Here is a 220,560-nt window from a genome sequence, read left to right as displayed (position 1 = left end):
GATACTAGGCTAAGGAGACACTATAAACGTAGAGTGTGGGCCTCTTAGGACGTGGTCCCCATCTTCATTGTCTTCTTTTATTCTTCAGTCCTCTGGGAAGCCTTTCCTAACATTTCCTTTCCTGTAGGTCAAGGATTCTTGTTCAGTGCTTCCCAGCACCTGGTCCTCCCCCATCTTAGACTACTACACTTCACTGACGCAGCTTCATTTATTATTTTTGCTTAGCAAGTTGTAAGCACCCTGATTGAGTCTGTTGGCTCATCTTTGTTTTCTATTCCTTAGCACATAGTGTATGCTCAATAAATAAGTGTTTAGTGACAGAATTGCTTCATTTGGAATCCTGCAAAGTGCTGCAAAATAATTTTAAGGAGATTTTTGAATAAAAAAAGTTATGCCAGCAGACATAGAAATGGTGAACTATAAAGGACTAAAACGGATGCTGAAGAGGCGCTTTAAAGTGTACTAAAATAGCTGATAAATATTGGAAGCCTGCACTAATTTATTCATTCAATACTTACTTATCGAGCATATATTATGTATCAGCCACTGTACTAGGAACTGGAGATACAATCCTAAGGACAGTGTTCCAGTAAATTTGAAAAACAAAGTAAACAAGGTAATTTTTGAAAGTGATAGATGCCATAAAGAAGTGAACAGGCTGGAGTGATGGTAGAGTGATGTGAAGAGAAAAGTTAGCAATGATGTGAGAGAATGGAAGGCACTTCATAAATCTCACAATTCAGAATCAATGGAAACTTGGAGTCAGATATTTGTATGAGTTGAGATTGTAAGGATCATGGTAGGAATGAGTGTTGAGTATATTCTGATTTGTGCCATTAGGTAAACCCTGTTGCCCATACAATTGGAACTTGGAATGGGAAAGGGGAATATGCTAGTTATTTTAGGGTCTGTTCCAATCTTCCTCCACCTGTCATACACCCCTAGGAGGCTGACATTTATGCAACATAGGCCCCTTTGTCCTCTGGCTTCCATTTGGTTCAGTCAATAGTGAGATATGGTAGACAATGGGGGAGAAATTCTCCTGGACTTCTCGCCGAGATGTCCCCACAGGCTGGCTGTTTCCTTCAAGTGTTTTTATCAGTGTGGCCTTTTCTACACACATCTCTCCCGGATGGCAATAAACCTTTCCAGGCCTTCTCCCTGCAGGCTTAGTGGTGTTGACAGCTCAGTTGTTGCCATACCTGAGTTACTGGACTATGCCTTGAGGTTTTTCAACTACCTACACCTGTATAAAGAATATCTAAATCAAGCATTCTTAAGAGCCAACCAATTTCAGATAACTTGCAGTTTGTTCTAATTGGAGTATGCCATCTGCTTCCTGTTGGTTCCCTGACTGACACTGGTAAATATTTCAAGTTTAGATCAATTGACTTCCTAACAGTGACATATCCATGTGAAATCACCTAATAGTCAACTGGAAAATATGATTCTGGCACTGGTAAGTGGGATCAAGCTAGAACCATTAAATTTCAAGGTGTCCAATATCTTCCTTACATCTCTCTCATCCTAGATGAGAAAGCAAGTTTACCCTTGTGATTTCTGCGGGGGGGGGAAGTGATGTAGGAAAGGACAGCCAGATCACCAGGTGGCACAGATCACAGACCTCCCTGCAGAATAATTTGACCACTGATGAAATTCCTTCCAGAGTTGTCTCTTTCCTAATAAGCTTTTGTACCCCTAGCTGCTTCTGCATATTTACCCACAGCCTCTTTCCCTTCACAGAATCCTTTCCATAAAACCCACAGGTGTTCCTGGGACCCGAGAGTCAGCAGATCAGTACCAGCTGAAATTCCGCAAGGTGAGTCAGAAAGGTCTGTCTGGAAAGAGCTTTAGGGCAGTAGGAAAACAGGGACTTTGTGATTACTCCAAAGCTGAGGCTTGCGTCTGTTCCTACTTTTGAATTCCCTGTGAGAGTCCTGAGAAACAGATCTTGAGGTTATCAAAACATGCATCCCTTTTCATTGCCATGTACAGTGAAATGAATACAAATGACTTGAGTGAATAGAATATTTCTTTTTTATTTTTTAGAATAAAAATGTTCTAAATTTTTCAGGTTGTGAGCTCAACAAATGCAACAATCAAATCTGAGTGACTAATGGTCAAACGATGGCACCACTGCTTTAAAGGCAGTGCCAGGTTGGCATGTACCCTGTGTGAACCAACACTGCAATTTTTACGTATCCCTGTTTGCTTGCTTTGTTCTTTCACAACTTGTTTCCCCTCAGAACTCTGAGATGAATACCATCTGGGCTGCAATGATTTACTGCACTTGAGTTTCTCAAGTTGTTCCCAAAGTGCCTTTTTGAGGCTTCAATGTCTATTCAGACCACACTGATTGCACTCCAAAATTTAGGGTAGTAGAATTGGTGTTTCCAAAACCTCAGACAAGTCAATTGCAATAAATGTATCTTTAATAAGAGTTTCCATAACACGGTTGTTTATAATCTTGGTTCTACTAAGAAGGAAACGTGCCTTTAAAACACAGTGGTTTAAAATTTTATTTTGGCAATATTGTCAGATTTAAATATAGATAACAGAGTCATAAAACTTCATAAAACTATAGAGCTTCTCCATCTAGTGCATATAATTACGTTAATGTTTCTATGAATTATATAACTATCTTGGGTATAATGGACTACCTAATATTTGCATATAATTTTAAAATTACACCAGTGGCAATAGAGACATAATTAGGTAAAATATTTTCTAAATATTTTATGTCTAGATAAAAACAATTATAAAACAGACATCTTTCAGGTAAAATTTTCATTTGTAAACCCAGTTTGCTTTGGATATATGTATATAGTACATATTAAGCACAGTTTTTGATTCAAAGCTTAGTGCTTTTTAATGTAAAACTTACATGTTTTATTTTCTATGGTTATACATGCTTAAAAGAAGTTAAGGAGAACATATTCTCCTGGTTACCCAAAAGCTGTCTATTACTTTCCATAAAATAATATTGGAAGACAGAATAATTCTATATATTTATTTAGGGTGGCAATGAAACAAAATTACGTTAAAATATTTTTGAGATTTCACTTGATTTTTCTAATGTAAGTTACATTGCTGGTTTTGCAGAAGTTTATTTTTATAAGGTCAATATAATTAAATGCTTAATTTCATGTGTTACATTCTTTTAATACTTGGAAACAAATGCAACTTTTACTCTTCTGTCTGAAAATTCTAATTTAGTGAATATTGAAGATAATATGCCTCTTAAGAGTAGCAGAAGGTATTAAAAAGGAAATGTAAACATAAGAAAAGGAGTAGTCATAAATTCAAAGGTGGAACACATATCTACAAACATCACAGACTCATTACAATATAATTATTTTAATCAATGGGATTACAGAAAATAGTAAAAGCAACTAAACTATGTAAGATTATTCTACATGTTTTACATACATTATGTAGTTTAATCCTGACACAAACTCTCTGCCAATTGTCGATTTACAGAATTAAAATAAAAAACAAAAACCCTGGTAATTAAAGAAGTTAAGCAGTTTCCCAAGCTTCAGAGCAGAAAAGTGGTAACTGAGCACAGATATATCAGATTTCTGAATCTTCCATCTTAATATTCTAAGCTTTATCACCAGTCATCGCCAGCTGTAATTATGTGATTTCTTATACTTTAAAAAAGGACCAGGAAATACCTATTTTCAATAGTCTTCTCTAAAGTATTAACTTGCATGTCTGAATCACATGTATGAGTTGGAATACTTTTACCTGTAATTAAAAATCTTAATAAAAAATACACAATTCCTATAACATAAATTCCAGACCAAAGCATCTGTAGGGTTGGTGAACTTAATGGCTCAATGATATCTTCAAGGACTTGAATTTTTCTTTTCTGCCATGCTTACAGTTGCTGAGTGGATGGTACAGTTCAGGATTTATTTGAAGATATAGAAACATAGGAATTCAAATTAATTGACTTAGTCTAGTCAGAAGTTGACCCTGAATTACCTAAGAGAAGGGTGGCCTTCCAAACAAAATCTATTAGCAAGGATGAACAGGAGAGGGCTTTTGGGTAGGCAGCCAATAGTTTATGCTACCAAAGTCTAGATTAACTTCATCAATTAGATACAAAGTAAAATGGCTTCAAACAAATAAATCAGATTAGTTGGGTTTAAGTTCTACTTTTCATTTTGTTATTTGGAACTAAATAGTCCACACCTAAGACAGTGTTTCTCTATGTTGACATCTATGGAAGAGTTCAAGTTCTACCAATTCAGAATTTTCTATTTACTAATGAATAAAATTTGTCTATTAGGAAAAAAAAAGTTGATTGTTTTGTATTAGCAAAATAAATATCACTTTTTAATGAAAACTTTTCCAGAAAGTTGGGGATCATTCATTCATTGAGAAGGAAAGAGATTAAAGGCTATGCAGCTGACAGTTGAGTTGCAGAATACAGTGAGTAGTGGAGGAATCACCACTGCCTGGGTTTCTCCTTGATGTGGTTTGGCTGTGTCCCCACTCAATCGCATCTTGAATATAGCTCCCATAATCCCCATGTGACATGGGAGGCACCTAGTGGGAGGTAATTAAATCATGGGAGGTGGGATTTTCCCATGATAATGAATAAGTCTCACAAGATTTGATGGTTTTATAAAGAGAAGTTCCCCTGCACACACTCTTGTACCTGCTGCCATGTAAGACATGCCTTTGCTCCTCCTTCACCTTCAACCATGATTGTGATGCCTCCCCAGCCATGTGGAACTGAGTCTGTTAAATCTCTCTTTCTTTATAAATTACCAGTCTCAGGTATCCTCATAGCAGCAAGAAAATGGACTAATACACTCCTCTTTTCTGAAAATTCCATTCCACATAAAAGTACTCTTTAGACTACTTACGTGTTGGTTAGACACCTTTGCCTTAGTAGCTCAGAAAGGGTAAAGGAATAAATGCTTCCTAGGTAGTAAAAAAGATATGTCAAATCAGTATACCATAAAGAACAGGAGGGGAGTGTTTAGAAGCCAAAGGTGAGATACAATATATAAAAGGAAACAATGGGAAATAAACTTCTAAAAAGTGGAAACTTAAAATAGTTGTTTGTTAGGCACAGTCATCACAGATACCGTATTCTCTTGGATGAATCAAAATTAGTCTCTGCAAATAAAAAGTGATAGGAATAAAATATTAGAATTTAAAGATATGTAGTAGGAAAGGAAAACAGAATGTGTTACTGCCCCTAACATCTCAATAATAGAGAAAGAACATGGAGATAAATTTTGAGGAGTTTGACAGAATGAAATGATAGATTGGAAGATAAATATTTATCTAACATTTTCATGATTGCATTGAAACTTGATGGAACTGGGGATGGGGTATAGGGTAGTGGTGAATAGAACTGGGAGTCCTTATGGGCAGCAATATTGAAATACAGGTGTATTGTTTATTGTATAATGAAGTATTTTTCATATGAAGTAATCTGTTCTATTGTACTTGTTCTTATTTTAACCATGCAACTAGGTAATAAACAAAATGTTGTTCTATATAATTATTCATTTACCTTATCATCTTAGAAATATTGCAAATTTCTTTCATCATAGTATTAATCTTTTTCTATTTTTCTTCTTCCTTTTCTCTCATCTTGTTTTCCTTTTTTCATAACAGTTAGGGAACAAGCTCAAGAAAGTTAGCAACAGGCAATAAATAGAATGCTCTGAAAATAGCTTACAAATTTAGCTCAACTTTTTAAATTTTTTATTTTTATTTTTTGATATGGAGTCTTGCTCTGTCCCCCAGTCTGGAGTACAATGGCTTGATCTTGTCTCACTGCAGCCTCTGCCTCCTGGGTTCTAGCACTTCTCCTGCATCAGACTCCTGAGTAGTTGGGATTATAGGCACCCACCACCCCATAGGGCTAATTTTTGTATTTTCAGTAGAGATGAGGCTTCCCCATGTTGGTCAGACTGGTCTTGACCTTCTGACCTCAGGTGCTGGGATTACAGGCATGGGTCACTGTGCCTGGCTTAGCTCAACTCTATTAGTCATTTAATACCCAATTATCTTTCACAAATACATTTTGACGGAAATAAACCTAGTGATGCTTATTGATGTAACAGATACAGGAAATGGGGAAAACCTAGGATACACAAGATTTTATTTTATCTTTATTTTTATTTATTTATTTATTTATTTTTGAGATAGTCTCACTCTGTCACTCAGGCTGGTGTGCAGTGGCGCAATCTCGGCTCACTGCAAGCTCCACCTCCTGGGTTCAAGTCATTCTCCCACCTCAGCCTCTCGAGTAGCTGGGACTACAGGTGCCCGCCACCAGGTCCAGCAATTTTTTTTTTTTTTTTGTATTTTTAGTAGAGACGGAGTTTCACCGCATTAGCCAGGATGGTCTCTATCTCCTGACCTCCTGATCTGCCCGCCTCAACCTCCCAAAGTGCTGGGATTACAGGCGTGAGCCACCGTGCCTGGCTTTTAGAGTGTGATTAGCTGAAAAGGAAAATATGTGTTTGATCTTTTTGTTTTTGTTTGTATCCAGCTGTATTTTAAAGTAGATGTAATTGTTCAAATATTTTTAATTGGCAGTTTTTATATGAAAGTAGAGACCCATAATAAAGTCTGCCTCAAATTAGTGTATGAATGTTATTTAAAATCATGACAATAGAAGAAACCACTTAACAAAAAAATGTGATAAAAGATGGAAAATGACCAAAAAATAACTTGGATAATTACAACATTTAGTGGTCTGGAAGAGGAAGATGAGAAAGTGAGAAAGCAAGGCTACTATAAATGGGTGATTATGAGAAATGAAAGCTAGCAGAAACAAGCCAAAAGTGTAGATTTCCAAGATGGAGGGCATGTTCAACAATGTCGGATATTGGCAAGAGACTGAATAAAATGAGGTCTAGAATTTAATTTTGGCTTTGGTAGAAGCAAAGTCATTGAGATCTTAAACAGATCTTAAAGATGTGGTGGAGACAGAGGCCCAGTTGCAGTAGATTGAAGAGAGACTGGGGAATGAGGAAATGAAGGCAATGAATACTTACAACACTTGTGAGAAGTTTTGCACTCAAGAGGAGCATTACAATGGGTGTTTATGTGGAGTTTCTGTAAAGTATGAGGTCATCAACAGAATTGAGAGGAAGATGTTAGAGGTATGAGAAGAGATAGAATGTGAAATGGTTATCTTGGGAAATAAATTTACTAGGGATATAGGAGAAGCAAGATTGCTAAGCCTGCCTGCATTCAAATCCTCACTGACTCATTTGTTTTATGATTTGGGTCAACTTACCTAACTTCTCTGAACCTCAGTCTTCTCAACTAAAAGGGATATGTCCTGCTAATTTCCCTAACAAATAAATTAATTGCACTCACCTTTCAGGGTTTGAAAGGAATAACTTTGTTAATATGTATGAAGCCTTTAGTAAGAGGTATATGAATTTTCTACTAGGTAATGATTACAATTTCTCAAATCACCTGACATTTTTGAGACTTTTGGTCAAAACCACAAAATATGTCAGTATAGTTGAGTGATTTTTCTCCATTAGATACAGAGCGCTAGATTTTACCATAGCTGGAGTTTTTTGAAGTAAGTTCGACAGAGAGAAGAAGCTGCAGCAGCAGAAGTTATCTACAAACGCATGGTTTAATACTGAGCCCTTCTGGTGGATGATGGGAATACAGTAAACGGTTCATGGACAGTTAAAGATAGTTGAGGCAGCAAGGCATGGTGGTCTCACTGGAAATCAAGAGTTGTTGAAAGAAAAATGCTGGATTTGGTACAGGTAGTTATTAGGCATGAGCGCGGCAGGAGAGGGCTCTACTGCCACCCACTAAAAATCTCTGTCTCTCTAAAATGATAATTTGGCAGCACCACGGAGAGGCCATTTCCTGATGGTCCACACCTGTTAACATCAGAATGTTAATTAAACGCAGGCCCTAAGGAGAAGCACACTCCCTGGGCATGCGCGTCAAGAGATAAAACTGGTGCAGTATATTCTTTCAGGGGTACGCTCCACAGGAAGAAGGCCTCAGATGGGCCTGCATATAACTTCCTAAACACAAGGCGCCTGCTCAGTCCCAAAAGACAAGGAAAGTACCGGGCATGCAGAAAGCCCACCCTATGGAAAGAATCATGGGAAAGAGGTGAGTCTGTAAGTCCCAAGATCAAGGTTAAAGGTCCTTTTTTGCTGTCTTCTTTTGCTCTCTTTTCTTTCTTCCAACTTCAGGTGCCTGATTGGGTCTCTTTCAAGAGAATTTTCCTTTCTTTCCTGTTCTAAAGCCTTTCTAGATTTCCATTCATGCTCTGAAACTTGCCTTGGTTTCTTTTTCTGCTGTATGCCTCTCAATTGAATTGTTTCTTCTGAGGAGGCAACTGAAGTTGTGGAATTGGTATGGATTCACCGCCAGTAACTCATGGTAACTCAAATCTCTTCCACTGCTAACAGTCTGAGAAAGCTGGTAAAAATGGGGGATGGAATAAAATCAATTTCAGAAGTTATAGTCACTAGAAGTGTTAGAATGGTCATCTGAGTTGGAGGGGGCATCAAGAGAAAATATAAATGAAATGGACAAGAACTAAGAGGTCAGGGTATGTATGGAAATATTAAAGCCACCAAGGATAAGAGTAGTGATATAAGCCAGGCACAGAAAGACAAATTCTGCACAATCCTACATGTGGAGTGTGGGGAAAAAAAAAAAAAAAAAAAAAAGTCAAACTTAGAAATAGTAAAATGGTGGTTACCAGATACAGGAAGTTGAAGGGAATAAAGAGATGTCAATCCTCAGATTAAAAAATTGACAATGCTTCAGACCATGACACATCAATTAAATCAGAACTTCTAGGAAGAAGCATGGGTGTCAATGACTCTAAAAGTTTCTCAGGTGATTATAATGGGCAGACGGAGTTGAAAGCCACTAAATCAATGGTACTCAAAGCTTGGCCTCCAGATCAGCAGGGTCAGTATCATGTGGAAGCTGTTAAAAATGCAGATTCTCACCCCACCAGAACAATTAAATTAGAAACTCTGGAAGTGGAACCCAGAAAGCTGTCTTTAACAAGCCCCCTAGGTGATTTTGATGAGGACTAACGTTTAAGAACCATACCACTGGGCCAACTGCAATATGGCTGGTGCCTGGACACTCTACCCCGTAGTCCCATTAATTTTTGGCAGTTTCCTCCCACAGCTCATGTATGTCATGACCTTGAGGTGGGTTTTATATTCGTCTTGATTCCCTTTTCTGCTTCCAGAATGCGTCTCCTTATTTCTGCTTCAGAATACCCCAAATCATTGAGGAGAATGTCATTAAACTTGGTTAGCTATTTTTTTTCCTTATTATCTACTTCACTTACTGTATTAGTCTGTTCTCATTCTGCTAATAGACATACCTAAGACTGGGTAATTTATAAAGGAAAGAGGTTTAATTGACTTGCAGTTCCACAGTTCAGTCATGGTGGAAGGGGAATGAGGAGCAAAGTCACATCTTACATGGTGTCAGGCAAGAGAGAGTGTGTAGGGGAACTCCCCTTTATAAAACCATCAGATCTCGTGAGACTTATTCACTGTCACGAGAACAGCATGAGAAAGACCCACTCCCATGATTCAGTTACTTCTCACTGGGTCGCTCCTACAGCATGTGAGAATTATGGGGGCTATAATTCAAGATGAGATTTAGATGGGGACACAGCAAAACCATATCACTTACTGTGCTTCCTATAATCCCCTCTCATTCATGAGTCCAGTGTTTGACTCAGTCCACCCTCTAATTCTTGCTTTTCTTCTGTAAAAATTGTATACATTTATGATGTATAATGTCTTGATATGCATACATGGTATGGAAAGGCTAAATCAAGCTATTTTACATATACCTTACCTCACATGCTTTGTGTGTGTGTGTGTGTGTGTGTGTGTGTGTAGCAAGAACACTTAGACTACTCCCAACTATTTTCAGTATTCAACATATTGTTAACTGTAGTCTCCATATTTAAAATAAATCTCTTGAACTTATTTCCCTTGTATAACTGAAATTTAATGAGAGCAAGGAGAAAGTAGCATGAAGAGGTTGAAGATGTAAGGAAGTTTGCCAATAACCAGGAGTGAATTCCTGAAACCAGTGGAAGGATCTGAAAGGGCAAAGAGGAATGGAAGACAGGATCCTACTGAGAAACAAAGAGTGAAGAAATAAGCACACAGCAGTGGTTGGTCTGGAAAGCTGGGCCTTCCCATAGCATTTGAGGCTCTCTTGGATTTGTCCTGGAAATCACCATGATTAAAGGATCTTGGAATAATTGATGTAACGTAAGCTGGAATGTTGTGGCCGTCTGAAGAATTCAGAGTGGCCGGTCTTGCCCCTCGCTGGAGAGATCATTAGACATGAATTCTTGTTTCCTCATGGGGAGGAGAAAGGAAATTGTCAAGGGAGAAGGAGAAACAAGCAATGTCCCAAGCCCCTGCAAACTGTGACCTTGTAGATGTTGCACAATTATATGGTTTGAAGTACTATTCTTAGTAAGTACTAAAAGAAAATCTGCAAGTGATACTCATATTCAAACATAAATACAAAATCCTTTTTCAAAGACAATAGAAATGGATGAACAATTGTCTGATTCCCTGATGCCCTGTGGTTGGCTATAATGGATTTGTTCAGTTGAAAATAGGCAACTGAAGGACAGCTAGGTATAAATAGGCACAGTTTACTAAGCATTTCTAAAGCCTGCTACTACAGGAAGAAAACCATTTTCTTTGGGTCTGATGATTGGTACTTGTTTCTACATGAAAAAAAAAGTTTTAGTTAAAATAGGAACTTAGGTCATGTTTTCATCATTTATTTAGAGTAATATAATAGCTCCCTAACTTTTGTGCCCATTTGCACGCATGTCCCTCCAATCTGACAACTTTTTTTTTGTTTGTTTTTTGTTTTTTTGTTTTTTTGAGATGGAGTTTCGTTCTTGTTGCCTAGGCTGGAGTGCAATGGCAGGACCTCGGCTCACTGCAACCTCCACCTCCTGGGTTCGAGCAATTCCCCTGCCTCAGCCTCCGGAGTAGCTGAGATTATAGGTGCACACCACCACTTCTGGTTATTTATTTATTTATTTTCTGTATTTTTAGTAGAGATGGGGTTTCACCATGTTGGCCAGACTGGTCTCAAACCCCTGATTTCAGGCTATCCGCCCGCCTTGGCCTTCCAAATTTCTGGGATTACAGGCATGAGCCACTGCACCTGGCCGACAATTTGATTCTCACCTGTCCACGTATTATTTAAAATGTTTCAGTGGCTAGTCAGTGCTTTCAGGTTGCTGAGTAAATTACTTACCATAGCTCTAAAGCTACAATTAGCATAACTTAGTGATTGAAAGCACAGTCCTCAGAGCAAGACTTCATGGGGTTGAAGTTAATTATTTCATAATGATTAGCTGGGTGATTTGGGGCAAGTTAAACTGTGCCTTTGTTGCGTATGTATAGTGAAGAAATATAGTATAGTACCTCTTTCATGAAGTTGTGAAGATTAAATTGGTACATACAAAATGCATAGAACAGTGTTGGTGTGGAGCAAGAGCTCTATAAATTTTCACTATTATTAATGTTCTTCAGGCAGTTTCTATGTGATTATCCCTATCTGTCTCCCCCAGACTCCTCTCCCATGAGGCTACCACTCACTCACTGGGTTCCAGCCATAAAGCACTTGTTTTCATTCATTAGAACAAATAGGATTCTTTTACCAGTGAACCCTCATATTAGCTTTACCATCCATTTGGAATCCTTATTTCTCTCTTCCACAAGTTAATTCCTATGTATCACTCAGAATTTAGATGGTCACTTCCTTGGAGAAATTGTCACTGGCCTCTGTGACGAGTTTAGTAGCCCTTCTTCTAGCACCATGTACCTCTTATTTAAAACAATTATTACATATGTGATCATATATTTGTGTGGTCACTTGATTAAGCTCTTTCCCCCTCAACATCCTCAAGCTACATGAGGCCAGAGACCTATTCAGCTTTGCTCACCGGTATATCAGCAATACCTGGTGCAGTTCCTGTTGGAGAAATCCATGGGTTTTGAACAAACAAGAAACAATATTTAGAAATTACTATAAATTTGCAACTGCTAAATTGGGTGAACATGGGTTAAGTTCATAAGTATATAACAGTAAGCTTTGCTAAGAATTAACTTTGCTTTTCAGTCACATCCAAAATGGATTCGATTCTATGTTTGGGTATTTGAATCATTCAGCAGGAAAGAATAAGAAACAGAACTATTAAAACTAATTTACATATTTGTGTATAAACATTCATAAAATTGCTAACTGTAACCCGATTTTGGTTATAGATTATCATAATCATTAGGGACTAAGCATTAAAGTATAGGAATACCACCATTCATCTGAGTTATTTGATGTAATGCCTATTTGGACAGGCAGCACTTGGAGAAGTTGGCTTTTGCTACTGGTTTCAACTTTAGTTTTCCATCTTCCTTGAGTGACTTGGAGGTGAAAGTATACAAAGAATAAAAAAATTTTAAGTAAATATTTTAGGAAAAGAAGCATAATTTTACAAATGGATCTTTCTCTCTGTAAGGTCATCATTTTATAATGTCAAATTCTCATCTTCTGCTTTGCAATATGTTACTTGGGGATTTTTTTGTTGTTTGTTTTTTTTTTTTTTTTTTAATGTTGTTGACTCTATACTTACTACAGGGGCACCTCTAATAATTCAATAACTTGCCGAACACAGGAACATCTGAGACAGTGTAATCAAAGAAACATACAAAATAAGGATCAAAACATTATACTATTACTTTATAATATATTACATGATGTACCCAAAGATAGTAAATATTTTTCGGTATATTTATTCATAATCTGATCTCAGAAGACTGTTGCTCCTGATAAGAAACATATCTTAAAATTACCAAGAAAGGTAACCCGAATGTTTATGCATATTAACTAAATCCCTGTAGAATAATTAACTGTTTTAACTTTGAATTCTCAATTCAAAGTTTTACTCTTTTTTTTTTTTTTTTTTTTACTCATCTCTTTTACTCTTCTCCCTCCCCAAGAGGTTGTCTTTGTGAAAGGAGAGAATGCTGAGGTGTGCATGCTACCTTCTGGATCTTTCCTGCTCTCTGCTGTGGGGTGACTGTCTTTTCTGCTCTCTTGTCATACTGCAGCAAAGCCAGCTGAGGAGGGGCTGGTTCATCCTGATAATTGGGGTACCAGGGTTTCTCTTCATGGCTCCCAGTTTTTTGGCTTCTGTATACAATGTCTCCTTGTTCTATGACTCTTCTGGCTCTCTGGAGAGGATCACGATTCTCCTGCATTCCTCTGGAGAGTAAAATAGCTACTTTCTCTGCACACTGATATATATGGTTGAGGCTAATTTCAAACCTCTCTCTCAGCTATGGCTTCTTTCCTGCTGCAGTCTCAGTGCCATGTTGATTTGGCAATATATTCAATATCAATGCACAGCTTTGCTAAGAGGCAAGAAATAAGGCCCTCTTACACTAGAATTTCTCCAAAACTTAGATAGGTTTGAGTATTGTTCTTCATTTCTACACTGACCCCAAGCCCATGGTGGGATCAACAATGGGTGGGTAGGGATAGCGATGGGGGAGGGGGAAGTAATCTTGGAAGGGTTTGGGACAGGCCTACCCTCAGTTTCTCCAATATTGAAAGTTCCTATCTACTGCAGTCTTTTCCTGCAACATATCCTCCATGGTTTTTGCACTATAATTTTAGTATAGTTTTACAACTCAAGTCTGCTAGAGTAGGATCATGATATGTACAAGGAAGTTTTAAAAATATAGAAACACTGCTAACTTGCTCTCAACACAGTGTGGCTCTCAATGCTGCTGTTTTTTAATGTTGTTGAAAAGACTAGCTTTTAAGCTGAAACTGAACAACAACTTCTTCGTTCTAAGACAGTATGCAGCCTATCCTGGGGTAATGAATACTGTTGCTTCACTGGTTTTAGAGTTGTAGAGCATCATAATTTAAGGAAAAATTTTAAATACCAATGGTTTAAGATTATCCATTATTTCCTATAACCTACACACAATGGCTCAATTAAAAGCTAGTTCAAATGAAAGAAATGAAATGAGAAGAAGTGAGAAGACAGGAAAAAAGAACGGGGTGCTACAAGGTATTAAAAATTGTACCTCTTTTCCTCTCCTGTATTAACTCTATTGCAGGTAGAAGACAAGAGTGTTATGGTAGAGAGAACCTCAAATATAAAACCACTTCTAAGACAACACTTTTATAGACCTTATAAGCTAGCTGCCTCATTATCATCTTTCAAGTCATTGTTATTATCATTGCCACAGATCAATCAGAGAAGACCCCAAATCAAACATTTCCCCACATTTGATTCTATTGGCTGGTCAAATATAATCCTTTTTGTTAAGATCCATAAGAAGCTAAGATTTCTGAACTACAAGTAGTGGATTCCCTAGTAAATGATTTCTTTGTATATCACAGACACTGAATCCAGTATCTAGATATGTTCTTTTTTATTACATAGCTGCTAGAAACCTTAGAGTTCCATTTGCATCTAATTTTTAGAAAGTATTCTTGATTGTACAGATTTTTATTTTTATTTTTCAATATCTGTTTGTATTTGCCTTCATTGTCACCATTACTTATAATAATACTGCTACTAGTGGTAAGTGTATAGAGTAGGATAGGTTGGGTTATTCTACAGTAACAAGCAACAATGGAGTATCAGTGGATTGCGATAACAAAGGTTTATTTCTTGCTAACACTCCAAGCCCATTACAGGTCAGCTCAGACTGCTCTATTGCCTTCACTGGGAGGCCAAGGCTGACAAAACAACTTTTCTCTGGGATAGTACTAGAAGGAAATTAAAGATTATGACCAAGCACATGTTTCATTTTAAAAATTCTGTCTAGGAGTAACACGTCTTCCCTGATTGCACTTTGACCAAAGCAAGTCATATGGCTGTCTAAATCAGCTAGGCAAGGAACTGTACTCTTCCCCCAGAGAAGCCAAGGGACACCAGGGCATAACAATACAGTCAAACAAAATAGATTGCATTTACTTAAGTAATTATTCAATGTATCATTCATGCAATATTTATATATTAATACTCATCAGACTTCTGTTTGGTATGTACTAGGTTTTTTTTTTTTTTCATTTTATACGTGAACAATAATGAGTTTAGAGAAACCAAGACATTTACTCAAAGTTATACAGTTGGTAAGAAACAGAATTGAGATTGGAACTGGATTTTTCTGTTCTAAACCCAGTCTTTACTCCTGCATATGGTACCTCTCCTGGGATAAAGAAGGGGAATGCATTTTTAAATATAAGAACCCAATAAGAAGCTGAATGATCCACTTTACCATTGCAGTGTTAAGAAAATCCAGTTTGATGGCAGTGAGTTTTCCCCTAACCCTGCTTGAGGAATCAGTTGCCAATGGGTCAAAGTAGCTGCTAATAAGCTAATAACCACTCAGTGGCAGCTAATTAATCTGCAACCTGGGAGCACCTATCAGTTGGTGTTCAGAAGACCAATAAAATAAGGGGTCAACTGGGATGGCTCAAAGAGGTCAAATCCAGATTTTTGAAACAGAAAAATTATGTACATTAAATTATATATATAAGAAAGTACCAAAGGGAGAATTAAGATTAAATATATTGCCTTTGTCTTTTTTAAGATGCCATCCTTTTACACATGAATACAGAACTGTAGTCATTAGATTAAGTCACTGGCATCCTAATTAGCCAATCAAAGACTTAACTCATTTTAGAATTATTGAATAGGCAGCTGTATAGTTTGATAAGTGCCTCTCCTTTTCCCATACACTGTGGTCCTTGGTTTCCCACTGTTATTCTTCAGAGTGATTTCTTATGGCACCACAGAGTGGATAATTAAACAAATTTTGGGACACTGCTATGTGTCAGTTCTTGTGCTGGACCCAGATGTGACAAAAGTCTGGCCTTTATAGAGCTGAAAGCCAAATGGAGGTGACTTAAACACGTAATTACATAAATAACTTTGCAAATCACTATTAATCTATGGCAGCAATGAAGCATTTTGGCAGCACATTCTATTTAAACTCTCTTTACTTGGTATCCTGAATTGGAAAGAAAATCAATATGCAAATCATCACCTTGACTCTAATGTTATGATTATACCATATAGTAAAAGGTAGGTATTTGTTAGTCTTGAATGTAACAATTCATGCCACAACAATTATACAGCAAAGATTTGGAAACACATTTATCAGAATTGAAAACTTATAAATTGAAGCTTGTCATTTTTGAAGGCTTAAATTTTTAAAAATTTTCTCATAAAATTTCAATAATTCATAAAGCATTTGTCAACATTCAGAAATTATTTTAAATATATTTATAAGTAAACAATAGGAAAATGCCTTTTGTTGATTGAAATTTCTTCCACATTTTCTTGTAAGAACTATAATTATGTTACTAATAGACATCTTTTAATGTCTATCTTGAAAATAGTGTATCTATTTAAGTTATTGAATAAAAAAATCTTAAAATTTTCTGATTTCCAGAATATATGACCACGTATTAAGCTCATCCTTGAATGTCTTGATACATGCTATGCAGCTTAGAGTAAAAGTTACAGGCCCTCAAACAGGTGGATAACATAATTTTCATTTTCCTAATGTATATCAGAATCTAAATTGCATCTTTCCTTCATTTGAAACCCAACCATTCAGTTATGGTAAACTGACTTGATGGGAAGTTTATCTTAAGACTTATGTAATTTTTGCCCCCTTGTGTATCATGGTATTTGGGGAATATATTTTCTGGGTATAACATATGGTGGAACAATCTTTCAGGTTACCTGTTGTGACCCTGAGTTTGCATCATGGGAGTAAAATATGCTTCCAATTAAAATTGTCCTATGGGGATGCTATTTTTTATGAATTCAGGGTAAAGAATAGCAAAGGAGTCTAGGCTGTATTTGACAGCTGGGCTGAAGCACCTTGAATCAATAAAATTCTTATTCCATCCTAAGTACTTGCCATTGTTTCACATTGTCATGATTCTATATAACTAGATTTGGAAACCTCTAATACAGGTGGTTGTCCAGATTAATGCCCAATATTCTTGAAAAGGCTACATACTGACAAATAACATCAAATAAATAATTGCACACAGAAGTTTATGGGTTCTGTTTTAGGTGCTTTGAGAGAAACTTAAAAACATAATTTATTTTTCTAAATGATGCTCCTAAAAATAAGACATACAATTTTAACTTAAGTCTATATAGACAAGAGCTTATGGAAGTTCTATTCTTAAATATATGAATTTACTTTCTTACAACAATGATCCAGCCATGCACAAGCTATTTCCTTTGTTGAACTCTGAATAATGCTAAGCCTGCTAAACATTCTACAGAGTCAAGTAAAATTTGATTGAGAGTGATTTATCTTTATTTTTCTTTATTCTTTTCTAAGCACAGTCTTTCAGATTCCTCCATATTCAGTATATCATTCAGTGCAAAGCAGGACATATTAATATGTTACACAAAGTCGTATTAATTATTTAATACAGGCATACCTCAGAGATATTAGGGATTTGGTTCCAGATCACTACAATAATACAAATAACACAATAAAGTCGCATGGATTTTTGGTTTTCCAGTGCTATAAAAGTTACGTTTCTATACCATAATCTATTAAGTGTGCAATAGCATTATATCCAAATAAACAATGTATATAACTTAATTACAATATTTTATTGCTAAAAGTTGCTAATGCTCATCTGACCATTCATGCAGTTATAATCTTATTGTTGGTGCACAGTCTTAGCTTGATGTTGATGACTGCTAACTGATTAAGGTGGTGATTACTGAAAGTTGAAGTGGCTGTGGCAAATTCTTAAAATAAGACAACAAAGTGTGCCACATTGATCTTCCTTTCATAAAAAGAATTCTTTCATAAAAGATTTTTCTATAGCATACTATGCTGTTTGATAGCATTTTACCCACAATAGAACTTCTTTCAAAATTGGAGTTAATTGGCCAGGTGTGGTGGCTCATGCCTGTAATCCCAGCACTTTGGGAGGCTGAGGCGAGTGGATCACCTGAGTTCAGGAGTTCGAGACCAGCCTGGCCAACATGGTGAAACCCCATCTCTACTAAAAATATAAAAAATGCTGGATGTGGTGGTGGGCACCAGTAATGCCAGCTACTTGGAGGCTGAGGCAGAAGAATCACTTGAACCTGGGAGATGGAGGTTGCAGTGAGTTGAGATCCCACCATTGCACTCCAGCCTGGGCAACAAGAGCAAAACTCCATGTCCAAAAAAAAAAAAAAAAAAATCCTCTCAAACCTTGCCCCTGATTTATAAACTAATATTCTAAATACTTTGTTATTTCAACAATATTCAGATATCTTCATCAGATTCAATCTCAACAAACCATTTTCTTTGATCATCCATAAGAAGCAACTTCTCATCAGATCGTTTGATCATGAGATGAGAGTAATTTGGTCACATCTTCTGTCTCCAATTCTAATTCTAGTTATCTTGCTATTTCCACCACATCTGTAGTTGCTTTCTCCACTGAAGTCTTGAACTCCTCAGCCATCCATGAGAGCTGGAATCAACCTCTTCCAAACTCCCGGTTAATATTGTTACTTTTGTTTCATTTCATGAGTCACAAATGTTCTTAATCACATCTAGAAGAGAGAATCCTTTTCAGGAGCTTTTCAATTTTTGTTGCCCAGACCCATCAGGGAAATAACTAGCTATAGAAGCTATAGTCTAACAAAATATATTTCTTAATTAATAAGACTTGAACGTCAAAATTACTTCTTGAGCCATGGGCTGAAGAATGGGTATTTTGTTAGCAGGCGTGAAAACAACATTAATTTCCTTATACATCTCCATCAGAGCCCTTGGGTGATTAGGTACATTGTCAATGGGCAGTAACATTTTGAATTTTTCTCCTGACCAGTATGTCTGAACAGTGTGTTTAAAATATTTGTAAACCATGCTATAAACAGCTGTTCTGTCATTTAGGCTTTGTTATTGCATTTACAGAGCACAGACAGAGTAGATTTAGCATAATTCTTAAAGGCCCTAGGATTTTTTGAATGGTCAATGAGCACTGGCTTCAGCTTAAGTCACCAGCTGCATTAGCCCCTAACAGGTCAGTCTGTCCTTTGCAGCTTTGAAGCTAGGCATTTACTGTTCCAATCTATGAAAGTCCTAGATATATCTTCTTTTGGTGGAAGGCTGTTTTGTCTACACTGAAAATCTGTTTAGTGTAGCTGCCTTGATCAATGATCTTAGGTAGACCTTCTGAACAACTTGCTGCAGCTTCTCCATCAGCACTTGCTGCTTAGCCTTGCACTTCTATGTTACGAAGATGGCTTCTTTCCCTAAACCTCATTAACCAACCTCTGCTAGCTTCAAGCTTTTCTTCTGCAACTTCCTCAGCTTTCTCAGCCTTCATTGTATTAAGGAAAATCTGGGCCTTGCTCTGGATTAGGCTTTGACTAAGGGGATGTTGTAGCTGGTTTGATCATCTGTTCAGGCCACTCAAACTTTATATCAGCAGTAAGGCTGTTTCACTTTCTTATTATCTGCATGTTCACTGGAGTAGCACTTTTACATTTCGTTTAAGAACTTTTTCTTGGCATTCACAACTTTTCTAACTGGCACAAGGGGCCTAGCTTTCAGCCTATCTGGGCTTTGAACATGCCTTCCTTACTAAGCATAATCATTTCTATCTTTTGATTTAAAGGGAAATATGTGACTCTTCCTTTCATTTGAACATATATAGGCCATTACAGTGTTGTTAATCAGCTTAATTTTAATATTGTTTTGTCTCCGGGAATAGAAAGGCCCAAGGAGAAAGAGAAAACACACAACTAAGTTTGCCATCTTATGCAGGCATGGTTCATAGCTCCCCAAAACAATTACAATTGTAACATGAAAGATGACTGATCGCAGATCACCATAATAGATATGATAATAGTGAAAAAGTTTGAGATATTGTGAGAGTTACTAAAATGTAACAGAGAAACAGTGTGCACACACTGTTAGAAAAAATGGTGCTGATAGACTTGCTCAACCTCTATGCAGAGTTGCTACAAACCTTTAATTTGTTTAAAAATAAAAGAAAAAAAAATCTGCAAGCATAATAAAGGAAAACATAATTAAATGAGGTATGCCTATATATGGTCTTTACTATGCATTTCTAGTGTGTTATTATATCCTATTTTTTTCCTGGATCATATTTTACAGCTTTACCTACCGATTCACATCTCAGTATACATATCCAAATATATAGTAATTTTTCTTTTGCTATACTTGCCATACCCCTCGCCTCCAGTAGAATATCAATTGTATGACCAATAACGGGGAAGGAGTTGGAAATTCATCCCCTTCCTTCCACTACAAGAATCTCAAGGTAATTCAAAAATTAAAAAAGATGGTCATGAAGATGGTCATCATTCCAAATGCTCCTTAGCAGCCAGACAATTGGAGGAAGGAAACCAATGTCTTTCCTTTATATTTATTCAGCCCTAAAGAATGTAAGTGGTGTTTGAGAAACATTTATTGAACTAATGATATCATACCATATATAGTAAAATTCCTGTTAATTTGTCTTTTGTAATTTATGACTTATTTTATTAAACAAATACATAAGTGGGTGAGTGATTGTTGTGTCTCAAACACCACAAGATCATAGAAATTTGAAGCTCTAAACATAATGTCCAAGCAGCTGGCTAAATGAATTCTTCGCATATTATAATTTATGAGCTTCTTAATTGGACATCCAGATTCCTCCATTTTCCCCTGTGCTTCAACCACATTAGCCTACTTTCAGTTTCCAGAAATGCATCATGCTTTCTCCTTCCAGAGAGTTCTTCCACATGTGTTCCCTTCACAAGAAATGTTTTCTCCCCTTCCTCTTCTACTATATAACACCTTGCTCTTTCAGATCTCATCTCATGAATCATGTCCTTTGCATGGACATGTTTGGTTATATACTAGAGAATATGATGAACTTAGAGAAAGATGAACTTCTCCTTCATAGCACTTATTACAAGTGCAATTGTGCTATTTATGTCAATATCTATCTTCTTCAAGATTACTTATCTTGGTTTGACTCACTATTTGTCCTCAAACTCTAGCATCTATGGACAATCATGTACCATTTATAGATTTATTTTAACATCAGTTCTCAGATCTTTGTCACAACACCCAAGTTGGAGAAAAATGCACTTAGAGAAAGATGAACTTAGAGAAAGAACTTCTCATTCATAGCACTTATTACAAGTGCAATTGTCATTGTATCATAATTTTTGTGATTCCCCCATTAGACCATTCCATAAAGAATCATTGATAAGTTTATTCACTGTTACATCCCTAGCACATAGCACGTCCTTGCTCCTACGTGGTAAGGTTGACTTAAATAGTTGCTTTACCAGGATTCAGTCTCACCCATGTTAATACATAGAATTATGATTTTGTTTGGTGTGGCAATACACCCAAATACAATTCTTGAAATCCCAGACTCTTTAACAACTAAGTGATTAGTTGTGATGTGACACAGTTAATGGCCAATGAAACTCAGGATTCCTGGGAAACCAATAATTTTAGAGATAGACAGAAAGATTGCTATTGTTCCTTCTTCTGGCCTTGAACATAAATGTAAAGTTTGAGTGGCAGCTATCTTGGAACCATTAGGAAATTAGTATGAAGATGAAAGCTAACCTCTTCCCAAGCTAACAAGGATGCTGAAGTTGAAAGATGGTGTTTATTATAGAGTGTTGTAAACACTCACATTGACAGGATGGACTTCCCCACAAAACTGGCTCAGATGTTGAGACTGATAATGCCACACACATTCCAAGAGGGTATGAAGAGGTAAATTATTCATGCATTAAACTTTCTGGAAAGAACAGGGTAGAAAGCAAAGCAGATCTAAAAATAGCTTGAGTGAAGGAAGGGGCAAGTGTCCCTGGGCTTAATGGCTGGGGAATAAAGCCAAGGTGAGGATTCCTGCATAGTTTGAACTTTTCCTGCTAGTGGTCATGTGGTGGTTTGAGCTTCTCACCAGCACCAATGGAGGGAGTACCTGGGCTTTCTTATCTTCTTGATCACATGTAGCACAGAAAGAGAAGGAGACCTGAAAGTTGTCAGTGGTTACCTACGCTTGTTACACAGGGCATTAAGACAATAACTGAAGTCATGTACTCTATTATTACTTGCAGGTAAACACAATCCTAACTGTACAGTAAGTGCTCAATAAATATTTTTTAAATGATGATGAAATGAATGGGAAGTTATAAGGTAGTCAATGGCTTAGACTTTCAGGGTCTCAGTTTGGTGTGTGTGTGTGTGTGCGTGCACACACACACATGCCCTTTAACTTTGGTGTTGTGGCAAAGATATGAGAACTGATATAAATCTATGAATAGTACATGCTTGTCTACAGACGCTAGAATTTGGTGACAAATAGTCAAAACCAAGATAAATAATTTTGACAAATAGTCAAAACCAAAACAAATAATTTTGAGGAAGATAGAGATTGATGTAAAAATAGACAAGTACATAGAAGTATATAATTTACTAGAACTATAATTAAACTTAACTAAATTTTTTTAGAAACTCCTTTGTATTTTTCCACTTGAGTACCATTGATCTCCAATAATATAGGCTGGTTTAGATCTTGGGCTCCATTTAGTCTTATCTGGAAGACACTGTCAAGTACATCAGATATACTTTAGAGTTACCCAGTTGCATCTGTTCATTTGACCTGTGCATCTAAATCTATCAACTTACAGAGTGCACATAAAACTTGCAGTTACCTTGAAGTTACCTTCTCAGCATTAGAGTATAATATCCATCAAGACAGGCATTGTGTCTGCCTTGTTTACCATTGAAATATGAGAACTTAGCAAAATATTTATTTTATACATATGCATGAGAAACATTTCTTAAATTAATAAAATTCTGAATCTTATAGGCAAATAACTCTGATTTGTATTTGTGCTATTTAAATTATTTTTCAGAACTTATAAATTCGTTCACAATTTATTATCTTGTATGTGAGAGTAGTCTAGCAAGAGTTGTTCAAACATCAGCTATATCTTGGCTACTTATGCTTTGCTAGGACTCCCCATCTTCAGGTATTTAAAATAGTAATTAAAATGGAAAATTTCAAGAGCTCCCTTAAGAGGAAGTACACTCCGAAATTAGGAAAATGAAGGCACAGCTTTTCAAAACAGTATAATTTAGGGTATTCAGAACAGGGCTTATATTTTACCATACACATCTGAAGAGCAACTAAAATTGTTAATAAAGCTTATAATAACATTTCCAATTTCTCAAGATAGCAAAGTCATGTCAATTACTTATGAGATGCTCTAATGTGTTAGACATCATGAGGAATACTGGGGATATACAGGTACATATTATATGGTCTCTGCATTTTAGAAGCTCATAGTCAAGTGAGCAAGGCTAACACATAGCAAATAATCACACAAAAGAGTGATCAAATTTGAACAAATTGCCAAGGGAACGTGCTGGGTGAGTACAAGATACCTCAGGGAGAAGACTAGTGAAGCCCAAGAAATGAACATGAAAGAAAGGAACTCAAAACTACTGATTTGTTTTGAGGGGGTTTGAACAGAGGTGATGAAAGGGAGGGTGGAAGTAGATACCAGGAAATTATGCTAGATGGTATATAGAATCTACGTTAGGATTGGCCTTGTGTACCACAAGGAGCTTATAAACTGGGGGAAAGTAAGTTATATTTGATTTAAACAAGATAAGTCTGACCACAATGATACTTCCTACAAAAATGTTTATTCTTTAAATAGTTGTGATATAAAGTGGAAACTTCACTTATCTGGGAATCATATTTTTAATAGTTCATCTTTATTTAGATAAAGAGCATGGTATTATATATGGTTTATAAGAAATCTAAAAGTAAAATATGATTTTTAAACTAATATAGAAGTGAATGATACCTTTTCAAAATCATTGCCTTGCAACTCTAGACAACTATTCAAACATTCTGCCAGTAAAGCAAATGTGTTTATTTACTACTCACTGAAATTGCCTTAGAAACATTTGACACATTCTTTTGAATTAACTGGAAAGTAAAAATTTGTTTTTTGTCAGCCTGGATTTGATTTTTAGAAATAACTGAATGTCATTTGGACAAAAATCTGGTGAATAAAGTAGACAAATAAATTGATAAATATCATCTTAACTAAATTAACAAGACAAATATGGTTAATACTGTCCTAACAATATTAGCACAATATAAAAACAAAATGACTCTATAGTAGTGACATTTAGTTTCTTTTATGGAAGAGACCCAATGTAATTCCAATTCTAAAAGATAATGTTATTAACATGAATGCATAGCTTCCCAAAATGACAACTTTGAAGGACAACCATGACTGCAAACATTAAATACCCAATAAAAATGGTGCACTGTTGTAGAAATCCAGAAGTTTCAGGGAACAGCCTCTAGTCAGTTAATGGTAAAAGAAAATTTCCAGCCGGGTGAGGTGGCTCATGCATGTAATCACAGCACTTTGGGAATCTGATGCGGGAGGATCACTTGAGGTCAGGAGTTCGAGACTAGCCTGGTCAACATGGCAAAACCCCGTCTCTACTAAAAATACAAAAATTATTCAAGTGTGGTGGTACATGCCTGTAATCCCAGCTACTCTGGTGGCCGAGGCATGAGAATCGCTTAAACCCAGGAGGCGGAGGTTGCAGTGAGCCACTTCACTCCAGCCTAGGTGACAGAGTGAGACTGTGTATCACAAAAAAAAAAAAAAAGAAAATGTCCAGGAGGTAGGAGAATACTAACAGGCTTTTAATGTCTGGATGGACGTATCTTCTATACATATGTACAAACCCCTTACAGAAACATATCTATCCCCACTTACGCTCTATTTGTCATCACATGTTTCTCACTTCTTCCTCATGCCCATAATTCTAGCATGAACTACTTTGGTCCTCAAATTCTTTGAAGATGTTTACAGTTGAGAAAAACAATGACATACTCTTTGATTAAAGGAAGGTCCATAGATATGTTTTCCTTTATACTAATGTGATAGGTACTGAGCATACAGGCTGTTATAAGAAGGAGACAGATATTGGCACTCTACAGCTTCCCTTCACCTCTGGAGTATACACACATTTACAGTATAAATTTTGTGAGCTGACTACCAGATAATTAAATTTTATCTAAACGAAGCTCCTGCAAAAAGCAGGCAGTGATTCCTTGTAATTCTGTGGACCTCTCCGAATGCTGCTGGAATGTCTGCCCAACAATCCAATATATTGGCATTAGTGTACAGATAGAGGTCACTGTGAAAACCTTCTGACTGAAGGCACCTTTTCAGGATTCAGGATAATGGTCTGGCTGGCTACCTATGATATTTTGCTCTGCTTCACTAATGACAGGGGTCTTAAATAACCAGCTGGAGAAGGAAAGTTTAGATGGAATGATCATCAGAAGTTTTGATTTAGTTCCTCTTAATTCCTAGAGGGGCATAATCCCTTTCATAAGCCATATAAGTTTGATACTATGGCTCAAGTCAAAGGAAAGGTGACCCTCATGGAAGCAAAGTACTCAACTAAGCACATGGTTCTGCTTTACAACGGAACCAGGAAGAACAAGAAGAAAGCGGAAGCTTTCTAGGTAGTAGTCCACCAAATAAATAAAACTCATACGAAAACAGATGTCAAAATCTATCTGCTCACCTGTCCAACTGCCAAAAGACTGAAACAAATTCCTAACGTTCATGAAATTTTTGACTTTAGATGATGCAGGATATAGAGTTCAACCTACTATATTTCTTAGATAAGTGTACTCAGCAAAAGTCTCAAAACAAGTTCCTGTAGCAGACTACTGCCATATGAAATGCAGAAAAGAATTAGCTCAGCATGCATACGTCAGTGGTACAGCATGATAAGGAAAGCATGGGACTCTGGTGCCAATTTAAGACTATGTGGTCCTGGAGTTTGATGACGAGCTGCCTTTTTGAGAATTATTGCAGGCCCTTTAAGACAACATACACTGTACATGGAACAGGATATAGAAAGAGAGCCTCTCTAATTGTTAACTCACAATGGAGGGGAAGTTCCACTCCAGGGCAGTGCTATAGGAAATGATACTAAAAGTTATGATTGTTAACATTTATTGATTACTTTCTAAGTACTAGGCACTTTGCCAAACACTTATAAGCATTACTTCATGAAATCCCTCCAATAGCTGTATAAATAAAGGCTATTATCTGAGTTTTACAGGTGAAGGAAGTGAGGTTTGAAATTAGGTTTAAAGACCTTAGGTAAATTGAATAAGTTTGCATAGCCATTGGGTAATACAGCCAAGACTCAGAACTGGATTGTGTGCTTCCAGAGCCTAAGATCAGATGGTGTCAAAGAAGAATCAGTAGAACCCTGGTGGAATTTTTCTCAGACTCAAGCCTCCTGGAGAAAATCCTAATAATGAGGCTATTCATATGACTCTTTCAACTTATGAAGCTGGGAAACAGAGTCAAGGGAAGGAATGTGGCAGAGGAAATTGGCATCTGTTTCGTATACTTCACTCCTCTCGTAAGCACTGTTTGCATTGGAAATGTAGGCTGGAAATGTATGCCTGTTTGGATTATATGAGTGCTAGTTCAAAATGATGCTTTGTTGTGTGGATATAGGGCATACAATAAGCTAAATAGTATCCATTTTTTCCTCTACCAATTACAAGTGTGGTAAATCACTGCCTTAGAAGGTCAGTGATTCTCAAACGTTAGGGCTCCTCAGAATCCCCTGGAGGATCTGTAAAAACAAAGATTATTAGGCCTCAACCCAGAGCTTCTGATTTAGTACATCTGTGCTGGAGTTTGAAAATTTGCATCTCTAGTGAATCCTAATTTGAATTCTAATGTGTTGATTATGTAGTTTGGATATGTATTCCCTCTAAATCTCATGTTGAACTGTAACCCTCAGTGTTGGAGATGAACCCTGGTGGAAGGTGACTGGATCACGAGGGTGGATTTCTAAAGAATGGTTTAGTATCCTCTTGGTGCTGTCCTGGTGATAGTTGTTATAAAGTGTGGTACCTCCTCCCTACTCTCTTTCTTGCTCCTGTTTTTGCCATGTAAAGTGCTGGCTCCCACTTCACCTTCCACCATGAGTTAAAACCTTCTGAGGCCTTCCCAGAAGCAGATGGTGGCGCTATGCTTCCTGTACAGCCTGCAGAACCATGAGATTCAACCTCTTTTCTTATAAATTACCTACTCTTAGGTATAGCAAGGCAAGGATGGGCTAATATAGCTGGTGTCCTCTTACTGTCCTTTATCTCTATAGTATACACAGATTCACAATCTGGATTTTATAGCTGACTCTGAGATGATGCCGTTTTCTCTGGATGAAGCTCCTGAGAAAAGCAAGTCATGCTGCTGCTGCTGCTGCTCCTCCTGGGATCACACTTTCAAAACCATTGTTCTAAATTAGAGATTTTCAACTAAACTTGCACATGAGAATTGTTGTATACATTTTTTTTTTAAATGCTGATGCTTGAAGTGTACTACTCCAGACCAATGAAATCAAAATATCCAAGGGTGAAGTTCAGGCATCAATATTGCTAAACTCCTCTCCCATCATCCACTAATTAATCTAATGTACAACATGAATTGAGATCACAGAGAATAAGTTTGTTTATGTATCAGCGACAGAAAATTAAGAGTATGTCTCTGCTAAGACTTGACTCTGAAATACCTATAAATTACTAAAGGAATTTAAGGAATACTGAAGTAATGAGGTCTTGATATCAAGTCATTACAAAATTTTTATCTCTTAATAATATAGATGACAGCTGATACAACAGGCTTGCTTTTCTTCGATGACATGTTACAGTGGACTTTTAAATAGGCAATGCAGTTCTTGTTTCTTTGATAGAGAAGAGACAGGTTACAGAAGTTTGATGAATAATCTAAATTGTTCTGGCCATATCTGGAATGGTGTATTATGTATGCATGTGTGTGTGTGCCTGTGTGCATGTGTGTAAAACACATAGAAAGCAATGGCATGCACTTCTTAATGCCCATAGCAAAGCTGATTAGTTGCTTATTATAGCTGTTGCCTCTTTACCTCAGGAAGGTTTCTGTTATTGATATTGTCAATTTGTTGTTATCAATTCCAGCAGTTTCACTTTTACTTTATTCTGCTTAAAAATATATATATTTCCCTTACAGTTTTGGTTTACCCAACATTTCTAAACATCCTCTTTGGTATATATATATGCATTCATTACTTAATTCAATCATTCAACATATAAACTGGAGGCCGGGCGCGGTGGCTCAAGCCTGTAATCCTAGCACTTTGGGAGGCCGAGACGGGCGGATCACGAGGTCAGGAGATCGAGACCATCCTGGCTAACACAATGAAACCCCGTCTCCACTAAAAATACAAAAAAATTAGCCGGGCGTGGTGGCGGCGCCTGTAGTCCCAGCTACTCGGGAGGCTGAGGCAGGAGAATGGCGGGAACCCGGGAGGCGGAGCTTGCAGTGAGCCGAGATCGCGCCACTGCACTCCAGCCTGGGCGACAGAGCGAGACTCCGCCTCAAAAAAAAAAAAAAAAAAAATATTAAGGGCTCAGGAAATATATGTGTAGAGTTCATGCAGAATAGTTTCCTTCCTTGAATTCCCAAATGTTTGAATTAAACCCATTTCTATTCTTGACTCCGACTAACATTTATTGGTATTTAGTGCCAGACCCTAGCACTATGTTCTAGGCAATGTGGAACTAACAGTGAAGAAGATAGCAAAACCCTCACTCTCATGGAGTATATATTCTGTTGAAGAAATAAAGAATAAACAAATAATAGGTAAAAATTAATAATTAAATGAGTTGATGTGAGAGAGTGTAACAGGACTTACTTTAAACTGAGTTGTCCAGGAAGATTCATTAAGGGGGTAAAATTTATGCTGAGACCTCAATGACAAGAGGGAGCCAGTCATGCCCAGGGAAAAAGCCAGGAAAACAGCTTTACAGGCAGAGAAAAAAACTAAGGTAAAGGAAGGACCTGAGATGGATCTGAGTGTGTCTTGTTCCAAAAACAGAAGACAATGGGGTGGACTACAGAGCACAAAGTGAAAAATGGTACAAGAATTTTGAATATATATGAAGCCTGAGATGCCTGTTGGACACCCAAGAGGAGGTATCAAATAGGCAAGTGCTTCTCAAAGTTAATTTGCATATGAGTCATATGAGGATCTTGTTTAAAATGGAAACTGTGATGCAGTGGATATGGAGTGAAGTCCCAGATTCTGTTTCTCAAAAGGTCCCAGGGGATGATCCTGCTGGTCTTGGACCACCTGTTGAGTTGTAAGGATGGAGGCAACTGTACATTTGTGTCTGCAGTCAAACATAAAGAAGAGAAGGAAGAGGCCACAAAATAAATAAGGTGGAGAAAAGAAAACCAGAAAAGAAACTTTCTTTAAATTGTCAAAGAGATTTAGGTGGTTTGTGTGGAGAAAGGATACCAAATACCTACAGCAAGCTTTCTCATACTAAATGTGATTCAGTAGCATCAAAGTATTCATGGAAGTGACTCAGTACACTGACATAGAAGATATGTAACTGTGCTCTAGACTGTACTTGGAGTTTCTGACTACTTGCTCTGCTTTTCAAAGTCCATGGTTTCCATTTCAAAACAGCAATGCTTTCCCCTTAGTTGTTACTATAAGCAGTTTGTAACAAGAGACGCTTTTCCAAATATCTCAAATTAAGAACTGCATAGCTTTGTAAGAGATAGGAAGTCAGTCTCCTCAGAATATGGGGTACATATCCAGCTGTACATGCTAATTGGAGGTGTCCCATTACTGCCAGTGTGCAGGGTCATGTGCTTCATGAAGAGAGATGCACAGGGAGATGTAACTGAAAAAGATTCATAACCAGCTTTGATTTTTGTCTGCTCCCTGCATTTCCCCCAACCCCCAAACATTAACCCCAAAACAGAAAATTGCTCTTAGTATTCCTGCTCCAGAACCATGCAACATAGTTATAATCAGTACTTCTCTTACTTTCTTGAACTTATTTTTATTTCAATGGTTTTAATGAATATTTCCTAGAAAGTTCACAACACTCATTTTTATGTTTCAATTCATATTCAAACTTACTCAAAGATAATATCACCTGGTATTATTAGAGAAGTCTATATAAATACTAGAACTGACATTTCAGATCCATGTGTAATAATACTACCCCCATAAAATTTGCATAGGTTACAGAAATGTTTATCTTGAATAGTCCTCCTGCTCCTCATCTCTGTCTTTGATATATTACATCTTTCAATTTCTGGCAATCAATTCTAGGACAATAAACAACATTTCAGTCACTTCAACTTTTAAAATAACCACTAAAAATACACCAAAAAATCATGTGATGTAATCAAAGCACCATGAATAAAAGGAAAATAGGTATTTCATTAACCAAAAATTATCTTAATATTCTTAGGATCACAACGATATTTCCTTGGGCAAATTGAAAGTGATCTGAAAATTATAAGGGTAGATGATGATATATGTATCAACCTATTCTTATCATTGCAATTTAGACATCAGGACCAAAATAATAGCCTACAATTTCTCAATAGCTGAGTAACTCCATGCTGGTTTTTACTATAACTGATGATAGGTAAAGTATGGTAAACTGGATGCATGTAACAAACATGGGAGATTGTAATATGTTTCCAGGATATGGCATCTTGCCATTGGCCACAGCCTCTTGGAACCAGATAAAGTCACTGAAATAGTTAACAGATGTTAGCCATACTCGAAATATAAAAGTTCTATTGCTAAAATTATGTAGGGTCAGATGGAGATTTGGCTTTTGGTCCATAACTTAACTGACTTGGCAAATGAATAGTTGAGATCCAGAGGCATAATGCATAATATTGAGGCCACACACTCTGCATACTATGCAGGAGCTCATAAACTACTGACGGTATGTACACTGTGTTAAGCCTGCCTGATTAAGTATTAACACAGTATTTGATACTTGGGGAAATATGAACTCAATTTTCCCATCTAAATTAAAAAGTTATTTCTACAAGAGCAAAAGAGACTTTTTTCCAAGTTCAAAATAGGACAAGTTTTATTATTTATCCTCAGCTTGCAATTTACCTGATGACTGATACTGCTTTTTGTTGACTTAATCTATCCAGTTATAATCTTTTTGAAAAGGATCTCTTTTTTCCCACTCTTGTCTATTACTTCACATATCAGAGCAAGTTGACACTAATGATTTTCAGATGAGTACTGTAGCTGAAATTGATCTTCTCAACCGTAGATCATAAATCCATTCAAGTCAAGCATTGAAGGAGGCTTGTGCTACTTTAGAGTTTGTGGTTTTATTCACAGCTTTGCAAATAAAGTCACCAGCTTCCATCACTTTGTATAGATTCACACCCTGGTGAGGGAGAGAAGGAATATCAGGAAGGCAGAGGGATTAGAGAGAAAAAAGATAAAACATAGCCTTTTAAATTTTATTAGTAGTTACTTAACCATTTAAAATTACTAAACAAAGTGGTGGTGGTCATTATCAATTTGGGGGCAACATTTGTTTTCATGAATAATGTTAACATTTTAGATTTTTCTGCTTTATTTCAGCATATCTTGAATCTGACCCTTGTATAATAATATAGGTAGACACACTTGAAAAAGTCGTAATTCAGGCTGGTATCTAGAGTCTAGGAAGGGCAATAATGGAACTACAAAAACAGTCTACAAAGCATCAGTGAAGGACAATCAAAATGATAATGTTTTGGAGCAGTTTATAGATAAGAACTGACTTAGAAAAAAGACTATCCTCTTTATGAAGAAACAAACTTGAAAAAGCCATAAGGATTACGGAAAAGGTGAATGCATATATATACATATATATTTTTTAAACCAAGTTCAGAAACACTAGTATGATATTGAAGGAGGTAGTTGCAAGTGAAATAAAATGAAGTAGTATTTAGTACACATCTGGAACTTATTCGCCCGAGAGGTTGTACTGTCTGAAAGTACAAATAGGATCAACAAAGGCTTAGGTAAATCCATGGATGACAGATATGCAGTTGGGTATAAAGGCCAAATTCAGGGCATGCCTTTGGCTTTGGTGTAATGAAAGCGTCACTATCAATGTCTCCACCCAGTACTTTTGTTGTTACAGGAGGAGGCAAAGCATTAGGTGGATTAAGCACAAACTTGTCCTTACATGGCATTTCATAAGCTTCTATGTTCTCCCTCAATATGGACTAGAAACAATGTGGGATTAAAGTTGAAAATACTCAGTTTTCCTTGCTATTATAAAGTACTTTTTAATATCTATGAAAACCTGTGACTTTCATAAAATAGACAAGTATAAAAACTCATAGGGGCTCTTCATAACAATATCATTTTAGAAATTGGAGACATTTCAATAGAGCCAATTGCTTATCTCTTTAAGAATTAAAAATATTTTAGAAAATGATACTTGTAAATTTCATTTTTTTTTTTATTACAAAGTTGTTTTCAGGATACTAACATTTGCTTTGGTTTGAGAAATTTGGTTTTCTTGTGGTATAGGCTTTACGTGGGTATCTATTTAACATCCTTAATCCAATGATACTTAAATTCTGTAAACAATTAACTTTGGATGCCTTTCACTTATAAATTATATCCAGCAAGTGTTGATAGAAAGATTTTAGCCATTAATGTCTTTCTTCTCTTTTCAGTAATTCCATTTGTAACATACAGTAGAATTTGCTGATATCACACCAAAGAATTTTGTTTTGACTTTTCTCTACCATTTTATTTAATCAGTAGATATCATTATGAAAACAACACTGCATGTATTCTTAAATCATTTATCAGGTGCTTAATATGTCTCATGTACTATGATAGATTCTGGAGTTTCAAGAACCTCACATAGAATGTGGTTTCTGCCTTTAAGGTCAAGCAAGCAATGTAGACTCACAACAGAAAATTCTGTACCATAGTTAAAGCCACAAATAGAGATATGCCCAGGTTATTATGGAGGCAGAGGTGTGAGGCCACCAACCAACCAAGGAAAAAAAAAAAGCAGAAAGGAATGTGTCAGGGAAAAGTGCCAAGAAGGGTGAAGCCTGATTCGAGGTTTATACAAAATGTATAGAAGAGGATGGAGGATGTATGGGTCACTGTATGTAGGCAGACAGAAGAGCAGTTCAAGATATCTTAAATATCCATGGTGCATATGGATAAAGGTAAAATATACCATTAACCCTGGAAAAGGTAATAATAGGCCAGATTATGTGATAGAGCACAGGCTTGCTTTCAGGAAATTAGAATCCACTGATCAGTGCTCAAGCAGAAGTAGAGCCTATTCATACTTATATGTTAGGTGTAATCCTTTGATGGTAGCATGGAGGATGGATTTAAAGGCAAGTCTAGAGCCAGCAACCAGTATAGAGGATGAACACCCAGGAAAGAGATGTGCAGACCTGCATCAATGTAGTCATAGCAGAGGTAGTAAGGAAGGGACAAACAACCAAAATATTTTAAAGTCAAATTAGCAGCTGTGGTAACTGATTGGACATGGAATCCATAGTGAGATTAAATTCTATAGAGAATCTTGGTTTGTTAGCTTGGGTGACTAGTTGAATTGTGGAAGCTACTCAATGTGGCAATTCTTGGATGGTAAAACTTTTAGGAATAGACTTGACTTATTTGCATTTGGACTCTGGAGTTATGGAACATAACTAGCATATATGAAGCATCAGCTATCAGCTATGGAGTTCAATTCAGTCATCTAAATTTCTAAGAAAGGAGCTATTTATGCTCATTTTATGTCATTAGCTTCTGATATAAATGATTAAGATATGATATAAATGAAATAACATTTATTTCTAACCAGAGAAAATAGGCAATAGCTTTTGGTGTTTATGGGTAACAGCTGTTGGTGTTTAGTGCCAAGTGAAATCAGTCTTTCAATAAATATTTATGGAGCATCTTTATGCCACAGGCACCAAGTATAAAGTATGAATAAGCTGTCATAATTGCTCTGTGGTTGCATTGGAAGCTAGACACATAAACAAGATAATTATATAACCTTGTGGTAAGTTCAGAGGGAATGCAGAGGAAAACATGAAAATACTAAGGAATGGGATCTAACAGTTTGACTTGGGGGATAGACAGGGAGATGCTAGACGGCTTATTTTTAGGATGGTGGTGTCTTACTTTCCAGGCCAAATGGAATACAAGGCATAAGGCCATTTCATGTGGTAGTGAAAACCTGAGCAAGGGGTAGAAGTGAGGAATAAAATGGTATAGAAGTGTAGACCAGAAGCAAGTTCAATGCAGCAGGAGCATCAATGTAAGTAGAGTGAGGAAAAAGGAGGAATAGGAGCAGCAGAGAGTAAAAAAAATTTGTTTTACAATACAGGTGATTATTTTACATCGCAGAAAGAAATTCTAAATGACTAATCATCTGTGATTTTTATTTTTTTCCTAAATAAATCTGTTCTATAGACTAACAGGTTGTGTTAACAATCACAGGGCAAAACAAGGTGCTGAATTTGTTGGATGTGGTTACATAGCACGTGACTTTTCAGGTACGACTTGCAAAGAGACTATTCTTGCTATCCAGTGTCTCACATGCTAAGTATTACGAAGCTCCCCTCTTTCACTGATCATTTAAAAAGTGCCCTGGGAGTTCTTCCAGAAGCTGTAGTTGTCACTGTGAGACAATCAAGATCTCAGTTTTCTCCAAGAAAAACATTCATGCAAAAAACAAAACTGCAAAACTCAACAATCGTAACAGCAAAGACACAGGCTCCAACTCACAAAGTGTATAAAATCAAATCAGATAATACATGAAAAAGTACTTTAGAGGTCATGAAGCACTATAAAAATGTGACTTGGTAGCATTATTGGTGATTGAGCTATAGCAATGAGTTACTTTATAAAGACCCCAAAAGAATTTTTATTGCATTTTCCCACTGTGCATTTTAGCAAATAGCAAAAGTGTAGTAAAACTTTGACCTCAAAATTGCTTCCCACATCTGAGAAGCGTTGCAATTTGGAGCTGCAAGGAATGCATGAATATTAAAATATGTTAAAGTAACTTACTGTATTGAGCCCCAGGCCATTAAGCATATATATCAAGTCCTCAGTGGCTACATTCCCAGAAGCACCTTTTGCATAAGGGCAGCCGCCTAATCCGGATACTGCAGAGTCCACCACATTGATTCCCATCTGGAAAACAAAGCAAACCACCTAAAGCTTGTGTGTTTATGGCATGTAAATTGTTGCATTTCGATTTAACCTGTGGTAAAGAGCAAATAAGCAAAATCTGAACTGGTTATTCAAACATATTCACTTACCCACTGTCCTCTAGAACAGTCCCCGGGGTGCTTATTTCTTTTATAGCTAATTTTGTCTTTGAGGCTAACAGAAACTCTGCTAAGGCTCTCTGAAACTAGAATAATCTTTGATCAAAAGTAAAATGGTGTTGTTCGTTGGTAGCAGCTCAACTGTATGTGGTGAAGCTTAGAGTAAGGTTAATTTACTCCAGACTTTCACATATTATCCAGTTCTCTAGCTTTATTCTAAAAGCATTTTATAAGCAACATGAAATATTTTCAACATTCTAATTCAACATCAAAATGCCTTAGATGACTGGTAGGTGTAGGGCGGGGGAGGGAGAAGTCACTGGGTTTGAAGTAGGATTTTGTGGGCTCACTTTACCCGTTCAACTCATCCAGTATTTATTGAGACATTCATTGTTTTGCACACAAAACTCCACTGCTTTGGGAGAAGGAAGAAGTATTTAAGAGACAAAACACTTGCCACCAGCAGTAACACCAGCTTACATTTTTTGGTTCCTCACTAAGTGCTGGATGCTGTTATTAACAAATTATGTGTATTAATTCACAGTTCTCCCCAAAACCCATGAAGTAGATACTCTTGTATCATCCGTCCCCAGTTCACAGAAAGAAAACTCAGGTACAGAGGGAATAAACAATTTACCCAAGGTCACCATCTGATAGGTGAAGTCTTCTGTCTCCAGGGAATCTACACTCTGCCTTGATTTATGTAGCCTCTGGAAACATGAGAGTTGGCACATGATTATGTGCTTGGGGATATCAGAGGTGGAAGAGTTCTCTGTGTGCTGGAGAAGTTATGGAAGACATGAGCACAACAGGGTCTAAGAAGGGCCCCGGAGTTCAAATCTCAATATGAGAAGAACAGAGGCAGACATGTCATTCCTTTGTGAAAGGTAACAATTCAGTAATCAGAAGTTACAGTAAAGCCTAATCTGATTCTTCACTCTTGGGCATTAAAGAAAAAGTAACACGACCACATCTAAAATGAGTAGCACCTGGAAGCAGAGCTCTTGGTCAACCAACTAGATCATGGTTCTCAATCACAGGTTGCTGCTTTACATCCCCCGAGTTCAGAAGGTCTGGGCTGTGACTTGAGAATTTGAAATTTTGACAAGATTCTGATGGCTGCTGCTCATGTGGGAATCTTTCTCCCTTCCTTCCTGCCTTCCTTCCCTTCTTTACTTTTTTTTGATAAACTTTTAATTTTAAAATAGTTTTTGATTTTCACAAAATTTGTGAAGATAAAACAGAATTCCTGTATATTGCACACTCAGTTTTCTGTATGGTTAACATCTGTTACAGAAAACATTATTCAGTGATACTTATTAAAGCACAGCAAGGATGACTTTATTTAGGAACACTGCAATAGGTACAGGGACCACATGCAATGCAGGAGAGAGAGACTGTGCTCAAATCAAATACAGCATGGGCTAGTGAGAATTTATAGTGCGGGGGTGGGGTGGGGGTCAGTGGATTAAAAATTACTAGGAGAAAACATCAGGAGTGAAAGCAATTCTGGCTAAACTGACCTACCAGGATTTTTGCTGAAGACAGGTCAGAGTAATCAGACATGACCTTCGGGTTGGTGGAGGAAGAGAGACCTAATCAGATTGAGTGTTTGGATATTGAGTATAGGGGTTCTTGCTAAGCTGATGTAGTAGGAATTGCTAAAACTGGATTTTCCAAGGAAGTGCAGAGGTGGGCTTAGAAGTTTTAGAAACCTGACTAAAGTTTGGCTTGTCAGACCGTATATTATTATGGCATATTTGTCATAACTAAAGAACATATATTGACATGTTTTTATTAAAATCCATGCAATATTCAGATTTCTTTAGACTATGACATTTATAAAGACATTTTTAAGCATCTGTTCCGGGAGCTCACCAGTATACCACATTAGTAGTAAGGTATCCTTAGCCTCCTATGGGCTGTGACAGTTTCTCCAAACTATTTTGAGTAGTATAAGTCAAGTTTTGTTTTGTTTTGTTTTGTTTGAGATGGAGTCTTGCTCTGTTAGCCAGGCTGGAGTGCAGTGGTGCTATCTTGGCCCACTGCAACCTCTGCCTCATGGGTTCAAGCAATTCTCTTGCCTAAGCCTCTGGAGTAGCTGGGATTATAGGTGTGTGCCACCACACCCTGCTAAATTTTTGCATTTTTAATAGAGACAGGGTTTCACTATGTGGGCCAGGCTGGCCTCAAACTCCCGACCTTATGTGATCTGCCCTCCTCAGCCTCCCAAAGTGCTAGTCATGTATTTTTTACAATGTCCTTCAGTATGGGTTAAGTTTTTCTCCTGTTAAGACTGGAGTTATAGAGTTTTGAACCACAGAGGTAAAGTGCCATCCTCAAAGCATTATATCAAGGATACACAATATCAATATGAATTATGATGGCTGATATTAACTTTTATTGTCTGGCTGAGGTGGTGTCTGCCAGGTATCTGCACTATAGTCTCCCCCCAGTCTTTCCATATTGTATGTTTTGGGAAAATGTCATTATGCATAGCTCATGCTTAACGAGTGGGGAGTATCTACACAAAAATTTGAATTCTTCTGTATGGAAAATTTGTCCATTCTCATATTTACTTATTCTAACATGTATTTATATTAGGGAGGACTCATAGCTAATTATAGGTAATTATTTTGCACTTTGGGTTATAACGTAATACCAGTTTATGTCTTTTGTTGCTCAAACTGTTCAACATTTGGCCATTGGGAGCTCTCTGTTGGCTCCTGTGTTCTTTAAGCATGCCAAAGGGACCGTGGGTTTTCAACCACTTTCCTAGAGTTTCCTTTGCAAGACTGAAAAGGATACTTACAAAGCCTCACAAAGGAAGAACTACAGTCCTTAAAAAGTCCTAGAATTCTTTGGGACCTAAGGAAAGTTTACAAAGGATAGACTGTCTTCTCTACCTCCATTTCTTCTTCTTACACTCTCCAACATGGGAAGTTCTCCATTGCTTTCTTTCCATTACCACGGTGTTTCTCACATAATGATCTGACAAGCTGTCATATTCAGCAGTAAAATACTCGTACCTTTAGGACAATTTTCATTTACTATGAATCAAAGCAATAAGAATGGGGAATTATACTTTAGAAGTGAAATTTGTGGCATTGTCCACAAATAATATTTGCTTGGAAAAGGCAAATATTAAGATGTTGTCCCATCTCTGGGAATCTGCCATGATATAAACAGGCAGGGGCATTTCTTTACTTATAGGTTAAAATTGATCTATTCAGTGCACCTGAATGTATCAGCTTAGGAGCCAGAATTTTCCATTATTCTCAATCCTGTCAACCCACTGTAATCACCTGGAGCCCTTTTTAAACGACTAATGTCCAAACTTCTCCATAAATTAATTAAATCAGAATCTCTGTCCTAGAATCTCCTCTTAGCCAGTGATTTTCAAACCCCTAGAGTTTCTTATCTATCTCACCCTTTATCAGTCCGGGGTATGGATCTGCTTTAACTTTAGAGAAGCTTTGTACCCTGGGGCAGCAAACAGTTAACCAGGACTGGTCAGCATTTCAAGAAAAGCAGGTTTTGAAAAAAAACCCAAAAAAGTATAAAGTAGCAAAAGTCAGAGGAATCAGCATGATAGGTGAGAAACGGCTTCAGCCCGAAATGTGGATAATTCACTTTTGGGATCTGGAATCCACATATCATGTTCCTTTTCTCACTACTGAGGATCAAGACCCCGCAACTACAGGAGTCCCAGAAGGGAAACTTGTTACCTTGTCAAAAGAACAGTTTTTAGTCTTAATTGGCCTTTTGGGAAAGAGTGAGGAAACAACAGTCATTCTTCTATTTTGTAACTAAAGGCCAATGTAACCTATTGCTTGGGCAAAAGTGAAAGATTTATTTACAATAGAGAAACCAGTATTACCACAGAGGAACAATAAATGACCAATGCCACACTAGAGCAAATATAAATAACCAGTGAAGCCAAAAAAAAAAAAGTTCAACCTCACATTAAATCAAAGATTGTGAGTGAAAACTGTAACACCGCATTTTACACTTTCAGACTGACAACAATTAAAGAATGCTGGCTTTGAAACAATATAGCATAGAGCTCAAATATATAGAACACTCTACAACTTCAACAACATGGACTAATTTCACAAACACAAGGTTGCTTGAAAAAAGTCAGGCTCAAAAGAAGACATACAGTATGATTTCATTTAGATAAATTCCTAAAATAGGCCACACTAATCAAATCAGTGAGAAGTTAATAATTATCCTTTGAAGTGTGAATAAAAATGGACACAAGGAGAGCTTCCAGGGTGCTGGTAATAAATTTCTTGAACTGAGTCCATTACATTGACAGTATCAGTTTGTGAAAATTCATTGAGCTTATAATTTGTACACATTTCCATGTATACATTATAGTTCAGTAAATATCAGTGTCAAAGGGAGTGTTGCTGGAACTGAAGGTAAACAAACTAGTAGGAATATACAGTTAATTGGAATTCTTTGGGTGAGCAATTATTTAGTAATAAATCTTCACTTGTCAATATTCTTTGTCCCAGCAGTTCCTTATCAAAGAGTCCTTTCTAGAAATATTTAACAAATCCTAAGAAAATAACAAAAATAAATGCATGTGGGTGATGTATATTGTATATTTGTTTTCTATAGGATATACAACACACACATATCTATATAAAGACTCATCACAGTATGTTTTTTTAAGAATGAAAATTTGAGAACCATCCAAATGTCTCACAATGAAGAATAACTTTATGGTGTAACTATAAAACAAAATGATGCTATTAAACTGTACAATTAAGGGAAAAAGAGGTTAGAAGATGTTATAACAGTACATACAGTCATGATAGAATTTTCTAAAAACAAAAAGGATTTGGGAGATATATAAAGTGCTAACGGTAGCGATCATGGGTGCTGTGATTATAGATAATTTATTTGACTTTAATTCTATCTCTGTTTTCCAATGCCTCCAAAATGAATGTTAATTACCTACCTAAGCAGAAAAAGTAAAAAAAATAAAAGTTTTTTGGAAATTTTAGCCTGTAGTAAAATGACAGTAAATAAGTGAAAATGAATGTAAATAAATCCAAGACTCTGAATGTATTCGTATGTTGCAATAATGGATCTTTCTAGGATCTAAGACTACAAGACTAATCTGCAAACATACTCTGGTGCAAGCAGACAGAATCTGAGTAAAAGAAGAAGACTTGTAAAATGGTCTTTCTGACTTTTCTAGTATCAGATTAGCTCTAGACACAGATTCTCTTTCAGTAAGCTCTAGTCACAAATTAATGGACTCAATTCTAAAAGCAGTATGTGGATTTAAAGTTTAAGCAATTTTAAAGAGTTTATTCAAGGATATATGATCTGTAAAGGAGAATATTAAGGCATCAGTTCCCTTTAAAGTCTCTCTTTTTTAAAAATCACAGCACTTTAAAAATATATTAATGCAATTTCCCATAAATTCTCTATTTTATTAAGTATGTAATTTTCTTCTCAGAAATAAAACTTTTCTCAATGATACTGTTATCCTTATACTAAATTATATGCTCGTATTTCTAAACAAGATGCCTTGGAAATTTCTAGTCATAGTCTTCTAAGAAAATTTGATTTCACTGTGTATGTTTTCTTCATATCTACTTCCTTATTTCATCAGAAATAATTTTAATATGTAAACAAGCTCTGGAAAAACTAGGAAGAAAAACATTTCTTTTTATTATTCTTTGTTACAAAGAGTGGGCAGACATTTTTACTCAACCATTAAAATCATATCATTGTGTGTTTGAAAATAATAGGCCACTTAGCTAATTTTCCTATATGAGAGACTTTCGGTATTAAAGGATTACTCTTTGAAAGATGTTCCACTTCTCTACTTTTCAAGCACGATCACTACTTTCAGACTCAGGTTTGTGGTGTGTGTGTGTGTGTGTGTGTGTGTGTGTGTGTGTAAGAACACAGCACAAACTTATGTTTGCACCATATATCACAAAAGCAAAAACAGTTATTCTTTGTTTTGTCTATTTTTGATTTTTGTTTTTGAAGAAAAGTCCATTTTTAGATGAGTAACCACAAGGTGGCAATATAGCACCAAAATCCACCAAGTTAAAGTCAAACATTTACAACCCCACTGTGTTGCAGTCCCTCAAAATTGTAAATAAGTAAATAGTTTTATATTTATCAAGCAAACAGGTTTTCTGCATTTAAAATAAGGACACTCTTAACTAATGGTGTAGAACACATGAAAATGTGGTTCAATATATTCAGCATATTTGTAGTTTTCCTTTGACTTAAAGTGTTTATTAAGCACACTCTTTGTGCCAGGGTCTTGGGATAAATAAAAGTCCTGTAGCTCACGGAATTTAGCATTATAAATTAAAGTGACTATATATTTCGGCTGTTACCGAGAAGTAGCTTATGATTATCTAATGAGAAGCAACTGTTTCTAGTGCTCAGGGAACCAATGCTTTCTAAATTATATACATATTTATTTATATTCATATATAACATGTATATATATAACATATTTAAATATTTATATATAACATGTAACATACATAATATATACATATATTTTATATAACATATATATAAATAAATTTATATAATTATAACTCTAAGGACTGAGATGTCCTTGGCTTCTCCTTTTCTCAAAGTTCACAATTAAAGCTATTAACCCCGTGGCCCAGGATACCATAAACCTTGTGAATTCAGTTATATGTACTCTGTCTACTTGAGCTCTCTGCATATGTGCTTGGACCTAAGGCCAGAGGGAAATGAATAAAATGCTAGTGGCAACTTTTTCTGGAGGAGAGCAAATCGCCTGTAGATATATCATAAACATATCATGTCTGTACTCTAATCTTAGGTGAGCTCTGGGGAGTATCGATTCTGTGTGACGTTCTAATACTCAGATGTTGCTGATGTGCTAACTAAAAGTACCATCACTACTTTTTCTTGTTGCTATAAGATCTTATAACCCAAATAAAATGAATAAATATAACAATAAAGGGAGTAAAAAAATCATTTGCAAAATTTCTAATCTATATATTCATGTTTTCAAAATATTTTATGAAACCTAAAATTTTAGTTATTGAGGTTACCAAAGTCCCAAAAAACAATTAGAGCTGGATTTTTTTTTGAAGTCATCTACATTTTTTATCCCCTAAGATCAGTATTTTCTTTAATAATCTATAGTAATGGTAAATATAATTTAAAATAATACATTTTCTGAAAGTGAAAATTATTCATTTTAACATGACTATTCATGTAGAATAAAATATCAAAATATGCTTATTTTCCAATATTTTTATTCTCAACTTGTTTCTCATAGCTAATATTCACTTACCAAAGGATTGAAATTACCCATACATGAAGTATTACTCGTACTCCAGTGGCCAGGCCAAATAATACTAATCTATCAGAGCACCCTTTCCAATAAGCCCAGATCTTGCCTTGAGGTGCTTCTCAACCAAGACACTAAATAGATACTATATGAGCTATTGTACAACCTGAGAGAGAACCCTACTTGCCATTGATGTGTATTGGGAACATAATATATGTAATATGTAAGCCATAGATAATGAACAGTTAGCATACACGAATAATGTCAATGTTTTAGTAAACAGGAGTATATATAAAAATTGGTAAGTAAATAATGAGATTATATATAGATGTAAAGAGAGAGAGTTATGTTGAGGAATGACTAAGCTAATGTGATTATTAATCAAAATAATTAGACTTCTCATCTTTAAAACTGGCTTTCCTAAATGCTTCCCTCCTCCTTGCCTTCAAAAGGAGATAGATTATATTTCTACCTTCATTGGATACTTTCAAATTGAGACAGAAATGGGAGTGTCTACACTGAAGGGAGTAAGAAAAAAAAGCAAGAAAATTTTCAACTTCTTTAAGACTAAAAATAATAAATACTATTAGCGAACATTTGCTGAATTGCTTACTTTTTCACAGGGATTGTACCATGTGCTTCACATATGATAAAGCTCCACAAAGTCAACCTGAAGTGGTCAGTAATGCATTCCCATTTTACTGATGAGTAAACTGAGGTTCATGAAGGGTAAGTGCTATGTCCTGCTTCATATGGTTAGTATGAGGCAGGGTAAGAATGCAAATCCAGGTTTAACAACTATGTGCTACTGCACGATATTAATAGTTAACAAAATACTGACTATATGCCACACATATTACTAAACACTTTAGATGCATTGATTCATTGAATCCATATAACAACTCCAGGGGGCAGGGTGTGAATTAGGAAAAGAACATTGACAAATCAAAAAGCTTCCTTTTCTTATGAGACTTTCTGAAAAGTTTCCACACAAGTTAGCAACATTAGCAAACAACTTCAGAAAGTAAATATTTGTTGTCCTAGCGATTGTATTTCTAGGAAGCTAGCCCAAGAAGACAGCCAGAAATACTCAGATAGATTTATGTTCGAGGATGAATTTTTTTGTAATATTACTCAATATTAACAGTGAAAATAAGTTCATAGGTTAAATGTCCAAAAATAGAGACAGAGTTAATAAATTACATAAGATTGACTATTATGAAATAGTAAAATATTTCTGTATAATACAATATTATATATACAAAAAATATAAAATATAAATATATAAACAGTACAACCTTATATATACACAAATATATGAAAAAAATGAATAGGAGAAAATGGAATATAAAAGAACATGATACTAACTATAGTTCCATTTATTTGTGTTTCTAGATTTTTTTTCCAATCCTTTACAATAAATATATACCACACACATATTTAGGACAAATGAACTTTATTAATAAAGGTCTATCTACATTTTTTCATAGTCATTTCCTTCTTCTGCCACTATCATACCCCCAAAAGTATGCTGGTCTATCTCAGGCTCACATGACTTCAATTCCATTCAAATTCTATAGATGATTCATCTCAGAATCATCTGCTTTTGCCTGTTGTTGATTGGATAATGTTCCTATCACTTTGCTTCTGTAGCCATCCATGTTCTCTAACATCTTGCCATAAAATAATTAGACCAGTGCTCCTCAAACTGTAATGAATATATGGTTTCATTTAATAGGTCTGAGGTGGTACTTGGGATTCTGCGTCACTTACAATCCTGAATTATGCCAATACTACTTGTCCCCAGAACACACTTGAGTGGCGAGAGACAACAGATCTTCCTGGAAACATCTCAGATGTTAATATATCCAGCTTCAGTCACAGTGGCTCCCTCCTGCCTCGTGCAGTATTTCTTAGAATGGTATCATCCGACTATTGGAATCACCTGATGTCCTAGTTAAAAATGCAAAAAGGTAGAACCTAAAAAGGTGCTACCCCCAAAACTGAATTTTTCTTGTAAAGTATATTTGTTGTTTCAAACTCCAAGATGGTTTTTATGGATAAAAAAATTTTGAAAATTTCTAACCTTGTGGCTGAACTGTTTATCTGTGGCAGATAGAGCTAGTTCATTACCAAAAATCTGTTTCTTCTTCCAAGACCCTCAGCTAGCTGACATTACCAAGCTGCCCTGTACTTAGGTATGGATATGTGACTACAGTCTAGCCGATGGCATGCAAGCAAAGTGATACAGGCCATTTCTAAAACAAGTCTTCTTAGAGACTACAAGGATTCTTCTTCTTTAATAGCCAAACGCAGATGACATTGAGGCCTTAGGGCATGGTGAGCCACAAGGTGGAACTCAGGAAGCTGCCTGAGTTCCTGAATGACCACTTGGAGGAGACAACACACCCATTTACCAGGAACATGTGTAATGGGCTATTAAATCAGTGAGAAACAGACATCTATGTGTTGGAGTCATTATTCATTTTGAGGTGTGTTTTTATATCAGCATGGCCAATTGGAACAGATATGCCAATTGATAAAAGGTTAGATTAAAATCTGCCACTTTGCTAGCTGCTTTCTATTTGTTCCACATTTTTAATTTTTTTCCTCTTATCTGCCTTCTGTTAATTGAATGTTTTATGATTTTAGTTGATCTCTTCTGTTGACTTAATATTTAGATTTCACTAAATTGTTTAGTAGTTGTCCTCTCATTTGCAATACACATCTTTCATTAACCATAATCTATCTTCAAATAACCAGTCACACATAGGGAAGGAGCTTCTAACAGTATATTCTCAATTCCTTCCATGTAGCCTTTGTGCTCTTGTTTCCCTATCTGTTACTTTTACATGGATAAAGTCATAATATATTGCTACCATTTTTTTACTTTAGGTAGTCAGTTATCTCTTAGAGCAATCAAAAATAAGGAAAAAATGATCTAATCTTGACTTATTCCATTTCTGAGTTCCCTGAAGGAACCTGGCTAGAATAAAAATGGCAGAGATTCAAATCCTGGTTTTTGGTGAGCACTCACTTTTTGAATGTGGGAGAAAGAAGATGAGTTAATGAAAGAGACAAGGAGTTCAGGAGGAAGTTCATTGTCACAAGCCAGGGTAGAAAAAGTTTCTCTAAATACATACCACAGTGATGAGTGCAACAGATGGTTAAGGAAAATGACAGCTGAGAAAATCCACTGGATTCATGCCATTGACAAATTTTGAAGTTGATCATTTCAGCAGAGTGAGAGGAGCGGGTAGAGCTGGCAGTAGATTTCACAACAAATGAAGAGCATACAGCCTACTGCTTAAGAAGTCAGTTTCAGAAGACAGACTTCCATTTGAACCTGTTGTGCCATTTTAACTGTGTGATTTTGAGAATATTGTTCAACCTCTCTGTCCCTCAACTGTAAAACGAGTATAATAGTATCAATTAGCAGGCTTGTTGAGGATTCTATGAGATCTTTCATGGAATGTGCTTATCATATAGGTTGGCACATAGCAAAATGCTGGATTTTAAAAGTATATGACAAGGATGTAGAGGCAGACAGAGGACATGTGATAAAAGGAAGAAGAGAGTTGAGGAAGAATTTGAGGGGGGTATGTGAATAGAGAGACATCGAAGTTATGTGAGACATGTAAGTAGAAAACCATAAAAGACAGAACTAATTAAATGGAAGTAAGGAATGATGCCACAAACAGAGGAGAAAATTAACAAAGAAAAAATCTTATAGTTTAGGATGAGTTTTGGGACCAGGGCAGAAACAAGGAGGTGAGCCAGGAAATTAATAGAATAAAAAACTGTCCTTTGAGTTAGGGTGTAAGGAGAGACAATATATATTCCTTAACAGAGATATGTTAAAGGAATAAGGGCCCTGAAGCTTTTGTAGAAAATAACCAATCTCAAAAACAGTAATTGAGTTCATTGGCTGAGAGTTCTACAAAGAGTTCATCTCATTTCTAGCTAACACTTCTTTTAGACTCAGCTCTGCCCTGCTCTCACAATAGTTTTCAGCGTGTGCACGAAGAGACGGGGATGGAACTAATGGTTATGGGGAAGAGGAGTAGGAAGAGAAGGAGTGAGATCATAAACAATATTGTACTGACAATATCTATTCAGGTTGGAGGTTCCCATGTATTTTTCATACTAATCTGCAAATCACAGACTTTTCAACTAGATAATTTAGCCAAAATCCCTTATATGTTTAATGACTGATTGATTTAAAATGAATTAAGCCCCATAGTTCTTAACAAAGTGCTTTTGGACGTTATCAAAAGTCACATAGGGCCAGGCATGGTGGCTCACACATGTAATCCCAGCACTTTGGGAGACCAAGGCGGGTGGATCACCTGAGGTCAAGAGTTCAAGAACAGCCTGGTCAACATGGCAAAACCCTGTCTCTACTAAAAATACAAAAATCAGCCGGGCATGGTGGTGTATGCCTGTAATCCCAGCTACTCGGGAGGCTGAGGAAGGAGAATTGCTTGAACTCAGGAGGCAGAGGTTGCAGTGAGCCAAGATCGTGCCATTGCACTCCTGCCTGGGCAACAGAGTGAGATGCCATCTCCAAATAAATAAATAAATAAATAAAAAGTCATGTAGGTGGTCAGTTATAAGCAGTTATAGTGATAGATATAGAACTTAGGCCTTTCTGTTCCTGGAATTTCACCAGGAGGTAGGAGGTAAATCACTTCCAGTCCCAAGGTAGATGTTAGTGGGAGACCTGCCTAATGTTGTGAAAATACAACTAAATGTTAATAAGTTTTTTAAAAGTATATTAAAAGACAAAAGAATTGAAAACAGTGGTTCTGACAAAGAATGAGCAATGTTATAAATATTAATAAGCTAGGGATGGCTTGTGAGAATGTACAGACCAGATTTTTAAAAATAGTCAAAGCAACAGGCAGTGTATATTAGCTTCATGATGTCTGGAATTTCACTTTATCTCATTCCATTATACCTTCAGCATATGGCATAATACCCAGAACATAATAAGTTATTATTCAAATATTCTTGAAGGCATAATTGAACAAATAATGAGTATGGCACAATACTGTATGCAATATCAAAATTAGGGTGCATATAGGTGCATATGTGGTAAAAATTGAAGACTACAGCACTACATGTTTGAGGACACAAAAATAAAGGAACATTTGAGTGGATCACTACCTATCTTGTTTTCTCCTTAAACCTTCTTCTCTTGGGAAGTGCCTCTCATAAAGAAGGGTTTCTGGAACTGCTCAGTGACTTTTATTAATCTTGGCTGCAGCTGATTGGACCTAAATTTGGTCAATCACAGTCTTCTCACCCAGACTTGGAACAGACAAAGACAGAATCCATCTTTATAAGAGGTGAGATGTACAGCAAATGAACTGTGGACCAGTAACTTTTTCCATGAATAATGAAGAGCAGAGAAATTCAATCTCTAGTAAAATGAGAAGTGAAGAATAGGTGAATCAAAGAAACATGGCCTGAATTTCAGACAGATTTTCAGTCCTTCCTAAGGTCCACCTTCATTCCCTCACCAGCTTTGTTTTTGGAAGTGGGGACTATTATTATGCTTATGTTATAATTGAGGAAACTGAGACACAGAATTTTAATATCATACATAATGTTATATGTTTGGTAAAAGGTAAAGGTGAGATTCAGAATCAGGTAAAAAAGACTTCTAAATCTCTGTTCGCAACTTGTGTGCATAATTTCTCCAAGAAGTTTCCATGAGACACCTCTATGTCTTCATAATAAATTTTCCTTTTCTGTTTAAGTTAGCCTGAGTTGGCTACTGTTGCTGGGAAACAAATACTGGTAACTAGCATCATTAAGTTAATGACCTGGCAGAGAAGATATTCATTAATACAAATAACGTTAATATAAAGTAGAATGTGGTAGCTATTATGAGAATTATAAACAAAACTGTTCAGAAACACCAGTGAGATAGTTTATCTATTTTGTAGTGGAGCAAGGAAGGGGAGTGGAGGAGAGGAGGGATAGTGAAAATGTTGTGAAATAGTTTGCCTCTGAATTGGGCTTTGAAGGATATTGACAAGGGTGGGAGATGGTGTGGGAAGAGGTATTCTACAGAGAAGAAGCAATGTGGAAAATCATACATACAATGAACGTGCCAAGTATGTACTAACAAGATTTTAATGAGATGTTTATTGTAGGGACTTTGGGGATATGGATGGAACATAGTTCCTGATCATGGGAGGCCCTGTGCCTTGCTATAGGATATGAGCTTTATTCCCTAAGAAATGAAGGTCTGTCTAAGGTTTATGAATAATCATGCTATCATCAGCACTTTGTTTTTTTCTAATTTTCCTAGCAAGGGAGCAATAATTGAGATGGATAGAGGCTGAGAAATATGTAAGTAGAAACATTTGTTAGAAAATTAGTGCAATACATCAAATCGTTAGTGATGACTATTTAAAATGAAGCAGAAGAAAAAAAGATTGTTGTTAATAATTTGAGATACATTTATAAGGTAAAATACTGTCTAAATGAATGAGGAATGATTGAAGAAAGAAATACCATTAAGAAAGCACTGAGATTTCTAGCTTAACAACAACTTAGTAGAGGGTGATCCATTAACTGGAGTGGGTTATAGAATCATTTTTAGTGAAAGGTGAAAGTTGCTTTTTTGAAAATCATTATAGACATAGAAAACTGACTATTCACCGCATGATGTTTCCTGAAGCATTCCTAATTATTCAAAACTAATTTAAATTCATGTTTATCTTTCATTAAATAACTTTTTTTCCACTTCCCCATTTGCAGTTGGAGTGATTTCATGTCTTCGGTAATGTTTACATGTATAGTTAAACATTCTTGTAACTCAAATAATTGGACTCCATTGGTCAGTAAAATAACTTACAAAGATGACACAGTGATTCCTGGGTCTCTAGAAAGAGCACGAGGCTTCCCATTTGCTGAGTACCAGGGGTGGGGGCAGGAATAATGAGTGATAGGAATTTCATATGGGTTTTGTGGAGCCCCATAACAAAGGAGACTGACTTGCTTTCAAAGGTGTATACTAGAGGGCATAGAAGACTCAGAAGCTCAGCATCCAGCTGACTGAGGTAACAGGGCAGCAAAGGCTGAGTGAGATACCTAGCCTGTGGCTCTCAGGTAACTTCAAAGAATACAGAACCCTCAAACCTGGCATAGAAAGCATACAACAATTTCCCATTTTCCCTAGAAGAGCTGAAAGATCACTGGTAGGTATGAGGGAACTAAAATCACAACCAGGATGTGGTACAGAGTATGGGCTAGAGTTGGGTGGATCATGGTTTGGGTACCATCACAAGGACAGAGCTGAATGGGCCAGATAGTCACATCTCAGGGAAAACAAGGGAGGACTAAGGATGTCTGCAGACCAGGTAACTCCCCATTAATGCCAGGATGATACTTAAGCCCTCTTCAAACTTAGCTCACTCATAGGAGGAAGGGGAAAGAGAATAGGGGGAACTTGAAACCTGTTTTAAAGGAGAAGTGGCTAAGCAGATTTACACATGTATTCCATCATTTATTGGGAGACATCTATTTTGTGGGTATTTAAACTTCAGAATTCATTAAACTGGACACTGCTGCGTTTTTACATAGATATAAAATATTATTATGTATGATATAAAGTACAAAATATATTACAGGCCAGGGACAGTGGCTCATGCCTGTGTTCCCAGCTACTAGGGAGACTGAGGAGAGAAGATCACTTGAACCTAGGAGTTTGAGGCTGCAGTGAGCTATGATCACACCGCTGCACTCCAGCCTGGGCTTCAGAGTGAGACCTCCATCTCTAAAAAATAAAAAATAAAAACGTATAGAATATTTTATGATATTACTTCCTTATACGAGTATTACCATTCACATTCTTATTGTTAATTTCAAATAGCTCAAATTCAACTTGATTTCTAAATGACTTACCAAGGACCTTGCTAGCTTGAGACCCACCATTGATCAAAATATCTAACAAGATATTTGTGTTAACGATGGTGTTAATTTTTTAAGCATTGGGTACAACTTAGAGGAAGAGGGAAGACTGTGAATACATAAAATAATTTTTTTTCTGCCACTAGAAATAGTCCAGCTGAAGGCACCCGAAATGGTTCAGTTGAAGCCAGTTATTCAAAGAAGGTAGGAAAATAAACATAAAGTATAATTACAGTTAAATATGTAGAAGAGGAGCAGATTTGGAGAAAACCCGCATATCTAGAAAACATAATCTAATCCATGGTTGAGGCAACTGTGGATATTTGCCTTGGAAAAGGCTCAGAGATAGATGAGAGTTGTAGTTGCATAGTTCAAGATCATTATGTGGTCAAGAAAGCCAACATATTCTGTATGATTCCAGAGCCAAATAGACAAATGTAGATTTTGGTTGATTATGGGGGATAACTCTCTAGCCATTTAATGCTGCCCAAACACAAATGGGTTAGCTTTCAGAATAATGATCTCCTTGCCACTGAAGTATTAAAAGACAATCTAAAGATTGCAGAAGGAATCCCTTCTTCTGTTAGTGAAGCCATCAGCTTTGATGGCTCTAGGATTTTCTCCAGTCCTACAGGTTTCTATGAATACATATTGAAGTTGGTTTGCTCAATTTTATCTAATTGTGTCATCAAATTATAAACATACCCAAATAAAATTAGAATATTAAGGGCTTTTGCTATTATAGTTTTGGGGCAACAGCATTATTGTGATAGGTTCATTTCCTTGGCATCTGAAGATATGACATACAAATGCTAAGCAAAAACATAGTGACTTAATGGGAAGGTCACATGCATATAAGCTTCCAAATGGCATACAACCATGATGGCTAGTGCTAACAGTCAAGAAAAAAAAAGTCATATAAGACATAACTTAAAACATTTGCTGAAGATTCTCATTGAGGAGTGCCAAACCCACACATATTTGGTGTTGTAGCAAAGCAGCCAAATCCCACTAGGCTTACAAAAGCTCCTGTATAACCTGAAACATATTTTACGTTTCTGTTTTAACTTCAACGATTCAAAATACCTGAAATTCAATGTCATCCTTACTTAAAAATGAAAATAGATAAGAGGGAACAACCTTTAGATATGAGTCAAATTCAAGTGCTATTTCACTCACAGGCTAGATAAAAAACACATGGGGTATGCAGGAAAATACACAAAATATTAATCATGGACAGATTAATATCCAAGGAACAAGAAGAGTCCTTTCTTGTCCATCACTTCTTTGCTCTTCATCACAGAAGACTGATTCCTTCAGGATGCATTTCCCCATTTCTCATATCAGCTGGATTCCTGCAGAGTTCAGCCAACAGTAAGCTCTGGTGTTAGGAAGAAGTCACAATATTTCCCACTAACAGCTTTAGATGGTATCTCAAGTAGAGCCCATATTTTCTTTGTGGCCTCCAATGCCTTCTGTTGACCATGGACAGGCCCGTAATGGTTCCAGCTCTCTCACAGTGACTCTGGATGCTGGGCTCCAGTAACACTGCTTCTTTCTTTGTCCATCCAACCTATAGGACTCATTGCAATGGTGGTTTGCTGCTATTGCTAATCTCCAGGAGTGCCTCCTTAACAGTGAGGCAAACAGGGTGCAAATTGTAGGAAGCCACTCAGGAATTCAGTTGGTCAGCAAGTTGAAGATCATCAGCACATGAGAAAGAGTGCCTCCTAAAGGTTGTGTTCTAGTTACCTGGTTTGCCTTACCCTATTCTGGGTCCTGCTAACCTCTGGGATGCTTTTTTTGTCAGGTGTTCAATTTTATACTTTTCCTCTCACCTGTGTTTCCTGCATTCAATTATTTTTGTGTCTTCTGCTTTCTGACTGATCCCTGAAAAATCTAATCAGCCTTTCCAAGGAGTTGAATCTTGAATTATTTTCTACCAAACTCTTATCAAAGGCAGATTGAGCAAAGTGATACTAAACAAAGGCACTTTATGAGATTCACTGTCCATCCTCTTCTAAGTATTTTAGTTCTATCCTTATGCCAATTTCAGCAGAAAGTTCTGGATCTTGTTAGCCAGACTCCTGCAGAGATAGCTTCCTTGAATCCCATTTTCAGGTTATTCGAAGTCGTGACAATAAATAAATAAATACATACATGCATACATAAAAGTCTTGTGAAAGATGACTTTCCATCCCCCCACATTTCTTCTAAAAACCCCTACTGGAGACACTGTCCATTTATTGTACTACATTATATATTAGCCCAGATAAGTAGGTTGAGTTATTAAAGCCAAGAAAAGGGCTGGAGAGAAATTCATTGGTTCCCTTAAGTGAATTATAGATGAAGTTTGGTTGGTTAATCTTGGGAAACACTGAACCAGAGACTCCAACATGATCCTTCTTCCTGTCTCTTTCTTCCCTTCTTTCTTCCTTCCTTCTCTCTGTCTCTCATCATTTTTTTTCTTCTCTGTGTGTTAGCTTTATTCTTTCAAGTCAGCTATACCAAAAGTCACAGAGTTTTATATAAGAGAAAGGAACTCTTTTTCATAAGCTCTAACTAGAAAACTTTTGGGAGACTGATTTTTATTAACCCACCTTGAATCACACATCCATCTGTGGACCAGAAATTGAAGCCAGTGCACTAGAATATGAAAATTTCCCTCACTGGGGCCATGAGTGTACTTTGTAAGCTAGACATTATGGGAGGAAGGGAGAAGGATGCTGCAATTTCTAGGCCCTCACTAGAACCACATGTTTGGAGTGATGAAGACATGTTTTCCTAGAAGTGGGGTGTATTTTGAACATACTAAACAATAAATATTCACTAGATACCTTTTCTAGAAACTATTCAATATATTCTATTGAAAGTGTAACACCAGAAAAGGATTTATTAGTGTTAAACTCCCATGTTTTTCCTTAATCCTTAAGTCTTTGTTTTTAGGAAATTTAAAATGACATGAAATGCTTGCTAGTGGCAAGTATTCATCATATCATTGAACAGATACTTATTGAGTTCCTATATTGTTCTAGGTGCCACGTATACAGTAGTAGAAAATAAAGCATACAAAATCTATGCTTTCATGGAGCCAGTTTTTAGTGGGGAAGAAAAACACTTATGAAGGCTAAACAAGATAATAATGACACAGGAAAGCAAGTGACAGGGTAAGATGCATGTGTGACTCAAGGTGGGTTAATAAAAATCACTCTCCCAAAAGTTTTATTCTGATAAAGGAGTATTTGAGCTGAGACCTGAACGAAGTGGGAGGTTATCTATGAACTGGTCTGAAATAATAGTATGTTAGGCAAAAATGAAGATGGTCAGAACAAATGCTTTGACAAGGAGGAGTACTGGTGTGTTTAGAGAGAATTAAGGAGACCACTGTGCTTGGAGTAGAGGGAGTCATGAAGACGGTGTTACAAAGTAATATCAGACACATAGCAGGGCCGTGTCTTATGAATAAGCATTTACTAATCAAGTCAGTATCATTAGTGAATCACTTTGGAATCCCCACTAGCATTTTTTAATGATAAGAATACAATAGAAAATATTATATATTTGTGCATTGCACTTTCTTCCATATCACAAAAGGCTTTGTTGTTTGATAGACTATAGTGTTTTGGATGAGTCAACCACATGTACTAGGGAGTATGCTATGGGCCAAAGCTGATACGAAGCCATTAACAAATTAATTTTGGTAATTTGGGTCACATGTATACTTTCTTGTCCTATAAAGTATATTTAAACAAAAATATCCTGTATTTTATAACAGAAGATTTTAGCTTCTTACTAGAGAATGCAATATGAATTTTGTAAATATCTATTAGTTGAATGAGTTCAAATTTCACAGAGCAGCCTCCTCTCCTGTCAAAATTAGTACAGAATGATAGCTTTTAGAACAGCATTTGTATTTAGGTCAGCTAAAGAGTAAATCACGCAGTCAACCTGTATTAATTATTCACTCACAAAAGGCTTACCACATTATCATATTTAAGATGTAGCCCTTGACTCAAAACAACTTAGAATCTAGTAGAAAAGATACAACGTATACATGAATAATTAAAAGGGAGATTATGAGAGGTGTTGATTCAGGCCAACTAGGAAAATATTAAGAGTTTAATGGGGAAGAAAATTATTTTAGACTGTTTAAATTGAGACAGGTTTTATAGAGGAAATGATATTTGAACTTGGCCTTGAAAAGTAGGGAGATTCTGCAAGCAGAGACTGAGGCATGGGGAGCAGACCTTAAAAAATATAAACAACATCAGTGACTGAACTTGTTAGTAGCAGTTTCCTGTTTACTGATGTTTGATGTTAACTCTGACATAATGCTGGATCCCTCCTGCTATGTAGCACAATTTGGTACAAGTCTCCCAAAATCCTATTTAATAATTATTAAAACATATTTATTAAGTGGTTTCTATGTACAATCCACTGAGAGGGATACAAATAAAAGTAAGATGCAGTAAATTGAGATGTATAAATCAGATGCTCACTAGAATGAGTTTTATATAACCTTATGATGCCTATACATACACACACTTTTCAAATTTCACTCAAATGTTATATTGTTGAATATGCAGATACCCAGATAAATATATAGGTAGATAAATATATATATACACACACATATATATATCTGGCTATATAACTCTGTATATGTGTGTGTGTATATGTTTGTATTTTTGTTACATTGTAGAGCAACTGTTTAACTTTGAATTCTCACTTTAGAGAAACTTCATTTCAGCTAATGTCTATAGAACATCTGTAAGTACTATGGCATTTCTTAATAAAAGTACGTCTGTTATTGCTCAGTATTTGAGGCTGGTAACTAATCTTTTATCAATTACTCACATGATCCCATGTGTCCAGGAGGAATATATATCAAGGGTTTTGAACCATCTAACAAATGCATGCGTGCCTCTGTAATATATAGCTGTGTTTTAGAAATTTTAGAGAGGTAGGACTCTTCCAGGCAGTCTCTCACTAAGGATTACAAATGTAGAAAACTATACACAAAATGAAGTACAATAAAGTATAGCTATATTCGCAAAGGCTAATTTATTTTAATACATATAAAACCAAAAATGTCATTTATTTTCAAGTTGATGTTTAGCTCTAAACTAAATAATTTACGTATACGACCAATTTATTTCACATTACTGGAGACAAATGCCTGGCAATTGAAACTCATAGAAAGCACTAAAGTTCAATTTTAATCATATTTTAATCTGTTTTTATCAACCACATCTTTATAAACATTATAACAAAAAGTACATGCTTATTATGTAATAAATCTTCATGTTTTTCAAGACCAAAAAAGCTCTTCTTGTAAATCACAATTCTAAATATTTTGTAAGTCATAGATTCCTCTGAGAACCTGAAGAAAACATGATATCCTATTACTAGGAAAAAAAATACATACATAGACACATGCTTAAAATTGTATATGTTTATCTGATCCATGGCAAAACACTTTTCTAAAATAAATGTATTGAATTCACTTAATTGTAATCCATATCTAAAGGTAAGGGGGACAGTATTATTCTCTTGTTACTTGAGCTCTATAGTCCAGATATACAACATTTTTTGTGTCAGTATTTTTTTACCCAGCAATTTTTGAAATTTAGTATGACAGTAACTTTTAATGTCAACATTGCTTATTTATTGTTATAACACTAGCAACAATGAAATATTTATTTGACCATGTAAAGTAGGAAATATCTAGGAGACATATAAAATATAAGACACAATATCTTTTCATGAAAAGCAACTTAATGTGTTTTATTAAGACTCTTGCCCTTAGGGTGCTGCTACAGGATTTGGAACAAAAATAATTTAACTCTCTGCCCTGAATGTAGGAAAAAAAATCTAACTTGTATTAAATAGCATCTATTTTGGAGTGCTTCGTTGACAAGCAATGTGAACATTCTAAAGAATAATGATCTACTATTTATTTTTTTTAGTAATCTAGACCGTCATCTAAGGAAGTAAAGATTATTTTTTATTGTTAATGCTTTTTTTTGAAGAGTCAAAAGAAAAAATATGTGGAACCCAATGCTTAGCTTTCTGAAATCTACAACTGGGAGAAACACATATACAGCACTTTTAAAGTTTAAAGAAATGAAACAAGAAAGGCAAATCACATTGTAATTCTCCAAGTAAAATAATACTATGTCCACCAAATACTATTGTTACCATGAAAGTCTGGCTAGAGTTTCAATGCCTGGATGGGGGAGACCGCGATCAAATATATGAAGATGCTGCTAAATTTGAAATACAGTAAGGTTTAGGCAGAATACTTGGAATATGGTAAGAACAAGAATATAACTGACTTATTTTTTCATGTTGCTTTGACTAGTAAATGTACCTGTTAAAAACTGGTTTGTTTTGGTATTTCATTTAAAATTAAAATCATCCTGTAAACAAGAGAAGGTAACCATGATTTTATCAGAACTTAAAGCACCATGAAATTAGATCAAGATATATGCAAAGTAATAGTTTGTATTTTAAATGTAGGTACACTTGATTTGACTATTTAGACTGAAATAAACTAAAAAGTACTGAAGATAGTCAATAAAAACGTGATTACTCTGGATGTTCCAAAATATATACCTGTGAAGAACTACTCAATAGCACCTTGCTAATGAAAACAATAATATCTCTAATTTTAGAAGAAGACAAGTAGCAGGGAAAAAAGAATATAATTCAGGTTGGTTGTTAACTAATATGGCAGTAGGCTTGTATGATTCATTGTGGTCCATATGAATGACATTCCTACCAAATACAGCAAATCAACACCAAACAATCTTTCCAGACCATCATATATGCCATATATTCATGTGATTATGGGGCCTTTGGGTAATTCTAATGCCAAATTCTGTCAAAAATTAGAATAAATAAGGAAGACTGTATGACAATACCTCATAAATGTGGAAATGTGGTAAGAAAGACTGCTTTGCTTCTCTATGCTTACCTTTCTAAAACATGAATTACTCATCGTCTCAAATGCTACCATCTGCTTTCTTGGGACCTTCCCTTTCTTAAAACTCTCATCTTTATCTGTTGCAACTACATATGAAATAACTTCCTCCCTTCCTGTGCTCACCATGTATGCTGGTTTTCTGTCCTTGGGTTTGCTCCCTTTCTCAATTATACCACATCTTAGCTGTCTCCCCTGCCCCCATGACCTCTCAAATTCTCCTCTCTTCCTCACATATCTGCCTTCACACCCTATTTTGGGAATAACAATTGCATGATTTTAATTTGTCCAGAAATTTAAATTTAAATTTTCTAGAGACTTAATTTTTCTAGAGACTAAAGTTTCAAAATATAATCCATATATATTGTGCCAATAGAATCTTATACATTATTTAAATGTATCCTTAGAGCATTTAATGAAAATGCCAGCCATCTTTACCTGCACTTAGGTAAGCTGCCATAGAAAGGTCTAATAATTATTTTGAACATCACTTAATATTAAACTACTTATACAAACTTCTTATGTTGTAGGTATAACTCACATATATCAGTTTTCTAGGTATTGTATTGCTGCTATTCATTTCTGCTATAGACTTCTCAGGAGTAGTTAACTGCAGACCATGTAGACACAGCCCTGACTCCATCACAATTAAAAACACCATTTATGTAAAGGAAAGTTGTGCATGAAAGGTACAAGGAATCTCCCCAGAACTGGAACAATATGTAGGGTTAAAACTCACAAAGGAGTTATGCTGGGCTTTTGGTGTTGAGTCCAATCTTTTCTTTTTTCTTTTCTTTCTTTTTTTTTTCCTGAGATGGAGTCTTGCTCTGTTGCCCAGGCTGGAATGTAGCAGCGCAATCTCAGCTCACTGCAACCTCCACCTTCCAGGTTCAAACGATTCTCCTGCCTCAGCCTTCCAAGTAGCTGGGACTACAGGCACGTGCCACCATGCCTGGCTAATTTTTTTCTATTTTTAGTAGAGACGGGGTTTCACTATGTAGGCCAGGCTGGTCTCGACCTCCTGACCTCAGGCAAACCACCCATCTCAGCCTCCCAAAGTGCTGGGATTACAGGCGTGAGCCACTGTGCCCAGCCGCAAACAGTCTTTAACTGAGAAGAGAGATAAATGATATATGAAAAAGTGGCCCTTACAATGTGAAAATTGCATAGTTATTTTAAAATAAATTAAAAAGATGTTATATTTCATGATTTAAGTTATTTACTCTTATACCTCAGGTTCCTTACTTTAGAACTCTCTACTAAGGAGAAAATTCCAGAAAAGTTATTCTAAAATATACAAATTTTCTAACAGCCCCCTGAAGTAAAATAAATTCTAATACCACTGCTTCAAAATACAATAATAGAAATATAACATTTTTGGCTTAAAACATTGGGGCAACTGCAGACCTTCACGTATTTAAAACAAAATGTCTACTTTCTTCTTTTCCTAAATCTAGTAACTCCTAGGCATCTTTCCAGATGGAATAATCACGGAAAGAAAGTGAGCTTTGTTTTTTGTTCTGTTTCTGATTGAGCTGTCCGTTTTTCTGCTCCACATATTCCTGCTTTCCTGAGAGGACAGTTGGGATATACTTTCAGAATAAAATATTTTCAAGCTCTTTTGAATGTTTTAAGTCTCAACTCCAGGCAATATTTTGTATGTACAGAATTGTAAAAAAGGAGGAAATAAATGAGAATATAAAACAGGTGGAAATCCAGAAACCACCTAATGCTTTAGACTAAAATATCTTATTTTGATAATAGCTTGTTTCATTCCTCACTTGTTCATACTCTTTGAATTTTAAATATTAAATTGGTAAAGGAGCTCCTTAGAATTGCCTAGAATAACATTGTAAAAGATATGCATGTTGAAGGTTAATAGCTGTGAATAATATTAACATTAAATTCCAAGAAAATTTAATTCTCTTAATTTACTAATGTACATTATCAACTGAAAGCATAATTAAAACTGTCTATGTCATTAGATTTTTATAAAGATAATTTACTGTCTTAAAAAATCTCACAAGATTATTTTAGGTAAAAATATTAGACTCCTAGTTGCAAATAGAAATCAAATTGAAAAGGAAAAGGTGAAAGATGTAAAAATTCTATCCTGCAACCATAACACTAACTAATGTGACTTTTAGTGGTTTAATTATTTTTTTTAGTTTGAAAGGCCATTTCTACTGCTAGGCTTCTGTGTACATGCATGGATAACCACCTACAGGATATTTTTAATAAATATAACCTACTACCAAGTTCTCCAACACACAAGCAAATTGCATGACAATAATTAACCTCATAGTTCTGAATTTAATTCAGATTAACAATCTACTCAAGATTAATAATTAAACAACGTCTCCTTGTAGATATCTACAGAGGCTCCCAAAATTTCCTACAGGTAAACTCAAATTCCTACCAGTTTAAGAGTTTTGACTCTCAGAGTCCAGGCCTTCCCCTACCCTTTCCTTCTTTCCAGCCTTTTGGAATTGCGTGTTGCTCCTCATCTCATCCCAGGCGCTGTGAGCCTACCTTGGTTTCAGGATAGAATCAGTCCTGGAGGCTGCTTTATCATAATTAAGTCTTTCAACCTGATAAGGCAAGTTCTCTTCTCTTGTTCTAAAATGTGTCTTGTTTACTGTGTGCTCTTTACTCCTTTTTTGAAGGTTAAATTTGGTCATGAACTTTCATGAACAAGACTGCTAGGGATTTCATTTGGAAGTTTATAAATCAAAATCAGGGCAATTGCCGTCTTTAAGATACCAAATTCGTTCATCTGTGAACATTATATATCTAGTCATTTATTCTGATTTATTTGTATTGCGTTCAATAACATTTTGGAATTGTGATATACAGGTTTTACACCAAAGGTTTTAGTATGTATTTGGTTTAAACATACACCTGGTTTCTTCTATTACTTTATTGCTTTTGCTCCTAACTTGAATATTATATTCTTGTCTTATGTTTGATTGGTTATTATTTCTCTGTAGAAACACTGTTATTTTGAATATTTTTAACTGAAAATTTGTCAAATGTTCTTATTACGATAAATATACACATTAATACATATGTCCATTATATTATATATAGAGCCATTACTTCACACACCCAAAAAAGTTATCTTTATTGCAAATGATATGATTACCTATATGAAAATCAAAGAGAATATATGTTATTATAGTTAATAAATCATTTGCAGATATAAATAATTTTTGTATTCCTAATTATTTTGTGTCATTTATTTTTCTTATTTTAGTACATTGGCTTAAATCTCCTCTGTAATGCTGAAACAGTGATGGGTACCTTGCTTGACTTCTTTAATTGATACTATTTCTAAGAGTTAATCATTAAATATGATATTCATGGTAAGTTTTTGACGGATACCCTTTATGAACTTCAGTTGGTTCCCATTTACTCTTAGATTATAAAATTTTGTTATAAGACAGTGTTTAGTTTAATCAATTTTTTTCTGTGTTCCTTAAGAAATGTTTTTCTCCTCTAATCTGGTAATGGTCTGATTATGTCAATTCCCAGAGACTGAACTAATCTTTCATTTATTTCTGGTATAAACCTTACTTGGCAATGTATTCATTCTTAGGAGATTCCATTTTGTAACAGTTTACAATCAGTGACACTGAAACTATCTCTTGTTTTCCTTTAGAATTTTTTTTCTTTTTTATATTTCCATGTATATTCATCTGTGCTTTAAGGATTGTCTGAATCCAGAACCACTGCCCTTAATCTTTATTGTATAAGGATATTACTAATAGAAGTTAACAATTTTCCAAAGACATATCAAGGTAAAAATAAAAGTTTGCTGAAAGTATGGCAGACTGTAAGATTCTAGACAACATAGTCCATTTGTAGAGATCTTGATTTCTGAGGCCTGATAGTACTGAGATCCAGAACCCTGCAAGCCTCTATGGGAAGTGGGGCACGAATTTAAGCAAGATTATGCCTGATGGACTTAATTATTTTGACTAATCAAGAGGCAATATCACTAGCTATGCAGGGGAAAACATGGTTTTGTAGGAAGCTTGAAGAGAGATGAACCTGAGAGCAGTAGTAACTGAAGGGAATGAGAGAGGCAGCATCAAGAACAAGAGCTTCGTCAAGTTCCACAGGAAACTGATGACCAAGTTCCATTTCTTTGAGCTAATTTGAGAATCTGCTTTGAAAATCTGCAATGACCCTTATGCTTTGCCTCTTCTATTTCTCCTGCCCCTGGCATAACTTAGGCCCAAATGTCTGCTCTGGAGGACAGTTATGCATTTAACAAATGTCTCTACATGACAACATTTGATCACTGGTCACCTAGTCACTCATGCAAAAAGTATGCAACTCAGCTGTTTCTTTCCTCTCTCTGGTCTTCCATGTTAAGTCAATCTTGAGTTCCTACTACCTCTTAAATGAATTTCCAGTATGCCCTTTACTCCTCTCTACTGTGCACACCTTACACTCAAGACCTTCAATATCTCTTTCTTGATTCACTGAAAGAGTCCATGATCTGATCTGTTTTGTCCTATGTTCCTTAAATCTACTTTCTATGGATTTACTAGAAAGAATTCTAAAACACAAATCTGAAGTGCAAATAGCATTTCCCTGCTTAAAACTCTTGTGGTCCTCCATCACCTGCTGGATAAAGTTCAAGAGTTTTACCCTTATTAGCGAGGCCTTTGAAGTTTTGGCATCAGAATGTGTTTTTCAGCCTCATCGTATATCATTGTCTTACATGACATAATTTTAGCATTGTTTAAGTTACCATTGTCTTGAACTTGATACTTCAACAACATAATTATTTCTTGTAAATTCCCCTACACTGTTTCTAACCTCCGTGGCCTTACCATAATGTCTTTTTAGCCTGGAATCCTTGTCTATAAATTCGGTAATTCTTCCTCACCTCAAGGCATTGCTTCTTCCAATAAGCCACATTTCTGAAGTGAAATTATGGCATCAACTAATAAAGGTCTCACTTTAAGAAGCTCCTGGACACATGTAAACACATTTATTCTATATATTCCCACACGTGTAGATCAACTACATTGCCTCCATGTAATACAAAAGATATTATTTCTATGTGAATATTTTCATGTTTTTTGGCAAATGTTTCAACCAAATTCATTTTAGGCTTCTTATGTACAAGCATGTGGAAATGAGTTGCCATGCCACCTGAGTGGATATTATTATATTGCTGCTCCACCTTATATCCAATCCCAACTAGAACTAAATTATATACAGATAAGAGCCAGAGTTCAGTTAAGGAAAATTGGCACACCTAGAAACAGAGAGCTTCTGAATTTTAAATCACTTTGCAAAGACCCCCAGAGTGTACCCTCATTAAGTGCAAGTATGCTGTTCATTTTCTATCCCTAGCTATGATGGCATCAAGTAATCATCTACAATTCCAAAGGGAAATTAAGTGAGTTAAAACAAATTACTCATCAGGATATAGAAAATGGAGTGTTTCTATTGAAACTATATCTTGATAGTATTGAATTATTCCCTGAAGATAGGTGTTGAACAAAAAGCATATACTATATGCTAGGCCCGGTAGTAGAGCCTACAATCAACTGTGATGCATAGTCCTTCTCCTTACTAATGGGTGGTGCATTGATATGTAAATAAGCAGTGGAGATACTATGTGAACAGCACACTATCCGGTGAGGTGCCATGTGGTACAGGAGCACAGCTTAGAAGCACCTCTTCAGGAAGTCTTTCTAAATTATGACTTAAATAGGCATTGTCCAGAGGTAAAGAAAGTGAAGTGCACCATACAGAATGCTTGTGTGAAGGCCCCCAGTCCAGGGCATTTGGGAATGAAAAGGAGCATGACAAGAGACAAGGCTGCAGTAGCAGATTGAGGGCAACCTAACAAGGATTGGGATCTCTTTTGCAGACTTGATATTAAGGTCGCAATGGAGCCACTAAAGGCTGTATGCAGAACTTGAGTTCTGTCTAACGATGTACATTATAAAGTAACAATAAATTTAGGTTTAATGCTTTTTGAATTTTTAAAAAATGAATGACCTGATAGCATCTCCCAAATACAAACACATCCCACCATAAAGTTATAGAACAAGCAGTCAAATCTAGCATCTAGCAGAGAACAATGCCTTATGAGAAGGTGCTCAACAGATGTTGGATGAATTCCTGTGAGGAATACAAAAATGCTGTCATAATGAGATGTGTCAACTTCCAATTAAAATACCTATCTTTTAGACTCAGGATTGAGAGAAACCAGCCTTCTAGTGGGAAGGTAGAATGATGGAATGACTGTTCTGATTTTGATATGGAGATTAGATTGACTGTTAGCTGGGGAATGGAGCCAATAGAGAAGGGCAAGAAAAGCTAACATTCCTAGTGCCTAATATGTGCCCACATTCATTTAATCATCACAACAGCTCACAAGTATAAACTTCAAATTCAATTTTTTTTTTTTTTTTTTTTTTTTGAGGGAGTGCAGTGGTGCGATCTTGGCTCACTGCAAGCCCCGCCTCCTGGGTTCACGCCATTTTCCTGCCTCAGTAGCTGAGTAGCTGGGACTACAGGCACCCGCCACCACGCCCGGCAATTTTTTTGCATTTTTGGTAGAGACGAGGTTTCATCGTGTTAGCCAGGATGGTCTCGATCTCCTGACCTCGTGATCCGCCCTCCTCGGCCTTTCAAAGTGCTGGGATTACAGGCGTGAGTCACCGCGCCCGGTCCAAATTCAAAATTTAAAGATGAGGGAATATGGAGCATAGAAAAATTAAGTAATTTAAGAAGACAAAATCAAAATTTAACCATAGACATTTAGATTTTAGAGGTAGCGCTTGTAACTATGCTACATTCTCCTTTTTAACACCTAACATACACCAGATAGAATCAGGAAGAAAAAAAAAAAATCATGAGTTGATTTACCAGAAGCAATAGCAGAACTTTATTTCCTTTAATTCGTTTAGCTATGCACTTATTTATCTATGTGCATATTTGACTAGAGACTACAAAACACGTTTGGAGATAGGGGAAAGAAAATTGGTTGAATAGCACGTATTTAGCAGGGAACTATGTAGGCCTCTATTTAATTGTGCAGCATTTCCTTTCTTCCCTAATTAGTTTTCTGAGTTTAAACCCAGAACTTTTGAGGTAGTATTTTGAAATTAGAACAAATATTAATGCTGAAAAGAGGAATTAAGTGGAATCAATAACAACTGGAAAAAAAAGAAAAGAAGGATTGTTTAAACAACAAAAAGAAAATCATACAAGATAGAGACAACTTCCATAATTTGTTAATCTTGAAACCTGACATTTAAGAAAAGCCCATAATATGGTAAGTACAATTTTTTTGCTTCCCATCTACATATTCACACATCCTAATATATTTATGCAGTAATCCTAAAGGTCACTTATTGATAGCACATATATATGTATCTATACTTATATATATACACATATGTATACTTATGTATATATAAGTATGTGTACATATATACTTGTATATATCAAGATAACTAACTTCATATACATACACACACACATACATAAGTATACATATGTGTGTATATATATGTATGTGTGTATATATATGAAGTTAGTTATCTTGATTTCCTTGATTATATGTGACACAATGGAAAGGAGGGAGAAAAGAAGAGAAGGAGAGAAGAAATGCTTGAGCAAGCATGGAAGTTAGCAAAGTCGAGAGGAAAGGAAGAGAGGATGAGGAAAGAGAATAAATGACTTGCTGCTGCTCACTGATTTTCACTGGCCAAATGGAACCAATGTAAAGGTGGACAAATTATAAAACTCAAGTGTAAATAAAGAATCCAGGGGGCTTCTTATGCATGGGGTCGATGCAGGTGCATATTCATCTTTTGGCACATTTGGGAAATGAAAATTCTATTCCATATTCAAATGCCATTAAGTTATTTACAACTAGATCTGGAGGTTTCATATTTATCATCATGAAGTACAAAGCCAAGTGTCCCTTTTTCAGGAGCACCAAAGATTAACCGATTAGAATGTTTTCCACATGTCCATTTTTACTGTCAAGAGAATTTTAAAGAAGTTTTCCAGCTTCCGCAGCTGAGCCAGATGTCAGTGTGTCCCACAGTGTAATGAAATTGGCGGAGTAGCCTTCTCATGACCCTGGGGTTGTTTTATCAGGGATCACTTTAATGTCTAAGAGTCATTCCTTGCTGAAGACTCTAAAGTTTTGGGTCCAATCTGCCACAATTACAGAAATATGCTGACTTGGTTGAACCACTGAAACCAAGAAATATTTCTTACAACTTTTCTCACATCGCACTATAATTGTTGTTTGTGTTGGCACTAGAATAGTACAGGGTTTCATTTCCACTGTAAGTTTCCGGTCTCTGGTTTCAGAAACATCAGCAGAGAATATTTTACCAGCCACATTTTTTGTTGTGTAAACAGGTCCTGGTGATTTACTCTGTTGGTGTCTTCACTGTGTTCTCAAATGACCATGGTCTGAAAGATATCAGATGGACACTTTCTAAAATAACTTTAGGAGTTAGCACAATGTTTTTTAAATAATGTAATTCATAGCTTTGGTTCAGGAAATCTTGGCAAAAAGTCCTAAAATAGTTATATTGACATATTTCAGTTTTTCTTTAACTTTTAAATTTCTGCTACCGTTAATATAACAATTATATTTAAGGTAGACACAGTTTAAAAACACAATACGATACAATGAACATAATTTAGTTACCACGCAGTTTAAGAAGTAAGAGTATGTATTCTGTTTTCACACTGCTAGAAAATACCCGAGACAGGGTAATTCATAAAGGAAAGAGGTGTAATTAACTCACAGTACTGTGTGGCTGGAGAGGTCTCAGGAAACTCACAATCATGGTGGAAGGTGAAGGGGAAGAAAGGGAAGTCTTCTGTGGTGGCAGGAGAGAGAGCGTAAAGGGGGAACTGCCAAACACTTTTAAAACCATCAGTTCTCATGAGAACTCACTCACTAGCGTGAGAACAGTATCAGGAAAATTGCCTCCATGATCAAATCACCTCCTACCAGGTCCCTCCCTCAACACATGCAGATTACAATTAGAGATGAAATTTGGGTGGAGACACAGAGCCAAACCATATCAAAGCATTACAATATTTTAGAATCTCCATGTAAACCTTCCTTCATTGAATGACCCCTCTGTCCCAGAAAATTCTGCATACCATTCTCCTGTTTTACTCTGTATGTTACAATATGATTGGTAAATTTGTCTGTTTTTGGACTTTGCATCACTAGAATATTACTTTATTCTTCAATAACTTGCTTTACCCACCCATTATTGGGTTTTTCAGTTCAACCTGTGTGACTGAACATAGCTGTCAATATTCCTTGTCTTGACTCCATGATTTTTAGTTGTGTGAATATGGCACAGTTTGATCCAATTCCTTTGAGGTGAAAAATAGTTTCAGTTTTTATCATTATAAACAATTCTGCTACAAACTATTTTTCTATGTCTTCCTCTGCATACAAGAGATTTACCAGGAATATACCAAGGAATAAATTGCTGGGTCATAGAGTACACACATGCTCAAATCACCAATAGTATGTGAGAGTTTCTGTAAGTCTACATCTTTACCAACACTAGATACTGTCTGGCTTTTCTATTTTTGCCAATATACCAGGTATAACATGAAATCACATTTAAATTTCCATTTTTCAGACTAATGTTGAACATATTTTAGGTGACATTTGTGTTCAATTTTCTGAGTAATCCTGATGCAATTCTTTAACAATTTTTCTATTTTTTCTTTTTTTTTAAAATAAGCTATTACGTTTATAACATACATATAGAGAAGAGTACAAATCATAAGTATACAGATCAATAAATCTTCACAAAGTAAAAACACCACCAAGTCAGAAAATAGAACATTAGCAGCACGAGAAGTCCCTCTCACACCTTCTCCCTTATTATCCTACTCCCATGTAAACATCTATAACCATGGATTAGTTTTGCATGTTCATGAACGTTATAAAAATGTAATCAAACAATATGCTTTATCATGTCTGACTTTTCTCATTCAACATGTTGTTTTGAAATTCAACCATGTTGTATGTAGCAGTTTTTCATTCTCATAAATAATAAATACATATATCACAATCTATGTACAAATTTTTTTACTACTGTGTATTTGTGTTGCTTCCAATTTGGAGTTACTATAAAGAGTACTAGCATGAACATTCTTGAACTTATCTTTTGGTGAATATATGCATGCATACATTTCTATTGGTTATATACCTAGGAATGGAATTGCTGGGTTCTAAAGTATGCATGTTTTACAGAGTGGTGGCACCAATTTAAACTCCCAACAGCAATGTGTGAGAGCGGCATTTGTTCTGCATTTTTGCCAGTAGTTTGTATCCTCAGACTTTATAATTACAACCAGTCTGGTGGCTGTGTAGTGGTATCTCACTGTAGTTTTAATTTACATTTCTCTGATGACTAGTGAAGTGTAATGACTTTTCATAACTTACTTGCTATTAATACACCTTTTCTATGCAATGTCTCCAAGTTTTTTTTTTGGTTGTGAAGTCCACTTTTTTCTAAAATTAATATTGCTACCCCAGCTTTCATTTGATTGGTGTATGTCATGTATACTTTTTCTATCCCTTTACTTTTAACATACCTGAGTATATTAAACATTTATAATGGATTTTTTTGTAGATAACAAATAGTTGGGTCTTGCTTTTGAAATCCACTCTGGTAACCTCTGTCTTCAAATTTAGACCATTCACATTTGAAATGATTGTAGTTGGATTATAGGTGGATTAATATCCACCATATTTATAGATGTACTATATTCATTACATTCTTTTTTCTCCACCTTTTTCAACCTTCTCTGGTTTTAATTGATAATTTTATATGATTATTTTGTACTTTATCTCCTAGCATATCATTTATACTTCTTAAAATTTTTAGTGATTTATCTACAGTTTCCAATAACCTTGTTAACTAAAGTCCATCTTCACATAATACTATGCCATTTCATGTGTACCACCAGTACCTTGTAATAAAGTATCCAAAATTAATTCCTCCCATCTTTTATAACATTATTATCCTTCATTTCACTTACCCATATGCTACAATTACCCTGTATCTTGTTGTTATTATTACTTTGAACAGTTAATAGGTAAATTAAGAATAAATAAAATAAGATTATATTTTATTTGCATATATTGCGTCTCTGATTCATATTTTTCTTTGTGTAGATCTAATTTTCTGATATATACATACATAAGTATCCTTCTCTGTGAAGACTGTCTTTTTAAGTTTCTAGTAGGGCAGATATATTGATGATGAAATCCCTCAGTTCTTGTTTTTCTGAGAAAGTCTTTGTTTCTACTTCACTTTTGAAGAGTAATTTTATTGAATATAGAATCCTAGGTTGGTGGGTTTTTACTTTCAGTACTTTGATTACTTCATTCTACTTTCTAGTTGCTTTTGTGGTTTCTGAAGGACAGTTGAAATGCAATCTAACCTCATTTCTCTATAGGTATGGTGTTTATTTTTCTCTGGCTTCTTTCAAAATTCTCTCTTTATCTTTGTTTTGGTGCAGTTTGAATGATATGCCTAGGTGTTGATTTTTAGTATTTATCCTGTTTGACATTCTCTGAGCTTCTTGGATCTATGGGTTCATGGCTGTCATTAATTTTGGAAAGCCATCAACCATTATTGCTTCAAATATTTATGCTACTGTGTTCTCTGTTTCTTCTCCTTCTGTTATTTTAATTACATATACATAATGGATCTCTACAGGGCCTTTTAAAATCGTGTAATAGTTCTTGGATAATCTGTTCTGAATATTTTCATTAATTTTTCCTCTTTGCATTTCAGTTTTATGAAGTGTGTACTGACATATTTTTCAGCTCACTGATTCTCTCCTTAGCCACATCTAGTCTACCAATGAGTCTATCAACAGCATTCTTCATTTGTATTAGAGATTTTTTTTCTAGTATTTCTTTTTTATTCTTTTTTAGAGCCTCCATCTACATGTTTACATTCCCATCTCTTTTTTGCATGTTGTCTACTTCTGCCAATAAATCCTTTCACATATTAGTCATAGTTAATTTGAATTCCCTGTCTCATCATTCCAATATCTGTGTCATATCTGAGTCTGATTCTGAGGGTTGCTTTGTCTCTTTAGGCTGTATTTTTTCTTGGCTTTTCGTCTGCCTCTGATTTTGTTGTTGTTGTTGAAAACCTACACATTGTATCCGGTAATAGTAACTTAGGTAAACAGGCTATAAGCGTGAGATTGTATGTTTATCTGGCTAGAAGTTTGGTTGTGTTTAATGTTTGCTGCAGCTGTAACTGCCAGAGGCTTCAAATTTCTCTAGTTTCCCTGTCTTTGCCTTTTCTATATAAGGCAGGCTTTCCTAAGTATTCCTCTTCAGATGGGGTCAGCTTCGTGTAGTTCTTTCTGCTGTAATCCACTGTTATTAGACTGGAGCCCTTTTGGTGTGGTGGTAAGGTGTGAAAGAAGAGAAACATTCCTTAATCTTCTGATTAAATTTCAGACTTGTAGTGGGCCCGTGTGTTTTAAATGTTGACCTTCCCAAGTGTTTCTCCAGTGGTATCAACTTTTGTTTATCCCTTTGATACTACAGGAAGTCTAGTGTGGGCTGGAGAATGATGAATACCATTTCCCCAGCTTGGATAAGGTTCTAGTAATTTCTTTTGAGAATAGGCCTTTGTAATGAAGAATATTCTGATAATATGTCAAGTGATTATTCTTTTCCCTCCTTGCCAGAGTCACAGAAAGGTCTTTCTCAAATTCTCACTTTTAGAACCTGATAGAAGGTAAGACTCACAAAATTAGTGACCCCCTTAACACTCTGGCTTCAAGGGTTTCTCACTTTTATGCTTATCCACATTCAGACTCCAGCAATTTGTCAAAATTACCAGTTAGGGAGTTCTCAAATGTGCAGCTCTGGATTTGTCTCTGTCTCTAGATTTCAGGGCAGAAGTTTGCTCTTCAACCTCAGTTTTCTGATGGATCCAAGAAAAGTTATTTCAGTTCCATTTGTCAAGCTTGTCCATGCTATAAAAATAAGCGTGATCTCCAAACTCTTGACATTTAGAGCTAACATAGAAATTCAATGTATCTTTTTATAAGCAGAAAATCCTTATTGTAATATAGCCTGTTTATCAATTATTTTCCACTGTTAGCCTTTCTCATGTGCCATGTAATAAGTCTCTGTTTATGCAAAATATTACTCTCATGTTATTTACTTCTTTATTTAGACTTATAATCTTTGTGTATAAAGATTAAGATTTTGTTTCTATATGAATATCCAATTGAACTAGTACAATTTATTGAAAAGATCATGCACTTATCACTGAATTATAGTGATGCTTTTATCACAAATCGGGTGACTGTATATGTTTGATGTTTGAATTTCTTTCCCAGCTCTCTTTTCTGTCTTTGTGGTCTATATGTCCATTCTTGTACTGGTATCACACTGTCTTAATTATTTTTGCTTTATATTAAGATTTGTTATCTGATAACTTGTTCATATTTGAAATTCCCCTTTTGGATTGCCTTGGCTATTTTAGGCCATTTGCATTCTCACGTCAATTTTAGAATCCACTTGTCAATTCCATGCACACACACAGACCTACTGAGCTTGCATTGAATCTATGGATCAATTTGGTGAAAATTGATATTTGTTCAATATTGAGTCTTCCAAGCCTGAAACTTATCTCTCCATTTACTTATATTTATAAAACTTCTCTTCATAGTGTTATGTTACTTTCTATATAATAATATAACAAGTCTGTTAAATCTATGCCTTACTATATTTTAATAATATTGCAATTGGAAATGTGTCATTTCATTTCATAATGTATATTTGTTACTAGTATATATAACAGTACTGGTAATTTTTATATATTGTGCTTATATTCTACAATCTTCCTGAATTTATGTATTGATTTTAATAGTATACCTATAACTTATGTTGGAAGTTTGAATACACAATTATGACATTTGAAATAATGATAATTATATTTCATCCTTTCCAACTTGCACATTTTGTTCATTTCCTTTCCTTATTGCATTGGCTAGAAACTCCTACTTTGCTAAGTATGTCAAATACTTTTCTACATCATTTGAGATAATCACAAGATTTTTCTCTTTATTAATATGGTAATTCTACTGATTGGTTTTATATGTTGAACTAGAATTTCTGGGATAAATCCAACTTGGTTGAAATAGATTAGTCTTTTAATATGTCAGTAGATTCCCTTTGAAATATTTTATTAGGATACAGTGAAATAGATTTGGCTATGAGTTTCCTTTCTTGTAATAATCTTGTAGGATTTGTGATCAAGGTTATACTGGACTCAGGAAATGAATTAGGAGGGGGTAGAACAGTAGAACTCAGAATGACTGCATCTAACATCACACTGGGGCCTCTACAACAACAGCTGCTCTTAAAGCAAGTTATGAATTTGCTGTCCTTATGTGTAAGCTTTGTTTTTAAAAATTATGGGCAAAAAACCCCACAAAAATTGAATAGTAAAAAGTACTGGATGCTTAAATGTTTTTTAATGGGGGAATAGATAAGTAAATATATGAGTTACAGTTTATATATATTATATGACCATTGAGATTATCATATCTTTACTATTTTAGTGTTTTAAAGTAGTGATTTCTAATAAATTTTCTAATGTTAAACCAAACTTGAATACTTGGAACAAAACAAACTTTTTTGTGATGTTATATTTTTATACATTAGTAAATTTGGTTTACTATTTTGTTTAGAAATTGTCATCAACGTTCATGAGTGGCAATAGCCATAATTTTCCTTTCACATACTGTTCTTATATGATTTTGGAACCAGGAATATATTACTTGTAAAAATCAAACAGAGTGGATTCTGTATTTTAACATTCTCTGAAAATGTTTGTATAATACAGAAATTACTTGCTTATTTTACATTCAATGTAACTCACCTATAGAGCATCTAGGCTTGATGTTTTTATTGTGGAAAAATATGTGAGCTACTGATTCAGTGAGGTTATGTTTCTTTTTTTTATTTCTCATAGTTTATATAATTTTACAAATTTTACATCTAAGTTTCAAATATGTTGGCATAACCTTTTCACAATAATCTGTTACATTTTGATCTCTGCTACATCTGCAATATTTTGCCCTTTTTCATTCCCTCTACCTTCTCACCTCTCCATATGACATCAAAATTAAGATACTGTGAAGTGGCTCATGAAAAATTCAAAGTTCTACCAAAAATTAATAAAGACTTTCGAACAGAGTTTGGTAAGAAATGTAGCTTACTTTCTACAGACATTTTAAACTGGAAAAGAGAAGTGAAAGGACAAATAAAATAGTATATATGAATAATCCTACAATTTTGACATGGTAGAAATTTTACAAATTTACTGAGCAGTGACTTCTTTGGGATCATAGATTACAAAGGAGGAAATATATGTTTTAAAATAATTAAAAATGTATTACCAAAATATTGCATATAATCCAAAAACTAATTCTTAAAGATGAAAATATTTAGCAGAAACCTGAAAACAAATATGGATATGGATGAGTAGTCATGTAGGTACCTAAACATTTTTCATATATATATTTATGTTCTCTATAATACAGCAAAACACTCAAATCTTTAGTGAGGACTTCAGGTCAGTCTCCTTGTCTTATGTGGAGTCAAAGTTTGTACTTGCAGTGGACACCCTGTTGAGCTAATTACCAAACTAATTTTTATTTAGGCTGTTCTCACATAGGACTGTACTGATTGGATGAGAATTTCACATAATTTTTTTTCATGGTAAATAGATACATTAAAGATATTAAGGAAGAAATCTTTCTCTAGAAATGTACTCTTTACTATTATGTTTCTAGCTAAATTCAAAAATGGAAGGCTGGGTGCGGTGGCTCATGCCTGTAATCCCAGTACTTTGGGAGGCTGAGGTGGGTGGATTACTTGAGGTCAGGGGTTTGAGACAGCCTGAACAACATGGTAAAACCCATCTCTACTAAACATACAAAAAATTAGCCAGGCATGGTGGCATGTGCCTGTAGTCCCAGCTACTCAGGAGGCTGAGGAGAATGGCTTGAACCTGGGAGGTGGAGGTTGCAGTGAGCTGAGATCGTGCCACTGCACTCTAGCCTGGGCGGCAGAGTGAGACTCCCTCTCAAAAAAAAAAAAAAAAAAAAAAAAAAAAAAAAAAAGGAATACTATGGCTCTCAGCATCGTTGTGCCTCTGAATTGTTCCCTCTCTCTCTCTTTTTTTTTGCCTACCATCTGCCAGTGAATTGAACTATGCACAGCTTTAAGTAGTTTTAATCTTAAACAAAGTCTAAGCAGAAAGAAATCTCTCATCACCTAGTTGACACTTGCATTTTACAGCTGAAAAGACTGAGTTTATGGAGATAGGGACCATCCTCACCAGGCTGTGGCTTCATACAAGGACTATTTACTATGCAACAGGGAAGTCCTGTGGCAGCCTTTCCACACCTGTCATGGGAACTTTAACTGTCGGGCAGTCTAAATCTAGTATCTGCTGAGAGCAGTTTTGCCAGTCCTGTTTTCTTAACCGCAACACTTTAGACACATATAAACTACACATTTTTCCTTATTTTATGCTTGTATTTTGGTGCTGCCTATTTTGTTTGCCTTATACTATGCGGTAGGATATATCCAAAACTATGGTATGTGGTTTATTTAAAATATGGAATCCTAATAAAATCTGGACAGTTTAATAAATTTGCTGAATCACTTTCACAGACAAATCAATTACTAATCACGTGCCCCTTTATCCTACCTTTTTCATTTATGTAATCACAAGTGATCTTCATTTAATCTTATTCTTTCTCTTTATATTTTCCTTTATATCCATTTTTCATCTTTTATATTAGCACAGTAGGTCAGAACAATGTAGACACTCAGAGACATTTAATGATTTCCTTTTTAGAATGAAAAAAGAAAACTTGACTTCAGTATGTGAAAGCCTGAAGGTTTAAAGGATAAGCAGAAAGTTAATTGCAAATGTGTGTGCATGCTGATTGCTTTTATTCACTTTAGCTTACCACAGTTCAACAGGATTTGTTATGAAGTCCAATACCCACTAATCGAATCCAGAATTTCTCTGCTTACTAAAGAAGGCAGTCTTTCTAATTGGATCTTGGGTTACTAGGAAACTCAGAATTCTTTCTATGAATGTACCATTTCCCAACCCCATTACCAACATTTTTTTTCTTCAAAAATTTAAAACAGGTTCAAATGCTTGCAGAGGTTAAAGAAGTGAGAGAGTTTCCCCAATGCTTTCTTTTAGTAGTTTCACAGTTTGAGGTCTTAGATTTGTCTTTCTTGAGTAATACTCAAGAAAGTTATTTGCTACAGAGCAAAAGTGGACAAATTACATCAACTTAAAATAATGTAATTTTAAGGGATTTCATCTGCTTAAAAAGCTTCTGCATAGCAAAGAAAACAACAAAGAGACAACCCACAGAATGGGAGAAAATATTTGAAAACTATCCATTTGACAGGGATTAATAACCCAAATATATAGGAGCTCAAATAACTCTATAGGAAAAATCTAATAATCCAATAAAAATGGAAAAAAGATCTGAAAAGGTCTTCTCAAAAGAAGACATATAAACGGCAAACAAGCATATGAAAAGGTTTTCAACATTACTGATCATCAGACAAATGGAAATTAAACCTATAATGAGATATTATCTCATACCAGTTAAAATAGCTTTAACTCAAGGTAATAACAAATGCTGCTGAGGACGTGGAGAAAAGAGAACTCTCATACACTGTTGGTTAGAATGTGTATTAGTACAACCACTACAGAGAGTGGTTTGGAGGTTCCTCAAAGTAAAAATAGAGCTACCATATGATCCAGCAATCCCACTGCCATGTTTATATTCAAAATAAAGGAAATTAGTATATCTAACAGATATCTGTACTTCCATGTTTACTGCAACACTACTCACAATAGCCAAGATTTGGAAGCAACCTGTGTCCATCAATAGACAAATGGATAAAGATAATGTGGTATATAGACACAAGGAGTACTATTCAGCCATAACAAGAATGAGATCCTGTTATTTGCAACAACATGGGTGGAACTGGAGGTCATTATGTTAAGTGAAATAAGCCAGGCACAGAAAGACAAACTTCACTTAGTTTCACTTACTTGTGGGAGCTAAAAATTAAAACAATTGAGCTCATAGAGATAGTAGAACAATGATTACCAAAGGCTAGCAAGGGTAATGTTAAAAGGAGTGGGAGCATTTTTTCATGTGTCTGTTGGCTGTATGAATGTCTTCTTTTGAGAAATGTCTGTTCATATCCTTTGCCCACTTTTTGATGGGGTTGTTTGTTTTTTTCTTGTAAATTTGTTTGAGTTCTTTGTAGGTTCTGGATATTAGCCCTTTGTCAGATGAGTAGATTGCAAAAATTTTCTCCCATTCTGTAGGTTGCCTGTTCACTCTGATGGTAGTTTCTTTTGCTGTGCAGAAGCTCTTTAGTTTAATTAGATCCCATTTGTCAATTTTGGCTTTTGCTGCTGTTGCTTTTGGTGTTTTAGACATGAAGTCTTTGCCCATGCCTATGTCCTGAATGGTACTACCTAGGTTTTCCTCTAGGATTTTTATGGTATTAGGTCTAACATTTAAGTCTTTAATCCATCTTGAATTAATTTTCATATAAGGAGTAAGGAAAGGATCCAGTTTCAGCTTTCTACTTATGGCTAGCCAATTTTCCCAGCACTATTTATTAAATAGGGAATCCTTTCCCCATTTCTTGTTTTTGTCAGGTTTGTCAAAGATCAGATGGCTGTAGATGTGTGGTATTATTTCTGAGGACTCTGTTCTGTTCCATTGGTATATATCTCTGTTTTGGTACCAGTACCATGCTGTTTTGGTTACTGTAGCCTTGTAGTTTGAAGTCAGGTAGCGTGATGCCTGCAGCTTTGTTCTTTTGACTTAGGATTGCCTTGGAGATGCGGACTCTTTTTTGGTTCCATATGAACTTTAAAGCAGTTTTTTCCAATTCTGTGAAGAAACTCATTGGTAGCTTGATGGGGATGGCATTTAATCTATAAATTACCTTGAGCAGTATGGCCATTTTCACTGGCCATCAGAGAAATGCAAATCAAAACCACAATGAGATACCATCTCACACCAGTTAGAATGGCGATCATTAAAAAGTCAGGAAACAACAGGTGCTGGAGAGGATGTGGAGAAATAGGAACGCTTTTACACTGTTGGTGGGATTGTAAACTAGTTCAACCATTATGGAAAACAGTATGGCGATTCCTCAAGGATCTAGAACTAGATGTACCATATGACCCAGCCATCCCATTACTGGGTATATACCCAAAGGATTATAAATTATGCTGCTATAAAGACACATGCACACGTATGTTTATTGCAGCACTATTCACAATAGCAAAGACTTGGAATCAACCCAAATGTCCGTCAGTGACAGATTGGATTAAGAAAATGTGGCACATATACACCATGGAATACTATGCAGCCATCAAAAAGGATGAGTTTGTGTCCTTTGTAGGGACATGGATGCAGCTGGAAACCATCATTCTTAGCAAACTATCACAAGAACAGAAAACCAAACACCGCATGTTCTCACTCATAGGTGGGAACTGAACAATGAGATCACTTGGACTCAGGAAGGGGAACATCACACACCGGGGCCTATCATGGGGAGGGGGGAGAGGGGAGGGATTGCATTGGGAGCTATACCTGATGTAAATGACGAGTTGATGGGTGCAGCACACCAACATGGCACAAGTATACATATGTAACAAACCTGCACGTTATGCACATGTACCCTACAACTTAAAGTATAATAATAATAAATAAATTAAATATATATATATATATATAAAAAAAAGGAGTGGGAATGGTTAATGGGTATACAAATATAGAGAGAATGAATAAGATGTAGTATTTGATAGCACAACAAATGACTATAGTCAACAATAATTCATTGCAGGCTGGGCACAGTGGCTCACGCCTAGAATCTCAACATTTTGGAGGGCTAAGGTGGGTGGATTGCTTGAGTCCAGAAATTCAAGATCAGCCTGGATAACTTGTGAAACCCTGTCTCTACAAAAATATAAAAATTATCTAGGTATGGTGGTCATGCCTGTAATCTCAGCTCCTTGGAAGGCTGAGGTGGGAGGATGGCTTGAGCCAGGAAGGTTGAGGCTACAGTGAGCTATCCAGCCTGGGTAACAAAGTGAGACCCTGTCTTGAAAAATTTATTGTACATTTAAAAATAACTAAAAGAGTAGAACTGGAATGTTTGCAACACAAAGAAACGATAAATGCTTGAGGTGATAGATACCCCATTTATCCTTATATAATTATGTATTGTATGCCTGAATCAAAATATCTCATGTATCCCATAAATATATATAACTACTATGTACCCCCCCAAAATGAAAAATAAGTAAGTGAGATACAAGAGACAATTGAGATCTACACTCTTAGAGTAGGCTCAGTCTGTGTAAGCTAGTGAAGGCATGCCCTATTTCAAGGGGCTACTTGCAACTTAGTTCCAATCTGTTTTTTTTTTTTTTTTTTTTTTTTTTTTTTGCCATGCAATAACATAAACTCGCTTTGTAGACAATTTAAAATTAAAATTCACAATAAAACAATTTCAATATGAATTTTGACAATTTTGGAAAATAATCTTATCTATATCTATATATCTATCTACCTACCTACTTACCTACCTACCTACCTATCTTTGTGCACCAAGACCAAAGGGTAAAGCAGTATTAATATTTGCCATAAGATATTTATTTACTAGTGTTCTTTTTCAATTGAACATTTCAAGTTAAATGCTCAAGAGAGGCTCCTCCTTCATCCGCCCCTCTCTTACTATTTCTTCTATTTTTTACCCAGTGAACATACGAATTTCCTCAAAAAAATAGTGCTTTTATTTCCACTTCTTCATGAAGTAGTCATATCTTCCCACCTATATGAACTCACTCACCTGGAATTTGAGACAGAAATACACTTCTAATACTCTGATTCTACAATAAGACACCATGATTTTAAGTAAGCAAACAAACACTATTACCAGTTTGGCAAACATTAATATTTGTAAATCACAATTATTTTGAATTAACATGGTTTTAGGTATATCCTTAATCCTTAGGGAGTTCTGTGTCTTTTTAAAAAAGAATACAAATGGGGCAATAATGAATCAGGGTAAAATTTAAGAAGTTGCCTTCATCTCTTTATTGAAGTTACATCTTAGCAAATAAAAATAGTCTTCCTTCTTTTTAATATTTCATATTTTTAGTGGATTCAGCTGTGGGTATTCTTTTAAAATTACACTGTTGGCCCCCTTACAGTTGAAGTGGGTATTAACACTTATAACTCTAAGGTCTGTTATCTATAAAGCCTTGTATATTTTCAAAGGAAAGTGTTCCAAAATGTCTATTTAGAAAAATAAATAACATTTTCTTTCCTTTCAGAATAGAAACAGTATTCTTTTAATTTGGACCTTCAACTGAAAGCCATGGGTTTTGGTTACTGAAGCAAATGTTTCCTTTAAGAATGTTTACTGAACTGAAAACATTTTACTGAGAAATGTGAGCTTTATTTAGTTATCTGTAGTTACTGTGAGATCAAAGTAAAAGGAATCTAATTCTCAAAGCATCCTCTTCAAACCTCAACTTTTTTTACCTCAGGAAATTGATGTCATGAAAATATTTTCCATATCCCACAAGTAAAGATTCCCCCTAAGAAATTTCTCAAGGTATTCATATGCTAAATATAAATAAATTTAAACTTTTATATACAAATATAAGAATGTTACAAAAAATTTGAATGAAGGGAAGAGTGACTGATAGAACTCAAGGAAGATACAGTTCAAATCAGGAAGATAAACGAAACACATATTACAATGATCCCAATCAGAAGAAATCTATGGAATCATGGGCCTCCTATAGGAAAATAACCAAATATTTCGTTTTTATACAAATAATAACCTGAATAAATTGAAAAAATACACCAGTTTCTTAGATGGAATGACTGAATATTATCATTAAATCAATTCTTTGTAAATTATGTATTTAATATAATGGATATTTGGGGGATGTGGTTTTGAACAAATTTAGTTTAAATTCAATTAGATGAAATATATATATAAATGATCAAGACGGATTTTATTTTATTTTTTCAGATGGAGTCTCACTCGGTCATCAGGCTGGAGTGCAGTGGCATGATCACTGCAACCTCTGCCTCCTAGGTTCAAGTGATTCTCCTGCCTCAGCCTCTCGAGTAGCTGGGACTATAGGTGCCCACCACCATGCCTGGCTAATTTTTGTATTTTTAGTAGAGACGGGGTTTCACCATGTTGGCCAGGATGGTCCTGATCTCTTGACCTCATGATCCGCCCACCTTGGCCTCCCAAAGTGCTGGGATTACAGGCATGAGCCACCATGCCCAACCAAGAAGGATTTTATTAAAGGACGAAGGCATCATGTTATGTCAGATTTAAAAGGTAATACAGAGACACATTCATTAAAAGTGTGGCATTTGCACGAAATAAATAGACTAAAGAGATGGAAAGAGACAAGATGAATTGGGTTGAAATCCTGGTTCTACTGTCTTTCAAGTAGGAAACATTGGACAACTTCCCTAACCTTGCTAAGCTACAGTTTTGTCATTTTTTTAAATAAAAAAATTACAAAAATTATTTCATGGGATTGTCATGAGGACAAAATAGAATAACTCAGGTAAGACATTTTAAAAATTATTAATATCAGCTATTATTATCGCAGAATAGAAATTCCAGAGAGAGACCCAATTTAAACACAGTATGTGTCATGGATGAACATTCTGTATTAGTGGGGAAACAATGGGTTAGGTAATAAATGGATAAAAAATGTGTTTATATAGAAAATAGATTCTTATCTTGCACCTTGAATAAAAATAAAGTCCAGTTGGGTTAAATATTTTATTGTAAGAAATGAAGCCAAAGAAAAGATAGTAGTCATGTATGTCTTCTTGGAGTATGAAAGGTCTTTCTAAGCGTAACTTCAAAAGCAGAAGCCATAAAGGGATGATAATGTGGACAATCCTTGGTCCTCATCATACGTGACCCATTTATAGCATCTAACAACTCTTTCTTCTTGAAACCCTTTTTTTTAGACTCCAGGGCTCAAGACTGTCAGTTTTCTCTTACTTCATAAATCAGTATTTCTCAGTCTCCTCAAACTACTCTGATCTCTTAAGGATGTAATGTCTCGGTGCCCCATTTATCACCTTGTACAGTTTACTGGATTTAAATATGATCTAAATGCTGCTTATTATATCCTCAGTGAAGACTTTATATCCCCTCCCAATTCTTTTATATGCAACTGTCTACTCAAAAGCTCCATTTAGATGTGTAGCAGATTCCGCAAATATAACATGCCCCAAACTGAAATTCTAATCTTCGCCCGCAAATATTGTCCACTCATAGCCTTTTCCATTTTGGTTGATGGCAATTTCATCCTTCCAGTTGCTCAGGTGAACACTTGAATGTATTTGCGATCATTTTCTTTCCCTTTTAGAAACTCTACATCTAATTCATCATGAAATCCATTCAAATTTAAAAATATACTTAGAATATGCTCACCACCTCTATAGTTACCACATTTAAGCAAACCATCATTATTCGTTTCCTGGACTATTGGAATTGCATTCTTTCTAACTTGTCTCCTAATTCTTATTTTACTCCCTCCTTACAGTCTAGTCTCAACAGAGCAGTCACAATGATCCCTTTTGAAATGCAAGCTAGGACTGCTCAAAACCCTGAATTTTTTTTTTTTTCCATTTCACTCAAAGAAAAAGCCAAAGGATTTACAACAGCCTACAAGGATCCTCTCTTACTCTCTTCCTTACTCACTTATCTCCAGCCATACTGGCCACATGGTGTTTGTTGAACACACGTTAGAATCTTGACTAACTATTCCCTCAGACTGAAATGTTCTGTTCCCAGTTGTGAAGTGGAGTAATACCCTCATCTTCTCCAGTTCTTTGCTTACATCTCTTCTTAAAATTGCCTTCTCGACCATTTAGTTAATACTGAAACCTGTCCCCTTTCACCACCCCTCCAAATTTCCCATCCTCTGTGTCTTACTGCACTTTCTCTTTATTTTTGGCATAGCTTTTATCACCAATTAATATGCTCTAAACTGTACTTCTATATTAGGTGTATGTGTGTATTGGGTGGGGGGTGTTTTTTAATTATTCATACTCCCCTGCCAGAATGTGAGCTACTTGAAGACATGACAATGCTTTTCATCATGGCTATGTGCCTAGAACAGTATCTGATAGTAGTATGCATTCAAGATGTGTTTCTTAATAAATTAATAAATATAAATGTAAAACACATATGCATTAAAACACAAAAGCAAGTTTTGAAAAATAATCCTACCATATATACATACATATGTTAGACAGATACCTTAATATTTAAGAAATAATATATAAATAGCTCTTAAAATTTGTGAGAAAAAACATTTCAATACAGAGTAGACAAAGAAAAACAATTAATTTAAAAATACAAATAATCATTAAACATATGAAAGAACTGTTCGGCCCCACAAAACAAATGCAAATAGAAATTAAAGTGGCATATCAGATGCAAATCGAGTTGGCATACATTTTACATTATAATATCATCTCTAAGTGAGGTTTGCTGAATTTGGCAACATTATGTAAACCTAGTGAGTGTATAGGCTGGAAATAGCCTTTCTAAAAACCCTTGACTTACATAATATATAAAAAAACCTCTAATGATCCTATATATTCCCTGAAAATACATTCTAAGTAAGATGACTAAAATATTAGAAATAAGAATGTTCATTAAAATTATATTAAAATAACTGCTCCCAATCAAAAGTAGGATCAGTTAAATTAACATACACATTTAACATACACCCATGTAAGGGTAGGCTATGTTGGTTTTAAAAATCATGTCTGGAAAGGTTTCAGTAACAAGAATGCTAATCATAGTATATTAAGCAAAATAAACATGCACCTCATGATTCCTATAACCTGTATGCACACACATGCACAATATGTATGTGTGTGTATAGACATATAGTCTATGAATATATATGTAATACTTATATATTAATACTAATTTTACTAATTTAGCGCGTTTCTTCTGTGGTAGAATTACAAGTAACTATTTTTTGTGATTTTCCATATTTTCTAAATATTTAAAAAGTATTTTCCAATAATTATTGGAAAACAAGCCAATAAACTCCACTACAACTGCTTTGGTCAACAATAAAGTAGTAGATGTAAAATGTAGGTTTCATAGTACACACTATTTTATTTGGCAGGCAGGCCTTCCAGAAGTCTGCTTGCCCAAGAGGCTGAGATACGTCTAAAAATTATTCCCACAATATTTTGGAGGGCAGCTCTGCAGCATGTTTGTGGCCCTGTGGAAGGTGAACTCATAAAATATGGATTATTATCATTAGCAAACAGGTCTTTGCATCTGTTTTCATAAAACTGGCAACGCCTTGGAAAGGTCAATATTTTAATGACATCCACCTATTTTCCAAACTTGCATCCTTAGAGTCATCACTCACTGTCCTTCTCCCAAACCTTTATCTTTTATCACCCTCATCTTCCATGCACTCACAAACAATTCTTACTCTCACTGCTTCTGCATGGGAATAACCTCTCTCATATGATTCCTCCACCTTTTCTCCCCCCATGTCAGTTTGGGCTGCTATAACAAAGTACCATAAGCGGGGTGGTTTGTAAATAACAGAGATTTATTTTCCACAGTTCTAGAAGCTGGGAAGTCCAAGATGAAAGTGCTGGCAGACTCGGTATCTGGTGAGGGCTCGGTATCTGTCTTCACATGGCAGAAGTGGCAAATAAATTCCCTTGGGCCTCTTTTATGAGGGAACTAATTCTATTCATGAGGGGAGTCCTAATCATCTCCCAGAGGCCTCACCTCTTAATACCATCACACTGGTTGATTTAGGTTTCAGCATAAACATTTTGGAAACACAAAGATTCAGACCATAGCACCCCTCACCATTTTTCACCAGGAGCAACACTATTGCAATAGTGTTCTCTTTAGTCTCTGGGTGTCTGGTCTTCAGACCTTTTCTTATAATTTGTGTGCCTTTTATTTATTTTTATTGCTTAATTGCCCTGGTCAATCTAGAAAAAGTTTGTCAGTTTTGTTGATTTTTTTGTTTGTTTGTTTTTATATATACTTTAAGTTCTGGAGTACATGTGCAGAATGTGCAGTTTTGTTACATGGGTATACACGTGCCATGGTGGTTTGCTGCACCTATCAACCCATCACCTACGTTAGGTATTTCTCCTAATGTTATCCCTCCCCTAACCCCCTACCCCTTGACAGGCCCCGGTGTGTGATGTTCTCCTCCCTGTGTCCATGTGTTCTCATTGTTCACCTCCGACTTATGAAGAGTACATGCGGTGTTTGGTTTTCTGATCTTGTGATACTTTGCTGAGAATGATGGTTTCCAGCTTTATCCATGTCCCTGCAAAAGACACGAACTCATGCTTTTTTTTATGGCTGCAGAGTATTCCATGGTGTATATGTGCCACATTTTCTTAATCCAGTCTATCATTGATCTTTACAGTACCCAGAATCATAACAGTCCATCTTCTAAATAAAATTTAGATTAAGTTCTCTAACACAAAGCATTAATCAAATGATCCCTGATTAAAAACTTCCAGTAGCTGTCTACTGTCTTCAGTATAAAAATTTAAAAAAATAATACAAAAGACAAAAACAAGAAATACTTCGTCCCAGGTTTGCTTCCACGCATCTCCCCTGGGTTATTATGACACTTTAAGTTTGTCTCTGCTCCTACTGGAAACTCTCCAAGGTCAGTAACCTGAGCTTACTCTTGTATGTATTCTTCCTAATACTAGACCACTTTACTCTTTGAATTAGATATATGCATATATACACACACACAAACAAACATACACTCGTATATAAGGTAAACAAACTGTTAAGCAGAATAGAAAATTTTTCAATACAGTGGATGAAAATGTATAACATAATTTTGGGCTAGGAGGACAGAGGGTACTATGATTTTTACATTTCTTGGGAAATCTGTTAAAAGTTCCATTAGAAAAAGACACAATTTTTATAAAACAGTATTACTTAACCTGAAAAGTCTTTAGTAGAAGTATGTAGCCATGCATGATTCTTATAGTTAATCATATTTACACATTTTTTAAAGGTAAGTCAGTACAACAAATTTAGAATGTGGATAAATGCAACTTGACTTCTTGACTATGCAATTTGACATGATTTTCACATTTTATTTGATAGATTAAAAAATTATTGAGGAAAAGGATGGTGCTTCATCATGCTTTTTTTAAGTTAACCAGTTTGCCTCACAGCAGAGAGCCTGTCACACAGAAGATAACCAATAAACAGTTTTTTGGTTAAATTAGTATTTTTAAATAATTCATAAAATAATTTTAAATGGTCATAATTGATGGAAATAACTTATATTGTATATTATGCTATCTATTGAAGAGAGATTTATAAGTAAATGGAAAAAAAACTTTGTCGCTTCTAGAAGAGGGTTCCAACTGTTTGACTTAAAATTATTAAATTCTCCACATCCTACATTCCATTGGCTTTCATTATTTAACCTAACGTTCACTGATACTATTAAATAAGTCTGGTATTCTAAACTGAGAAGTAATTTTATAAGAATGAGCCACTGTGAAATAACAATATATATTACTTCTATTTAGTCTAAACCCAGAGTTAGAAACATTTTGGCAATATATGAGAAAGTTGTTCAACTAATAAAGCTAAGAGATTCCTGAATTTGAGCTGTTGGAGTTATAAGTGCTTCTAATTGTGTGTGTTGGGGGTGGTGTGTCTAAGGGCTGGGCATATAACCATTAACTGGTTATATTACATTAAGCTAAAAAAACAGTCATGTGATAATAGTTTATGTTCAACACAACACTGGCCAATTCAAACCAATGTTCCAAAGGAAAAGTCTGTGTTACATTATATTCAGGGGCATGAATGTATGTGCATAAAATTTCCTTGTAAATATGAATTTTCAAGTGAGAAAAATTTGAAAATAAAGAAACGTGAAAAGAAATTTAAGAAGCTTAATGTGTTTTATGCAAACATCATGGCATAACAACAAAACTTCCAAATTAAGGCCATATGTGTTAAGAAATATGTGACAAGTATTTGGTTAAAAACAACATATTGAAAACAAAATTAATAAGATGAGACATTTACAGAATGGGTAAGAGGTGATCAAAAAGATAGTGAGTTTTGAAATTTCCATCTCTTATGCCAAGGGAAGAATCATATCATTTTCTGGACTCAATCCTTACTATACTATAAAAGCCAAATTTAAGCCCCCAAAAGAAGAAAGATTAGACTGAGAAGAAACTAATAATAGTATTAATAGATAAGGCTTTCTTTTCTTGAAGGTGATAACACAAGAAAATCATTTTAAAATTAAGAATGTCTATTTTTTAAAAGGTAAAAATTAACCAGAATGAGCTGTACTGATTTTAAACTTGCATTATTATGTCTGAAGAAAATAACAGCTGAAACCTAGGATTAATGTCATACTAGGTGCAATTAGTGATAAAAACAAAGAAACATCCATATCTTTAATTTTTGGAATTACTATAATCACACTAATTAATGAAAATTGCCAACAAAAGCAAGTATTTTGATTAACTATATTTGTTTTGAATCTAAGAAATTTTCATGAAAAGGGTATGAGCATATACTTTGATTTATCTTCTAGTGTAACAGAATTCTTTTGCATATGAGGAAATGCAATTATCCCAATATTGTATTCTGTAGATAGTGGAAAAGTCAGTGAAAAAATAGAAGTACCCGTTAGGAGGACACTGGAGAATTTTAAGAATATGAAGCAGAAAACCACAACACTTGGCCTCATGGAAAGTGAAAAGCTACCAGGCATATTCTCCATCCTGTAATCTCTCAGTTTCATGAGCCTCGACTTTACTTCTCTGTGTATATCTGAACTCCAGGACTCTGCCTATGACCTTTTCAGCCTCTGGATCCCAAAAAAGATGTTCTAACTGTCAGACATGTGTTAAAGAGTTTCTTTGGTCCAATGAGCTGTGACTTGTGGGAATGGAGATCACAATGTATGTTATTCCCTATGCTTACCCTTTTATCCTTTACCCTTTACCCTTACCCAATTAATTTACCAATGTAAATTAATTGTGCTGATGTTAAGTGTGGAAACAATGATTTACAAACAACAACAACAAACAAAAAATTGTTAAACTGTGATTAAAAAGAAAATCAACAAACAAAAAACCCTTCTACTGATGAACCCAGTGTTCATTCTTTTTTACTTATCTGACTCAGGAAACACTTGACAATCAATTTTTCTACTACTTGTCCATTTGGTCAGCATGGATGAAGTGCTGTGCGAGTGGCAGGGTGGGTTTAGATATGTTTACTTTCTTGGTGAGCTTCAAGTTTATGATCTAAGTATAGTCTGTTGCACGAAGATTAACCACTTTCATTTTTAGCTTATTAGAGTAGAATCAGAACTTTTATATGTGTTATTTTTAAATGTTGATTAACTGAATGTCAGTTTAAAATTTCCTGTAGCTCAGAAACAGCTTTTTCCAACTATCCATTATACCTGTGGATATCTAGAAATAGATAAAGATGATATTATCCCTAAAGACAAAAACTAATTGATCACCTATTGCCAAAATCAGAGAGATGCTTATATTAATAAAAAGATGTTGGAGATGAACTAAAACTAATAAAAGTATTAGAAGGTTTGCCCATTTTTTACCACTGATATAAACAATCCAACCACTTGTAAAAATACATATAAAGGCACTTTGTTCATCTTTGTTCATTCAGACTTCTGTGGCTTAGGAACCTTGGTTATACACACTTGAAAATCCAACAGTCCAACCATGTGTACTGTTATCAAGGCATCATTCTAGAAATTCTGTATCTCATCTCAGTTTTGCACAACTCAGGGAAGTAGACATCATATATCCATTCTTACAAATATAGAACTGAGAAACAAAGAGGTTTATCTGGCTAGTAATGGGAATTTTTAAAATTTCTTCTTGAGAAACTAAAAAACATTCTCTGAAGAAAGACTTGCTATTTGGTGGCTTTTAAACATGGTTTGTTAAGAGTCAATCTAAAAACTGAAAGCTTTTCATGTAAAAATTAGGTAAACAATTTGGTTTTTCTAAAAGAGAATAGTAAGCATATGAAAAACATTATGAGAAAAGGCATATTAAAATTTATTAAGTTTAAGAGAAAAAAGGGCACATAGTACTTCTTCAGAAGAAATCCAAATATTGCCTGTTCTTTGTCTTTGTGCTACCAATCAATGTGTAGCTGTTATTTCAGTATCGGATCTCATTTGTTTCCTCATTTCAGTGGAGAAAAATAGAGGCTGAGAAATTAATTAGATTAAACAGTTTGTTAACTGGCCTTTAACTTTACTTAGGTACTTGGCAGAAGGGTGAAGCTAAATTTTTACATTAAAAATTAAGAAAGTATATTGGGCCACATCCATTTCTTCCGTGACTAAAATTGCTGTACGTTTTGGCACCTCATTTTCTTGCTTTTTTGGTTTTGAGGGATTATAAATATCCCACACTGGAATCGACATGCTCAGAATAATTCCTCTATATTAAATAATATGATAATTATTCTTGAATTCCATACAACCATCTCTGGTCCCATAAATCATATATTTAAGTAATTTTAAAAAAACAATAAAACCCAGGAACCCAAGAAAGATCCCTCAGATCCCTCGACTACACTATTAGTGTGTGCTTTCCAGACTGAGGGGGACGTTCCATTTATAACTTTCATTTGTTTCCTGTCATTGTGGCCAAGTTTCCACTTATTACATGTCTGCTTGTCTTAATATTAACTTCCAGTCTGAAGCGCTGTAAACTGCTTCTCCACCCCTAAATTAAAGCAAATGATATCTAGTCCATATCCACCAACAATCTTACTAGAAGCCACTTCAAAGATTCCATTTTTAAAAAATGAAGTATGGCCTCTGCTTCCTAAAGCCAAGGTTAGCCCCGTTCATAATGAAGTTAGATTTTCCCTGATTCTCCTTCTATTCAAACACTGACAGTTTCCTTCAATATATTTTCTTCTTCTCCTCTAAAGTTAAACCTGCTCATTGTGTTTTTATTGTTGTTGGAAGAGGGGTGAGAAGAGAGCACTGGCGAATACCTCACTCGGCGTCACTCAGGACCAGTCCACATGTGTGTTTGCAGTGACATTCCAGTACCACATGTGGCTGTCTTTCATAAACATAAACGTTTCAAAACATTTGAACACTGTCTCAGTTACATACAGTTTCAAGAAAGCGGTTGTGTATATATCTTTCTTATGATGTCAATGCGGTATCGAACTCTATGCCCGCTGATGGCGGAATAGACAGAAAGCTCTACATCTCTGCTTTTTGACCATTTTCTCAATCACTCATTTATAGTAGCTTCTCTGGCCTTATATCAATGTTGCTTATTATGCAAGCCACTTTTACTCTCTTATCCATGTGTTTACACTGTGGCTATAAATTAAGCTCTGGGGCAATGTAACACAGAGTATACTAATGCTTTCCAAGGCCCCTTCTCCCCTTCTGCCCCAGCGTCCCATGGACACAATAGAGCTTCTGCCCGTGCTAGGAAAACAGAAAACACAGATCCTCAGATCCTGACACTTAGACATTCTTTTATCACAGGAGCCACAGAGGGGTACAGTATCAATCTCTCCCCCGCACACACACATGCACGTGTGCACAAGACACACAGATCTCAAATAGTTTAGTGTAAGCTGAAGATCTGTTCCTTAAAAATATATATTCATATATAAATATATAATACATATATGCATATAATATATACATATATAATATATATTAATCTATATTTTATAAGAATATTCTTCTGGCACCTGCAGTGCTACTAACCCATAGGCATTTGAAAATAACTCATCTGCTTAGGTCTTTCCAGTTCTGCAGGTATGTGAACTTGAACCCTAAACTCACATGAAGGTCTACAAAACATTGTGTAGTATAAAGAGATACGTCCTATTTCTCCTCTACTCATAGCCGAGGCCATGAGACTTGAACATGCTTGCTCTCTCCCTTTATGCGGTGGATCTTTTGCTGATTCACCCTTTGACTAGGGGTGTGGTCTTTTGGGGAGTTCTGCCCTTACATATGTTCTCATTCATGTTCCTCATCTGCTTGGGCCCAAGATTGTTTCTTGTCCTCTGTATGGCTGTTATAAGATGGAAAAATGGACCAGAATTTCAGTCCAAATCTCTCAGAAAATAGAGACAATGCAGTTCAACTAATATGGCAAATTTCATAAACCTTAATTTATCTGAATACATTAGTCTTCTTTTAGTTACTAGGACATAATCCTCTCCTTCCCCAAGGACTTTTGCTCAAATGATATTTCATCAGCTTAAAACATTCTTTTCACACACGTACACACACACACAACACATACACACCATTTTAGGATTCGTTCCTTCTCATTCTTTAGATATGATTTCAACAATTGCTTCTTCAGATAGGCCTTCCTTAACCATTCAAACTGCATTGGGGTAGCAGCAATGTTTTCTTACTTGGACATTTTCAAGAGGCAGATATAGTTCAGAAGCAGAAGTTTGAGGTCCCATATCTTGTTCTATAGCCCTTTATCCTGAAGAGCTCAACTGTCATTCATTCTATAATAAGTATGCTACACAAATAAGTGATTACTCAAAGTATTAAAACATAGAAGATATATTCATACAGAGAAATGAGAGGGGGAGAGAGAGAGCCCTTCAGAAACACTTAATAACTTCCAGTTGCAGCTGAACACAGGATCCTGAAGTGCTGTCTAGTTTTCTATTGTTTCAGAAACTAGAATACGTAGGGAAGGAAAATTGTAAAAATTCCTATGCCCCAAAGACCATGAAATAATATTTTCTCTTTTCTCTGATTCAATAGAACGTTCCTTTCTTGCTTCCAGACGATAAATAAGGATTTGTACACATATGTTACAAAGTCAAAATAAGCCCTTGTGGAACTTGATATCCCCATTGTTTTTTAACTTCTGCCAACCAACTGTATACTTTAGGATTGTGATATTAAGCTTTACATATTGGTATTCAGCCTCCAACCAGAAAACTTTTATATAGTCTTATCTTTAGTTGTCAAAATCTTGGGTTCTGAGAATATCAAACAAATCATTTTTAGCGGCATTTAAGAACCTGACATTAATTTTAAAATAATACTATTTTAATGCCACTTCTATCTATTCTTTCAAACGAATACATTTAAAATAACACAGAATGTAATAAGCAATTCGTAGTCTTCCCACTTTCCAGATCTTTTCACTTTATCATATAATGAAATATACTTGATTAAAAGACATAAGTTCTGTCTAAAGTAAGCTTGCCAACATCAGGAAAACATTTTAAGCAAAATATACTATATTTCAGCACCATATCTTCCCATCAGAGAGCATGAAATCACCAAAGCATTAGTTTCATGATTATGATAGTCTACTATTTTTATGTTTTGCACTGCTTAAACTGCCATCGTATTTCAGTCTATTAAATGTTACGGTTGACAGAATATGGGAAGAGAAGCAGACATAACTCTGCTAAGATTAATACTTTTCAAAAGAACAGATTACAGATTTTATCAAATCAAATTAATAAGAGATCTTCATTGCCCTAAAAAAATGTGAGATTTACAAATATTTCCCAAGTACCTGTCATGTGAAGACACTGGTTAAAATTATATTCATAATATTTTATAAAAATTGTAACAATACAACTCTCGGTATGTTTATATTACAGATAAAGATGAACACCCTATGCACACACATAACACACAAAGAATACAAAATACCTGAAGGGCCGTAAGGATATTTGCTAAGGCTTGTCCGTAGGTGTCATGACAGTGAACAGCAAGAGCACCCAGTGGGATTTCTTTCATCACACTTTCCAACATTCTTTTCATACTTCCTGGAGTTCCCACTCCAATTGTGTCTCCTAGAGAGATCTCATAACAACCCATGCTGTACAATCTCTTAGACACCTGTTGATAAAGGTGAAGTGCTAGTAAAATAATGGAAATGAAGAGACTCAAACCCTCCTGTGCCACAAATAACATCATCTAAAGGTAAAAAATTACAACTAAGACCAGTAATGTCCATGAAAAATATATAATGTATTTTCTGGTCCTCTTTTTTTGCTTATTCTAAACATTATATAAGACTTTGATATTGCTGAAATTGTCTTTTTCTTGTATTCAAGTTTGCCTTAGAGTCATATCTACCTTATCTTTTTATCCAGCTATTTGTTCCACTATGAAATTACAAGCTACAATGGCAATTATGACAGGCGTATGTTTCTCAACACTATAATCAAACCAAAGCATTACAGATTTACTTTGGAAGTAGTATTTCTCAAGCTATTAATTTAGGGGTCAAAAGATATCTATATAGCTGACCCTTAAACTCCACAAGTTTGAACTCTGGATCCACTTGTAAATGATTTTTTTTTTTAAATAACCATATTAAATTTTTTTCGGAGATTTTCAACGATTTGAAAAAACTTGCAGACAAATCCCATAGTATAGAAATGTCAAAAAAAGAAAAAGGTATGTCATGAATATATAAAATATATATTAATACTAATAGATTTTTCTCATTTACTATAAAATAATACAAATGTATTTTTAAAAGTTGAAATTTATCAAAACTCATACACACAGACTGTAGATACTGTCATTCTCATTTAAGAGAAATGTACATGTAATTCAATACTAAATCGTAACAGCATAAAATTAATTGTGGTACATACTGTATTACTGTAATAATTTTGTAGCCACCTACTAGTGCTATTCCAGTGAGCTCAAAATCCTGGTGATGCTAATCATCTCTGTATGAACAGTTCATCTCTCCAGTAAATTGCATATCATAGTACAATGTGATCTCTTGCAGTTCTTATGTGTTTTTCATTATGTTTAGTGCAATATCATAAACCTTAACACCATGAAACTCACAAGAAGTGCAACTAGTGATGCTGGAAGTGCTCCCAAGAAGCAGAAAAAAGTCATGACATAAGAGAAAGCTGAATTGCTGAGTATGCACCATAGATTGAGGTCTCCAGCTACATTTGCCCACCGTTTCAAGATAGTGAAAATCAAAATATGTGTTAATTGGTGGGTTACATTATATACATTATATTATATACATTAATATAATATATACATTACTATAAGGCTCCCACTCAACAGTAATCTATTAGTAGTTAAATTTTGGGGAGCAAAAGTTATATCTAGATTTTTGACTGTGCGTGTGGAGTGTGGGGTCCCTAACCTCCAAATTGTTCAAGGATCAACTATATTAAGTTCAGCTCTTTAAGTAGCTTTGCAACTGATAGAGTCATTTAATATTTCTGGCCTAATTTTTCTGGCTCATAAATATATATACTTTGAGGCAAATTGCAAGATCTCTTCAAGCTGAATAATGTTACTTTCAAAGAGCAAGATGAATGCATAAAGGCAGCATGGTATTTTGACAAAGACATGGGTTTGGGAATCAGAGAAACCTGAATTTAAATCTCAGCTCCCACTCATCCTACTCATATGACACTGGGCATAAGGTTAGCGTACTTAAGCCTCAATCCCTAATCTGTAGAATAAGACAACAAAACACCTTCTTTTAGCATATTTTCTAAGCCTTGGTTACTTGTTCTTAAAAAAAAAAAAGATAGAAACAATTTTAATAATGACGTGTTTGGTTGTAAAAGTGAAATGAGAATGTATAAAAGTCATTTGATACACAATCTGGCACATGATACTGATTCATTCATTCATTTCATATGTATTTCTTCAATGCCTATTTTATGGCAAGCACTGTGCTAGTCCCAGGATATAATGGGGAAATTAATACTGACATGGCTCATATTAATACAGATCCTTAAGTCAAGTGAGGATAGATCTTAGTCAACCCTACTGAGGAATAAATAAATACTCACAAAAATAAGAATTTTCAAACAAAGAAACGATTCTAACCTATGTGACAACTTGAAATAAAGTAAGCTTTATTATAAAGTGCTTACTAACTTGAAGAGGGTGAGAAGGAAGGATCTGAGAACAATGTACTAGGAAGAATATCAAATGCAAATGTTAATGGCTTCCAGGCAGCTGACATATAAAATGCAAAGAACATTCCAGGTAGGGAAAAAGATAAATGCAAAGGACAGTGTAATGAGAAAGCAAAAACTGAGGAGGAAGACAATGAGGGGAAGGACCAAACTGTGAACAGAGTAATCATAGTTTGAAGTAGTAATTTCAGAGAGAAGAGAGTGAGTTAAGCACAAAATGTATTAGAATCACACAAAAGGCCCCTTTAAGGTTGCTGGCCCTGAATTATTCCTGTTACATGACTCTGCAGTAGCACCTTAGGCATTCGGGTACAGAAACGGAGATCCTCACCCAAGGTGTGTGTGGTTCACTCCTATGTGGTGCATAGCAAAAGGAAGAAAGCAAGTCTGCTGGTAAGCAAAGGTGGATCAAGGTTTTGTGGGGCCAGCCTGAAGTCATACCCTTTGGAGGTATTCTTTAAAAAAAATATATATATATATACATACACACACACACACACACACACACACACAAAATTGTGAATGCAAATTAATGTCAGAGCCTTGGAAGGGTCCCATGCAAGTGAAAATCTACAAAATATGAATGGTGTTATTTTATAGGATACGTGCCTCTGTGTGCAAGGATCTTGTGTAAATAATGATAAAAGGATAGCTTTCATTTGAAAAATCTGTAGTAGATTCCAAAAGTTCAAATGAAAGCACAAAAGAGGAATGGCTTTAGTTAGCTAAACTGAAAGTTTATCCTGCATAAATTTGGATTTTCTTATAAGGCCATCTTCACTGCTTTGGTGCCAAATTTTTGACAAATTACTAAACTTGTCAAAATTAACCTTAAAAACAAGTCTACATTAATGTACTTTATATACAAATAAATGTCTGAGACAATCTAATATAATCTCAAAGACAGTGCATTTTGTACTCATTGGTATAAATAAATAATAAAGGACAGGAAGAAAATAAACTTCAGTAATCAGGGCCTTAATGACTATAATCTATTGTTTTAAAATTTTTCTGGAATAATAGCAACTTAATCACAGCAGTAAGACCTACAGGATCACAAAAGGATAAAAACACAAAAGTGGTGTATACTCTGATATAACAGGCCAAAGTATGCAAGAGAAAAATAGGGATGCTACCTAAGCAACCAAGGCAAAGTTTAAGGGTTTCTCCACAAACTGCCCTGACATTCTGATGGAGATTGCAAAGGCCACTCACTAGGTTATAACCACAAAAAAACAAAATAGATACTTTCGTCCCTTCCACCTTTGAGCACCCAAATTGTAGGACTCAACTGTCCCTTAATGTTGAAAAGTTATAGCCAATGTACAGGACTTCAGTGTTAAAATGAAACTATTAGTTAAGTGATGAAATATGTCTTCAGGGCTCATCTCTTAATCTATGACTTCATGCTATGCAGATTCAGTAAACAGTAAGAAACTCCACTTTTAAAAATAATATATATCATGTTACCATAAACCAAAAAAGCTGGAGATGTAGCTTACTTCTGTCACTTTTTGCGGTGTAATAATTCCTTCATATGGACAGCCCAGAGCACAAGACACATACCTAGATTAAAAATAGAGCCTTATAAATATGCATATGGTAAATAAGCCATTTCCATTTTATAAAAAGAATTAGTCAAAACTGCATCAGGAAAATTTATTTTGTACTATTGCTTTATTATTATTTTATCCTTAGACCAAACCAAATAAAGTTTGAAGCATTTTCAATCAACTCACATTTTTATCTTTCTATAATAATTACAATTTGATACATGTATTCGATGACAGATGGGAATAATTAGTAAGTGATTATCTGGTAAAGTTATTCATACCATGGCAACATATTAACATTCAAAGCAGAAAATACTAGTGAAATATATGGTTTTATTTAAATAATTACATACACCCAACTGTTAAATATCCAGGTCTTTGGAAACATACAGGGAGACCACGTAGAAGACTAACTGAATTTTTCTTCTTACCCCCATCTGGATATTTTGGCCTCATTTAGATACAGTTATTAATCATCCAAAGGTCCTGGAACTGGGCATAGCCTCAGAGTTCATTTTTTCTCCCTCTTTCATGGGTTTACCTAAATCATTCCAAACAGAAGAGTGTCTAATGTGTTTAGAAGGCTCAGAATAAAGATATTCCATAAGCTTCTTTGGTAACTCATTCTAATATAAAAAGTCAAGCTTTTCCTGCAAAGACAAAGATCCATTTCAATCTTAAATAATTAAGCTTTAGGAAAAGCCTGCTTTAGCTATTTCCAGCTCAACATCAATATCATTTTATTAAACTTACTTCAGAGATGTTTACAATTCTTGTATTGAAATAATGCATAATGAGTATGATATTTAGGAATGAATGAAGCAAGCTACATAAAAGATAGAAGGATGGTGGGAAATGAGGCTGGAGATCGAATACAGGGGCTACAATATGAAAGGGTTTAGAAAGCAAAGCCTTTGAATGCCATTCCAAGTTGTCTGGACTTTGAGATCACTCAAAATTGTTTTGAGGCACTGAAAATTATTAGGTAAGGTAGTGGCAAGATCAGATTTCTTTCCCAGAAATATAACTCTGTGGGGGCAGTGGAAGCAGATGCCGGAGAAAAGGTAGAGGCAAAAACACAAGATAATATCCTATTTCCTTAATTCTAATATGCTATTGATTGGAAGATGCACTATGAAATTCCTAACAGTCTTTGGAGTAGAAAAATAAAATACATATTCAATGATTCAGTACATAGCCATTGATTCTAAGATGTAACCAAATTAGGTTACAGAAATTATGGAAGTGTTAAAATGTCAATTAAAATATGTTTTAGTATTAAGTAGTTTTATAAGCCATTCAAGCAGTTATGAGGGATAGGAAAGGATAAAAGGGGATAAATTCAAGTAAAATTTGAAAGTTATGCTGAACAGGAAGCTCATCCCTCTGCTATTTCAATCACTATAATCTAAGTTTATGCTTTAGATAATCTGTAAATTTAATCAAGATGTGTGAAAATAAAATGTTCTTAAATGAACATAACACTGGAGAAGGTGGCTAAGGATGGAAAAGGAGAAAAAGTTTTAATACAAATGTAATGATTACAATAACATGCTAATATATAAATACATTGATTTTTGAATCCAAAGCATCTAGATGTGAGTAAATGGAAAATCCTAGCTATTTATTTACATGTTCTCCTTCTAAATGTGAAAAACAAAATAAAACAAATGCAAAACAAAACAAACCTCTCCTGCATTTCCAAATTATTATTTGGCCACAGCTACCACTTTATTGACAGAACCTTAACTTTCTATGTGGGCATTTTTATTTATTCACACTTTCCCTCCAGGACATTTCCATGCCTCTGTCTCTGCGATCTTCACACTCTGTTGCATTTCATGTTCATATGCTCTTCCCTATCTTGTGAGGGAACGCTGCTTGGATCTAGTCACACATGGGACTACTTTCTCCAAAGCTAAAGTAATGGTTCTCAATTATGTTCCCTTAACTGTATACTTTAACATTCTAAAGCAGAGGTTGGTACACTAAGGCCCAGAGACCAAATTCAGCCTATCACTCTTTTACAAATAACATTGTATTAGAATACAGCCACGCCCATCTGTTTACATACTTATCTATGGCTGCTTTTACACTACAGCAGAGTTGAGCAGTTGCAACAGAAATCATCTGACCTACAACACCTAAAATGTTATTATCTGGAACTTTACAGAAAAAGTTTGCCAACCCTTTCTAAAGAAGTCAAGCTACTTTTCCTGAGTGAGAAAAGGCCTCTACTGTCATGAATATGAACTGAATTCTCTTCTTTAACAAGTGGCCAAGGCCAGCTTCTGGACTTCTGCTCTTCTCTAACAATCTATTACAGTGGTTCTCAACCTTGCCTGCACAGAATCACCTTGGTGCTTTAAAAAAGACCAACACTGATGCTTAGGATATGTTCCAAAACATTTAAACCAGAAACCTAGGGAATGAAATCCAACCACCAATATATTCTTTTATATAATTTTTAAAGTTCTATTATACTGCCAACATCAAAAATCACTCAACTATTAGCAATACTGCATCACCTGGATTACCATACTGATTCCTTTGTGTAAAAAGGTATATTACATGGATCTGACAGCATCTAACTAATCTCAGGAATTTCCTCACTAATATGCCATAATATTTTTGTTCAGCTTTGATTGCCTGGTGGTTAAGTTTTACCCAGACCCATTCCAAAGAATTTCTACTTTTCTGAAGCTGCAAACTCCTATTGCTCCATTTATTTTTTTCATCTTATCCCTTACTTCTGGTTCAATGTTTTTGACTTAACTGAATACTTTAGTAGTTCTTTCAGCAAGAGTCTGAATGGTAGATGTTGCAGACTGTTTCGTCAGCAAATGGTTTTATTTCATCTTCATTCTTGAACAATAGTTTGACTAGGTATAAAATTCTATGTTGACAGTTATCTTGGCACATTGAATATATTATTTTATTGTCTCCGGTCTCAGTTATTGCTGATAGGAATTTTACTGTCAAGCTAATTCTTTTATGGTAATCTATTTTTTTCTCTACTGTTTTTGGGATTATCTGTTTCTATCTTATCTGCATTTTACTATTAGCTATCTCAGGATTTGCTATACTTCTTCAATATTAACATTAGTGCTTTTCCTAATTTCTAGAAAATTCTCAAGGTACTACCTTTTCAAACGTATTTCTCATATCTATTTTCTCTGTTTACTCCATATGGAAATTCTATTAGGCATTGTCTACTAACCTCACTTTTACAATTTCTATTAATTTATTTTTCTGGGCTTCATTCTTACAATTTTCTCAAATCCTAATTGCAGGCTAAGCTGCACTTAATCTGCTGTTCCCTTTGGTTACATGTAATCTGCTGTTCAATTAATCCATTCGCTTTTGTCTTTTAATGAATATATTTCCACTTATAGATAATGTTTCGTTTTGTCAAATGCTAATTTTGTTTTCTGTAAAGATCTGTTCTTATGGTCTTCCTTTGCCTCTATGAACATTTCACTTGGTTAATTTATAATCATTTTCAGGTTGTTCTGTTACCTTCTGTTCTGCTATAGTTTTTTTTTTTTTTTCTGTTGTCTCCTGTGTTTGTTTTCCTTGTCTTAAGTTAGCTTGTTTTCTCATGTGCTTTATAGTTTTTATTGTGAATGCCTTTTCATGGTAATTTTAGTTTCTGTAGGAATTCTATGAGCATCTTGAATTATTTAAATGATCCTATCAAAAGAATCTGCTTTCTGCCCTTACGCTTGGAATTTATCAATTCTTGAACAAATTTCTACCTTAATTTCTCAATTTGGGTTTCCACAATACTCATGTGTCACAAATCCACAACCCATAAAAATAGCTGGCATGAATCTCAATGACTGTGCATTGGCAAGGAGGTGCTGCCAGACTCCAAGATATAGTTCCAAATTCATACCTTAGCAGAACATCGAATTTTTCTCATGTAGATATTAAAATCCCATTACCACACTACTAGGTACTCTTTCTGGGATAGATACCCCCATATGCTTCTGTGGTATCAGCCTACATGATTACCACATTTTCATTGATGAAACCTGAGACTTTTTTTTTCTGAGCTAGGTGATATGTTTTAAAAGTTATAAATTTTCTGTGTGTGTAATGAGAATGGAAAAGGGGGTCTATGGATTAGCTAAGTCCTCCATAGTCCCTCTCGCTCACCATTATGCCCATAACCCCAGGATCAACCCCAGAGTTCCTCATGTATATTACAAGCTTGATGCATTCACATAGCATATTTAGTTAAACATGTCTGAAGTGGTCATCGTCCTTATTTCTCTCACATAAACCTGTTTCCCCTGCATTTGCCATTAAAAAAAATTACATAGTTATTCTCAGGGTCAGTCCTGCTAAGTCACTTGATGGTCACCTTTGTGAACTTATTCCATAACCAAAGGTTAGCTGATTCCTCCCCTCTAGCCTCTGCGGCATTTAGCCTCTGCCAGCAGCAGCTTGAGTGTACAGAACCATTCCCAAGAACCCTCTCCTAAGTGCTCTCCTTGTTTCTAGTCCCATGTCTCTCCATTTTGCTTCAATTTCTAATGTCAAAATTATATTCTTAGAGCATGGGTCCGATTACATATTTTTCTTTGAAAATCTTTAATGGCTTGCTATTTTTTACTGAATAAACTGGTGTTCAAATTTAGCAATCTGTGAAACTCCAATCTAACCTTCTACCTTTCTCTTACTATACATCCACAAAAACTTTATTTCAATAAAAAGTAAACTTCTTTCTATTACCCAAACCTTTCCTGAGATTTCTCTTCACTGTGTCTTTGCTCTTTGTAGGTTCCCTGCCCGGACTGAAAAAGCCATTATTTTGATTATGTTTCCATATATTCATATATTTTTAATGACTTCATTGTACTGGTAACTTCTTTATGAAATTTCTCTAAATCACCCCAGAGATTAGAATTACTTTAAAATTAAATAGTATGTATATTTATCTCTCTTAATGTACTTATTGGTTTCGGCAGTACAATAATTATTTTTGAACATATTATATTTTCCCAGTCTGCTAAAAACTCTTTGAAGTTATGCTGAATTTTCATTTTCATAGCCCACATGGTATCACAAGACAGTACATTGTTTAAAACAAATATAGCTGCCCCTCAGTGTTTGTGGGGGATTCTCCCTATATACTTTAAATCATCTCTAGATTACTTGTAATACCAATACAATGTAAATACTATGTAAGTAGTTGCTATACTGTATTTTTATTTTTATTTTAAATTAAAAAAAATATTTTGGATTCATAGTTATCCCTACATGTAGAACCCGTGGATATTGAGTGCCTACTATATTTAATTGCTATTTCTTGTATGAATTAATACACAAATATGTTAGTTAAAATGTCATTTTCACCTTCTGAATATTTGTCTAAGACATTCCTAATTTTTAAAGTAAAAAAATAGGTAAGGGTTATTTATGTTCTAAATCCTGTAGCCAGAAATAATAGCACATATCTGAGAGATCAGAACTTGAAATTCATTTTTTAAACATTATTCAGATGGCATAGTAATCATCAATCATATTGAAATTAATCTTGCTAAAATTAACAAAAAGCACAGCATTACAATAAATCCTGTGGAAATGAATATGAATTGTTTTATTTGTATTTGTGCTTGTTGAGGTCATTTTTTAACAGTCTGTAAAAACATGATATAAAACAAGACTTGAAGTGTTTCAGTCTTTAATAACCTTACCTAGAAGAACTAAATCACGAAAAAGAATCTACAGTTAGGCCTTATCCCAGCCTACCTTCTCACAATTATCCCATGTTCCTCCAATCATCCTGGCAAAAATTGAAACAATAAGTATAAATAAACGCCATGTATAAATGTCACAAACATTTGGAGTGGAGTCAACTATTGCTTATCCTCAGAAAAGAACAATGCCAGGAGTGATGAAATTACATGTAATCTCAAATAAAGGGAATTAAGATATATAAACATAGGAGCTACTTTGCTACATTCATGTGGAATACACCATTCTATAAGCAACACAAAACAACATGCCATTATTATTAAGTGAATGAACAATACATTTTGAGAGCCTGTAATACATTTATCACTGTGGATAATATAAAAATTAAAGACTGTTTCATGGCATCAAGGAGTAATTCTGCTAAGATTCAATTTTTGCTTTAGAATACTTGGCCGATTTTATTTCTCCTAAGCCTACTGTTAGAATACCATGTATTAAAAATATCTTCTGTATAAACTGTGATCTCTCTATAAATACATGCAAAGTTTAAACAAAATTTTCATGTAATACCTTACTTTACATATAGTTTTGTTCCTAAAACTGTATATGCCTGTGAGGTTAATTAATTTATCTGCTTAGTTCCTGATGAAACTAAGAAGTAAATTTGTATTCAAATTAGAATTCAAATTAGAATTTTAGGGTTTTCTTGGAAAGAAAATGGCATAACCTCCTTCAGCAGTTCATCCTTGGAAAAGTTGCTGTATAAAATATTTAAACATATGTGGGGCTAGACATTTGCTTACAATTTTGTAATCTCCACAATAAATCCATTTTACCAATGGAAAACCTGAACCTCAAGTAAATTAAATAGGTTGCAGAATACAAATAGAGTAAACTGCTGAACTAGGCTTTAAAACCAAACTGTCTGTCCAACTTGAAGGCTGGGTCTTTCTACTACATCAAATGAGCTGTTTGCAATGAGAAAGCTTCCTGTGTCAAGCTCAGATTCCTACACTACAAGCTCAGACCTGGGAAGCCAGACAGAGAGACTGGTTCAGACTAACTTTTAAATTATCTTTACCTTGATCTTATTTTCTGCCATACCTTTTAAAACTTTCTATACCTTTTTGCTCTATTTGTCTTTCCACTCTAATTGATAAACTACCACATTTGATCCTTTGTGTTTTTGCCTCTTAAAACGATGAATCCTTGGAGTAATTTTTAATTAAATGGCCTCAGTCCCACCCAGAGCCACGTGGAAAGGTGTTAAGAGTCCCATACTGGTAGAGTAGCCTTCCCTTATCTAAGCTTTTAATTTCTGCAGTCTCAGTTACGTGCAGTCAACCATGGTCTGAAAATAGGAAATGGAAAATTCCAGAATAACCACTTCATAAGTTTAAAATTGTGGGGCACTCTGAATAACATGATGTGATCTCATATCATGTTGTTTGAGATGTGACTCTTCCCTTTGACCAGCATATCCATGCTGTAGATGCTCCCAGACCATTAGTCACTTAATGGTTCTCTCAGTTATGAAATCAACTGTATCTCAGTACTTGTGTTTAAGTAACCCTTATTTTACTTAATGATGGGACCAAAGCCTAAAAGTAGTGAAGTTGGCAACTTGGATATACCAAAAAGAATCTGCAAAGTGCATCCTTTAAGTAAAATGGGGAAAGTTTTCAACTTAAAAAAATATTGTATGCTGAGGTTGCTAACATCGATGGTAAGAATATTAAACTCCTATCAATAGAATTGTGAAGTAGGAAAAAATAATTTCATTCTGGTTTTGCTGTCGTACCTCAAACTACAAAAATCACAGCCACGGTATGTGATAAGCTCTTAGTTAAGATGGGAAAGACATTAAATTTGTGTGTGGAAAACATGAACAGAAAACATGTTCTGACTGAGGACCATGTGTTGTACCAGAAAGCATTGAACCTGTAAGACTTCAGCAAGGGATCTCCTGAAACTGGTGACCCCAAGCCATTACTGCAGGCAAAGGGTATTTACACAGATTCAGGAATAGGTTTGGACTCAAACATACAAAAATTACTGGAGAGGCTACATCTGCAGATTAAACTTTATTATACATATGTATGTAAAGGATAAAAACAGTATATATAGGGTTTGGTATAATACTATCCACATTTTCAAGCCTCCACTGGGGGTCTTGGAATACATCTCCTGCAGACAAGGGGGACTACTGTACTAAATGGGACCTGCATGGCAGACTCCCTGCTCCCCAAGCCCTCAAGCTAAACCCAACTCAAAATCTGAGTATGTTCCCAATGATCTGGGCCAGACACTTCGGGTAATATTTCAGGTTCCATTTTATGATGACTTATATTGTTTGTTCTTCAGAAGAGATTTGTAAAATAGTCTCTCTTTTAAATAGCCTGATTATGTACAAAATGTTATTTTATTCACCAAATTAAACCAATGTCCAGAGACTTTTCTCAGCGTTCTGTATTTCCCGGCTTTTGACTCTGTCTCTAACTAGCCAAGCTCTCAAATTGTTAATGATCCACTTAAATCTCTGAGACCTGAAACCTACATCACTGTGCAGTTTGTTCTCTTATGTTAAATATGAAAGACATTTCGTTTCATAGCTCCCACGTATTTTATTTTATAAACTTCAATAGCATGTCTGCTTTTAAAAACAATAAAAAAGCATCAATGTTAAATTCAGTTACTAGAAATGAAACTAATTTTGCCTCTTTGATCTAGTGCTAAAACTTTAATTGCCACTTTTTTTTTTTGATCTATCCACTCAAAATATTTAGCTTCTAGGTTGTCTGTACAGTTGATTGATGAGTGTAGAAGTGAGAATTTCAGAGGACTGACCACATAAAATGATGGGTGGAAAAGGCATTCCAAAGATCAGTAAGTTTGAGAAACTCAGTCCAACACAGCCATCTTCCAGCCCTAGTTTAAAGAAGTTCTATATTTGGAGGGCCTGGTTAACAAGGATAACCATGTTTAATCCAGGTGTCTGCAAATTTTTGAACCATGAATTCTCCCCTTACCTTTACCTCCACTACTGTTTTAATTTTAATGTAACCCTACTCAACTTGTTGAGTAATGCTTTGGGAGACTCTGATTAGATATTTCCAAGGTAGAGCTCTGAGCTTGACCCATTTCAATCCCTACCTACATTTTTAAAATAAGTTTTTGATTCAATTTTGAATTAATTGAGGAAGGCCTAAGATTAAGTATGTTTTCTACTGAATTATATTGAAAAAATTGAATACGATTAAATACAAATTTATCGAATGCTTAGTATTTCCGAACTTTATTCAGAGTACTTCTTCCAGGTATGCTTTGTGTTCTCATTTCATATGAATAGTGTTTCTAAATAAAAGTAAATTTGGAAATGCTTTTAAGGAATTCATAGCAAAGTTAATCTCATGATAAAACCTTCTAAATGTTCATTTTTCTATTTCATATGTTGCATAACTCTCTTTTCATATTTATTAAATTCACTTTGTTACATGCTTGTTTCACATTGACATCATATATAATGAAAGAAAAAGCATGTAAACAATAATTTTAAATTATTGTAAGTGACTGTATGGACTATGAACATATACCATTCAACCACTATCTGTGCTGAATTAATTTCACACCTTAGGGACACCATTAACTTTCTTGAAATTATTTGCATAAATTACAATTCTACTTCTTGCCCAGGTATGGCAAGGTATACTCTAGTAAGAGAATATTTAATGACAAAAAAGCATTAATGCTAATTTCATGAGAAATGATTAAACACATTCTTACCTCAAAATGTCTAAATGAAAGCTATTTAGACACAACTGCACAAACCCAGCTTACAAATATTAACTGCTGCTGGGTATGTGCTATTCTGGCACACAGCAGTGCCAAAATAATATATAAAGCTTAAAAGTATAAACCCTTAAACAAACCATATGTATGAAAGAAAATAGCTTTAACATATGTCTTATTTTTAGAGTTTTATGTACCATATTTTGGTGGTACATAATGATTGAATCATTCTTCCAGACCTAGGCCTCAATTGAACAATAGAATTTGGAAAGGAACTTCTGCGGGCAGCTTCTTGCTGCCCACTTACAAGAATATGATGCTATAAATGCAAGTGTACCATGGAGGCAGATCATCCAATGGAAGGGATTTGATGCTCTGTCATAAGAAATGCTGGCTACTAGTCACAGTGTACTTAAAAATGGAGCCCTAAGTAAGGAGACTCATTATCTTACTCAGTAACACTGCTATCTTCGGGTCAGGATCTGAGTCCATACTGAGATTCTACATTAGACAAGGAGAACAGGAAACACAGACTCAATGCAATGTGACCTAGATGATTTGGCCAACTCAGCAAGTAGGTTGCAAGTTTTTGAATAAATGTGTTTAGTTATAAATTATCTCTCAAAGGGAAAAAATAGTGTTTTAAAGGAGAATACTGTGCCCTGACTTCATGGCACTTGGGAAGATTGCCATTTTAAAGGACGAGAATCATATAGAGCTGAACCAGTTAAAAAAAAAATAATAGGAAGGAATAAGAAATAAAAAAATAAGAAGTTCCTTACATTGAGGATCTTTCATCAAAGAAATTCTTCATGATTATATGTAATGCAATCCCTTTTGGAAGCATTTAAGACCAAATTAAATTTTCACTGGTTTTGGATAAGAAGAAAGTCAATAGTAAGAAAAATAGTAGCTGAAGAGATGGATAAAATGAAAACCCTAGATTAATTACAGTTCTAGGAAAATCTGACTCCTTACCTCCTCCTAAATACCAAGCTCATTTTATTAATAAATTATGACTAAAATATGACATTATCACACCTGACAATTGTCTTTGTTTTTCTGTATCTAAAAGTAATCAATGCTTGTCTATATTAGTTGAAAAAAAATTCAGCCCGTTACAATTCACTTTAAAATTTTATAATCGTTAAAACGATGAATTAATAATTTTGTGTGGCTCCTACGAAAATTGTTAAATATACTCTTCTTTGAACTTTCAGTATAAACTTTCAGAAGGTTAATCACAAATCAGATGATTCCAGGCCACTTTATATGAGAAGTATAAGATGTGATTATGTAAAGAAACTTTCATGGTTTATGCTTTAATATACAAACCTGCTGACCTTGTAATTTTATACTTTCTATTTATAATCATTTTAACTATGAAATTAATAATGGCAACTTACTGAGAATTTTCTTTTCAAATTAACACTCTCACAAAGAGTGAGCATGTGATTAATGTCATTTCAATAAACAGAAGCTGATAATCACTTTAGACAAAAAGTAATAAATTCCGAACATCTTATATATTAACGCACTACTTCCTATCTTGAAGAATTTCAATTTTAAAAGGATCCTAGCAAGCCAATAGATATGTATTTCAATAAATACCATTGATAAAAGGAAAATAATCACATTTGTCATAGGCTTTTATTTTTCTTTGCCTTCTTAACCTTTTAAAATTTAGACAGTTATTAGAAAAATTATCTAGATTTAAAATAAAGTCACATGGACTGCACCTTAAATAATAAAATCCATACTGCAGATATTTCATTTTGCATTCACATATAATGTATACGTGCCAGTAGTTAGCTGACTCTGCATTTTATGTCACTGATTTGGCGTAGTATCTTTTCACAATGTGCCCCAGATGTTATGTACAGTTCTCAGCATGTGTTAAAAATGTGTACATATGCATGTGTTGTGTGTGTGTGTTTCAGTGCGTGTGTGGCGGAATTTAACAATAGCCTTCATAACTGTAATAAAAGCTACTATTTGGACTATATGAAAGTTTAGTATTTTACAAAAATACTAAATAGTTTTTTGAGCTTTTATAAAAATACTGAAATAGTTTTAGTGAGCTTTTATAAAATGTGTACTGCTTTATGGCCTTTAAAGCTGACAACTGACGACGTAAATTTTCTGGATGATTATCAAGTATATGTTGATGCAGCTGTTGCCACGCAAGACATGCTGAAGCATCTACTGCAGTTTCAAATAGTTGAGCATGGCTCCTTTCCTTAAATAGGTACTAATGGCTTATGACTTACAATGGTGAATACCTAAAATCGAGATTGCCAGTAAAAATAAAATCTTATTTCAACTTTGTATAAATTGTGGGGAGGAAGAAGATATTTTCAACTACACAAATAGCTACTGAACTCAAATATGGAAAGGCATATTTCTGAAAATGATAGTGTTCAGAAAATTCAGGAATTGTACTCCAAAGGAACAAAATCCCCATTGGAAAACATACATGTATCTATAGTATAATTCTACACTAAAGTCCCCACTGTACCCTACTCATTTGGTTTGACCATGGGTCACTTCTTGTTCATCAAACCTGGAAAGCTTTTTAAGCCACAGCACGATTAGAAGTTGTCATTTTTCTGATGAGGCAATATTATTTGTCAAACAATGAGTATTAAGAGGGTTTGAGATTTTTATTAGCCCAATTATATTAACTATTCCATTTTACAAGAGAAAGCTAAGATGACAAAAAGTTACTTCCTACAACTTATATTTGCATCCATCTTTCAACACTACAAAAACTGTTCCTATTTTTGAAGAGCAAGCCACATAAGCACTTTACTTCTTATAGTCACATGCTTTTTAACTGTCCAGTGAGAATTGCTTTATTTTAAAGTTTGTACTCCACACTTTAAACACACAGTGAACTAGAATAGGGTCTTCATCTTTCTCTTTATTTTAAAAAAATTGAGACAACTTATTTATATTTGAATTGAGAAACCGATAGCATATCTCTCCTTTTTGATTGTGGTTATGTAACTTTTGCCTGAAAAATAGATATCCTTTATTTTATGTCTTTGGAAATACATTATCTTGGATTTTATATTTTTCTCATATAGTCCTTACATGATATGTATTTATCTTAATTACAAAAGTAATTTCAAATTTTAGAAAGTCATGTAGACTTACTATGGAGGACAGGAAAAATAAATTATAAATAGAAAACAAACCAACAAAATATTTTACTAGCTATAGTCTAACTTTAATTGCTTCCCCAAAACACCTTGGTTGAAATTCCAATCATTTCAATAATACTCTCAGCCAAAATTGACTCACTTGTCGTTCTCATTAACTGATGAATCTTGCCTGCTACTATGAACTTTGCTCACCTCAACTAAGGGAAGTACAGCCTGCACCCAAATCCATCCCCAGCTTTCAACCTTCTATTACCAATCTCTATACATGTTAACTTGTTAAGATGTGTGTTCATCATATCTCCATATGTATGAAATTAATAGAAAAAAATAGCTAATGTCTTAGAAACATTCTTCCTTAAGTAACAAACACACACAAAAATGCATTACAGGTTTCACAGCACATAGGCCTGGTTATAATACTTGAGGCAACTATTGGTCCTGGAAGTAGTCAAGCACCAAGGCAGATTTTTCCCTCTCTCCTTCCTCCCTCTATATCTCTCATCACGCTAGGAGCCTCCTTTTTCCATTTCCTCTTTCTACTACTCTGTCCTGTCACTGATTTCCATGAGGCTCCATCCTAGGAACCCCAAAATAGCGAACTCAGTGACAAAAATCACATAATTTTTCAATACAAGTAACTATGTTTGATATTCCATTTCTGAACTCCTGAGAGAGAAAATTAGGTTTGTGGAAGTTAGATTTGGGTCAGTTTTTCTTTTCCATGTCCTGTAATCAACAGCTCTTAGAATGAACAGCCGATAAGTTTCTACAAGAAAAAGGCAAGGCGAGGAGAAAAGGATTGATATCTCTGATACCCCTAAATTTACAGAAATCATATATAGTAGAAAATAGTAGAGAACTGAAAGTTTATATTTATCTTCTATAAGCAATTTATCAAGTATTTTTAAACGGTGTTCTGCAAGATGCTATTGGAGGTGCTTTGGGATCACCCAGAGGAAGTAGAGAAGTCAGCCACTGAGGGGGAGAAAGAATGGGTAAAATGATTCCCTAGAGCAGCTCAATTTTATGTCTGCTGTATTCTATTGAAGTTCTACATAAAATACTCTTTGAAGAAAAAGTCATGTTTTTTAAAAAAATTTGAAAACCACATTATATAATTCTTTTCCAAAAGATGTTGTGAGTTTATACCAACTTACCAGCACATGTAGGCTGAGATGAGAGGGCTGCATTTGGGTGACAGAGTGTTAATAAAATAGTTAATAATGCCAGATTTGCATGCTAGTTCCTCTGATTTCAATTGCATTACACATTCCACAAGCTAGATACTCACTAATAATCATCAATGATGTTAATGAGATGTAACTATATAGTGATTGCCCTGATTAAAGTAGAAATACGATATTCTATGTATATTTTTATAAATGATATAAGAATCTCTAGATAATTTATGAGTAAGCTTTAACAATAAACATTAACAAAACAGAATTTGTGGGATTTCATAAGTACCCTCGTGCTGGAATATTCATGTGTCTTGCAGACTTAACAACCTCCTCAAACTTTCCCATACTTTCTTCAATGGAACAGTTAATATTCTTCTTGCTAAAGGATTCAGATGCAGCTCCAAAAACTGATATCTCAGTAGCTCCAGCAGCAACCTGAAAAACATAATTTAAAGCCAAAGCTAATAATTTCAAAAATGTGAATGGTAGTGGTAGAAGAAAGATTAACTACTTTATGAAGGCATACATGTATTCTTTAATATTTGCCTTAGAATTTAAAATTGGATTCTTCTCATCTTGACACATATACTCTTTCAAAATGTAAAAACGTTTTATAGTAACAGAATAATCCACAAACTGCAATATTCCTAAGTCTATAAGCCACAAAAACACAATGAGGATGTTCTATTTAATTATGCCTTTTATAAATTATGTATTATCTTCAGAAATACTGTAACCCCAATTATGGAAAATACTAGCACCCCAATAAAACCCTTATCCTCCATGAAAAAATATTTTCAAACCAATTATTAAAATGGAAGATATTAAATACTTTGTTTTTCTTCTCTTCTTACAATCCAACAGAAAAATATTTTTCCAACTCATCATTTAGATTTTGCCCCCAGTTTTTCTTTGATCTCCTAATCTAGCTTTTATTTTTTTGTATCCTGATTTCTACAGCCATACTCTTTTGTACCTAATGCTTTGATCCTTTTGCCAGTCTTTAAATCCAAAATATTAATCTAATCAATTTCCTTTTTGTACTTTTTGTCCATTTTATTCCTTCCTCCAGGCTCTCCAGTGACTTATTTTTCAAATGTCAAGCCTCTTAGTCGTTTAGCTAGATGTTTAAGATCTTCCGTTAATGTATTTCTAGCACTTTGCCTACGTTCTCCCCTCTTGCTAATCCCCTGTTAATACATGGTGGGAGGCTGGGCACGGTGACTGATGCCTGTAATCCCAGCACTTTGGGAGGCCAAGGCAGGCAGATCACAAGGTCAAGAGATCAAAACCATCCTGGCCAACATGGTGAAACCCCGTCTCTACTAAATATACAAAAATTAGCTGGGTATGGTGGCATACATCTGTAGTCCCAACTACTTGGGAGGCTGAGGCAGGAGAATCGCTTGAACCTGGGAGGTGGAGGATGCAGTGAGCCGAGATCACGCCACTGCACTCCAACCTGGTGACAGAGCCAAACTCCATCTCTAAAATAAAATAAAATAAAATAAAATAAAATAAAATAAAATAAAATAAAATACAATAAAATAAAATAAAATAAAATAAAATAAATACATGGGGAGAGAAAAACCTAAAAGCTATCTTTTCATCTTTCCTCAAACATTTAAAAAATATTGGCTTCTATGCCTGTATCCAAAATAAATTTCCAATTTCTAAAATAAAAACCCTGTTAGTGAACATCTACTATTTGTCTGTTTTGTTTTTAGTACTATGGATGTGCTTTTTGTCATCTACAAACAGCTGTGTAAACTAAGTGTTGTTATGCACATTTTATAGATGAAACAGCTGTAGCACAAAAAGGTAAATACTTGGCATGATATCACACAGGGAGTAAAAGTTCTGGAGTCACATTTTGAGCACAGAATTGCTTGACTTCCAAGTCAAGATTAGTTCCACTCCAGTGCTTGCCCCTCTGAGTTAACATGAGAGTGTCCTTTCAGTACCTTCTTCAAAGTAAGATACGTTCTTACTTTGTTAGGATTAGTAGATGACACCAATATTTACAATTTTGTAAATGACTTTTTAAACAATGCAATAAAAATTTTATCAAATCAAACCCAAGGGAAAAATACATGGTTCTAACAAAATACAGTATATGATTAATACCCCACAACCTCAACTTTACATAATACAGTTTCACATAATGAATATTTTTCATTAATATTCATTAATATCAGAAATAGCTGCTGTAAAACCTATGCAATAAGCCCATATAAGGATAACACCTTAAAAATGAAGAGGATCATCTCATATATATAATTATTAAAGCTTTATTTAAATTATATAAATTTTTAAATCACAGAGGATCAAAAGAAACCAGAAGACAAACAGGGAAAGTAACTACAGCCAGATAACATGACAATTAGTTTTCACCCAGAGAGAGAAAATAAGACACAAAAAGCTGATCAACAAAGGTTGACAAAAATAATTACCAAATTCAACAGTAATAATAACTATACAAATTACATTGAAAAATGCTTAAATAGTGTTCTATATTACTTAAGAAGAAGCACAAAATACACTTCTAAAAAATTTCACAAAAATGCAGAATTTTACTTTTGTGTTTTGACTTTTGAACAGTGAAGCTGGAAGAGCCAGCTATATAGACCACTTTAGTCCCCAGCAATGCTATGAGGACATGGAGCTCTATGTCTTCATGTTAGTACATTAGCATAGTATTTATATTACAGGTGAGTTACACATGATACAACTTTAACTTTATAAATATCTTTAAAACAATAAGAGGCAGATCAATTTTAGAAATATAAGTAGCTCACTTACAGCACGGTGTAAACCCTGAAGATTAGGAGTAAGGACGGGATAGCGAACTCCTGGATATTGATGAATGCCTTTCATTACTTCAGTGTGATCAGCCATCTTAAATACATAATAGTTACATGTAAATGTGTGACTTTGAGTATGTTACCAAGAATCATTTTAGTTTCAGGTAGGTTATATTTACATAGGCAGAGTCTTTAAATTAATATCTGAAATAAAAAAAATTATGCCAGTGAATGTAAAGAAAATTAGTTCTCAGTCTCATAGATGTATAATAAGTAGAGATGAGTTTAACTGTTTTACAGAATGGGATCTGGCAAAATGAGTTATTATAGATAGGAATTCAGAACTTTACTATTTTCACTTGACCAATCTTTATTCCCTTCCTTTCATTTCATGGTCCAAGGCTGAAATATTTCTGAGATTGGGGAGAGTTGGAAAGACAATATGCTATTCATTTACCATCCATATGAAAATTTTATGTCCAAATAATTTTCAGTGTATGAAATTTTACAATGGTTAGTAAAATGTAAATTACACATATTCTTTAGAACAGTTTAACAAGGCTGAGATCCCAGAAAGTTATTTGGTGAGCATTGGTGTTTTAGTTAGTAATAGTTATAAAGCTTTATGTAGCACTATCATAGTATTACCACATGTTCTCATATGTGAACAAATTAATACAGTAGATAGAGTTTTCACCTGAAAAATTTAACCTACCCTGTCAACACTTTGTTTTCTGTATCTCTAAAAAGCTCAACTTTGAATTAAAATATCAAATTTACCAGTTTGCCACAAAGTCTAAGAATTAGCTTCTTAAAACAACAACTATTAATCAGATCCCATAATCATCACACAGAGAAATTACCATTGACATAACCATGAACCTGGCATATTTAAAAATAATAAATTATGGCATGAACAATAAATATGAAGAATAACATATAAGCAGTGGAAAGTATACAAAATGAACATGGAAAAAGCTGTGAAAACATACCAAACCAAAACTGGAATCCTCAATATAGAAATGCAGAAAAAGCCTTTTGGGTTTTCTTTATATAACTTGGCTTGCTATTATCAGAATGCATTATTTTTAAATTAAAAAATTAAAAGCAAATAAATCCAAACAAAAAATGCTTTTAAAATATAGCTAAACACATTTGACAAATATTATAATTTTAAATATAACAATACATGTTATGATATTTACCCTTATTGATACATTCATCTGGTCAACTCTCAAATGCCAGCAGAGTTAAATTTAATGCTTTCAATTAGTATAATTCAGATTACTTAAATGAGTTTTAAAATACGTATAAATTTGAAATTAAATAAGATACAAAAAAGTACCTTCCTTTGACTGGCATCATGCCTTATTACATTTAAGCTTTCATGTTTCATTCATAAACACATTTATTTGTGTTTACCAGGTGATCCTTTCTCGCTTATTTCTATAATATTGTATCCACTATCCCCTGCCTCACCCATTCCCATCTTTTCCAAACACTATCTACCACATTCACTTATAATGCATAAAAGTGATATCTCTCATTTCATTCTAAATCTCTCTGACTTTAATCTAGCTGTTTATTGAGCCCCTACTATGTCCAAAGCTCTGTGCTAGGTCCTGTGGAAAATAAAAACACAGACCTTACTTTCCTGTGGGAAAATGAGGTTATTGTGCTGAAGTAGTTAGTAGTATAGTTGGGGAGACAAAACAGATACACATGGAAGGTTAACAATTCAAAGAAATATACTGGTTGTAAATGAGATCACAGATTTTAGAGTTCAGAATGAATAAAGGTTGGTATGGTCTATTATAGTCTGGGAGAGTTTGAAAGAGCACATGCGATACAAACTACAGTCCTTGACTGTGGCATTGTTCCAACAAAAAATGGTCACGTCAATATTTCTGGTCCTATATGTTCTTCTGGGATCTCACTACTTTTCACAAAGAGGTAGACGTTATTTACTCTTTTCCTTGAAGCTGGGTAGGCTGTGATTCCTCCAACTCTTAAAGTGTAGTGGAAATCATACTATATGACTTCTGAAGCCAGGTTATAAAAAAGGATACAGCTTCCATATGGCTTTCTCTTTTGGGGAAAGCCACTGTAGGGAAATCAGCCAACATCCTGTAAGAAAGCCCAAATTAGCCTACGCAAAGAGGCCACATAAGGAGACTCTCATGCAGAACCCATGTGAAGAGGAACTGAGGCCCCCAGCCAATAGTCAGTGTAACCCCTAAATTTGTGATTGAAGTAGCCTCCAGACGACTTTTGCCTCCAGCATTTGAGTCATCCAGCTGAGGCCCTAGACACTGAAGACCAGAGACAACCTGTCCCCCATGTCCTCTTAAAATCCTGGCCCACAGAATTAGTAAGCATAACAAATGTTTACTTACACCACTAAGTTCTCAGGTAATTCATTTTACAGCTGTAAAAGCTGGAAAACTGAAAAATCAATAGGGTTGAAAAAGAAAGATGGACAGTTGCATAAGTGGTAACATATTATTTGGCTAGAGAAGATTATTAGTGAACAATTGGGGATGAGCTTACAAATGAAGAGGAAACCACACACTTTGATGTGTCTTTGAGGTAGGTTCACATTTAGTACAAACATTCTGATTTATCTTGAAGGCAATAGAAAGTCACGGAGAATGGGTGTTGAGAAAGGAGAAGACTGGACTAAAGGGTACATAACAAAATGAAGGCAGAAATAAAGATGTTCTTTGAAACCAATGAGAACAAAGACACAACATACCAGAATCTCTGGGACACATTTAAAGCAATGTATAGGGGGAAATTTATAGCACTAAATGCCCACAAGAGAAAGCAGGAAAGATTTAAAATTGACACCCTAACATCACAATTAAAAGAACTAGAGAAGCAAGAGCAAACACATTCAAAACTAGCAGAAGGCAAGAAATAACTAAGATCAGAGCAGAACTGAAGGAGATAGAGACACAAAAAAGCCATCAAAAAATCAAAGAATCCAGGAGCTGGTTTTTTGAAAAGATCAAAAAAAATTGATAGACTGCTGGTAAGACTAATAAAGAAGAAAAGAGATAAGAAACAAATGAAAAAAAAGAAGCAGTAAAAAATAATAAAGGGGATATCACCACCTATCCCACCGAAATATAAACTACCATCAGAGAATACTATAAACACCTCTACACAAATAAACTAGAAAATCTAGAAGAAATGGATAAATTTCTGGACACATACACCCTCCCAAGATTAAACCAGGAAGAAGTTGAATCCCTGAATAGACCAATAACAGGCTCTGAAACTGAGGCAATAATTAATAGCCTACCAACCAAAAAAAGTCCAGGACTACATGGATTCACAGCAGAATTCTATTAGAGGTACAAGGAGGAGCTGGTACCATTCCTTCTGAAACTATTCCAATCAATAGAAAAAGAGGGAATCCTCCCTAACTCATTTTATGAGGCCAACATCATCCTGATACCAAAGCCTGGCAGAGACACAACAAAAAAAGAGAATGTTAGACCAATATCCCTGATGAACATCAATGCAAAAATCCTCAATAAAATACTGGCAAACTGAATCCAGCAGCACATCAAAAAGCTTATCCACCATGATCAAGTGGGCTTCATCCCTGGGAGGCAAGGCTGGTTCAACACATGCAAATCAATAAGTGTAATCCAGCATATAAACAGAACCAAAGACGAAAACCACATGATTATCTCAATAGATGTAGAAAAGGCCTTTGACTAAATTCAACAGCCCTTCATGCTAAAAACTCAGTAAATTAGGTATTGATGGAACGGATCTCAAAATAATAAGAGCTATTTATGACAAACCCACAGCCAATATCACACCGAATGGGCAAAAACTGTAAACATTCCCTTTGAAAACTGGCACAAGACAGGGATGCCCTCTCTCACCACTCCTATTCAACATAGTGTTGGAAGTTCTGGCCAGGGAAACCAGGCAGGAGAAAGAAATAAAGGGTATTCGATTAGGAAAAAAGAAAGTCAAATTGTCCCTGTTTGCAGATGAGATGATTGTATATTTAGAAAACTCCATCATATCAGTGCAAACTCTCCTTAAGCTGATAGGCAACTTCAGTAAAGTCTCAGGATATAAAATCAATGTGCAAAAATCACAAGCATTCTTGTACACCAATAACAGACAAACAGAGAGCCAAATCATGAGTGAACTCCCATTCACAATTGCTTCAAAGGGAATAAAATACCTAGGAATCCAACTTACAAGGGATGTAAAGGACCTCTTAAAGGAGAACTACAAACCACTGCTCAACAAAATAAAAGAGGACACAAACAAATGGAAGAACATTCCATACTCATGGATAGGAAGAATCAATATCATGAAAATGGCCATACTGCCCAAGGTGATTTATAGATTCAATGCCATCCCCATCAAGCCACCAATGACTTTCTTCACAGAATTGGAAAAAATTACTTTAAAGTTCATATGGAACCAAAAAAGAGCCTGCATTGCCAAGACAGTCCTAAGCCAAAAGAACAAAAGCTGGAGGCATCACACTACCTGACTTCAAATTATACTACAAGGCTACAGTAACCAAAACAGCATGGTACTGGTACCAAAACAGAGATACAAACCAAAGGAACAGAACAGAGCCCTCAGAAAGAATACAACACATTTACAACCATCTGATCTTTTACAAACCTGACAAAAACAAGAAATGGGGAAAGGATTCCCTATTTAATAAATGGTGCTAGGAAAACTGACTAGCCATATGTAGAAAGCTGAAGCTGGATCCCTTCCTTACACCTTATACAAAAATTAATTCAAGATGGATTAAAGACTTAAATGTCAGACCTAAAACCATGAAAACCCTAGAAGAAAACCTAGGTAATACCATTCAGGACATAGGCATGGACAAGGACTTCATGTCTAAAACACCAAAAGCAATGGCAACAAAAGCCAAAATTGACAAATGAGATCTAATTAAACTAAAGAGCTTCTGCACAGCAAAAGAAACTACCATCGGAGTGAACAGACAACCTACAGAATGAGAGAAAATATTTGCAATCTACTCATCTGACAAAGGGCTAATATCCAGAATCTACAAAGACCTCAAACAAATTTACAAGGAAAAAAAAATGACTCCATCAAAAAGTGGGTGAAATATAGGAACAGACACTTCTCAAAAGAAGACATTTATGCAGCCAACAGACACATGAAGAAATGCTCATCATCACTGGCCATCAGAGAAATGCAAATCAAAACCACAATGAGATACCATCTCACACCAGTTAGAATGGCGATCATTAAAAAGTCAGGAAACAACAGAAAAAAGCTGGAGAGGATGTGGAGAAAGAGGAACACTTTTACACTGTTGCTGGGACTGTAAACTAGTTCAGCCATTGTGGAAGACAGTGTGGCGATTCCTCAAGGATCTAGAACTACAAATACCATTTGACCCAGCTATCCCTTTACTGGGTATATATCCAAAGTATTATAAATCATGCTGCTATAAAGACACATGCACACGCATGTTTATTGCGGCACTATTCACAATAGCAAAGACTTGGAACCAACCCAAATGTCCATCAATGATAGACTGGATTAAGAAAATGTGGCACATATACACTATGGAATAACTCTGCCACCATAAAAAAGGATGAGTTCATGTCCTTTGTAGGGACATGGATGAAGTTGGAAACCATCATTCTCAGCAAACTATCTCAAGGACAAAAACCAAACACCGCATGTTCTCTCTCATAGGTGGGAACTGAACAATGAGAACACTTGGACACAGGAAGGAGAACATCACACACTGGGGCCTGTCGTGGGGAGGGGGAGTGGGGAGGGATAGCATTAGGAGATATACTTAATGTAAATGACGAGTTAATGGGTGCAGCACACCAACATGGCACATGTATACATATGTAATAAACCTGCACGTTGTGCACATGTACCATAGAACTTAAAGTATAAAAAAAAATTGTAGTATTATAGAACAATTAATTTGGGGGAGGTGCACAGGATAGTCTAGATAGAAGAGAGGCCAACTCTCAGGTAATTGTGAGAATCCAGCTTGTGACAAGTTCTGTGGTAGAAAAAAATGGTACTGGGAATAGAACTAAAGAAAAATGAAGAGGACACACTGGCTAATAACACAGAGGAGCACTTTACTCAAAATTGTAATTCTCACCATTTTATAGCCTTCCTTTGTCAATAGTTTGTACATATTTAAACAGAGTTCTTGATTGCATATCCATGAATTTAGCTTTTGTGCTTGATGCTGTTTAGAGTGTGAGCTCTCTGTTTCTGTTTTTCTAACATGCATACACAAACATGCATGCACACACACATTACAAAAAGAAAATAAGCAAACTTAATCCTAATAATAAGCAGAAAGAAAAGCAAAGTTTTAGGAAATTGTAATAAAATGTAAAACAACTAAAGAATAATGTTAATCAAATTATCAATGCTTAAGCCTAAGTAAACATAGTATGTATAAATATTTATTAGAGACATATGTATTTTCGTGATAACAAAAGTTAATAAAGAGCATGTTCCTAACCAAATACAGATTTGGACAGAGATTGGAAGTATATCATAAAGTATGATAATGGGCAAATAAACAAATTTTAATCTACAATAAATATAGGTAATATTGGTCTATATTTAATTCATCCAGCACATAATTTAACAAAAATCTTGAGACAGTGTGAGGAAGCTTATATAATGAAGCAAACAATATTTTTTTAATAGATGTTTCAATCAATAGATCAAGAAAACCAAATACTGCATGTTCTAACTCATAAGTGGGAGCTAAACAATGAGAACACATGGACACAGGGAAGGGAACATCACACACTGGGGCCTGTCGGAGGGTGGAGGTTGGGGGGAGGGATAGCATTAAGAGAAATACCTAATGTGGATGACTGGTTGATGGGTGCAGCAAACCACCATGGCACATGTATACCTATGTAACAAACCTGCACATTCTGCACATGTACCCCAGAACTTAAAGTACAATAAATAAAGAAATAAAGAAAAAATGGAAAATGAACAGAGATGATAATGAAATTCCCAGATCATGAAAACTAAATTTTGATAATCACTGAAGGTATCTTAATAAAATTATGATAAATATAGAAAGTAGAATCCAAAAAGCTCTACTTTTACATTTAAAATATTTCTCACAATATATTGGGGCCATTCAAGAAAATAACAGTATTCTGTCTTAATTTAGTCAGTAAAGGCAAGTAAGTAAAGAGTTTTAGGAAATCCTGATAGAATATCATTTTATTACAATGAATAAAAAAGGGCAGGTTCCAATTAAAGGTACAAAGTCCTTGCTTTAATTTTTTTTTCTCTTGGGGAGTTTATGTTATATTTCAATCTTAATGTTGTTTTAATGTCTAAAGTTTAACTATAAACAATGAAACTAACAATTCATTTACATTACTGTTTTGACATTTCAAAAAAACCCTTCTACATCTGGTTTTATTTAACAAACGTTTTTCAGATTTTGCAGTGATTTTTCAAATTTAAGGTGATAAAAATCCTCATGATTTGGTTAGTAACAAGTTTTGCCATCATCAGCACACAGTCTGGAAATGGCAATATCTATATATCTCTACCCCCCCCCAAAAAAATAGGCCTACCATGGTTAAGAATTGTTTTAAGCATGCACATTTTGATATAGATCCAAATCATCACAATGTTTGTGTAACACTTTGCAAGAGTTTTCAAGATATGCAAAGTATCATGAGAATTATAGCCTAACAAGCTTAGAGATTTTATTTGCTACTAACTCTATCATGATGTAATTAAACTAGGATAGTTCATGCTATACACATTTAGACATCCTACCATGTTGTAATTACCTGAATACTATAATGTGTTCTAAATATTTAGGCTTTCAATATGTTCTCCAGACAATGGCAATGGCTGAAATACAGTTTAAGTGTTGTTAGTGTCCTCAGCTCACTCAAATTCCCTGAGATTAGTGGAATTTCAAGATAATGCATATGAGAATGCAGTGATAAACAACGAAACAGTTTCTCAAAAACTTCTGAAAGAGAATCATGTTGGAAATGTCAACTGTTTTTTGTAAATAGGCTACAGCAGACCTAGCTTTATTCAGCTTTGCTTTATTGTATTTCACAGGTACTGTGTTTTTTACAAACTGAAGGCTTGTGGGAGCTCTGAGATGATCAAGTTCTATTGGCATCATTTTTCCAACAGAATGTGCTCACTTGGTATCTCTGTGTCACATTTTGGTAAGTCTCACAATATTTAAAACTGGTTGATCATTATTATATCTGTTATGGTGATCTGTGATCACTGATCTTTGATGTTACTATTGTCATTATTTTGTGGCACCATGAACCACACCCATATAAGATGACAAATTTAATAAGTAAAGGCTGTGTGTGTTCAACTGATCTATCAACTGGGCATTCCCCACCTCTCTCCCTCTCCTCAGGACTCCCCATTCCCTGAGACACAACAATATTGAAATTAAGCCTATTAACCTTAAAATGGCCTGTAATGTTCAAGTGAAAGGAAGACTCACATATCTCTCACTTTAAATCAAAAGCTAAAATGATTAAGTGGAGTGAGAAAGGAATGTTGAAAGCCCAGATAGGTGAAAAACCAGGCCTCTTATGCCAAACAGTGAGAAAAGTTTTAAATGCAAAGAAAAAGTCAGAAGAGAATTAAAAGTGCTATTCCGGTTTACACACAGATAATACGTGAAACAGCCTTATTGCTGAAATGGAGAAAGTTTGAGTGCAGAAGATCAAACCAGTCACAACATTCCCCTAAGCCAAAGCCTAATCCAGGGAGAGGCCTGACGCTCTTCGATATTATAAAGGCTGAGACTGGTGAGGAAGCTGCAGAAAAAAAAGTTTGAAGCTAGCACAGAAGTTTAAAGAAAGAGGCAATCTCTGTAATATAAAAGGGCAAAGTGAAGCAGCAATTGCTGTTGAAGTAGCTGCAGCAAGTTATTCAGAAGGTCTAGATAAGATTATTAATTAAGGTAGCAACACCAAACAACAGATTTTCGATGCAGACAAAACATGGCATCTTCTTCTATTAGAAGATGTTCTATTAGAAGATGTTGTTCTGTCATAGCTGGACAGAAGTCAACGGCTAGCTTCAAAGCTTATCAGGATAGGCTAACTCTCTTGTCAAGGATTAATGCAGGTGATGTCTTTAAGCTGAAGCCAATGCTCACTGACCATTCCAAAACTTCTAAGAATCTTAAGAATGATGCTGAATCTACTCTGCCTATGCTCTAGAAATAGAAAGACAAAATCTAGAGGACAGCACATTTGTGTATAGTATGATTTACTGAACATTTTAAGTCCACTGTTGAGAACTACTGGTCAGGAAAAAGGATTCTTTCAAAATATTACTGCTCATTGGCAATGCACCTAGTCACCCAAGAGCTCTGATAGAGAGGTACAAGATTTATGTTGCTTTCATGTCCTACACAACATCCATTTTGCTGCCCATGGATCAAGGAGATTTACTTTCATGACTTCTTATTTAAGAAATACATTTTGTAAGACTAGAGCTACCATAGACAGTGATTCCTCTAATGGATGTGGGCAAAGTAGATAGAAAACCTTCTGTTAAAATTCACCATTGTACATGCCATTAAGAACATTTATGATTCATGAGAGGAGGTTAAAACAGAAACATTAACAGGAGTTTGGAAGTTTATTCCAATCTTCATGGATGACTTTGAGGGGGTCAAGACTTCAGTAGAGGATATAATTGCAGATGTGGTGGAAATAGCAAGAGAACTAGAATTAGAAGTACAACCTAAAAATGTAACTGAACAGCTGCAATCTCATGATCAAACCTGAACAAATGAGGAGCTGCTTCTAAGGGATAAGCAAAGAAAATGGTTTCTTGAGATAAAATCTCCTCGTGGTGAAGATGCTGTGAACATAAAGGGTTTAAATATTACATAAACTTAGTTGTGAAAGAAACAGCAGGATTTAAGAGGACTGACTAATTTTGAAAGAAGTTCTATACAGAGTAAAATACTATCAAACAGCATCACGTGCTAGAGATAAATTTTTCATGAAAGAAAGAATCGATTGATACAGCAAACTTGTATTATTTTAAGAAACTGCCACTACCACCCCGATCAGTCAGCAGTCACCAACAGAAAAGCAAGATTCTCCACCAGCAAAAAGATTATGACTTGCTGAAGGCTCAGATGATTGTTAGCAACTTTTTAATAATAAAGTATTTTTAATTAAGGTGTGTACATTATTTATTTAGATGTAATGCTACTGTACACCTAATAGACTACCATATTTTACAAGCATAACTTTTATATTCATTGAGAAGCTTAAAAATTTGTATGACTAGCTATGTTGCAATATTTGTTTTTTTGTAGTGGTCTGGAACTGAACCCACAATCTCTCTAAGGTATGCCTCTAACTTACAATTGGGGGTATACAAAAGTTCACCAATTTTTAAAATATGAGACCTCATAATTGATTTTTAAAATTCATCTCAATATTTGAATACTGCTCCATTTTAATATTTATACAGTTACTACATATCTAACATCATGGCATAGAAAAATGAAGCAGATGCAGTCCTTACATGGATAGAATATATAGGCTAGTGAGAGAAGATATATGTGTTTATATGTGCATGCATGTGTACATATGATATATAAATATATACCAAAATACAAAATAATCAACTATCATGTGATCTGAAATTCTATGCAGCACAGATAAGAAGCATATTTCTTAACAAACCAAGGTATGATTATGACAAATATTTAAGCCGCACCTTATCTAGGCCAAATGTAAATAACTCAGGGGCCTGTTTTATAAGAGTAAAATTATTCATAGCATTTGAAACTATTGAAAACTACTTATAGAGCAAAATTATTTATATATACTCATATATTTGTATGGTAAATTATTACTTTTTAGTGTATTGCAAAAGAAAAACATTTAATAACCCTAAACTTAAAGCATACTATTTATTAAAATAGTCCAAAAATTTATACGGTGAAATGTTTTATAGGAATTAATTTTTAACATTTTTCCAAATATACAATTCTTTCATTTTCAAGTCCCACAAAATTAAAGATAAAAATACCTATCACCCTTTACTTCTCTTCAAAATGACAGAGAAAATAGAACTTTCACTGAGTAAATTTTACTCAGTTCCAACTGATAACATGCAATATGGGATGTTCAATAAAGTGAAATAAATATTTACTTTAGATGAAATACATAAGGAACTGAGAGTTCCTATTCAATTTTTGACAAGAATTGACTCCTATTCATTTATATTTTAATCAGCGATTAACTCCCCACTGCGCCAGCCCTGAACAAATGCAATTACAAAGCTACTCCATGTACAGGTCTCTAAATTCCAGAGCTGCATTTGTAATACACTTTTTATATGTAATTCTCTCATACCCATTTATGATACATGTTGCTTCTATGTTTACTATTTTAATGTAATGAGAGATTAGTCCACTACAAGTTTGCAAACTACAGAAGAGGATAATGTTTTGGGTGGTTCTGTATTACCATAGAAATTATTCAATGTGCTTTTGTAGCTCTGCTGAAAGTGAGAAAATTTAACTGTGTGATGGGGTGGGAAATATTAAAAGTTTAAGTTAGCCCTGTTGTTAAGTGACGGAAGAGTTCAGAGGAGGATCTGAAATTCATGTGAGAAAAAAATGCAAAGATACTCTATCTTTACAGTAATGATATCTACAAAATTATATAACTTGACCATCTCTCTTACAACTAGATCTTGTAACCTAAATATAGGACTCTACATTTTGTACCCTTTTCCCTGGCCTGGTCAAGTTGATATGACTGAGTCAAGCATCATCAGTGAGTGAGCCTCAGCCATTGTCTCTGTCTCCACTCCACCTATCTGCTAAAGGGCTCAAATTGTTTCCCTACCTTGCTCTCTAACAAGACAGATTTTATACTTTGTAATAGTATACTAGGTAAGAAGCTAGTTGAGAAGTCCTAGGAAAACAAGGAAGGTATAGCCAGAAAATCTAAATAATCTAAATAGTCATGGTGTTGGGGAAGGACAGCCTGGGATTTGAAAGGGAGGCTTTACTGGCAAGATGCTTTGACTGCTCTATAGCAGTGAAATGGTGTGAGATGAGAAGAAAAAAGGGGAATTATACAGAGTATTGCTGGGATATATAGAGCCGTTCTCCTGCAATGGTCTTCAAGTAACACATGGCAATTGGAATACCATTTAATTCCTTAGGTTCCTATATTATATTTTTTATGTATAAATCCAGGTCAGACTCTGTCAGTTGGAAGAGCTCACAATTGCTGCACTCTTTCAGAATGATGGTGTAAATATTCTCATACACTGAAAATATATAAAATCCAGTATATCATATAAGATATAGTACACAATTTTACCTCATATTAAAACTCACTGTAGAGTTGAGCAAGAGTGCATATTCACCATGTTAATGTCCTACACTAACTGGCACCAGAAGTATGTAAATACTTAAGAGAAACAAAATTCGAAATGTATACAGTTAGAGGCTAGTTTGTGCAAAATTCTTCCAAACATTACATACATACTGTTGTAAGGAACTAAATCTGTTTTCATCAATGTGAAATCAAATGGAAATTTTCACCTATCAAAAATATATTCTATATAACAATTATACTGTGCATATGTTTCTATTTTTAATTGCATAAAATTTACAAAAATAGAATATATGAAAAATCCTCCATGTGAAGTGTACAAAACTGGAGTAATTCTTCTAAAATAAAGACTATATCTGCGTATAGTTACATATAACAAAGTATTCGATACATCTTAAGACAACATTACCAATAATGAAATATTAAACTGAAAGACATTTTTCTAATCTATAAATAAAAGTTTTATTGACAGTGCTAGAGAAAAGACTCAATTATCTGTCTATATTCTCCATAGAAAACATCACAGTGTCGACCTTAGAAAGAGGTGAACCAAGAACGTATAGTCAAAAAATAAGAGAAAAAGAGTATTATGAAATAACCTCAGATGCTCACTTAAATTTTTAAAATAAATTTTATTTTTCTTAGTTTTGAGATATTTGTAATATGTGTTAACTTTAAAAATTTTCTTATTTCATAAGTTCTTTTTTCTCATTTAAAATTAATATTTATTTTCCTATATAATGTTGTATTTGGCATTTATAGTCTTTGTTTTTTTTAAAGAGGGTCTTCCAAATTGATGTAGTCAGCATCTACAGTTCCCTACGAGTGGCTGGCCATGTCTCCTAGTGATTTCCAGATCTCACCCAGAGACAGGTGGCCCTGAACCATCCAGACATATCAATGAGCAAGAGCACAAGCAGTTGCCTCATTTGGAGTAATGGGGCATAGACAGTAGTAAATTACTCTCAAAACTGAATGACCCCAGAGACTAGCTCAAACTTTGCATTTTGCCAGAAACACGATCCTTGAAGACAAAAGAACCTGAGACATATCTAATGATTGTACCTTGGACAATTTCATATTTCCTGGTTCCGGTGTTTGTGATGAAGGACCTAGACAGATGCAACAAGGCTAAACTTTACAGCACTTTCAGAGGCAGTAAAATAACCAAAAAGAGGAAAAGAGGAATAAACTATAATAGGATGGGTTTTTGAGTAGTGCAATTCATGTTAATTACACTACTATTAATAGTAATAGTAATAGTAATTATTATCTGTTATAGAAGTACAAAAAATGATCAGAGTAAGAATTGAGGAACAGTATTTAAAGGCTCCTCCTAACCCCAGCAACTTCCATGACCTCATCATCATTCAAAGACAGCTCTGCCACTGTTAGCATAAGTCTTTCCCTTACTTCAGTCCACAGACTTGGTCTCTGCTGGTCCATGCGACACCCACTGGTATATGGAATCAGAAAACTAAAGGATTCTAGAGGGCCTTAGAGGCATAATGAAAAAAAGGATCATTTAGAGATCCTCTAAATGTTTAGGCTCTAAAACAGAGCTGGGGTATAAAGTATTTGAAAAGGGGGATTTTTAAAGTCCTATGGTAGGATATGAAATTCGTTCCCTCCAAATATTCCAAATGAAGCATGAGTGAAGATTGCAATGACTTAATTATTTTGACATTTTGAGCATGCCCTCATATATGAAAGGATAGCATGGGGCTCCAAATTTTATTTTAGTTACACCTAACTGAAATAATTAAGGTCCTTTATCTTGTTAGCTAAGCCAGAGTTACTGAGACTCAAAGCTGGAAATCTCTTAGAAAACCCATTTCCACCTAGTGGAACTGACTCAGTATACGGCATTTACTGAAGGGTCCAGTGTGCTTAGGGCTGTGCTTCCAAACACTGGCCTGAGGACTGCCTAGTCAGAATGATCTGGAACGACTTTTTAAATGCTTATTTCTATATTCCATACTGGCCCCAGTGAACCAAAAATCTCTGAGACTGTAAACTGGAAATCTGCACATTCAGTAATTTCCTCCAGTGCTTTATATGCACAGTTTAGAAAAGTCTGCAACTCTTCCCTGGGTTAAGGAGTAGAAGTTTTGGAGTAGATTCCTGTGTAACCCACAGAGACCCTACAAAACAGATTTTTTGCTGTGCTTTACAATGAGCATTATTATGGTCCAGAGTACTGTGGTCAGGTCACACTTATCCCAACTTATTGGGCTCTAAGAAATGGATGTCGCCTTGGATCTGACATCCATGACCAATATACAACCAAGGAAAGCCTTATATTAAGGTTATCCTCACCCCAGCTGGAACTCTGTTATTGTCTCCTCACTACTGAGATTCCAGAATAATTTTCAGCTAAGGCCTTGAAGGTCTTGAGGACTCCAGACCCCTATTTTTTCTTAACAGCTCACCTCACTCTTATTGAAGTGCTCCCAGCTTGCCTTGGATGATAGCAAAATATTTGCAGCATTATGCCTGCTATTTCATGTCTCTGATCCTTTGCATTATTCCTTCCACCTAAAAATCATTTTCCCTTTTTTATTCAGTTAATTGATTTCATTTTTCCAATATTCAACTCAAAAATTTCTCTTACATGACATTCTCAATAACCAACTTGACTTAGATGTCTCTATATTTCCTAACTTGCTTTGTATATATCTATCATTGCTCTTATCATATTCTGTATAAATTTTGATTCATGCATCACTTTCCATTATTAAATCATTAGCTCTTTAAATACTTTGCATGAAATAAGATTTAATAAATGATTGTTGAATTGAACTGACATTTCTCTCCCTTTGTGTTAGCCCTTTATTCTAATTCGAATTCACATTTAATTCAATCCACTTTGAATTGTGATTTTTTCCCACTAATTCTTCTAAAATTTTATTGTTAATAATGATGGTAATAATGGTAAAATCACATTTACTTTATGCTGAGTTACATGTTAAACCTATAGGTATTTAATTCTTTATGTGGTATCCTTTTATACATTTTTAACAACCTAATAAGAGACTCCTTTCCAAATTGCAATCACTTCAGGCCCATAAAATGCGGATTCACCTCTGAATAAAAATAAAATTAGGCTTTCCTTATTGAAGGAGGAGCAGAGGGCCTAGAGTTCACTGGTTTGGCCTCCCTCAAGCCAACCTTGTTGATTCCCAACCTTACTGAAGTCTAACATCAACAGAACTACATCATGATATTAGAAACAAAGATCACCCAGTTAGTGAGTGCAAAAGCCAGGCAGGGACCCAAGTCTATCTGACTGCAAAGCATTTTCTCTACACCTCCTTGATAAACATATCTTTCATATCTTCTATCTTCTATATCTTCCATATCTTCTATCTTCTATATCTTCATCTTAGTCACTGCTAAAGATTGCGTGTATCAGAATATCAAAGGCAGAGCTCCTAGAGAGAACTTATCTTCAGGCTGAACAGTTTTGCAGCATATTTTATCATCTAGCCCAATATCTCTCAAATTGAATCTGTCAACAGCATTATTTGAGGTACTTTTTAAAAATACAGATTTCTTGGTCATATTGGTACAGATTCTGAATCTGTTCTCCTGCCAGATCCAGGAATCTATAATTACCAAAACTTCTCAGGAGATGTTAGAAATCAACAAGTTTGGGGATCAAAAAGGTTGGCTTGAAGGGGGCCAAATTAGCACATTCTAAGCCTTCTGACCCTACTTCAATAAAGGAAGACTAATTATGTTTGTATTCAGAGATGAATCCCAATTTTGTGGCCTTGAACCTAAAGTGACTGCAATTTAGGAGGGAGCCTCCTAAAGAAAAAGAACGCAAAAATAACGATTGAACCTTTCATAAAAACTTATAACGGATGATCACATTGATAAGACCTCTCCTACAGTCTGGAAGGGACCTCAACAAATCTTTTATGGTAACTTTCTTGTCTATATCATATATTGAAGTTCTACACAAAGTTTTGCCCATGACAAAAAAAAAGTTTCACTGATAAATACTAACATTTGGAAAATGCCAGTTTTGGTAAAATTTCATATCTTGCTCACAGCAATATCAACAAGATAGTCAAGGATATTTTTGAAATACTCCAGAAATACTATCAGCAAACAAGTGAGGTCAGTTTGGTATGTCTTATTATTGGTACATCCATAAGATTTCCGAGTACATCTCATGTTCATAAATGCTCTGTTTAATCAACTATCCTAAATTTTGCTAGGAAACAGACTTAAACTCAGGGACTTATAAGCCCCCATTTTTCCTTCTCTCTAATATAGATTGCTAAATAATTTTTTAAAAATATTTCTGAAGGATTCTTTGCTTTCTTTGCCCTACCGCCAGCTCTATCACCCAGGACAATATTCATTTCTCTTCAAAATGAGTGGATAATATCAGAAGCTATTTGTCTACAATCTCCAGTAGCTGGATTAGACATAACTGATGGTATTACCTTCTGCATGCAGGCATACAACAGGAAAGAAACATAGAGCATGCAATTTCTTCAACACATGCCATCGATTACTATAAAAATGTAAATAATGTGGTTTCAGACTCAAAACTCAATTTGAGCAGTAACTCCTCTTAAAGGCAATACATTCGTAAATTCAGTAATGAGAAAAAATGAGACTAGAGCTCTTCCTGACAACCCTGGGTGAAAACGCTCTAGCCAGCTATGAATAGCACTGTAGCCTGGGTACAGTAACCGAGTCTCATTCACAGACTCCTTGTACAAACCCCATATATCTTAGCCTCAGTAGCACAGAGGAAATCTTGGTCTGCTTGAAGAAGTAAGACAGTTTTAATAAATCACAGTCTTACAATAATAAACACAGGAAATCTCTGGAAAATTGAACATCCAGTTTTTTTTTTTTTTCTACCCAATACCCTGTCTTGGCTGCCAAAGCTAAAATAGACTGACACCATATTCACAAAACTTCTTAAGTCCAGAAGCCTTGAAACTAATTTGGTCTTGTGTATAATTTCCTGTACTTCTTTATTCAGCATTACCTTTGTGTACTAAGGACCTCTGTACTGCCCTCTATTGGATGAAATGCCTGCATGTATCAAGAGTGACCAAAATAAGAAGCATATGGCCAACCTCTTCTACTGTAAATGCAGGCAAGACATTTGAGTCATGATCCACTAATGTCTACAAGTATTCATTTCTTAAATTAATAAAATAGACCCAAGCTACCCAAATGGATCTGTGAGTTATAAACTGGGGGACCAATATTCCGGATAAAGAAACAAAAGTCATTTTATTCGATAGCATTTCCTAGTTTCCTAAGATAAACATAATAAATATGGATTAGTTATTCTTTGTTCAGGTCAATGCCTTTTGTGACCACCCTCCTGGTCTTCCCATGTCAAAACAATCATGTTCCCAACATCATTCTGAAGTAGGGCAAGAAGTCTCAAAGCTCCCAGTATAATTTTCTTTCCACTCAACTGTGCTGCCTCTCATATATCATGTCTTTATGTTTGATAATAACACTGTCAAAGTTGTTATTTCCCATGCATGAAAGCAGAAGTGATTTTTGAAATACTATATCTAATTGTAGTTACTGTATACAGACTGTAAACGAAGTTTCCCTTCTATACTTACACTTCTTTCTGTAACCCAACTTGCCCAGAGTGGAGGGTAGGCCTGGATTGTTGGAAGGAGACTAACTCACTGGTAATAAGACACTGGCAATAAGTAATAAGACACTGGCCGTGGAGAAAAGGGTCTTATTACCGCAACAATCAATGCCATCACTGCAAATTTGTGGTTTGGCCATCATATGGATCCGGAGATCTCTGTTTTGATATAAGACAGAACTTTAAAAACACTGGCCAGAGTACTTGATGACAAACTGTTTAACATACCCTGGTTACTAAGTTCTATTTTATAACTCATTTACAAATATTCACTTGATTTTAAAACACCATTTATATGAGTTTGAATTTTTTTTATTAATTTTGTTCCAATTATCTATTTTAACTTTACACTTACCTTATTAGATATATATTATGGTTATTGATAGCAACTACTTATTATTCAACATTTGGGTCCAACACAAAGAACTCAATGCAGTTTTGAATAGAGACATAATAAAAGCAATAAATGGGTGAGTGAATAAATGGAAACAATCCAAGGCATAGAGAGATGAAAATGCTTTGCCAAATCATATCACAAGTGAGTAAGAGTCAGGTCTCAGATTTTGTATTGCTCCACCAGAAAGCATGGGTTAAACAGACAGAAAAAGTGATAAAAACCTCAGGAAACCTGAAATCTGGAGGATCTGGCGGGGGGTCGGCGGGGGGCACGGATGACTATATTTGGGCTGCTCAGAAATGTATTTCTTACTACGTATTATAAGCAGAATTCAGTATAAGATAAGATGCATCCACCTTGACTAATAATAGTGTTAAATTTATAAATAGATTACACATTATAGCAGTATAAGAAGGTCTGAAGTAAGTAGTATTAGTGCTATAAGGTTATTAGCATGAATTTGCTTCAACAAGTTGATATTTCAAAGTTCTTAATTATAACCTATAAGCTTTTGCAATGACAAATTTAAATTTGTCCAAGACATTTATAAAATAAATAGCATTCTTCAAAATATATCTTATATATTAACAAAGAAAATACCCAATATCCATAGATGTTACAAAATATTCTACTATTCTAAAAATTATAATTCCGATCAGTGTCAAATGATAGGTCAAATGTTCAAGATAAGTTTGGATAAAATTTTTAAAAGCAAAATAAAATCAAATATTTTATGAAATATGGTTTTGATTTACAAGCATACACTAAATAAAAAACATATATTCTTTTTCTTTTATCAAATGTAAAACAAGTGAAACATTTGCATATATACGTTTTGCTAATGTGTAGGTTTTTACATGTAAAATCCATTGTCTAATGTGATATTCGGGATACAATATTACTTTTGGCATTCATGTTTATCTTTCTAAGTCTCTACGTTTACTACATAGAACTTAGTTCTAGAGAACTTTCCAGCAATTTAATCATCAGATAATATTAGATCAATATGTGTGTATCCAAAAATTAGAAAAGTCACTTTATTTTTATTTTAAAAACTTATTCAAATGACAACTCTTTATGAACACCAGCCAAAACATATGTCTTTAAAACTCATTATCTTAATCATTTAAAAATAACTGCTATGATATGTTTCATTTTAAGTGCTAAAGGATACATGGATAATGTATTCTTCAAAATAAGTACTCCTAGAACATATTCAAACTGGGCTATCCGGACCATGCTTAACATCTTAATGCTTTAAAGTTTAAACCAGGTTTTGAGTAATGGATGTGAATCTCCAAGTGAGCAAGTTGTACTATGGCATGATGGAAATAAGTATTACTAAATACTTTCATTCCCTCTAGTCTAGTCCCTAGGGCATACTCTGCATTTCCCAAAGTGGATTGCAGTTAAGTGGCTTAGGAGTCATATCAATGAAATGAGTTTGCACTAAAATAATATCAAAACTGTTTATCAACAGGCTAATCAGAGTAATGCAAAACAAACAAACAAACAAACAAACAAAAAAACCACTAAAGAGTCAGAATCAAGTCTTCCTGAGCCAACTGGACCTCTGCTTGGGTTTTAAACAATTACATACAGACCTTTCAAATGTCAATGCATGCATATAGTTCTACAAGACCAAATTTTAAGATACTTTTAGTCAGATACAAAAGTGAAATTTTAATGTGACCAAAACAGTTTTGAAAGGTTTTTTTTCTCTTTCTCATGGAAAAACTTATTTATAAATTGACAAACATGATGAACTCAATACAGCTGAATAAAAGATGAGGTGAAGCAGTGGTACCCAACCCCCAGTCCACAGACCGGTACTCGTCTGTGGCTGGTTAGGAATGGGGCCACACAGCAGAAGGTTAGCAGCAGGAGAGAAAGTGAAGTTTCATCTGTATTTATAGCCATTCCCCATCACTCCCATTACCTCCTGAGCTCCACCTCCGGTCAGATCAGCAGCTGCATTAGATTTTCATAGCAGTGCAAACCCTATTGTGAACTGCATGCAAGGGATCTAGGTTGTTCACTCATGAGAATCTAATGCCTGATGATCTGTCACTGTCTTTCATCAGCCCCATATCGGACTGTCTAGTTGCAGGAAAACAAGCTCAGGGCGCCTACTGATTCTACATTATAGTGAGTCGTATAATTATTTCATTATATATTATGATGTAATAATAATAGAAACAAGATATAGTAAATGTAATGTACTTGAATCCTCCGGAAACTAATCCCCACTTCCCATTTGTGGAAAAATTGCCTTCCACAAAACCAGTCCTTTGTGCTAAAAAGGCTGGGGACCTCTGAAGTAGAGTATTTTATTTTAATATTATGTTTTGGTTATTTTTATAAATCTAAGAACAAAGAAAACCCAACTTGTTAGTCAAAGTGTAATTGAAGAAATTATCATCCTATTGAATAATCTTGCAGTATAATATTTTTTAGACTAGTGGGGGTAAAAAGACCACAAAAACTTGAATTATATGTTCTGCTTGAAAATATAACAATATTAAACAATAAAATTGCTGACATGATTGCTTTCATTATAAGCTTTGCTTTTTCTTAGGATATAGCTGTGGAACTACATCCCAGCTAGAATCGAAGTTGTTGAATGCTGGGTAATACCAAACAAAGTTAACAACAAATATTTTCACCTATTTTATTGCAGATTAACCTTTAAAAAAGTTCAAAGAGAAAAAATAATAGTGGCAGGGCATGGTGATTCATGCCTATAATCCCAGCACTTTGGGAGGCCAAGGTGGGTAGATTATGAGGTCAGAAGTTCGAGACTAGCCTGGCCAAGATGCTGAAACCTCATCTCTAACAAAAATACAAAAATTAGCCAGTCGCAGTGGCGGGTGCCTGTAATCCCAGCTACTTGAGAGGCTGAGGCAGAAGAATCGCTTAAACCCGGGAGTTGGAGGTTGCAGTGAGCTGAGATCGCACTACTGTACTCTAGCCTGGGCAATAGAGCAAGACTCCATCTCAAAAAAAAACAAAAAAAAAAAAACAAAAAAAAACCTTCCACCATCTCAAGGAAAAAAATGTTTACATTTCCATATTCTCTTCTGAGTGAGACAAAGGGTGTTTTAAACATTTACAAATATGTTTTAGGCAATTGTTTCCCCTATGTGGTAACAGTAGCAATGACATAATTGTACAGTGGAACAGCTTTAAAGTATTGCATTTTGAGTTAATCCCTACTTAAATACACAGAAATTGATTAGCAGCCCCACCTCGTGACCACAGGAATTCAGGAATTTATATCATCACTATTTGTAAAGATAGAGTAAATAATACCACTACTACATAAGTAACACTTGTATAGAACATAAATCAAATATACTGCTACATTATAAAGAGTGTCTAGTATAGTATTCAAAATATTCATTATTATTTTAGTATCCAAAATATGTGCTATTATTATATTTTTTCATTCAATAAGACAAAAGTTTGCAAATTTAGAGAAACATTTAACACAACAAGTTAAAATAATTCAGGGTATTTGTGCAAACTAAAGAGCAACAAAAATCTAATTGTTACTTTTCATTTCTAAAGTACATTGATATTTTACTCTGAAAAGAGATCCTCCTGGTGTGTATTATTTCAAAAGTAAATAGCTATTCATAAATAATTTAACATACAGAACTGAAGGATGTGTGTATGCCAGACATGTCATAGAAGTTAAAACAGACTCTGAAAAGGTGTCAGTACAGAGTTAGGACTTTGATGAACAGGTCTGGACATAAAAAAACACAGCTTCAGAAAGGCATGGACATAATTTCATTCTACATTAAGACAGTGATTTGTGTGGTTGTGTATGCTCACTGTTTTCAACACCTCATAATCTCATTTACAGCAAAACAAATTAATTTTATAAAGGGAGTGGATAGGAGTGAGGTATGTATTGGTAGCCATGACAGTACTAAAATAGGTATTTTTTTTAATTTGGGAGGTTTTTGTTTAGCTATCAACTGTACTTATTATTTAACTATTAGTAAGAAAAACATATAATTAAGTTAATTATTAGGCCAGTTTTAAAAACATAAAAGTGGCAGATTAGAATAAGGCCTCAGTGATATTTCCACTCCCACTTGCTCTTCCAGAATGCTGTGACCCAGTATAAAGGTGAGGTCTGTCCCCTCCTTTTGAAACTCTGTAGGCTTTGTAACTACTTCAACTAATAGATTATGAAAAAGTAATGCTATAAAATTTACAAGGCTTGGTTATAAAAGCCATACCACATTTGCCTACCCCTTAAGACACTCATCTTTGGAGCTCTGAGCCATTTATGTTAGGTTAAAGCTGCTATGCTGTGATAAAGTCCAAACTAGCCCCTGCAGAAGACTACAAGGAGAGGCTTTGAGAACACAGGAAGAGAGAGGTGGACAGCAAGCCTACAGCTGTCCCAGCCCCCTGCCCTTGCTGTTCCAGCTCTGACCACTGTCTATGTCACTTAGTACCTAAGAAACCTCTAGCTAGAGATACTCAATTGAGTCACTACTGAATTCTTCATACACAAATACCATAAGCAAAACAAATGTTGTTATTGTTTTAAGCCATTAAATTTTAAGATTATTTGGTGTGCAGGCAATCAGAAGAACCAACACAAATTTACTAGCATTCAAGGATATGTGACAATTACACATATTTGAATATATACATTTGCACAAACAATGAAATATTTCCCACAAGCTGCATAGTGAGTGAAAACACGTTAGACCGATTGAAGCAATGCAGAGTCTATGGTTCATGCCATTTAAGTACGGGAAAAAATGAGGTGGCAAATAGTGTATGCTTGTTTTCTATTTTCTTGAAGTGCTAACATATTTTATCTATGTGGATCTAGCTCTCAGAGCACAATTTTACCTACATGTAACCTTCAATGACCATTTGAGATCATTTACTAAAGAACTAAGTATCTTCATTCCTTCTCTGAGACCAAACATTGGACAAACAGCAATTATTTGTTATATAGGAAATTCAATGTGTTTATATAAGTTGAAAAACAAAACGAGCCTTATATATTTAGAAACAGAAAATGAACCATGACAACTCTTACAAGGGAGCAACACTAGTGTGCATACCTGCTCTATGAATTCAGGAGAAAAGACAAGAATATGAAGACTTCACCAATAAACATTTTCAGTGATTTTAATCGGTGGATTCCTAAGGATAACTGTATAATTAAATAGATCTACTTCTGTCATAAAAACATGTGGAAGACCCACAGTTGCTGAGTAGATCATCAATTAAGTGAGAGCTGGGTCATAATATGGTTTTGACCTGCATGCCAGCATCTTAGTGTGCAGGAGAAAATAGTGTTCTATGCACAGAATTGAGTATTTTAAGTCAGGCTCATTTGGAGAGAATTTGGTTTAAGTCTCCCTCTCTCTTTCAATCTACATTCTCCTCTCCTCCACCTATCTGGGTAAAGGACGCCTATAGCACCAGGGTATAAGAATTGTGGTCCTGGTAAATTTCACCAGGAACCTCTTTGGGAAGGTGACAGAGGCCAACTCATCTGGGCAATAATGGATGAGTCTTGCTCTGGAAACTTCCCCAAATGTAAAGTTTTTCCGAATGAACTGTGCCTTATAAGCAAGCAATTTGGGGGCTCTCTGCCTCCTTTCTTTCTCACTCTCTCTCTTTCAGCCCCTTCGTGCACCCTCACATACACCTCCTCAAAATTACCTCCTTCTTTGACTCTTCTCCACACCCACCTTCCTCAAAAAGAAAAGAGCTAGGAGGAGACATCAGGACAGGACTCGGTAGCAGAAAGTATAGCCTCCTGCATCTCATCAACGTAAATCTGAATTTTAAACTTCAATCCAGTAAATGTGTCTTCAGTGCTAATAAAGAACTACTTGTATCACACACCGAAAGGAGGGCAGGGGTAAGTTCACTCGTTCTGTCTTGCTAATATTGTGCTTAGGCCATATTTGTGAGTTTTAGAGTGACTTGAAAATAATTATTAGTCTTTTACATACATTTCCTTCCACTTTTATAAAGAAAAACTGTTTTTATTCCCTGGTATTGAGACTTGTGACCCATCTATTCCAACAGTTAAAAAATAGCTAATGAGGGAGCAAATATTTTTAAACTAAGCCTTTGCCTATGGCATACATAAATGTACAATGTTATGTATACTTAATGTATTTTTATTTTTAAATAAGTGATACCCATTTAAGTCACTTGTGAATAAAATATTTACAATCAAATGGCTAAATTGAAGATGAATGTGAAACTCTAGTTCACTTTTTTAAAAGATTATTGTATTTACAGTTTAAATAGCTTACTACTAACAGCCACATTCCAAAGTTGCAATAAACTTCATCTATTTTTATAAACATGTTTTCTTTCTGCTGCTATTGTTCATTCCATGTGAGTGAAGGGCTATCTGGACTCATTTCAAATGTTCTTATATTTCATGTCACTCTAAGGAAAGCTTTTTCCAGATAAGTTGTAAAGAACATGTATTTTTTAATGACAGGTATTTTATCATCTCTAGCCATTCAGGTTATAGGTGTGGGATCCTGTTTTATATGGCACCCTGCTACTGTGGAACTCTTATTTTAGCTGTTTGAGTTAGAAAGGCTTTGCCAAACAAAACAGTAGGAGGGAAACTGTAAAAAGGCTTTAAAATCCTAAAAAAAGAAATAAGTGATCAAGCAGCAATCTAAACATAAAGTAGAGGACTATTCCCATGACCTACGTTTGAGGAAAAAAATATAAGATGCAGAGAATTAATAGAATACCAATTTAGATCCACACACATTGTCCTTAAAAGTAGAAATTATTTCAACCAATATATATGTAAGCCGGTGTACTAAAATTATTGTCAAAAATCTCAGATGTTAAGTTAGACAAGTCTGACCTCAAAATTTTTTTTCTAAAATAAGAGAGTAATATAAAAATTCAAAAGAGAAATTTTAAAATGATCTGCTCAGACAAGCTTCCTGAAATCTAAATCAAATTGCAAAAATAGAATATCCTCAATATTTGCCTTTGACAAACATTTAATGTGTTATATAGTAAGTGACTGATACAACTTTGGAAGATAAATTTCATCTCCGTCTTGGATTCAGGCACATTGATCTTTTACAAGTATGTGATTGATTTAAACCACTTAAAAATTGGAATGTATATAACTAGATGAGTATTAAAGTAGAATATATAACATAGTCTTTAGTATTTGAAAGGCAAAATATCTTCAATTATTCAACTTGGGCTCAACTCAATATTATAAGTATACACACACTTCAATCTTCAGAATAAAGGCTAGTCATCAGAAAAGGCTTGTATGAACCCCTTGTATGAACTTGTATGAACCCCTTGTATGAACTTGTATGAACCCCAAGAACTGTCCGTCAGTTTGTCTGCTAGTCAGGCATTCCCTTAAATAACAGTAGTGAGCACTGGTCAGGAGTCAGGTGCTCTGGACTGTGGGCATTCACACTCAGGGACCATTTACGTGCCTTAAAATCTCCAACATTCCGGTATTGCAGGCATCGCTGCTGGGATTTCCAAGGTTTAGAGAGGTTAAGTCACTTATTCAAGTTCAAGGCAGAATGTGAACAGGGACACAGTTTTAGAAGCACTTCCTGTCACCACAGCTGTACTCAAAAGCTATGTGGGGGAATTCAGTCGCTTATTCAATAATACTTTGAGCCTAGGAAGAGTTCATTAAATTTCAGTAGGTTAAGCCCTAAATTCAACTCGGGAACAAACCTAGAATAAATCATAGCATTTTATAGTTCCATCACATGTATCTACTTAATGTGAGGTCAGAAGGCATTTTCCAATTACTTCTCACAAAGGGACTGCCTTTTTTTTTCTTCTGTCCATCTTTTCTCTTAACTAGCTATGCAAGAAGTATAGCCTTCTGAAAAGGATTTCCACCTTATCCTTCTAAATTTCACTGGGTATGTCCTAAGTCAGTTTTAAAAAATCTATCATCAATTTCCACTCTTGCATAATATTAGAATGTGGCCATGAACATTACTATAGGAAAGACTATTTTGTAGGCAGCTTTATAACACCACTGGGGAAACAAAAAAGAATTTTGAAGAGGGCTAGCAACATTTAGTACCTGAAATATAACTTGGGTTGGTCAATATTCATCAAATAATATTAGCAAAATCTATTCTCTTTCCTAACACTAATTCTAAAGTTATACAAGCCTATTCAGTTTCTCTCCAGCAATCATCAAATATGTGAAATTAGCAAAGACTGTATTAAAGACAGAAGTAACTTTATGAAGATATAAATTTAATAAAAATGTCTAGAACTCCCTTAAAATTAATGGTGGCTAGTGAAATAATAGCTAGCATTTTACAAATTGACAATTTCAAGGAAATATAACTAGCCTAGTCAAACTAGTAGTGTTTTCCTAAAAAATAATTTTGTGACCTTCATTATACAGGACCAAACACATGAACAAAGTCAGAATCAGTTGCCCATACCAGAGAATTGAAAGTAATATGGTATTGTTCTCTCAGACTGATTGATTTATTTTTATTTTACAGTTATTTATTGAGCACTTACTCACCATGTACTAAGAAATAGGTATACAGTGATAAGCAGAAGATAAAAGATACATGATCACTACTTTTATAATATTTATGGTATAGGTAGTGGCTAGTCAAAACAAAATACACACACACACACACACACACACACACACACACACACACAGTAAACAGTGACAATGGGATAGAGAAAATTAGTTTCTTTTGAGGATAAATAAAAGTAACTCTCTGTGAAAGGTGACATATTGCTACTACTCTTAATCCTATTGTGGCTTCTGTTACTTCAAATGTAATACAATTAAAAAGCCTTTAATGTTTTAAGCCTTTTTATCTAATTGAGTTCCAACTGCAGAGAAATGCAGAAATACAGATATACATAAGCAAGTATAGGTAAAGTGCTATATGGACAGAGGCAGGACATGTAAATAGAGGACAAGAAACAGTTTAGTTTAGCAGTAGCTTCCACAAAGTAATACAGTTAACGCTAAGAAGGAAAAAAAAATGGGCCAGGAATAGACAGTCTTGAATACCCAATCAAATTTCCAGGCTTTGTCAATTCTAAGTTCATTAAAGAACTTAGAATGTGACTTTTTGGCCTAAAGACAGAAATGTCATTTGACCTACCAATCCCATCACTGGGTATATACCCAAAGGAATATAAATAATTCTATCATAAAGACACATGCATGTAAATGTTAATTGCAGCACTATTCACAATAGTAAAGATGTGTAATCAGCCCAAATGCCCGTAAATAGGAGACTGTATAAAGATAACGTAGTACATATATACTGTGGGATACTGTGCAGCCATAAAAAGAATGAGGTCATGTCCTTTGCAGGGATATGGATGAAGCTGGAGGCCGTTATCAAACATATTATCTAGCACATTAACTAACACAGGAACAGAAAACCAAATACTGCATGTTCTCACATACAAGTGGGAGGTAAATGATGAGGACACATGGACACATAGAGGGGAACAACACACACTGGAGCCTATCGAAGAGTTGAAGGTGGGAGGAGGAGAGGATAAGGAAAAATAACTAAAGGATACTAGGCTTAAGACCTAAGTGATGAAATAATCTGTACAACAAAATCCCATGACAGATGTTTGTTTACCTGAGTAACAAACCTGCACTTGCAACCCAGAAGTGAAAGAAAGAAAAGAAAGAAAGAAAGAAAGAAAGAAAGAAAGAAAGAAAGAAAGAAAGAAAGAAAGAAAGAAAGAAAGAAAGAAAGAAAGAAAGAAAGAAAGAAAGAAGAAAAGAAAGAAAAAAGAAGGAGAAGGAGGAGGCGGAGGAGGAGGAAAGGAAGGAGGAAAGGAAGGGAGGGAGGAAGAAAGGAAGGAAGGAAGGAAGGAAGGAAGGAAGGAAGGAAGGAAGGAAGGAAGGAAGGAAGGGAGGAAGGAAGGAAGGGAGGAAGGAAGGAACTGTGAAAGCTGATAATTCTGGAAGATTATTTTACAAGGAAAGTATAACGAATGGAGAAACAGTGCTTATAAATACCATTTAAGCGACTACTGCAATGATTATTTAATGAGGGTCTGGATCACCAACATATCAATGGGACTGAAAAGAAGACACAAGTATAGGCCATATTGAAGAAGAAGACATTTCATACATCAGTAACTGTTATGGACTGAATGTTTGCACCTCCTCAAAATTCCTATGTTGAAATCCTAACCTGTAATGTGATGGTATTAAAAGGAAGGGTCTTTGGGAGATAACTAGGTGATGGGAGTGGAGCCCTCATAAATGGCATTAGTAACATGATAAGGAGAGACATGGGTGTGCTCCCTGTCTCTGCTCTCCACCATATGAAGATAGAATGAGAAGATGGCCATCTGAAAATAAGGAAGTAGGTGTTTACCAGACACCGGATCTGCCAGCACCTAAATGTTGGACTTCCCAGCCTCCATAACTGTGAGAAATAATTCTCCTGCTGTTTAAGTCACACAGTCTATGCTATTCTGTTACAGTATCCCTAACTGAATACGACAGTAACAGGATACAAAGTCAGCTCTTAAAATCCAGGATTTTGAAGGAAAGAGTTGCACTCCTGGCATAAAGCAGGATGGACAACAAATTTGATTTTGTGACTGTTGGTGTTGGAAAGAGAGCCAAAGAAAAGAAGATAGGCAGAGAAAAGCACTGAAAACAGAATCTTAGGGGAACCTTCAACTAAGAGGTCATGAAAGATGTCAGAGATGACAGAGAAAGAGCAATTGGGGAAATAACTGATTCATTAGAATAGAGAATAATGGAAACCAAGGAAATGATATCAGGAGTAGTCAGTGAAACCAAGTGCTGTGGAGAGATTAAGGGATCCAAGGACTGAGAACAGACACTGGAATAGGAAGAGAGAGTGTTTTACTGGTGCTGATTTTCAAAGATCAGAGTCAAGTCTCAGAAGTGATGACTGCTGCCATATGCCTGAAAACCCTAGAAAAAGCTCTCTCATCTTGTCATCTTTCAAGGCAAAATTCCAGATGACTTTCTGCTTTATCTTCAATGATGTATTTGATGATGTATCCCTCTAGCAAATACAAGTGTCAAAAAAAGCAAAGTAAAAGGAGTACGTGTCTCCATTTCTCACTCTTTAATATGGGATTCTAGAAGGAAGCTATCAGGCTACTTATCATCATTTGCCTCTAACAGACAAAATGACTAATGCATTTGGAGATGTTCAGATTATTTAGAAAGTCAGTCATAAAATGATAAAGAGAGGGCAGACCCCCTAAAATGCTATTTAACAGCCTTGTCCTCTATTCATTATACTGAACCATACTCACACAGGCTTAGTATAAAGTTCTAAGTAACTTTTAGGACTTCATCAAAGGGTTTTTATTTAATCATAAAACAGTCCACAAGCTAATATTTTGTAAGAATATGAAAAATTAGTAATGATATCAAGTTAATATCACAGTATTTACCAAATAATTTTTGGTGAGGTTGAATTAGGATCTAATTAAGAAATTGTGGGTTTACATACCTGTGGTACCCATCTGGAAGACACAAAGCTAGTCACTTCTATTACAGACAAGCCAGTTTGGGAAAGTCGATTGATAAATTCAATTTTTATATCTGTAGGAACTATAACCTATGAAAACAAAAAATATTTTATAAGTAAATTATATAGGGTCTACCGAAGCACAAATAGAAAATTACTTCCTAAGTCAAAATGAGTATTATTTGTAATTTATACATTCAAGTAGCAATTGAGAAAAGATATATAATCGTGTAACATGTGAAATCCACGTAAATCTTTACAATCTTAAATCTATTAATATTTAGACAGCATTTGAAGTAAATGATATAAAACTACCTTTTCATTCTGCAATCCATCCCTAGGCCCAACTTCTACTATTTTAACAAACTCAGGGAGTCCAGATAACTGGGATGTTTCCTGAAATGCAAAACGTAAGAACAAGAAAACATAACTTTTAGATTGCTACACTTGCTTATTTGAAAAGTTAAACAACTGCACTTTGTTATACTCTTACCCTAGAGAATTAAAATAGTGAAAAATCAATAAAATGATATGAAAATGCACTATTTATATTACTGGCAACATGAAGTATTTTTTCCTTATAACCAAATGATATTTAGTCTAGTTATGATTAAAATTCAAAAGATTAATTTATAAAATACAATTGAAGAATAATTGATTTACTCAGGACCTAAAGAGCAAATCTGTTGGGTGAGTCTGTGTATGACGATAAACTAACTACTGTTAGAGTTCATTTAAAAATTACATCTTGGCCAGGCATGGTGGCTCACGCCTGTAATCCCAGCACATTGGGAGACTGAGGTGGGCAGATCATGAGGTCAGGAGTTTGAGACCAGCCTGGCCAACATAGTGTAACCCTGTCTCTACTAAAAATACAATAAATTAACTGGGGAAGGTGGCAGGCACCTATAATCCCAGCTATTTGGGAGACTGAGGCAGAAGAGTCACTTGAACCCAGGAGGCAGAGGTTGCAGTGAACTGAGGTTGCGCCATTGCACTCTAGCCCAGGCAAAAGTGTGAAACTCCGTCTCAAAAAAAAAAAAAAAAATTTATATATATATATATATATATATATATACACACACACACACACACATAGAAAGATAGATTTAGATAGATAGATAGATAGATATTTACATCTTAATTTCTCTTAATTACATCTTAAGCTGGGGGTAGTGGCTCACGCCTGTAATCCCAGCATTTTGGAAGGCCAAGGCATATGGATTGCTTGAGCCCAGGAGTTTGAGACCAGCCTGGGCAATATAGTCAAATCTCATCTCTCTTTAAAAAAAAAAAAAATACAAAAATTAGCCAGGCATGGTGGTGGTGTATCCTGTAGTCCCAGCTACTCTACTTGAGAGTCTGAGGTGGGAAGATTACTTGAGTCCAAGAGATCAAGGCTGCAGTGAGCAGTGATTGTGCCACTGCATTCCAGCCTGGGTGACACAATAAGACCCTGTCTAAATAAATAAATAAATAAATAAATACCTCTTTAAGTTAAAAGACTACTTCTACTTCCATGAAGAGGTATACAGGATGCCACCCTCTATACTTTGAACTTGAACATGAATTTGATTTTGGGAATTGGGCCCAGAAAACTGAGGCTAGAAAAGACAATGTGCTGCTTACTTTTTCTCTAGGTCACACAGCACAGTTACCACCTAAGTGTTGCTCCCTGAAAGACAGACCCACCCCTAGTGGAACCTATACCACAATAACCCACTGGGAGCAGCCTAGCTCCAGCCAAATGTAGCAACCCCTTGTTCTACCTTTTGCTAAAATCTGAGATGGTAAATGGTCTGGTTTCTGAAACCTCTGCCCCTACACTAGGTACTATGGATCTAGTTTAGAAGATATATTTGCCTTCTAAATATGCCCATTTAGAAGGCTGTTATTTAAAACAGGGGGAAAATGAAAGAGCCTTTGAAATTGTATATTGCAGTTAAAGTCAGAAGCATACTCCATCTTTTCAGACTGTACCAACATAATCTCTTGGTACCTCTGAGCCAAGTTAAGTTTGGGTAACCCATCATCAAGTTCTTTAAGTGGATAGTTGACAGAATCAGCCAGGAACCACAGAATCTGTACTTCAGAGGTTTTTGTTTGCTTGTTTTTGTCTTTTATCAGGAATGATGAATCCAAGCCAATCAGTTTATATTGTCACACTCTGTCCTTGTAAAAATTACAGCATATATGGGCAAGGTGGCTGTTTTGAATGCAGAACCAAATTCAAGTCTCTGGAACAAAAAATATTAAAAGGCCATTTTTAGGGCCCAGAGCTGTTACAGGTTTTATCAGCATTCTGAGTTCTCAGCAAGAGAATCTAAATGGTCCCCTTTACAATGTTTACAGACCACTCTCCACAATTTCCATGAAATTAGTCAATTCAATAAGCAAAAAAAGCAATCTAGAAGAAAAAGAATTTTCTTTTCTGCATTTTCTGTGCAGGTTGTGATGCATGAAGTTAACTTGAGAGAGTGGAGGGATGAGAGGAAGGCCTGGGGTTCCTCAGCTTTAGACTCCATTTGGATGACAAAATGAAATCATGCCTAATTTACAAAGTGTCTATAATTTCAACTGAACAATAAATAAAAGGTATGACATGGGAAGGTGACTAAGAAAAGCTCACTCCTCCTTCTTCTTATTTCTAGTCTTCAGTTGGCAGGAATGAAACAAAAACAAAACTAGGCAATCTTAAGCCATATGGTCTTATTAGCACTGATTGTTTCTTGAAACTGCATTTCAACAACAGTTAGCTTGGCACATATATGGAAGAAGAGTTCTCTTTTCCTCAATGACAATATTTGCCAAAAAAAGAAAAAAAAAGGTACTTAATGTTTTTTAAGGTACTAACCATATGCCTCCTAAATACAGTTGAAGAACTGAAGACCTTTCTTTGCATCAATGTGTGTAGCTGGCATTATTAACAAGTAATCTGAATAAATTAAATTACAGATCATTAACAATTATGGCCATTTCAATCAAAGCAGAATATGTGTTCACTTGATATTGTTTTTGAATCTAATGTTACTATTTAATCTTTTGAGACTATCTGAATTAAGCCAGTGACAGAGTGACAGAAGAAATCATCCAATGTGATCAACAAGTAATTATTGAGCACAGTCCATATGTCATGCATTGGGCTGGGGCTGGGATATGCCAAAGTAGAACCAGTAATAAACAGTCCAATTATATATAAGAAGAAGGTAAGGACCAGCATGTAGTGGGGAATATCTGGGGAGAGGTATGTTCTGGTGGGGAGATAATTAGCTTATTTTTGAATTATTGAATTCTACATGCTTGTATAACATTTAGTTGGATTTGCCTACTAGGCATTGTTTGTGCATATCTAAGCTCATTAGAAAAAAAAAAGTCAATACAGAGATAGTAATGCTTAGGAAGAGACTAAAGATCACTAAGAGAGGGCTCTCAAATCACACATAGTCAACACGTATGAAAGACAACCCATTTAAAAACGAGAAACTAGAGGAGGACCAGGTAACACCAGCACATGCAGTGGGTCACACTGCAGGAGCTGCACTTGGGGAACCTCAGAATTTCATAATGGGCTGTAGACATACACGCCCTTTACCTTAGAGGGAGATACTATTTCTCTTTCTATGGCTGTTTGCTAGACAAACATTCTTGAAAACATATTCTCAAAGAAAGGCAATCAGTGCCTTGCTAATAAAACATGCAGATATGCCAGGGTTCCATAAAAATTGTTTCTCAATAATATTATTACCTCCATTAATACCCAATTATTTTCTTCAACAAAATTCTTATTGATTATCCGAGATTCAATTTGTCATCTACTCAAGAGACTTCTGGCTTCCCCAGATGGAATTAAGTTATTTTATTTCTATATTTTCATAACATTTTGTAGAAGGCTATTTTAAAGCATATCTATGAGAACTTATTTGCTTGCCTGTTTCTCCTTTTTTAAAACCCTCAGAGTTATCAAAATGGATACATAATAGGCACTTGGTTTATGTTTATTAAATGAATGACTAAATGAATGAATAAACTCACACCTAAAATTTAGACAAGTAAAATTGACCTTTCTTTTAGCTAACACATGCTAAGTAACATTATTATAGTTATTGGGTATAGGAGGTGAATCATTCAACAAAAACTCCTGCCCATGACTAGCTTACAGTTTAGTGCTATAGAGATCTGGAAGCAACAGTGAGGCAGGGATGGGAAGGGACACTTTTCTTACACACTGAATATATGAAAATTAACCAATCACTTGTAAGTTACAAGGAATTGTGTTGTGTTTTAATGTAGTCTGGAGAAGTTAGAAATGTACTCCTTAAACAGGCCAATAGTCTAAAATTTATTTTTATAGCATTTAACATCCTACGTTACAGAGCTCAGTGTATCCTGTTTAATGTGCAGTATAGTATATGATACTAGCAAAAAAACAAAAGATGTTTTATCCAGAGTGAATGTTTCAAAAGGCTATGTTTTATGGCTGAGTGTATGCCTACGTTTGGCATCAGATTTCTAATGGTTCACTTTCATGGAGTAACAACAAAAGAAACACTATCTTGAATTTATGTTACTTTACTTTTCCAAAGAACTTTTCTATCAATGTTTCATCTGTGAAGCAACTCTGTGAGGTAGGCAGACCTGAAAGAGAGATTAAATGACTTCCTAAGTTTACCCAGCTAAGCTCCCTGGCTCTTATTCTAGTTTTCTTTAGGTTAAGATTAAATACTTCACCAACTATTGAGTTATGGTTGAAGAAAATAATAATGAATCATTCTTTTATACAGAACATAAGTAATGTGCTTCACTCACATTTTTCAATCTTACATAAAATTAAATGGAAGGCATATTTTGATGGAGATTTCTCTGAAATCTTTAGAGTGTGTGTGGGTGTATGACAGTGTGTGTAGGCTTGTGTGTGTAACATACACATTTCTCAGCAGTAATAATGGATGACTTCTATATATACAATCAACCCTTCTAATGGTGATAGATATGATTGCTTATTAGTCACCCTGAAAGGACTGCTTTTTTCCCTAGGAAAATAACATCATCTATAGTAGAAATTTCTGGACAGATTTGCTTATGTTTCATGCACTTCATTTCTTGAGGAGTATTATTTTGTGTAAATAAGGTCTTTATGAATATTGAAATATTCTGTTTCATAGCCAGTATTCCCAAGAACTGCTATGATGTTCCAATCAAATGTCCCCATTACACAGATGAGAGGGCTGAATCTGGAAATTGTGTGACTTTCTTTCAAAATTAAATTAGGCTTTCTAAGGGGGCATTAGAGATCGGCTTTTCCAAGAGAATCTATTTTTGTTGTCTCATTTGAAATATGCACATGGTGCATTTTGTAGTAATGTTAAACTCTCCACATTCTGCTATTTGTTGCTTCTTAATCAAATATAATGAGAAACACAAACTATTATCAGTTATATAGCAGATATCCATAGAAACCTGGGTCCTCCAGAGCAATCAAAAGACATTTCTCTTCCTGGTTATCTCTCTAGAATGGAAGGCTGACTCAACAAAGCTGACAGTGAAACCGTTCTTTCAGAATACCTATGTGCCATTGTTGATTCACAGGCAATTTTGGCAGTTTAATAAGAATTTATTTGTAACCATATGAAAATAAGTTTGTAATGTACTATTATGTCATCTAAGACTCAATCAACAACATGTTTTAATTTGCTAAATCAAAAAGTAAAGGAAGGTATCTGCTTACTGTTTAGCAGTATTTGGACAGCCAGAAGAGAAGTGGAGAGTTGTGCTGTACTTGGTTTTCAACAGTCTTCAGTAAAAAGCTTTAGAAGAGATTAAAAACAAGCTCTAGAAATGACAAAAGCCCTCTCTGTATATGTATACTAATATTAGCTCTTGGCACTCAATGGAAAATCAGTGCAGAGTATCAGTGTAGACATACAGCACAACTAAATACAAATTTCTTCTGGAAATATATACATTTCATGAACACTTGAATCAATCAAGAGTAGTTACAAAAAAGCAAAAGAAAATTATACAAGGGGCATTTGCCACATATGACAGACTGAAATGTAGTAGAAAGATGGACAAGATCATCTAAAATTGTTTATTCAAATTTTTAAAATGAGGTTTTTCGCATATTTACCATATCTGTTCACTTACTAGTTAAATAAATTCCATTTTTTAAAAAGTAGCTTGAGCAATAAATGCATGCAGGTGTTTAATATTCATCAATTAATTATTGTTTTAATATAAAACAACTATATTATTAAAAAAACAAACTATGAAAGATGAAAATAGAAAATATACGTAGATTAAAATAGATGATATTAAGTGGATTAGAGAATATTAAATAATAGAGAAAATGGAGAATATTAAGTTTATAAAACATGGATAGTAATAAAATAATAGAAAAAACAAAAATGAGACAAAGTACATGTAAAAAGAAAAAATCAAAGAAATCAAGAATAGGAATTTTAATGCAGGAATTTAATAAAGCATTAAAATAATTCAAAACAGAAAAACTTCTATGAATTGACAGAGCATGAGATGCTGTGAACATAATAATGCTTCTTTAAATGGTGGCTGTTATTTACATTATTTAGTTTTAATAAATAAAATTATTTATTATTGTATTCATGGCAGCTTAACATTGAAATAAAATAAACTGAAAAATAGCCAACATGACCTATAGATATTTCATTACAATTACAATCATTATTGCTACATTGAAGGTTTAGATAGTAATAAACGTGTTACTTTGAAAATCAAAAGGAAATATTTGACTTCAAATATTTTATATAGAAAATTTCCTCTCCTTAGTGTCTTACCAACAAAATTTGTTTGATCTCACATTCTCCCATCTTGTAGTCAGTCCCAATATTTATTTTGAAAACTACTAAAATTGTTTTTGCCTTTTGCAAATACAGGTGTGTGTGTGGGTGTGTGTGTGTGTGTGTGTGTGTGTGTGTATGTGTGTCTGTATGTCTGTGTGTATTTGGTAAAGCTTAATTTTCTGGGCTAAAATTGTGATATGCCAAGTTTCCTCATGGTAATATTTTCTGGGATGATACATTTCTGAAAATAGTAGTTTATAATAGAAAAAAAAAACTATTCATATTAAGCCGGTTATACCAGCAGCATGTCCTGATAGCCACAAAGTTGAAGGAAACTATTAAAATGCATAAATTGTCAGAGTTTTCAAGTTCAAACTCCTAAGATGGTACAGCAGTGTTAGCTGAGGACAGTTGGTTTAATATTTGGCTATGAAGACATAATTCATCATTCTAAATAGTTATTTAAATTGGGGCTGTTATTATTATTTACAAAAAGCAATTAAATTTCTTTACATAATTTTTGGTTACGCCATGTTGGTTATATAATAATGACAAGTTGGGAAATCACATCAGTGACGTGTTAAAAGTTTTTGACTTTGTAATGCACTCTATTAAGCAGTCATCCACACAGTCATCAACCCAAATCCATTCAAACTTCAAATAAAATTTTTCAGATATTAATGAAGCTTTCATCAAAATACAGCTTTATGTAATGTTTCCTTTCAGATTGGCAAAAACAAAAATGAGCATTTGCATGATTACGGACACACAACAAAAATTCTCAGAAACCAACAATCTTTATTCCCTTATACTTCCTGATATGTAAACAGTGTTTTATATTTGTTGGAGCCAAATTATTGAGTGATAAAGGTGGCAGAAGGGGTTGAGAGAAATGTTACCATATCCTAGTGAAGTTAGGTGAAATCTATACCTTTGGACATTTTTATTTATATGATTAATAGACTATAGTGGATGTTGTGACATGCTGCTCAGGTATGCCTAGGACAGAGGAATTTTCAGAAACTAAAGTTTTGGCAGCTGATGGCATTTCACTGAGCCCCTTTTCTGTAACTGCCCTCAGCTACAGCGCCACTTTATTCAAGGTCATGTGCCCATCCTAACTGGAAGGGCCATACCAGCTCCTGGGATCCCTGTGTAACTGACTGAAGCCTCTGTTGTGACTACATCATAGTTCAACTTCTTCTTCCACCTAGTTTTATATCCTTTACTTCCCCACAGTTATTGAATCCAAAGGCAATAACATTCTGCAAACAAATCCTTGTCCAGGAGACTGTTCCCAGGGAACCAGACCTAAGAAAATTAGTGCCAGGAGTGAGCTGAGGAAGTGGTCTCTAAAATGGGATTTGGGAGCTACATCAGTTGCTGGTTAATTTTCAGTTAGTTCATATTCTTCAAAGTAGGTGGGATATTGCTACTCCCTGGTAACCAGCAGCAGTCTAATTGTTAAAATATTTGCTAGTTCTCATTCAGGACAATTTTGCACCCCAAGGGACATCTGGCAATGTCTGGAGAAATTGTTGGTGGTCAAAATTGCTGGGCACTGCTGGCATCTAGTAGGGTAAAAATCTTACAATGCACAAGACAGGACTCCACAACAAAGAAGACATCCAAAATCCATAGTGTTAAGGTTAAGCCATCCTGACCTATACAATACAAATTAATGAAGGATATAGTTCATCAATTAGTTTTGGTTAGCTACTTCAATGTAAAAGTCAGGATCCCTTGCCTAGTCTATATATCTTAGCCAATTTTCAGATGAAAAAAAAAAAAAAACACACAACATGACTGAAGAAGCAGCCAGATGTTTATGATGAGGACCTTGTAATACTAAGAGAACTATATAAAGTAATTCATATAATCTTTCCCCAAAGAGATCTATAGCCATTCATTTGAGTAAATTTACACTGGGTAAAGAAGAATACCAAAAATTTCAGATTCTTGGATACAAGGTTCAATTTGACAATGATACTTGGAGACCCAAAGTATCATTATATCCCCCTTGTTAAAATGAGAAATACAAGGGCCACATAATAAGTGGAGTCCTGGGTCCTTATTCCCTGTGGTTATTTCTCAGTCCCTGAGTATATAATTGGAAACAACATATTTAGTATTAGGAACAGCCCTTACTGCTTATTGGTTCCTTGACTTGTAATGTAGGAGCTACTGTAACAATGAAGGGCAAGTAGGAGCTTCTGAAATCTCTCCCTCCTCTCTTTCAGATGAAATAATAAAAAAAGAAAAAGAAAAGGAAGGGGAAGTAGGGGGAGGAGAAGAAGAAAGCATATTAGGAGAAACAGCAGAGATTATTACCATCCTCAAGCATCCTAAGAAAGTAAAAGATATAGGGGTGATGGCCTCATCATGAACCCCCTCTAATCACCAGTACAGCCTCTACCCAAACCAGAAAGATGTTATGATTTTAGGGGATGACACTAAGCTACCATAAAGTAAACCCCAATTATAGCTTCTGTGACAGTTGCGGTATTTTTGCAAAAGCAAATTAACACTGCCTTATTTAAATTATATGCAGCCTCCAGTGGATGAATGCTTTCTTTTCTATACCTGAAAGAAAAAACAGCATTAAAATTCCAATTTGCTTGGGAGAGAAAACAATGGATTTTATAGAATTCTCTCATTGCTCTATTCACTCACCTATTGTCTGTCATATTTCAAAGGGACCTGAAATAGCTGGACATTCTGCAGAACATCACATTGATCCACTCTATCAAGACTAGTTAATCAAAGTTCTAACTATATGAAAGGAAACTCAATTAAAATGAATTAATAAATCATAAAAGTAATTTAAGGGGCCTTTTAAAAAATGCAGGGATCCAAAAACACACACAGAAGAAAAATGATTGCTGAATACTCATTACAGAATCTAAAGTGCCAAATAGACAAACCTATAGTGATCTATCTCTGTAGGGCATATACATGTAGTGTAGAGATTTAAAATCCTAAACATGAATGCTACCAGTCCTCCATTTCAGACTCAGAGCAGACAAGAGTAATTCAATATGGCAGTTTTTCACAATGAGTACAGGTGCATCTTCTAGGCCTTCTCAGTAGAACTAACTACTCCAGTATCTGCTATCCAGGTCGAAACTACTACCTAAATTCAGGTATCTACCACCAATGATTGACTCTATTCTGCAAGAAAAAAATCAATTTTCCATCCCTGGTATAATGAAAAATTCTATTACCACTCTGTACTTCATTTATTCATCTATAAAAAAGGGAGGTTACAATAGCTAAAAAGAGTTGTGGCAAAGTCATACACAGTGCTATATGTATATATGTGATGACCATTATACAAATAATAGGTGCAGAAAATTATTTTTGTTCATTTATTCATCCACTTACTACTGACTGGACATTTAACATGTGTAAGACCCTGTGCTAGAACTTGGTCAAAGAAAGCCTATTTGGATACAGAGATTAATTTTGAAGGAGATACCTTAGTTAAAATATTCCTAAAATAAAGCGTTAGTTTATTTAGCAGCTTTGTTTCCAATAGCTCTACTGAAGCAAATCTTAGATAGGTTTGAAAAATGATGTTACGGGCTGGGTGTGGTGGCTCACACCTGTAATCCCAACAATTTGGGAGGCCAAGGCGGGCAGATCACCTGAGGTCAAGAGTTCGAGACCAGCCTGGTTAACACAGTGAAACCCCATTTCTACTAAAAATACAAAAAATTAGCCGGTCGTGGTGGTGCATCTCTGTAATCCCAGCTACTCAGGAGGCTTAGGCAGGAGAATCAATTGAATCTGGGAGGAGGAGGTTTCAGTGAGCCGAGATCGCGCCATTGCACTCCAGCCTGGACAACAAGAGCAAAACTCCATCTCTCTTTCTGTCTCTTTCTTTCTGTGTCTCTCTGTCTCTCTCTTTATATATACACATATATATGTGTATATGTATATATATGTGTGTGTGTATATATACACATATGTGTGTGTGTGCATATACACATATATACATATATACACACTCACACGCACATATATATATGTAATTAGCCGAGTGTGGTGGTGCATGCCTATAATCCCAGCTACTCGGGAGGCTGAGGCAGGAGAATCGCTTGAACCCAGGAGGCGGAAGTTGTGGTGAGTCTAAATCAGGCCACCACACTCCAGCCTGGGTGACAGAGGGAGACTCCATCTCAAAAGAAAAAGAAAACAAAACATGATGGTATAGCAGGGCATCCAGGGTGGTGATGAAAAACTCTAGAGACAAACAACCTGACTCTACCATGCACTGATGAAAAAACACAAGAAAATAATTTAGTCTTCCTCACTCTCCTCTGTTAAAAGTGGGAATCATAATAGCACTTAGCCCACAAGTCTGTTTTAAGGATTAAATGAGAATGTGTATACAAAGCATTTAGCACCGTGTTCAATGAAGAGTTAATACTTCATCAATGTTTGTCGCTTCCCTTTTTGCAAGGCTAACTTGAAGACATGGGACTTTTTTTTCTGGTATTTTGCAAAAAGGGTAGCTTAAATTGTTCCATTTATCATTGTAAAATATAACTGCTTGTTTAAAATTTGCAATGAAAGGAATCATTGTTGATAGTAGAGCAGATTACCTTACACAGTTCTTGCCACAATCAAAATAATACCTGGAAATTATTCAAGTTCTTTCAGCAAGGAGCTCAAAACACTTTGGAGACATTATCCCATTTTGGAACCTGCCAACAATTTTATCCACTTCCAGTGCTGACAACATCAACTCCACCCATCCTGTTCCACTTGGCAATGTCAACCTCAGTTTGAACCTTTGAGGGGCAACAGAGGGGCACTCACTTCAACATAGGATAAATGAGAGCTCATATTCAAAACCTGGTTCAATAATGCCATAAGTGAATACGGGAGGCACAGATAGTTACTTGCTAGAAATGTTTATATGGAAAAAATGCTAATGTAAAAAGCAAATTAAATACATTAATAATTCTGATTGGCATCATATGCTTAGAGGCAAGAGTATCAAAAAAGTCATATCTTCTTCACAAGCTAGGCTATAATTTCTTCTTTCACCCCAGGGAGTTTCTTTTTAACTTCAAAACATAGTTTTGGGTTATAAAAAGATCTAAAAATTTAGGCCGGGCGCGGTGGCTCAAGCCTGTAATCCCAGCACTTTGGGAGGCCGAGGCGGGTGGATCACGAGGTCATGAGATTGAGACCATCCTGGCCAACATGGTGAAACCCCGTCTCTACTAAAAAATACAAAAAACTAGCCGCGCGTAGTGGCGGGCTCCTGTAGTCCCAGCTTCTCGGGAGGCTGAGGCGGGAGAATGGCGTGAACCCGGGAGGCGGAGCTTGCAGTGAGCCGAGATCGCGCCACTGCTCTCCAGCCTGGGCGACAGAGCGAGACTCCGTCTCAAAAAAAAAAAAAAAAAAAAAAAAAAAAAAAAGATCTAAAAATTTTAATGCATATCCTCTTGCAGAATATGGAGCTGGCAGATGAATAGTTAGACACTGACATCACAGGATAAGGTTTGAGTTGACCTGCACCCTCAAGCAAAAGAGACTTCACGGCCGGGCGCGGTGGCTCAAGCCTGTAATCCCAGCACTTTGGGAGGCCGAGACGGGTGGATCACGAGGTCAGGAGATCGAGACCATCCTGGCTAACACGGTGAAACCCCGCCTCTACTAAAAATACAAAAAAAAAAAAACTAGCCGGGCGAGGTGGCGGGCGCCTGTAGTCCTAGCTACTCGGGAGGCTGAGGCAGGAGAATGGCGTGAACCCGGGAGGCGGAGCTTGCAGTGAGCTGAGATCCGGCCACTGCACTTCAGCCTGGGCGACAGAGCGAGACTCCGTCTCAAAAAAAAAAAAAAAAAAAAAAAGAGACTTCACGATTCCTTTAAGCAACCCAGTTATTCATTTATTCATCATTCTTGGGGCATACTAGTGATTCTAATTGCCACTATAGTTAATGCAATGAAAACACTTGATCTCAAAGTGTATCAGAATTTTCAAAAACCATAATATTTGGGACATTCAAATTACAAGGGCAATGAAATATACTGAGAACAATCCAAGCAGTAGAGGGGGACTTAGGCATTTTGAGGAAGCTATGCCAATACACAGGACCCCGTTAGGCACCACGGCCAGGGTAGGGGTCCTTCTTGCCCAGGTTTAAGGGGTTTGTTCTAAAACGGATCCTTAATCCATTCCTCTACATTCTGTCCTCCTACAGACTTCCTGTTCTTTGGAAATACACATGAACTCATCTTTGATCCTCTCTTCTTCTCATATCCTATATCAGATCTATCAGCAGATCATGTTCTATCTTTAAAATAATTATTTCTTACTTGGATAACTGCAAGAACATTATAAGCAATCTCTCTACTTCCACTCTTGCCACCTCCTCTGCAAGGCAGAAAGCAGCCTTCCTAGCACTTTGAAAACATCAACCAAATCACATCACTTCTCTGTTCAATATCCTCTATAACTTTCCATTTCCCTCAGAGAAACATCCAAAGTCTTTGCCATGGCCCTGGAGGCTCCCGTGAACTTACGTCTTACCACCTTTCTGATGCCTTCTCCCACTCATCCTTTGCCTCTGTTGAAGCCATACTGAATTATTTGCCATTTCTTGAACACCTGAGCATTTGCATTTGCCCCTGTTGGACTGTTCTTCCCCTACATATATCTGTGGCTCACTTCCTCACTGCCTACAGGGGGTCTGCTCCTTAAAAATAATCCATAAAATAATATCAAAAAGTCAACAACAACAACAAACCCACAACAAAAAGGAAACTTCACTCTCTACTCCCCTTACTCTTTATTATGCTTCTAGCACTCTTCATTACCATGTTATATATGCATCTATTTGTTTATTTCCTGTCTCTTCTCTTCAACTAAGAGCCTTTGAGGGCTCTTAATTTTGTGAGGTTCACTGCTGTGTCCCAATCTTTAGAACTGAGCCTGGTGTATAGCACACACTCAGTAAACACTTATAGAATAAATAAATGGGTATAATTCATCCAATCAGAGTTCAAAGAAGTGATGAACTTTTTGTCAGCCACTTAATGAAGGATGTTCATATTCATATTATGGCTTTGAAAACTAACAAGAATTCACTATACATAGTGTGCTCTGATATTCTGGGGAAGACAAGTAGAATCATTATTTGCATATTAGTTATTCAAGGGAAGCCTTCACAAACACTTGGAATGGGAGCTGCGTCTGGTGAGGAAATGTCGACAAAAGGAAGGTTGAACGCCTGGATCACTGCTCTTTTAATCAGTAGGTCCCATGGTCTAAAGGAATACATATGTTTCTGTTGTGGGGGTTCTTTTGGGCAGGATGAGGTAGAGTTGAACATTTCCATTGGTATTACTGGCCATAATAAAGATTTTTGACCCTGAAGGCCAGTATGCAGGATCTTTGGGGGGTTCCCTAAACTGGAAGGAGAAAAGTTGGGATATTTGTTAGCAGCATCAATTACCAAAGGCCCAATGGAGTTCTGTGACTATTGATAAGCTATTAAAAATTTCATCAAATTAATTTGATGAGGCCTGGCAGACAGCAGTGAACAGGACAGACAAAAGTCCCTGTCTTCACAAACTTACAGAAAATAGCAAAAAAAAAATAATAATAATTAAAATATATACTCTAAGTGTTATAAAAACAAAGAAATCAAGTAAGGAGGAGAGGAACTAAGGGAATAAGAAATAGGTTGACATTTTACACAAGAATTGTGTTTTGAGCAAAGAATAAAATGAAGTAAGCGATGGGGATGGGTACAAAGCTATACAGACATCCTGGGGAACAGCCTTCTAGTCAAGGGGTCAGCCAGCACAATGTTCTGTGAGTTGATTGAGGGAAATGTGCCCAGGGTGTTAACTGTTCTAGCAAGAACCAGAAGAACAGTGTTAGATGGGGAAGAGTGAGCAAGGAGTAAGGAAATAGCAAATTGGTATTTGAAGTGTAAGGAGGGCCTGGGTAAAGATTTTTGTTCCCAGGCAGATGGAAAGCCACTAGAGGGTGGGCTCGGGAGCAGTGGGATAATATGATCTGACGTACATTTGACTGTGCTCACTCCGGGGATTTTATAGAGAATAGACTGAAAGATGCCAGGGCAAACACAGGGAGAGTAAAAATTAGGAGTTCACAGAAATAATCTAGATGAGAGGTGACAGCCGATTGTTGGGTACAAGGCCAAGGGGAGACCCTAAGAGTACATTAACTTTTCACTCTGACAAAATAAGTCTCCTGACTCCCAGGCTGAGCAAGGCAGATGCGTACCTTGCATCTTGATTTCCCCTGGAAATTTGATGTAAAATGCATAGAAAGTCAGAATACTTATGAGAGGGAAATAGTCCCAAATTTATGTAATAAAAAGTAAAATAAATTGTTAAATGTATTCAAAACCTGCTTCTCAGTTAAACACTTTCCTCCCTTCTCCCAGAATACTATTAAATATTTTCCTAGAAGCTTTCTCACACTTTATAAAGATAGATTCAATCACCCTAATGATACCAATATTTTGCTGTCTCCATTTTATTCCCAAGAATCCCCAAACTGAGAATTCATCTACATATACTAATTTATACTACATAGTCTTATACAAAGATTTATTCGTAGTTTTTTTCAGCCACTAAGCTTTAAAGTATATGGTTGTCTTTAATATGATCCTACTTAAGGGGATGGGCCTTTAATCCAGACACTAACTTATTCTGCCTTCCTGCCTGTAACATCTAACATCAGGCTGGTGCACCGCAAAATAACCGCACTTCAGGTTGCCTGGCAGTGCGTCTGTGCTCCTAGGCGGTGCTTGTCATCAGCAACCCCAGCTCTGCTCTCAGCCATATCTAGATTGCTTCTCACTCACTGACCCCTCACTTGGCTTTGCTTTCTAACACACTGACCTTTCCCAGCCCCGATTCTAATTAAAACTTGTATTTTGTTTCTTTAGGGCTCTGTACCCAGCTGATGAGGTTACTACTGGCTTTATTATACTTTCCTTTCCAGGTGGCCTATTTCATTTTAGAGACACCATATTTTGAACCCCAGAGGTGTCTCTAATGTTGGGAATGTGAGCAGGCTGGTGAGGGGTGGTCTGGGGCCACTGAATTTCTAATCCTTCTTAAATCACGTCATGTGTGTATTTGCTCATTCTATGTAAACCTAAATCTAGCCCTGCTTAAACGTTCTCCGTATACAAGGGGGAAGGGGGTTAGCAATAAATTATGTTGCCTGTCTAGAGTACAGCTGGTACTCATACTGTACTTAAAAGTACTTCATGTACTTGCAGGCTGTGCCTAATTTGTTCCACAACCTTCTATCCTCAAGCTGAACAAGTGAGAAACAGGATACTTAGATAAAAGTTTAGGTTTAGGTCTGTCTAAAATACTGGTGCCTTACTCAGGCTTGGTTGAAAACTAGCTACAGAACCCCGTCATGCTGCAGGCTCCATTTAAATGGAGAAAGGGAATTAGGAAAGGTCCACAAAATGATTAAAGCACATCTTATAGGTAGGACAAGCAAGGCTAAAACAGACTGGAAATGTGTAACCAGAAGGATAGAAAACTAACATGCAAATTTATAACTTAAATGTGCAACTTAGTAGGTTGCCCTACTAAAGTTAATTTTTCTGTCAAATTTTATTTAACACAGGATTGAATTTAAACTATAGGTTGAGGACAAAAGCTTCTTAAAGTGAGGGCCATTAAATACTTACGGGTTATTGTTAAATGAATGCACTAACAGTTTTTAAAAGTAAGGTGGTTATACATCTCTGTTTGAGGTGGTCCTGGTTTATAACTGGTTTTGGAGGGTAATTAATCCTATCCCTATATTCTCTCATTATGTCATTGTTTGGACTATATATTACTTGATTGTTCCGCTTAAATTTGCTATATGCATTTACTCTGAAAGAATGCAGGCTTAACGATTTTACACTTCCATTCCAGCTCTCTCAGAATCCATAGCTTTCACAGTGACAGAACAAGATCACTGTATCTGGCTCTGTTTCTAGATCTCATAGTCCTTCTATGTGAATATGATGGCCAATAACAATCACAAATAAGCAGAGCCACTGCTCCAAGAATCCCTTAATCCCATACATGGGCCATCCTGGAGACCGAGCCTTTTCCACTTTTTTTTTCCAGAGGGTAAGCTCTGGGCAAACATGTGAAAAAGGAACTTCGTTTTCAACCTGCTTCCCCCAGAGCTGCTCCTTGGCTCTTTAAAACAATTTTCTTTCTATCCCTTAATGGTTCCACCATGACCAGAAGTATCCAAACTGCTACTGCTTCCAAATCTCAATACAATTCATCTAACTTTGTTCATAATCTGTCAGGACTATGATTTTGGTTATCTAAATGCGATTTTCACCCCAAGGTAGCCATTATGGAAAGGTAGGCATTTCCATACCTTTCATTTAGCAATGGATCCAACCCTAAGACATATTTTAGCAGACACATTTTGACTTCTCAGAGGCACTTAATGAAACAATCACCCTAAGGGAAAGCCAGTCTAAAGAGACAGAAAAGCAGCAAAGCTGGACAGGAGGAGAAGCCAGAGAGTTATTTAAATAAAATTAAAGGAGATTTTTTTGTTCCCCCCAAAAAGTCCACAAAAAAGTTTTTCCCCCCTAAGTTTTAGTGCAGAACAAATACTACAAATATAATCCTTTATTTAATTTGCCCAAATTTGTTTGTCTCTAAATGTGCCCAATTAGCTTAACATTTCCTTATAATCAAGAAAAAGAGGAACCTTCCTAGAGATTTGACCAGAAGGTTAAGTCTATCTGGCAGAGACTACTATGAACATAAATAGGTAAAACTCTGCTACCACCCCCACATCTGGGTGTGACTATTCAAGTGATTTCTGGACAATGGAGTGAAGCAAAGTCATGTTACTTTCTGAGTGAGGTGGTAGGAAGTGGATGTCTCCTCCCATGGTCTCTTTTCCCAGCAAAATGGAAATGACCTAGAAGAGAGCAGGGGCATAAGAAGGAGCCTGGGTCCTGGAATGACCAGATCATTCACACTGGACTTGAGCAAAAATTCACCTGCAATTGTTATAAGCCACAGAGAATATGGGGTTGTGTGTTACAGAGTTTAGACATACTGGCTAATTAAATCTGATTCTTTGATGTGCAGAGATTGAATCTTGTGTTTGCAATATCTCCATACATTTAAGTTAAAGGATCTCTCAGGGATGATTATGGAGGAGGACTGGGGCTGGAGAAGAACACTGGCTTCCATAATGCTGTCTTACCTTTCTGTGTAATTTCTCACTTTTCCAGATGCTCAAAAGTCTGGCATCAAGAAGAAAAGCATAGATTCAGAGTTAAACTTCATTTTGTTTTTAAAATAAACATGAACCTTTAAGGAAAAAAATAAACTACTTCTTATATCATCTAAACATAGAGCTTTGTTTATATATTCATTCATTCATTCCTGTATTCACTAATTCATTCGTTCATTCACAATTGAGAGTGGAAAGTGTCATCCGGCAAGATAAATGAGTTGGAAGACATGATTGTTCACAAGAAGAGTAAAACAAAATTTTTGTTCAAAGTAACTTAAATCAACACTGCTGCAGTATAAGTAAGTTATCAAACTTCTACAGCAAAACCACTCACTTGATCAAAGCCTTGGATTTCCATTTCCAAAGGCCAGTGCTTTCTCAGGACTTTAAAGTCGGGCCAATATAACTAGAGTAAAACTATAAAGGTGTAATGGCAGGATGTCTTTCCAACTCTAGGAAATGATGCACAGTGGCTCTGAATAACTCAACATCATCACTGTCCTTTACTATTCCAGAAAAATACGTCCCAGTATATTCCGTATTATGTGAATCTCATGTTCTGTTTCATGTGATACCTATAAGCTCTTCTGTCCAAATTCCAATTCCTTTTTAAGTTCAGCCGTGATCTATAGTTCATTCTGTTAAGTCTTTTCCATAATCCCTCTGTTCCATTTTATGTATACACCTTCAGTGCTTCCTTCCCTCCCTCACATCCTAACACCTTCATTTAATCGCCTCTTAATCATTTGCCTGAAAAGTAAACCTTCCAGTCACTTATTGTTTCCTTCCAGATGCTGCTGTTGAATGACTCCCCAAGGGCTTCACCTAACATTCCATCCATGTTCATTTGGCTGTGCAGACTGTGATTCCAGCACACCAAAGCTTTTAAGCTCTTTCTTTCCAAGAAAACTCATAGCTAACACCATTATTTCCTCACAAAAACAGCTAACATCTGCAGACTGAAACACCAAAACAAAGAAAAAAAATTTGCACACTTCTGCTAAACTTGGATGCAAACTTTATCAGCCATCTTAGACAATAAATCAATGTTCTGCTTTTCAATTTCTAGTAAAAAATAAACCACAGTGGTTGATGTCAATTTCCCCTCAAAGGAAGAGTTAACAAACAGGTTATAAGTGAACTAAGTCTCTATTTGGAAAACTAATCTCTAACACAATTCATCAGGTTGTTCAATTATGTTTAATTTTATTCTGTATATTAATAGTTCATTTCAGCAGCATTATTTAGTCAATTCACTAAAATACCCCTGCATACTATATATTATAAACAAATAGTATGTAATGTTTATCAAAATTATTTATTCCCAGAATATTCTCAAATTAATAACAACTTGGAATATATCTAAACTACATTATCGTACAAAAAAATCATCTTTAAAATTTTGATCCTTTTTGTCCTACAATCTCAGGAAATTCAGATTCCTTATCTAAAAGAAGGAAATAAGGGCCCTACAAGTAAAACTGAGAAAAGAAACCGAAGCTGCTAATTCCCAGCTATTTGCTATATAGATCATAAGGCCCTTTATAGACTTATTTGAGAATATTTGTGTTATAGTTTATAATTTTTTCCATCATTTAGTTTACTGGATGCTAAGAAGATCTACCTGGAATGGTCTGAGTGAAGAAAGATAATCATTTTCACTCAAAAATGGGAGTGGTATGAAATGAAATGAAAGAAGAAAATAGAAAGTGCTCCCCAAACTATGGATTTAGAATAGATAGTAACATAAAAATTGGAATCTAAATTTTTATATTAGCTGCATTATACTGACAGAAGAATTGTTTAAATCAATTTTATAGCTGATAGTGGAGAATCTACCCTATCAGTGCTTTCTCATACTTACCTAATTTTCAGTGGTTCCTCTCAGTTCCCATTACACCAATCTCATACACAAATGTCCTTAATTGCTGCAGTTCCTAATTTATCTTTGACCAACTCATTACTTCCCCTTGAGAGCTCTAACTCCAAGAAAAAAAATGCTTTGCTATACTACCATTTACCCAACAATAGTAAATATGTCCATATATAAATATATATATTCATATACATAAACCTACATACATAAAGACACATTCATATACTCACAAACGTATTTGGATATGGATGGTGTCAATTTCAGTGGATATGTGTATATGCACACACATGGTGATATATAAGCAAGAACAAGTCTATAAGCAATAAATGTTTGCTCTTATGAAAATTATAACAACTAAAATTTATAAACACTTGGAAAATATTCAAATGCTTAGTTGATAACTAGTAAATATATTTTCCCAACAGAAGTTATCCAGGAATTTTCATTATGTATATGAAGTTTACATTACACAATATTTGGTATAAATGCAGTAATACATTTTACATAAATTTGATCTTTTTTTGATGACTTTGAGTCAACTATTCTCCTATTAGTAACAACTTGGAATATATCTAAACTACATTATCTTACAAAAATCATCTTTCAAACTTTGATCCTTTTCGTCCTACAATCTCAGGAAATTTGGGTTCCTCATCTAAAAGAAGGAAATATCTAAACTACATTAGAGGCTTAGTTCACTTATAACCTATTTGTTAACTATTCCCTTGAGGGGAAGTTGAAATCAACCACTGTGGTTTATTTTCTTACTAGAAATTTAAAATGACTTATGAATTTTGTAAGGAAATTTTATAGACTGAAATTATTTTGCTATTTGATAAAGAGGAGTTAGTATTATTCTAATCAGATAATTTTCCAGATTCCTATTAATAATACCCTATTAATGGTTAATATAGTATTTTGTATGTCATCTATTATTTCATTTGTCCCATATGATGTAAGTTGCAAATTGAGAGCAAGTATGTTAAAATAATACTACTGCCCTTATATAACACTTTTTAATTAAGACAAATGATTGACATTTTATTTAATATATTATCACTATATCTTTCCCAACAAAAGGTCAACATCTTTACACTTTCTTCAAAGAGCAAGTAGATTTAAGGCATCCAGCTCTCTAGAAATGAGTATGCAAGCTTTATGTTCCATCTTTCTTAGTTCAAGTTTTCCTTTCAGTATTTTCTAGAACATACATTTAGCAGAATTATATTAAATTAAATATTAAAATATTGTCATAAGGGAATGGGGGCTAAGTGATAGCAGACATTCATGAGTGAAACCTTGAATAACTACATCTGTTTCTCCACAGGTCTTGAAAATGTCTTTTAGACACAGTCCTAAAACTTAGGCAAGCAGAGTTCCAAATTACTCTCAGCTTTAACATTTGACCAGGCCCACAGTTTTCTGTAAAATGCAAGGTTTGAACTGTCTCCTATCATTTTAAAAATTGAGGAGTTATCAGCCCTTACATCAAAATTCTCAAAAGTAGAAATTGTGTCTAACAAAAATAAGATTCATATTTTGACTTCAACATTTACCTCTGCTCAGCTTCTATTTCACAGTGAAATAAATACGAGATTGAGTAAAGAATTTAAAAAGTGAATGCCAGACTCTGTACACCCAGTGGGTTACAGATGTATGAAAGTGGTGGCAGAGAGCCACTCCACTTTCTTCAAGATCCAAAAACATTTGGAAGGAAAACTCAGAAGGAAAAATGTCTGACAGACGTGTTCTCTTTGGGGCTTCCTGCTTCATTGTTTGCCAAGCTTCCTAGACCCTCTTGCTTCTTAATAAAGTTCACCAAAAAGACTTTATGAAATGCTGATTTCATAGAATAAAACTTGTGTTAAAGGCGTTTTTATGTAGTTGAAGTTTTCTGCCATCTGCATTTCTCTACTTCACAAAATCAAGGAAGCGTGACTTGGAAAGTTACAAGCATAAGGTGACATTTGAGGCGCTTACTATTGGTGGAAAAAGGAGCCCGAACACTGAATCCTAAACTGGAGACCATAGCTTAGACATTGCAACAGAGAAGCTGCTTAACCCTGAGGGGATCATTATACCCTTCAATGTTTCTACTCCTTCTCCTGTAAACGAGTCATGTGAACATGCATATTGTGCACTGTGTGAATTAATAGAAACACAGATACAGAAAAGAAATGAAAAGTTGGAATCTAATTTCTCCGATCTTTACAACAGTAGCCAAGAAAAGAAACAAATAGGCTTTTAAATTTTCTAAAAATGCCACCAGTATTTAAAAGTAGGCATTATAGTCTAATATGAAAAATCATAAATAAGAACTAAAGCTACTAATTTTACTACTCAAAGATATATTTGATGTAATTAAATGCATATTTTGCCAATCAGAAAGGCAGTTAATTTGGCTAAAATCACCTGAAGTTTAATACCAGAAATGTTGGCTATATTTACTTCCATAAACATTTAATGAAGACCTAAGTGTTTATGTCCTTGGGATAACAGAAAACTAAATAAAATATAGCCACACCCCTTAAACAGACCTCAACATAGCAGTGCAAATATTATACGTTTAATAAAGAGATATTTCATTCTATTCAACTATATTGTAAAGGGACTATGAAGAAAACAAGGACGGGTGTCCTAAGTACTATGAAAGTACTGAGGTTGGACCCTGGGAGAGGTGAAGGATACAAAAGAAATACAGTCTCAATACTTTTAAAAAATGAGTGAACCTCCAAGCTCATCAAATTTGAAAGAAAAGATATAAAACAATTTATAAGATTGTAGGGTAGGCCGGGCGCGGTGACTCAAGCCTGTAATCCCAGCACTTTGGGAGGCCGAGACGGGCAGATCACGAGGTCAGGAGATCCAGACCATCCTGGCCTACACGGTGAAACCCCGTCTCTACTAAAAAATACAAAAACTAGCCGGGCGAGGTGGCGGGCACCTGTAGTCCCAGCTACTCGGGAGGCTGAGGCAGGAGAATGGCGTAAACCCAGGAGGCGGAGCTTGTAGTGAGCTGAGATCGGGCCACTGCACTCCAGCCTGGGCGACAGAGCGAGACTCCGTCTCAAAAAAAAAAAAAAGAAAAAGATTGTGGGGTCTTAAAATTATTTTTTGTAAAGTGATAGATTAGATAGATGGATGAATACAGATAATAGTTACAGATTTATACGTATTCTATACACATAAACACACACACACACACAACTAAATGAATAACTCACATGATTTTGCTCTGTTAATTCCACCAAAATCATCAACCATCTTGCTCTGAATAGAAATGTCTTCTATCTGAATCCCACCTGACCCTCACATCCACCTTCACCACAAAGATTACTATTGCTATCACTAATTGAATTAAGCTGAATTAAAACAAGTTTATAGGCTTGTGTTTTTGAATTGCAAGAAACAATTGCAAGGAAAAAAATAAACGTGATGTAAATAAACAGCAGAATGGAAAAATTAGCTTTCAAAGGAACACAGCAATGAAGAATGAAAATGTGGCCTGCGCCATGCCCTTGAGATAGAAACTCCAGGGGTCCTCTTTCTCATAACACTTTGCCCCTCCTCTTCCACAGTGATACTTACAGTCCTGCTAGCATTGAAGTGCCAGAACCCAGCTCTTCTCTCTCAACCAGGGAAATAAACCTCAGTTCCCTATACTAAAATGTTTTGGAACTCACAGCTCTGGTCCCTTCATTATCGTTTAGAAACCATAGCTTTTGTTTGTTTGTTTGTTTATTTATTTATTTTTCAGAGAGTTTTTCTATTCTTATTATTACTTGGCAGTCATATAAACTACATGGTGGAAGAAACATTTTAAAAATATAAACCCCCATGAATCTAAATAATTCTAAAAATCATCTTCACATAAAATTCTTTTTATGGTCTGATTTTGGAATGAATGTTTTGGGAACAAGATTCACTAATCGGTATTATTTTCTATAAGAAAAAATGTAAAAATTGGCTTGTAAATATGGCTACAGCTGAGAGGTGAAATTAAGGACACCTGAGTTTTCATTTAGGACTAAATTGTGATCACTTAGGAAAAGGAAGATTGTCCAAAAGGGAAGCTGGCAACCTTCTAGCAATTTAAAGATAATTTCCTGCTTGCTAAATGATAATGAATGATTAGTCTCCACCCTGTTGAAAAATAATCCAAAGTTCAGAAATGGTCTCATTTAAATATCCCTATGTAATTGTTCACGAACGATAATAAAATCAAACATCTGTAAGCACAGGAAGATAATCTTGATGCCTGAGGAAGGTAAGTATATTAATAAATAGTACAAATTCTGTTTAAAGGCATTCAAGTTTACTTATATTTTAACTGCAGTTTCAAACAAACAAAATATTTCAGGGCTTATACTGGGCTCACCTAGGCTGCTAATTTGCAACTCCTACGTAGACTAACAATACGCAGTCAGAACAGTGGTAGGAAACTGGGATTCTAAACTTTGTTTGCATTATTAGGGCTTTAAGCAGGCTGGACAATCCCTTTCAAATATGAATTTCTATAAAAATGATAGCCTCCAATATACAATTTTGCTTTGTATCTTTTAAAAAAACATGGGTCGTATGAGAGTGACCCATGAAGTTATGGGTTTACACAGTCTAGCCCCTTGATTAGGGAAAGTAAAATGAAACACACACACACACACACAAACACACAAAGCTAAACTTGGAAGGGGATAGACACGGAAAGAAGAAAGGGTCAGGGAAAGTTACAGCACAGAGTGAATAAGCATAAAGAAAGCCAGAAGACTTGGAGGAGCTCACAGCTAATGAAAAAAACAAGAACATAGAGTAGGGGGAGGGAAGGATGTGAAAGCCAGCTGGAATCTGAGAAAGCAAGGAATACAGGAGCCAACAGAAATCCAAGGACAGAACGTATTGAAGATTGAAGGGAACAGGAAATTTATTGGAAACCAAGTTGTTTTTCCTTTTGTATCCAATGCAATTCTATTCCAGGCAGAACTCTAGTCTCAACCTCAAAAAGGATAGAAGGGAAGTCAAAACTCATAGCAGTCTTTTTTCATGGGTAGGAGCCAGGAGCTCTGGAAAGACAGATTAGAGGAAACATGACCCTTGACAGCAGATATAGGGGTAGAGGAATAGCAGCACCATCCAACACAGTGTTTACTAAAATTGGGTTAAGTAGAAGTAAAGATAATTGGGCTCCAACTCAGAGCTACTGAATCAAAATTTCCTCTATATTTAATAAACACTTTAGGTGACTGTTATCACAAGAAAAGTTTAGGAAGCACTGGTATCACGGTAAAAATTGCAGGCTTTAGAATTAGAACTGCCTGAGGTTAAATCCTAGCTCTGCAGTTTATTAGCTGTTGATCATAGGCACATTTTTTTTTTAACCTTTCTGAACCACAGTTACTAAATCTGTAAAAAGGATTATTGTAAGGATTAAATGAGTTATTGGATGTAAACAGGTAGTGCCAGGTTCATATTGAGCATTCAGTAGTGGTAGCTGTATAGCTACAAAAATCCTTATAATAAGCGACTCATACTAAATAACTCATACTAAATAATCTTTATTGATTAAAAATAAAGAATAAGGAGGGTATAAACTGGGTATATCTCTTATGAAACACCAAGGAACACACAGAGACCAAGACATATTGCCCTGGGATTCTGGCCTTGTTCTCAGCATGCACTAGCCAGCCATTTCCCTTCAGGAATCAAAATGTGAACAGCCTTAAGCTTTCCTTCAAAAGTGCATGTAAGTCAAGTCAAATTAAAGGTGGCTTTAAAAGCTAGATTCTTTGTGTTTCAGAGATAAGGACTCTCTTAAAATGCAGTAAACCCAGGACTTGGCCGAGGATGAGATACCCAAAAAGACTCACAGCTACCTCAAGACTACCAAGATTTACTCACTTGATAAGTCACCTTATTTTACAGTCCAGCTTTCTTTACTCATTTCCCAATATATTATTCCCAAGAATCGTCTACTCCTTCTGTAGAACCCTGCACAGTCTCTGACTTTCCTGTTATAGTAAGATTCAAGTCTTCTTTATTTTTCCAGCTGTAAACTCAGCTTCATACTTAAAAAGTTCTACCACATTCGCAGTCTCTTTACTGAACAGTCCTATTATCTCCTAGTCTTAAATGAGGTCTCAATTACCCTCGAGGATAAGGCACCTCTCCTGTAACCCTTTCAAGGAGAGACTGCTTAGTCTCCTGTTCTTTGCTTAGTGACTAGAATTAAAGAAGGCATCTTTAATTTCTATTACTTCTTGAAGACTCCCACTTCTTTTTACTAATTTAAAAGGCCGTGCTTTTGGAATCCATGTGATTTGGCCATATAGTCTTTATCCCTGCTTGATGATTGGTATCCTTCATATATCAAGGCCATTAGAACTTCTTTCACCATCATTCCCTTCATCCCAAATCCTGACACCATTCTGCAGTGTATTCAATGTCCTGGTGGACCTTCCATCCAATATTTGGTTTTCAGTGAAATTCATCAGACTTTTACTCCATTCTGACCATAATCTATATGGTCATAAAAGGGGCATATTATTGCTTGTGGCAGCTCACCTATTAAGTCTGTGACTACAAATACTGCATTAGTCCATTTTCATGCTGCTGATAAAGACATATCTGACACTAGCTAAATTAGAAATAAAAAGAGGTTTAATGGATTCACAGTTCCATGTGGCTAGGGAGGCCTCACAATCATGGTGGAAGGTGAACGGGACATCTTACATGGTGGCAGGCAAGAGAAAATGAAAGCCAAGTGAAAGGGGAAACCCATTATAAAGCCATCAGATCCCATGAGACTTATTCACTACCACGAGAACAGTATGGGAGGAACACCCTCATGATTCAATTATCTCCCACCAAGTCCCTCCCACAACATGTGGGAATTATGGGAGCTACAACTCAAGATGAGATTTGGGTAGGGGACACAGCCAAACCATATCAAATACCTATCCTTTTAACTTTCTAACTTTATTGTGCTCATGATTCAATCTTTAACCTCAAGTAAAAATTACAAGTCTTTGGAACTCCCTGCCTTCACCTCAACTATTAGAAGCTTTACATCAACAAAAAGAATCATGGTAATACGCCTGGTACATGTTATTTGAAGAATCATGGTGTAATAATGAAACAATCTTTTTCTCAAGATAAGTGAATTCATTCTTTAAAATATATATTTTGCTCTAAAAAATAGTATTGATTTAACTGTAAAATAAGAAAGCTGAAAAGGCATAAACAACCTTAAAAATAGGAAATGTAAAATAGTGAGTGAGCCTGATAGATATGGCAGAAAGTAGGATAAACATAATAGTCAGATCAAACATGATTAAAATTAAATTCATCTAATTAAAGCTAGAGAGTAATCATATAAGCAGCTTATAAGACATACATTTAAAGCAAAACAATAGAGAAATGGATATGTATAGTCTTAAAGCACTTATTTTTTAAAAAGACTAAAATCAAGTGAGCTAAATGTTTAAAGAAAATTAAAATATTAGTCTAAAAAAAGTAGAGAATAATTAAAAAAAAAAGAAATCAGTTGCTAGCACATCATCCATATGCATAAACAGATACAAACATATACAAACAGTCAAGAGGATAAACAAGCCTACAAGATGCTTCTGAGTAAAGTGATAAACTGTAGGAAGACTTATAGAGGGAGAAAGAGAAAGAGAATGTACCCAAATCAGAAAGAGACAATGCAAAAGATTCAAAAGAAAGGTAAATAATAACAAGAAAATACTTTTACCAACTTTATGCTAATAAAATGAAAAGATTTAATATACATGTATGTCAACAGAGATAAAATATTATAAAGGAACTACTTTAACAAATTTTATTAAACTATTTTATTAAACTATCAAAATTTTATTAAAGTACATTACACATAAAGAGGGAGTAAGTAGTACATTGTTCTTCAAAGAGCAGATACTAAAATTGGGCATAATATTACTTTTAACATTATTTAAAATATGTATTCATTACCTTTATAACTTGTTCATCATACTAAAAACCATTTGGAACAGTCATTTTTTCCATACAATATTTTTCATGAGGCAGATAATCTTTTTATTCTTTCTCTGGAATTCAAATTGGTAATCTAAATAGCATGTATGCTACTTGGAATATAACAAGTTCAAGTGGTATGGTAAATGAATATATTTTTACAAATTAAACTAAATTGCACAACTGGTATTTTTAAATTTAATTTCCTTATTATATAATCTTTCAATAATGGCTGACTAGCTTGTTCACAACAAGCCTCTCACTGACAACAACTATATTAGTTGGATAAAATATTAATGAAAAACAATCATTTAATAGTCTCAGAAATTTGGTTAATGAGTATTTCAGCAACCAATATACTATGCAGGAGAAAAAAATAAAATGGTGAGCCCAACAGTCAGCATAACTTTTCTTTTGGAAGCATTTGCCAATTCTGTTTGAGCCACTGAGAAGCTGAGAGCATTAGATTCTCCAGGAGCCTTGCAAGGCTAGAGTGGAAATAGTTTGAATTCAGGTCTCAGCAAGGAGAAGCAACCCTGGTAAACATTTTAGGTTTTAGTTAGGACCCCTGAATGACTGCAGAATACAAAAAGTAAGGAGGAAGAGAAAAAAGTCAAGCCCTCACAAGTAAAGTAGGCTAAACCTCCTATCAGGTAAGCACTTGATTAGCTTAAAATAAGTTATCTCTACGCTTATTGTTTGACAACGCCAAAGAGAAGTCCCACCTGGGGACAGTATTATTCAGAGTCTCAAATTATGTCTATAATTATTTTCATACCAGGTGTCTAACATATTATTTAAATTTTGTAGGTATACCAGGAAGGAAAATACATAAAACAGACTAATTGGAGATCTGGGTACTGGAGTTGTCAGACATGGGATCTAAAGTAATTCTAATAAATATTCAAGAATTTATAATACAATAGAGAATTGTGGCAGAGAACTAAAGCCTATCTTTTAGAAATCATAGAAATGCTTTAACTCAAAATATAATAACTGAAATTAACTCAATAAATAAGATTAACAGCAAATAAATGAAGCTGAAGAAGAAATTAGTGAAATGGAATATAAATGAGAAGAAAATATTCAGATTGAATATGGAGAAAAAAGAAGGAATGAAAAAATGAATTTAAGAAATAAATAAGGCTCAGAGAAAGTTCTAATATTCTTCAAATTGTAGGCCTAACTGGAGAGGATTTAAAAGGAAACAAGAAACAGAAACAACATTTGAAGCAAAAATGGTTGAAAAGCTTCCAAAATGTGAAACTCAACAAACATCAACTGATAGATCCAAGAAATGTTGCACATCATTACCCAGATGAATACAAAAGAAAGTATGCGTAGACATGCCATAGTCAAACTATTAGAAACCAAACACAAAGAGAAAAGAATGAAAGATAAATTATCATCAAAGGACCAAAAATAAGACAAATAGCTGATTTTATTGTATCTGGCTTCCACTGTATCTGTTGAGAAATCTGCATTTTGCACTGCTATCATGTCTTTTAATTTTTTAGATAAAACTTACATTTATAGTAAATATTCATTTATATTTATAAACATGTATGTGTATATATATACATTAGTGTACGTGTGTATGTAATTTCAAACAAAGAAAAACTGAAAAATAATAAATATTAGTACCTTTTTTACTAAAGAAAATATTGAAACAAATACTTCTGGTTGAAGGGAAGTAATCTGAGGAAAAAATGGAGATGAAGAAAGGAGAAAAGAGAAAATATGTGCATAAATATAAATGGATATTGACTGTATACATATGTATTGTAAATATAACATATAGATAATATATGAAAACAAAAACATAAAAGGCCTAAGACAGAAAATGAAGTTAAAGAGTCATATTTGTATTTTTAGTAAGTTGTAGTAGTACTAATATATTATTTTAATAAGCCATGTTGTATGTTGATATATTATAGACAGCAATTAAGAGTATAGTAAAAAAAAAAATGTATATCACTAACACATCAATTCAGGAGAAAAATGAGAAATTAAAATGCAACATGATTTCAAAAGAAGCTGGAAAAGAATAAAAAATGGTAAGGAGACAAAGAATACATGAGACAAATAGAAAACAGTATGATGGCAGTTTGGTCCCTGTCTGAAAATTCCTCCTCAATCATCCTAAGATATTTAGTAAATGTACTAACAACTACATAGTTGCAAGCTAAAAGTATAGAGTTACATTATCATCTGATTGCATTTAAGCAGAAATATAATATACATTTAAATTCCAGAGACCCTTTAGCACCAAATAACTACATTGAATCATAATTTTTGCTGACAGCAAATGTAACATAAAGGATCAGAATCGAATGTAAAATAACTATAAATTTAATCTCACATAATCTACCATTTTATTTTAGAAATATAGTAGGTTTGAAACATTGTTTATATTAGAATTTAGGTCCTTGGAAATTTTACTTTTGCAAAAGGGCATTAATATGTGAAGAGATTTAGTTATTGCTTAAGGAACACTTGAAAATCAAAGGGGGATCGCTTCACTAGGAACCTTAAATTTAATCAAAACTTTAAAACATACCAATTAAGCCAGTTTCGTTATACTCTTTTTAACAGAGACAACTACAGAAAATAAAACATGTCCTAAGAGATAGCTTGAATTATGGAATGAGCAATTTTAACCTCTTGGTCTATTAAGGGAATTTTCTGCAAAACCATTTTCATTAGCAAAAACAGAGACCCAAATAATTTAATTAGTGGACCTGTGATAGAATAAGCCTTTCATTCGTATTTACTCTCTTTACATTTGATAGTATTGTTAAACTTCCAATGTATATATGTTTATATATGCATACACATAATATTTAATTTAATTCTAATAATTCATCAGGTATATACTATCTCTAAAATGTAAGCTGAAAAATGAAGGTCTGGCCATGCTGTTGCACACAAAAAACCATGGAATAAGCTGGTAGCAGGAAAATATCAAGGTTTTCAATCTTCTATTGCATACACAGAATTATTTCAAAATACAGAATTTTCTGTCTGTTCTAATTGCAAATTATTTCGTATCACAGGAGTTAGGTTTATTCATGATTCTCTCTGCCAGATTCAACAATAGAGAATTAGTTAAGCTCTCCGCTGTCTTGACAGCCTCCAGAAACCATTTTTACCTCATCTCTCCATTAAACTACTAACAAAAAGGTAAGAGAAAAACAGTAATAATATTCACCAATTGGTGCTAAGACCAAACCCTATTTATACCATGTCCTCATTCTCACTGATTTTCTATTCACTTAGCAAATATATATCATGATGCTACAGTGTGCCAATCATTTTGATGGACCTTGAACAAATGCTAAGAAGAAGTTCATGGTCTTCATAGGTTGGTGATGCTTATGGCCTATAAGGGAAAACACGAATTCATTTGTTCATTCGACAAGCATCACTGGCCATCAAAAATTAGCCAGACATTCTGATAAGTGTTGAGAATCCTGTGGTGAATTGCTTCCTTACTTTTACTGTGCTTAATATCTACAAAGTAATTAAATATCAAGTAATCATGAAAATAAATATATAATGTATATTATCTATAATAAATAGGTTACTATGCAATAGAAGTCTAACAAAAGCTGCTGGCATTGAGAGTCTGGGAGAGATTTCATGAGAAGGTAACATGCAAGTTGAGGGCAGAAGATTAATTAGAAGTTAATTTGTTGAAAATAATATTCCTAGCAGAGAGGAAAGTAAGCAAACACTATGGTTCCAGAGAGAACACAATTTATTAGAGAACTCAAGGCCACTGTGGCTAAAGTGGCAAGAATAAAAAAGAATAATTTAAGATGATGTTACTGAGAGATGCAATGAAAAGATCATTTGAGGTTTAGAAAACCCATTAAAAGTTTTGGTGTCCATTCTTAAAAGCAATGGAAATTCATAGATGGTTTTGAAACATGGAAATAGTATTATTTTACTTGAAATAGGGAACATTTTCCAACTAACTATATAGACAATGGATTGAAGAGGGATTCCTGGAAAGTAAGAAGACTACTGCAACAGTTCAGTCATACATATGAGAGATAATGCCATTTTAAAATTGATTGGTGCAGTGAAGTTAGAAAAATATATTTGAAAGAAATTCAGTCAGTAAAATTGCAGGACTCAGTGATAATTTGGGTGTGAGGGAAATGAAAGAAGATAGTTTCTGGTGTATGGCTCATAGAACTGAATGAATTATAATGGCATTCCCTGCAATAGGAAATATTGGAGAAAGTCCAGTGTTGGAAGGAGTAGAACATTAATAAAATTTTGAAAATTTTGAGTTTGAGTTGCTTTTGAGATACTCAAGCGATGATGTCAAATGAGCAGCTGAACATCTGGACTGGAATTCAAGAGAAACACAGGAATGTAAGTCTAGAAAACAAATGGTACACAAACAGCAACCAAATCTGTGAGTGTAGATTGTCGCTCACACTCACACTAGGAAGAGTGTAAATAGTGATGGGGCATCTGGATATTTACCCAGTGGATAGAAGCCACCGAGCCTGCCAAGGAGACCGAGAATCCAGAGACATAGGGCTGAAAGCAGTGAAGGTTTATTAGAACAGAAATCTAGGAAGATAAATTTCAAAAAGTCAAGTGTCAGATGTCAGTGCTGCTGTGAGTTCAAATAGGATGAGATAGAAAAAATTACAATTCAACAGTATTGGAACTAAAACAGAATTATTTTTAAAAATTCCTGATAACACAAAAAGAAGCATAACTCTGGAGGGAGCAAACAGCTGAACCAAAAATAGATATATTTTTAAATCTGTACTTGAGAGACAAATGAGAGTTTTCTAGGCAAAGCAGTTGGTGACTAAAAAGGTAATATATAGAGAAGGCTAATATTTCTTCAGAAAGGGCCAAAAAAGTCATTAAGCTGATGAATGTTCCAAAATTTTATTTCTCGGGAATCCTAGTCATTTTCATTTAATCTGCTTCCATATCTTAATAGGGCAAAAGAGACATCCTTACCTGCAGCCAATCTTCTATCATTGTCCATAAAACCCACAAAACGTGTAAATCAGAAAATAAAGAGGGAGAGAAAAATAAAATATTCACTCAAAGAGAAAAGTCATATAAAGTCTCAGACTTAGGAAATGTAAGTTAATGGTTCCTGATTAAATAACAGACTGAATTTAAAAAGTCAAGAACATGAAGATAAAATTACATCAGGAAGGTCAAAATAGAATGTAGGAAAATTAAATAGACATGTTAATATGGGGGAAGACAAAGGATAACTTTCACCTCTACCACTGTCATCAACAGGTTTTGAGTTAGATGACCATGGCCATCTTTTAAGTAACGAGAAATAAAATATCTTCTAAAGACTGAATTCCAATTTGTAGAGATAAGATTGCAATTTCACATATGATACACCAAACTGAGAATACATAATAGAAAATGAGTATCTTACATTAGAATAGTTGGTTTAAATCCACATGGTACAATTATGCTTACTGACTAAAATATTACAATAACAGAATTTATTTTGTTCACTAGTCAAATCAGAAATAATCTTGCATCCAGCACCTGTAATTCAACAAGAAGTCCCCACACTGCCCCTCCTTTATTCCATGTTTCAACATTTTCATAACGATTATCAGTTATTTAATATTTTGTGGAACTTTAGATTTTCAGCTTTTTTAAGGAAAAAGTTAATTTCTTTATACACCTTTTCTTTATTTATCTGACACTGGTTGAGAGTGCATTAAATCATAAGTATATGAATAATATTAAGTTGCCTATTGTCTTAACATGGCCTTTCAGGAACAACGTGGGAATAAATTTTAGTCTGAAAGTGCTGTTATTTATGCTTTCTTTCAAGTTTGTTGAAGCACAGATACATTCGGGATAATTAATGCTCTTGATGGACTATTTCAACCTACTGTGTCTTCTTAACCTTCTACCGGTTTCATTCCTTTTCTGCCTCACATTGTGACAAATTTGTCCTCTTTGTTACACAGTACAAGGAGTACTGAGAATAAGGGCAGTACCCTTGAAGGAATACCTGTGAATACAAATTGTATTACGTAATGCATCCCTTTCCAGGAAAACACAGAGAAGGAATTCTTTCCTTTAGGCGACCAGCAAATGGTCACAGGCAGGGATTTTGCTGGGTCTGATCTGTAGAGGCGGGTCGATATATTCACCGAAGAGAGATAATGGGAAACCGTTTAAGGGGTGCGGCCTAACACGACAGAACTGCTGCGGAAAGGGTCCTGGGGTGAGGAGGTGACATAAAGGGAGGAGAGCACCAAGAGGATGCAGGGAGAGAGGCTGGCTGTCAGTGCGCATGAGGGTAGGGACACCCTGGGCCGCGAGGTGGTACCTGCGCGGGGTCGAGCGCCCCTGCCACTGAATCCCCGATCCAGAGATGCTCCCGGAGAAGCTGTTGGTAGCTGAGGCAGTGCTTCACCGCGGATGGCACATTCCCCATGGCGGAGCCTGGGGCGGCAGTCGGGAGAGGAGTGAGACTGGAGGAGGATGAGGGGCTGGCACCGCGCTGGGAAACTACGCCAGCTCGGGAGCGCGCACCTCCTGTGCACGGGCTGTGAGGACCAGCGCTGTTCCGCGCACTGCGGCGGCGCCTAGAGGGCGGGTAGCAGGGCGTGGCAGGTGGCCGCTCCCGGGGCAGCGGGTGCGCGGGGCACCTGCGGGAATCGACAGAAATACCGGACTCCTGAACAGGAGAGAAAGGAGCTGAGCCAGAGGATGTTCAGGGTTGGCTCATTTTCTGCACTACACTGAGCGCCCAGGGCTGACTGTATCTTCACATGCCCACCTACTTCTCACCTGTCTCAGATCAGAAAAGGGGTCTAAAATAAAAGGAAGGGGCATGAGTGTTTGTGTTGATGAGTTCGTTCATTCTCAGCTGCAGCCTTGGGTGCTCAAGTGTAGATTTGCCCACCGTTGAGCTCACGGAGTTTATGCTTTATAACAATAAGCTCTATTTAAAAATGTTTTTGAGGCAACAGGCAAGGTTAAAACATATCCAACAGTTTAATAAAAAGGAAAAGAGAGCCTTAATTAGGTTAGATGTCAGAGGTACTCTCAGAGGTACGTTCCTAAATGAGAGTAAGCTGTCAGTAAGTTGGTGCTGCAGTTAAGCGCTGAAATGGAACTGCGTGTTTAAGTCTCATGGCACAAAAATTATTAAAGCTCTAAGGACTAGATTTATCCAAACGGAAAATTCTAAACAAGTTCTTAGGATATTAGAATTGGAGACATTTTTAGTGGAAGAGAGGGTTTGAAAAATAGCCTTCGAGCAGACCACCGGCCTACCTTCCCCACCCTACTTTCACATGCACACTTACGTGTATTGTCACACCCTAATACTCTTCACAGTGGGTTCAGTGGTTTGCAGCTAAAATGACATAGTCATTAAGAATAGTCTCGTGTGGGGTACCTAGGGTCTTCCGGAGACCCAGCCAGGATGTCCATGGCCAGGAATACCCATCGGCCCTGCTGGCTGTTGGAGCAAATGTAAACCCGGAGCCAACTGATGCACACCTTAGGATAAACACACAGAAGAAATTTACCATTCAAAGTCAAACCATCCTTACCACTTGTGTGTTGCATGGGTGGAGGTTTGGGGGCGGGCAGTGAGACTTCCACAGGTAATAAAAATAAATGGGTTCAGGGAGGAAAAAGACAAAGAGTGGAAAGGAAATCATGTAGATCCTTCGGTAAAACTGCACTAGAAAGGGCAAAGAGGATAAGGAGGTCATAGTCTTCTCACAGTTAACCAAGGATGTTTAACCTGGAGAACATTCTCTGAACCGCTGAAGTGAAGTTATGCAATCCCTGGATGCGCTTAAAACTCTGTAAAGCACCAAAACTCCGGTTGTTGCTTACCTAAGCATGACTATCATATAGGTGTACATCCATAGAGCTAAATTTATTAGCTGTACTAGCAGAGCTCAGCTGTTAGTTATTTTTCCACTGCGAGTGAAATGGACCATACTGGTTACAGCTATGCTTCCTATCATTTTTCTCTATGTATTGTAACTCTGCAACAGGGAACATGATATTTAAAATAATTTTAAAAGATCCAACTTGAACAACAATAATTTAGCAAGGCAACCTTCATAATGGAGTCAACAATCATTCCAAACCTCAAAAAGGATTGGCAATTAAAATTAAAATGAAGTCTAAACTTTTGGAGAATAAGACCTCTAAGGTAAGTCAGATATGATATGATCTTCTCCTACTAAGAACAAGAACATTTAGGAAAAAAAACTTTACTGCTTAATCATTTTCTAAATTAAAAAGGTCTGAAGAAAATTTCATATACCAATTAGTTGACCATAGTAATATGTTTTTTTTAGAGAAAAAAATCTTATAAATATGAAAGTTTTTTAAAATTTTAATTCATATCATATGGAAAATGTTATGACCTCAAATTTTTAAACAAAATTTGTACAAATGCCAAAATCATAAAGACCAAATATCTTAAGAATGTTGAATCTAATGAATAAACAGGAGTTAAAATAGATGTGCTTTTAGTGGTAAGTAAAGTTTGATGTTAATTTATGAATACTTAAAATTTATAAATTTGAAAAGCGTATGTTCTTGTATTAATCTACATCTTTCTGTTTTGATTACTCAAATAAACATTTTCAATATGTACCCCTGTTACTTGCAAGTCTACAAAGCTCTAGATAAAATGAGAATAAAAAGAAGTTTGTGGAAGGTTCTATAGTTCTCTCTCGCCATATAACAGGTTAAGAAGCTTGGGCTCCATTAGAAAAATTAAAAAAAAAAAAAAACACTTGTTAAAAACTATGAAGTGAGTAAGTGCCATATCCTGAATCTGCACTCTATGCTACGCTTGCTGCATCACATGACTAAGCCATTTTTACTTCATTGCATTTTACTCATTCAAACAGAAGAAGATACGAACATTCACCACAAATTAAAGTAAATTAAATTTTCTATTTTCTCTAGTGACTTTATTGATGATTTTGCTATGTGCAAAAACATTCAAGTCAACCTGTCTCTCCTGAATTATTCTCGACTTCCTTCTCTCCTTAATCCTAGCAATCTATCAACAAGTGATTTGAGTTAAACATCTTGGACCCATCCCTTGCTCTTTTTCTTTTGCTAAGAACTTCTCCTTGCTCCACTTCCTATCTGTTTGACAAGCAACACCATAATGCAGTGGGGAAGGGCCTGAGAGCTGGTTCTAGATTATCTATGACGCAAGCCAGGTTCTAATAGGGACTGAGTGACCCTGGACAACTTCATTAGCATCTGTATCCGTATGTGTAAGAGGGTGACAATAACAGTTCTTAATTGTTGCCAAAATTAAATGACAGAATATATAAAATGTTCAACATGTGGTCTCTGGCACATAGTAGGCAGCCAACAAATGTTAGCTATTATTAATACAGTAGTCTGGTTTCCTGGGTTATTTTCCATCCAACAATTCATACTGTATAGCCTGAGAGATTTTGAAAATATGTATCTGATAAACATTCTGAACTTAAAATTCTTACAGGTGTCCCATAACCTCTGGGGGTGGGGAGAAGTCATGTGTCTTAAAAATGGTTCAATTAATATTTTATGATGAGACTTTTAGCAGTCTTTTCAGTCTCAACTCCTACCCATTTTCTAAACTTATCCATAACTTCAGCAATATCAAATTATGTATATTTCCCCAAGTTTTAGGATTATTTCATGTCGTATCACTCTAATTATGTTTATTATAGCAATTTTGAGAAATTCAGAAGATGCGTAAAGATATCAGTGAAGACACCTAGTGTTCTAATTCTAGAAACATTTTAATACATTTTATTTCAGAGAGAAAAGAATTAATATTTCTTGTATATACTTTTTTGGTTTTCCCGTTTTATTTTATTTAAATTATTTGAAACCATGATGCCATTGGCTGTACAATATCCGTATATATGTACGCATATATATATACACACACACAATCAAAAGTATTTCTTATAATAACTTTGTAAAGTATAGCATGTTATTTATTTTTTGAGAGGGAAGTAGGTAGCTAGAATATGATCACACAGATGTTCACATTTATAATTAATTAATTTGCCAAAACAGCATGACAGTGGAAATCCTGCACTATAGTTCTGTTTCTGTCAATTTCTCTTTATATTTTTAAAGTTTTGCTTTGTATGTGCAAAGCAAATACATATACAAAGCAAAATTTGCATGGTTGGTAATTTGCTTACGTAAACTTATCTTTGATGAAGCCATTTATTTTTCTATAGGAATTTTTCATGGGTTAATGAAATATTCCTAAAGGATGATTTTACTTTTGCTTGACTGGGATATCTAATGGATTTAATTTGGTGGTGCTAAGATTTGTTTTTTGTTAACATCTTAGCTTGGAGTCTCATAAAGATATAATAAATATAGAACTTAAAATCATGCATGATAGCACTTGCTTTCAGTCTTCTTACAGAGATTTACTTTCTCACCCACAGAACCAGGTGACCTTTTTTTCATCTCTCATATATGGAATGGCCTTTTGAGGCCAATGGTTCATGTTCATGGCCCAGTTAGCTACCATACTTACACGGCCATTCGCTTAAATATACGTTTCCATGTGGTGCTTAAAACATCAGATCCTGACTACAAGGCCTGTGCCTTCTTGTGAGCCTCTTGGCAATATTTAGCTTCTGAGAATGTTCTTGATATCAGTGTTTGAGGGGAGGGGAAAGAATCTCCCTGATAAGCTCTATATTTAACAGAATTCTTACTTGAAATTTTCTCTGAGTATTATATTTGTTCCATAATTTTCAATGTATTCTGAAGTTCCTATCACTTCTACAAATAAAGATAGGGAACAAGAGATGCTGAACAGAACGAAGAACACTGTATTTAACTCAGAGCCTGAGGATCTCATGATATGGTTCCGATGCCTTGACTAATCCACAAGAAAGAAAACTAAACAGAAGCCACATGCTCTACACTTACTTCCATTCTTCTCCCTATCTCTTCTCTGTATCAAATGACCGCAATAAATTACTACCATATAATAAATTACAGGGCTGTTCATTCTCTATATCCTAGACAAAAGGTCTCAAAAACAGAGTGAAGAGGGATTTTTGTTTCAGAGATCAGTCAACCCCAAAGTAGGCAGACTGACTAAGACTGACTATATCAATTGTCTCAAGTGGGAAGTACTTGGGTGAGAAGGATCTAGTTAAAACAGGTTGCTATCTTGTGAGTTTCTTTGGTCCCAGAGATGGCTATTTGAAAGTCTCTATGCTGACAGCGTGGATAGAATCAGAAGCAAGTGAACCAGTCGAAGTTCTTATAATAACAAATGCCAAACTGACATGTAGCCAAGATACCTACTGGGCAGGGATAAAAGACACATATGGTGAATCTCAAACAATGATTCCATAGAACTTTGGCAAGCATTACAAAAGTGATGTGCTACAGCCTTAAACAATAAAAAAGAAACAATGAGAACAACCTGGTTACCAATACTAGATGATACCTAAGGGGAAAAAAGCTTTCATCATATCAGTTTTATTGCTGAAAATGTTAGATAACTTCTCACATATGTTATGTCTGGCTGATCTAAATTGATGAGAAGGATAACAGAGTGTTTAAAAACATTCTTGGCATTTGCTTACTAAAATCAAAGTTCCATTAACAATAGCATTGTTCTGAAATACAGCATTCTTTTGAGAATAAGTAATGAGTTCTATTTTACCAAAATAACACCCCACCCCAGGTGATGAGTACCTGGCAGCAAATACTGAAATCAGAACAAAGTCATAAACCACATTTCTCCAGATGTAGGAGTCTATTTATTCTCTCACTAATTCAGAAGAATCCAAAAGCATTAGCTTTGCCAACTATATTGCAAAACAAAAGACATGGACATGGACTGTTCATTAACTAGTTTTACTTTGTTTGATGGTTGCAGTCCACATACTTTTTGCCAACAGATGTAAAAGTATCTTTTTTTCCATTAACTACAAGCTCAAACTTCACTTGGAAAGTATTTTATCAATTAGTTGAAACATGTTGGTGGGTTATAATAAATACAATCTTAGCAGGCAAACTGTATTATCTCTTATCCAGAGATTATATCATTCTTTGAAACTGTATCAAGTACTATTGATTGAGAACACAATTCAATATCAATTATAATCATAAAGATTTAGTATTTTCCTTTGCACATAATAACTGCTCAATAACTCAGCTTTCTTTTGCCTGTCATTGAATCAAATTCATCTATTGTTAAGAAGACATATGTAACATTGTTCCAGCTAGTGGGAATCTGTAAAAACCAAATTTAGGACATTTGTTTAGTCCACTGCAGGTATTTTTAAAATTTAATGCTCAATAGCTAATGGAAAAATAAGTATGAATATATATTTAAGATTAAGATATGTCTTCTTGGCTTTAAATGCCTCACATTCCAGTGCCAACATTTTAAGCAAAATAACTAAAATAAAAGAATGCAAAGCATATCTATTTTAATTAGAGGAGTATAAGAAATTAGATTCTAAAGCTGTAGGATCTATACACAAAACATTACTTATAGTATAATTTGCGTATTCATCAAATGTGAATTGAATAATTAATGCTTAATAAATACAGGGCCGTATAATACTGTGTGGAGGGTAATGCTTAAACAAGGTAGTCAACATAAGAAACTTCTAATTTAATAGTGAAATATAATGTTGCTTAACTAACTAAAATAGGCCAGTATGTTGATAAGTGCCAAGTGATAAGTTTAGAACCATAGAAGTAAAGGCAGTAGGTTCCTTGTTTAGCTATGATAATAAGAGAACACTTCAGAGAAAGAGACCACATTTGAGAGGATTGGGTAGACAGAGCCTATCATGATGAAGAGACGGTGCAGGGGAGGGGTGAGTAAGAGCAACTGTAAACAGTCTCATTATTACCAAAAACTAACAAAACGTGGAAATCAGTTTTTATTTAAAAATCTTGACAAAATTGTCTGATTTAATGAGATTTTTATCTTATGCTTATTTCACTATGGATATTACAGGTAAAATGAACATTTTTTATTTCTCCACAGATAAACATAAGCACATAAATTTTAGCATATGTACTAAAGACAGTAATTTTAAAGCATTTATTTTGAAATTCAGCTTTAGATGTCTTAAAGTATGTCATGCCTGTTCTCTAAGGGCAGAAAAGGAAAGGTAGTATTCATTAAGTGCCTAAACCTGTGAAGCACTTCAGTGGATATTTTAACCATGTGTATGAATTGTCATCCCCATTTAACATATGAAGAAACTGAGACTCAGAGAACTTGAACAAACTGTTCCGAAGTAACAAGGAAGTGTAAAAAGTGGATTCAAAATTGTGTCTGTCAAAGCCTTTGCTCTTTCGTTTTCATCTCATGATTTTCAAGAATAAATAATAAAAATACACTTTTTATATACAAGGTATTTCCTGCTTCTAATAACTTTTAGTGAAAGAAACCCTTGCTCAGAGATGTTAATTTTTTTCCAAGAGAGCTTCTTTAGAGCTAGCACTTGAATTCAGTCTTCTGATTCTTCATTCTAGAGATTCACACACTATGTGAAGGACCCAATCTTGTCCTAAATATGAAGCCCAAAAATGTTTTCAGGCCTGATAATATCGTAAGTACTATCCAGGAGAACATCATAAAGTTAAAAAACTCTTAGTATCTTCAGCAGTGATGTGTATTCTGTCTTCTAGGGTTTAAGCTTTAGTTCTAGGTCTTCGAAGCAAACTTGCAGAGGGGTGCTTCATCCTGATAATCATGCCTGGTGGGGGTGGGACTTCTCCTTTCATAAATCATGCAAGCCATGATTTTTTATTGCTATGTATTTATAAAAACATCTATGTATTGGATAAGAATTAAGATTTTTGAGTTCCTGTTCACTTTTTTTTCCTTTCATTTTTTTCCCCCTTGGTGGCCTGGCATACTCATTAATACATTTTCCCACGTATCATGTGGTTTTGTTTTGTTTTCCCAAACTAATGAAGTTTTACTCTACCACTTAAGGAAGGTTTTTTTTTTTTTCCATTAGGGAAAACATAATTTTCTTGCCAAAAGTTTCCCAGAGTTCCCATGTAAGTATAATTCTCTAAAGAATTCATTAAAATGATTGAATAATGGAATCCTTTTCTTACTAGAATGCAATCACTCCAAGAACATTTTAGTTGAGTACTGTAAGGGCAGAAAGTTATAGGAGTGCTTTATTAACTGGTATTATTCAATGCCCTCTATTTCACTAATCTCAAATCTCCACTAAATTTATACATAGAAATACACCAATATGGAATCATTACTTTTCAAGGCAGTAATCTATAGTTATTTTGTAATAAAATACTAATTTTTATAACTTTCAAATTACATTTGGAAAACTTTTTGCTCATTCACTTAAAGCTTGACATTACCCCAAAATGTATAAGCCAATACTAAAGACCTGGGAGGGAAGGAGGTCAGGGAGAGGTGGAACAATAGGCCTAAAGCAATATTCCTCAGATTCCCATCTTCCCACTTAATTTCTGCTCCCATTAGAAAGATATTCCTCTAATGTATTTTATTTTACCTTTTGTCCTTTAATTTATTTACTACCATTTATTACCCTAATTTTTATACTATTCTCTCAGGAACTTCCCTACTGCATAATTATAAGTTCATGAAGATATCTGATTCTTGGTAATTCATACTTTGCTTAACAAAAGCTTATAAGATATGGATTTACTAAGTTAGAATTAATCAAGGTTATGTGCAGAAAATGTTTGTTGGTCTTTATGCTTCATCTTCAACAATAGAATAGCTTAAATTGGTTTTTTTCAACCTCAGCACTATTGACATTTTGGACTTGATAATTATTTGCTGTGGATGGTGTCCTGTGCATGGTAGGGATTTTAGCAGAATTCCTGGCTTTTACTCACTAGATGCCAATAGCCTCTGAGATGTAACAAGCAAAAATATCTTTGGACGTTGCCAGATATCCCCTGGAAGGCAAAATCATTCCTAATTGAGAACCACTGGTTTAAATGACGGTGATGAGGACAAGTACTAACATCTGCTGAGCATGTGTCAAGTGCCATTCTAAATATTTAAGTGGACACTATCTAATTCATGAGAAGGGTCCTATGATTCCTGCTTTACAGATGAGACCATTTGAACACAGAGAAGTCAACTAAGGTACTACCAACACATGGCTACTAAGTAGGAGAGTCAGAATTCAAACCCAAGAAGTCTGACATCAGAGCCCACTTTTTAAATTGTTGGGCTATAGCTGTCTTGTTGAAATTACAGTAAGCTAAAGTGAAATCTATAAAAAACATGTATCATATAAGGTTAAATTTTTTCCCATGATTTCAAACATTTAAACCTTGGAAAGGAGATTTCCTACAAATTCAAAACCTCCCAGATAAGTAAGTTTCCTTATTCCCTTCATCCTGTTCATTGAGCTGTTGAGAGCCCATCAAAGTTCAGATTCCCCAGGCAGATATTTAAAGACCAGGTCAAGGAGTCAGATTCCTGGGATCACATCCTGACAGAACCATATTCATGAATATGAAACCCATGAATATCATAAAGCTGCTTACATGCTTTATTACTTCATAACCATCATCTAAATATTAGAAGATGTTTATTTTTTAGTGTCAGTAGTTCAGAATAAAACAATTAAAATTAGTTTTTTAGGATTTATCCTATATTTCTCAGCATTCAAACATCATTTCCTTTTAACTTTTTACAAATAACAGCCAGCAAAATTAAATTTATTTTTCTACCTCTCCATCTGAACTGCATGTGGGAGAAGTGATATTTCAACTATTACTTATATAAATTATGCTGTGAGATAACAAAAAACTATCCCACAGCATAATTTATAAGGCTTTCATCTTTGTAAGTACTTTATCTTCAGGAAATGTGATTTAGCTTGTTTTAAACCTTGTTTTAATTAGTTTTGGGCTTACCATAATAACATTTTTAAAGGAATATAGTGTAATAACCAAGGTTTTATATCTAATCAAACACAACTAATTCATGTAACTTGAAAAACATGGTATATATTATCTTTCAAGTTTCTTAGACAGTTGATTGAAATAATAATAACAACAACCTATAGTTAACTTACATTTCCATGTGCCAGGCACTGTCCTAACAATTTCTCATATATTAGCTCATTTATTCCTCATCATAATCACTTAGGCTGGTATTTTTAATATCCCAATTTTTCAAGTGAAAAATGAGAACCACGGAGAGGCAAATTACTTGACTAAAGTCACATAGCTAGTAAGTGATTTAGCTGGCTTATAAACCTAAACGGTTTGGCACCAAAGCTGCGCTGGTTATTACTTATATATACTGCCCTCCTAAAGAAGAGAAATTATCACCAAATATATCACTTATCATCTTATTAGATGGATCAAATTAAAATATGTGTCTTATACTGACACAGGAGAAAAAATATATTTGGTCTCAAAATTGTACCACCTATGAAATTCTTTGCAGCAGGGATTAAGACTTTTATCTTATAAAGAAATGAATTCATAGTCATAAAAAATTTTGAATCTAATGATTCTGAATTATTACTTAAACAGTTGATTTATTTTTCTTCTTCTCACTAGTTCAAATGTCTGGGTTTCCCCATGTCATCATGTTATCTAGGTCATTGAGACCACGTGCCAGTTTTCCTGGTTCAGGTCTAGTTAACACTGTCTTGGTGTCCTCTACTGTTCAGAATTTCCTGAATTTATAATTTTTCACCAAGAATTTTGCTTAATAATTGCATTAAAATGAGCCAAGATGAGTTAAGTCAACCTTCACATTGTACTTCCAGGCTCTGCCACAATCTCTTCTTGAGTATGTGAAACATTTGTTCTGAGAATCTGAGTTCTCACTTTAACACATGGTTAAATGCACAGGTAAACCAACAACAAGCCTCTTTCTTTACTTGGTCATTTCCAGATCAACATATCTACTATTCCCCTTTCAAGTAGAGCATGCAGGGTGCCAGCTGATAAGTTGTGCTTTGAGATAAGCAACTAGGGACAGCTAACTCCCTCTGGTATTGGGTGGTGGTGGTGGGAGAAGAAGTCTATCCTGTTGCCCTAATGGTCCCTTGGTTTAACAACAAGTTGTCCCATGACCTGTGCCTAGTGTGATGAGATGCTTGAAGGTGTCAGGACACTAACCCTCTTGGTCAGAGGGAAATACTTAAAATTATAGCTCAGATATACATGAATTACATGAGGAGATGGAGGCTAAGTAGTACTGTTACCAAGTATACAGAGTAGTAAACACTCTGGATATTGTGTTTCTTCAAAAAAAAGTATTGTGCAGTATAAATCTACAACTGTTTTTTGGCTTTTAATTTCTATTAATGCTTTTCATTTTTCAGTACAATATTTCAGTGGCAATTTCTTGGAAAAATAGAAATGTATATTTAAAAAATAAGTTCTGAATTTCCATTTCTCAAGAAAATTGAAAATGAATTTGCAAGTATTTACTGTCTACCATGAAGGTCGTACTGACCACGTGAAAATCACAAGACACAAATCTACTACTGAAGCACAACCATTTTATGAAGACTATGTACAGAGACAACATCTGAACAAAAGTGGAGAGATGAAATCTATCTTTTTATCTATCTATCTATCTAGCTAGCTAGCTTATAAAGCCTGAATTTTCATTTAGATAAATGACTATTCTAACTAAATACTGACAAATCATATTTCAAAAGTTTTTGTTCTCACATGTAAATAGTGAGGAGAGGACTGTTAATATGTCCACTCCAAGAAGAACTCTGTAAAAGGTGATATCTATTTATTACATTACCTTCAGAAGTTTCAAAAGCAGTTTAGCTAATGACAATTAAGTCTTAACATTGATCTTCACCTGATTTATGAAATCAAGGTGAAGCTATAGAAATTTTATTCTACTAAGGTAAAAAATCTGACCTTATTGTGCTTGCTACTGTAAATTCAGTTAAAAGTTCAATATGGAAGATAAAATTCTTTGTGTAGTATCACGAATAAAATTTGTGATGGAGCACAGCAGTATAGTAAAAGCAGTGTTCTTACTGAAGAACCTATGAAGAAAAAATGTACTGGGAATTGGTTGGGAAACACAAATAATTCATGAATATGGCCAAACTGGGGGAAATACTCTGTTAATCACAATTGACGATAAAGATGTAAAATTTTATATGCTAGGAAATATATCATTGACCCACAATTTTTCAGCCCAAACTGATGTTAAACACTGCAGCATGATAACATAACATTTACTCTTCAATGGTCATCTTTGATCTGATTTTAGAAATTTTGGAGCCTTTGTGAATGAACTACTTTGTAAATCATTGTCGGTCATCAACATGGTATCAAACGTTTTTAAAAGATTTATCTACATTGTGATGGTGTTTTGTTAAAAAAGGGATTGAAAAGTCAGACTCAGTGACTCACGACTGTAATCCCAGCACTTTGGGAGGCCAAGGTGGGTGGATCACTTGAGGCCAGGAGTTTGAGAGCAGCCTGGCCAACATGGTGAAACCCCATCTCTACCAAAAAATTCAAAAGTTAGGCAGACGTGGTGGTGCGCACCTGTAGTAACAGCTACTCGGGAGGCTGAGGCAGGAAAATCGCTTGAGCCCATGAGGTGGAGGTTACAGAGAGCCGATATCACACCACTGCACTCCAGTCTGGGTGACAGTGAAATCCTGTCTCAAAAATAAATAAATAAATAAATACATACATACATACATACATACATACATACATAAAAAGGAATTGAAAATCTTTTTTTTTTTGAGATGGAATCTCGCTCTGTCGCCCAGGCTGGAGTGCAGTGGCGCTATCTCGGCTCACTGCAAGCTCTGCCTCCCGGGTTCACACCATTCTCCTGCTTCAGCCTCCCGAGTAGCTGGGACTACAGGCGCCCGCCACCGCGCCCGGCTAATTTTTTGTATTTTTAGTAGAGATGGGGTTTCACCGTGTTAGCCAGGATGGTCTCGATCTCCTGACCTCGTGATCCACCCGTCTCGGCCTCCCAAGTGCTGGGATTACAGGCGTGAGCCACCGGCGCCCCGTCGGAATTGAAAATCTTTAGTACATGTATTCAATTAGCACCAAAGGCTTCAGGTTTTGAAACTTTAACAAATTGCAATTGTAGACAACAAAGCTTGCAGACAGATGGCTTTAATATTTATCTGTAATACAACAAGCTTAATAATGAATATTACATGATGTAAACGATTTAATTATGAGGTTTCATAATATCTTGAATTTTAATTGCAGCTTTGTAAGACCATGAGGAGAGGACTCAGTTGAACTATGCCTAAACTTCTAAGATTTGGAAATTGTAAGATAATAAAAACATATTAAAATTTCGAAATATCATAGATTAGCAGTTTAAAATCTCAACTACCTCTCTTCATGCATTAAGTATAAATTGTATACATACTTAAAACAAACTTTGTGTCTCAAATCTGTTATCAGCAATTAGTTCATGAAGTTTGTATCCCTGGAAGTTCAATTTTTCATTGAACAATTATTTGCCAAGTTAGCATTTTACGTTTAAAACTGCTGTGACATTTTATTTAATACGTAGACACTGGAAATCAATGAAGAATGCAAAAATATATATGGCCTGTAACTAAAACCAGTTGTTAACTTACCAATATAAAAATGTTTAAATACTACCATGTAAATAAAAAATGTATTAAAAACACAGGTTATATATAAAAAGTAAAATATAATGCCCAAAACCCAATGATTGTTGTGATCAGCAACCAAATATGTGTATCATTCGCTTTTCCACATTTCATTTGAATTTTATTTCAAGGTTGAGTTGCAGCATGTTGCAGCATAAATAATGTAAGATCTTCCTTAGAACTTAACATATGGAAGTGAAAATATTGTGATTTTTGGCTTCCATTACAAACATCATGTAATAAACTTGATATTTTAATTTAAGCATTGTGAAAAAACTTAGATTCATATATACTTTTATAAAGATTCTAAATGGAATGCCTCTATGAGAATTCTCTTTTAATCGTAAGAGTGCTAGAGGCATATTATTATGGCCAGCACAACTTTACAAAAATAAATCACTTTAAACTGAATTCATTTTTTTGACAGACTTATTAGCTTGGTAAGACAAAGAAATAGTTTTGAGATCTGTATATTTCACTTTAATAAGACAAACTCATAAATGAACGTGATATATAAAAATAAATATTTGGAGAAATTATTGTAGAAGGATTAGACTGGTCTGTGTGACTAAAAGGTTAAAATGTGTATCAGTGGGTGAAAATCAAGGCTCACTGTAATGAAGAGTAGGTTTTCCACAATAAGATCATGATCAACTAATCATAGCTCAAGTCATATAAGGTCCTCATCAGTGGATGTGTTCAAATACAGGGTCTAATAATAATAATAATAATAGTAATAGAATAAACTTGTGCTATAAAAGAATCTATCAGTTATCTATTGCCACTAGGGTTGCCAAATGTCTTGTATATACAGAACATGTCCTGTATTTAATGATTTTTATCCTGTGTCCTGTTCTTACTTTGACAAGATCCCCTAAATATCTTTTATTTAGCTTTTGTTGAAAAAAATTATGAAAAATACTAGAGCTATGTTTCTGCCACAGTAAATTGTGCTTAAAGCACCTAAATGCCAACAGTTGAAACCAATACTCCACAAATGAGCTCAATTGCAATTCTAGACAACACGCAGACCGCGTTGCACTACAATGACCATGTTTCTGAAACTTAACCAGTCAATAGCAGCCTTACTCCTATTGCCAGGCTAACATAGCTGAAAGCATTGAAACCATGCCCACTTCTGAAAGTCCACCAGTCTCCAAATAGCAAGCTTTTCACAACCTTATAGGAGATCAGTTCTGGCTTTGTAGTCATACCTCACAAGTGCAGTTCTCTCTTGAGGCAAACGGGAAGTTAATTATTTTTTGCATGAGATATCAAGTTAATTTATTGTTAGTTTTCAAGCTTGCAAACCTTCAGTGGTTCAATCACTGATTACAGTTAGTAATGAATTTGCTTTCATGAGTAAGAGAAACACTGTTGTGGCTGTAACATTATCAAACAAAATCTTTCCAATTCATGTAATGATTGCTATTATTTAATGTGTGCATATTTGTACCCAAAATGCAAGAGTGAATTTTATGATAAATTATCTGAACAATAACATTTATTAAAATGCAGCCATAAAAAAGGATGAGTTCATGTTCTTTGCAGGGACATGGATGAAGCTGGAAATCATCATTCTCAGCAAACTAACACAGGAACAGAAAACCAAACACCGCATGTTCTCACTCATAAGTGGGAGTTGAACAATGAGAGCACATGGACACAGAGAGGGGAACATCACACACCAGGGCCTGTGGCCAGTTAGGGGGCTGGGGAAGGGATAGCATTAAGAGAAATACCTAATGTAAATGACGGGTTGATGGCTGCAGCAAACCACCATGGCACGTGTATACCTATGTAACAAACCTGCGCGTTCTCCACATGTATCCCAGAACTTTAATATTAAAAAAAAAAAAAAAGAAAGAAAGAGAGTTCTTGAAGCTCATTGAGTAGTATGCATTTGTTAATTCAATGTTGAAAATAATGGAAACTTAGATATAAGCCAGCATTTTCCAGCTATATCTGCAACAAGTACCAAAGTGATAAACGACATTTTTTATGAAGATAAATTCAGATAAAGAAGACAAGTTGGAAGAAGATTATCCTTCCATATTGGTTATTTTTAACAGTCTTTCAGCCCAAATGGCTAAATGTACTACTACTGAAAGAATTTTCTGATTCCCAAACTGCAAGAACATTTTCAAGTGTCCAGATGAAATCTACCACAATTAAAGAAAAATAAGTACTAACTCCAATTACTATTACAGAGATTATCAAAAATATAAATACCTTGCCTTTTTACAGCACAACCATGGATGCAAGTAATCACAACGCAGAAAACAATTTTCCCTTGGTTCATACACGATTTTTCTTGTGAAAAATTCTTGCTTATAAGATGAAACAAGAAACAATAGAAAATGTTGCAGAAACACTTAGTGAAAACAAATGTACTACCACTGTGTAAAAGTGACGCAAGTATATATTTGGTGAATGTTTGCTTGAAGGTAAAGACAGTGTTTATTCAAAGCAAAAGCAAAGCATGAATGATTCTGTGAAAGGTGTTAGCTATTTTGTCCATATTCTAATTAAGCTCTCAATTATCATTAGATATTTTTCTGTTGAAATTAAAGTAATCGTTATAAAATTTTTTCTCTTCAGCATTTATTCTGTGTAAACTGAATGATTAAATAATTTTTGCGATTACATTGGCATTAAATATTTTTTAATTCTCTCACATTCAAATCTTGATGACTCTCTTTAACAAATGCAGTTGAGAGAATCTTCAGTTTTTTTAAATCTCTAAAATCATATTTCAATTCTGAACAAAAGGCCTCCAAAATTATAGTTGACATTTTAAACCCATTAAGTGAAGTCTAGATTAACTCTTTAGCAAAATAGTTATGCAAATTAAAAGAAGAGCAAACAGTCTTACTGAAGTACTCCTTTGCTTAAACGAACTTCCTGAATATGGTAAAGAAAGAATTTTTGAAAAAATGTATCCATTTAGGTGTCAAAGCTATTTTTAAAAGAGGCAACATCACTTACCAACAGGAAAATAAGCTCTGATTTGATGTGTTAAATTGTTCAGATATTTCTCATGACTATCTTTTGAAGTTAATTACATTTGATTTTGAATAGATTTAATTAACTAATTTAATTCTTATATATGGATGTTAGTAAATACTATTACAGCATGAAAACAAAATAATCATGTGTATTGTTGAAGATAACAATGTTCTTTTTGTTAGTGGACAGCTTTTAGAAAGGTATTCATCAAGATACACGATGTAATTCTAAAGAATTAAAAAAAAAAATTATCTCCTTAAGCTGATAAGCAACTTCAGCAAAGTCTCAGGATACAAAATTAATGTGCAAAAATCACAAGCATTCTTATACACCAGTAACAGACAAACAGAGAGCCAAATCAGGAATGAACTTCCATTCACAATTGCTTCAAAGAGAATAAAATACCTAGGAATCCAACTTACAAGGGATGTAAAGGACCTCTTCAAGGAGAACTACAAACCACTGCTCAGTGAAATAAAAGAGGACACAAACAAATGGAAGAACATACCATGCTCATGGATAGGAAGAATCAATATTGTGAAAATGGCCATACTGCCCAAGGTGATTTATAAATTCAATGCCATCCCCATCAAGCTACCAATGAGTTTCTTCACAGAATTGGAAAAAACTGCTTTAAAGTTCATATGGAACCAAAAAAGAGCCCGCATCTCCAAGGCAATCCTAAGTCAAAAGAACAAAGCTGGAGGCATCACACTACCTGACTTCAAACTATACTACAAGGCTACAGTAACCAAAACAGCATGGTACTGGTACCAAAACAGAGATATAGACCAATGGAACAGAACAGAGTCCTCAGAAATAATACCACACATCTACAGCCATCTGATCTTTGACAAACCTGAGAGAAACAAGAAATGGGGAAAGGATTCCCTATTTAATAAATGGTGCTGGGAAAATTGGCTAGCCATAAGTAGAAAGCTGAAACTGGATCCTTTCCTTACTCCTTATACGAAAATTAATTCAAGATGGATTAGAGACTTAAATGTTAGACCTAATACCATAAAAATCCTAGAGGAAAACCTAGGTAGTACCATTCAGGACATAGGCATGGGCAAAGACTTCATGTCTAAAACACCAAAAGCAACGGCAGCAAAAGCCAAAATTGACAAATGGGATCTCATTAAACTAAAGAGCTTCTGCACAGCAAAAGAAACTACCATCAGAGTGAACAGGCAACCTACAGAATGGGAGAAAATTTTTGCAATCTACTCATCTGACAAAGGGCTAATATCCAGAACCTACAAAGAACTCAAACAAATTTACAAGAAAAAAACAAACAGCCCCATCAAAAAGTGGGCAAAGGATATGAACAGACATTTCTCAAAAGAAGACATTCATACAGCCAACAGACACATGAAAAAATGCTCATCATCACTGGCCATCAGAGAAATGCAAATCAAAACCACAATGAGATACCATCTCACACCAGTTAGAATGGCGATCATTAAAAAGTCAGGTCAGGAGTTCGAGACCATCCTGGCTAACACGGTGAAACCCCGTCTCTACTAAAAAATACAAAAAACTAGCCGGGCGAGGTGGTGGGCGCCTGTAGTCCCGGCTACTCGGGAGGCTGAGGCAGGAGAATGGCGTAAAAACCCGGGAGGCGGAGCTTGCAGTGAGCTGAGATCCGGCCACTGCACTCCACCCTGGGTGACATAGCGAGACTCTGTCTCAAAAAAAAAAAAAAAAAAAAGAAAAAAGTCAGGAAACAACAGGTGCTGGAGAGGATGTGGAGAAATAGGAACACTTTTACACTGTTGGTGGGATTGTAAACTAGTTCAACCATTATGGAAAACAGTATGGCGATTCCTCAAGGATCTAGAACTTGATGTACCATATGACCCAGCCATCCCATTACTGGGTATATACCCAAAGGATTATAAATTATGCTGCTATAAAGACACATGCACACGTATGTTTATTGCAGCACTATTCACAATAGCAAAGACTTGGAATCAACCCAAATGTCCATCAGTGACAGACTGGATTAAGAAAATGTGGCACATATACACCATGGAATACTATGCAGCCATCAAAAAGGATGAGTTTGTGTCCTTTGTAGGGACATGGATGCAGCTGGAAACCATCATTCTTAGCAAACTATCACAAGAACAGAAAACCAAACACCGCATGTTCTCACTCATAGGTGGGAACTGAACAATGAGATCACGTGGACTCGGGAAGGGGAACATCACACACCGGGGCCTATCATGGGGAGGGGGGAGGGGGGAGGGATTGCATTGGGAGTTATACCTGATGTAAATGACGAGTTGATGGGTGCAGCACAGCAACATGGCACAAGTATACATATGTAACAAACCTGCACGTTATGCACATGTACCCTACAACTTAAAGTATAATAATAATAAATAAATTTTTAAAAAAAATTGACCTGAAAAATATTTTATGTGCTTCAACAAATCAAATTTGAAAATCATTTATCACAGTTGTCAAATTTACCCCAGTATGTGTTCTGTAAACCAACCTATAATGGTAACGTTGCGTGCATTTTCTCATTAACGCTCAATGAATCAAATAACAAAATAAGTTAGGTTTAACTATTATAGAAGATATGTTACAATGTAAATGGAACATAGACTGCAACTACAAGAAATTCGATAAGCAAATTATGCAAAAACAAGGAACCGTTTGTAGAGGCAAATCATAAGAAAATCATAGCTTAAGAAAGAGGTATGTAATTTAAATACTTATAATTTATTTCTGATAAATAAAAAATAATTTTTAATATTTTATGTCAATGTAATACATCTTATTAGAAATAATTTAGATTTACCTGGGCATCCTGCATTTTACTTATTAAATACGGCAATCCTAATTGCCACGAATGACAACACCTCAGTGCCATACAACAATAAAAAGCATTTTTCTTGTGAATTGTGACACTGCACATCAGTTGGATGGGGCTGCTCATTTGAGACAGGCTTGGCTAGTCTTGACTGGGCTTTTTCCAGCATCTACAGTCAGTCATTGGAAGGTAGGGGACCAGCTGTTCAGGAATGACCTCACTAGTCTGTATGGCTGACAGCTAACTGGTGACTGCAGGTATGCAGGTGACTGGGCTTCATGACTCACATTATTTTGCAGGACAGCCTTGGCTGGTTCGCACAGCAGTTAGGAAGGTTTCAAATAAAAATAGGGTAAGCATACAGGTCTCTTAACTGGCATACTATAAATTCCACTGCATTCTATTAACCAAAACAAGTCCTAAATTTAATCTAAACTCAATAAATAAGGATATCAACTTTACCTCTTGAAGCCACTGCAAAGGGCATAAATATAAAAATAAATGTAGAATTGTGGTCGTTTTTTAAATCACCCTACCACACAAGGATTCAAGCTGTTTAGCTCTAAACACTTTTTTTCCTTGTAAGCCCGTTCACTTTCAAATTTTAAAATGTTCTTGACTGATAGGTAAATTGAATATAAATTTATTCTTTAAAAAATTGACTTGGCTATTAATCATTGATTTTGAGCAGATTTCTTAATTGGTGTATTTTATAATGTTAACTTCACATATTAAATAAAGACTATACAACCCCAATATTTCAAACATAAGTAATATGATTTGAGCTAGATACTTTTTCTCTCTCTCTTTTTTTTTTTAGCAATTACTTTTTTTTTTTTTTTTTTTAAGACGGAGTCTCACTCTGTAGCCCAGGCTGGAGTGTAGTGGCGCGATCTCGGCTCACTGCAAGCTCCGCCTCCCGGGTTCAAGCCATTCTCCTGCCTCAGCCTTCTGAGTAGCTGGGACTATAGGCGCCCGCCACCATGCCCTGCTAATTTTTGTGTGTGTGTGTATTTTTAGCAGAGACGAGGTTTCACCGTGTTAGCGAGGATGGTCTCGATCTCCTGACCTCGTGATCCGCCCATCTCAGCCTCCCAAAGTGCTGGGATTACAGGCATGAGCCACCACGCCCGGCCAGCAATTACTTTCTACACACTTGTTTTCAATGTAAACCAATGCAATCCATTCAGTTCTAATATGTTCTCCTTATGGGCCTTTCCTTACAGTTTCCACAACAAATTTCATTTTAATATATAATATGTAGGAGAAATAATACCTTTTTGATAAAATGCCCCTGTTATCACTCAGATTTTTTTTTCTTCAGCTCTTCATCTCTTAGATGTATATAATGAAATATAGAAAGATTATGATAAATAAAAATACTTGGCCAAATAACCTAATCAGCAGAATGTATGAAGATCATAGTGGGGAGTAGAGGTGGCATTCTATATTTGCCTCTCTGGCTCCAGGAGATACCTCATAGATCTTGTAGCTTGAAGACTTTTTATTGAATGTTATTTTCATGCCCACAAAAAATGAATGTTCAAAACTATAAGGGAAAATAAAAATGTTTCCGTTCCTGGTAAGACAAAAAATATAATACAACCTAAAATCACATTTTCCTTTAAGACACAATCTTAAATGGTGTTTCCAGAATTTCATACATTCTCTTGATTGTTTGTATTTTCTTCTATGATTAAACACAGAATCAATAGGATTAAGTTCTCTAAGTATCTAGGTGGGACTAAAAATTTGCAACTTCGGGTGCACTTAGTAATTAACACTTAGGTATTAATCATCAAGTATTATTTTACATAGAATCTGTGAGAATTCTATTTAAATAAGTAGCATTGGCACTTTGGTATTTTTCTGTGTTATACTCTTCGGATAACAAAACAAATAAGATGTAAAAAATGTCACATTCAACAATTGACCAAGCAGATACTTAAATACAGTTCACAAGATGATCTTGAGGAATGAACCATTGCCATCACCATATATTGAAACCAATTGGAAATGCGTCAGCTAATGTCTAAACCACATGTGATTTAAAATCAATACATATGAAAGTTGAGATCTGTGTATTATTTAATAAAATAACATTTCTTGTTCAAAGGCACGTAATTTTTTCTAAAACAATGGTTATTGTCTTGAGAAGGTTGATGGACCTTACTCCAGAAATTTTGATTTGGTAGGTCTGCAGTGGGGCTTGAGAATTTGAATTTTTAGCAAGTTCCCATGTAATGATGCTGCTGCTGTTCCAGAGACCAAACTGAGAATTCCTGATTTAAGAGAGACTGGGGAAATAGTATAAAAATGGTATCACCTGTTATTTTTGAGCATTAAGTCTACCATCTCTTCAGATAAATTATTCTAGTTTCTAGGCAACTTTATAAAATTATTCTAGTTTCTAGACAACTTAATAAAACTATCAGTACCAATCTGAAAATAGACACTACTATTAAATATTACATAACCTAAGAGAATGTTTTAACCTTTTCCTTGTAGTAGGTTGATATGCTATCCCTAACTCATTCTTACTTGATAATTTCAGGTATTTGGCACTCTTTTGAATTTCTTTACCAGTCTGAAAGTTTTTAGGACACTGAGCGTAGTTGACTCTGAAAAAACAAAAGTTATATAAGCATGTTTATGTTTCTATAAAATGTATATATGAAATATCCATAACTCTTTTTGTAGCGTAGATTTCTGCCACAAGAATGTTTTACTTTTCCTTATGGGGAGAAACTAAAAAGCAGTGGTTCTCTCACATTTTGAAGTTAGACTGTTTTCTCAGCAAAAATAGTTCATAAAGAAATGTAACTTGATTTTATTCCGTAAGTACATACAAAAGTTATATTGATTTAATATCTATTCCCATAGAGAAGTAGTTTGTTGGGTGTCTGGAGAGTCTGGTGGGGAGAAAAGTTATTCATAAAATTGTTACATCCAAAATTTTCCTTCCCCCTTTTTTTTTTTCTTTTAAAGGAAAGCATTTAGAGAAAAGTAAAGTGCAGCAAGGGAGTTGGCCCAGTTGCTGCAGCTTCACCACTAGTGAATGTTTTATCTACAGAGCTCTTGCCAAGTTTCCTACTGACAAAGAAGCCCTGAAATATGAACCTTTAAGTCAATTCATCAGAAAACAAATATTACATATAAATTAGTTTGAGGAAAAGAAAATCATATACATTCTTTAACTTCCATAGTTATTTTGAAACAAAACAAACCTTTTGCCAAATTATGTAGCAAGCACACATAATTAGTACATTTTAGGTCTTAATATTGAATTTATATTTCTAGATTAGATTGAATTAACTTTGTGCCTCTCAAGTTTTCTAGCTTTATATATTGTAACTTTAGAAATACATTTGAAATGCTGCATTTATTTCTAGAAGGTTTTGATCAAGACAAAAGAAATTTTTGAAAGTTAGTATATTATACTAGAGGGACATATTAAAAATAGAATAAAAAAACAGTGGAATTTTCAAGGGCTATTGACAAATAAAGCTTGTAGTTTTAAGTTTTTCTTAAGCTTTTTTAAAAGTTTTTGCGTTAATAACAAATGAAATATTTTTCTTGAAAATATTCCTATTGGCAGAAAACCCAAATCTACAGAACAACTCTCATTATTATGATACCAACTATGAGTATTTTGCTCTCTCTGAATAGAGGGAGCTATATTAGTACTTCCTAATCCCCAACAATCACACAGTGGGCACTACATTACAGGGAATATAGTAAGCATTTTTACAAGTATTAATTTTCCACAATCCTATGTATAAGTGACTATTTTTTAAATGAGTAAACTAAAGTGTATGGAATTAGCTGAAGATGATGTGCGTGTAGTTTACATTATTTTATTTGTTGCTATTTAAAGTCATAATGCACTATGCACAGCAAACATGGAGATCTGCTGTCCAGATTCCACTAAAAAGAAGTAGTAGGCACAGCTACCACAAAAGCACTGGGAAGGCAGACATCCTTCAGCTGGCAGTACTTAACAAAGACAGCCTCAGGGCAGAGAGCCCCACCTTCCCCTGGTGGCCTATGTCCAATGAGTAATGAAGGCAAGAGTAAAAAGACTGGTCATGGCCGGGCGCGGTGGCTCAAGCCTGTAATCCCAGCACTTTGGGAGGCCGAGACGGGCGGATCACGAGGTCAGGAGATCGAGACCATCCTGGCTGACACCGTGAAACCTCGTCTCTACTAAAAAATACAAAAAAAAAACTTAGCCGGGCGCGGTGGCGGGCGCCTGTAGTCCCAGCTACTCGGGAGGCTGAGGCAGGAGAATGGCGTAAACCCGGGAGGCGGAGCTTGCAGTGAGCTGAGATCCGGCCACTGCACTCCAGCCTGGGCGACAGAGCGAGACTCCGTCTCAAAAAAAAAAAAAAAAAAAAAAGACTGGTCATTCCATCTAAGATGGGCTAACTCTGCCTGGCTATATTAGCTCCAGAGGCTATTGTCAGGCTTACGTTACACTCTGATTACTCATTTTATCCCATCCTGCTTCCCTTCCCTCCCTTTCACAGGTATTAATTCCAATAATATTTCCTAATAAATATCTTGCACACTAAACTGCATCACAGTACCTGCTTCCCAGATAACTCAACCTAGAATATTTCTGCATAATAATTAAATACATTTGTGTCTATGTTACACATTTCTAATTACTCTACACAATATTGTAATAAACATCCTTGTAATATATTTATAGATATTGGTGAAAAATTCCTGTTCAAATATGTCTGATATTTTTTATTTGATGCCCTATTTTGCTTGAGTTTAGGATTATACTTCTTATCCTAAAAACTCATTTTTATATATTGATTTACATATCTTGATTCACAACAGCTCGCTAATTATGTATTCCTACCAAGTCTAACAGCAAATATTCTAAGATCGATGGTTCTCTATTTTCTATAGTGCCACATCCTCCGATAACAGTGAGTAACCAGTATTACCACTGCATCAACTCTCTACATCATCTTCCCGAACTCCTGAGTTAGAAATCCACTCCAAATGTTGCAATATTTATTTTCATAAATCATTTCTAACTCTTATGTAGATAATGGGGTCATTTTAATTTTCAATCAATGACATAGGTGCTTTGCAATTTCCCTCCAGCAAAATAAAAATGTAATACAATTTTTCCTGCTTACTTTTTTGAAATAGATGAAATAGTGTAAGATATTCTCTTTATCATTTTCCTATTTGATGAATTGAAGATGTTCAGGTTATTGAAGAGCTAGTCATTCAGTACAAGGATCATTCTCCTGTGTACTTCTATTACTACTTTTTAAATGTTTCATTGTTCTGTAAACCCTCTACTTCATTGTGAGCTAAGAAAGGAGTAAGGGAAACAGGAAACAAGAATTCAAGCTACAGGCAGAAGTTCACTTTTCCGATTAAAAAAATTGGTGGAAGGAAACACAAAATCCAAACAATAAGTTAAAAACTAATATTTGAGATTTCTCAATTAGTTTTTATGGACATGACATATATCAATTATTGGGACAAATATCCCATTTAAGGTTAAAATAAGAAATATTATTATATTTTATATCTTGGACAGACAACCATACTTTTAGAAAAAAATACTGAGAACTGTGAGTTTTCATAATCAGTTAGTGGCAGAGATAAGATTTGAATGGAAGTATCTGGGCTCCTAGCCCAATATTCTACCATTAGCCAATCAATGTTGCTCAGGCTACCTAGACATAATTTTTCATTTGATCTTCTATACAGTATAAACTAATAGTTTTTAAAGAAATTATAAAAATATTTAGGCAGGTATTCTTATATGGTATGATCTACATGTCTACATCAAATATGTTGCCACAAATGTAACTCATGCTAAAATTAGTTTTATTCTGTGTTGTAAACACAATTCCCATATATACATTTATACATGTATAAATATATTTATATATATAAATTTATGCATATGTAAATATATATTTATACATGTATATATACATATGTAAATATATATTTATACATGTATACATATATTTATTTATAAAACTATATATTTATTTATATATTTATATTTATATATAAATATATACATACTATATATATATATTTGTCCTTTTGGTCACTCAGATGACACATCTATAAGATGAGAGAAAAAAAACCCCTAAAACCCTCAGACTCTTCTCTCATTCTAATCTCACATGAAAACAAATTCTTTAAATACTTCTGTTCTTTTAATGCAGCTAATTCCAGTCCTTTTTTCTGCTACATATATAAACATATATATATATAATTTATATATATATATATTAATATATATTATATATTATATATATATATATATTATATATATATATATATATAATTTGTCCAAATCCCCAAAACCTGTGAATATGTTATCTTACGTGGCAAAAGGGACTTTACGCATGTGATTAAGATAAGGATTTTGAGTGAGGGGATTATCCTGTATTCCCAGGGCCCATTGTAATCACACAGCACCTTAGAAGAGGCAGAAAGTGCAGGGCGCGGTGGCTCAAGCCTGTAATCCCAGCACTTTGGGAGGCCGAGACGGGCGGGTCACGAGGTCAGGAGATGGAGACCATCCTGGCTAACCCGGTGAAACCCCGTCTCTACTAAAAAATACAAAAAAACCCTTTGTCAGATGAGTAGATTGCAAAAATTTTCTCCCATTCTGTAGGTTGCCTGTTCGCTCTGATGGTAGTTTCTTTTGCTGTGCAGAAGCTCTTTAGTTTAATGAGATCCCATTTGTCAATTTTGGCTTTTGCTGCCGTTGCTTTTGGTGTTTTAGACATGAAGTCTTTGCCCATGCCTATGTCCTGAATGGTACTACCTAGGTTTTCCTCTAGGATTTTTATGGTATTAGGTCTAACATTTAAGTCTCTAATCCATCTTGAATTAATTTTTGTATAAGGAGTAAGGAAAGGATCCAGTTTCAGCTTTCTACTTATGGCTAGCCAATTTTCCCAGCACCATTTATTAAATAGGGAATCCTTTCCCCATTTCTTGTTTCTCTCAGGTTTGTCAAAGATCAGATGGCTGTAGATGTGTGGTATTATTTCTGAGGACTCTGTTCTGTTCCATTGGTCTATATCTCTGTTTTGGTACCAGTACCATGCTGTTTTGGTTACTGTAGCCTTGTAGTATAGTTTGAAGTCAGGTAGTGTGATGCCTCCAGCTTTGTTCTTTTGACTTAGGATTGTCTTGGAGATGCGGGCTCTTTTTTGGTTCCATATGAACTTTAAAGCAGTTTTTTTCCAATTCTGTGAAGAAACTCATTGGTAGCTTGATGGGGATGGCATTGAATCTATAAATTACCTTGGGCAGTATGGCCATTTTCACGATATTGATTCTTCCTATCCATGAGCATGGTATGTTCTTCCATTTGTTTGTGTCCTCTTTTATTTCACTGAGCAGTGGTTTGTAGTTCTCCTTGAAGAGGTCCTTTACATCCCTTGTAAGTTGGATTCCTAGGTATTTTATTCTCTTTGAAGCAATTGTGAATGGAAGTTCATTCCTGATTTGGCTCTCTAATATCCAGAACCTACAAAGAACTCAAACAAATTTACAAGAAAAAAACAAACAACCCCATCAAAAAGTGGGCAAAGGATATGAACAGACATTTCTCAAAAGAAGACATTCATACAGCCAACAGACACATGAAAAAATGCTCATCATCACTGGCCATCAAAGAAATGCAAATCAAAACCACAATGAGATACCATCTCACACCAGTTAGAATGGCGATCATTAAAAAGTCAGGAAACAACAGGTGCTGGAGAGGATGTGGAGAAATAGGAACACTTTTACACTGTTGGTGGGATTGTAAACTAGTTCAACCATTATGGAAAACAGTATGGTGATTCCTCAAGGATCTAGAACTAGATGTACCATTTGACCCAGCCATCCCATTACTGGGTATATACCCAAAGGATTATAAATTATGCTGCTATAAAGACACATGCACACGTATGTTTATTGCAGCACTATTCACAATAGCAAAGACTTGGAATCAACCCAAATGTCCATCAGTGACAGATTGGATTAAGAAAATGTGGCACATATACACCATGGAATACTATGCAGCCATCAAAAAGGATGAGTTTGTGTCCTTTGTAGGGACATGGATGCAGCTGGAAACCATCATTCTTAGCAAACTATCACAAGAACAGAAAACCAAACACCGCATGTTCTCACTCATAGGTGGGAACTGAACAATGAGATCACTTGGACTCAGGAAGGGGAACACCACACACCGGGGCCTATCATGGGGAGGGGGGAGGGGGGAGGGATTGCACTGGGAGTTATACCTGATGTAAATGACGAGTTGATGGGTGCAGCACAGCAACATGGCACAAGTATACATATGTAACAATCCTGCACGTTATGCACATGTACCCTACAACTTAAAGTATAATAATAACAAATAAATTAAAAAAAAAAAATACAAAAAAACTAGCCAGGCGAGGTGGCGGGCGCCTGTAGTCCCAGCTACTCCGAAGGCTGAGGCAGGAGAATGACGTAAACCCGGGAGGCGGAGCTTGCAGTGAGCTGAGATCCGGCCACTGCACTCCAGCCTGGGCGACAGGGTGAGACTCCGTCTCAAAAAAAAAAAAAAAAAAAAAAAGGGGCAGAAAGTTTAAAGTCAAAGAAAAAAATAAGGAGATATCAGAGTGAAAGGGAGAGAGAGAACAAGAGAGAGGAGAGAAGAGAGAGATTTGAAGATACTATGTTTGCTTGATTTTAACCCATTGAGATGCATTTTCAATTTCTAACCTCTAGAACCATAAGGTAATAAACTTTTTATTATTTTTAAGCAATTAAGTTTTTGTAAATTAGTTAATCAGCAAGAGGAAGCTAACACTCTCTGCCTGTCTCTCTGATATACTATGCAGGTGCATGAGATGAGTAGCACTAGAATAGCTCACTTTTGTTGTTATGCTTTGAGTGGAGATAAGTACTTGTCACAACTCCACAAAATCTGGAGCTAATTTTTCCCGTTAAAAGAAGTTTGAGACAGCAAATTTTGCATTTCTAACAAAAATTACTCTGAGATTTTTCATGAGCATAAGTAGCTCTCAACTACATTTACTTACCACAGTTTGGAAAACCAATTACCAATATTTATAGGACAATGCTTCCATCATTTAAAGTGCAAAAGACGTTTGGATGAGTAGGTAATGTGGTGAATGCTATAATGTACCTCCAGATTCTCCTTCTGAGAAAGAGTTGCTGCACTAGCTTCTGGGGATGCTGGCAACAGAAAGTCTTCAGCTGTCAGTCTCTTCAGGGACTGCCGGAGCTGCAGGCCCCCTTAACCAAGGTCATGCCCTTTCTCACGGCACCCCACACACAAATACTTGTCCCTGTAAGGAAATAAAGGACCAGCATCTCAACCCAAATGGAGACAATGCCAAAGATCATACTAACACCTAAAGCTCCCACTGCGATCAGCTGCGACTGTCACTAGGCTTGACTTTTCTCTCTACTCACTCTCGCTTTCTTCTCTTCCCCTTCCCAGGTGTTGATCCCAAGAGACTTTCTTAATAAACATTGTGCAAACTAAACTCCTCCTCAAAAATCTACTTCTCCTAGAGTCCAGACTAGAAGAGACAAGATTCTTTGAAACCTAGTTCCACCTGTGCCACTAAATATTTGTGAGTTGAAGAACAAGTCATCCTTTGGTCACTCAGATGACACATCTATAAGATGAAAGAAGCAAAACCCACTAAAACCCTCAGATTCTTCTCTCATTCTAATCTCACAAGAAAAAAAAAATTAAAAATACTTTTGTTCTTTTAATGCAGCTAATTCCAGTCCTTTTTTCTGCTAGACCAAGACCATTTTCTCTCTCCTCAATACACATTAATTTGCTTCTTATATTAGTAAACATCTAGGATATACATCTTGGCATTCTCACTTCTTATATAGTTTATCCCACTCTACACTGCTTCCTTAACCAACTAGAACCTACTGCTACTACTTTTTCTGATCTTCCTTCAAAACTCCCATGATGTGTTCTTTAATATGTACTCTGTGAGACACCATTACTTATACATGTATAATCTTTAAAGAAAGTCAGCACTCTTGCTCTTGACGCTGCTAGAGACAAATTCTGAGTTTACAGGATGAATAAGTCAGTGACTCCAGAGAAGTTTTTGGATGTTTAGTTTCTCCCTTGCCTTGGTCCAGACTGAATGAAAGTTTATGTTTCTTACTTAGGAGAATCAGGCATTTTTCAGATACAGTTCCTGAGAATTAAAAATAATTTAGGAGAAAACAACAGGCTAATTGGATTCCCCCAAAATTAATTTTAGGGCAGACAAGAAGATCAGTTACAAATAGCAGCAAAATAAAGAAAAAACGCCTGACTCATTTTGATAACTCCTCCTTTCTTATCCATTTAATCCAATGTGTGTATGGAAATTTAAAAATAGAACTCTTTTCCAGTCTCACCTAAAATAATTTATAAAACTAAAACTGTGTAAAACCTAGGGCATTATAAATCTGCTTGAACAACAATTCCTAAAGTTGCATTTAAGCACATTGAAAAGCACTAATGCTGGGAGGGGCCAAGATGGTCAACTAGAAGCAGCATGATGGGAGACACTCACCAAGAAGAACCAAAACAGTGCGCGAATTCTGCACCGACAACCGAGGCATCCAGGTTCTGTCATCAAGACTGACTAGACGGTTAGTGTGACCCACCAAGAGGAGAGAAGAGCAGGGTAGTGTGTGAGCCGCACAGGGCAGGGGAGCCCCTACCCCAGCCAAGGGAAGTGGTGAGTGAGCGTGCTACCTAGCCAGGGAAACCATGCTTTTTCCTCAGAACTGTGCAACCCACAGATCAAAAGATTCCACTCGTGAGCCCACGCCAACGGGGCCTTGGGTCCCAATCACAGAGCCTCGCAAATTCTCAGTCTCCACTCAGCTGGAATCTACTTAAGACAACAGAGCTCCCTGAGGGAGGGGCAGCCATCACCACTGCTGCTGCCTGCTAAGTCATCTGAGCTCCTTGGAGGAGGGGTGGCAGCCATCACTGTGAATGTTAGCTTCCTAAGACACTAAGTTCCCAGGGGAAGGGCAGCAGCCATCACTGTATCTGAAGGATGCACTTTTCCTCTGCTGGAGCGGGGAAGACTGGATAGCTTGGTCCCAAGAGGTATTCCCCCACAGCACAGCACACTGACTGTGGCACCCCATGGCCACACAGCCTTTTTGGCCAGACCCTGACCCATCCCTTCTCACTGGGTGGGAAGGCAGGAACTCCAACAACTCCAGCCACGGGCTCAGGGACAGAACTCTAATCTCCCTTAGCCTGAGTCCCTACGAGAAGGGGTGATCATAGTCTCCATGGACCAGCAGACTTAATCTTTCCTCCTGCAAGCTCTGAGGAAGCCGGGCAATCCTGATGACTGGGTTTCCCCCCAGGGCAGCACACCCTGTCCACCAAGGGACAGCCAAAGTGCTTCATTAAATGGGTCCTGGTTTCCTGGTTCCCATGCTCTCCAACTGCATGAGAACCCCCAACAGGGGCTGCCCAACACCTTATACAAGAGCATTCCTACTGGCATCATGTAGGAATGACCCTCAAGGTCAGAGATCCCAGGGGAAGGAGCAAGCACCTGTCTTTGCTGTTCTCTAGCCTCCTTAAGTGGCATCTCTAGGTGTGAGAGTGACCCAGATGAATAGGGCCTGAAGTGAACCCCCAGCAAACCTTACAGATGAGGAACCTGACTATTGAAAGAAAAACAAACAGGAAACAACAACAGCATCAACAAAAAAGGTCTTCACAAAAGGCTCATCCAAGGATCAGCAGCCTCAAAGATCAAAACTAGACAAACTCATGAAGATGAGAAAGAATCAATGAAAAAATACTGAAAACCCAAAATGTCAGAATGCCTCTTGTCCTCCAAATGATTGCAATGCCTCTCTAGCTAGGGTACAGAACTGAATGTAGGATAAGTTAGATGAATTGACAGAAGTGGGCTTCAGAAGGTGAGTAATAATAAACTTTGCTTAGGTAAAGGAGCATGTCCTAACCCAATGCAAAGGATCTAAGTACCATGACAAAAAGGTACAGGAAGTGTTATCTAGAATAACCACTTTAGAGAGGAATATAAATGACCTGATGGAGATGAAAGACACAGCATGAGAATTTCATGAAGCATACACAAATATCAATAGCTAAATCGATCAAGCAGAAGAAGGAATATCAGAGCTTGAAGGCTATCTTGCTGAAATAAGACAGGCAGACAAGATTAGAGAAAAAATAATGAAAAGGAATGAATGAAGCCTTTGAGAACTATGGGACTATGTAAAAAGACTGAACCTATGACTGAAAGGAGCACTTGAAAGAGATGAGGAGAATGGAACCAAGATAGAAAACACACTTCAGGATATCATTCAGGAGAACTTCCCCAACCTAGCAAGAAAGGACAACATTCAAATTCAGGAAATCCAGAGAACGCAAGTAAGATAGTCTATGAGACTAAGACACGTAATCATCAGATTACATAAGGTTGAAATGAAGGAAAAAATGTTAAGGGCAGCCAAAGAGAAAGGCCCATTCACCTACAAAGGTAAGCCCATCAGATTAACGGTGGATCTCTCAGCAGAAACTCTACAATCCAGAAGAGAGTGGGGGCCAATATTCAACACTCTTTAAAAAAAGAATTTTTCAACCCAGAATCTCATATCTAGCCAAACTAAGCTTCATAAATGAGGGAGAAATCAACTATTTTTCACATGGCATTTACTCAAAAATCTGTCACATAATTGGAAGTAAAACACTCCTCAGCAAGTGCAAAATAACTGAAATCATAACAGTCTCTCAGACCACAGTGTGATCAAATTAAAACTCAACATTAAGAAACTCACTCAAAACCAAGAAACTACATGGAAATTGAACAACCTGCTTTTGAGTGACTCCTGTGAAAATAATGAAATTAAGGCACAAATCAAGATGTTCTTAGAAAACAATGAGAATAAAAATACAACATACCAGAGTCTCTGGGATGCAGTTAGAACAGTGTTAAGAGGAAAATTTATAGCACTAAATGCTCATATTAGAAAGGTAGAAAGATCTCAGATACACACCCTAACATCACAACTAATAGGACCAGACTGAATCACAGCCAAAGTTTACCAGAGGTAAAAGGAAGAGCTGGTACTATTCCTTCTGAAACTATTCCAAACAATTTAAAAGGAAGGACTCTTCCCTAACTCATTTTATGAGGCCAGCATTACCTTGATACCAAAACCTGAAAGAGACATAACAAAAAAAGAAAACATCAGGCTGATATCCCTGGTGAACATTGATGCAAAATCATCAATAAAACACTGGCAAACCAAATCCAAGAGTACCTCAAAAAGCTTATCTACCATGATATAGTCAGGTTAATCCCTGGATGCAAGGCTGGTTCAACATATGCAAATCAATAAACATAATCTGTCACTTAAAAATGACAAAAACCACATGCTTATCTCAATAGATGCAAAAGGCCTTTGATAAAATGCAACATTCCTTTATGTTAAAAACTCTCAATAAACTAGGTATTGATTGAACATATCTCAAACTCATAAGAGTTATTTAAGACAACCCCACAACCAATATCATACTGAATGGGCAAAAGCTGAAAGAATTCCTCTTGAAAATCAGCACAAGACAAGGATGCCCCCTCTCACCACTCCTATTCAACATAGTATTGGAAGTCCTGGCCAGGGCAACCAGGCCAGAGAAATAAAGGTATTCAAATGGGAAGAGAGGAAGTAAAATTGTCTTTGTTTGCAGACGACATGATACTATATCTAGAAAACCCCATCGTCTCAGCCCAAAAACTCCTTAAGATGATAAGCAACTTCAGCAAAGTCTCAGGATAAGAAATCAATGTCCAAAAATCACAAGAATTCCTATACCCCAACAACAGGCAGGCACACAGCCAAATCATGAGTGAACTCCCATTGACAATTGTTACAAAGATAACAAAATACCTAGATACAGCTAACAAGGGATGTGAAGGACCTTTTCAAGGAGAACTACAAACCGCTGCTCAAGGAAATAAGAGAGGACACAAACAAATGGAAAAACGTTCTATTTGTTTTTCCTGTGGATAGGAAGAATCAATAACATGAAAATGGCCATACTGTCCAAAATAATTTATAGATTCAATGCTATTTCTATCAAACTGCCAGTGACATTCTTCACAGAAATAGAAAAAAACTACTTTAAAATCCATATGGAACCAGAAAAGAGCCTGTATAGACAAACAATTCTAAGCAAAAGAAACAAAGCTGGAGGCATCATGCTACCTGACTTCAAACTATACTACAAGGCTACAGTAACCAAAACAACATGGTACTGGTACCAAAACAGACACATAGACCAATGGAGCATAATAGAACCTCAGAAATAAGACCACACATGTACAACTATCTGATCTTCGACAAACCTGACAAAAACAAGCAATGGGGAAAGGATTCCCTATTTAATAAATAGTACTGGGAAAATTGGCTAGACATATGCAGAAAACTAAAATGGGATCCCTTCCTTACACCTCATAAAAATTAACTCAAGATGGATTAAAGACTTAAATGTAAAATCTAAAAACATAAAAGCTCTAGACGAAAATCTATGCAATACCATTCAGGGTCATGGGCATGGGCAAAGATTTTATGATAAAATCACCAAAAGCATTTGCAACAAAAGCTAAAATTAACAAGTGGGATCTAATTAAACTAAGAGCTTCTGCACAGCAAAATAAACTATCATCACATTGAACAGACAACCTAGAGAATGGAAGAAAATTTTTACAATCTAACCATGTGACAAAGGTCTGACATCCAGAATTTACAAGAAACATAAACAAATTCACAAGAACAAAAACAACTCCATCATAAAGTGGGCAAATGACATGAACAGACACTTCTCAAAAGAAGACATTTATGCAGCCAATAAAAATATGAAAAAAAGCTCAACATCACTTATCATTAGAGAAATGCAAATTGAAACTGCAATGAGATACCATCTCATGCCAGTCAGAATGGTGATTATTACAAAGTCAAAAACAACAGATGCTTGTGAGGCTGTGGAGAAATAGGAGCATTTTAAAATTGTTGGTAGGAATGTAAAGTTCAACCATTGTGGAAGACAGTGTGGCGATTCCTCAAGGATCTGGAACCAGAAATACCATATGACCCAGCAATCCCAATAGTGGGTATATACCCAAAGGAATATAAATCATTCTATTATAAAGATACATGCACATGTATGTTTATTGCAGCACTAGTCTCAATAGCAAAGACATGGAACCAACTCAAAGGACCATCAATGATAGACTGGATAAAGAAAATGGAATACTATGCAGCCATAAAAAGGATAAGATCATGTACTTTGCAGGGATATGGATTGAGCTGGAAGATAACATTTTTCAGCAAACTAACACAGGCACAGAAAACCAAACACCACATTTTCTCCCTCACAAGTGGGAATGGAACAATAAGAACCCATGGATACAGGGAAGGTAATAACACACACCAGGGCCTGTCAGTGGGACAAGGGGAGGGAGAGCATTGGGTCAAATAGCTTAGCTAATGCATGCAGGACTTAATACCAAGGTGATGGGTTGATAGATGCAGCAAACCACCATGGCATACCTTTACCTATGGAACAAACCTGCATATTCTACACATGTATCCCATAACTTAAGGTATGATCTATAGAAAGTTTAGGTTTTATTATTTTCAACTTTTATAGATCACTTAGTATATAACTTTCTAGCATTTAAAGTTATAAAACTTCAAGAATTCTTACAATAAAAATCTGTCATTCGGTCTAAGCAACAGCAACAATATCCAACATAGGGTCAGTTTTTCTATTAAATCTTATATGTAAGGCTGGGTGTAGAGGCTCATAGTACTTTGGGAGGCCAAGGAGAGAGGATTTTTGAGGCCAAAAGTTTGAAAGCAGCCTGAGCAGGATAACAAGATGCCATCTCTTTAAAAAAAGTTATATGAAAATATATTAACTCTTGCCTCACGAATTATTTTATAAATAGAAATAGTAATTATAAACTGTATTTTGTTGCCATTTACCAGACACACTTTATTTGGATTGGCATTTAGTGTAAACAACATAGACGTTTTCTAACACCAGATTATATATAAATGAATGATAATTTCAGCATTGTTTGCAAAAGTAAAAAGAAAAAGAAAAAAGAGGAAAGCATGTCTACTTCCACCACTCCCTCCTATAAAATTATGCTATGATTAAAACCCCAAAAATCATAGGAAAAAAAAAGAGAAGAAATGATAGCAACAAAATGTTGAAATCTAGAAAGCATACACATGAGGAATAACTGCCCCAGCAGAAAAGACAAAGGTAAATCTAAAGTTAGCAGTTGGGAAAATACTGCAGAAGATTTCAAGGCTCAAAGATTTGCAGGCACTGTAACTGATGCCTCCATAAAATGTACTTGCAGGTGGAGTGAAAAGGGAAAGGCTTGAAAGAAGTTCTTATATGAAGAGTTCCCAGCTCAATTACCTAATCCAATGTACTTAGGATGGCTGGTAAGACTTTTGTGAAATGTCTTTGGTTTAAGACATATTAATTTAAATGTTTGATAAATAAAATACATAGCATTTGAAATTTGTACATTATGAAAAGATTTACCCATAGACTAGTTCTGAATAATAGTATATGGTAAGCCCTGCTTAAAAGCCACTCCATTGTTAACTGCAACTACAAACATCATAGGTGCATTTGTTTAAGGCTTTATCTGCTGTCCACATAACGAGACAACTTCCTCTCTACTAACTAACAGAAGACTGAAAGCTTATTCTTTGGGAAAGTTAAGCCAGAGAGTCTATTGATTTATGTCAATAGGCAAAGATAAGTGTAGAGTACCAAAGTGAATACAGAAAGTTTAATAGAAAGTTGGCATAATGCCTGAAAAGACCCTTCCTGCCCTATCCCCCACTTGAAACGGTTGTAGCCAAACTTACATTCTCTTAAAATTTTATTTCTGTGTAAAATTTCTTAAGATAAGATATTTACATAATATGACATTTGAAAATACCCAGTAAAGCAACAGCCAGGAGCCATTCTGCAGTAGATTATAAAAACAGCCATATAGTCTTCTCCTTGCATCTTGCAGTGTGACATTGCCGATCTTCCCATTAAGACTTGGGAACAATTTCCCCAGCCTTTGATTCTATGTTTGCTATGGGATTTGCTTTGGCCAAAGAACATTCACAAACATGATACAAAATTGATGCTTCATAAACCCTTGCATACTGGGACTTGATCTCTCACTGCACTTGGAATCCTAAGGCCGTCATGTAAACAAGTCCAATCTAACCTGCTGAATAAGGAGAGGAGAAAAACAAAGATTCATTAACTAACAACCTGCCAACAACCACACATAAGAACCTATATCGTCCAGCTACCAGCCAACATGACAGTTGATCACAGAAGCATGAGCTAATCCAGAGAGATCAGCTGGGCCAGTTCAGACTCCACCTGAACCATCATGAGCTAAATAAATGGATACTGTTTTAAGCTAGTCATTTTGAAGTTGAGTTGTGATACAGTAACAATGAACTGATAAACCAACTGACCAATCTACTGTAATACCTACCATTTTGAACACAAAATTTCCCACTGACCTTCCAGAATCTAATTATTAACTAGAAAATTAAAGTCAAGTGCAGTCTTAACTCATATACAAGAAAAATAATAAGACTGAGAACAAAACAATGAAAAAATTAAACAAACTAGAAGTAAAAAAAAAATCAGTAAAGAAAGATGAATGCAACATTATGAAACTTAGTTATGTCCTTAGAGAGGTGAGAGAGACTTTGCTACATAACAAAATATTAGATTATAAAAATGGAGCCTTCAAGAACAAAAAAGAGTCTATTGGAAATTTAAAATACGACTGCATAAATGAAAAACTAGGTAGAAATTTGGAAGATACAGTTCAAAAAATCTGCCAGATAAAAATAAGAAGACAGAGAAAAAAGAGAAAAAATAGAATAAAAGATAAGATTTTTAAAAATTTTTCTTTCCAATTTTACTTTCACAGGCATGTGTGCAGGATGTGCATGTTTGTTACATAGGTAAATATGTGCCATGGTGGTTTGCTGCACAAATCATCCTGTCACAAAAAAAAACCCTAAAATTTCTTAATAGTTAAGGACTTAGACCACACTCATCTTGCAGACAGACTCATGATGTCCTGTCTTGCTTGTTTTCTTGACAAGTAGCCTGCACCTGGACATATCTTTGTGATGCTTCAGAATAACTTCTCATTGAGCCTGATTCTCCACACCCACCAGCTCATTTGGGGAAGACAATATTTAGTCTTGGAAACCACATGCTAAAAGAGACATGGACAAAGTGAAGCATATGCACAGAAGAAGGACTTAGACTGTGAAGAGGCTGGGAACCATGCTAAATGAAGCCAACCTATAGACCACTTTGTCACTTGTACAGGAGGGAGCAGCAGTATTAATGGCGTTGCCAGCTCTGCTACGTTGTGAGGAGAGGGCATACACTGAAGATATCATACTAAGCTTCATAGTTGTGTTTTATTAAAAGTTGAGGTGGAAGCTTTTACAAAAATCAAATGTGAAATTCAGAAGTCTTATTAAACACCGTTGGTTGGCGAGAATGTAGAACCACGGCATTTTCATCCACTGCTGGTGGAATTGTAAACTGGTACCACCACTTTGGAAAGTGAATTGTTTGGTAAAGGTGATGATACCCTCTGTCCATCCTTGCAATTCCCCTTCAAGAGAACTCCATGCCCTAGGGAAACAAATACACATATGCCCAAGAATATATGTACAAGAAGGTTCACAGCAGCATGGCTCATAATTGTTCAATGTCTGAACCAACCCAAATATCCATCATAGGTAGAATGGATAAATAAATTATGCTATGTTCATACAATGGAACGTTATACAGCAATAAGAAAAAAAACCATTATAGTTATAGGGAACGTGGATTTTATAACTATAATGTACACATGAAGCAAGTTTGAAATAATGCATATAGTATGATTGCATTTATATAAAGATCAAAATTTAGTCAAGTGAAATCATGATTTTTAGGAATGCATATAGGTGGTGAAACTATAATATAGTGAAAATCAAGGAAGTAATTATAATAAAAGTCAGGATAGTGGGAAGGGAGGATTTATAATTGGTAAGAGACATACTGGAAACTTCTGGGATCTGGTAACGTTCTATTGCTTGATCTGAGAGATATTATGTGGGCATTTGTATTATAATTAGTTGTTAATTGTATATTTATATTTTGTTTACTTTTCTGTATGTATGTTATAGTTCACCAAAAAAAGTAAAAAAAAAAAAAAAATTGACCCTTTGAACAAATGGTGGCCTATAGAGCAAATCATTAATAAAATGATTCTCTAATGGACTACTAGTAAGAAAGAAAAAGAGAAAATGAAAGAAAATGTGAGAATCGGTGTATTTGAATATGAATAATAAACATTTCAGAGAAAACAAATAGAGAGGAAATTATCAAAGAAATAATTCAATATGTTTTTAGAAGTTAGGAACATAAATTTCTGTATTACGGTACAATAGTTTTAAAAAGGCCAACACAGGTACTGTGATTTGTAAACTTACAGTTCTAGAAACAAAGATAATATCCTAAGAGCTTACAGAGAGAAGAGGAAAAGAAAAGAAAGAGTTTATATGCAAAGTATCTGGAGTAAGGATGTTACAAGATTGTTAAAAGTAACATTTTAGTTACATTTTTAGCAATTTTGTTAACTAAGGGTTTTTACTGAAATTTAAAAGCAAAAAATCATTCAAAGTTAAAAAGAACCAAATGCTAAACACCTTAAACATTCTAAAAGGAAATGATTCTTAACTAGAATTTTACACCTAGTAAACTTAGTTATCAAGTGTGAGAGGAGACTAATGACATTTTCAGGCATGTGAGATTTTAAAGTGTTTACTGTTCATGCAATTTTTCTTAGGAAGTTACTAGAGGAGGTGTTTCCTCCAAACATAAGAAAAAACAAAAGGAGGAGAAACATGGATTTCAGGAAACAATGGACCCATCTCAGGATGATAGAAATTGTCAGCAGGCTTCCAGAGAAAGCAGGCAAAACTGGGGTGGGAGGAGGGAGAGGTCAAAGATAGGAATCAAAAAGAAGATGAAGTTGGTAAGCTATCAGATGGATGACTTTGGAACATGTGCAGGGGCATGAAAAAGAACTTTCATGTTTGGTCTGTGTACTCATGTGTTATGAAGTTGAATACATGTGATATTGTTGTGAAAAAATTTATATAAAAAAATTAGGTTGTAAAAACATTAAATGCACATTGCTTATAAAATGGCATCAAAATATGAATTTGTTTTTACCATAAACTTTCTGCAGAGTTAATAAGACTACTGATTCTAATGCCTTTTCACATATTTCAAATTCATGATGCAACATCAATAGTGGCACAGGGGAGGAGGATTCTGTTGACTACTTACATTTAAAATTAGTCAATTATATTTATTTGATTCTTCAACAAACCAAGAAGTTAATAAATACTTATTTTTCAAAAAAATTTAATTGTTATTTGTATGTGCTAAGTGTATATATTTATGGGGTATGTGAGATATTTTGATACAGGCGTACTGTGTATAATAATCACATCAGGGAAAATAGGGTATTTATCCCAAACATTTATCACTTCTTTCTATTATGGACATTCCGATTATACTCTTTAAGTCATTTTTAAATGAACTATAAATTATTGTTGTCTCCAGTCACTCTGTTGTGCTACCAAATAGTAGATCTTACTCATTCTATTTAACCATATTAGGTACCCCTTAACCATCCCCACACCGTCCCCCCACCACTACCCACCCCAGCCTCCATTCTACTCTCTATGTCCATGAGTTCAATTGCCTTAATTTTTAGTTCCCACAAATATTGAGAACAGGTGAGGTTTGTCTTTCTGTGCCTGGCTTCTATCACTTAACATAATGACTTCCAGTTCCGTCCATGTTGTTGTAAATAACAGTGTCTTATTCTTTTTTCTGATAGTACTCCATTGGGTATAAGTACCCCTTTTTTTATTATCCATTCATTTGGAGATGGACACTTAGGTTGCTTCCAAATCTTGAGGATTGTGAATAGTGTTGCAGTAAACATAGGAGTACAGATACTCCCATGTTTGATACGCTGATTTTTTTTTTTTCTCTTTTGGGAATATACCTATCGGTGGAATTGCTGAATCATATGGTGGTTCTACTTTTAGTTTTTTGAGGAACCTTCCTACTGTTCTCCATAGTGGTTGTACTAATTTACATTCCCACCAACAGTGTACCAGGGTTCCCTTTCCTCCATATATTTACTAGCATTTATTATTGCCTGTCTTTTGGATATAAGCCATTTTGACTAGGATGAGATTATATTTCATTGTAGTTTTCATTTGCATTTCTCTGATAAGCAGTAATGTTGGGCACTTCTTGATATATGTTTACCTTGTATATCTTCTTTTGAGAAATGCCTATCTGAGTATTTGGCACATTTTACTTGGATTATTATGATTTTCTTTGCTGTACAGAAGCTTTTTAACTTAAAATATCTGATTCGTCTATTTTCATTTTGATTGCCTGTGCTTTTGGAGTGTTACACATACTCACAAACAAATTTCCCAGACAAATATACTGGAAAGTTTCTCCAATGTTTTCTTTTAGTAGTTTTATGGTTTCAGGTCTCAAATTTTTAAGCCATTTTTATTTGATTTTTGTTTTGTTTTGATTTGATTTTTATATATATAAAGAAGTCTAGTTTTATTCTTCTCCATATGAATATCCAGCTTTCCCAGCATCATTTATTGAAGAAGCTGTCCTTTCTCCAATGTTTGTTCTTGGTACCTTTTTTGAAAATGAGTTCACTATAGATGTATAAATTTATCTCTGGGTTCCATGTGCTTTTCCATTTGTCTATAGGTCTGTTTTTATGCCAGTACTATGCTGTTTTGGTTACTGGAACTCTGTAGCATAATTTGAAGTCAGGTAATGTGATTCTTCCAGTTTTATTCTTTTTGCTCAGGATGGCTTTTGCTATTCTGGGTCTTCCGTGGTTCCATATAAATTGTAGAATTTTGTTTCTGTTTCTGTGAAAGAATGTCATTGGTCTTTGGATAGGGATTACGTTGAATCTGTAGATTGCATTGGGTATTATGGACATTTTAACAACATTGATTATTCCAATACATTAACTTGAAAATGTTTTCATTTTTGGTATTCTCTTCAGTTTCTTGAGTGAATGTTTTATAGTAGGGGCTCCCCAACCCCTGGGCCAGGGATGGGAGCCATGGCCTGTTAGGAACTGGGCAATACAACAGGTGGTGAGTGGTGGGTGAGTGAGCAAAGATTCATAGCTGCTCCCCATTACTCACATTACCACCTGAGCTCCGACTCCTGTCAGATCAGCAGCAGCATTAGATTCTCATAGTACCACGAACCTTATCGTGACCTGCCCATGTGAGGGATCTAGGTTGCATGCTCCTTATGAGACTCTAATGCTTGATGATCTGTCACTGTCTGCCATCACCTCCAGATGGGACCATCTAGTTGCAGGAAAACAACCTCAGGGCTCCCACTGGTTCTACATTATGGTGAGTTATATAATTATTTCATTATATATTACAATATAATAATAACAGAAGTAAAGTACACAATAAATGTAATGTTCTTGAATCATCCCAAAACCATCCCCCTCACACCAGTCCATCATCGTTGTGTTCCAGATCTTAGAGCAAAGGCTTTCAGTTTGTACCTATTCAGGATGATACCGGCTGTCCATCTGTCATATATGGCTTTATGTTGTTGAGGTATGTTCCTTCTAGACCCAGTTTTCTGATGGGTTTTATCATGAAGTGTGTTGAATTTTATCAAATGCTTTTTTAGCATCAGTTGACTTTTCATTGTAGAGAACTTTCTCTTCTTTGGTTAATTTTATTCCTAGGTATTTAATTTTATTTGTAGCTATTAAAATGGTATTAACCTTCTTGATTTCTTTTTCAGATTGTTCATTGTTGGCATATAGAAATGCTACTGATTTTCGTATGCTGACTTTGCATCTTACTTTACTGAATTTGTTTATAAGTTCTAATACTTTTTTGGTAGAGTCATTGTTTTTCCAAATATACAATGATGTCATCTGCAAACAAGGATAATTCGACTTCTTCCTTTCCAATTTGGATGCCCTTTATTTCATTCTCTTGTCTGATGACTAGCTAAAATTTCTAACACTATGTTGAATAATTGGTGAAAGTTGGCATCCTTGTTTTGTTCCATATCTTAGAGAAAAGGCTTTTCAGTTTTTACTCATTCAGTATTATACTAGCCGTCAGTCTGTCATATATGGCATTTATTATGTTGAGCTATGTTCCTTCTAAACCTAGTGTTTTGATGGTTTTTATTATGAAGTATGTTGAATGTTATCAAATGCTTTTTTAGTATCAGTTGAGATGATCATAGAGTTTTTGTCCTTCATTCATGTATCACATTGATTCACTTTTGCATGTTGAACCATCTTTGCATCCCAGGAATAAATCCCATTAAGTCATGATGAGTGGTCTTTTTAATGTGTTCTTAAATTCATTTGCTACTATTTTGTTGAGGATTTTTGCATCAATATTCATCAGATAAATTGGACCGTAGTTTTCTTTTTTTGATGTGTTTTGGTCTGGCTTTGATATCAGGGTAATACTTGCCTCACAGAGTGAGTTTGGAACAATTTTTTTTCTTCCCCTGTTTTTTTCAGTATAATTTCAGTAGGATAGGTGTTAGTTCTTCTTTAAATGTTTAATAACATTCAGTAGTGAAGGCATTGGGTCCTGGGCTTTTCTTTGCTGGTGTACTTTTTATTATGGCTTTGATCTCATTACTTCATATCGGTTCAGTCAGGTTTTGGATTTTTTCCTGGTTCAATCTTGGTAGGTTGTATATGTCTAGGAATTTGTATACTTCTTCTAGGATTTCCAATTTATTGGTATATAGTTTCTCATAATAGTTTCTAATGATTCTTTGAATTTCTACAGTATGAGTTATAATATATCCTTTTTCATCTCTGACTTTGTTTGATTCCTCTGTTTTTTTTTTGTTTTTGTTTTTGTTTTTGTTTTTCTTAGCCTGGCCAAACTAAAATTTGTAAATTTCCGTTATCTTTTCCAAAAAAGTAACATTTAATTTTGGTGATTTTTTTCTGTTTTCTTCACTTCAATTTCATTTTTTTCTGCTCTGATCATTGTTATTTCTTTTCCTTTTCTAATTTGGGGTTCAATTTGCTCTTACTTTTTCAGTTCTTTAAGATACATTGGTTAAGTTGTTTATTTGAAGTTTTTCTACTTTTTGATGTAGGCACTTATTGCTCTAAACTTTCCTCTTGGTACCACTTTTGCTGTATACCATAGATTTTGGTGTGCTGTATTTCCACTTTCATTTCTTTCAAGAAATTTTAAAATTTCTTTCTGAACTTCTTCATTGACTTATCAGTCTTGCAGGAGCATACTGTTTGGTGTTCATGTGTTTGTGTAGTTTCCAAAGTTCCTCTTATTATTGGTTTCTAGTGTTATTCCATTGTGGTCAGAGAAGATACTTGATATGATTTCAAATTTTTTAGTTTTTTTAAGACTTATTTTGTGGCCTAAAGTATGGTCTACTCCTGAAAGTGATCTGTGTGCTGAAGAGAACAGTCTGTATTTAGTGGCCATTTGATGAAATGTTTTGTAAATATCTATTAGGTGTGCCTGGTCTATAGTGGTGATTAAGTCCAATATTTCTCTGTTGATTTTCTGTCTGGATGATAAGTCCAATGCTGAAAATGTGATGTTGTAATTCTCAGCTACTAGTGTATTGAGGTTGATCTCTCTCTTTGGCTCTAATAGTATTTGCTCTGTATATCAGGGTGCTCCACTGTGATGTGTGTGTGTGTGTGTGTGTGTGTGTGTGTATGTGTGTGTATGTGTGTGTGTAT

At 35.3% G+C, this 220,560-nt stretch overlaps 1 protein-coding gene across 3 annotated transcripts; it reads right to left on the bottom strand.

Annotated features, from left to right (window-relative positions):
• Positions 1-17,227: 17,227 nt before the first annotated feature.
• On the bottom strand, positions 17,228-176,619 carry LOC105479546 (3-hydroxy-3-methylglutaryl-CoA lyase like 1). Of its 3 annotated transcripts, XM_011737550.3 has the most exons (10): positions 147,767-147,865; positions 144,041-144,278; positions 142,357-142,437; positions 142,024-142,131; positions 112,019-112,114; positions 109,503-109,651; positions 95,323-95,386; positions 91,557-91,745; positions 35,100-35,225; positions 17,228-31,434 (listed from the first exon to the last, which is right to left on the bottom strand). In XM_011737550.3, exons 5-10 carry the CDS (start codon positions 112,112-112,114, stop codon positions 31,333-31,335), a joined length of 726 nt encoding a protein of 241 aa, XP_011735852.2. In that variant the 5' UTR covers positions 142,024-142,131; positions 142,357-142,437; positions 144,041-144,278; positions 147,767-147,865; the 3' UTR covers positions 17,228-31,332. The 3 variants fall into 3 exon arrangements, with proteins under 3 accessions (XP_011735852.2, XP_011735851.2, XP_011735850.2); XM_011737549.3 differs by lacking the exon at positions 144,041-144,278 and having other exon boundaries at positions 147,767-147,866; XM_011737548.2 differs by lacking the exons at positions 144,041-144,278; positions 147,767-147,865 and adding an exon at positions 176,376-176,619 and having other exon boundaries at positions 17,231-31,434.
• Positions 176,620-220,560: the final 43,941 nt, after the last annotated feature.

The sequence above is a fragment of the Macaca nemestrina genome, chromosome 5 (assembly GCF_043159975.1).
Source record: "Macaca nemestrina isolate mMacNem1 chromosome 5, mMacNem.hap1, whole genome shotgun sequence".
In the NCBI taxonomy this organism is placed as follows: domain Eukaryota; kingdom Metazoa; phylum Chordata; class Mammalia; order Primates; family Cercopithecidae; genus Macaca; species Macaca nemestrina.
The sequence above is the reverse complement of the archived record's forward strand: the minus strand, read 5'-3'. Positions and strand labels throughout refer to the sequence as shown.

What these genes read in the sequence shown, in the direction of transcription:
- LOC105479546 (XM_011737548.2), bottom strand. Translation starts at nt 176,483, where the DNA reads ATGGGGAATGTGCCATCCGCGGTGAAGCACTGCCTCAGCTACCAACAG. An exon ending in ATGGATTGCAGAATGAAAAG is followed by an intron (nt 142,132 to 142,356) that starts GTAGTTTTATAT and finishes TTGTTTTCATAG; the next exon opens with GTTATAGTTCCTACAGATAT. An exon ending in TTCAGGGTTTACACCGTGCT is followed by an intron (nt 109,652 to 112,018) that starts GTAAGTGAGCTA and finishes TATGTTTTTCAG; the next exon opens with GTTGCTGCTGGAGCTACTGA.